This window comes from Meles meles, chromosome 15 (genome assembly GCF_922984935.1).
Source record: "Meles meles chromosome 15, mMelMel3.1 paternal haplotype, whole genome shotgun sequence".
Taxonomy (NCBI): domain Eukaryota; kingdom Metazoa; phylum Chordata; class Mammalia; order Carnivora; family Mustelidae; genus Meles; species Meles meles.
Genome location: NC_060080.1, coordinates 65,598,837 through 65,887,194, shown reverse-complemented (window position 1 = coordinate 65,887,194; position 288,358 = coordinate 65,598,837). Strand labels below are relative to the sequence as shown.

General features: G+C 36.3%; 2 pseudogenes; one reads left to right on the top strand and one right to left on the bottom strand.

The window, feature by feature from the left end:
* Positions 1 to 113,023: 113,023 nt before the first annotated feature.
* Positions 113,024 to 113,175, bottom strand: LOC123926284 (annotated as a pseudogene).
* A 34,551-nt stretch (positions 113,176 to 147,726) lies between these two features.
* Positions 147,727 to 264,453, top strand: LOC123925687 (annotated as a pseudogene).
* Positions 264,454 to 288,358: the final 23,905 nt, after the last annotated feature.

Here is a 288,358-nt window from a genome sequence, read left to right as displayed (position 1 = left end):
GACTTTTGGTGTAAATGGGGCTGTTTTCTTAATTTCTTTTTCTGCTACTTCATTGTTAGTGCATGGAACCATGTAACGTATTTGTATATTAATCTTGTATCTGCAACTTTACTGAATTTATCAATTCTGATAGTGGTTTGGTGCAGTCTTTAGGATTTTCTATATATAATATCATGTCATCTACAAATAGTGATAGTGTTATTTCTTCCTTACCAGTTTTTATTTCTTTCTGTTTTCTGATTGCTGTGGTTAGTACTTCCGGTCCTATGTTGAATAAAAATGGTGAGACTGGGCATCTTTACACTTTTTGAAATACATTTTTTAAAGTTCTTGAGACCAACCAAGCATATATGAAAGAATGTGAGCAGTTTCATTTCCATGTGTGCTCTTTGCAGACTAAAGGAACATTGTTTTGCTGATCATAATAGTCTTAGAATTTATATACTTTATTTGTATTTTTAAGATATAGCCAGTTGGGTTTAGAAGAGAGAAGCCTGCTTCGGCTCAGGTCATGATCCTAGGGTCCTGGGATTGAGCCCCGCGTCGGGCTCTCTGCTCGGCAGGGAGCCTGCCTCCCCACTCTCTCTGTGCCTGCCTCTCTGCCTACTTGTGATTTCTGTCTGTCAAATAAATAAATAAAATCTTTAAAAAAAAAAAAAAGGAAGAGAAAAGCCTGGACCGTATTCATATGTATGTGTCTTATTGGACTTTGAGCTCTTTGAGGGCAGGTTCTGTAACATACTTGACTCTGGTACCCAGAACAGTATTTGCATAATATAGGGACTCCATAAGTGCTTAGTGACTGATTGAATAAACACTCCAAACTGTCTTGGACACAGTATAATTAATTCAGTGTTTTGATTTGATTTAATGACCAATAGAAATAGCTCATGGTCATATAAATTCATGTGTATCAAGTTTATAACAAAAACGGTGAAGCAACTTATTTCAGTAACAATTATTTATAAAGTCTTTCTATTCATCTTACCGAAAGGTTAAACCTGTATTTTAAACAAAATATTAATTATGAAGATTTATATTCTTGTTGCTAGTTTATTTTCTTTTCTGTTACTTCAATTTTGAAGATTACTCTGAATTCAAAAAATATTTCCTACCTCATTGAAAATTCTGGATGACAAGTTCTTGCTTGAAAAATGCAAACAATAGTTTTGGTTATGTCTGGTGTACTTGCAGAGTATTGGAAACCTCAGGTTAACAAAATTTCAAGTACATTTTCACAGAAACTCTTAAAGATAGACCAGGATGATTACAAAGTCAAGGTCATTTTGCAACGGTAAAATTCCTTATTGAATTCTAGTTAACCTGAGGATTCTTCTGGTTAAATGCCAAGTCGGATAATTGCTTTATGCTGTAGAAAATTTCCTTCTTGGGTTAGAATGTATTTGCTTAATTTTATGATTTCTTTTTTTTAAAGATTTTATTTATTTATTTGTCAGAGAGAGAGAGCACAGGCAGACAGAGTGGCAGGTAGAGGCAGAGGGAGAAGCAGGCTCCCCACCGAGCAAGGAGCCCATGCGGGACTCGATCCCAGGATGCTGGGATCATGACCTGAGCCGAAGGCAGCTGTCCAACCAACTGAGCCACCCAGGTGTCCCCAATTTTATGATTTCTGCTGGGGGTGGATAATTGGTGAATATTGGTGGTGCTTCATCACAGACATGGTTGTAATATGGGTCCTGGGAAGTGATATGTACTAGGTTGCAGAATTTTGTGGCTTTTTATATTTACTATCTGGGAGTCGATGAATTCATAGCACTGTGCATTCATCTGTGAAGCAGAAACCAGAGAGAAATACCTTGATGCTTTGTCTTAAAAAGAATTGGGACACCTTAAGATGCAGTAAGATAATATATCATAGCAGTGCCATCATAGCACTTGTGTATAAACAAAACCAAAATCAACAATCTGTACAGATGTTAGTTGTAGCATTGTCAGGAATGGATGAGGAGAATTTCCTATCAGTTTATTAGGTAACCAAATAGTGTAAACAAACATTGCCCTTGTGGTAAGAGTATTAGTTTTGGAGTCATACAGCACTGGTTTTATTTCCAGTTCTCCCCTTTAGTAGTTGTGTTTACACAGGCAAGTTAGTTTTCAATGACTGGCATATAATAGTTCCACAATAAATGGCAGCTACTATTATTAATAAAAACAACTAAGATGTCTTAATGGAATATTCACATTTCTTAAATCAGTGTTTGTGTTGAACATTTTCATTTAAAGCTAGGTTAAATATTTTGTTGGGGTGAAGTTTTTATTTTGAGATGTTCCCTACTCAGTTAACCAAATATCTTTTACTCTTGGTTTACAGAGGAGAAACATCAAGGATTAAAGATAGAAGCATTTGCATAGTGTATCTCATTTTTGTTAGGTGTTTTAATAGGAGTAACATTAAAAAAATCACTTAGCAGTAGGGGCATAGTCATTCCCTCTATATTTTGCTTATATATTCAAGAAGGTGATAAGGCTTATATATTCAAGATGGTAGGTGATAAGGAAGTTGTGACTTAATGGTCCCTGAAGTGCTGTTCTGTTGAGACATATTCAGATTAGCCTTATAAACTCTATTTCCTAGTTAATTTTCCCGGGTGCGATTGAGTGTGAGGAGGAGCAGGATCCTGAGGTTTCTTACTTTTTTAATTTTTGAGGGCTAGGGAGAGCATATGTAAATTAATTAAATAAAAAATATATGTTTGATCTATTCCTGAGATTATATTGAACTGAACTCTTTGATTATAGGGTCATGAATTCTAGCTTTACTATTAGCTGTGTGACTGCCTATGAGTTACTGAACTTCTCTGAACTTTGTGTCTCCATCTATAAAATGTTAATAATATGTCCACATTGTTATCAGTTTTATCTAGAACCCAATTACCTAGGTAATGCAAGGAAATTCTTGGTTCAATTTATATTGCAAAATATCTGTGCAGAAAATGATCAATGATCTCAGAACTAAATTTCTGAGGGTTGAGAATGCAAAAAGGGAACTAATAATTGCTAAGAGGTACATACATACTGGGTATGAGGTAAATGTTGAGCAGTTATTATTATCATTATTTTTTAAATTTCTTTTCAGTGTAACAGTATTTATTGTTTTTGCACCACACCCAGTGAATGTTGAGCAGTTATTATATACACTTATTTAATCCACATACCAGTCAAGTAGGTCTCTTTATCTTCATATACTGGATGAGGGAACTGAGTTTTAGACTGATTTAGTAATTTGATAAATTGCACAGCTGGAGGCTGATCATGTGAAATGTTTTCTCCATTTGTCTACTACCGGACTCCAAATCCTGTTCTCATGGAATGTACTGTGTTTTTGGGTCTGAGTTCTTTGCTATCACCAAAATATCTTCATCATTTCCTGTTGGTTAGTTTGTTCCTTCTTATGCTGAGCCTGTGTCCTTTACTTTAGCCTACATACCTGGTTGATTAGGATTGGTAAATATGTATCTATCCATTTTAAATGTCAGGAAATCCATGGTATTGATTTTGTAGTTAGCAGGTATACTAGAGAGGGATATGATTTATACAGATTATTTTGTAGCATTGTTGTTTAACTCCAAAAGCAAACACATTCATTTTATGTGCATTTAATAAGCAGAAAACCAATAGCATTAGATTCCTTGATATCCTCTTGAAAAGACATCACCTATAACAGAAATTTACTTACATTTTTCTAATTAAGTCGCATAGATTTACTCTATAGAAAGAGAAGGTCTGCATATCTGTGGTAGAATCAAGCATGTTTGAAAGATGAAGTCATTCACAGTTGCCAGTGAATAGTAACAATATGACCCCCCCAGAGTGGAAGTGCTTTTATCTTTGTGTCCTCCTGCTAAAACTTTCAGAGAGGGCGTGGAAAACCAGAAATTCTGCAGCTGCACCAATATGACAGCTCTAAAATGATTGTAAAATGGAAAAAAAAATTGATTTTGAGATATTCTGATATATCAGTTTCAGCCCTGACGAAATCTAATTGTTAATGAAAAATGAAGAATTTAGACATGAAGTTAGTTAAATTAATTTGTCATGCTCCTTCCTATTCATAGCTAAATTTATGTTTTCAACTTGAAGATAGTTGGTAAGTAATGCAAAGCAAATATTTAATAAACTTAACTAGACAAACTTCTATATATAGAATGCAAGTAAATTTGGTGGTTAACAGTGTTTAAGCTTGAAAACCTTGAAATGTTTTAACTATACTTCAAGACAAGATAAACAACATAAAAATAAATTGCTTCTATTTTTCTTTTTTTTTTCTTTAATTTATTTATTTTTTCAGCGTAATAGTATTCATTGTTTTTGCACAACACCCAGTGCTCCATGCAATACGTGCCCTCCCTATTACCCACCACCTGGTTCCCCCAACCTCCCACCCCCTTCCCTTCAAAACCCTCAGGTTGTTTTTCAGAGTCCATAGTCTCTCATGGTTCGCCTCCCCCTCCAACTTCCCTCAACTTCCTTCTCCTCTCCATCTCCCAGTGTCCTCCATGTCATTTGTTATGCTCCACAAATAAGTGAAACCAAATGATACTTGACTCTCTCTGCTTGAATTATTTCACTCAGCATAATCACTTCCAGTCCCGTCCACATTGCTACAAAAGTTGAGTATTCATCCTTTCTTTTTCTTTTTTTTTTTTTATAAACATATAATGTATTTTTATCCCCAGGGGTACAGGTCTGTGAATCACCAGTTTTACACACTTCACAGCACTCACGATAGCACATACCCTCCCCAATGTCCATAACCCCCTCCCCCACTCCCAAGCCCACCTCCCCTCAGCAACCCCCAGTTTGTTTTGTGAGATTTAGAGTCATTTATGGTTTGTCTCCCTCCCAATCCCATCTTGTTTCATTTATTCTTCTCCTATCCCCCAACCCCCCATGTTGCATCTCCACGTCCTCATATCAGGGAGATCATATGATATTTGTCTTTCTCCGATTGACTTATTTCACTAAACATGATACCCTCTAGTTCCATCCACGTCGTCGCAAATGGCAAGATTTTATTTCTTTTGATGGCTGCATAGTATTCCAATGTATATATATACCACATTTTCTTTACCCATTCATCTGTTGATGGACATCTAGGTTCTTTCCATAGTTTGGCTATTGTAGACATTGCTGCTATAAACATTCGGGTACACATGCCCCTTCGGATCACTGCGTTTGTATCTTTAGGGTAAATACCCAGTAGTGCAATTGCTGGGTCATAGGGTAGTTCTATTTTCAACATTTTGAGGAACCTCCATGCTATTTTCCAGAGTGGTTGCACCAGCTTGCATTCCCACCAACAGTGGAGGAGGGTTCCCCTTTCTCCACATCCTCTCCAGCATCTGTCATTTCCTGACTTGTTAATTTTAGCCATTCTGACTGGTGTGAGGTGATATCTCATTGTGGTTTTGATTTGTATTTCCCTGATGCCGAGTGACGTGGAGCACTTTTTCATGTGTCTGTTGGCCATCTGGATGTCTTCTTTGCAGAAATGTCTGTTCATGTCCTCTGCCCATTTCTTGATTGGATTGTTTGTTCTTTGGGTGTTGAGTTTGCTAAGTTCCTTATAGATTTTGGACACTAGCCCTTTATCTGATATGTCATTTGCAAATATCTTCTCCCATTCTGTCAGTTGTCTTTTGGTTTTGTTAACTGTTTCCTTTGCTGTGCAAAAGCTTTTGATCTTGATGAAATCCCGATAGTTCATTTTTGCCCTTGCTTCCCTTGCCTTTGCCGATGTTCCTAGGGAGATGTTGCTGCAGCTGAGGTCAAAGAGGTTGCTGCCTGTGTTCTTCTCAAGGATTTTGATGGATTCCTTTCTCACATTGAGGTCCCTCATCCATTTTGAGTCTGTTTTCATCTGTGTAAGGAAATGGTCCAATTTCATTTTTCTGCATGTGGCTGTCCAATTTTCCCAACACCATTTATTGAAGAAGCTGTCTTTTTTCCATTGGACATTCTTTCTTGCTTTGTCAAAGATTAGTTGAGCATAGAGTTGAGGGTCTATTTCTGGGCCCTCTATTCTCTTCTATTGATCTATGTGTCTGTTTTTATGCCAGTACCATGCTGTCTTGATGATGACAGCTTTGTAATAGAGCTCGAAGTCCGGAATTGTGATGCCACCAACTTTGGCTTTCTTTTTCAATATTCCTTTGGCTATTCGAGGTCTTTTCTGGTTCCATATAAATTTTAGGATTATTTGTTCCATTTCTTTGAAAAAAAAATGGATGGTATTTTGATAGGGATTGCATTAAATGTGTAGATTGCTTTAGGTAGCATAGACATTTTCACAATATTTCTTCTTCCAATCCATGAGCACGGAACATTTTTCCATTTCTTTGTGTCTTCCTCAATTTCTTTCATGAGTACTTTATAGTTTTCTGCGTATAGATTCTTAGCCTCTTTGGTTAGGTTTATTCCTAGGTATCTTATAGTTTTGGATGAAACTGTAAATGGGATTGACTCCTTAATTTCTCTTTCTTCTGTCTTGTTGTTGGTATATAGAAATGCAACTGATTTCTATGCATTGATTTTATATCCTGACACTTTACTGAATTCCTGTACAAGTTCTAGCAGTTTTGGAGTGGAGTCTTTTGGGTTTTCCACATATAGTATCATATCATCTGCGAAGAGTGATAGTTTGACTTCTTTTTTGCCGATTTGGATGCCTTTAATATCTTTTTTGTTGTCTGATTGCTGATTCTAGGACTTCTAGTACTATGTTGAATAGCAGTGGTGATAATGGACATCCCTGCCGTGTTCCTGACCTTAGCGGAAAAGCTTTCAGTTTTTCTCCATTGAGAATGATATTTGCAGTGGGTTTTTCATAGATGGCTTTGATAATATTGAGGTATGTGCCCTCTATCCCTACACTTTGAAGAGTTTTGATCAGGAAGGGATGCTGTACTTTGTCAAATGCTTTTTCAGCATCTATGGAGAGTATCATATGATTCTTGTTCTTTCTTTTATTAATGTGTTGTATCACATTGATTGATTTGCGGATGTTGAACCAACCCTGCAGCCCTGGAATAAATCCCACTTGGTCGTGGTGAATAATCCTTTTAATGTACTGTTGAATCCTATTGGCTAGTATTTTGGTGAGAATTTTTGCATCTGTGTTCATCAAGGATATTGGTCTGTAGTTCTCTTTTTTGGTGGGATCCTTGTCTGGTTTTGGGATCAAGGTGATGCTGGCCTCATAAAATGAGTTCGGAAGCTTTCCTTCCATGTCTATTTTTTGGAACATTTTCAGGAGAATAGGAATTAGTTCTTCTTTAAATGTTTGGTAGAATTCCCCTGGGAAACCGTCTGGCCCTGGGCTTTTTATTTTTGGAGATTTTTGATGACTGTTTCAATCTCCTTACTGGTTATGGGCCTGTTCAGGTTTTCTGTTTCTTCCTGGTTCAGTTGTGGTAGTTTATATGTCTCTAGGAATGCATCCATTTCTTCCAGATTGTCAAATTTGTTGGCGTAGAGTTGCTCATAGTATGTTCTTATAATTGTCTGTATTTCTTTGGTGTTAGTTGTGATCTCTCCTCTTTCATTCATGATTTTATTTATTTGGGTCCTTTCTCTTTTCTTTTTGATGAGTCTGGCCAGGTGCTTATCAATCTTACTGATTCTTTCAAAGAACCAGCTCCTAGTTTTGTTGATTTTTTCTATTTTTTTTTTGGTTTCTATTTCATTGATTTCTGCTCTGATCTTTATGATTTCTCTTCTGCTGGGTTTAGGCTTGCTTTCTTGTTCTTTCTCCAGCTCCTTTAGGTGTATGGTTAGGTTGTGTACTTGAGACCTTTCTTGTTTTTTGAGAAAGGCTTGTACTGCTATATATTTTCCTCTCAGGACTGCCTTTGCTGTGTCCCACAGATTTTGAACCATTGTTTTCATTATCATTTGTTTCCATGAATTTTTTCAATTCCTCTTTAATTTCCTGGTTCACCCATTCATTCTTTAGAAGGATGCTGTTTAGTCTCCATGTATTTGGGTTCTTTCCAGCTTTCCTCTTGTGATTGAGTTCAAGCTTCAGAGTGTTGTGGTCTGAAAATATGCAGGGAATGATCCTAATCTTTTGATACCGGTTGAGACCTGATTTGTGACCCAGGATGTGATCTATTCTGGAGAATGTTCCATGTGCACTAGAGAAGAATGTGTATTCTGTTGCTTTGGGATGAAATGTTCTGAATATATCTGTGATGTCCATCTGGTCCAGTGTGTCATTTAAGGCCTTTATTTCCTTGTTGATCTTTTGCTTGGATGATCTGCCCATTCAGTGAGGGGAGTGTTCAAGTCCCCTACTATTATTGTATTATTATTGATGTGCTTCTTTGATTTTGTTATTAATTGGTTTATATAGTTGGCTGCTCCCACGTTAGGGGCATAGATATTTAAAATTGTTAGATCTTCTTGTTGGATAGACCGTTTGAGTAGGATATAGTGTCCTTCCTCATCTCTTATTATAGTCTTTGCTTAAAATCTAATTGATCTGATATAAGGATTGCCACCCCAGCTTTCTTCTGATGCCCATTAGCATGGTAAATTGTTTTCCACCCCCTCACTTTAAATCTGGCGGTGTCTTTGCGTCTAAAATGAGTTTCTTGTAGGCAACATATTGATGGGTTTTGTTTTTTTATCCATTCTGATACCCTGTGTCTTTTGATTGGGGCATTTAGCCCATTAACATTCAGGGTAACTATTGAGAGATATGAATTTAGTGCCATTATTAGCCTGTAAGGTGACTGTTACTGTATATTGTCACTGTACCTTTCTGATCTACTACTTTTAGGCTCTCTCTTTGCTTAGAGGACCCCTTTCAATATTTCCTGTAGAGCTGGTTTGGTGTTTGCAAATTCTTTCAGTTTTTGTTTGTCCTGGAAGATTTTTATCTCTCCTTCTGTTTTCAATGATAGCCTAGGTGGATAGAGTATTCTTGGCTGCATGTTTTTCTCGTTGAGTGCTCTGAATATATCATGCCAGCTCTTTCTGGCCTGCCAGGTCTCTGTGGATAAGTCTGCCGCCAATCTAATATTTTTACCATTGTATGTTGCAGACTTCTTTTCCCGGGCTGCTTTCAGGATTTTCTCTTTGTCACTAAGACTTGTAAATTTTACTATTAGGTGACGGGGTGTGGACCTATTCTTGTTGACTTTGAGGGGGGTTCTCTGTACCTCCTGGATTTTGATGCTTTTTCCCTTTGCCATATTAGGGAAATTCTCTCCAATAATTCTCTCCAATAGACCTTCTGCTCCACTATCTCTTTCTTCTTCTTCTGGAATCCCAAGTATTCTAATGTTGTTTCGTCTTATGGTGTCACTTATCTCTCGAATTCTCCCCTCGTGGTCCAGTAGCTGTTTGTCCCTCTTTTGCTTGGCTTCTTTATTCTCTATCATTTGGTCTTCTATATCACTAATTCTTCTGCCTCATTTATCCTAGCAGTGAGAGCCTCCATTTTTGATTGCACCTCATTAATAGCTTTTTTTGATTTCAACTTGGTTAGATTTTAGGTCTTTAATTTCTCCAGAAAGGGCTTTTATATCTCCAGAGAGGGTTTCTCTAATATCTTCCATGCCTTTTTTGACTCCAGCTAGAATGTTCAGAATCTTCATTCTGAACTCTTTATCTGACATATTACCAATGTCTGTGTTGATTAGGTCCCTAGCCTTCGGTACTGCCTCTTGTTCTTTTGTTTGTGTTGATTTTTTCCGCCTTGTCATTTTGTCCAGATAAGGGGGTAGGAAGGATCAAATAAAATACTAAAAGGGTGGCAAGGACCCCAGAAAAATGCGCTGTAACTAAACCAGAAGCGACCCCAAATTGTGGGGTGGGAGAAAGGGGATAAAAAGAGGTTCCAAAAAAAAAAAAAAGAAAAAAATTAAAAAAATAAAACAAATAAAGAAAAAAATATAAAAAAGAAAGAAAAAATATATATTTTAGATAAACTAGTAAAAAAACGTTAAAAAAGAAAAGGGTAAAAGTTTTAAAAAATTTAGCAGAAGAAGAAAAAAGAAAAATTGAAAAAAAAATTGAATTAACTGCAAGACTAAAGAATCATGGAGAGAAAGCCATGAGTTCCGTGCTTTGCTTTCTCCTCCTCTGGAATTCCGCTGCTGTCTTAGGTATTGAACCTGCTTGCCTTGATAGATGAACTTCGTCCTGGCTGGATATTTTGTTGATCTTCTGGGGGAGGGGCCTGTTGTAGTGACTCTCAAGTGTCTTTGCCTGAGGCGGAACTGCACCACCCTTACAGGGGGGCCGGACCAAGTAATCAGCTCGGGTTCGCATTTGGGAGCTTCTGTTCCCTGAACGCTTTCCATAGAGTTCCAGAGGATGGGAATGAAAATGGTGGCCTCCTAGTCTCCGGCCCGGAGGGGCCGAGAGCCCGGGGCCCCACTCCTCAGTGTGCCCGCAGAGGACAGCACCCAATCACTCCCGTATCCCCAGCCTCCAGCCATGCTCTGAGCTCACCCAGCCCGCGACCAGTTCAAGGTAACCCCGAGCTGAGAGCTCAGTCCTCGGCTCTGTCTGTGTAGCCGGCTTCTCCGTTCTAACACCTGCGAGCTCTGCGACACTCCGACCCCGATCCTTCTGTGACCCTGCGGGACCTGGGGCCACGCTGACCCTGCGTAGGCTTCATCCTGGTTTAGCCTCTGGAGCAATGTCCCTCAGTGGAACAGACTTTTAAAAGTCCCGATTTTGTGCTCCGTTGCTCTGCCGCTTGCCAGGAGCCGGCCCCTCCCCCCGTGTTCTATCTTCCCGTCATTTTAGATTCACTTCTCCGCCAGTCCTACCTTTCAGAGAGTGGTTTATTTTCTGTTTCTAGAATTGCTGTTCTTCTTCTCTTCGATCTTCCATTGGATTTGTAGGTGTTTGGGATGTTTAGATAAGCTATTGAGCTGATCTTCTGCTACCTGATGTAGTCTCAGGCTGCTACTTCTCTGCCATCTTGACTCCTCCTCCTATACTTTTTTTTTTTTTTTTAGAGAGGGATAGAGTGCGCCTGAGGGAATAGTATTTGATGGAGTGGGGATTGGGGAGGGGCATAGGGAGGGAGAGAATGAGAATCCTGAGCTAGCCGGTTTCATGCAAAGGGTGGAGCCTGACCTGGGGTTCAGTTCCATTACCCTGAGACCCATGACCTGAGCTGAAATTAAGAGTCATACCCTTAACCAACTGAGTCATCTGGGCACCCCTCAGGGTTTTACTTTTTACTTTTTAAAATTTTTTCCTATTTTCTTTTCTTTTCAGTGTTCCAAAATTCATTGTTTATGCACCACACCCAGTGCTCCATGCAATAGGTGCCCTCCATAATACCCACCACCAGGCTCACCCAACCCACCACACCCTTCCCTCCAAAACCCTCAGTTTGTTTCTCAGAGTCCACAGTCTCTCCTGGTTTGTTTCCCCCTCCGATTTCCCCCATCTTACTTCTCCTCTCCATATCACAGTGTCCTCTGTGTTATTCCTTATGCTCCACAGGTAAGTAAAACCATATGATACTTGACTCTCTGCTTGACTTATTTCACTCAGCATAATCTCTTCCAGTACCATGTTGATACAAAAGTTGGGTATTTATCCTTTCTGATGGAGGCATAATACTCTATTTTATATATGGACCATATCTTCTTTATCCATTCGTCTACTGAAGGGCATCTTGGTTCTTTCCACAGTTTGGTGACTGTGGCCATTGCTGCTATGAACATTGGGGTACAGGTGGCCCTTCTTTTCACTACATCTATATCTTTGGGTGGAGAAAGGGGAACCTTCTTACACTGTTGGTGGGAATACAAGTTGGTGCAGCCACTTTGGAAAATAGTGTGGAGATTCCTCAAAAAATTAAAAATAGAGCTACCCTATGACCCTACAATTGCACTACAGGATTTTACTTTTAATGCTTCATGGTTAGTGTATAGGAATATAATTCCTTAAACTTGTGCTTAACTTTCACTTATAGAATTTATGTAATCCAGGAGAACACAGGAGTGATCTTGGCTTTTTCAGCGTCGTTTTGACCCCTGCCCTTCCTAGCCCAAATCTCAGCAAATGAGCCTGAGGAAAATAGAAGGAAAATAGGAGCTACCCAACAAAAATTCTCCAAATTTTCAGCTCTTTACCTAGAAAGTTATCTGCATCTGTATACTGCAATTATAGAGGAAGAGTATCAAGACTGATTCATTTTCTAGTGCTGTGTACCCCATCACCTCCTGCTACCTCTGGTTTCTTATTATATCCATAATAGTGGTCTATTCTGTGTTGTTATTCACTCCCTTTTCCCTGGTTCCTTTTCTCATCTTGGAAATGCTCATTAAGGGGTGTCTGGGTGGCTCTGTCAGTTGAGTGTCTGCCTTTGGCTCACATCATGATCCCAGAGTCCTGGGATTGAGCCCCACATGATCACATCATGATCCCAGAGTCCTGGGATTGAGCAGGGCTTCCTGCTCAGCAGTGGAGCTGCTTCTTCTCCCTCTGCTGCTCCCCTGCTTGTTTTATCTCTCTTTCTCTCAAAAAAATAAATAAAATCTTACAAATAAATGCTCATAAATTCAACAATTATTTATTAAGAATCTGCTTGATGACAAATTCTTTTCTAGGTTCTAGTAGTACAGTATTAAATGAAATAGACAAAAATACCTACTTCCATGGAAGTTACATTCTGGTGATTGGTACTAATAAAGAGTTCATAAAATAAGGTGGTTTGGCAGGGCTTTACTAAGAAGGTGAAATTTGTCCAAAGGAAGTAAGAGTGTAGATCTGAGGAAGAGTACTTTAACAGAGAGAACACCATATATAAAGATCCTGAAAGAGGAGCATTCTTGGAAAGAACAAGAAAGAGGTTCTAGTGGCTTGAGCAGTCAGTTAAAGGTGGTACAGATCATGCAGAGCATTTTTGACAATTACATGAACTTTGGCTTTTACTTTGAGGAGAGGTGGTGTGATCTGGATTGATTTTTATCAATAAATTTGATAATTTATTTAATTTATTTATGATAATCTAGTTCCTGTGTTATACAAAGGCCATGGAGAGTAAGGGTAGAAGCAAGATGATCAATTAGAAAGCCATCACAAAATCTGGACAAGAGATGAATGTGGCTTAGATTAGAGTGGTGATGGTAGAGTTGTTAAGCAGTCAAAAAAGGGGTTTTTAAAAAAGATTTCATTTATTAGAGAGAGAGAGAGAGTCTTTTTAAGAAACGCACTTTAAAAATAGAAAAAATATGGGGCGCCTGGGTGGCTCAGTGGATTAAGCTGCTGCCTTCGGCTCAGGTCATGATCTCAGGGTCCTGGGATCGAGCCCCGCATCGGGCTCTCTGCTCTGCAGGGAACCTGCTTCCTCCTCTCTCTCTGCCTGCCTCTCTACCTACTTGTGATCTCTCTGTCTGTCAAATAAATAAATAAAATCTTCAAAAAAAATAGAAAAAATAGAATAGACTATTAGGATTGAAAAATATATAACATACAGATAATAAGGAAAAGAAAGCTACAGTAGTTGTATCAGTATCAGACAAATAAGACTTTGGAATAAGAAGTAGTACCATAAACAAAGAAGAGCTTCACAAGACACAGAGAGATCATCTCTCCAAGAAGCCCTGTCGATTATAAATAATTATGCATCTAAAAGAAGAACAAAAGCTGATAGAATTTAAGAGAATAAACAAATACACAACTTAAGTTGAAGATTTTGATATTCCATCAACTGATACAAGAAAGTGAGCATGGATATAGATGAATAATAGCAAATAAGTTCACCTAATAGACATTTTAGAACAGACCTCTCCATGCACACCCACACCCTCCCACACACATGTGGTGGGGAGATGGGGAGAGAGAGGAATACACATTTTGTTTTGGAAATGTACATGGAATATTTCTAACCTTGACTATATTTTGGGCCATGAAATAAACCTTACAAACTTAAAATAATAAGAACCATACACCATATGTTCTTAGACCATAATGGAATTAAGCTAGAAACAAATAATAGATTTCCAGAAAGTACCCAGGCCCACAATTCCTTGTTAACTTACCAGTGGCCTCCTCCACCTGTGCTGCTATCATCATCACATCCAATGTGGTATTTGTTCCCATAGGAAAGCTCTCATACTTTCTGTTTGTTGGTATGGACACAATTTAAATTCTACCTCATTTCTAAAGCCTTCACTGATTGCTAACTTCTGTCCTCTCTAGTGACAGCTCTTCAGATATCCCATCCAATGTGGTATTCGTTTTGGTACTTAGCAAGTGTGTTATTGTTTTAAATTCATATGCCTTTTTTCTTCACTAGATTCACCTTTTTTCCAAGCCCTAGCCCATCCCTGAACACAAAGTTTTAATGTAAGAATGACTGCATAAACAGAATGAAATAGAATGGGCTGAGTTCGGTTGAATAATCTCTCATGCAACTTTCCAGACTCATGATTCCATAATGCATTTAAACTCAATAAAGATAAGAATCAACTTTTAAAATATGTTCAAATTATCCAGATATAGAAAACATATGAAATATTAAGTAGTTTCTTCATTTTCAAAGCATCATATTTATCAATATATTCTTTGGATTTTCTAGTATTGTACCACACATAGTTTGTAGATGTATGTGCATTTAACTATTTCTAAATTTTATATACACATGACTTATTCTTATACATCAAAATAATGGTCAAAATTTTAATTAGCTATCAATCTTTAGCTATAGAAAAATGCCTTCTGTGCATAAAATGTGATTCTATACTGAGAGTGGGAAATTTTATCATAAAATTTTTTGAAGATGTGCTGAAAATATGATCCATGATGAAATCCTTAAGCCAGAAATCTTGAACAAAATAGGATACATTAAGTGCCCAAATATTGTTTGTTGCTGACAGGGTTCTATTTGACCTTTTGATTTGATCTTGTTAAGATCCAAAATTGAATCCTGAATGGATGGCTACTGGGTATATCCAAATTACTATATATTACACTTAAGAAGATTCTTTTCTTGCCTTAATATTTAATTGGCTGGGTGTTTAATTCTTTCTTCTGAAGAGTTACAATAGCAGTATTACTAAAGTCAGTGAATCAACCAACTTTTCTGAGTTATTTCTACTATAAATAATAAATTTGAGATTTGATTGATTAGAAAGAATTCTTGTTTCCGATATGCTTATAGATTGATATCAAGACAGTACCAGTATTACTACTACTAATTTTGAGACCATCAACAACAGTATTATATGTTGATATATGTGTCTAACACTGTGCCAATGAATTTATATATTTATACATATAACATATATATATATATAATATTATAGTTTAATCATTACAAAATGATAACTGTGTGGTAGATGTAGTTATTATCCCTATTTAACCACAAAGCAAACTAAGGATAAAGATTTTAATGAACTTATCTAAAGCCACAGTTGTTAAGTAATAAAGCTGAGATTTCTACTCAGTCATAGTAGAGTTTGTTTTCTTTATTGCCACAACCTATTGCTACCCTAAATTTCAGAAACAAAAAATGTGAACAGTTTAAAGTACATGGACAAACCATAGTTCAGTGTAACAACCTGGAAATATTGTGGGCAGTACATGATTAATTGCCAAAAATGGTAAAGATTGTCTTTGGGTTTATCTTGATTCTCTAGAGTACTTTAAGACTGCCTTCTTTCTCTTCTCTTGTACTGTATTTCCTGCTTTAAACATTCTACTTGCAGCTCCAATTTGATGGCAAAGTCCAGAATTATACAAATTTACTCAAAGTATTTTTCCTATATAGATTAAAAAAAATACTGATTAAATTTTTGTTCTTTTGAAATACATACAAAAACTGATCTCCTGCTTCTATATATAAACCAATTAGTTTTCCCACTTATACATCAGGCTTAAAGGATAGTTTTTGTTAAAATTTTGCAAAATGAATTAGATTAAAGTATTCTCGTATCTATCAAGTATGTGCCAGTCAAATAGCCATATGGTAATAGCAGATGTCTGGCTGCGACCTATAAAGGACAGTTTTTAATATAGTTTCTTAGGGTACATCTTTAAGTTTTCCCTTATTTTAAATCTTCTCTCTATACTATCTTAGAAGTTCACAAAATTCAGAAGTAAGTGCATTCAGTCTGAATGTATAGGACTCTGGAGATTTTTGATGCAGCTATATGTCTATAAAAGTAAAGTCATGTGATGATGATTTTCTTTGATTGTAAGAATATGCTTTTTAGAAAATCAGTTGAGCATTTTTGCCTCCCCATTTCAATGTAGATCATCACTACTTTAAGTTATAGCTCACATCAGGTTTTGTACAGAAAGAGAAAAGAAAGCTTTGTTTGGGCGTGCTCTACAGTGATTAATTTACTGAAAGAAAAACCTCAGTAGAAATAATTTTAACCCTAGCTTTTCCAAGGAATCTGCAATTTTAAAATACAGGTAACTTTAAAATACAGACATATTAATTCCATGTTTATGCTAGTGTAAACTCTTTTAATTGAAGGTGGATCTACCTAGAAGAAACCAAATTCAGATGGTTTTATTACATAAAGGCTACATAGAATCTGAATAAGGCAGAAAAGGAGTCTCGGCCTCATAAAGTAACTTTTGTTTGCAACACGGGATTTGAATACTGGTGGCACAAATCTGCAAACAAAAAGTGCATAGTCAGATTTACGATTTTATGAAACTGCTTGACTGCTGGAGTTTATTTTGAGCATCTCTGATTTGATTTTCCCTTTGTGGATCTGTTTACAGAGGAGCATGGAGTCCTTGATGTAATGAATTTGTTCCTTTCTGAAATATCCTAGTATAGTTTTGATGTAGTGGTGATTGCCTGATTTATTCTAATATCGGCTATAATATGCAATTTAACTTCTCTAGCACCCAGATTATGTTAAATATTGAAAAATGTGACATTATTTCTGATTTTTTTAGTAAAAAGGGACAGCTTATTCATAAGAATTTCTAAATTCATCTCATTGCCTATTAGGATTTAAGTGTAGATGTAAAACCACTGATTTGTGAGTCACATGGCCAGTGTTCTTATCTTATCTTTGTTTCTCTGAACTTTAATTTCTTTCTTAAAATAGAAGAACATACCTACTGATATGGTTGTTTTGAGTAAATAAAAAATGAGGTCAAAGGGTATTGCCGGTAACCCTTATTGGGCAAGTGTAGTCATCATAATTATTTTACAATAAATACATAATTATTACTTTTTCTCAACAAGAAAGGCATTTCTATCTTGCTTTTAATATGCAGTTTTTCTCTTGTTTGGCACCTGAAAGAGTTTCTCAGATTTGGTAATTCATTCTTTTTTGATTAAAAATTAGGTCTTCACAGTGGGTTATTTCTGACAAAAATGTTTTGGAATTTTGAGCCTCATTCGTCTACTTTGAGTAACCTCTGAGTTGAAACCTATGTTTGAGACAACTGAGTGCTTTAAAAGCACAATTTCTTTAAAGATTTGGAAAGGAACCCCAAAAGTCAGAGGGAGAAAAATTAAATATTTGAGCTTGTCATCTTTCAGAAAGATGCTGTCATTTACTTTAATATTTTGTAGTTGCTCACATGGAGTATTAAAAGGTTCTGTCATATATTAACAGGTCCTAACAATCTTTGCAAAGGATTGCTATAAATAGTTTACTAAAAGAATACTACAAAATACATTTTTTATTGAATTATCCTTGATCTGAACATCAGTTGGTATCTATAAAGAGACCTGATATGTCAAAAAAGAAAACCAAAACTCCTGTAGAAGAGTTGATTAACTGTGCACAGAAAGTAATACTCAATTATATGAAGAGTAAAATCAAATCAGAGGTAGCAGCAGCTGAATTTGATAAATTTAGGAGCAGTTGGGAAAAATCGCACTTTAAGGGAAACAGTCATCTTGGGTCACTAAAGCAGACAATTTCATGTTTCAGAAGTGCTTTATTTACTGGATTGAGTTTTAGAGAACACAATATTTATCAATTTTCTTAATTAAATGATTCTAAACTATATGTTTTCTAAACAAGTAAGGAAAAATCCTTCATGGCATTAGCATTTTTGTCAGGAATGAGGAAAGTACGATTTTATTTTATTTATTTTTAAAGATATATTTATCTATTTTTAGAGAGAGAGAAAGGGTGAAAGAGAGCACGAGAGAGCGCAAGCAAGCACATGACCAGGAGGGGCAGAGGGACAAGGCTCAGCATGGAGCCAGATGCAGAGCTTGATCCCACAACCCTAAGATCAGGAGCTGAGCCAAAACCAAGAGTCTGATGCTTAAGGGACTACACCACCCAGGTGCCCCCAAAAGTGCCATTTTAAAATTAGTTAAATATCATTTACATGTTTTCCAAATATTTTTGTTATTAATATGTACAATGTAATCATGAAGTATTGATAATAAAGGGTCTCAATATCAGCATTTTCAGTGTGACCCACCTTTATGGTTTATTCATCAGAAATGTGCTACCAAAATAACATTGACTTATTGGGTCACATAAACAAATTCTGAAGCTTTGAACCCTGTTGTATCTAAATGAGATGGCATCTGTTGAGATGGCTAGGAGAATTCTCTGGATGGTATTGCTTGGTTGCCTAGCAATCAGTCACTTGATATGTTTGGGGAATCAGACAATGAGCAAGAAGTGTGACAAAAGAGGGAAGCCACAAAATCTTTTACAAAGGCTAATTATGTGTACAATAGCATCTGTTTTAGCTTCTGCTTGAGTGTATAAAATAATTGAAACTAGGCCAACAGTACCTTTGGATAAGCTTCATCATGGAGAAAGAGGGATCTGGCAACATTTGTGTTGAGCTGCTCATATGTTTTTTTCTCAGAAGACAGGGATCATCTTCTCAGGAGACTTCTAAGAATCCAAGAAGATGTCCAATGTCTAGCCTACAAATTATAATGATTTGGGAAATAACATTTTGCAAAGACGTCCTTTGGCATTATTTTCAATAGAAAATTTCAGTTCATGTGAATGAATATACCTAAATAAGCAAGTATTTATGTCTTTAGATTAATTCTCATCATAGAGAGTCTTTTTCCAAAAATACTGTGACTTCTTGATATAATAAAGTTTTGTGTCAAAAATAGGGAAGCCATCTAACAAAATGTACCTGTTGTACTATTATTGTGTCTAAATTGGGGTAATGCTAGGATTCTTAGACTAGTTAATGTAGCAGTAAGTATGAACTACAATTTGAACTCTTCTCTGCCAAGATACGGCATGTATTTGTGGCTTCTCTTGTCACACGTATTGATGAATGCTGAATTTGATACAGTAGGGTCTCCTACTCCTTATGAATTTTTGAAACCCTCTATAGAATAAGGCAGGGTAAAAATAAAAAAGAATAATATAAAAATAGAGTGACAAGTTTCTGTAAGAACTATCTTGAAAAAGTATACATATGAAGAAGTATTTAGCAGAACCTCTGATCCAGAATATGCTACCCGTATAACCATACTACAAAAAAGTTCCAGAACATACGTACTTCCCTATCATTAATATTAGACTTAGCTATTTATATTTAACTTTAATGTTTAATATTTAAATATAAAGAATATTAAGATTTTAAAAATTGAGGACATTCACATAACATGAAATAACATTATTTTAATAATTTTAAAGTATACAATTCAGTGTTTTTTGGTTTATTCATTGTGTAGCCAATACCACTACTAATTCTGGAATGTTTTCTTCACTCTACAAATATTCTTATAGTCACTAGCAGTCATATTCCATTCTTCCCTCTCCCCAAACGACTCACAAGCACTCATTGACTTTCTGTATAAATGGAGTTACTTATTCTAAATATTTCAAATAAATGAAGTCATACAATATGTAGTATTTTATGTCTGGCTTCTTTCAGTTAGCATAATGTTTTTAAGATTCATTGCTGGGAGTGGCTAGCAATCCTGTATGGATTGGTGATGGATGGATCCTGTATGGATGGATGAAAGATTACTCCATACTTTGCTGTGAAAGAGAGAAGAATGCAAGGGGGTCACATCCTGTATGGATGGATGAAAGATTACTCCATACTTTGCTGTGAAAGAGAGAAGAATGCAAGGGGGTCACTGCTCAGAGAAGAAGACCCTTCGCTCTTCTTTTCTATCACCTTTGTTGGTACTTCAGGTTAATCATAAATTTTTATTACTCTGTTTCTCAAGCAAGTGATGTGTGGCAAGGCGTCTTACAGAAAATAGAAGAGTCTGATTACAGGCAAGATACAGTGTGCTGGTCAGCATGTTCTATGAGTTTTGCTAAACACAGCGTAGGGGGCAATGTGTGCATCTTTTAGATCACAGGGCAGCCATTTGCACTAAGAAAGCTTTAGGGAAGGCAATTCCCTATAGCATTCCTGTGGCAGAGTGGTCATGCAGACCTCAGCATTCCAAAGGCCTATGCCCTCCTCTGAAACCTTCCATTGCCCTCAGCGGCCACCGTGTTACATTTTAGCAAGCTAGGTATTACAGATGATTTCATACTCTACATTAACCCCAATAATTCATTTATGTTTTAGCATGTTTCAAGACTGCAGTCCTTTTTAGAGCTGAATAATATTTCGTTGCATGGATATACCATATCTTCTTTATTTGTTCACTGGTTGGTGGACACCTGGGTTGTTTTCACATTGTGGGTGTTATTAATAATGATATGGTTTAATACGCTCTGATTACTCATGTACGATTTTTGTGATAAATGCTTCAATTTTTTGTAGATATATATCTAGGAATGGAATTGTTGTTAACCCTATGTCTAACTTTTGAGTAACTACCATTTTTTTTCATAGCAGCTGCACTGTTTTACATTTCTACCAGCACTGTATGAGGGTTCCAGCTTGCCTGCATTATTGCCAATGCTTTTTATTTTCTCTTGCTGTTGTTTTTTAAATTATAGCCATTCTAGTAGGTGTGAAATGGTAGCTTCATGTGGTTTGATTTTTCATTTCCTTATGAATGAAGATACTTTTCATGTACTTATTGGCTTTTTATATATATATATTTTGAGAAATGTCTATTCAAAAACTGTGCCTGTTTTTTTTTAAATTTCTTTTAAAGATTTTATTTATTTATTTGACAGAGAGATTACAAGTAGGCAGAGAGGCAGGCAGAGAGAGAGAGGAGGAAGCAGACTCCCTGCCAGGCAGAGAGTCTGATTCGGGGCTTGATTCCGACACCTTGAGATCATGACCTGAGCTGAAAGCAGAGGCTTAACCCACTGAGCCACCCAGGTGCCCAAAAAACTCTACCTGTTTTTAAATAGGTTGTCTTTTTGTTGTACAGCTCAGTTTGTTACATATTAACATGCTAGACCCTTAATAGGTATATTATTTGCAAATACTTTATTCCATCTTGTAATTTTTTTCTCTCTCACTGTCTTGAGAGTTTCCTTTGATGCACAAAAGTTTTTAGTTTTGGTGAAATCCAGTCTATTTTTTCTTTCGCTTGTGTTTTTGGTATCCTGTTTAAGAAACCATTACCTAATCCAAGGTCATGAAGATTAACAATATGTTTCTTTTTAAGAATGTTACAGCTTTTCTCTTCAATTTGAGTCGTAACATTTATTTTGAATTTATTTTTATATGTTGTGTGACATAAGGGCGCAATTCATTCTTTTGCAGTTGGAGATCCAGTTACCCTACATCCATTTTGAGAAAGATGTTCTTTCCTCATTGAATAATCTTAGCATCTTTGTTGAAAATTGATTGTGTTGGTTTATTTGTGGATTTTCAGTTATATTCCATTGATTGATATGTCTGTTCTTATGCCAATATCCTGCTGTTTCAATTCTAGTAGCTTTATAGAAAGTGTTGAAATTTGGAAGTTTGAATCTTTCACCTTTGTTTTTATTTTTCAAGATTGTTTTGGCTTTTCTGGGCCCCTTGCAATTCCATGTGAATTTTAGAATCAGCTTGTCCATTTTAGCAAAAAAAAAAAAAGGGAAGCTGGACATTTGATAGGGATTGCATTGAATCTATGGATAAATTTGGAAATTATTGCCATCTTAACAATATTAAGTCTTTCAATCCATGAACACGGGATGTCGTTCTATTTATTTAAATTCTTTCAACAGTGTTTTGTAGTTTTCAGTTTCAAGTCTGGCATAGCTTATTTAAATTTCTTTCAAAAGTATTTTTTAAAAAAACTTTAGTATGTGAAATTGTTTACTTTCTACATTTTAGGATCGTTTACTGCTAGCATATTGAGATATGACTGATTTTTGTGTTGCTCTTTTATTCTACAATTTTGGTGAACTCATTTATTAGATCTAATAGCTTTTTGTGGATTCTTCAGGGTTTTCTATATAAAAGATCTTGTCATCTGTAAATATAGGCTAAAATTTTCCATGTCTGCAAAACATACTATTGGAAATTTGGTACTATTGTGTTGAATCTGTAATATAGGTGTCCTAATATAAAAGTTTCCAATCCATGAACATGATGTGCCTTTCTTTTTCTTTTTGTTTTGTTTTACATGCCTTGCAGTATTATTTTTTTTTAAGATCATATTTATTTATGAGAGAGAGAGTGCACACACGAGCAGTGGAAAGGGCAGAGGGAGAGGAAGAAGCAAATTCCCCACTGAGCAGGGAACCTCATGTGGGGCTCTGTCCCAGGATCTTGGGATCATGACCTGAGCCAAAGGCAGCCACATAACTGACTAAGCCATCCAGGGATGCCATGCCTTGCAGTTTTTGTTAAAAAGGGGGCTTTTTGCTTAAGAAAACCTAGTCCTCCCAATATTAAGAGCTAAGTTTTATTCACAACTCTGTAAACTTCTTTATTTGCCTTTAAAATATTCTCTTGTCACTTTGTTAAAGAGATAATTAAATATTATTTGGTAATAAAAATGGGCATTTTGAATGTTATGATCATGCAAATTTGGAAATCATATTTCTTTTTTTTTTGCTGGGCTTCTTGTTGCTGCTTTTTGTAGTGGTGGTTGTTTGGTGGCTTTTCTAAACTAATTTTGTAAAATAGGTATTCTTTGTCTTGTTTGGCCAATGAATTCTGTTCTGTTAACTTATTGATCTACTGGTGATTGGACAAATACTTCATTAAATGACTGGAACTAAAATATAATCTCCCAGTTTTTCAGATGGGCTCTATGAGTGAGTTTGGGCATACCTTTGACACTCAGCCAAGCATTTTACAGCTCTACCTTAGCGTTTATTTCCTGCTTGTACATGCCTGAAGAAAGCCAGAGCTCAGCATATAGGGGCTTCTCATGTCTTTACTGAATATGTGCACAGTCTGTGTATGAACGTGGCCTCCTGGATTACCAGTAACATCTTGGATCTTTTTAAAACTCTTATTCCTCAAAACATTTCATTTCTCAACGTTTCTTCTCAAGCTTTTTGGTTAGTCTGTTATTTTTCCAAACTATCATCCATTGTCCTTTGGCAGATGTGACTAATATATTTCCTTGTAAATCTGACGGTTCCTCAGATAACCAACTCAGTACTGTGAACATCCCGAGTTAGGCAAGATAAAGGCCAGCTCTTTGATCTAAGGAGCACCAGACAGGTCAACAGGATACCCACATTTCCTTGTAAATGGAGTCTGTTCTGTTCTCTCTGGTATTGCTGTCTGACTGGGAATGTGAGTTGTTATCTTCAAGGCCAAATCTGAGCCAGTTATTGAGGAATGGGATGAGAGTAAGTTCAAATACAATAAAGCTCTCATTTTTTACCAACATTCCCAGTTTTTCTTGATTATACATTATCTTAGTTGCTGAAAGTTTCTGGTTGTTTCCACAACTCCAAAGAAGCTGATGAACATGTTTGTCAGTGTTTTTATTGACTTCATGGAGGGACAGACTTAGATTTTAATACTATACCATTTTTTTTTGTGAAGAACACTCTCTTTAGGATTTTAACAAATACTAACATATAGTATTTACTGATAAGAATCCAACTATATGAAGTATTAAGATCTTAACACAGTGGATTTATGTTATTACAAAATGAAACAGAAACATATAATCTACATGCTACTCTACACTTTGACCCATTTTTAACTCCTATAACTTTTTCTCTTTCAATAATTGGAAACAGAATTTATATTCTTGTTACATGGTATAAGAAAACATGTAGTTAAATTCTATTTGTACTGTTTATCATTGTATCTGTTTATCATTGTACTGCCCTTTTGCCAAGACTCAAGCAGGATTGTTAGCAGTTACTATTTAGCACCAGAGTATCACATATTAATAAAAACTAAATGTGCTTCTTCTCTCTGGTACTTCCCCAGCAGTATTAATTCTTAGATATGTTAAGCTTGCATAAGACTAGGAGAAATGGGTGAGACATGTGTATTGATTTAAAGTTAAGTGCTTGGCAAGAATATATATATATATATATTTTTTTTTTTCAGGTATACAGGGAGATAATAAAATAGTAAAACAAAGGTTTTGCTTCTTTGTTTGAACATTAATTTTGCATATTCTGTGTGTGTGTGTTTCAGGCATTTATTGACTTCTGTTAAAAACAGTATTCCAAAGTACTTTATAACCTGTTTAATTACAGTAAGGAAGTTTAAAAAAGTTGTTCTTATCTGTTACTTCAGAAAAATATAGCCTAGCCTAACATTAATATAGAAATTCATAGTTTATAAATTTATGGTTGTTTTTTCCATAGTTTGTCCCTTCAGTTCTCACAAAAATGTATTAACAAAGGAAAAAAGATGTTCAAAAATGTTGAAAATAACTTGGGGTCACATGTCTAGTAATTGAACAAATTGGGACTAACTACAAATCATATTCTTTTCCCAATACCATGCATTTAAAAATAATGTGTATGGGCTTGAGTGACAGATGTTTAGTGTGAACCATTTCCCTAACTAAGCAGTCCATGGAATTGATTTAGTGCAGTTCTGAAATTTCACCTCAGTCTGTTATCTCAGGAGGCCATCATTAAAACCATTCCTTAATGTAATGCTATAAATGGGTTCTCCAATATTTTAAGCTTTTCTCTGAGGAAGGAGTTGCCTGAAGCCTTTGATATTTTACAATCAGAAGCCTTTTTGATCTTGTTTGGCAATACCAAATTTGCATAATATTCCCCTGCCAATAATAATTCTATCATATGAAATTGCTCTGCTTTTTGCTTGATGGTCATCAAAGAGTGTTTGTTTCAGTCAAATTAATTGCCTGTGGTATAAATGCAAACAAGGGAGTAATTTCTGTGAGAAGTTTAAAAGCTTATTCACTTTCTAAATTTCAAGTACTTACTCGGTTAAATTTGTTTATGCCTTTATTCCCAACCTTGGCAGAGGAAAAAAATGTCATATCACTATTCTAAATTATCTTTAATATGTATCAGAGTTTGGAGATAACAAAATAAATAAGAAGTCCAGATGACAAGAGAGAATAGAAGTGTGCTTGATTTAAAAGTAAGCTATTGATACTTGAGTTGTATGAGAAGTGAAATACCTCTGTCTGTGAACCCAGGAACATTTACTGAGCAGTCGGTATTCTGAATCTCTATGAGATCAGTAATCCGAAGCATAATTCTGTGGAAAAGAATGTCTGAATGGATGGATGGATGGTAGGGAAAAGTGGGTTTCAAGACCGACCCTTCTGTTTTGGTTTGCTAATTATCTGTTTTAACTGTTTATAGGTGATTATCTTGGGGAAGTAAGTATGGAAAATGTTTTAAAAACTATAAAGTGAATCACAGACATAAAGTGCTTTTATTACCACACATTAATAATTCTTAAGAGAGGGTAGCAGTGTGCCATATCAACTATACATGTTGGAAGGTAACTCCCTAGTTGCCCCTTCTTAAGATGTTTGTCTGCCATCAAAGCAACAGTTCCAGCCCTGTCATCAAGCAGGGTAGAGGAAGTCATAATTCTTAGCTCTCTTTCTAATTCAAGGAACATTATCAGTTCAGGTGAGACAAAGTAAGTCACAATGCCAGATTTCAAGAACAGTGTTGGCGGTGGCTCTGGATAGCTGGAATCGAGGTTTAGATGCTATGAGGATTTCCTCAACATTTGATTCTGACTCTCTCCCTATACTGGTTTCTTCATATTTGCTGTACCCTCATGACCTCATTTAACCCAATTACTTTCCAAAGTCTTTACCTCTTAGTATTATCCCAGTGGTGGTAGGATTTCCAAATACGAATTTTGAGAGGAGACAGACATGCAGTCCATAATATTTCATTCCTGGCTTCCAACATTCCTGTCCTGTTCACATGCAAAATATCTTTATCCCATCTCAATAACCTTGAAAGTCTTAACTTGTTCCAGCATCAGCTCTGAAGTCTAATCTGAAGTCTTGCCTAATTATCTGAATAAGATATGAGTGAGACTCAAGGTTTGGTTCATCCTGATACAAATTTCTCTACAGCTGTGAATCTGTAAAACCAAATGTGCTTCTAAAGTATGGTGGTAGGACAGGCATAGGATAGACATTCCTGTTCTAAGATGGAGAAACAGGCAAGAAGAAAGGGATAATAGATCCCAAGTAAATCTAAAACCAACAGGACAGACAGTAATAAACCTCAAGGCTCAAGTATAACAGTTTCTGGTTTGATGCTCTATCTTCTAGTCCCACTTGGGTGACAGTTTTCTTCCCATGGCTTAGTAGGACATTCCTACAGTCATTCACTAGTGGCTTTACCCCTACAGCAGCTCTCTGCCTGGGCCCTGTGGTTCTTCAGGGCTCTCTGCCCTGTACCTCTAGCTCTCCTAGTTTGGGGTCCTAGCTTGTAGTTCCAATGGGCAAGCACATCCTTTGAAATCTAGGTTGAGGTAGCCATGCCACTCATGGCTCCACTGTGTATAGCCCAAACTAAGCTCATTGCGGGATCCAGCCCCTAAGACACAGGGCAGGGACATCCTGGCCTGTCTGACTGGATAGGTAGCCTCCTTTGAATCTACCTCATCTCACAGGCCCTTATATGCTGGGCCTCTGATGGGAGTGACAGCCCTGATGGTGTCTGATTTGATTTGGGTGTCATTTTTAAATTACCTTGTTATTCTTCAGTTGTCTTGAAATAGTTCCTGGCTTCTGTTCAGATGGCTGATTTATACTAATCTTCTTATCAAAGGTTTGCTGGGCTGCAATCTTAATATTCTCATTTTTTAATAATATGGATAGGCTAATGATTTCCAAATCTTTAAATTCTGCTTATTTTTTAAAGTACTTAAAAAAAATTCCAGTTACTTAACATATAGTTAATACTTGTTTTAGGTGTACAATATAGTGACTCAGCACTTTCTTAGAACATCTGGTGCTCATCACAAGTGCAGTCCTTAATCCCCATCACTTATTTTACCCATAATCCCACAACCTCCCCCTCTGGTAACCATTAGTTTGTTCTCTATAGTTAAGAGTCTTTTTCTTGGCTTGCACTCCTCCCTCTTTCTTCCCCTTTGCTCATTTATTTTGTTTCTTAAAATCCACATATGAGTGAAATCATATGTTATTTGTCTTTTTCTGACTTATTTCACTTAGCATAATGCTCTCTAGCTCCATCCATGTTGTTGCAAATGGGAAGATTTCATTCTTTTTTTATGGCTGAATAACATTCCGCTGTGTGTACACACACACACACACACACACACACACACACACTTCTTTATCCATTCATCAGTCTGAACATTTGGGCTGTTTCCATAATTTGGCTATTATAGATAATGCTGCTATAAACAATGGGGTGCCTATATCCCTTTGAAGTAGTATTTTTGTATTCTCTCGGTGAATACATAGTTTGTATTCTCTTGGTGAGTACATAGTAGTGCAATTCCTGGATTGTAGTTCTATTTTTAACTTTTTGAAGAACCTCCATACTATTTTCCAGAGTGTCTGTACCAGTTTGTATTCCCACCAACAGCGCATGAGAGGTCCCCTTTCTCCATATCCTTGCCAATGCGTATTGTTTCTTGTGTTGTGTTAGCCATGCTGACAGGTGTGAGGTGAAATCTCATTATAGTTTTGATTTATATTTCCCTGATGATCAGTTATGTTGAAGATCTTCTCATGTGCCTGTTGGCCATCTGAACGTCTTCTTTGGAAAAATGTCTATCATGTCTTCTGCCCATTTTTTAATTGGATTATTTATTTTGGGTGTTGAATTTTGTAAGTTCTTTATAGATTTTGGATAATATCCCTTTATCAAATATGTCATTTGCAAATATCTTCTCCCATTCCGTAGGTTAGCTTTTAGTTTTGATTGTTTCCTTCACTGTACAGAAGTTTTTGTCTTGATGAAGTCCCATTAGTTCATTTTTGCTTTTGCTTCCCTTGTCTCAGGAGACCTATCTATAAAGAAGTTGCTATAGTTGATGTCAAATAAGTTACTGCCCATGCTTTCCTCCAGGATTTTTATGGTTTCCTGTCTTACATTTAGGCCTTTCTTCCATTTTGAATTTTTTTGTGTGTGTATGGTGTAAGAAAGTGAGTTGGTTTCATTCTTCTGATGGTGCTGTCCAGTTTTTCCAACACCATTTGGTAAGAGGCTGTATTTCCCTTTTGATATTCTTTTCTGCTTTGTTGAAGATTAATTGACCATATAGTTGTGGATTAATTTCTGGGTTTTCTATTCTCTTCTATTCATCTATACATCAGTTTTTGTGCCAGTACCATACTGTTTTGATCACTACAGCTTTGTAATATAACTTGGGGTCTGGAATTGGGATGTCTCCAGCTTTGCTTTTCTTTTTCAGGGTTGCTTTATCTATTCAAAGTCTTTTGTGGTTCCATACAAATTTTAGCATTTCTTATTATAGCTCTGTGAAAAATGCTATTGGTATTTTTATAGGAATTGCATTGAATGTGTAAATTGCTTTGGGTAGTATAGCCATATTTTAACAATATTTGTTCTTTCAATCTATGAAGATGGAAAGTTTTTTCATTTCTTTATGTCTTTTTCTGTTTCTTTCATAAGTATTTTATAATTTTCAGAGAACACGTTCTTTACCTTTTTTGGTTAGGTTTATTTCTAGGTATCCTGTTGTTTTTGGTGCAGTTGTAAATAATATTGCTTTCTTGATATCTCCTTCTGCTGCTTCATTATTATTGTGTAGAAATGCAACAGATTTCTCTATGTTGATTTTGTATCCTGTGACTTTACTGGGTTTGTTTATCACTTCTAGCAGTACTTTTCAAGTGCACATGGAACATTCTCCAGAATAGATCATATATTGGGTCACATAACAGACCTCTATGAATACAAAAAGATTAAAATCATACCATACCCCTTTTCTGACCACAATGGTATGAAACTAGAAATCAACCACAAGAAAAATTCTGGAAAGACCACAAATACATGGAGGTTAAGCAACATGCTACTTAACAATGAATGTTAAGGTTCAACCAGAAGGTTCAACCAGAAAATCAAAGAAATAAAAAAAAATACATAAAAATGAAAACACAATGGCCTGAAACCTTTGGGTTACAGCAAATGCAGTCTGAAAAGGGAAGTATATAGCAAACAGGCCTACCTCAAGAACCGCCCCCCCCCAAAAAAAAAAAAAAAATCTTAACCTAACTTTGCACCTAAAGGAACTAGAAAAAGAACAAAAAAGGAAGCCTAAAGCCAGCAGAAGGAAGGAAATAATAAATATTAGAGCAGAAAGAAATGATATAGAAGTAAAAAAAACCCTCAGTAGAACAGATTAATGAAACCAGGAGCTGGTTCTTTGAAAAATGTAATAAAATTGATAAACCTCTAGCCAGACTTATCAAAAAGAAAAGCAAAAGTATCCAAGTAAATGAAATTACAAATGAGAGGGGAGAGATAATAGCCAACACCACAGAAATACAAACAATTGTAAGAGACTATTATGAAAAACTGTATGCTAACAAATTATACAATGTAGAAGAAATGGATAAATTCCTAGAAACATATAAACTTCAAAACTGAAACGAGAAATAATAGAAACTTGAACAGATCAATAACCAGCAAAGAAATTGAATCAGTAATCAAAAAACTCCCAAACAAACAAAAGTCCAGGATCTCATAAGAGTCTGATTAAGGAGCTGATAAGAGTCTGAGCTCTTATCAGAATCTTCCTTAATGGTCTGTTTATGGCAGTGTAGGTTTATTTTATTATGCACTTCAGAACTTTTTTAGTTTCTGCTCATTATCAGTTCCAAAACCACTTCTATATTTTTAGGTATTTGTTAAAGCAGCACATTTGTTTCTTGGTACCAATTTTGGTCTTATCTTGGGTTACAATATTAAAAATACCATTGACTGGATGACTTACAAACAACAGAAATTTATATCTGACAGTTAGGAGGCTGGCAGTCTGAGATCAGGGTGTCAGCATGGTTGAGTTCCAGTGAGGGCCTTCTTGTGGTTTGCACACTGCTAGCTTCTCAGTGTATTTTCACATGGAAGAGAGCAGAGAGAAAACAGGCTCTCTTGTGACTCTTATAAGAGTACTAATTCCATTCATTAGGGCTCTATCCTCATCATCTCTTCTAATTCTAATTACCCTTCAAAGGCCTGCCTCCTACTATCATCCCATTGGTAGAGTTTCAACATATGAACTTCGGAGAAATACAAGCATTTACTCCATAATAAATGTATATACCACATTTTGTTTAATCTTTCATCCCTTGAAAAACACTTAGATTATTTCCACCTTTTGGTTACTATAAATAATACTGCTATGAACATTGGTGTACAGATATCTTTTTAAGACCCTGTTTTCAGTTCTTTTGGACCCAGAAGTGGAATTGATAGATTATATAGTCATTCTGTTTTTAAGTTACCTCCATACTATTTTTAGAATGGCTGCACCATTTTACGTTACCACCAAGAATGCACAAGAGTTATAATTTCTCCACATTCTCACCAGCACTTGTTATTTTTTATTTTGCTGACAGTAGCAGTTCTGATTGATGTAGAGGCTTCATTGTTTGTAGAAATTTGCCAGTCTTAAGCTATGCGTCCATTTCTTTTTTTTTTTTCCCATTTAAGAACGCATGTAACTGAATGAGAATGATTTTATTTTGTCTTGTCAAGTATCTGTTTTAATTCATTTAAATCATTAAGGACTAATAATTTGCCTATTTTTAGTAACATGTAGTGTACAATCTGTCAAGTAAGAATTATAAATGGTGGCTCTGAATTCTCAATGATACAATTGTGATGTGTATAAAAGTCTTAATTCTTGAACTTATTTGGCAGAAAGTGGTGATTCATATTTTCTATCAGCATTCCTTCTTTGCTATCTGATTTTTTTCATCCCAAATCTATTTTAGCCTTAATTTTATAGATCCTCTTATTTGAGCAATTGAATATATTTTATGAATGGAAATGAGAGTAAATCACTAATTTGATAAAGTCTTACTGAGTTCTCTTTATGTGTTAGACAATGTGCTAGATGCTGGGGATAAAATGAACAGGACAGGGTTCCTTTCCTCACTAGGTTTTACAGTTAGACATCAATAAACAAATTAACCAAATAGTTTTAATTACAGTTGTGGTAAATTTAATTAACAATTGTGATAAACTTATCACAATTGTGATACATTGTGAAGAGGGGGTGTATAATTGGGGTTCAGACTAAGCGGGAATGGGGTGGGGAAGTAAGCCTTTTTTGAGAATTGACTTGTAAGTTAAAGCTGAAATTGAGTGGTTGGTTAGTAAGATGATAACGGTCTGCTGATAGACATGTCTATATGGACGGATGAGGGAAGACTCCAGGCTAGGTTAGAAAATATTTAAAAATCCATTGGTTGGAAAGACTAGCAATTTAGGAACCAAATGTACGTGAATTGAAATGAAGCATAAAGAAATAAGACTGGAGAGGAGTTAAGATGGCAAAGTAGTAGGGGGACTGTGGTGTTGCCTTATCCCTCGAACACAGCTAGATCAACATCAAATCATTTTGAATACCTAGGAAATAAGTCTGAGGATTAAGGGGACAATCTGCAAAATTAGAGGGAGAGATGTAGCGGGCTTATTTTAACAAACAAATTAGAGCACATATAGCTAAAGTTCCAAACACTCCCCACTGCAAGCAAGGAGGAAATTTGGAGACAACTCACCTGTGGGAAAGAACAGCCAAAACACGACAGCAGAGTGCACACAGTATACACCAGCAACACTTCTTGAAGTGCCAAGCCCCAAATAGTGTATGATCCCTTCTTTTTAAAAAAATTATTATTATTATTATGTTCAATTAACAGCATATAGTACATCATTAGCTTTTGATGTAGTGTTCAGCGATTCATTAGTTGCATATAATACCCAATGATCATCACCACATGTGCCCTTCTTAGTGCCCATCACCCAGTTACCCCACGCCCCACTCTCTTCCTTCTGTAACCCTTGGTTTGTTTCCCGGAGTCCAGAGTCTCTCATGGTTTGTCTCCCTCTCTGATTTCTTCCCATTCAGTTTTCTCTCCCTTTCCCTATAGTCCTCCATGCTATTCTTTATATTCCACATGAGTGAAACCGTATAATAATTGTCATTCTCTCCTTGAGTTATTTCACATAGCATAATCTCCTCTAGTTCTATCCATGCTGATGCAAATGGTAGGTATTCATCCTTTCTGATGGCTGAGTAATATTTCATTGTATGTATGAACCCCATCTTTTTTATCCATTCATCTGTTGAAGGTCATCTCAGCTCCTTCCACAGTTTGACTCTCGTGGACATTGTTGCTATGAACATTGAGGTGCATGTGCCCGTTATTTTTACTACATCTGTTACCTTTGGAGTAAATACCTAGTAGTGCAATTGCTGGGTTGAAGGGTAGCTCTATTTTTAACATCTTGAGGAACCTCCACTATATGAACCCTTCTTAATAAAGTATTACTCTCAAGAGCAGGAAACATAACAAGGTTTCATAACATGCAAAAGACAGAAATCTAGACATAATGACAAGATGGAGGAATTCTCCCTAAAAGAAAGATCAAAAAGAAATATAGCTAGCAATTTGCTAAAAATAGATAAGCAATATATCTCAATAAGAATTTAGAACCACAGTCTTAAGGATATGTTAGCTGGGCTTGAAAGAAGCATAGGGGACACCAGAGAAACCCTGGCTGCAGAGATAAAAAATCTAAAAACTAGTCAGGCCAAAATAAAAAATGTTATAACTGAGATGCAAAACCAACTAGGTGTAATCACAGTGAGGATGGAAGAAACAGAGGATTGAATAGGTGATATAGAAAATAAAACTATGGAAAATAATGAAGCCAAAAAGAAAGAAAGAAGACTATTAGATCATGAATATAGACTTAAGGAACTCCGTGATTCCATGAAGTACAATAATATCCCTATCATAGGAGTCCCAGAAGAAGAAGAGCAGGAAAAAAAAAAGGGGGGGGGATAAGGTTTATTTGAACAAACTATAGCTGAGAACGTCCTTAATCTGGGGAAGGAAATAGGCATGCAAGTCCAAGAGGCAGAGAACTCCCCTCAAAATCAACAAAAGCAGGTCAACACCAAGACATATCATAGTGAAACTTGCAAAATGCAAAGATAAAAAGAATTCTGAAAGCAGATAGGGACAAAACTTCTTTAATCTCCAAGGGTGGACACATGTGGTTAGCAGCAGGCCAGAAGAGAGTGGCGGGATATATTCAACGTGTTAAATGGGAAAAATATGCAGCCAAGAATACTATATTCAGCAAGGCTGTCATTCAGAATAGAAGGAGAGATAACTAAAGAGTTTCTAAGACAAGCAAAAACAAAAGGAGTTTGTGGACACTAAACCTCGAAGGGGACTCTGAGTGGGAAAGAGAGGACAAAAGCAACAAAAACTAGAGAGGAGCAGAGACAATCTTTAGGAACAGTGACTTTACAGGTAATACATTGGCACAAGTTCCTATTCATCAGTAATTACTCTGAATTTAAATGCTCCAGTGAAAAGACCTGGGGTATCAGAATGATTAATTAACCAAGACCCATGGATATGCTACATATAAGAGACTCATTTTAGACCTAAAGCCACCTTCTGATTGAAAGTGAGGGGGTAGAGAACAATTTGTCATGCTAATGGACATCAAAAGAAAGCTGGAGTAGTCATACTTGTATAAGGTAAACTAGATTTTAAGCCAAAGACTGTAATAAGACATGAAGAAGGGTACTATATCATAATAAAGGAGTCTACCCAGCAAGATCTAACAATTGTAAATATTTGTGCCCCTAACTTGGGGGCAGCCAAATATATAAATTAATAACAAACTTAAAGAAACTCAATAATAATAATACAATAATAGTATGGGACTTTAATACCTCACTCACAGCAATGGACAGACCATCTAAGCAGAAGATCAAGGAAACATTGACTTTGAATGACACACTGGATCAATGGACTTAACAGATATATTCAGATTGTTTTCATCTTAAAGCAGCAGAATATACATTCTTTTTGAGTTCATATGGAATATTCTCCAGAATAGATCACATACTGGGTCACAAATCAGGTTTCAACCAGTACAAAAATATTGAGATCATATCATACATATTTTCAGACAACAACACTATGAAACTTGAAGTCAACCACAAGAAAAAATTTGGAAAGATCACAAATACGTGGAGGTTAAAGAATATCCTACTAAAGAATGAATGGATTAACTAGGAAATTAAAGAAATAAAAAAAGAATACATGGAATCAAATGAAAGTGAAAACGCAACCATCCAAAACCTTTGGGTTTCAACAAAGGTAATCCTAAGAGGGAGGTATATAACAATACAAGTCCACCTCAAGACGCAAGAAAAGTCTCAAATATACAACCTAACCTTACATCTAAAGGAGTTGGAAAGAACGGCAAATAAAGCCTGAAACCATAAGAAGATAAATAATAGGGATTAGAGCAGAAATAAATGATATAGAAATTAAACAAAACAACAAAAAATGGTAGATCCGATGAAAGAAACCAGTAACTGATTCTTTCAAAGAATTAATAAAATGAATAAACCCGTGGATAGACTGATCAAAAAGAAAGGAGAAAGGATCCAAATAAATAAAATCACAAAGGAAAGAGGAGAGATCACAACTAACACCACTGAAATACAATTAGAAGAGAATATTATGAGCAATTATATGCCAATAAATTGGGCAATATGGAAGAAATGGATAAATTCCTAGAAACATAAACCACCAAAACTGAAATAGGAAGAAATAGAAAATTTGAACAGATCTATAACCAGCAAAGAAATTGAATCAATAATCAAAAAATCTCCGAACAAACAAGAGTACAGGTCCCGATGGTTTCTACCAAACATTTAAAGAAGAACTAATACCTGTCTTTCTGAAGCTGTTCGTGGGATTTATTCCTGGGCTTCAGGGATGGTTCAGCATCCATGAAACAATCAACTTGATATACTACATTAATTAATAAAAGGAAGGATACAAACCATATGATCCTTTCAATAGATGCATAAAAAGCATTTGACAAAATACAGTATCCTTTCTTGATAAAAACCCTTAAGAAAGTAGGGATAGAAAAAACATACCTCAACATCATAAAGGTCATATAGAAAAGACCCACAACTAATATCATCTTAGTGGGAAAAAACTGAGAGCATTTCTTCTACTGTCAGGAAAAAGACAAGATGTCCACTCTTACTATTATTATTTAACATAGCAGTAGAAGTCAATCTCCACAATCAGACAACAAAAAAATAAAAGGCATACAAATCAGCAAGGAAGAACTTTTTCTTTTTGCACATGGCATGATGCTCTATGTAGGAAACCTGAAAGACTCCACCAAAAATTTGCTAGAATTAATACATAAATGCAACAAAGTTGCAGGACATAGAATAAATGTACAGAAATCTGTTGCATTTCTATATACCAGTAATGAAGCAGCAGAAAGAGATATCTGGGAGTTAGTCCAATTTACAATTGTACCACAACCCATTAATACCTAGGAATAAACCTAACCAAAGAAGTGAAAGATCTGTAAAACTATAGAACACTTATGAAAGAAATTGAGGAAGACACAAAGAAATGGAAAAACATTCCATGCACATGGATTGGAAGAACAAATATTGTTAAAATATCTATACTATCCAAAGAAATCTACACTTTCAGTGCAATCCCAGTCAATATAACACCAGCATTATAGCAAACAGTCCTAAAATTCATATGGAACTAGAAAAGACAATGAATAGCCAAAGCAGTGTTGAAAAAGCAAAGCAAAGTGGGAGGCTGTCACAATCCCAGTCTTCAAGCTGAATTACAAAGCTGTAATTATCAAGACTGTATGATACTGGCACAAAAACAGACATATAGATCAATGGAACAGAATAGAAAACCCAGAAATGGACTCACAACTATATGATCAACTAATTTTTGACAAAGCAGGAAAGAATACCCAATAGGAAAAGAACAGTCTCTTCAAGAAATTGTGTTGGGACAGACCTGTATCCCTGGAGTAAATAATACATTATATGTTAATAAAATAATAATAATAATAAAAATAAAGAAATTGTGTTGGGAAAACTGGACCATTTTCTTACAAAAATAAATATAAAGTAAATTAGAAAATGGATGAATGATATAAATTTTAAGACAGGAGTAAAATGCTCAGTATCACTCATCACAAGGGAAATATAACTCAAAATCACAATAAGGTACCACATCACACCTGTCAGAATGGCTAAAATTAACAACTCAGAAAATAATCGATGTCAATGAGGAAGTGAGAAGGGAAACCCTATCACACTGTTGGTGGGAAGTACAGCTACTCTGGAAAACAGTATGGAGGTTCCTCAAAAAGTTCAAAACAAAACTACCAATTGCACTACTAGGTATTTATCCAAAGGATAAAAAAATGCAAGTTTGCTACTGATGTGTAAGTTAGGCCTTTTATGTAAAATTTGAAAATGAGGAATAATAATGTTTATTTGTACATACACAGGTGCAATCACAGATTTAAAAAAATGTGGGGTAATGATAAATACCAGATTCAAGGCAATTGTTACCTTAGTTAAAAAAGAAGGGAAGAGGATAGGAATGAAATCAATATGGGCTTAAATTGCTTGAACCCATCCTTATCTGCCTATCATCTGCCTATCTGAAACATGCAGGACAAAATGGAGAGTAGTTCTGTGAGTATTAGTTTATTCTCTTTGCGGAATATTTTAAAAATAGGTTTCTAAAAGATTATACTTGCTACTGTGCAGATAATGGATCACAGGAGTTAAGAAGGGGTGTGAGATACCATTGAGTCTGATTTCAGTAGTGGATAGAGGAAAATAGTGAATCTGAAAATTGTTTCAGAAGTGGAATGGAAGTCTGTGGAGACTTCTTGAAAAGTGTGGAGAAAGGCTGGTGGGAGGCTGATTGGAGGCCGGTTCTCTTGTTTCTGTCATGAGCCACCTAGTGGACAATAAAGTGAATTCTATTGTTAGAAAATACATGTGGAAGAGTTTTGTTGATGGCTGGGGTGAGGTGACCCCCTATTTATTGAATTTTAGTGTTCACAATTTATATTTCTTGCAACATTCCTTGATGTGTCATATACATTCTTAACTTCACCCTGAAGCATTTGCTACAGTCTAACAGAAAGAATTTTCTGATGTGGCTTGCTTCCTTCTGAAAAGTCCAAGTTAAAATTTTCTGTTTAAAGAAGTAGATTCCTTCAAAGAACATATTCACTGTTTATACTGAATGCCAGGAGGTGCTGTGGGAGAGAACCAGTACTTGGTCCTGCTTGTGGACAGTATGTGCTTTGGACTGTGGAGATGCCAGCAGGGTTGAAACAGTGCTTACTGCTGAGAATCACCTGTTAGGAAAGGGCGGTTGCATAAAGGTGCTGGCTGGAGGTTGCAGAATGTGCTGTCCTCTGTACTGGAGAAGGCCCTAAAGCAGGCAATGCTGCTAAGATTTCAGGTGAAAAATATATGTTACAGGCACTTTTTTACCCCAGCCTGACTTCTGCAAATGCTGCCAGTTGATCAGAATTTGCTGCCTATTGCTTTGTTTCCATTTTTACTTATGCACTATTCTGGATCTATGATTTAAAAATAATGCTTATGCTTCTTCAGTCATAGTAGACAGTACAACAAATAGTTCTTTCTCACCTTCAAAACCCGAAGTTATTTAAGATTTTGCCATAGCACCGTTTATTTGTGCCTGATCAGGTTCTTGGCCAATAGCAGAAGCCAGTGCTTCTGTTCTTATATTACTGGTGCTCATTGCTGTAACAGATATGAAAAAAGCTATTGGATACCCTTAAGTATTATATTAATAAGTGAGAACATGTGGCTTCTTAAGAACAAAGGCTCAGCTTATGAGACATCCTAGATTCAACTATATATCAGTCTTATTGCTAGGACCTGCCACTTTTCTAAAGTTGACTTTTTATGACTGCATCCCTTATTCTGAATCATAAGAGGTGAGGAAATGTTTAAAACTAAAACTAAATGTTTAAAATTAAAATACCACTTTTAAGCAGTTTGTAACATCTGTGGAGGAAATAGATAATCCTAGTAACTTAAGGGTTCCTTTCAGTTAAGAATAAAAATTGTATGAATATATTTTATTCACTGAGACCAAACATATTACACTTTTCTTAATTAGGTTCCAAGAATTAATCAGTGGGAAGCTAGAGAAAAAAACAGAACAAACAAAAAATGAAATCTTGGTAGCAGAAGACGTAGAGATGCAAAGGCCTGTAAGAAAAGGTACCTTCCATAAACTTCATACAAATTAAATTTGTAAAATTATAATAAGCATTTCAGGGACAAGGTGGTATTTGTGATTTGCATGCTCAGCAGTCATGACCAGTGTCTATTTTGTTAAAGGGGAAACTTCAAGAACAGTTTATATTAATATTTCAGGGCTTTGACCCTAGGTTATGAAGATTGTGAGGGAGACTTACAGATTTGTTTCTACTCTGTACATTATTGAAGACTCCTGGTTTTCTATTCTACTGATTTCATTCCCAGGTGCATTCAGATACTCCTAATGTTGCTTGTACTTTGGACAAAGTACAACCTTACAAAAAATAATTTCTTGGGCTCCTCCCTATCTCCCTTCTAAAATCATAGTCTTATACCTGCAAGGCTCTTCTGCTGCCTTTACCTGTTACATACAGTTGGTTCTTCTAGAGCAGAGTTTATCAACCTTGGCACTGTTGATTTGGAGCTGGAGAATTCTTTGTTGTTAAGGGTTGTCCTGTGCATTGTAAGATGCTTGGCGGCATCCCTGGTGTCAATCTACTAGATGCTGGTAGTACTCACCTACACAGCTGAGATCACCAAAAATGTCTCCACAGCTTACAAATGTCCCCTGAGGACAAAATTTTCCCCAGTTAAGAACAACTGTTCTAGAGATTTATAGATTGATTCCCAAGAGGAGGCAATGGTGAAAGACTATAATTTTGCAATCTTACTTGTATTTGGATTAGGTTTTCATGCGGGTAGAACTTTGGTGAGAGTTACCCTAAAAAAATCATGAAAGGGAACCTCTTTTTACAGAAGCATCATTTTGTCACAGGACTTACCTTCTGTGTTCTGACTCTGACAGCAGTGTCCATTCATGGATTACTTTTCTGTATTAGGTGCCAAAAACTTTAGTATGGATGAAAACTGATTTCTACTCTAAAGGAGTAGGCACTTCAGGAACTATTGGTAAATCCTTGACTAAAATGAAACTTAACATAATTCAGCATTAACTGTGGACCCTACCTTTGTAACACTGGCTTTCATTAATGAAAGACATCACACTATATATATTCATTCCTGTGCATAAGAATCTGCCTTACTCTGCTATTCTTGTATCATCATTAAAGGATGAATAATACCCAGAGACATAGTTAAAGCCATTTAATTGGCATATGAATAAATGAAATGTTCAATTAAGAGGGCCAAATGCCAGGGATTTAAATTAGTTTAATGCTTTTCTGTGACTTGACATGATGCATTAATGGTGACTAACATTTACAAAATGCTCTGCTTTATAAGACACAGGGTTAATTGTTAAGCTTTGGCTTAAAGCACTTAATTGTGTTGTCACTTTATATTTTCTTCTGTTGTTCATTGCTTAAATTCATACAGAATAGTCCTGATTTTACTAAACATAGTTTCCATTTTAAGATCTTCTAACGCTTTATTATTTACTGATGTTCTCATTAGACGCCATGTATTTTAATATACTGCACAGCTACTAGATTGAGACGATTTCTTAATTGGCATCTTTCAACTTCCAGTGGCTCACACAAATTTAAATTCTCCTCTGCTTATCAGGAGTGAACTGATAGCTTGTGACATCTCTGCGGATCTTAAAAATTATTAGCCATAAAATCATTTATTGTCCAATCAAGTAAATTAGCTTCTATCATAGGCTGAATTTTCTGAAATTTTCCCCAAAATAAAGTAATAATAATGAATAAAAGAATACTAATAAAAAGCAAGCATACTAATGCATAATATAAATTTTCTTTGCCTTTATTTGTTCGGTTGGTCACTCCTCCTATTACCTATTTCCAAAAGTTACCCAAAATAGAAACCTAGTACTCTGCATATTATGGAAAATACTCCTTTAAAAGAGAAGAGCCAGGTGGGGCACCTGGGTGGCTCAGTGGGTTAAGCCTCTGCCTTCGGCTCAGGTCATGGTCCCAGGGTCCTGGGATCAAGACCCACATCAGGCTCAGTGGGAAGCCTGCTTCCTCCTCTCTCTCTCTGCCTGCCTCTCCAACTACTTGAGATCTCTGTCTGTCAAATAAATAAAATAAAAAAAAATTAAAAAAATAAAATAAAAGAGAAGAGCCAGGGGTGCCTGATTGGCTTAGTCGTTAAACGTCTGCTTTTGGCTCGGGTCCAATCCCAGGGTCCTGGGGTTGAGCCCTACATCGGGCTCTGCATCGGGCTCCTTGCTCCGTGGGAAGCATGCTTCTCCTTCTTCCACTCCCCCTGCTTGTGTTCCTGCTCTTGCTATCTCTTTCTCTATGTCAAATAAACAAAATCTTAAAAAAAAGAAGAGCCTTGGGGCACCTGGGTGGCTCACTGGGTTAAAGCCTCTGCCTTCGGCTCAGGTCATGATCCCAGGGTCTTGGGATCGAGCCCCACATTGGGGTCCCTGCTCAGCTGGGAGCCTGCTTCCTCCTCTCTCTCTCTGCCTGCCTCTCTGCCTACTTATAATCTGTAAAACAAATAAATAAAATCTTTAAAAAAAAGAAGAGCCTTTATTTTGATGCATATGTACTTAGAATTATTTGAATACTTGAATATAAGAATTAGATGGAATTATATTATTTAGAACAGAGAGTGATTTTATGGGTAATTTAGTGCAGTGCCTTCATTTTACAGGTACAGATGCGGAAATTCAGGTAGGTTGAATTATTGACTTGCTCAAGGTCTCTCAGATAGGAAGAGGCAAAGTAAGCATAATAATATAGATAATAATACAAAATTAATTTAATTCCAGGTCTAATGGCATTGGTTTTCTAGCATACGATCTTTCTATATGAACTTAAGAATTATTTTTTTCTGGTCATAAAGATTTAGAAGATGTGGATAAAGAAGATGTTCTTTTATCCATAGCCAGAAGTTTTGTATATGTTTCAAGGGTTGTTTTAATTAGTCCCCTGCCATTTGGAGACTCACCATGAACATCACAAGTATAACTGAACACACGTGAGTTTTATGATCTAATTGTTCTATTTGAATCAGATTTCTTTCTGTTTCTATATGTTCACCTTTTCGGATTTATATAAAAAAGATACCTTTAGTATTATTCATTTATATGAACACAAAATGTTAAAAAATAAAAGGACATGCTTTTATGTGTGGGCTTTTTTAAAAAAATTTTTTACAGGTAGGAACAAAAATATCCCTGCTATAATAAATCCAGAGTTGCAGAAGTGAATATTGTTTTATTATGATAGATATCAGTATGATTTCAAGGGATACAAACTTGCTATAGTGAGCATTCCTATAGAAGAGAATTCATTTGTCTTAATTCAGTAACATTAGTGACATTGTAGAGATTATAGTAGATGTGAAAATATCTCACTGTAACTGTGATTTGTATTTCTGTAATGACTAAAAATATTGAGCATGCTTTTTAGGTGCTTTTTAGGTGCTTTGGCCATTTGCATATCTTCTATTCAAATCCTTTGCCTATTTTTAAATTAGGTTATTTCATTCCTAGTTATTTACCCAAGAAAAATGAAAACATACACACACAAAAATTTGTACATGAGTGTTCATGTCAATATTATTCATAGTAACAAAAAATGGAAACAGTCCAGATATCTAGCGATAAGGAATAAACTAAGGAATAAACAAAATGTGGTGTATATTTACACTCAAAAACTATTTAGCAATTAAAGTGAAGAAATACTGATGCATGCTATAATATGGATGAACGTTGAAAACATACTAGATGAAAGTCAGTCACAAAATATATTTATCATATAATTCCATTTATATGAAATGGCTAGAATAGGCAAATCTGGTACAGACAGAAAATAGAACAATGGTTGCCTGGGGCTAGGGAGAAAGAGAAATGAAGAGTGAGTGCTAATGGGTATGTGGTTTCTTTCAGGGCTGATTGGGAAGGTTCTAAAATTAGATAGCCCTGTAAGTATACTAAAAATCATTGATTGTAAACTTGAATAGTAGAGTAATGTTATGGTATATGAATTATATTTCAATTATGGTATTTGAAAAAAGAAAAAACATAAAAACACAGTTTTACTTTCTAACAGTTTATCAAATAATAGAAATGAGACTTTCAAAATAAGGCTTTTAGAATCCTTACTATGAGAATAAGTTGATTACCCAGCTGCTCAGTAAAATAACTGTTTGTACTTAAATTGTTAATTAAAATCAGTGTATTACAGTGCTAAGTGAAATAAGTCAGAGAAAGACAAATACCATATGTGGAATTTAAGAATCAAAACATGAACATAGGGGAAGGGAAAAAAATAAAGAGAGGGAGACAAAGCACAAGAGACTTTTAACTATAAAGAACAAATTAAGGGTTACTGGAGGGGAGGTGGGTGTTAAGGAGGGCACTTTGTTGAGCAGTGGGTATTATGTGTAAGTGATGAATCACTAAATTCTACTCCTGAAACCAATATTATACTATATGTTAACTGGGAAATTTAAATAAAAACTTAAAATTCAAAGATAAATTAAAAAGAATAAAATAAAAGCTTTGTAATACAAACAAGTGTTTTCACTTCCTTTCTCAGTCAATAGCACTACCATCTATCTAATTGCCCAAACCAGATACTTGAAAGTCATTTTTCCACTTTCTTCACCTCTCACCTGTAGTAAGGAAGAGGTTCTGTTGATTTCACCTTTTGTCTCCTGGGTATCATTTGGCATTTCTAATCATGCTGCCTCAATCTTAGTTCAGAATATTTGACCTACCCTATTTTTATAGCCTTTGATTGGTCTAGTCTTCTGATACAGATTGTTTTGAAATACATATATGATCCCAGTGATATCAATGGTACAGTTATACTTACAGAATAAATACTAAAATTCCTAGTATGATCTGGAAGGCCTAAAGGACCCTGTCCATGTTCCAATCTTACTTTTTATCTTTCCCACACAGCAAGTTGCAGAAGAGTTCATTGCATTTGTCATGACATTTTTCTCTTGAAATTTCTGCTTTGATTATTTAGAAGTATGCTGTTCAGTTTGTTTTTAATTTGGCCATTTAGAAGTGTGTTGTTCACTTTCCAGATATTTGGTGATTTCCAACTACCTTTCTGTTTATTGATTTACAGTTCAATTTCACTGAGGTCTGAAAACATACTTTGTATGGTTTTTGTTCTTTAAAATTTGCTAATGTGTATTCTACAGCCCAGAATATGCTCTGTCTGGGTGAACACTGAACACTCTATGTGAGCTTAAAAACATGTATATTCTGATGTTGGATGCAGTAATCTATAAATGTCAACTAGATCAAGTTGATTGATAATAAAATTCAGGTTATGTATATTCTTACTGATTTTCTGCCTACTTTGTCTATCAATTATGGGCAGAGATATGTTGAAACCTCCCATAATAATAGTGGATTCATCTGTGTATCCTTGCAGTTTTATCAGTTTTTTGTTTCATATATTTTGACCCTCTTTTGTAAGGTGCATACATGTTTAGGATTGTTAAAGCTTCCTGGAGAATTGACCCCTTTATCATTATGTAATAACCCTATCTATCTTTGTCTGTCTGAAATAACTATTCCAGCTTCCTTTTGATTAGTGTTAGCCTAGTTTTCTCTATTCCTCTACTTTTTATTCATCTGAGTCTATATTTACGGTGTATTTCTTATAGACTACACATTTGTGTCTTGTTTTTGTTTTGTTTTCAGTCCACTCTGACAATATCTATCTTTTAATTGGTGTGTTTAGACCATTCATACATAAAGTGATTATTAATATAACTAGATTATTATCTACCATGTGTGTAACTGTTTTCTAGTTATTGTATTTATTTTTGTTTCTTCTTTTCTCCTCTTATTCCATCTTCTCTGGTTTCAAGCATTTTACATGGTTCAATTTTATCTCCTCTCTTTAGTGTATAAATTATACTTTGTTTTAAATAAATGGACTTTATTTTTTTAGAACAGTTTTAGGTTTGCAGAATGATTGAGGAGAACGTACAGCGTTTCCATATCCTCCCGCTCTCCACCCCCATCATTTCTTCTATTATTAATATCTTGCATTGAAGTGGTTCATTTGTAACAATTGCTTAACCAATATTGATATATAACTATTATGTGAAGTCTGTAGTTTACATTAGGGTTCATTCTTTGGGTTGTATGTTCTGTGAATGTTGACACATGCAGAATATTATGTATCCACCATTTTAGTATCTTACAGAGTAGTTCCACTTCCCTAAAAATCCCCTATGTTCCATCTGTTTCTCCTTCCCTTTTCTCTTCTACAATCCCCTGCCTTCCCCACTGCAAATGAACTCCTGGCAACCACCAATCTTTTTACTGTCCTTTCTGGAATATAATATAGTTGTAATAGGAATAGGTGTATAGTGTTAGATCACTATTGTATTAGTTTTCAGTTCTCTAATGATTTATGATAATGATCATCTTTTCATATGCTTATTTGCTATCAGTACATCTTCTTTGGTGAGGTGTCCATTCAGTTCTTTTGCCCACTTTTTAATTGAATTCTTTTCTTACTATTGTATTTTAAGAATTCTTTGAATATTTTGGATACAAATAAGTCCTTTACCAGATGTGTTTTGCAGATACTTTTTTCACAACTATGGCTTGTCTTTTCATTCTCTTGACACTTATAGAAGAGAAGTTTTTAATTTTGTTGAAGTCCAATTTATTTTTTTCATGGATAATGCCTTTGGTGTTGTATCTAAAAATTCATTGCTAAAACTAAGTTTAGTCAGATTTTCTCCCACATTATCTTTTAGAAGTTTTATGATTTTTATGTTACATCTAAGTCTATAATATATTTTGAGTTAATTTTTGTGAGAAGTTTAAAAATTTTGTGAGAATTTTTGATGATGATTCTTCTTGTATGTGGATATCTTATTGTGTAAGAACAATTTATTGTTGAAAAAGCCTGTGCTTCTTTGTCAAAGATTTGTTGCCCATATTTATGGGGGTGAATTATGGCTTCTCTAGTTTATTCCATTGATTTATTGTATATTCTTTTGTCAGTACCATACTGTCTTGATTATTTTAAGTTTATAGTAAATGTTGAAGTCAGTGCCTGTCCTTTAACTTTATTTTTCTTCAATATTGTTGACTATTCTGGGAACTTTGTCTTTTCATATAAACTTCAGAATTAGTTTGTCAAAATCCATAAAGTCATTTACTAAAATTTTGATTCAGATTGCATTGAATTTATAGATTAAGGTGGAAAGAAATGACATTTAACAATAGTGAGTCTTCTACTTATGAACATGGAATGTCTGTCCACATATTCAGATCTTTTTAAATTTCTGTCATTAAAGTTTTGTAGTATTCCTTGTGTATATCTTATACATGTTTTGTTAGCTTTTTACCTAAGTATTTAATGCTTTTTTGGGTGCTAATGTAAATGATGTTTTTTAATGTCTGATTTTAATTGTTCACTTCTAGTATATGGGAACACAGTTGACTTTTGTATATTAACCTTGTACTCTGCAACTCTGCTATAATTGCTTCTTAGTTCCAAGAATTTTTGTTGTTAATGATTCTTTGGGATTTTCTTTTTTTTTTTTTTTAAAGATTTTTATTTATTTATTTGACAGAGAGAGAGATCACAAGTAGGCAGAGAGGCAGGCAGAGAGAGAGGAGGAAGCAGGCTCGCTGTGGAGCAGAGAACCCGATGCGGGGCTCGATCCCAGGACCCTGAGATCATGACCTGAGCCGAAGGCAGCGGCTTAATCCACTGAGCCACCCAGGCGCCCCTCTTTGGGATTTTCTACATAGACATGACAGTCATGTCATCGGTGAGAAGAAAATTTTTTTTTTTCCTTCTAAATGATTAGTTTGTTCTTTCTTTCGTTCTTTCTCTTTCTCTCTTTCTGTTTCTCTTTCTCCTTCTCTCCCTCTCTCCCTCCTTCTCTCACTCTTTCTTCTTCTCTTCCCCCTTTCCTTTCCTCTCCTCTCCTCTCATCTCCTCTCATCTTCTCTCATCTCCTCTCCTCTCCTCTCCCTTCCTTTCCTTCCTTCCTTCTAACCTTCCTTTATCTTTTTGGTCTTTTTTGCATTGGTCAGGACTTTCAGTACAATGGGGAAAAATAAGTGGTGAGAAGGGACACTCTTGCTTTACTTCCAGTCTTGGGGGGACAGCATCTGGTTTCTCACCACTAAGTATGATGGTAGACGTATGGCTGGTTTTTTTTTTTTTTTTCCTTTAGATTTTTTTTTTTTATCAAGTTGAGTAAGTTTTCCTTTATTTCTAGTTCTCTTAAGAATTTTTAACATGAATGGATATAGATTTTGTCAAATGCATTTTTCTGAATCTCTTGATAAATTATTGTTTCTTTTTTAACCTGCTACTGTGATAGGTTACATTGATTTTCAAATATCAAACTACTTTTGCATACACCTGAAATAAATCTCATGTGATTGTGGTATATAGTTATTTTTTATACATTGTTGGATTTGGTTTGTTCATATTTTATTGAGTATTTGTGCATCTACCTTCATGACACTTTTGTATAAATGCTTTGTGGCTTTAATTTTATATAATTTTAACTATAACCTAAGTCTACTTTGAAATAACACTGTACCACTTTACATGTAGTAGAGGAACCTTACTATCGGTTCTTCCTCATAATCGAGTATTCCGAGTTCCTTCTTTCTGTTCCTGTGACCTTGCTGTAATTCATTTCACATATCCATATGCTTTCATGACCCAAAACATTGGTATTATTAGTGCTTTATATAAACAATTATCTTTTAAGTCAATTATGGATAACAAAAATATAAGGCCTTATTTATTTCTTCATTTCATTATATAGATCCAACTCTCTGATCTGTGTTATTTTTCTTCTGTTTGAGGAACTTCTTTAACATACTTGAAATGCAAGATTACTCTTAATAAATTCCTTCAATTTCTGTTTGAGAAAGTCTTGATTTCTTCATTTTTGAAGGACAGTCTTACTGGATATATAATTCTAGGTTGGTGGATTTTTTTTAATACTCTCTTGCTTGTATAGTTGCTGATGAGATATTTTTATTCACTGTAGTTGTTATCCTTGTTCCTCTATAGATAAGGTTCTCCTCCCTTGCTTCTTTCATGATTTTCTGTTTGTATCTGTTTTTTTTAAATTTAAATATGATATGCCCAAGTGATTTTTTTTTTTTTAATTCTACCTTATATTCTTTGAGCTTCTTCATCTTTTTGGTTTGGTTTCTGTCTGTAATTTTGAAAAATTCTTGGTCATTATTATGTTAAATGTTTTTTTTTCTGCTAAATTTTCTCTTTATTCTCCTTCTGGCATTTTATAATACATATGTTATACCTTTAATGTTATCTCAGAGTTCTTGGATACTTTGTTCTTTGTTGGATACTTTTTTCTTTTTTTTTCTTGTTTCTTGTTCCCCTCAAGTCTACTCATGAGCCCATCAAAGCATTTTTTATATTTATTACACTGTTTTTATTTCTAGCATTTCCTTTTGATTTTTAGAGTTTCTGTTTCTCTTATTTATCTTACCCATCTGTTTTTGTATTTTATCCATTTTTTCTATTAGATCTCTTATAATAAGACTTATTTTAGTAAGTCTTATTTAATAAGGCATTTTAATTTTAATAAGACTTATTTTAAATTTTCTTTCTACTAATCTCAATATCTAAGTCACTTCTGGTGCTAATTCTGTAGATTGCTTAGTTTATTTAGACTTCGTTTTTTCTTTGCCTTTTGGCATGACTTGTAATTTTTTTTGTTACCACTTGAACATGTTGTATCAGGTAGTAGTACCTGAGTAAATGGGCCTTTAGTATGAAGATTTGTGTTGACGTAGGAATTGCACTGTATTTAATGTTTGTTGTAGGTGTAGGTGCTAGAAGCTTTGGCTTTTCTTGTTTTTATATCCTCTTGAGTTTGGGTTTTGCTAAGTATTCCTCCTCAGAGAGATTCTGTACTTTTTTGCTTTTTGAGCTGTAATCCACTGTTGTTATACTGGATCTCTGATGATGATAGTAATAAGGTGTTGGCGATGGGAAATGTTCTGTAATCTTTTCATTATATCTCAGGACTTGAGTGGCCTCGTGGGACTATGGCCTTCACAAATGTTTATGAAGAGTTTTAGCTCCTCTTACCCCCTTTCCATGGCAGCAACATTCTTTTGGTTTGCATAAGAACCATTCTGTTTCCTTGAAGCTCTGACCCTGGTTGACCTTTTTTTTTTTTTTTTTTTAAACTTTAGTTGAGGTAGAGGCAGGAGGGGGCTGAATTAGGAGGCATTCCCTCTTTCCAACTGAAATAAGGCTCATGTTAAATCTTTTCACTCAGAAGCAGGCCTTTGCTAAAAGGAGGTTCTGGGTTTATTTCACAAATATTCTCTTCTTCTCCCTGCTGCTAGAGCCACAAGGGAATCTTTCTTTCATTTCCACTGTGAGAACCTAGCTGGATGCCTGGAGGTAAAGGACACAAAAGTGTGAGGCCTTCCTAAGATTGCAGCACTAAGACTGTACTCTAAAGCTAATTTATACTCAGCATCCAACAGTTCATACCATTAAATTGTTCCTACCAAATTCTGATTCCAGTAGTGGCTTCTTTTCCAGGGAAACAAATCTCAGCTCTGACTCTGGGTTTTCCTATCTCTCTGGATGGGGTGGAGGCAGTTTGCCTCGAGACCTCAGATCTCTGTTGAGTGCAAGAAAAGTCACTGATTTTCAGTTCTCTACTTTTTTCTGTTGTTAGTGTGGGAGTGATGATTTCCAAGCTTTTTACATACTGGGGCTGAAACTTGATGTCCTGTCATGTCATTTCTCCTCTGTATCTTTAGATGTATTTTTCCACTTATCCTAGAATGCAGTTTCTAAATTACCATTTAGAACCCACCTCTAATATAATCAACTCAATGAAATCTCCCTAATTTTCCTGTCCACCCTCCACCTTAGAGGGGTTAGTTGTTTTTTCCTGTGGCTCCTAGAATATATACAGTATTAGAATACAAGTGTTATAGTACTTATTTTTACTAGGATACAAGTTTTTATCTTTCACTGACGTGGGAATTTTAATTCATCTGTGAATTTTAATTCATCTCTGTATCTCAAGTGTTAGGACACATGCCAATACATACTTTACTTTTCAATCAATATTTAATAGATAAATCATTGGGAATTATAAAGCTTAATTTTGTTTGCCCCTCCATGGTTACAAAACCAGCTCCTCCATGATTTTTGGTCTAATTAACCATAACCCAGTATGGCATGAGGCAGTTTTATTCACCTGGATATCTGTATTCCTTTCAGCTAAAACCTTACAGCTATACAGGTAGCTGATTTAAGCTATGACAAATATTTGACATGAGGACAACTGAACTAATGTTCCCATTCTTTCTCCTACCTTAGACGATAGTAAAAAAAGACTAAAAAAATTATCAAATGGAAGGTTTTATTACAACGCAGGTAGTTTAAGCAGAGATATGGTGAGTTTTTTGAAATATGACATTTAATTGTAATATAATTTATAATGCAAGCGGTTACAGATAATACAGTTTTATGTAAGGCTCATTTTTTAATTTGTATATGTCTCTCCCTAAGTATAATGGGGCTTCTTTGTGTAAGGACTGTGTTTTTTCTTACCTTTTTCTCTAAGAAGCATCAAATAGAGTGACAGTTGGGTATTAGACACTCAGTGAGTCACTTTCATAAGTGGACATTAACCAATTAGCCTAATGTTCAAAATGAACTATTTTCTTTTTTTGAACAGTATCATAAAATTATTACTGTAAATGCCATCTAACATTTGAAACTCTGTTAGATGTCTTTATACTAAGTAAGTCAAGCCCTCTGACCTGCTAATAACTAGCTCTAAATAGAATGTCAGTTTCTGAATCTGTACATCAGGAACATCATTTAGGAATACGGGAGCATGATGGGCTTTATTGTAAAATGCTGTGGGTGTAATCTCCATATACATATGTTCTCCTATATTAAACTTCTCAATTGTTTCACAAATAAAAGCAGTGCTTTCAGAGGATCTGCCAAAGGATGACAATTTGAATTATTTATGGATGATTTAGATTCTGGGGTAATTTCCTGCTTGAATATTTCATGTAATTGACTAAATATGAAAGTAGGAAGAATTGTTGGACTGATTTTTTTTCTCATTTTGAAATTAATCTGTGCTTTCAGACTATATAACTTCCCTTAGGAATATCATGGAAATGAATGAATTGGATTGCTACATACAGTGACTGGAAGCTGCAATTGTTTTAAATTTTTATTATTTATATGTTTTAATATTTGCTTCTCTTCATCTCAATTCTAGTCCCCATCATTTAGAACTGTCATTCATCTGTTTCCAGTTAGCGAGAATGTAGGAAATTTCATCAGTAGCAGAGAGAAGCTCATTTGAGCAATGTTTGTGATTAATATTGTGGAAACAAGATGACCTCAATATATAAGTCATAATGTTATGAAATTTTCTAGCAATGAAAGATAAACATAAAATAAAGATTAAATAAAAATACCCTGAAAGAAAAAAAAAAAAAGCTTATTTGAACATAGAAAACCAGGAGATTACTTTAAAAGCCTTGGAATCTCCTAGATTATTAGGTGTTATTTGGCAATACCTCTAAGAATAGTAGGGTTTGTTTCAACTGAATTCAGGTGTACTTCCAAAAACAGTTCTAGTTGTTTCTTAGTCATGGCTCAGTCCAAGCCCTCATCCTCTTTCGCTTTTTGGAGTCTGGGCAGGTGTCTGCCTCAGAACTTCCTCCCTCTCTCTGCACCACCCCCCTTCCTTCCTTTCCCCTCCTCTTCTCTTTCTCTTTTTGGATTGTTTGAAATATTTTATTTAATGAAATATTTTGAAGACTATAGTTTATTAATAGGAAAAATATAAAGCTTACGTATTTAAAGATCATTTTGTGTTGACATAGTAAATAGATTTATCGAAATAACATGAGCAGTTTATAGTGTCACTAGTGGAATGCATTCTGTGGAAATGTGATGTTACCTTCAAATTTGAGCACATTGCTCCAACATATAAAAAGAAAAAAGAATAACAAAGAACACAATTTTGATTACTTTAAATTTTAGTAGACAACATCTGCTTTATTGAAGAGTAAGTTCTTTCATTTATCTCTTCAAGGAAGTGCTTGAGCAGGGTAGGAAAATAAATCAATATATATCAATATTTGTTATAGCCATGTAATTTTCAACCTGGGTTTCAGAGACCTTCAAGGGCCCCATAAATAGTTTAGTACTTTAATATAATCAGCTTATGTTTTAATCCCAATTTTGATTTTATATATTTAAAAACATTATTCTGAATTGGGGTTCATAGACTTCTCTAGGCTGCCAAAGAGGTTCATTGAACCTAAGAAAAGTTTAACTTTTCTTATACTGGTGGCAAAGTTAGAAATACTTTCTTACTATCATAGAAGCAAATAATACATTATCTTACTTTCTAAATAGGATTGACTAAGCAACTGTCTAATTTTATCTTGTAGATACAGTATTATTTTGTATAGTCCTAGCAGAATATTCAGAAAACTCTATCAATAAGCCATTAGCTTTCAGTCACAAGACCATTCTGGCATTGTCAGTTTTTTTTTAAGTGCTTGATTTCTGTTCAGCATTTTCTAAGACTACACACCATACAAATTACGTGTTTCTTTTAAATTATTTTAAATTACTATTTAAATTGTTCATGGAATGAATGTGTCTCTTATTTTAATGCCCTTTCCGGAATCATAAACAGATATTTCATACATAGTTGTTGGTAGAGGCACTTAACCAGACTCAGGAATGGAACACAATTAACATGGATTTAGGGAATGGAAGTGAATCTGTTTCAGTTCAGTATCTTTCCTACCTACCCATCATTCCTACACATTTCTTTTAGGTTAAGTCATTTTAGGCCTCTGTTAATGCTTATTCTCCTAGGACTAACATTTCTTAACATCATCTTTTAACAACATAGCAGATTTTCTGTTTAGCATTTGTTCTCTAAAATACTGTTTTTCAAATTATGGGCCATGATCTATTTCTAGGTTATGAAATCAATTTAATGGATCATGATTAGCGTTTCTTTTTTTAAAAAAAGAGAATAGAATAAAATAGAACATATCGATTCCATCATATGCGTAAAAGGTAAATATTCTTTTGTGAAAAGATGTGTGTTTGTATATGTGTGTAAAAGAGAGACTGAGAGAGAGGAGTTATATGTATATGTACTGCATTAAAATATAATAATTTTTGTTAAGGTTGAATTTGGTTAGAGCTGAGGGAGGGGAGAGTCAGAATTTAGAAGTAAACAGATAACAGGGTATGAGAAGGTAGGAACATTAGCAACTGAGGCTTGACAAAAGTGGTATTGAGTATTAATATTTATAGTGATAAGTATTATTATTATACCTGATGTTTATTGAGTGCTCACTGTGTGCCAGGCACTGTTATAAGAAATTTCCATGGGTTAACTCATTTAATGTTCCCAATGATGGTTTACATTACATAGATAGTATTACTGTTTTAATTTTACTGTTTGGACAACTAAGTATAGATAAACTTAGTAACTTAGACGAACATTATTCATCTTAGTGAGTGACAACTCTGGGATTCAAATGTAGTCTCTCCAAGTATAAGGCTATGTTCTTGAATACTACAGAAAATTGCTTCTCTGGTTAAATGGGATTGAAACAAAATAAGAATTGCCTGCTTCAAATTTATTTTTAGAGAGGACTGAGTATAACACTTTCCTCTTCTAAAATAAGCTTCAGACAATGGACAGACATACAAGATCAGGGCATTCAGTACCTAATGCATTCATCACTATAAATTAGTTTTTTGTAGAAGACTTTAAAACTATCTACAGGTTAATGAGCTTGATACAGTAGACTTGTAAAGAAAATGTACTGACTGAGTAGAGAGCCGTAAATTTAGCTCCTCTGAAGTTGACATGTTGTACAACTCAGATTTCCCAATGTATTGAATTTTAAAATGACAAAAAGATTTAAGAACATTTACTCAAATGCTTTTAACTTTCTTCACAAAGGCCCCAAGCTCATTAGAAACACAAACAAAACTAAAATTACTCTTTCAAACTTCAGGCAGCTGGGGAAGGATTCTACTTGCTGATACAGCAACCTGAGGTGAAGAGGAAGTGATTCAGTTTGATATTTTCCTTAACATACACACTGTACAAATTATGCTTCTATCAACATTACTGCATATATATTCCTCAGGGATCACTAACAAGCAGCCAAGGCAAGCCAAGGTGAAGTGGCTGGAAGGTTTCAGAACTGATGTCTTCACCCTCTTGGGAGCTGATCTTGTCCATCTTTCTGACACGTGTTCTCTGCATATCAGAAAATACTGTTGATCAAATCAAAGTGTTCATGAATCCAGTGTTTTTTTTTTTTCCTTCACCAAATGTTCTAGTCTTTTTAGATCTTTGTCAGTGGTGTCACAGCTGAGTGAGCAATTCCTGGCTTCCTGAATTTCCCTGAGGGCTTAACTGTCAACATCTGTGTTTATCATGGAAACCTTGGAGTTGAGAAAAATAATCTGATTTTAATCATGATTTTATATGTAGAATAAAGTCTGTTTAGATGTTTTAGTTTTCAGAATTTGTCCCTTTATGAATTTAGATAGTGTATTTTTCCAGAATTAATGAAATTTTCCTTTTTGTTTTACTTCTTTCCCTCTTTTTTCTCTCCCTCACTCCTGTTCTTCCTTTTTTATTCCCTCCCTCTTCCTTTTCCTTTTCTATTTCCTTCCCCTCCTTCTCACTCTCTCATGCTCCTATTTTTTTTTTACATTTTTTATTTAATTTTTATTTTTTTTATAAACATATAATGTATTTTTATCCCCAGGGGTACAGGTCTGTGAATCGCCAGGTTTACACACTTCACAGCACACACCATAGCACATACCCTCCCCAATATCCATAACCCTACCCTCCTTTTCCAACCCCCCTCCCCCCAGCAACCCTCAGTTTGTTTTGTGAGATTAAGAGTCACTTATAGTTTGTCTCCCTCCCGATCCCATCTTGTTTCATTTATTCTTCTCCTACCCTCCTAACCCCCCATGTTGCATCTCCACTTCCTCATATCAGGGAGATCATATGATAGTTGCCTTTCTCCAATTTACTTATTTCACTAAGTGTGATAACCTCAAGTTCCATCCACATCATCGCAAATGGCAAGATTTCATTTCTTTTAAAAGCTGCATAGTATTCCATGGTGTATATATACTACCTCTTCTTTATCCATTCATCTGTTGATAGACATCTAGGTTCTTTCCATAGTTTGGCTATTGTAGACATTGCTGCTATAAACATTCGGGTGCACGTGCCCCTTTGGATCACTACATTTGTATCTTTAGGGTAAATACCCAGTAGTGCAATTGCTGGGTCATACGTTAGTTCTATTTTCAACATTTTGAGGAACCTCCATGCTGTTTTCCAGAGTGGTGGCACCAGCTTGCATTCCCACCAACAGTGCAGGAGGGTTCCCCTTTCTCCGCATCCTCGCCAGCATCTGTCATTTCCTGACTTGTTAATTTTAGCCATTCTGACTGGTGTGAGGTGATATCTCATTGTGGTTTTGATTTGTATTTCCCTGATGCCGAGAGATGTGGAGCACTTTTTCATGTGTCTGTTGGCCGTCTGGATGTCTTCTTTGCAGAAATGTCTGTTCATGTCTTCTGCCCATTTCTTGATTGGATTATTTGTTCTTTGGGTGTTAAGTTAGCTAAGCACTTTATAGATTTTGGATACTAGCCCTTTATCTCATATGTCGTTTGCAAATATCTTCTCCCATTCTGTCAGTTGTCTTTTGGTTTTGTTAACTGTTTCCTTTGTGTGCAAAAGCTTTTGATTTTGATGAAATCCCAATAGTTCACTTTTGCCCTTGCTTCCCTTGCCTTTGGCGATGTTCCTAGGAAGATGTTGCTTTGGCTGAGGTTGAAGAGGTTGCTGCCTGTGTTCTCCTCAAGGATTTTGATGGATTCCTTTCTCACATTGAGGTCCTTCATCCATTTTGAGTCTATTTTCGTGTGTCCAATTTCATTAAGGAACTGGTCCAATTTGATTTTTCCTGCATGTGGCTGTCCAATTTTCCCAGCACCATTTATTGAAGAGGCTGTCTTTTTTCCACTGGACATTCTTTCCTGCTTTGTCGAAGATTAGTTGACCATAGAGTTGAGGGTCTAATTCTGGGCTCTCTATTCTGTTCCATTGATCTATGTGTCTGTTTTTGTGCGAGTACCATGCTGTCTTAATGATGACAGGTTTGTAATAGAGGTTGAAGTCCAGAATTGTGATGCCACCAACTTTGGCTTTCTTTTTCAATATTCCGTTGGCTATTTGAGGTCTTTTCTGGTTCTATATAAATTTTAGGATTATTTGTTCCATTTCTTTGAAAAAAATGGATGGTATTTTGATAGGGATTGAACTAAATGTGTAGATTGCTTTAGGTAGCATAGACATTTTCACAATATTTCTTCTTCCAATCCAGGAGCATGGAACATTTTTCCATTTCCTTGTGTCTTCCTCAATTTTTTTCATGAGTACTTTATAGTTTTCTGCATATAGATTCTTAGCCTCTTTGGTTAGGTTTATTCCTAGGTATCTTATAGTTTTGGATGCAATTGTAAATGGGATTGACTCCTTAATTTCTCTTTCTTTTGTCTTGTTGTTGGTGTACAGAAATGCAACTGATTTCTGTGCATTGATTTTATTTCCTGACACTTTACTGAATTCCTGTACAAGTTCTAGCAGTTTTGGAGTGGAGTCTTTTGGGTTTTCCACATATAGTATCATATCATCTGCAAAGAGTGATAGTTTGACTTCTTTGCCGGTTTGGATGCCTTTAATTTCTTTTTGTTGTCTGATTGCTGAGGCTAGGACTTCTAGTACTATGTTGAATAGCAGTGGTGATAATGGACATCCCTGCCGTGTTCCTGACCTTAGCGGAAAAGCTTTCAGTTTTTCTCCATTGAGAATGATATTTGCGGTGGGTTTCTCATAGATGGCTTTGATAATATTGAGGTATGTGCCCTCTATCCCTACACTTTGAATGAAGAGTTTTGATCAGGAAGGGATGCTGTACTTTGTCAAATGCTTTTTCAGCATCTATGGAGAGTATCATATGGTTCTTGTTCTTTCTTTTATTAATGTGTTGTATCACATTGATTTGCGGATGTTGAACCAACCCTGCAGCCCTGGAATAAATCCCACTTGGTTGTGGTGAATAATCCTTTTAATGTACTGTTGAATCCTATTGGCTAGTATTTTGGTGAGAATTTTTGCATCTGTGTTCATCAAGGATATTTGTCTGTAGTTCTCTTTTTTGATGGGATCCTGTCTGGTTTTGGGATCAAAGTGATGCTGCCCTCATAAAATGAGTTTGGAAGTTTTCCTTCCGTTTCTATTTTTTGGAACAGTTTCAGGAGAATAGGAATTAGTTCTTCTTGAAATGTTTGGTAGAATTCCCCTGGGAAGCCGTCTGGCCCTGGGCTTTTGTTTGTTTGGAGATTTTTGATGACTGTTTCAATCTCCTTACTGGTTATGGGCCTGTTCAGGTTTTCTATTTCTTCCTGGTTCAGTTGTGGTAGTTTATGTCTCTAGGAATGCATCCATTTCTTCCAGATTGTCAAATTTGTTGGCGTGGAGTTGCTCATAGTATGTTCTTATAATTGTCTGTATTTCTTTGGTGTTAGTTGTGATCTCTCCTCTTTCATTCATGATTTTATTTATTGGGGTCCTTTCTCTTTTCTTTTTGATAAGTGTGGCCAGGTGTTTATCAATCTTATTAATTCTTTCAGAGAACCAGCTCCTAGTTTCGTTGATTTGTTCTATTTTTTTTTTTTTTTTTTGGTTTCTATTTCATTGATTTCTGCTCTGATCTTTATGATTTCTCTTCTCCTGCTGGGTTTAGGCTTTCTTTCTTGTTTTTTCTCCAGCTCCTTTAGGTGTAGGGTTAGGTTGTATACTTGAGACCTTTCTCGTTTCTTGAGAAAGGCTTGTACTGCTATATATTTTCCTCTCAGGACTGCCTTTGCTGTGTCCCACAGATTTTGAACCGTTGTGTTTTCATTATCATTTGTTTCCATGAATTTTTTCAATTCTTCTTTAATTTCCTGGTTGACCCATTCATTCTTTAGAAGAATGTAGTTTTGTCTCCATGTATTTGGGTTCTTTCCAAATTTCCTCTTGTGATTGAGTTCCAGCTTTAGAGCATTGTGGTCTGAATATATGCAGGGAATGATCCCAGTCTTTTGATACCGGTTGAGACCTGCTTTATGACCCAGGATGTGATCTATTCTGGAGAATGTTCCATGTGCACTAGAGACGAATGTGTATTCTGCTGCTTTGGGATGAAATGTTCTGAATATATCTGTGATGTCCATCTGGTCCAGTGTGTCATTTAAGGCCTTTATTTCCTTGTTGATCTTTTGCTTGGATGATCTGTCCATTCAGTGAGGGGAGTGTTCAAGTCCCCTACTATTATTGTATTATTATTGATGTGTTTCTTTGATTTTGTTATTAATTGGTTGATATAGTTGGCTGCTCCCACAGTAGGGGCATAGATATTTAAAACTGTTAGATCTTCTTGTTGGACAGACCCTTTGAGTATGATATAGTGTCCTTCCTTGTCTCTTGTTATAGTCTTTGGCTTAACATCTAGTTGATCTGATATAAGGATTGCCACCCCAGCTTTCTTCTGATGCCCATAAGCATGGTACATTGTTTTCCACCCCCTCACTTTACATCTGTAGGTGTCTTCGCATCTAAAATGAGTTTCTTGTAGACAACATATAGATGAGTTTTGTTTTTTTTTATCCATTCTGATACCCTGTGTCTTTTGATTGGGGCATTTAGCCCATTAACATTCAGGGTAACTATTGAGAGATATGAATTTAGTGCCATTGTATGGCTTGTAAGGGGACTATTACTGTATATTTTCTGTGTTCCTTTCTGATCTACTACTTTTAGGCTCTCTCTTTGCTTAGAGGACCCCTTTCAATATTTCCTGTAGAGCTGGTTTGGTGTTTGCAAATTCTTTCAGTTTTTGTTTGTCCTGGAAGGTTTTTATCTCTCCTTCTATTTTGAATGATAGCCTAGCTGGATAGAGTATTTTTGGCTGCATGTTTTTCTCGTTTAGTGCTCTGAATATATCATGACAGCTCTTTCTGGCCTGCCAGGTCTCTGTGGATAAGTCTGCTGCCAATCTAATATTTTTACCATTGTATGTTACAGACTTCTTTTCCCGGGCTGCTTTCAGGATTTTCTCTTTGTCACTAAGAGTTGTAAGTTTTACTATCAGAGGACGGGGTGTGGACCTATTCTTGTTGATTTTGAGGGGTATTCTCTACACCTCCTAGATTTTGATACTTGTTCCCTTTGCCATATTAGGGAAATTCTCTCCAATAATTCTCTCCAAAAGACCTTCTGCTCCCCTCTCTGTTTCTTCTTCTTCTGGAATCCCAATTATTCTAATGTTGTTTCGTCTTATGGTGTCACTTATCTCTCGAATTCTCCCCTCGTGGTCAGTAGCTTTTGTCCCTCTTTTGCTCAGCTTCTTTATTCTCTTTTATTTGGTCTTCTGTATCACTAATTCTTTCTTCTGCCTCATTTATCCTAGCAGTGAGAGCCTCCATTTTTGATTGCACCTCATTAATAGCTTTTTTGATATCAACTTGGTTAGATTTTGGTTCTTTTATTTCTCCAGAAAGGGCTTTTATATCTCCAGAGAGGGTTTCTCTAATGTCTTCCAAGCCTTTTCAAGCCCAGCTAGAACCTTGAGAATCGTCATTCTGAACTCTAGATCTGACATTTTACCAATGTCTGTATTGATTAGGTCCCTAGCCTTTGGTACTACCTGTTGTTCTTTTTTTTATGGTGAATTTTTCCACCTTGCCTTTTTGTCCAGATAAGAGTATATAGAGGAGCAAGTAAAATACTAAAAGGGTGGCGAAGACCCCAGGAAAATGTGCTTTAACTAAATCAGAAGAGACCTCAAATCGTGGGGGGGAAGGGGGAAGGGGATAAAAAGAGGTTCAGAAAAAAAAAAAGAAAATTTAAAATAGAAAACAAATAAAGAAAAAATATAAAAAAGAAAAATATATGTATTATCTAAACTAGTTAAAAAACGTTAAAAAAGAAAAGGGTAAATGTTAAAAAAATTAGCAGAAGAAAAAAAAATTGAAAAAAAAATTAAATTAACCGCAAGACTAAAGAATCATGTGGAGAAAGCCATGAGTTCCGTGCTTTGCTTTCTCCTCTTTTGGAATTCTGCTGATGTCCTTGGTATTGAACCTGGTAGGTTCTTCTTGGTACGTGAACTTGGTCCTGGCTGGATTTGTTGTTGATCTTCTGGGGGAGGGGCCTGTTGTAGTGATTCTCAAGTGTTTTTGTCCAAGGTGGAATTGCATCACCCTTACCAGGGGGCGGGCTAAGTAATCCGCTCCGGTTTGCTTTCGGGAGCTTTTGTTCCCTGAATGTTTTTCCGTAGAGTTCCGGAGGATGGGGATGAAAATGGTGGCCTTCCAGTGTCCAGCCCCGAGAAGCCGAGGGCCCGGGGCCCCACTCCTCACTGCGCCCCCAGAGAACAGCGCCCAATCACTCACGTGTCCCCAGCCTCCGGCCGCGCTCCGAGCTCACCCAGCCCGTGACCAGTTCAAGGTAACCCCAAGCTGAGAGCTCACTCCTGGGCTCTGTCTCTGTAGCTGGCTTCCCCATTCTAATACCTGCGAGCTCTGCGACTGTCCGACATCCCCAATCCTTCTGTGACCCTACGGGACCTGGGGCCACGGTGACCCCGTGTGGGCTTCACCCCGGTTTAGCCTCTGGAGCAAAGTCCCTCAGTGGAACAGACTTTTAAAAGTCCTGATTTTGTGCTCCGTTGCTCTGCCGCTTGCCGGGAGCCGGCCCCTCCCCCCGCGGTCTATCTTCCCGTCGTTTTGGATTCACTTCTCCACCAGTCCTACCTTTCAGAAAGTGGTTGATTTTCTGTTTCTAGAATTGCTGTTCTTCTTTTCGATCTCCTGTTGGATTTGTAGGTGTTTGCAATGTTTAGATAAGCTATCTAGCTGATCTCCTGCTACCTGATGTAGTCTCAGCCTGCTACTTCTCCCTCTCATGCTCCTTTTTAAAATCTTTTCTTCCTTTCCACATTGATTGAAATGCTGTTAATGTGCCACATACCATGGATGTAAGGAGGATGCACATGTTCTTGCCAAGAGGGACTCACATTAACCTCTTGCTATTCAGTCTTAACCATGAAAAAAGCAGCTTTCTTCATTCATTGCTTTTTCCAGCACCACTTCTGTGCTCCTTCTGTCTCCTGTCCTCTCCATATGCTTGGCAGCGAGGTACAATAACGTCCTGGGTATGCCTGGTTGGGTTTATCCCATTTTATGTCTGGACATGATAATTGGGTAGATTATGGCATTGCTTTTGCCTAAGAGGAATGAAAATGGATCTATTTTAATATCAGATACAGCAAAGTAGGGAGGAAGAGGCTTAGAATTCAGACATACAGGACGATGCCAGGGAGGCAGAATTTCTACTCTGCACCCTGTGGTCCCTCTTTGGGTGCCCAGTTGTTTGAGATCATAAGTGTTCTACCAGGAGTAAAAGCTTTGCGTGTGTGTTTTACAAATTCACTGGATATGTGTAACTAGTTATGTTGCCCCTTATTACTTTTCACCCCAGCCCATTCTCTACATAGTCACTAAAGTCACTTTTTAACATATTGATCTGGTTATAATGCTCCATCATGTAGAACCTTGTGGTATCTGATTGCCTAAATGTAAAGGCAAAAGTTTACTAGCTTTGAATGTTCAGCCACACATGTTGTGCCCCTGCAACCTCTCTGTCTTGCTCATTCCCCTTCTTGTGATACTATATATACGAACTCTGTTCCCCATATATGGATCTACTTAGAATTCCCTGAATGTGCCATGTGATTTTATACTTTTATGCCTTTGTATACCTTTTTTCCTCTATGTAGAATTCTCGCTTTCTTCTCTACTATCCATCTACCTGAGAAACCCAGTCAGTTCATTAAATCAGGGCCTGGCATTATCTCCTCTGAAGATCTTCCTCGAAATCCGAAAGTAAATGTAATCATTCACTTTTCTGTCCTCCTATAACTTGTACTTATTTTTTATTATTGAGCTTCTCATTTTGCCATAGAATCACCTATATTTATATTTATTTTCCTTTTTATACTGAATTCCTTGAAAGTATACTTAGCATTTCTGTTTCTGTTTCTGCTTGCTTATCAGGTATTTGAAGTAACTAATAAATATTTGTAGCTTTTTAATTAATTGATATGGATTTACATATTTTTCTATTTATAGTTTTTTCTCCATAAAATTCTTTATTCTCTAAGGAAACTTAATAACAAGTTTTATATGCCCATGTACTACCCTAAGTCATTTGTATTCTATAGGAGGCCAAATTGGACTTTAATATATAGTTCTTCTTATATTTAATATACTCTTCCTTTAAAAAAAAAAAAAACACTGCTAGCCTAATATTGAAAATAATGTTCTGACTTTGACTCAGCACCCAAGGAACAAATAATCTAGTCAAGAAATTGTGCAGAAGACATGAACAGACACTTCTTCAAAGAAGACATACAAATGGCCGACAGACACATGAAAAAATCCTCAACATCACTTGGCATCAAGGAAATACAAATCAAAATCACAATGAGATACCACCTCACAACAGTCAGAATGGCTGGCTAAAATTAACAAGTCAGGAAATGGCAGATGTTGGTGAGGATGCAGAGAAAGAGGAATGCTCTTTTTTTTTTTTAATTTTTAAAGATTTTATTTGAGAGAGAGAGAGCAAGCACAAGCAGGGGGAGGGGCAGAGGGAGAAGCAGGCTCTCTGCTGAGTCGGAGTAGATGTGGGACTTGATCCTAGGACTCTGGAATCATGACCTGAGCCAAAGGCAAATGCTTAACCAACTGAGTCACCCAGGCACCCCAAAGGGGAACCCTCTTACACTGTTGGTGGGAATGCAAACTGGTATAGCCGCTCTGGAAAACAGTATGGAAGTTCACCAAAAAGTTAAAAATCGAGCTACCTGATGACCCAGCAATTACATTACTAGGTATTTACCCAGATAAAAATGTAGTGATCTGGAGGGGCTTCTTTACCCCAATGTTTATAACACCTGTGTCCACAATAACTAAAATATGGAAAGAGTCCACAGGTCCATCGACAGATGAATGGATAAAGAGGATGTGGTACACATACACACACACACACATGCATACACACTCGATAGAATATTACTGAGACATAAAAAATGAAATCTTACCATTTGCAACAATGTGGATGGAATTAGAAGGTGTTATGCTAAGCAAAATAAGTCAATCAGAGAAAGACACTTACCATATGATTTCACTCATATGTGAAGTTTAAGAAACAAGACAGAGGATCATAGGGGAAGGGAGGGAATATAAAAAGATGAAATTAGAGAGGGAGACAAACCATAAAGAGACTCTTAACTATAGCAAACAAACTGAGGGTTGCTGTAGGGGAGGTGGGTCGGGGGATGGGATAACTGCATTAAGGAAGGCATGTGATGTAATGAGCTCTGGTGTTATATACAACTGAAGAATCACTGAACTCAACCTCTGGAACTAATAATACACTATATCTTAATTAATCAAATTTAAAAAAATAAAATAAACAAAATATAAAAAAAAACCCCAATGTTCTGCAGTCAAATGCTCTTCCCCCTCCCAATGTTCTGACTTACATTAAGTGAAGCTGGAGTGAAATCTAACTAGGTTGATGAGCTTATCATTTACTCTTTGTGGAATATACATATCTTTCAACTATTTTTTTTTAAAGTTTATTTATTTGAGAGAGAGCACGAGTGGGATGGCCAGAAGGAGAGGGAGAAAGAATCTCAAGCAGACTCTGTGTTCAAGTACAGAACCTGATGTGAGACTCTATCACAACCCTGAGATCAGGACTTGAGCTGAAACTGAGTCAGACAATCAACTGTGCCACTAGACCCCCTTCTTTCAGCTATTCTTTATTATGTATCAAATTAAGAGATTTAAGTTAACAAAGAAAAAGTCAATGTCTATACACTTCTTTATGATTTCTATTTTTAACTTTGGAACTCAAGAGTTTTGTTTTTTTTAATTTTTATTGGAGTATAGTTGACACATGTGTTGGTCAGTTTCCAGTATACATCATAATGATTCAACTTCTCTCTGTGTTATGCTGTGTTCACCACAAATGTAGCTACCATATGTTACCATGGAACACTATTGCAGTATCATTAATGATATTCTTCATGCTGTGCCTTTTATTCCTGTGACTTACTCCTTCCATAACTGGAAGCCTGTGTCTCTAACTCTCCTTCACCCATTTTGCCCATACCCCCACTCCCCTCTCCTCTGGCAACCATTAGTTCTCTGTATTTATAGATCTGATTTTGTTCTTTTCTTGTTGTTGTTTATTCAGTGTGAGGGTTTTTTTGTTTGTTTGTTTGTTTTTAGGTTCCACATGTAAGTGAAATCATATGGTATTTGTCTTTCTCATTCTGACTTATTTTACTTAGCATAATACTCTCTAGGTTCATCTATATTGTTGCAAATGGCATCATCTCATTCTTTTTATGACTATGTAATATTCAAAGAGTGTTTTTATATGTATAATCTCATTTTATTTTCAGAAGTTCTCTGTGAGTGAAGTAGGACACATTTCACTTACAGAATTTCTTGTTAAGGTAAATGTTGCAACATCCTAGCTGGTTGAGGCCTGTGGAAGGCTGGCTGGTCAGTTAGACATTTGTTGGGTAGAGGAATTATCTGTATTTTAGGCTTTGGGATCAGAATTCTGATGTTCTGGTAAATGAAGAGGAATATTAAACTTTCATGGGCAGTCTCACACTTAACCATTCTTTCAGATTCTGATGGTTGAAACTAGAAAGATGGTTTAAAAAGTTAAAATGAAAATAAAGCATTATGAGGGGATAGGACACTTGTATCCACTGGTTAGTACACTGTGTAGACAAAACTACATGAGTTTCAAAATTATAATCTGAGGATATTTTAAAAGCATTACTGAATGTAGCAAGGAGAGCATAAATGCCTGCTTCAGCCATTTCTTTAAAGGCTGCCATTAGGACAAGAGAGGCCACATCTCTGAATATTTACCTGAATGGTCACTCTGACTCTGATGTTGATTTCTTCTATGCCAATCTTGTTTCTTTGTTTTTGAGGCTGATTTTTTTTAATGGACATTCTTTGTATCAGTCAGGTCCACCCAGGGCATTAAACCATTCTATGTATTTTAATATAAGGGAACTTAAAATGGTTAATAGGTTATGTAAGTGATCACAAAATGGAGAACCCAAATGAAGTGTTACTGATCAGCCGTAGGAAGAAGTGCCTGACATTCCTATGGCTAGGAGGATACTGTTTTCAGAATTTAGAAGTGAGGTTCATCTGATGAGAGCCAGAAGTTCAGCTGGGATGAGGTTTAGCTGATGGGACCTGACTCACAGGATGGGGATATCAAGGAGCCATGGAAATTATATATGCTGCATATACATATATACACACATATATATGCTGTAGAAATATACTAGAGGAGGCAAAGAGTGGAAGAAATATACAGTGTCTTCTCTCTTCCTCCCACCGCCTTATCTTCCTTCAGTTCTTTGCATTGGGTAAGACTACTTGGAAGCCAGACAGCAGGGATGGAACCAAGTAGCAAACAGCTTCTTTCTTTGGACACGTTCAAACATTAAATTTCATTAGCAGACAATTTGCATAATTGATTCTATTAAGGATTCTGCATTTTCTGCAAGTTTGATCAGATTGATTTATCTACATTTTAAGGCCTCTGTCAAAGAAACCTTAAAAGCAATATACATAAGATTATGGGACTTGAAGTACTATTTTCTTCCTTAGCAATTCGTACTTCCCAAACCTGAAAGAAATACTTCCTTTTAAACTTCCAGACTCTTTATGAAGCCAGCATTACCCTGATCCCCAAACCAGGCAAAGACCCCAACCAAAAGGAGAATTTCAGACCAATATCCCTGATGAATATGGATTCTAAGATTCTCAACAAGATCCTAGCAAATAGGATCCAACAGCACATTAAAAAGATTATCCACCATGACCAGGTGGGATTCATCCCTGGGTTACAAGGATGGTTCAACATTCGCAAATCAATCAACGTGATAGAACAAATCAATAAAAGAAGAGAGAAGAACCACATGGTCCTCTCAATTGATGCAGAAAAAGCATTTGACAAAATCCAGCATCCATTCCTGATTAAAATGCTTCAAAGTATAGGGATAGAGGGAACATTCCTGAACTTCATAAAATCTATCTATGAAAAACCCACAGCAAATATCATCCTCAATGGGAAAAAGCTTGCAGCCTTCTCGTTGAGATCAGGAACACGACAAGGATGCCCACTCTCACCACTCTTCTTAACATGGTATTAGAAGTTCTAGCAATGGCAATCAGACAACAAAGAGAAATAAAAGGTATCCAAACTGGCGATGAAGAAGTCAAACTCTCTCTCTTCACAGATGACATGATACTTCATGTGGAAAACACAAAAGACTCCCCCCGCCCCAAACTACTAGAACTCATACAGCAATTTGGTAAGGTGGCAGGATACAAAGTTAATGTACAAAAATCAGTTGCTTTCTTATACACTAACAATGAAATTACAGAAAGGGAAATTAGAGAATCGATTCCATTTACTATAGCACCAAGAACCATAAGATACCTGGGAATAAACCTAACCAAAGAGGTAAAGGATCTGTACTCAAGGAACTACAGAACACTCATGAATGAAATTGACGAAGACACAGAAAGATGGAAGCCCATTCCATGCTCTTGGATCGGTAGAATAAACATTGTTAAAATGTCTGTACTGCGTAGAGCAATCTACACTTTTAATGCCATTCCAATCAAAATTCCACTGGTATTTTTCAAAGAACTGGAGCAAATAATCCTAAAATTTGTATGGAATCAGAAGAGACCCCGAATTGCTAAGGAAATGTTGAAAAAGAAAAACAAAACTGGGAGCATCACATTACCCACTTTCAAGCTTTACTACAAAGCTGTGATCACCAAGACAACATGGTACTGGCATAAAAACAGACACATAGACCAGTGGAACAGAGTAGAGAATCCAGATATGGACCCTCAACTCTGTGGTCAAATAAGCTTCAACAAAGCAGGAAAAAATATACAGCAGAAAAAGACAGTCTCTTCAATAAATGGTGCTGGTAAAATTGGACAGCTATATGTAGAAGAATGAAACTCGACCAATCTCTTACACCGTACACAAAGATAAACTCGAAATGGATAAAAGACCTCAATGTGAGACAGGAATCCATCAGAATCCTAGAGGAGAACATAGGCAGTAACCTCTTCGATATCAGCCACAGCACCTTCTTTCAAGATATATCTCCAAGCCTCTGCTTTCGGCTCAGGTCATGATCTCAGGGTCCTGGGATCGAGCCCCGCATCGGGCTCTCTGCTCCACAGGGAGCCTGCTTCCTCCTCTCTCTCTGCCTGCCTCTCTGCCTAGTTGTGATTTCTCTCTGTCAAATAAATAAAATATTAAAAAAAAAAGATATATCTCCAAAGGCAAAGGAAACAAAAGCAAAAATGAACTTTTGGGACTTCATCAAGATCAAAAGCTTCTGCACAGCAAAGGAAACAGTCAACAAAACAAAGAGGCAACCACAGAATGGGAGAAGATATTTGCAAACGACAGTACAGACAAAAGGCTGATATTCAGGATCTGTAAAGAACTCCTCAAAATCAACACACACAAAACAGATAATCATGTCAAAAAATGGGCAGAAGACATGAACAGACACTTCTCCAATGAAGACATACAAATAGCTATCAGACACATGAAAAAATGTTCATCATCACTAGCCATCAGGGAGATTCAAATTAAACCCACATTGAGATACCACCTTACACCAGTTAGAATGGCCAAAATTAGTAAGACAGGAAACAACGTGTGTTGGAGAGGATTTGGAGAAAGGGGAACCCTCTTGCACTATTGGTGGGAATGCAAGTTGGTGCAGCCACTTTGGAGAACAGTGTGGAGATTCCTTAAGAAATTAAAAATAGAACTTCCCTATGACCCTGCAATTGCACTGCTGGGTATTTACCCCAAAGATACGGATGTAGTGACAAGAAGGGCCATCTGTACCTTGATGTTCATAGCAGAAATGGTCACAGTCACCAAACTGTGGAAAGAACCAAGATGCCCTTAATGGACGAATGAATAAAGAAGAGATGGCCCTTATATACAATGGAGTATTATGCCTCCATCAGAAAGGATGAATACCCAACTTTTGTATCAACATGGACGGGACTGGAAGAGATTATGCTGAGTGAAATAAGTCAAGCAGAGAGAGTCAATTATCATGTGGTTTCACTTATTTGTGGAGCATAAGGACTAACAAGGAGGACATAGGGAGATGGAGAGGAGAAGGGACATGAGGGAAATTGTAAGGGGAGATGAACCATGAGAGTCTATGGACTCTGAAAAACAATCTGAGGGTTTCGAAGGGGCGGGGGGTGGGAGGTTGGGGCAACCAGGTGGTTTGTATTATGGAGGGCACGTATGGCATGGAGCACTGGGTGTGGTGCATAAACAATTCTGTTACGCTGAAAAGAAATTAAAAAAAAAGAAAAGCTTCCTTTTTTTTTTTTTTTTTTTTTTTTTTTTTTGGTTGAGTCTGTGTGTAAGTTTAGATCAAAGAAAGGATTGGTCTTCTGAAATTGACATCCTGTTCATGATAATGGATTCTAATGCTTTTATTCAAGTTCTAAGAATATTCAAACGAATATTAGTGGCAGGAATGTGCAGCAAACACTGTCCATCTAGCCAGTTCCTATCAGTCTCCTTGGCAGAGAGACATGGTCCCACTATGCACATGATAGCCTCAATCCTTGTGGATTAGAGGTGTGCATTACAGTTAAATTTTCAACAGTGCTACTGAATTCAGGGATTGAGTAAGGAACTGTCCATACATCAGTAAGATGGGAGTTGAATGACTTTTCACCCTATTTACCCAGAAGGTAAGATCCGAAGTGCTAGGCTGATTAGGTAGGTGCCAGTCCCTCTGCAGTTAAATGCTTTGGGGCCATTAAATTATTTTGAGAAAGGAAGTAACATGGCTATCTTCATACACATATACATATATAACATATACATATACATATACATATATAACATAAAGATAATTGGAACAAATGTGGGCATATTTGGAAGTAAGTGCTTGAAGATAGGAAGCCCCATTACAGTACAGTACAGTGGTCCAGGCCAAGTGAAGCAGGAGGCCCAGAATAGAGAAGTGATGGAGAGACTATGAACGGGTCAGTTCTGAAGTGAACAAGACATTGGGTTCTTCCTGACAGTAAAGCACTCTCTATGGATGTTCCTTCCACTTTAGCAAAGTGTTGATTAAATAGCCTTGTGGCTTTTCTGAACAGTCAGAGCCATGCATTTCCTACTTCCTACCAATTCTTGTCTCTCGCTTTGTTTCTTAGTGAATACATCTTTTGGGGAAATTGACTTACAATCAGTGTATAGTGGGAATTGGGAAAATAAATTGAACTTAGAATAAAGATAAAGATGTATTTGGAACATACACGTTCTTTTTATGATCATTTTGTGCCTTTACAGTTTAACAATTAGCAGCCAGATAAAGTTAAATAAGTATAAATGGCATTTATATTTATTATAGTTATAGGTAACTAAATAATATGATTGATTCCTAATAAGGTCTGAGACAAATCGAACATAGGTAAACTAAGGATGCAAATTATGTCCTCTGGCCACTAGTATTAAAATTGATAGGAACCACAAGAATATAAATAGAATATGCCATTAATTGTTGTTTATAGATTTTTTCATCACATCAAACATTTTAAAAAGATTAAGACCTTTTATAAGTAATGTGTTTTATAGCTTACAAATAACACCCTTGGATATTCTCATTTGATGCTCAGAACAGTTCTGTGAGTAAGGCACTTATTATTTTCCCAAACAGAGACATTGAAGAGAGCTGAATGAATTTTGCAACTATTTACCAAGTTGGCAAATAACAATGAATTTCTTATTTTCTTTGTGACATTTTGGATTCTATGGCATGCTACCTAAGTTATTAGATTCATCAGCTAGACTAAATTTCAGTGACTCAGATCTATCTATCTATCTAATACATGTTCATCAAGTGTTGGTTGGGGCTGTGTTCTGTGTTTTCCTCAATCTGGAACAATAAGGCAAGAAGAAAGCTTTGTTATGGCTCATGGCCAGTCATCATGACAGGGAAAGAGAACATGACAAAGCCCATAAAGATTTTGAAAGCTTCTGACTTGAGTAGGACACACTGCTAATGCCTCCATGACATGAATGAAAGTAAATTACACAATTGTACCTAGATTCAAGTGAGCAGGGTTGTCTATCCCTCCATATTTCCAGAAAGAGGGAGATCTGGGATATTTAGAAACTTCCTAATTATTATCATAGTTGTTAAAACTCACAGTTGAAAACTTAATAAGAACTTAGAAAAACTATATTTTTTTTCTTTAAAGAAGACAGTAAGTTTGCCTTTTACCCAAAGATAACATTTAGATTGTTTTCTTTGTGTATATTTTAATGAACACAATTCCTGGGCAACTCAGTACAGGGGTTTTCAGAGTAGAATTATATAACACTGAGCCTTTGAGGTCCTCTGTGATCTAAGGCAGTTAGTATACATTTTGGGACCCTACATACACCATCACTTTCTTGGAAAGTCACAGTTACATTAGCATTCAAGCCCAAGAATACTTGATAAAGTCCAAACTTATTTGAAGACAATTCTTCTTGTATGTGTGCATGACATCCACTTGCATCCTGATAACATGAGGCCCTTTGGAAATGCTTCCCTGAGTTGTTGTCATTCTTCTTTTTTAAGATTTTATTTATTTATTTTAGACAGAGTGAGAGAGAGAACGTGCGTGCACTCACGAGAGAGAGAGAGATACACTGAAGTGGGGATGGGCAGAGGGAAAGAGAGGGAGAAGCAGACTCCCTGATGAGCTGGGAGCCAGATGTGGGGCTCAATCCCAGGACCCTGAAATCATGACCTGAGCTGAAGGCAGACACTTAACAAACTGAGCCACCCAGGTACCCCCCCCACCCCCGAGTTCTTTAATGTCCTCCTTCTCAGTCCCCACATTCAACCTGCCAGAAAGTCCAGAGTTCTACTTTCCAGAATTTTAGACAGCAAAAACTTTGAAAAGCCTTTTGTTAGTAATCATACCAGTTCTGTGCCACAGCAAGTGACTTAACCTTGCAGAAACTCAGATTTCTCATTTGTAAAAGCGGTTTGTTTGATAGTTTCTGGGAGGATGAAAGAGACAATGCATGTCAAATTCCTGACCTAGTAGGCAGTTACTTTTTTTTTTTTTAAAGATTTTATTTATTTATTTGAGAGAGAGAGCGATCACAAGTAGGCAGAGAGGCAGGCAGAGAGAGAGAAGGAAGCAGGCTCCGTGCTGAGCAGAAAGCCCGATGTGGGACTCGATCCCAGGACCCTGGGATCATGACCTGAGCTGAAGGCAGAGGCTTTAACCCACTGAGCCACCCAGGCACCCAGTAGTAGGCAGTTACTTTTGATTTTCCTTTCTGTTCTTCCTTTCTATTTCCACTTATATATTGGGAAAATAAATGAATGGAAATGATTTGCTATTCGTTCTTATTTTTTAAACTAAAATATTCTATTTGGTTGTTTCTTAAAGTTAGCCAGCAAAATTCTGATGGAATAAACTACCACACCTATAATTGTGCTAGTAACTTTTTGTGGGGTGTGTTAGAAATAGAGAGCACTGAGCCAACAATCTGAAAGTCATGATCCCAGGAATTAACATGTGTCAGAGAGTGAAAGCTGAAGGACCTTCGTCAGCAGTATTGACTGCCACTTTTCATGATGAAGGCACATTTTTAAAATGTACCTTGAGCAGGTCCCCAGAGCAGGCAATCAGAAACATCCCATTTTAACATCCTATTTAGATTTGCTCTATTCTAGTCTATCTTTCCCAGTAACAAGAGGAGAGAACTATTTGTCAGGGTAAGGATTGCTTGTTAAAACTCATTTTTAAGTGGATTTACCTTTGGTGTATATATAATGAAGAAGAGGCTCTTTATGGAGAGCTTATGGGTCTTTGGGAAAGTTGGGCTAGATAACAGTCATAATAGACAAATGCAGCTACCACAATTGGTATAATGATGCAAAATCAAAATAATAAGAATAAATACAAGATAATGAAAATGTTAGAAAGTGAAAGCTTTTCTACTGTACAACTTCCCAGGAGGGCTGGAGCTGAAAACCTATCTTGTTCTGGAATCAGTTCTGTATTCCAAGATGTGGTTCATAAGCGGTTTATTCTGAGATGTAAGAAATATGCCTGTGTTCTCTTTATGCCATACCTGGGTCTTGGAGACCATGAAGGAGGAGACTGGTAGTGCAGCCCATTTAAGGACTGAGTTGCAAATCACTCCTCTGCAAACCTGACCAGGGATTTTGGACCTTATAGTCCTTTGTGCAGTAAATCTATGCTAAATAATTTTCTGTAAAACTCCCTCATCCTGAAGTGGGATAATGTGAGATTGTGGTGCATGGGGGACTGGGAAGAGCAATGATTTCTTTTCAGAAGCATCCTATCCTACTCTGGTTTTCTGTGGCTCAGTAGATGTGAGTCCCCTTTTTCGTTGACTTTTTGATTTTGTCCTTAAGTTATACTCAGCAGTGGACTACTATTTATTTCTTTACATAAGAAAGCTTTCCTCTAGCTGTGGTGTTCCCTAAAAACAGACATCTTCATCAGTTCTACTGAATCCAGGGGTGATTTTCCAATGCTAATTTTAGGCCTGTCCCTTGGAGCTGAAGGTTCATTGAGCCAAATATAGAGTAGACATTATTTCCACTCTGTAACATTGATAGAGTACATCATAATAGCTGGACACAGCCAGCAAATGTGAACCTCTCCTCATCAGGAAGGCTCCAAAACTAGTATAGAAAGCAAAAACTGAGAGGTAGCATCTAACTTGGTGACCTTCATGACAGTGAAAAATTGCCATTCATTTATTGTTTCATTTATTCCCGAAGTACAGGCTCTTGGTTACCAGCCCCATCTCCATTTCTGATTAGTATTTTCATGCCTTAGATGACTGTTTTTTTCTTGTCCAAACCTTGGTAGAGAGAGATGTGCTGAATTCTTGGTAGATTGACTGTGAAATTCATGCTGCAACCAGTTTACACTTTAGATATTGTTTCCTGCTTGCATGCTACCATCAAACCACAAGGAACCATGAGATATGATCTGCAATCATAAATCAAGCCAGAAATATTGAACAAAGGCAGTTTGTGTAGTGAAAATGAATGTATTGGTGGTGCTGTGTACTGATAGAAAAAAACCTCTTTTTCCCTCCTCCTTCCCTACTGAAGCTGAAGGCCGTTACATAATAAAAAGTGACCCTTGGAAGCCAGCAATGCTAGCATTCCCAAACTTGATAAGAATATTCAATTCCTTTATCACCAGACTGGTCTTAAAGGAAAGTGTAATTCATACATAAAGAGACCAGGCAATTGGTTCCAGAGCTCCTTCTGTTTCTGCCCTACCTGCCAGGATTTTTGGCATGGCATCAAATAGATCTGCATACCCCAACCCAGATGCCTTTTTAGGGAACGGGTGTTTTAAAGAGGTTGCCTTCTGTGGTAATTAGCTGACTGACCAATGAAGAATATCTGGCAATGCCATCATCATTCTCACATTAAAATTACAGTGAATATATGAACATGCAAGCATAGGTATTTATAGTACACATTTTTATTTCCTTGTCCACCTAGATTCCATTCCTGCTTCTTCTAATATTAGAGCTGCAGTTCCCTTTGGAGAAATTATGTCTTCTATATCATGTGTAGTCTGGTTATTGCTCTCCATTGATGTGTTCTGTACAATCCTCATAAAATGGTCAATGCATAACTCAGGCTCAGCCAAAGAATCTCTCTCCAAAATTTTAATTTTCAGTGGCATGACATGGAATGCAGAAATGGATGGAGTTGATTCATGTGAGAGGCTGACTCTAGCACAGTGCTTTCCAACAGATATTTCTGCAATCATGGAAATATTATAGATCTGTGCTATCGAACATAATAGCTGCTAGTCACATGAGACTACTGGCTGAGCACTTGAAGTGCAGCTACTATAACCAAATAACTGAGTTTTAGTTTTATTTAATTTTAATTAATGAAAATTTAAATAGCCAACTTTTTATAGTATTTCCTGTTTTGGATAGCATAATGGTAGCACAGTTCCCTGAGGAAATTGTGCAGTGGCATGTACTATCTGGATTCCCAGGGCTGCCTTGGCTTTTTCTCTTTTTAAGCCTGGTTCTTTAGCTGTTCCTTTGATTCTGGGAACTATCCCTGTCCAATTTGTTGTTATTTTCTCTGTTTCCTATTAGCTAGAATCAATTTTGTTTGCTTATATCCCAAAACCTTTAACTAAGAGATTTTGTGGAAAACTCACTAATTTATTGGTATATTTATAATAAACTAAGTTTCTATATGTGTGAAAGACTGAGGAGAATTTGGGGATGAAAAGGTGGAAATGGATATCATATTTCCCATTCAGGAACTGAGACTAATGAAGATGATAAAAATAGAAATAGTAATAATACAATGAGAAAATCAGGTATTGATAAAGAGTTTTGTGGTCTCAGGAAGTTTCATTAATATGATACAGTATGTTGCATGGTAGTCTCCTCAAAAGATAAGTCCACCTGAAACCTGTGAATATGACCTTTTATGGAAATAGTATGTTTACATGTAATTAAATTAAGGATTTTGAGGTGGGATTATCCTGGATTTAGGTTGGACCCTAGATACAATGGCAAGTGTCCTTATAAAAGAACCCAGAGGAGAGATACAGGGAGACAAGAGGAAGTAATTTGAAAATGGACAAAGGGATTAGTGTTATGTAGCCCCAAGTTAAGAAATGCCTGGAGCCACCAATAGCTGGAAGAGGCAAGGATGGATTCTTGGTAGAACATTTGGAAAGGGCATGGCCCTGCCCATACTTTGTTTTCAGACTTCTGGCTTCCAGAATTGTGAGCTAATATATTTAGGTTGTTTATGCTGTCAAGTTTGTGCTACTTTGTTATGACAGCCCTGGGAAACTTTGTGTTTGTGTGTGTGGGTTGTTACTTAGATATCCAGTCTGGATTTCAAGGGTGCTAGACCCGACCCCTTTCATTCTACCTCCAACTGTTAAGTAGGGTCCTCCTGCAAGACAGATGGGATTTAACCAGTTTATCTTGAATATTGTCTGTTCAACTGTGATTTCCACGAGGGAAGGGATGTTTGTCTAGTTTGTTTTCCACTATATTTCCAGCATCTAGAAGAGTACCCAGTGCACATTAGGTTTTACATAAACATTTCATTTAATTAATTAATTAATTAGTATTCTTGCTACTGGGTCCTTCCTCTGGACATTGCTTAACTTTGCTTTCTCCTGCCATATCCACTTTCAGTGTTTGTGCTAATCTTGGTAATGTTCAAGATCACCATTCTTCCTGAGTGAATCAAATTCAGTACTGCTGATTACCACTACCCTAGGAGGAGCAAAACCATGGAATTGACATAACAAAACCATGGTCACTCCCACCCCAATCCCAAGTGGTCTCTGGATTCTGCCACCCCTCTATCAAATTAAAGTATTCTAAAAAGAATAAGAGTAAAAAGTATCTGTGAATCACACTGTGATAATCACATCTTTGTGAAAACTTGGGGTTTTCCTGATATATTTAAACAGATTGATTTGATCAATATATTGTTGAACTAATGTCAAATTTATTTTCTTAGCATTTCTTCAACCTTAAGCATTATGTCAGATTTAAGTTGTATCACATTTTATCCATAATGCCACACAATTTATACATGAAATTTCTGGCATTGGTTGTAAGAAGAGATCTTCAGATTCTCATTAGATTTTATTGCCACTTTTCAACATACACTTTTAGAAAGTTTATCTTTTTTCTCAGGTTACAAGGCATTTAAGTAACTAGTTGCAATGACTCATATGGGTGACACAATGACAAGTTATAGCCTAATATTGACAAGAAAAGGTAGTTATAAAATAGATACCAAAAAAAAAAGCAGTGTGCAACAGACAGGAGCCATTTAATGCAGGGACTAATAGCTCTACATCCCTCAGCAATCGGCAGTATAATGAGTGCTCATTATAATGACTCAATCATCAGAAAAGACTTAGGTTATGTTCAGTATATTATATTTAAGAGACTAAAGTGGTAGAGAATATATTTTTTTAAGAATTTCACCAACTCATTAATTAAAAAAAGGTGCTTGAAATGGCAAATCTTACTTATGTGGATGAGAAAGACTGGGAAGCCCCAAGAGCTCCAAGAACAACAGCAGTCCTGTTAGGTGTGAAGACTGAGAATTTTGAAGACAAGAAGTTAGGTTATCATTGTCAAATTGGAATACATACTATGATTTGGAATATAAGTAGGAGGTCACTAAAGGTACACAGAGGATTATCTCCAGCCTGATAGATTAATGCTCTCCTCCTTCTCTCTTTTCTCTCTTTGTTTCACACATACATACAAACTACAAACTACACACACACACACACACACACACACACACACACACACACCCCTCACGAATACATCTATAGAAACATTCGGACCATGTCTCTGGGGTATAGAGGCCCTGCAGCAATCTTGTGTTTATGTGTCTTTATCCCAGCACAAAGACAGCCAGTCTAAGGTTGAATTATGAAATCATTTGTTCTTGGCTTCAGCCTTGTTGGCTTCCATTGCATCTACAGGAACTGTGGTGCCTCCTTTTCTCTCTCAGGGTCATCCCTCTCCTCTGTTGGACCCCAGGTATTATTTATAGTCATTTTTTTCAAACACTACAGTCTTGCCACCCCCAGTCTAAAACTAACAGCTCTGATAGCATTGATCTAAATTTACCTGAAACATATTTAGTTATTTATCCCAATGTAATATTGTGGGTTGTTATTATCTTTATTATCTTTACCTCTAAGCTACTACAATATGGTAAAGAAGTCCTTTTTATTGAATATGTTTCCTATCCTCTTTTCACATCTTTATTTCTTCAGAATTGGTAGAGATATCAAGATCTGTAACAGATTTATTGGCTGTTCCCACTACCAAGAATACAAGCTTTCTCTTCACAAATTGGCAGAATAAATGATATGATTCCCAGGGCACTACTCTATCTTTAAAAGATAAAAAGTCACTGGATTTAGTGAAATCAGAACTAGGGGAAAAATGCTCTGTTTTCCTTCACTCCACCTGCCTGCTTCTATGGTTATGCAAAATTAATGTTTTTAGTTTCTTATGTTGACACTTTTCTAAAATAGTAGAAGAGGGTTCAGTGGTTGAGTTTTGATATTCATCTTTTCCCAGACTTGACTTTCACAAAAAATTCCATCACTGTAACACTAAAAGGGGCAAGGTATGAAAAATTTAATCAGATTTCTTTCACAGAGGAAAAAGAACAATGTCTTACTCTGTTATGTTGCACGAATGGTATATTTCCTCATTCTAAAGAATCAGGCACCAGCTTATGAGTTGGTTTTGTGTAATGCAGATTCTGACTAAACTAACATTTACTGAACAAGAACAGCTTGCCACACACTGCTGTATATCTTAATAATATTGTTTAACGACAAGGGATAATAACTGTAACTGCAATGTGTAATTGCCAACTTTGTGCCTGATGATTTTTGCTCATTTATTGATGTTGCCCAAAGTTGTACGGTCAGTAAGTGCTTGGGACAAGGTCTAATCACCATTTTGTTTAGCTGCACAGCCTGTGCTCTAGTATTTCTTACCCGGTGCTGCCTGAATTTCCATTGATTTGTACCATTTTCCTCATGATATCTTTTCCTGAATTTAAGAATTTTACTAAGTTTAGAATTTCTACTAGAATTTAAGAATCCTACTAAGACTGATCCACCCATTTTGATTACTAAAACACTAGACTCTCTTTTTTTTTTTTTAAAGATTTTATTTATTTATTTGACAGAGATTTCAAGTAGGCAGAGAGGCAGGCAGAGAGAGAGAGGAGGAAGCAGGCTCCCTGCTGAGCAGAGAACCCGATGCGGGGCTCAATCCCAGGACCCTGGGATCATGACCTGAGCCGAAGGCAGAGGCTTTAACCCACTGAGCCACCCAGGCGCCCCTACACTAGACTCTCTTGAAACAAACTCTTCAGTAAGCAGTTGTTCCTGAGAGGCTGACCCCTTAAGCCTATCTTGGCCAAGAGTATAGGAGGATAATGTTTGAGCTGTGCCCTGGGACAGTGAGATAAGGCAGAGTAACTAAGGATGTGTGATTATGAGTATGCATTTGGCTCAGTGATAGAGTCATCGTAAAGGAAACTAGAAAAATCCAATATAAGCCACTGGTGCTTCATTACTTATAGAACAGTTCCTCTCCTGCCTATATCCAATCAGAATTGTTCCACCAAGAAAACTTACAGACTCTTGTTACAGGTTTAGTATAATTTCTTCCTTTATTTTTCCTTTATTCTTTTAACTGTTTCCAGTTTCTGCGCCTCTTTTTATCAGTTTAGTTGCCTGAGGCTAGCTTTTGAACTTGCCTTGTAGTCTTGTAGGTATCCTGCACAAACGTTTACAGGTGCATTTTTCAACAGAATAAAATTGTTTGAAGTTAAGCTCTTCCAAGGGAAGAATTTTCACAGTGTCTGTTCAAGGTGAACATGCATCTAATTATCCTAATTTTTACCATAGCAACGGAGGGTAAATAAGAGTTCTATCTCCCAGGAGATACAAACCTAGTAAAATACAGAACCAAATAGTCAAGGGTCCAAGAGTTGGGAGTGAAATGTGAATTCCAGAGCCCATTTTCATTTATATAAATTGGTGTTGGCACTGGTGTCAGTTCCCTTAAAATCATTCCTGGGAAGAGAGCAGCACCATGTTTGAAGTCTAGTTAGGTTAATTGTGTGGAAGAAGTGGTGTTGAGCAAGTGAGAACAAGAACATCAGAGAAATGACAACCATTTAATTAACGAGAATTTATTCAGCATTCACTATATTCCTGGCACTGTTGTAGGCAGTATCGATTGAGCTTGTGCTATAGGAAATTTTGTAATAACAACGGTTCTTCTGTAGTGCTCAGTTCTCCCTTCACAGGTACCTTTCTTCAGATGGCTTTCTTCAGGAATTCTGATTTTGTTGTGTTCATCCAGAATTTTCTAAGTTATTATTGGTAAGAAATTGTGGAGAAATACCTCTTAAGAGTATTTGCAATTTAAGTGTTTCTATAAGATTAATTGGGTTGATGGGAAGGACATTAGTTTTGGAATGAGAGACATGGATTTTTATTTCTGCTTTACCACTTAATATACTTGTGGTTTTTGGTAAGTCTTTTATCTTCTCTAATCCTGAGTGTCTTCATCTGTAAAATGGAGATAAATACCTTCTGGGTTGGTGTGAAATATGAAGATTAAATGAGATAATGTATATACTATATATGATGTACAGCACCAAGTAAGGGCTCCATAAATAACCCAAGCTGCTGTGCTCTTCTATTTTAATCACCCAGAACAGAGCTTAAAATACATTAAAATCACTATAATTCTTATTTCATTTCTCTTCCCTTTAATCCAAGACATGAAGCTAGGCATGGAATTGTCCCTGTAACTGAAAAAAAGTACGTACAAATTTGGCTCAAGGGAAAGAGAAGGAAAAGAAAGAAAAGTGGAAGGAAATTTCTGAGGCTCTTCAAACCAAACCAGCTGTGACCTTAAATTTCAGTTTGGGTTAAGCTCTGTTCTGCTAGTGAAAGATTCAGAAAGCCAACTTTTCTTTCCTTTACTATCTTAAAATGTATCTGGAGTGAGAAGAAATAGGCAACCTCTTGACATGCTTTATTTTGGTGGCTAAAACCCATATACTTAGATCTCCAAAGTTGACTTACACCAGAGTTAAGATGTTTGGAAAAACTGTAACTTCTTTTCTGTATCAATAACTACTTTACTTTCTTTCTCAACCCATTATTTAGTTGGAAGCTGGTAGGGGCTGAGGCGGGTCTTATAATCATTTTCTGTTTCACATATCATCTCTTTCTACAATTTATTTTTATTTTTATTATTTTTTTATTTTTTACTTTTTCTTTTTCTTTTTTTTTCCCATTTTATTTATTTTTTCAGCGTAACAGTATTCATTCTTTTTGCACAACACCCAGTGCTCCATGCAAAACGTGCCCTCCCCATTACCCACCACCTGTTCACCCAACCTCCCACCCCTGACCCTTCAAAACCCTCAGGTTGCCCCAACCTCCCACCCCTGACCTTTCAAAACCCTCAGGTTGTTTTTCAGAGTCCATAGTCTCTTATGGTTCGCCTCCCCTCCCCAATGTCCATAGCCCAATTTAGACGTACAGTCCCTACAGATTTTGATTTTGTTCAGCACTCCTAGGAAAGAATGCTCAGGCTTTGGGATTTTAGTTCTTCCTTACAACTGCAGTTCTCTCCCAAGATGGTGGCTGAGTTTTGGGGGGTAGAAATATGACTTACATGATGTCGTGGAGGACAAAAAGACGTAGAGAACTTGAGGATAATATGATCTTTTTCCCGCTCTCAGGCACAGTGTCTTCTTTCCTCCCTATTTTTAGCTTTCTGGGTGGGTAGGCTTATACCTGTAGTTGGAGGGCACAGCTGATGTAACTCAGAGTTCTCTCTCCCTCCCAGTTTTCCTTCTCTCCCCAGCTGGTTCAGCTTTTCTTGAGCTACACTTTGGTCTGTATACTCCTCTGGGATCTGGCTATAAGTCTCCTTTAGCCAGGTGCTAGGAGTTTGAGCTACAGTTCGTGCCCACTGGTAACTGGGGCTCTGTAGAAATCATCTGTCTGTTACAATATGCTGTAGCTTCAAAATATCTCAAAGGAAAAATTAAAGCAAATTGTAACAGCAAAGTTAGAAAAATAAAAGGAAAAATATTACCACTTGTGAGCCCAAAGACTTCCTGCTTAACTCTCTTATTGTTGGTTTCCAAATCCTACTAACTCATCTTAGGCTGAGTCCTTATGTACGAAATATTCTAGATAACAACTACAACAAAAAAAAAACCAGAAAAAATTAAAAATTTTACTGAATCATCAAGATAATTAAGTGCATGTTTGCTTTGGCTGTCTAAATATTTTTTAATTTTATTATTTATTTTTATTTTTTTAAAGATCATTTACTTTATATATAGAGAGAGTGAGGGAGAGGGGTACAAGAAGAAGGAGAGAGAGAATCCCAATGTTGAAAAGTGTTATGACACTTAAAAGTTGGTACCTTTATTATCTTTTCCCCTAAAACTTAAAGTCCTCTTAACTCAAAAGAGCTAAATTTGAAAGTTTGAAAGTCATAGTTTGTAACATTTATAACAAATATAAAAGGAAAAATAATATAATCACCAGAATCTTTAATAATAATATTATTAATACAAGTCCCATTTTAATTTATCACAACTATTCGTATCAATAGGCCATTTGTATTAATGAAAGCTCAGTAAAGTTGGTAGCACACATGAGATGATTCCCATATGTAGAAAGGATATATGACTCAGAGGAATAATGCAACTTGCCTGTGCTTTGTGACTGCTAATTAGTACCAGAGCTAGTACCAAGCATTGAAACCCTCCTCAATTAAGGCAGGGTAAAGGGAGAAGAATGTGTAACAAGAGGGCTGTCAGTGATAAAAGCAGAGAGTTGGAAAGATACAGGGTATGAAAAGATGTTTCAAGATCTCAGGTTTTTCATGTTTCCGATTTGAAGCAGATAAAACCAAGATAATTCTTGAAGACTCTTCTAACACCAAAATATATTATTCTTTTTTAAAGAAAAAGCATTCCCATTACGTACTCTTAAAGTTTGATTGAATGGATATTTCCACTCAGCTAAAGCATAACTATTTTTGGAGGGCAGTTTTCTATTTCTGGAACTCTGATATCTCTGAAACTTAGTTCTGCCTCTCTTATTTTTGCAGAACATTTGCACCTGAAGTTTTTATTTTACCTTCAATCTATTATGTCTAAAATGAATTCATTATTTTTTTTTCCAAATAAGTTTCCTTTTAGGGTATGTTTATAGAAACATCATTATTCTCCTAGTTACTAAGGCTGAAAGCTTTGAAGCCACCCTTATCGCCTTCTTCTCTTTTATTTGCCTTTTTTAAGGGCAGCCATTCACCAGTATCTTCTGCATTTGTAGGTTCCTTTTCATTCCACTGATGCTAGGCCAGAATGGAATCTCATTGCTTCATGTCTGCATAACTTTAATAATCTCATAGTTAATTTTCTCCCTTGCTTTCAGTTCATCATATAAACACAAACAGCAAAGTCACTTTATACACAAAATTATTATTAACCCAAAGTGATATGGGATAAGTAAAGGCTATTAATGTGTTATTTGCATTTTTTGTAATATCTTATGTTTGTCATATCTTATTTTTGTCATATCTTATCTTTGTCATATCTTATGTTTGCCATAAGAATAGGTATCTTGGCTTTCTATTCAGTACTCTTTCCCAGCAGATGGAACATTGATGTCATAGACAGAACCTAAGAGGGCTGTCCTGCCTCAAAGTGTTTTGATCACTCACCTTGGTTATAGGCAGGACCTGTGACTTGCTTCTAATCAACAGAATATGGTAAAGGTGATATGATGATGTTTCCATGGTTATATTATAGAAGGTTATAATTTTCATCTTGCTGGCTGGCTCTGACTGTTGATTCCTTTGCTGGTTTTGAGGAATCACGTGCCATATGGATAGATCCATCTGACAAGGAAATAAGGGTGATCTCTGAGTGATAGCTAACACATTGCTAAGGCCTTCATCAGACAGTTTAAGGACTTTAATTCTGTTGATGACCACATGAGCTAGCAAGCAGATCCTTCTCCAGTCCAGCTTCAGATGAGACTCCAGCACTAGATCTTGATTGCAACCTTGTGAAGCAGAGGATCCACGTAAGCCATGCTGGGATTCCTGAGCTAATTGTGAAATAATAAATGTGTGTGTATTAAGCCTGCCAAATTTATGATAATTTGTTACACAACAATAAAAAATGCAAATGCAAATGCAAATTCAGTGATCAATCAATATTTCTCAATTGGATAAATGAATGAAGTATTCTCTTTGCATTCTTATAAGTCAGCATTCTCCACATACATCCAATAAATATTCCTTAAAAAAGAAAAAAAATACTTCTTAACAGTTAAGAAAACTAAATTGACTTTAAAACTGGGACCTTCAGTCTTGTGGCATTCACTCCAGTGTTGGGTAATTATGTGGTGATTGAGGTAGTTTCAGTTATTTCAATTATTGCTTTTGAGATCTGGTGGTTGTTTGTTTGCTAAAATCTCTGCTATCAGTGAACATGTGTAATTTAATGTATGATCTATACTTTCATAAACTAGCTAATTAAGTGTGTTTCTGTAACGTGAACTCTCCTTTTATTTTCTCATAGAGTCTTTGAAGTTCCAAAGTCATTTTGCCATAATTCTTGAGCAGGATGCTTAACTAATTTGTTTTGTTTTTGGATATCCTCATCACCAACAGTCCATTGCACCATAGTTCTGGGCATGCAGAAAGAAAATCAAGTTATAAATTGAAATGTTGCAATAAGCATTAAAAATTAAATTCTATAGAAGTTAATCTCACTTGGCAAAGACTAATATCAGAAGATGATGCTTTATATTTCATATCTCCTATAGAATATTTAAAAATCATGGTCATCTCTCAGGAAGAAGAAAAAGTTTCAGCAAACTTAAAATCTATATAATATAGTGATATATATAAGGAGTACATATATTTTATTATATTTAATATATTTATTATATTTAATGTATTATATTTTAATATATTATTATATTAAGGGAAAATACCAGGAGACAATATGTTTATTACCAAGTTGGAATTGATGTGTTTGCATCAGCTTTTTCTAGAAATTTTGCAGTGGCTTTAACTGTTTGCTCCTGTCATTCAGGCAATTCCTTGTTTGCTCCTTCTTCTAACCTAACTCATTTTCACTTTGTCTTACCCCACCAGAACATTTACCTTTCCATTCTACCATTACTGTGTTTAGAACTGATCACATCAAACAGAAAACAATCTTAAATTAATTAAATATGTCTTAAAAAATTTTTTTTTCATTGAACAGAGGATGAGAGTATGTTTAGCTATAGTCCTTGCTAAAAAAATTCTTAGTGGAAACCTTAGTTTTAAAACATAATCTGGAGCACAATAGTAAAATTGGGCAGTATGTTGTATTTAACTAAAAATACAAGTGGACAATGAAAACTTTGTATGAATAGTCATTAAAGGAAATCATATAAAGCAAAAATTAGGAAGTCAAATTTCAATCAAGTAGTTGTTGAAGCTCTTTTTATCTTTTCGGTTCAAATGAAGTACAAGTTGTACTTGGAGGGAGGGTTGGCTGGTAAATAAACTGGCCTCAATGTAGTACTTAGTGGAGAGTGTGAGTCATATGGTCAGTCAAAGACATCAAATTTGACATGTAGTATCTGGGATGGATTTCAAGAAAGAAGAGGATACTTTGAAAGTGAGACTTAAAGGAGAGTAAAAAATAAGAACCTAGAAAATAAGATCCTTCATAGATCTTATTCTCTGGTGTCTTTTTTTTTTTTAAAGCTTTATTGAGGTATAATTGATATATAAAAACTGCACAGTTTAATGTGTACAGTTTGATGACTATGCATATTTGCAAACACCCATAATATTATCATGACAGTAAGGGAATAAACATTTCCAACACTTACTAAAGTTTCCTTGTGTCCCTTCATTTCCCCTCCCCCCACTTTTTTGGTGTTAAGAACATTTAATATGAAGGGTACCTGGGTGGCTTAGTTGGTTAAGCACCTGCCTTCTGCTCAGGTGATTGATGATCTCAGGGTCCTGGGATTGAGCCTTGTATAGGATTCTGTAGTCAGTGGTCTGCTTCTCCCTCTCTGCATGTTCTCTCTCTCTCTTTCTCTCAAATAAATTAATAAATAAATCTTTTTTTTAAACTTTAATATGAAACCTACCCTTGCAACAAATTTTGAAATGCATAATACTGTATTATTAGCTATAGACAGGATTTTGTCAGCAGATATCTAGAACTCATTTATCTAGGATAACTGAAACTTTTCCCATTGAAAAATACCTCCCCATTTCCCTACCTGCCATCCCTGGCAACCACTCTTGTATTAGATACTTCATATAAATGAATTATTCAGTATCTGTCCTTCTGTGACTGACTTATTTCACTTAGCATAATGCCCTCAAGATTTATCCATGTTGTTACAAATGGCAGAATTTCCTTCTTTTTTTTAAAGCTGAATAATATTCCACTGTGTGTATGTACCACATTTTAAAATTCATTCATCTGTCAATGGGCAGTTGGGTTGTTTCTACTTCCTGGCTATTGTGAATAATGCTGCAATGAACATGGGAGTACAGATATTTCTTCGAGATTCTGATTTCAGTTATTTTGGACTTATACCCAGAAGTGGGATTGCTGGATCATATGGTAGTACTGTTTTCAGTATTTATGGATCTCCATACTGTTTTCCATAACTGCTATACCATTTTACATTCCTTTTAGGACTAATATGCAAATTAAAGTTGCAGGATATAAAATCAATATGTAAATCAGTTGTGTTTCTATACGCTAATATCTGAAAAGAACACTGAGGGAAAAAAATCCCGTGTACAATAGCATCAAAAAGAATAAAATATTTAGGAATAAACTTTACCAGAAAGGTAAAAGATGTATACACTAAAAATGTAAAACATTGATGAAAGAAATGAAAGGAGACACAAATAAATAGAAGGACATCCTGTGTTTATGGATTGGCGGACTTCATCTTTTAAAATGTCCATACTACCCAAAGCAGTCTACAGACCCATTGTTATCCCCATCAAAATTCCAATGGCATTTTTTGCAGAAATAGAAAAAAACAATCCTAAAATTCATAGGGAACCACAGAAGATGCAGAATAGCCCAAATGATCTTGAAAAAGAAGAACAAACTTGGAGGCTTCATATTTCCTGATTTCAAAATATATTACAAAGCTGCAGTAATTAAAACAGTATAGTACTCGGGGTGCCTGGGTGGCTCAATGGGTTAAGCCGCTGCCTTTGGCTCAGGTCATGATCCCAGAGTCCTGGGATCGAGTCCCGCATTGGGCTTTCTGCTCAGCGGGGAGCCTGCTTCCCTCTCTCTCTCTGCCTGCCTCTCTGCCTACTTGTGATCTCTGTCTGTCAAATAAATAAATAAAATCTTTAAAAAAAACCAGTACAGTACTCACATAGATACAGTCATATAGACCAATGGAATAAAATAGCTCAGAAGTAAACACACGTGGTCAGTTGATTTTCATCACAAGTGCTAAGTATACACAAGGGGGAAATTTTTTTTTTTTAAAGAATTTATTTATCTGAGAGAGAATGAGAGAGAGAGTGAGAGCATGAGAGGGGAGAGGGTCAGAGGGAGAAGCAGACTCCTCACCAAGCAGGGAGCCGGATGTGGGACCCTATCACGGGACTTCAGGATCATGACCTGAGCCGAAGGCAGTCGCTCAACCAACTGAGCCACTCAGGCTCCCTAAAGATTTTATTTATATATTTGAGACAGAGAGAGAGAACGAACACACATGAGGGAGAGGCAGAGTCAGAGGGAGAAACAGGCTCCCCACTGAACAGGGAACCCAACACAGGACTCAATCCCAGGACCCTGAGATCACTACCTGAGCCAAAGGCAGACCCTTAACTGACTGAGCCACAGTCAGTTTCCCCATTTCCACAATGGGGAAATTCAAGAAATGGTGTTGGGAATACTGCATATCTATTTGCAAGAATAAAACGAACGAACCAAAAAAAAAAAAAAAACCAAAAAAAAAAAAAAAAACAACTATGCTATAACCCAATAACAAAACAAAACAAAGTCTTATACCACACACAAAAATTGCCTTAAAATGGGGGCGCCTGGGTGGCTCAGTGGGTTAAGCCTCTGCTTCGGCTCAGGTCATGATCCCAGGGTTCTGGGATCGAGCCCCGCATCGGGCTCTCTGCTCGGCGAGGAGCCTGCTTCACCCTCTCCCTCTGCCTGCCTCTCTGCCTACTTGTGACCTCTCTCTGTCAAATAAATAAAATCTTTAAAAAAAAAATTGCCTTAAAATGGACTAGAGTTAAGTGTAAGACCTAAAACTGTAAAACTCCTAGAAGATAAAATAGGGGAAAAGCTTCTTGATCATGGTCCTGGTAATGATTTTCTTGGGTATAATACCAAGAGCAAAAATAGGCAAGTGAGATTACATAAGACAAAAAACAAGCTTCTGTACAGCAAATGAAACAATCATTAGACTTAAAAGGTAACCTCCAGAATGGGAGAAATATTTATAAGCCATATATCTGATAAGGAGTTAATTTCCAAAATATAGAAGGAACTTACAAAAGTTAATAACAAAACAAAAGAAAACAATAAAAAGAATACCCAAACCCAACCCAAACCTAAACAACCCAACCAAAACAACAACAACAACAATAAAAAAAATCTTTAAAAAGTGGGCAACAGGGGCGCCTGGGTGGCTCAGTGGGTTAAAGCCTCTGCCTTCGGCTCAGGTCATGGTCCCGGGGTCCTGGGATCGAGCCCCGCATCGGGCTCTCTGCTCAGCAGGGAGCCTGCTTCCTCCTCTCTCTCTGCCTACCTCTCTGCCTACTTGTGATCTCTCTTTCTATCAAATAAATAAACATTAAAAAAAAAGTGGGGAACAGATGTAAACAGATAATTCTCTAAAGAGAACATACAAATAACCAACAAGTATATGTGTATGTTCAAAATCACTAATTATCAGGGAAATATAAATCAAAACTACAATGTAATATCACCTTACAACTATTAAGATGGTGGCACCTGGGTGACTCAGTCAGTTAAATATCTGCCTTTGGCTCAGGTCACGATCTTGGGATCTTGAAATTGAGCCTGAGCCCCATGTTGGTCTCCCTGCTTAGTGGGGAGTCTGCTTTTCCCTTTCCCTCTGACCCCCCCACTCTTTCTCCTTTCTCTCACAAATAAATTTTTAAAAAATCTCAAAAAATAACTATTAGGATGGCTACTATGCAAAAAAGAAACAAGGTTGGAGAAAACGTGGAAAAATTGGAACCCTTCCTTATACACTGCTGGTAGGATAAAATTTTCTGACATTTTTGATAAGACATTAGGTTTGTTCCTGAGTCAGTCTTTGGTTGGTTTATGGTATCATTTAAAAATCATTATTTTAATATCTAAAAATACATTTTAAGGGTGCCCAAGTGGCTCAGCCGGTTGAATGTCTGCCTTTGTCTCAGGTCATGATCCTGTATTCCTGGGATTGAGCCCCACGTCAGGCTCCCTGCTTGGTGAGGAGTCTGCTTCTCCCTTTCACTCTCTCTCTCTGTGTTCTCTCTTTCTCTCATAAATAAATAAAATCTTTAAAAAAGGAAATACATTTTAAAAGATATAGAAGCTTAAGTCACCTATGTCATTGGCAAAGGTGTTGAACACATTGTCTGCCTTGCTTTCCCCCAGCTATGAGGTCAATCATGGAAATAAAAGAATTTCAGTTTGCAGTTTAAATTGATAGACATCCTAAGGCCCTCATGAAGGTCTTTGAGAAGACTAGACTGGAGAGTATATTAGTTTCTAAAAAAATAATAACATCTATGGAAATGCTTTTTAAACATAATTCCTTTGTAGGGTGCTAAAAATATTTCCAAATACTAATGTATAAATGAAGGAAATGAGAACTTAATGATTTATTAATTTTTCCATAGGCCAAATTTATTAAAGGACTGAACTTTACTCTGCAGTTGTATCCTTCTTAAGTATTGGATTCTAAGTGATCTATCCCATATGAGATGATTATAAAGTTAAATGAAAGAGCTTTTAAAAGTGTCTTTACATAGCAAAATACAAAATTGGCAATTCTAGTCTGTCCAAAACAAAAATTTAAATAGAAACTTTGACTATTAGCATGTTTGTGTGGCTTTAGCTCTATTTAGCATACTGAGTATATTAGGAATGTCTGCCTTGTCCTACAGTTTTGAGATCTCTGTGATTAATGGGAATGGCTTTTCATAAGACTAGCACATGGAAGGATAACCATTTTATTAATAGGACGTGTTCTAGAGTGCTTCCGTGGTCTACACTGTCCACACTCATCATCATGGTTTCTAGCCTTTGTTCCCTATGCTGGTTTTACTGGGGCCTCTCCGTTCTTAACATATTTGAAGCTTTAGTTTCTGACCAGGAAGAAATTTATAGTTTTTTAAAATTTATATACCTTTATTGAAGATCTTTCAATTTATAATTTCTGGTGAAACCTGACACTTTTTTAGAACATATCTATCTAGACCCAATAAAAATATTTGATTATGAGTTTGGGCATCTATTTTCATGGGCTTTGTATTATTATCACGTTTTATATAAAAAGGTAAGGGTATATACAATATTACTTTGAGTTGCTTTTTAAATGGTAGAGAAGAGTAGAAACAAGCTGTGGAATTTTAGAACCAGAATGGACCTTAGAAATTGGGAAGGCTGTGGTGGCTCAAATTAATTTAGCAAAAGAATCAGAATAATATAAATACCTGTGTTAAGAGTTCAAATCTGTACTCAGTCTCTTTTCCTATATTCTACATTTCTATATTCTAACATATATATAAATATATATTCTATATTTCTATATTCTAACATTCTTTTGATTGTTATCTTATCATCATGCTTTTAAAAAAATACACATTAGAGTGCTAAATCATCTTGTTCAGCATCCATGGATATAAAGTTATATAAATAATATTTTGCTCTCAAACAATAATATCCTTAGGTCCAAGCAAGAGAGACTCTCTGCCATGGTCTCTATTTTCATGAGGACACTCTTCTTGATTACCTCTAGCCACGCTCCTCTCCATGGCTTATACTTCCCTTTCTTGGCGATTCTCTTGTTAACTGGAACCCTGGAATTTTCTTCCCCAGTTCAGGGTCTGGATGGGTCTCTTTCCCGAGTGTGTCCCCTTTAGGATTGATGGTATGAACAACTCCAAGACTGAGAGATGATTAAGGAGCAGCTGTTAATGGGTGTTGTGGACAGAATCTGGCTGAACAGGCTCAGATTTTTGTATGTACACATGCATGCATGCATGCATGCATGCCAGGGCTCTTACTCTGTGGAACAGAGCTATGACTGTGAAGAGAATGAAGCAGGCAAGGTTTTAGAGGCTGCATCTCTCCTGCTACCATTTTTGATAGAGTGAGGAGTTTAATAATTTTAAACTTATACATGGGTTAGCTGGGTATTGGAACATATATTTATCAGGGCAAGAGAATGGAATATATTTTACTATAACTGTTTACTAGTTTGATTTTTCTTTCTTTCTTTTTTTAAGATTTTATTTATTTATTTGAGAGGAGAGTGAATGAGCATGGGAGCAGGGAGATCAGGGGGAACAGAGGGGAGGGGCAGAGGGAGAGGGAGAAGTAGACTCCCTGCTGAGCAAGGAGCCTTTTGGAACAGTTTCTCAGTAGGTGCTTAGAAGAGAAATAAGATCGCTGCTCTTTGAGGAAGTATCATATCAATCAAAGGAATTGCAGGATCTAGCCATGTCCATTGTCAGGAACCATAGAGAACAGGTGTAGAAGTAATTCTTAAGGATGTTACACCCGGCAAGCAGGATGTTAGACTGGAAAATACAATTTATTTACATGGTGGTTCTCCACTCTGGCTTATTTTAAATGTCCTGGCAAGAAGGTGGCCTTACTGGTTTGACTCTTAGAGGCTTAAGCCTGTTGATTATCTAAAATAAATTAGATATATTGCTGAGGGAGATTCAGATGATTCAGAGAAGTGAATAAAGAAAGTCAGAGTGGAGTTACTTGGAAAGATCAGAGAAGCTACCATCTTATAGGCTTCCAGAAGTTCCTAAAGGACACACTTCTCCCTCTAAGATAATAGGAAATACACTGGTCAGTGGTAGGGAGGAGAGATAGTGGAATCTTTGAGAAGATTTAGTGCGGTTACTATCTATAGGCCAGAATGGTGGGAAAGGCTCTTGTGAAATTAGATTCCCTTTTTGTCCTTTTTGAAACTAGATTCTTTAATGTAAATGGGGCTGATGAATTCCAGAATTGCAAGACTAGCTGACAATACACCTTATCAGATGTAGGGTAGATGTAATTGCCATGATAGGCATTGAAGGCCAGAATGGCAAGATATCAGAAACAGCACCATCGTCTTCCAGTTACAGGGCTTATGGTGGACCAGTTGTAGTAGTGAGTACCATAGTTTGTTTCATTAACTCCCTTGCCTAAAGTCTTTTAAGATACTGTGTTTTTGTGACTTTTACTTCATCCTTTGGAGTAATGAGGACATCTTATTCTCACAAAATTGCAGGGTCACTTTGCTGCATGGGAGCTGGGTAAAATGGAAGGGTATGAGTGGATGTGAATGATGCAAAGAATGAATCCTTTCATACACCTTCTAAGTATTGCTTCAGCTGCTTTTGACCTCACTTGCCCCTAGTCCATGGCTGCTTTTTACCTCACATACTGTGATGACTAGCTTCACATAATAGCATCTTCTCTCTTGCCTGTACTCTGCATAGCTTGCCTCTTTCCTGGGGTGTCCTGGTTTCCATTGATGTATGAGATGTTGTAGGATACACTTGGCACCTCTGCATGTGCAACCCTGAAGCTGAACTTTTGACTAAAGAGAAGTAGGAGATGGTGCGTATATGCTTAATCTGTTTCCACGTAGACAGACTCTATTAAAATGCAGTGCTAAATATGCCCTTTTAGTAGATGATCTGCTAGATCAAGCAAAATCAGTTGTGCTGGATTTCAAGCAATGATCAGTTCTATAAAACTTTCTTTCCTATTTATTCTCTTTCCTTTAAAACCTCATTCTTCATTTTCTTCCCTCCTGCTTCCGTGGGATTTCTCTCATCCTTAAAGTATTAACATATAAATTTTTGCCATAAGCTTTGTTTCTAGAAATACTAAGCCAATATACTACATACCCCAGACATATGTATCTACTTCTTATATCTGTGCTGATTTTTTGTTTTTCCATATCTTGGTGGGAAACTCCTGATCATTCTTCAAATCCTAGTTAACTGTGTTCTATAAAGTTTGATCCACTCAAGCAGAATTAATAATTTTCTCTACTGTGTTACTGTTAATTTCTTAGCACATGTATCTATTATTGTATTTATCATAATGTTCTATAGTGGTTTGTATTACTGATTAAGCCATGAACTCCTTGAGAGCCATGCCTTATGCTTCTTTGGATTCCCAATATATGAATGGTCTTTTGAACGTTGTATATGATAAATTAATGAGTTAATTGAAATATAGTATTAGGACCATGTTTTAATTTATTGGCTTGTGTGACTGCAAGGAAATGTCTTAAGAATTGAAGATTTATGCCATTTGCGACGACATGGGTGGAACTAGAGGGTATCATGTTTAGTGAAATAAGTCAATCGGAGAAAGACAACTATCATATGATCTCCCTAATATGAGGACGTGGAGATGCAACATGGCGGGTTGGGGGATAGGAGAAGAATAAATGAAACAAGATGGGATTGGGAGGGAGACAAACCATAAATGATTCTTAATCTTACAAAACAAACTGAGGGTTGCTGGAGGGAGGTGGGGTTGGGAGAGGGGGAGGGGGTTATGGACATTGGGGAGGGTATGTGCTATCGTGAGTGCTGTGAAGTGTGTAAAACTGGTGATTCACAGACCTGTACCCCTGGGGATAAAAATACATTATATGTTTATAAAAAAAAAAAAAAAAGAAAAGAAAGGATGAATACCCAACTTTTGTTGCAACATGGACGGGACTGGAAGTGATTATGCTGAGTGAAATAAGTCAAGCAGAGAGAGTCAAATATCATATGGTTTCACTTATTAGTGGAGCATAACAAATGACATGGAGGACATTGGGAGATGGAGAGGAGAAGGAAGTTGAGGGAAATTGGAAGGGGAGGCGAACCATAAGAGACTATGGACTCTGAAAAACAACCTGAAGGTTTTGAAGGGGCGGGGGTGGGAGGTTGGGGGAACCAGGTGGTGGGTAATAGGGAGGGCATGTATTGCATGGAGCACTGGGTGTTGTGCAAAACAATGAATACTGTTATGCTGAAAAAAATAAATAAAAGAATTGAAGATTTATACTACATTAGCACTTGTTATATAATTATACACATATATTAAGCATCCAAAATTTTTTATTTACCTTTCCATTTTATCTGTCTTGCTATTTGTCTGCTACCAATTGCCTGCCTATGGTCAATGTGTAATATCCATTTGAAGATGAGAAAGAAAACAACAAGTGTCATTGATAAACCAATAGAACATGAGGGTACTTGTTCACAGTCAAAGCCCTATAATCTTTGGAGAGAGAACTTTTATTACTTTAGCTAGAAAGTAAGCCTACATTACTTCTTTGTTTGGGTCCAGTGTGTTTTGGTTCTGACAGAGATTTTGTTGTTATAATGGTCTCAGTGCTTAAACTAGATATAGAAAGTCTGAGAAATGGCATCATTTCCCCCAGTAATTGAGATGAAAATAAAGAAATTTCATTTGCAGCTGAAAGACTTAGAACTTCAAGTCAATCCTAGATTCCCGAGCAATGTATTAATTTATTTGCAGATCCCTCTCTAACATACCTATTGCTTCAGACCTCCATAGTAACCTAGTATAATTGTTATTTTTCTGATTTGTAGGTGTTACCTCTCATTTCTATGCTACAGGCTACTTGCTAGTCCAAGACCAGTCATTATATAATTCCCAGAGTGAGAAAAATGTCTGCCCACATCCAGAGCTTTCTCAGTTATTGGCGTATTTTGCTTCTCATCACTCAGCTTACTTTCAAATTTAGCCCTCAGGCTTTTGCCTCCAAAATCACCAAAAAAGGCATCAAGTCTTGGATGCTTCAAAGGTACAGGAACTTAGGTTTCTGTGTTCCAGAAAACAGTTACCACTTATTATATTATTATAAGTGTCCAGAAAGTATACAATGATAATTTTGTATCCAATTGAAAACACACCATTAGAATGTAATTATTCCCTATTGAAATTATGTCTGACCTGAGTATATTATTTATGGGTGAGAATAAAGGGAGAAAATCATTCCTTGTTTGTTCAGTTTACCTCTGTGATTTATCCATATTGCTTAATTTAGTTCTTTTTTAAAAGACTGCACTTTGAGATAATGCATCCTGGAAAATATCTGCACTATGTTTGTCCAGAACATTTATTTGGAGTGGATTAAAGATCTTGAAGTCTCTATTATATTCTTTCTTTATCATGCCTTTAAGAGATTTCTCAGTGCCTGTCAAGGTACCTAATATTTCTTTTTCTCAGCTTGATGTAAAATGTCATAAAACAACTCTAGGAGAGTGTGGGCAGTCTCCATATTGTCAAAGAGAAGTGATCTTCATTTTTTTATGAAATTATAGCTATTTACTTGAGACTTTTAAGCTGATTTGTCACTTGGAAGTTTCTATTCAATCATTATACTTTAAGCAAAGGAAATATAAATAGATGAGACAGAAAATTAATGAATATGATCACTTTATTCATTAAAACAATTTTAAAAGGGGCTGTATGAGTTTAGGAAAACAAATGTCATAGTTACATATAATCTTGCAGATTTTTTTGTCTGCATTTCCCATGCTCTCAAATGCCAAAACAATAACACACTTGATGTCGGTGAACAAAAATTGTTTGTTAAAGTAATCTACTTACCAAACATGACCTAATATTATCCTATTTTTACATTGTTTTGTAGATACAAGGCTTCTTTGGGCTTCTAAGACAGGTTAGTCCTCAGAAGGGAAGTGCATGACAAACAGTGAAAAAAGCTTTGGAATTGGTTGGTTTGTTTCTAAGTGTCAGTGCTCTTATGCTCAAATCTGATACTAGTGGTGAAATGAGAGGAGGAGGACTTGGGGGTTGAGTTGGTAAAATTCATTGGCAAAAGAGAAGAAGCACACATCCCTAAGAAGAACATGCTACTTCTGATCTTAGGTTTAATATTGACCACCTCACCCATTTCACAGATGAATGAAACCAATTCAAAAACATCAATATTTAATATGCTTATTTATGGACTTCTTAAAATCCTTTTCTTTAGTATATCCCCTACACTCCCTGTTCTGCCATTTCTACCTTTATATGAAAATGGACTTCTCAAAAGTAGCACTGTTGACATTTGGGGGTAGATTTATTCTTTTCTGGGGGAGTAGAGGCTGAGCTGAACCGTCTTTTGCCTTATTAACTATTTAGCAACATCTCTGATTTTTATTTACCAGATTGCAGTAACACAACTGTCCTCCATCTAATGTGACAGCCAAAAAATGTCTCTTGACCTTACCAAATGTCACTTAGGGGACAGAATCTCTCTTGTTAAGAACCACTGTACTAAAATAAAAGAAGAATTATAGATTCCACATTAAATATATTATACTAGCTACTCTTCTCAAATCTTGGTTGCTTGACACAGTAAGTTAATTTTTTCCTCACTTTATAGTTATGCACAGATATTCCTGGTCAGATGGCCTTCTGTAATATAATTAAGGAACATAAAACACTGTGTTTCATAGATCTACCTTCTTTAAGGGGCTTTGAGTCCTCCGTATCCAGCAGATGGAAAAAGAGAATGGGGAAAAAATCTGCCCAATTCTTAATTACTTTGGATAGGAATTGATATGTATATTGATCTGTTTACATTTCATTGAGAAGAGTAGACTTTGGCATCACATGATTAACATAAACTAGGAAACCTGGTCCTAAGTTAAAGGCAAGCATTTCCAAGCCATGATTCCCCCTAAAGAAAAAGATCAAAATGTGTCTTTGGGGGTTAGAAATGGGGTGTCACTTTCTTTTATTTGATGCATAAATTTGGAATAGTTTTTTCCACTCCAAGTACCCTTTGAATTTGGACTGCTGGAGAGGTTTGGGAGAGTAACTAAACTGAGGTGCCTCTTCAAAATAACACTAATTAAAAGTGTTTTTAAGAAATTTAAATATTTGAGAAATTTAAATATTTACTAGGTTATATATTCATTTAAACCAAATTTATACAATATAGTGGGTTTAGAAGAAGAAAAGTCTGATTTTTTATTTTGACTCTGCTTTTACTGACTTGTAATTTGTGGAAGTCATTTAACTTCCCAGTCCTGGATTGGAAGAATAAATATTGTGAAAATGTCTATGCTACCTAAAGCAATCTACACATTTAATGCAATCCCTATCAAAATACCATCCATTTTTTTCAAAGAAATGGAACAAATAATCCTAAAATTTATATGGAACCAGAAAAGACCTCGAATAGCCAAAGGAATATTGAAGAACAAAGCCAAAGTTGGTGGCACTACAATTCCGGACTTCAAGCTCTATTACAAAGCTGTCATCATCAAGACAGCATGGTACTGGCACAAAAACAGACACATAGATCAGTGGAACAGAATAGAGAGCCCAGAAATCGACCCTCAACTCTATGGTCAACTAATCTTCGACAAAGCAGGAAAGAATGTCCAATGGAAAAAAGACAGCCTCTTCAATAAATGGTGCTGGGAAAATTGGACAGCCACATGCAGAAAAATGAAATTGGACCACTTCCTTACACCACACACAAAAATAGACTCCAAATGGATGAAGGACCTCAATGTGAGAAAGGAATCCATCCAAATCCTTGAGGAGAATGCAGGCAGCAACCTCTTCGACCTCAGCCGTAGCAACATCTTCCTAGGAACAACGGCAAAGGCAAGGGAAGCAAGGGCAAAAATGAACTGTTGGGATTTCATCAAGATCAAAAGCTTTTGCACAGCAAAGGAAACAGTTAACAAAACCAAAAGACAACTGACAGAATGGGAGAAGATATTTGCAAACGACATATCAGGTAAAGGGCTAGTATCCAAAATCTATAAGGAACTTAGCAAACTCAACACCCAAAGAACAAACAATCCAATCAAGAAATGGGCAGAGGACATGAACAGACATTTCTGCAAAGAAGACATCCAGATGGCCAACAGACACATGAAAAAGTGCTCCACGTCACTCGGCATCAGGGAAATACAAATCAAAACCACAATGAGATATCACCTCACACCAGTCAGAATGGCTAAAATTAACAAGTCAGGAAATGACAGATGCTGGAGAGGATGTGGAGAAAGGGGAACCCTCCTCCACTGTTGGTGGGAATGCAAGCTGGTGCAACCACTCTGGAAAACAGCATGGAGGTTCCTCAAAATGTTGAAAATAAAACTACCCTATGACCCAGCAATTGCACTACTGGGTATTTACCCTAAAGATACAAACATAGTGATCCGAAGGGGCACGTGTACCCGAATGTTTATAGCAGCAATGTCTACAATAGCCAGACTATGGAAAGAACCTAGATGTCCATCAACAGATGAATGGATAAAGAAGAGGTGGTATATATACACAATGGAATACTATGCAGCCATCAAAAGAAATGAAATCTTGCCATTTGCGACGACGTGGATGGAACTAGAGCGTATCATGCTTAGTGAAATAAGTCAATCGGAGAAAGACAACTATCATATGATCTCCCTGATATGAGGACATGGAGAAGCAACATGGGGGGGTAGGAGATAGGAGAAGAATAAATGAACCAAGATGGGATTGGGAGGGAGACAAACCATAAATGACTCTTAATCTCACAAAACAAACTGGGGGTTGCTGTGGGGAGGTGGGATTGGGGGAGGGGGAGCGGGCTATGGACATTGGGGAGGGGAAGCGAACCATAAGAGACTATGGACTCTGAAAAACAACCTGAGGGTTTTGAAGGGTCAGGGGTGGGAGGTTGGGGGAACAGGTGGTGGGTAATGGGGAGGGCACGTTTTGCATGGAGCACTGGGTGTTGTGCAAAAAGAATGAATACTGTTACGCTGAAAAAATAAATAAAATGAGAAAAAAAATAGGTATAAAACCATTTCTCTTAACTTCCTTACAGGGAATTAAAACAAGACTTATGTTTATATCTTTATTTGAAAAATTCTTCATTCTAGGTAACTCCAAGGTGTTATGTTTATATTGCACTACTTATTACAAGTCAGGGTGTGATATTGGTGATTGAGTCAGATATTGGTACACTGTCCAGTAGATACAAGGATTCTGATTTACCTGGAAACGAAAAGGCTGAGAGATTGAGTGGTAATCTTGTAAACCCCATGAGCATTTAGACATGTTTATGGAGACTCCAGTCAGGCTATATAAAAGGAATCTCCTCTGTGATGTGTACCATAAAGTATAAAGGCCTCAGTAACAATAGTTGAACTGTAAGGAGGATGAAATTTTGTAAGAGAGAACATTCTCTCACAGGGTATAGCCAATGAATTAGACAATTTTTGAATACAGTGCTCTTGAGGGAGCTATCCATGGTTCTGATATTGTACTACTGACATTTCTGCATTGAAGGTTCAGTATACCTATTCTTGAGCAAATATTGGTCTTAAATATTGTTCTTCTGGTTTTAACTATCCTTGACATTACTGTTTTCTGGAGCAAAATTGATATGTAAATCATTCTTTTACCTTGAACACTTTTCCATCCTAACTTCCATTAGGCTTTATGAGTTAAAGAGTTAAGCTGCTGCCCAAGTTAACCAGTTCCTAGTCTGATCTTTATATTCCCCAGATATGCCCGAGACCTATATTTTGCTTTCAGACTGGATGGAAAATACATGCATTGTGCATGTAGCCAATGGTTAGAGAAGTACCTTCATACAGAATCAATAACTGTAGTGCAAATCAAACTAATTTTTATGGTTTGTGACATTTTAAAGTAATTGAGAAGAACCTGAATTTGGAGCACAAATCTTAGCAATGATTCGATATATTGTGAGAACAATGATTTAGTTGTAAATTAATACTTAATAAAAGGATTGTTCAGTTTTCTTATCTTGGCCAAGAATTACAGCAGACTCATATATATTTATAACAGGTGATGAAATCATATGAGCTACTTTGCTATTCATTATATTATCTCACATGATTCCATTGTCATGTAAATATCCTACTCTGATAATAAGGAAAGAAAAGATAAGTGGTCTGTTTTTGGCATTTTGGTCTGATTATTTTCTTCACTGACCTTTAAGAATATGAAGTGTATTATTTATGCCAAGCACAAAAAATCACATTACCTGAACTAAGAAGAACTGTATTTTACAGGGTTGATTCCTATTAAAGAGTGAGTTTTAACAGCCAAGGGCACAAATAAACCAGCTTGAGGAGTATTGATCAGAAGAATTGCAGGATTGAAACTGACTGCACTTTTGTTATTCGGTTGAAAGCCAGCAGCGTGCGAACTAGGGAGATTCCTTAAAAACACAAACCAAAACATGTCTAAGGTGCAAGGTTTTCTAAATTTCATAAGAATTAATTTAGGTAAGATCAGTTACTCTCAAAGGAAGGAAAAATGGATGAACTGGCAGATGAATGATTTACTTGAGACACTTTATTTTTATTGCATCTGATTGACCTTTTTCCAGATAATGATATAAAAATGTACTTGGCTTCTAGGTGTTTTAATGAATATAAAATAAATATGGCTATTTTAATGTGTGTTTCATTAGATTAACACTACAGTGCTACTACTAAACATTGCAACATATTTTTATTGAGGTAAGTTAACATACACTATCGTATTAGTTTAAGGTGTACAACATAGTGATTTGACATTTGTATACATTATGAAATGATCACCATGGTAAGTCTACTTACCATTTGTCACCATGCAAAGCTATTGCAAAGCTATTGACTAATTGATTATTGACTATATTCCTGTGTATGGTATACTTTATATCCCCATGACTCATCTATGTTATAAATAATACTTCATGTATTTTGCTCATTCCCCTACCAGTTAGGCAACCACCAGTTTTTTTTCCTCTGTATTTATGAGTCTGTTTTTTAAACATCTATATAGTTTCCCTGGCTAGATTTTCCATGACATATGAAAAAGAAACTAATAAATATTCCAGACTGTCTATACTTAATGACATATACCTTTTTATGTTCTTAGGAACCATAGTATTTGAATATGGGAAGGGAAGAATACTACCTAAGTGGTGTATTAACAAAAACATATTCATTGGCAATTACTGCTTTTACTTTCACCTTTTTCTATATTGGATACTATATGAACAGGGATAGAAATTTATAAAAAAATGGCCCTATTTTCAGTGATTTGAATAGCACACACAGCTTAAAGATAACAATAAGTCCCAGGCACTGAGATAAATAGTCTAATGTGATAGTAGTCCTGATTATATGCTTCAAGTTTTGAAGGCTGCTTTCATTTTATTTGTACACACATTTGGCAGTTTTATTGTTTGCCCAGTATATAATTAGGTTAAAGGCCTAAGTAAAAGAAATTAAAGAATAAAATTGTTCATTTCTTAAAATCAGGTAAAATGTGGCCATTTTCTTCCTGCCTGTCTGTGTCCTTTCTTGAATGTTCTTTGGGACATTAGAAAGTTTTCCAAATTTTAATGTGCATGTTAATCATGTATACCTCTTGTTAAAATGCAGACTCTAATAGTAGATCTGGGGTAGAGTCTGGATTCTGCATTTCTAGTAAGCACCCATGTAATGCTGATGTTGCTGGTCTGAAGACTGTACTTCTAGTACTGAGGCATTTGTCTGTTATGTCATGTCATAGCTATTATTTATGTAGCTATTATACTAAGATATTTGTTCTTCCTATTTCAAAACCCTAATCTTTACAATAGTGATGGTGAAGTATAATGAGTAAGAGCATGGGCTCTGGTGTCAGGTGATCTGAATTTGATGTCCCGCTTTTACCTTCATTTAGCTGTGACTTAATTGTTAAGCCTCCCTAGGCCTTAGTTTTTCATTAGATAAAAAGTAGATATCTAGTCCTACATCATGGAATTCTTTTGTGAATTACATGAGATAATGCTTATAAAGGACTTAGTCCATGATTGACCTATTCACATTTATATGAAACTAAAGGGCTTTCAGAAATTCTGTAGTGTAGCCCTTAATTTTTATAGCTTGGGATGGTAAAACATGTAAGATAAACTGAATTTGCTTGGATCACTCAGCAAGTGCTGCTTAATAACCTAGACGGGTAGCATATACGAGGCAGGAATGACCTGAGAAAAAACTTGGAAAGATCAAGACAGTTAAAAGAAAATCCATTATTTTTGCAGATACATTTATCAAGAAATAAACCCATCATTTACCATTACTTAATCAATGTTTATATTTTTATGAACATATTTATTTTTTTAAATATTTCTTAAAATTTATTTATTTGACAGACAGAGATCACAAGTAGGCAGAGAAGTAGGCAGAGAAAGAGAGGAGGAAGCAGGCTCCCTGCTGAGTGGAGAGCCCAATGGGGGCTTGATCCCAGGACCCTGGGATCATGACCTGAGCTAAAGGCAGAGGCCTTAACCCATTGAGCTTCCCAGGTGCCTCTGAACATATTTCTATTTTTTAAATGTTTCATTTGTGATATTTCAAATAATTTATAATGTAGCTCATACAATCTTTTAGAGCCATTTTAGCAGACAGAATCTTGAAGTACAAATAGAAATTTTTGACATACTTCTGCAACAGAATGATTGCTTGGCAAATATCAAATTCTTTTATACTTAAAAAATTTCTTGTTCATCTTGAATTGGATGTCTATCACTACCTGGGCCTGATAATCAAGACACATGCATTTTAATTCTATTTCTTTTACTCACTGATTGTAGGTTCTTGGGCAAGTCAGTTTATCTCTCGCTCAATTTCATCAGCCATAAAAGATCTGTTTTTTCCTTTAGGCATCAAAAATTCTCAGTGTTGGTCAAAAATATGTTTTTGAATTATCATCAGTTTGAATTCATTATAATAGCACATCTTTGGAAAATAATTAAGGCTGTCAGTGACATAGGCTCTTTTATGAATGTCAGTGACTTTCACAGTAACAAAACAAAGACCCATTTCTTTAAGTGTTAAAAGCACTGAAAAATTGGGTAGCAGCTATTGACATTGCACAGGCTAAATTGTTAACCATATAAGTGTAGACCCAGGCATTTCCTTTAGGTAAAAAAAAAAAAAAAAAAAAAAAAAAAAGAATACCTGACATCATTCTAAAATATGGTTGCATTAACTTTATCTCTAGCTGAATTTTTAAAAATAAACTATTGTCTATGAACTTTTCCAAAAGATTTTCTCATGATTTGAGTTGGAATTACCTTTTTTAAAAAACTGCTATGACTTTATTCTTTCTTACAAAGTGACATCCAAATGCCAACATCATGAAGAGAAAAAAAATGGCCTTAGTAAAGTGGATCTCAACTTTTCATTAAAGATGGATTAGTATTTATTGATTTCTCTTTACCTCAGATATGTCTGCCCAGTAAACGCATTTCAAAATTCAGGATTGTCTCTGACACTCCTGTATGTTCCCTAGGATGTTCTTCCCAATGAAGGTCAAGATTTATCTAAGAAAAGTTTATTGTATTTGAAAAACTTTAAAAAACTATTATTTCTTTCTGTTCCCTCAAGTAGAGGCTGCCAAGATCATTCAGGCAGTCTCCACTTGTTTCTTACTGGAGTTTTGGCATATGAACTCCGCTTACTGATTGAGGAGGTCATCATTCAGCATACTCCATGTGCTTTGTGCTGTTAGTTCTTGAAGCCCCATCCCTCCCACTGTCTTTTGTCCCTCTATTGGTCACTGAGGAATATCAGATAAGCTGTTGCATTCACTTATAACTTCGTCCCAAGGTGATGGTTGATGGAAGTGTAAAGAATATCTTGAGAGGAAAACTTGTCATGTGGAGTAGAAGCATAATATCTTTTTAGGTCTCTTCCTGAAAGAATGCTGTCATTTTTGAATTAACACCTGTGTTCAAAGAAAAAGACTGAAAGGAGTCCTGGGCTCCCTGCTTAAGCTCTTTTCTTAATTTAGAAAGCTTTAATTTTCAGATATTCTATATAAAATGTGCCCATTAGTAATAGCAGAGTTTTCTGAGTTCATTTAAAAGTCCGCATCAGAGGGGAAGACAAACCATGAGAGTCTGTGGACTCTGAGAAACAAACTGAGGGTTTTGAAGGGAAGGGGGATGGGGGGTTGGGTAAGTCTGGTGTTGAGTATTAAGGAGGGCACGTATTGCGTGGAACACTGGGTGAGTTGCATAAACAATGAATTTTGGAACACAAAATTAAATTAAATAAAAAAATAAAAGTCTGCAATAGAGAGTGTATAGTAGCCTTCCTTGTTTAAAAATTTCTTTCTTTAAGCACATCAGCAGTCTGCCTCGTCCCTGGATAGCATTTTGAAAGATGCTTTGACCAAGCCTCAAACCACGTAGTCAATTAGGGAAATAGATTTTTTTTTTTTTACTAGTAAAAATAGGCTTTGCTTATTGTTCAAAATGTGGAGTAGTCTGAAAATATTTAGCTAAGATGCAGAGTAAAATAAAAGCAAAGTCCTTTTTAAAGTATTAATTAAAATATGTTTTGCAATGATTATGAAATCCACTTTTTTACTTAATCCTAGATATAGACCTCTTGATTTGAGTCATAGGGACAATCTGGGATGTTGTGAGTATACTGAGCAATCTCTCAGAATATGTGCCTGAAATTTAATAAACTTAGAAAGAAAGGGTTTCTGCCAAGAAATCATTTTTATTTGACACCTCAGCAATGAACATTGAGATCTGACAGATTTAAAGTTAGTATGTGAATGTGAAAAATACAATTTTTGTAAGAGCAAAGGGAAACATTGTTTTGCCACACAATGATGATCTATTGAAGAAAGTAACCACTGTACCAGAAAGACTTAACTTTCTTTGATGTATGTATTCACTGGGGGCAGAGCTTGACAGCTGTTTCATTTAGGAGAAAAACACCATTAGTACTGAAATTCTTTAACGTTAGTTGCAACCAGCTTTTAGAGTCAAACATGGGCCCCATTTGAGCTAATAATATTAGTACAAAGACCCTCTAGCTCTCATTGCCAGGCTGCTTTACATAATCCATAGGAGCAGCTGTATAATTTGACTTTATTCTGAGAGCTGGCTTTGATAAAAAATAATTTCTGCCACACAAAAAATTAGTTGATAAGCCTCCTATGTTCTATGTTTGTACAGCCATGATAGCTCATCCCTTTGGAATTATCAGTGAAATAACAGGGCCTTCAGGATCTGTTCAATTAGTGTTTTCTTGTACAAGGCATTTAATCCCCTGGAACTACTTACAGCAGATCCTGAGATAAAGCATTAAAAAATCATAACTTATAATAACAAATGCTAATATTAAGATATCATTATTCATTCTTCAGGGGGTTATATTTTAAAGATGATTTTTTCCCCATAGGCTTTGGGTTTCTCCTTGGCAAAGTGATAGTTTCTTCCCAGTCTAGGCTCTAACCTCCTCCAGGCTGGAGAACTAATATGAAAAGTTAAGGACTGGTAGGGACTGTGAGCTCTCTTAGCCTTGCATTCTTTTGGCTTATAGCTGTTAGAAGTGAGGCCATATTTTCTGCCATTCATTTCACAGTTGGTCCCCAGCTCGAGATTCACAAAACAAATTGCAGGAGGTAAACAACAACCAGGTCTTGCACTCCATGAACCGGCCTTTGCCTGAGGCAGCCATTTTGTCAAACTCTACATTTTACCTCCGCTGAATACATAGGAGGGAAAAATACAGTTGGTCCTATATGAGTTCATCAAAATTCAAAGATAGTTTTCAGGAAGAGTAGTTTGTCAAAAAAGAAAAAAAATGTGGGGGGGGGGAAGTGAGGATAAGAGTTTGTTTGTAAAGTGAAAAAGTACTCTGGGTTTCTCTTTCCAGGAAGATTTTGAAGTGCTGTTTTGTTTTGTTTTTAACTGGTACAGCATACCTAAATCAAAAATGGAGAATTCAAACAATTCTTTAAATATTATAGGCAGTTATATCAATTAGAGTTTTATAACATATACATAAACTATTTTGTTTTTCTAAAATGTATTTCTAAAATGTATTCCTAAATAATATATATACACACATGTGTGTGTATATATATATATATATATATATGTAGCTATGATTATTTATCTATACCTACTTTATTTCCATTTAGATCAATAATTTAATTTTGGCCTTTTGAATAATTAAGATGAGCTGCTATTTTAACTCACTTCTGGTTTGGGTTTCTCCTATCACATTATTTGCAACTGCTCTGTTATCAGTTGGAAAGTAATTCTTGTTCATTTCTTTGTTGTACTCCTTTTGTAAGGCAGGCACAAGGGAATATATTCTTTAATAAGCAACCAGAGCTACTCTGATTACAGATAAGATAAATCCATGCAAAAAAATGAGGGCGACAAGGAGTGCTGCTTTGAGAACCCCCAGGTCCCAGGGCAGACATTAGAGATACTGGCTCTTCTACTTTCCCCTCTTAGCTGCAAGTCCCCTTCTGCCAGGCCTTAAGAGCAAAAGCAAGTTGTGGAAGGGATAGGGGTTATGTAAACACATGGGAGGGTAAAAACATTCAGAATCATAATGGGGCAGATATGCAAGGGGGTTAGAATTTATAGGAGTCCAGTGTTTCTCAAATTATTGCCTCAGGCCTGCCTGGCAGAGCCACCACTTGCCCCTAATGAGTCAGGCTCCTTGGAGTTGTGGGTCCAGGGTACAATCACACCAAATGACTTTTCAATACATACTAAGGTTTGTAAATCACTGATTCTAATCAAATATTCCTTCTAGGAAAACTGAATTACTTTGTTACATCATCATCACTATCATCAGCATTATAAAGCTCGGATTTATTGAGAATTTACTCTGCAGGGCACTGTGCTTTCCATGCTTTATTTTCTTTAATCTTCACAACAGTCTTATAAATTAGGATTATATAAACTATTATAGGTAAAAGGAAAAGGGCCTCAAGAACTGAGGAACTTTCCCAAGGTCACAATAAGTACTGGTAGGGACAGAATCCAGCCTCTCTTCTGTGTGACTGTAGAGCTTTACTCTTGAATATTTTGTAAAGAATAATTTACACAAAAATTAATAGTAATGTTTTTTGTAGAGACTCAAAATAGTGTGAATGAATAGGAAAATGCTTTAGGTACAATGCAATTAATTAAAATACTTGAAAAACCATTTAATCTCATCTAGCCTGTTATAGTAACAGAAATACTAGAGTTAGCCACAAATTGGAAGAAAGAAATATGGGATTGTGGCATGGATTAAGACCAGCGTATATGCTCTAAAATTTTTTTTAGGGGACCTGGAATTTGCATAGACCAATGTGAGATAAAGAATAGTGTAGGATCTGATGGGTTAGTAAGTAAAATACCTTCAGTTTCAAACTAAAAATTCTTTCCATATACCTTTTTTTCTAAGGTTCTTACTTTGCTGAAAATATCTGGTATGTTAGTTCATTACTGGGTTAGTTTTCTAAAAACCTTTAAAACAATCTCATTGCCCTGAGACCATCAGTGTATAGGAGAGCTAGCACAGTGTTCAGAAGAGTCTATTGGTTAATATGAACATAGTTTTGATTGAGTTCTCTCTGTAGATCTGCCCTCTGTGCAAGGACCTTTTGCTCTTTTATAGTATATGTGACATAATCCATAAATGTTCATGACAGAACTTTCTTATAAGTCCTTCGTGCTGCTCCAAGGCTTTAGTAGCCAAAACCCTTTGTCTATTTAGGTGCCAGGGAAAGTGGTTGCAGAATTTAGTTGGCAGTTGTTAATGATCCAAATGTTCTTTGAAAACAGTGCACTCTGTTGGCATGGGTCACACAGGATATGCCTTGAAAAGGGGGTTTCATGACCACAAACATTTGGGAAATGCTGCATATGATACTTTGCCCCACGCAGATTTACAACGTACTTCAGCATATTAAAAGCTTGACGAAATCCTTTGCTAATTTACTTTAGCTTTGCCAAATCCTAGATTTCTGAAACTTATTTGATTTAAAACTCTTTCCGGGCATATTTTTTTACTGTCATTTGGAATTCGTATCCAAGAAATAACTGATGTGAAACATTGTGTTTTAATATAATAATGATTTTTTTTCCCCTTAGGAATGTACTATATCGCTTTCACCTTTTCTTTTTGCTATCTGGGCTTTTATTCTAAAGGGCCATTCTAATAACTTTACAAATCTGCCACAATGTCTCAATGGAGATTTTATTTAGGAAATGTATGAATAAAGCATTTAAAAATATAAAGGGAGAACATGGAGATCATCATGAGATGATGCCAAGAGACTTTCAGTGCATCCTTTGTTGGTAAATTCTGTGTTAAAAAGTGGTCTGTGTTGAGATGGGCTGCAATCTTCAGTCCAAAATTCAATATAATGCGGATGTTAAAACCTTGGATGTTTAAGTCAGAAAGACTTGATTTCAGGTCATAGCTCTTCAAAATTTTATATGTTCTGAGACAACATACCTAACCTCCCCATTTATATGCTGTGTATGGGAATGCCCCAATTCTAGGTATGTGGGGAAGGTGTGGATGTCTTCTATGTATAACATCTTGAAAGTAAAAATTATAGAAGTATAAATACAAAAAGGAAAATGGGACCAGCTGATATTTTACTAAACACAAGCACATTTTTCTTTTGTATATATGTGAAACATGTTAGATTATATTAGAAATATAAGTTGTTTCTATGTGATACTGAACACACAAATGAAAAATTAAAATTAACCAATCATTGCTGATTATATGAACATCCAGATGTTTGGCATAGAATAGATTAAACATCTGATTCTTGAATTGAAATTTTTACTTTTCATATGCAAGTTTTGATGGCACTACTTGATGTATATTTCTTTCCTTTTTTAAAAAAAGATTATTTATTAGAGAGAGTGCGGGAGTGTGGAGAGTGGCAGAGGGGTAGGAAGAGGGACAAGGAGACTCTGCAGGCTGAGCAGGGATCCCTGTATGGGACTCAGTTCCATGACCCTGAGATCATGACCTGAGCCAAAATCAAGATTCAGATACTTAACTAACTGAGCCACCCAGGTGTCCCTATTTGATGTTTATTTCTATAAAATATTTTCCTTTCCAAAGTAACTGGCATATGACTTGCACAAAAGAGGGAAAGCATTTCAATTTTTGGTAAATTTTAATCTCACAATTACTTTTTACTCTCAGTTTCATACCCAATTCAATTTATTCAGTAACAGTTTTGAATGTTATTATAAAGCAAATCCTGTGTTAGGCAATATGGATTTAAAAACAAACATAAAATCCAACACTGCATAGAGAATAGGTCACATTTGAAGGAAGAAAACAAATGTTTGAAACAAAAATTTAGCATCAGCACTGAAATAACATCAGAGTGCCATAGGCTCACAATAATGGGGCCCCCTTCCCAGTTCCCAGCTAGAGAAACTATAGAGAAGGAATTTTTGGAAAGACTTTCATGAGGAAGATGATACTGAAATTGAGTAATAAAGAAAAATAACTGTATGCCAGGTGGATTAGAGAGGTAATGGACATTCAAGGAGCTCATGGATGTGTCCCCTGGAGTTTAGGATCTATATGTAAGGTGTTTGGGAGATGAGACAGCAAGGAGAAATTTTATTTTTTTTTATTTGTTTTTTTTTAAAGATTTTATTTATTTATTTGACAGACAGAGATCACAAGTATGTAGAGAGGCAGACAGAGAGGCAGACAGAGAGGCGGGGAAGCAGGCTCCCTGCTGAGCAGAGAGCCCGATGTGGGGCTCGATCCCAGGACCCTGAGATCATGACCTGAGCTGAAGGCAGAGGCTTAACCCACTGAGCCACCCAGGTGCCCCATCAAGGAGAAATTTTAAATAGCTTCCCCCTATAGTCAGTGGGGTGACAGGGTGATGTTGAACAAGAATGAGTGTGAGGGCAGTAAGATAATGGTAACCAGCAAGGAGACTACTGCATTCTGGGATTATGAAAACCTGACTTTAAGAAAAAGGAGTAACAGGAGAGGACAGAGTATTGAGATATATATGAGCTTAAAAACAACCCAGTTTGGTGCTATTAGGAGTAAGGAGTGAAGGAAAGGGAAGTTTGCATTAACTGTTTTGGGTTTCTATCTGAGTGACAGGGAGATCATGTCATCTCTGTATAGATCTTAGAAGAAAGGAGAAAAAGGAACAGCTCTGTGACTGAAAATGGTGAATCTAGTTTTTGACAAATGTCTAGAGAACCATAAAAAGTGGTCTAGGTTGTAATAACTGATTTTGCAGATGTTGAAATCTGAGTAAATAAGAGGAAACACTATAACAATTATAAACACTAAATTTAAAATATTCTGTAAATTACATGATAATCCAGAACATTATCTTTTGAAATGTCTTAATTATGAATTCCATTAATTAATGACATTGGATGATCAGAATGTTGGAAATAAATTTATTATTTATGCCTGATAGAATCTGGGAGCCATGATTTTACTGCTGTCATATGTGCACCTTAGCCAGAACTGTATGATTTTGTAAGATATCTTCTAGAAGACCAATTTATTTGAATTTGAAGACTAAAAATATGAAAGATTATGTGTCTTTTGTGCTCCCTATGCTCCATTTGTATTTGAAGGGAACTGGGTTTTAAATTCAGGTTTTTGTCTGTGGGTCTAAATAGCAGAAATAAATTTAAGTGCCTCCAAAATTGTTGAATAATTTGATGATATGTCACTTTGTATATAGTATCAATTATTTTGTGTTGGAAATATTTCTGGATGGAATCCCAAACATTAGACTACCTATTGACTCTGTTTGACCTTGCCTTGGGATTTTAATATTGCTATTATGTGGAACCAGAGTGTGATACCCATTATCAAACTTCAGAGCACAAGCCTCACTGTCATCTACGAGCTCTATGAGGCAAGGGAAATGGAATTTTGCCTAGATGTTGGCAGGAGGCACTAATACAGACCTTTAAATTAGAGTCAAAGCTAAACTTCTGAATAGCCATCAGCAGGTCAGGGACTTGGCACCCCTCCACAGTAAGATCTGACCTATAATGGTCAATATTGTTTTATCTCTTCAGTGATGGATTGAGGAATAAATTTCATTTTTCTGATAGCCAAGATAACTTGGCTCAACTTTACACTAACACTATATGTTATTAATCTCAGAATGACCCTTGCTCTGTTTTAGTGCTTAAACAACCTTAAAAATTTAAATGATAGTGTTTCAGTTATTGAGGACTAATGGTATGTTTTAATACTGGGTAAATATTGTTCACTCTCATTACTCCTTATTTTTCCTCCTGATTTTTTATAGCTTTCTATTATGCACAAAATTCATACTAAATGCTTTAGCATATACATTTAAAGAGAGAAACTTTCTCACATATACATTATAGTACCAACATTAAAAATAATTCCAACTATTTTCCGTTACTAACATTTAGCTCATATTGAAATGTACTGGATTGTACCTCAAATGTCTTTAGTTTATTGTTGTTTATTGAATCAGTATTCAGAATCTACACATTGCATTTTGCTGTGATGTCCCTTAAAGCTCACACACATGTGCAGAATTTTTTTTTTAAAGATTTTACTTATTTATTTGTTGAGAGAGAGAGAGATAGTGAGCTGGGAGGAGAGGGAGAAGCAGACTCCCCTCTAAGCCAGGAGCCCAATGCAGAGCTCAATCCCAGGACCCTAGGATCATAACTGGAGCCAAAGGCAGATGTCTAACCAAGTGAGCCACACAGACACCCTCACATGGAATTTTTTTTAATGCTATAATCTTGTGAAGAGGCTGTTGATCAGTGATTTTCTAGAATGTCCCACATTCTGGTTTTGCCTATTTGTTCCCAGATGTCTTTGCTTATTCTTTTCACATATTAATTTCAAAAGCAACTTGTATAGAAAAAGTCTCCGTCCATGATGGAGTAACAAGAATTAGATTCTCTTCCCTACATTAAAACAACTAAAACCTGTCCTAAACGTATGAAACAATGGATTTCTGCCATTGGACAAAAGGCAGCACAGAACAATGGTTCCTGTGAGAGAAGAAATAAACAAAGTGAGCCCTGTACACTCCAGCTTATTACCTGAAGAGAATTTCCAAGTTGCAGCTCATAATGGGGGTATCCTAATAGAGTTTAGCAGTCTGAGGTGAGGAGAGAGAGTTCAGAGTTTAGGGAGGGAGAGTTGGCTAAAATTCATGGAAAAGAATACAAGAGAAGAGAGCTGCACACACACATACACAAAGCACACATAGAGAATGAGAGAGAGAAAGAGAAGCACATTGTGAGGGATGTTCTTGAGTCTTTAAGTAGACATCAGTATATTGTGTACTGTGTGAGGCCAGACAAAGAATCACTATGAAAAAGCAGGTGGAATGATCCTCAGAAGTGACATACGGTTGAGAATAGTTCTTGTTCTTACCATGTAGAGAAAAAAAATCTCTGAATATGCAAATTGAATAGAGTCTTCAGAAGAGCAGAGCCAGAGTACTGAGAGCAAATTAAATCTTGACCCATAACAGCTCTTTGGGATCGATCAAATCTTAAAACCAATCTTTGAAAGGATCGGATTTTTGCTAATTAAGAGAAAAGAGCTAAAAAAGTAAAAATTTACAATCCATAATTAGGAGAAATGTCAGTAAAAACTGAATAACAATGACAGAAATGATAGGCTAGGCAAATGATTATATGCATACTCCACATGTTCAAGAGAGTAGGAGAAAGCATAAGAGATAATAAAGATTAAAGAAGAGACCCAGTAGAACTTCAAAAGTGGAAAGTACAATGTTTAAAATGAAAAATGCACTTATCAGGATTAATAGTAGATTAGACACTACAGAAAGCCAGATTTGTAAAATTAAAGTGATAGATATTATTCTGAATGAAACAGAGAGAAAATGGACTGAATTAAGATGAACAGTGGTATAACATATGAGGTCTAATATATATGTGCTTGAAGTCTTAGGAAAGAGTACATGGAGGGAAGCATTTGAAGATATAATGGGTGAAATTTTTCTAAAGTTGATGAAGATAGTAAACCCACAGAGCCAGGAATTTCAATAAATCCCAAGCAGATAAACAAAAGATGATAGAAACTATGACAAGGCACATTATAGTCAAATTGCTTACCCAGTGATAAAGAGAAAATCTTAAAACTAGCCAGAAATAATATAACATATAGACAAATTGAATCACTATGTTGTACACTATATGCAATATATGTATACACTATGTATAACATATGTACAACAAATAGTGTTGTACACTATGTTGTGTGTCAGCTAGACCAAAAACAAAACCAAAACTAGCCAGAGGAAAATAATTTTATACATAGAAGAAAAAAGACAAGATTGACAGCTGACTTCTTGTGAGAAACAGTGTAATGAAAAAGACATTTTTAGGACAGTTATAACATATTAAAAGAAAAAATCTGTCCACTTACAGTTGGATAGTTGGCAGAAATATTTTCAGTATCAAAGCCAAACAAGGACTTTTCTATGAAAACTAGAAAAACTTACCACTGGTAGACTAGTACTACAAGTAATGTTAAAGAAAATCATTTCATCAGAAGGCAAATATAAAGGAATCAGTACTGGCACAGTAGAATAAATAATATCAGGAAAGACAAATATGTGAGTAACTATAAAAGGCTTTTTTTTACTTTAAATTCTCTTTGAAAGGAATGGAATATTTAAGGCAGGAGTTGGCAAAAAAGGACTGTGGACCTAATCAGCCCCTACAACCTGCTTTTTATGGCCTGTGAGCCAAGAATAGTTTTTACATTTTTAGTGGTAATAAGACATAAGCAAAAGCATAAAAAAAAAAAAAACAGAAGAAATATGTAACAGAGATCTCCTGTGGCCTGTAGTGTCTAAAATATTTACTGTCTGAAAAAAATGAAATATTTACTGGCTGGCCCTTTACAGAAGAAAATCCCCGGTTTAAAGCAAAAATATTAATGTTATATTGTAACATTTACACCATATGGAAAAGCAAAATGTGTGAAAATGACAGGACAAATTCTAGTAGAGAGGAAATGGAATAATAATTTTCTACATAGAAAGTTTTTCTATTATCCTTTAAGTGCTACAACATTATTTAGGGTCAGATTAGGGTCAGAAAAATTAACATATAAAAATTAACATATAAGTTAATGATAATAATGATAAAGCAACCACTAAGAAAAATGAACAGTTACTAAGATACGGTGAATCTGTATATGAATAGTTACTTTAGATACAGTGGACTAAAATAATCATCAGTTATTCCAAAAGAAGGAGGTAAATAAGAAAAAAGATATAAAGATCAGAAGGAAAAATTAAAAAATGATAAGCAATATGGGAGAACTAAACCTGAAAATATTAATAAATCATGTTAAACATGATTTACATTATACCCCATTAAATGGCACATGTGCCAGATTGCATAAATAAACAAGATACAAAAGTATGTGGTATTAAACTGATAAGAACAGATACTACACTTGATCTTAGCCAAAAGGCCGAGAAGCGATAACTATCATATGATCTCCCTGATATGAGGACATGGAGAAGCAACATGGGGGGGTAGGGGGATAGGAGAAGAATAAATGAACCAAGATGGGATTGGGAGGGAGACAAACCATAAATGACTCTTAATCTCACAAAACAAACTGGGGGTTGCTGGGGGGAGGTGGGATTGGGAGAGGGGGAGGGGGCTATGGACATTGGGGAGGGTAAGTGCTATCGTGAGTGCTGTGAAGTGTGTCAACCTGGCGATTCACAGACCTGTACCCCTGGGGATAAAAATACATTATATGTTTATTAAAAAAAAAAAATTTGGAAGGGGAGGCGAACCATAAGAGACTATGGACTCTGAAAAACAACCTGAGGGTTTTGAGGGGTCAGGGTGGGAGGTTGGGGGAACAGGTGGTGGGTAATGGGGAGGGCACGTTTTGCATGGAGCACTGGGTGTTGTGCAAAAAGAATGAATACTGTTACGCTGAAAAAATAAATAAAATGGAAAAAAAAATTATGTGGTATACAGTAAACCCCCTTCAAACATAAAGACACAACTGTTTAAACCTCAAATGATGGGAAAAATACATGGAGGGGCTATATTAATATAAGATGAAATAAATTTAAAGAATATTGCCAGTGATAAGGTACACTAAATTTAGAGGATATTACAATCCTAAACCTTTGTGTATGTAACACAACAGTTTATAGATAAATGAAAAGAAACTAGTAAAATTGAGAGAATAAATGGACAAATTTCCAATTAAAGCAAAAGATTTCATACTTGATAGAAGACAAAAATAAGTAGGGATATAGAAATCTTTGAACAAAACTATAAATAAACTTTACCTAGTAAATATTTTTAGAACCTTCTACTCAATAATATCAGAATACACTTTCTTTTCAAATTCACGTAACTTTAACCAAGATAGATTATATTATGGTCATGATGCATGTCTCTAGTTAAAAATATTGAAATCATGAGGTGCCTGGGTGGCTCAGTGGGTTAAGCCTCTGCCTTCGGCTTAGGTCATGATTTCAGGGCCCTGGGATCGAGCCCCTGATCCGGCTCTCTGCTCAGCAGGGAGCCTGCTTCCCCCTCCCTCTCTGCCTGCCTCTCTGTCTACTTGTGATCTCTCTCTCTCTCTCTGTTAAATAAATAAATAAAAATCTTAAAAAATATATTCAAATCACGCAGAGTATGCTATATAACAACTGTGGGCACAAGACTTTATTCTGATTTCACCGATTTTTCCATTAAAGTTCTTTTTCTGTTCCAGGACAAATCCAAGATACTGTATAGCATTTAGTAGTCATTTACTATTATTTATTTAGCAAGTGACTTTTGGGTGCAGTTAATTGTACAAGAAATAAACACACCTGCTTTGTACTAATTCAGTTTTTCCTCTTTATAATTTATGGTAAGGCAATGGTTCTCAAACTTTAATGTGCATATGAATTACCTGGGGGTCTTGTTAAAATGCAGATTCACGAAGTCAGTAAATTAGGGTAGGGCCAGAGATTCTGCTTTTTCTAACAGGCTTTCAGGTGATGTTAATATTTTTGATCCATGGACCATACTTTGGATTGCAAGGACCTAAAACATGGAAACTATGATTAGATAGACTGAGTGCTAACTCTGTAGTTAGTGCTAGACTTGGGTTTCTGGCAACCCAGTCATGTGGCTGATGATTTGAAACAGACAGAAACTTGTAGGGTGCTGTGTTGAGAAAGGAGATAAAGAAGATGTGAAGCCTTTAAGATCACAGAACTTGTGAGCAAAACGGAGACAGAGATGGGACTTCCTAGATAATAGTCGGGCTCCAAGGAACCCAGCTGTTAGAAAGCAGTCCCTAAGTCTAACCCCACTCTCTTTCTACACTAACCTTCAGTCAATTATAAGCCCACTTTATTTAAATTAGCATTAATGGGACCCTACTTCTTCCCCCCTAAACATCCTGATTTAGACCCATATAAAAATAATACCCCCCAGCCACACCAAGGAAAAAAGAAAAGAAAAAATAAAATATTCTGGGAATATATGGATTTAGAAATATAAATTAGTCTTTCTGTAAAATCTTGTTATAATTTCTGTTGATACAACATCTTTTTCCAGGAGTTCAAAACATTTCATACAAAAAAGAGAGATTCCTCCAAAATCACGTGTTATATTTGTAATTCAAACACAAATTTTAGTGTAAAAAATTCGTATGAAATTGAAAAAATGATTAGAATTTATAAAACCAATTCAGTATGTTTTTTGTTATATCAGTATATCCTATTAAGATGCTGTGTGTCTGAGGGACAGAACTGAAATCACAGGTACAGTTAGCCTCTGAGATAAAAGGATAAACCTGATGATCTTGCAATTTCATCTCTTGTTATTATTATACAAACAAAACTGGGCAGACATCACAACATGTTATGTTTGTGCATTTTTTTTTCTTAAAGATTTTATTTATTTATTTGACAAAGATCACAAGTAGGCAGAGAGGCAGGCAGAGAGAGAGAGAGAGAGAGGAGGAAGCAGGCTCCCTGCCAAGCAGAGAGCCCGATGCAGGACTCGATCCCAGGACCCCGAGATCATGACCTGAGCCGAAGGCAGAGGCTTAACCCACTGAGCCACCCAGGCGCCCCTGTTTGTGCATTTTTAAAGTGAGGTCAACAAAACGAAGTATGATTTAAGGTACGTGATATCTTTTCTGGTCTCTGCAATAGTATCATTGAGTAGAATGATCACTTTGTTGCTTCTTCCTACTTTGAAACTCCCTGATTTTATTATCTGTATGATTGGTTGAGTTTCTTTCTTTCTTTTCTTTCTTTCTTTCTTTCTTTCTTTCTTTCTTTCTTTCTTTCTTTCTGTTTCTTCTCTGTCTCTTTCTCATTCGTTCAGCATGTATCAAATGCATATATGCCTCTGTGAAGTAAATATAAAATCAGCACTTCAATCCCACTAAAAATTGGAAAAATATCATTTGTTCTCAAAGCAGTTTGGACATATATAATTACCTTCTCTCCTGTGGTGCTAAAAAAAGTGTGTCTGTGATCTCTTCCAAACTAACAAACCTCTTTCTGATTCTCTGAGGTAAGTCAATATTTTGATAAGCTTATATATAGATTCTTGCATTCTTGCTACTAACATGAGATATTTAGTATTTTATATATGTGTATATAAACATATATAATGTATATAATATGTAATGTAATATACATACTCATTCATATTTATATATAATAACTTTAATTGTGTGTTTATTCACACAATTTAACACATAATTTAAATCTGAGTGTGTGGTACTCTTGTTTTCATGTTTGTTTACCCAAGCATTTTGGATTTGGACATAAGATCTGTATGTTTTCTGCCCTTTTATGGGTTTATGTCTTCTTTTCTATTCCATATTTTATATCTTCTCTTCTATTCCACAGCATAGTCCTGGCCCTGAGGTGACAATGTCATATGGACTCTGAATGGCCAGTTGGTCATTGATATTTCTATTTGATTTTTAGTTCATTTCTCTTTATGATCTGCGAAATAAAACCTTAAACTCTTCTTTTTCCCAATTTTGCCCTATATAAACTTGGAGAATTTGAACAAAAGCAATTCACTTTTTTCAGTATACCTAGAATGAGTTACATTTCTTTCTTTCTTTTTTTTTTTTTTCCCAAATCTTGATTATTATTCTGTGTTGAACTCACAACTAATATTGTGTCTGGGTATGCAGATCTTAAGTTGATGTGCCATATGCACTCTTCCAGCTACAGAGTCACATTGATATAAATCAGTGTAACAGATGCATTGTTAGAAGTCAGGGTTCCAACATGGAAAGATGATAATAGAAGTTTAAAATGAGGTCATGAAATATCAGTTTAAAGTGTTTCCTTTCAGATAGGTGACACTATTTTTGCTTTCTGTCAGAGAAAGCATATTAATAATAGTAATCTCCATTTTCCGCATACATTTTTCAAATCAGAGAGTTTGCATCAGAATCGCATAAGGTATTTCCCCCAGATTTAATAATTTCATTCCTCAACTCTTTGGAAAATCACAGTAGGCAACTTTCATCATGATTATTTATTCCAAAGCATATCTTATCAGAGTGGGTCATTTTTTTTTAAAGATTATATTTATTTATTTGACAAATCACAAGTAGGCACAGAGGCAGGCAGAGAGAGAGAGAGGAGGAAGTAGCCTCTCCGCTGAGCAGAGAGCCTGATGTGGGGCTCAATCCCAGGACACTGGGATCATGACCTGAGCCAAAGGCAGAGGCTTTACCCCACTGAGCCACCCAGGCACCCCTGAGTGGGTCATGTTTTTGAATAAATGAAGCATTTTATTTATTCAGTAAAGTACCTGTTAATTTTTCTCTGGTAGCATAAGGTCATAATCTAAGATTCCCTAAGATTTCCTAAAGATTTAGGATTGCTGGGCCATCAAGCAAATTACCTATCTAGGGTAGCATTTGTACTGTTGGCCATTGCAGTCAGCAGATGTGTTTCTCTTAAAAACAATGGGACTCTTGCATAATTGACAAATGGAATTATAAGGTATTTAAAGAGTACCTCAATATTATCAAAGCCATCTATGAAAAACCCACCGCAAATATCATTCTTAATGGAGAAAAACTGAAAGCTTTTCCGTTAAGGTCAGGAACACGGCAGGGATGTCCATTATCACCACTGCTATTCAACATAATACTAGAAGTCCTAGCCTCAGCAATCAGACAACAAAAAGAAATTAAAGGCATCCAAATTGGTAAAGAAGAAGTTAAACTATCACTCTTCGCAGATGATATGATACTATATGTGGAAAACCCAAAAGACTCCACTCCAAAACTGCTAGAACTTGTACAGGAATTCAGTAAAGTGTCAGGATATAAAATCAATGCACAGAAATCAGTTGCATTTCTGTACACCAACAACAAGACTGAAGAAAGAGAAATTAAGGAGTCAATCCCATTTACAATTGTACCCAAAACTATAAGATACCTAGGAATAAACCTAACCAAAGAGACTAAGAATCTATACACAGAAAATTATAAAGTACTCATGAAAGAAATTGAGGAAGACACAAAAAAATGGAAAAATGTTCCATGCTCCTGGATTGGAAGAATAAATATTGTGAAAATGTCTATGCTACCTAAAGCAATCTACACATTTAATGCAATCCCTATCAAAATACCATCCATTTTTTTCAAAGAAATGGAACAAATAATCCTCAAATTTATATGGAACCAGAAAAGACCTCGAATAGCCAAAGGAATATTGAAAAAGAAAGCCAAAGTTGGTGGCATCACCATTCCGGACTTCAAGCTCTATTACAAAGCTGTCATCATCAAGACAGCATGGTACTGGCACAAAAACAGACACATAGATCAGTGGAACGGAATAGAGAGCCCAGAAATCAACCCTCAACTCTATGGTCAACTAATCTTTGACAAAGCAGGAAAGAATGTCCAATGGAAAAAAGACAGCCTCTTCAATAAATGGTGCTGGGAAAATTGGACAGCCACATGCAGAAAAATGAAATTGGACCACTTCCTTACACCACACACGAAAATAGACTCCAAATGGATGAAGGACCTCAATGTGAGAAAGGAATCCATCCAAATCCTTGAGGAGAATGCAGGCAGCAACCTCTTCGACCTCAGCCGTAGCAACATCTTCCTAGGAACAACGGCAAAGGCAAGGGAAGCAAGGGCAAAAATGAACTATTGGGATTTCATCAAGATCAAAAGCTTTTGCACAGCAAAGGAAACAGTTCACAAAACCAAAAGACAACTGACAGAATGGGAGAAGATATTTGCAAATGACATATCAGATAAAGGGCTAGTATCCAAAATCTATAAGGAACTTAGCAAACTCAACACCCAAAGAACAAACAATCCAATCAAGAAATGGGCAGAGGACATGAACAGACATTTCTGCAAAGAAGACATCCAGATGGCCAACAGACACATGAAAAAGTGCTCCACGTCACTCGGCATCAGGGAAATACAAATCAAAACCACAATGAGATATCACCTCACACAGTCAGAATGGCTAAAATTAACAAGTCAGGAAATGACAGATGCTGGCGAGGATGTGGAGAAAGGGGAACCCTCCTCCACTGTTGGTGGGAATGCAAGCTGGTGCCACCACTCTGGAAAACAGCATGGAGGTTCCTCAAAATGTTGAATATAGAACTACCCTATGACCCAGCAATTGCACTACTGGGTATTTACCCTAAAGATACAAACATAGTGATCCGAAGGGGCACGTGTACCCGAATGTTTATAGCAGCAATGTCTACAATAGCCAAACTATGGAAAGAACCTAGATGTCCATCAACAGATGAATGGATAAAGAAGAGGTGGTATATATACACAATGGAATACTATGCAGCCATCAAAAGAAATGAAATCATGCCATTTGCGACGACGTGGATGGAACTAGAGCATATCATGCTTAGTGAAATAAGTCAATCGGAGAAAGACAACTCTCATATGATCTCCCTGATATGAGGACATGGAGAAGCAACATGGGGGGGTAGGGGGATAGGAGAAGAATAAATGAACCAAGATGGGATTGGGAGGGAGACAAACCATAAATGACTCTTAATCTCACAAAACAAACTGGGGGTTGCTGGGGGGAGGTGGGATTGGGAGAGGGGGAGGGGGCTATGGACATTGGGGAGGGTAAGTGCTATGGTGAGTGCTGTGAAGTGTGTAAACCTGGCGATTCACAGACCTGTACCCCTGGGGATAAAAATACATTATATGTTTATTAAAAAAAAAAAATTTGGAAGGGGAGGCGAACCATAAGAGACTATGGACTCTGAAAAACAACCTGAGGGTTTTGAAGGGTCAGGGGTGGGAGGTTGGGGGAACAGGTGGTGGGTAATGGGGAGGGCATGTTTTGCATGGAGCACTGGGTGTTGTGCAAAAAGAATGAATACTGTTACACTGAAAAAATAAATAAAATGGAAAAAAAAAGTACATTGAGGTAATTTGGTATACATATACACTGTGGAAGGATTCCTCCCGTCTAGTTAAAAAACATCCATTACATCTTTTTTTTAAACATTTTAATTGGACTCCTAGCAAATTTTAATTATACAATACATTGTTTTCAACTATAGTCACCATGTTACACATTATATCCTCAGACCTTATTCATCTTACCGCTGAAAGTTTGTGCCCTTTTACTGATCTTTCCCTGTTTCCTGCAGCTCCCAGCCCCTAGCAACCACTTCTCTACTCTCTGTTTTATGAGTTTGACTTTTTGGTTTTTTTAGATTTACATATAAGTGATACTGATACCCAAGAGTTTCAATATTCAATGAATACTTAGATGATCTACCTTTCCTGCTTACTTTAAAACTTTTTTATTAGGTTAAATTAAAACATTTTATAAACAACTCTGAATAAAAGCACAATTCTCACATGGTTACCTACATTTAAAAAAGAAATCATCGTTGGGGTGCCTGAGTGGTTAAGTGTCCAACTCCTGATTTTGGCTCAGGTTGTGATCTTAGGGCTGTAAAATTGAGCCCTGTGTGGGGCTCCATGCTCCTGCTTGAGACTCTCCCTCTCCTTCTGCACACTGCCTCCCTCTCTCTCCCTCTCTAATAAAACAAACAAGCAAACAAAGAACCAGAAATCATTGTTGAGGGCTCTGGCAGATCTGGTCTGATCAAAAGAATTTATTAGTAGTAAGCAATAATTCACTCATCTTAGCTCCATTATAAAAGCCATCTTAGACATGGCTCAATGTGGCTAATCTAAAAGTGTCAAAGGAAACTAAGAACCTAGGAAGACCCAACCACATAGTGAAGATAATTATATGAAGAGAAGCTGTCTTGGTGGCCCAGAGCATTCTATGCCTGCTTTTCACCCTCACTTCTTGGCTTCCCCTATTTTTTTTTTAATTTTATTTTTAAAGTAATCTCTATACCCAATGTGGGGCTTTAACTGACAGCCCTGAGATCAAGTGTCATTTGCTCTGCCGATGGAGCCAGCCAGGGGCCCCTTGCTATTTTTATATCTTCATATTGTGTTCAGAAACCTTCCTTTTTGGTTGAAACTAATATATTAAACTTTGCTCTCAAAAAATAAAACATAGAAGAGGTTATATAGAGTAGAGGTTAAGGGTATGGGGTTTGGAGAAAGACAGTTTGAGATCACATCCTGATTCTGCCACTTACCTGAGTGTATCCTGGGGTAAGTGGATTAACCTCTCAGTCCTTAGTTTACTCTTAAGTTCAGTAAACCGAATGATTTGTGAACTTTGTAATGATTGAAGGAATTAATCTTTCTGAGGGCCTGCCATATAATAAGTATTTAATTAATGTTAGTATTACTATTATTATATTCATGTTTACAAATTACTATATTAACTTTTATTAAATTTCTGTGGAACATATGGATATTAACTCTTACCTCTCCTAATTAAATCATTTCATATTTCTTCAAGCATTAGGAAGTCGGAAGTAAGAGCTTTTTAGAGAGAGCTTTCTTTCTTGGTACCCATGATATCATAATCATCAGTTTTTGTGTTCCTATATTTGACATACCGTAGTAAGGTAGTATAACTATCTCATTTAATTCTCATAGAATCCTCTTGAATCACTAAGGTAATTCTTAATATTTTCAAAGCAGGCATTGCCTCCACTAATTTTAGCTTGTGATCATGGGGGAAGGCCCTCAATATAAGCACTTGAATTGGCTAGGATTTATAAATATATTTTCTGTGGCTCTTCTGACCATGATTTTTTTTATTAATTATTTTTATTAACATATAATGTATTATTTGCCCCAGGGGTAAAAGTTTGTGAATTGTCAGGCTTACACACTTCACAGCACTCACCATATCACATACCCTCCCCAATGTCCATAACCCAACCACCCTCTCCATACCTTCCCTACCCCCAGCAACCCTCAGTTTGTTTGTGAGATTAAGAGTCTCTTATGGTTTGTCTCCCTCCCAATCCCATCTTCTTTCATTTTTTCCTTCCCTACCTCCCAAACCCCCTACTCTGCCTCTCAAATTCCTCATATCAGGGAGATCATATGGTAATCGTCTTTCTGTGATTGACTTATTTTGCTAAGCATAATACCCTCTAGTTCCATCCATGTCGTCACAAATGGCAAGATTTCATTCTTTTGATGGCTGCATAGTATTCCATTGTATCTATATACCACATCACTTCATTCATTCATCTGTTGATGGACATCTAGGTTCTTTCCATAGTTTGGCTATTGTGGACATTGCTGCTATAAACATTTGGGTACACGTGCCCCTTCAGATCACTACATTTGTATCTTTAGGGTAAATACCCAGTAGTGCAATTGATGGGTCGTAGGGTAGCTCTATTTTCAACTTTTTGAGGAACCTCCATGCTGTTTTCCAGAGTGGTTGCACCAGCTTGCATTCTCAGCAACAGTGTAGGAGGATTTCCCTTTGTCCGCATCCTCTCCAACATCTGTCATTTTCTGACTTGTTAATTTTAGCCATTTTGACTGGTGTGAGGTGATATCTCATTGTGGTTTTGATTTGTATTTCCCTGTTGCTGGGTGACGTGGAGCACTTTTTCATGTGTCTCTTGGCCATCTGGATGTCTTCTTTGCAGAAATGTCTGTTCATGTCTCTGCCCATTTCTTGATTGGATTGTTTGTTCTTCGGGTGATAAGTTCTTTATAGATTTTGGATACTAGCCCTTTATCTGATATGTCGTTTGCAAATATCTTCTCCCATTCTGTTAGTTGCTTTTGGTTTTGTTGACTGTTTCCTCTGCTGTGCAAAAGCTTTTGATTTTTTTTTTAATATTTTTATTTATTTGACAGACAGAGGTTACAAGTAGGCAGAGAGACAGGCAGAGAGAGAAGGAGGGGAAGCAGGCTCCCCACTGAGCAGAGAGCCCGATGCAGGGCTCGATCCCAGGACCCTGGGACCATGACCTGAGCTGAAGGCAGAGGCTTTAACCCACTGAGCCACCGAGGTGCCCCAAAAGCTTTTGATCTTGATGAAGTCCCAATAGTTCATTTTTGTGCTTGCTTCCCTTGCCTTTGGCGATGTTTCTAGGAAGAGGTTGCTGCCTGTGTTCTCCTCAAGGATTTTGATGGATTCCTGTCTCACACTGAGGTCTTTCATCCATTTTGAGTCTATTTTTTGTTTGTGATGTAAGGAAATGGTCCAGTTTCATTTTTCTGCATGTGGCTCTCCAATTTTCCCAACACCATTTACTGAAGAGGTAATAATCATGATTATTATCTATAGATTTTCAGAATTAGACCTTCTCTCTACATCCATCACTTTGTAACTGACTTCCTGCTATTCTTGACTCAGGAGTCTTAAGACCCAGAGAATAATGGTGAATCATTTGTGAAAAAGGCCATATGTCCAGAACACTCGTACCTGTCTAAGAGACGCTTTGCAGGACCTGACAGGTGATGTCTCTCTATATAGGTTGTTCTGGCATGATCATTTATAAGGATTCTCTTAGGGAGTATGAGTAATTTGCATATCAAAGGTTCAAGGTTAGGAATGTATATTAAGTAAGAAGAACACCAGTATTAAATTTTGAATCAAGAAATTTCTTCTGGGGCCATATCTCAATTTTAGAGGCATTTCTAGTAAAAAATAAATAAATAATAAAGGCATTTCTAGTAAAGGCAACTTAAGTAACTATTTTGGTTGACAGTGTCTTCTTTCATATTTGAAGATGATATTGATGACTCAGATTCATATCTCATTCGATCTTCATTTTATCTTTGAGCCCAGAATTAGGGTCCACATAGTTTTATGACTCATACACTATTCATCATGCCACATATCTAGTGTCCCATCATCTCACTTTCCTTCAAATATGACTCTTTCCTCAGACATTAATTTATAAAAACCCATTGTTATGTGTATACACACACACACACATATATATATACACACACATAAGAATGGGTTTTTATAAATTTCTATTCAGCATTTCAATTCAGCTGAGGTTGACTTCATAGACCACCTTTGTTTAAGCATTTCCAATGTGTATTTTGGAGACTAAAAGTAGTTTTGTTGGTACTGTTTTTACTTCTGGACTTCTCAGGACATTTATTATTGCTAATACAGATTTGTGAGTCTACACATGGAAAAGAAGGGTATAATTTTCAACATTATCCAAATTTATTTAATAGCAGAATATCTTTTGTTTTTTTCCACAAAGACACAAAATAACTCAGGGCATTAAGACTTTATGCAATGCACCCCAGGAAACTATTTTGGTACCTGACTAATATGAGTATTTTAGTACTTGGAGAAAAGCCGTATTAAATTAGGAGGGAGAAAGGTAGAGATGAAGTGTAGTAGAGCTTTTGGTGAGGTTCTTAGTTTTGCCTAAATATTATATTTTATTGAATGTGAAAGTGAAAAGAAATGAATCACTTCAACCACCATAATTACTTTGGTAAAGTGATGGTTGATAGCAACATAGCCATTTTTTAGTATTTGAGTTTTGTTCATGTTCACCATGTTGCTTATGGATGCAAGGTCAGCTACTATCATGACTTCCTTTACTTCCATGTCACTGCAGTTTTAAATTTGAGCCTCTGATCCATTTCCCTTGTTTTGCCCAATTCTCATTTGGCTTTAGGTCTGGCAGGATGGGAGGGTTTGCCCTTGTAGACAAGCCCCCTGTCATGCATTTTTGATATTCCTGTGCATTCCTTCTCATTCCTTCCTAACTCCAACACATCCCAAATTTTGGCTTCTGGCTTTGGGTTCTGTATCTGCAGTTCTCTCCATTTAGTCCACTTACCTGAATGCCAGCCCCTTCAAATTAAATGCCTCCAATTTTAAGGTGAGTAATTTTTCTTTACAATTTAGAACAGTGTCATATAGTTTTCAGTATATAGGTCTTTTACCTCCTTGGTTAAATTTATTTCTAGGTATTTTATTCTTTTTGATGCAGTTGTAAATGAGATTACTTTCTTAATTTCTCTTTCTGATAGTTTGTTATTAGTGTATAGAAATGAAATAGATTCCATATATCAATTTTGTATTAAATTCATTTATTAGTATTTTGGTGAGGTCTTTTATACAGGAACATGTTATCTGCATACAGTGACAGTTTTACTTCTTCCTTGCAATTTTGATTCCTTTTTTTTTGCCTAATTGCTATGGCTAGGATTTCCAATACTGTATTGAATGAAAGAGATGAGAGTGAGGATCTTTGTCTCTTTCCTTATCTTAAAGGAAAAGCTATTAGTTTTCACCAGTGTCTATGATGTTAGCAGTGGATTTGTCACATATGGCCCTTATTGAGGTACATCCCCTCTATATTTACATTGTTGAGAGTTTTTATTATAAATCGCTGTTGAATTTTGGCAAATGGTTTTTCTGCATATGTTGAGATGATTATATTATTTTTATCCTATATTTTGTGACTATGATGTACCACGTTGATTGATAAGTGAATGTTGAACCATCTTAGCATCCCTGAATGAGTTTCCCTTGATCATGTTGTATGAGCCTTTTAATGTATTATTGAATTTGGTTTGCTACTATTTTGTTAAAGGTTTTTGTATGTATGTTCATGAGGCATTTTGGCCTCTAATTTTCTTTTTTGTGTGATGTTTTTGTCTGGTTTTGGTATTAGGATAATGCTGACCTCATAAAATTAGTTTGGAAGCATTATCACTTCTTCAGATTTTTGGAATAGTTTGAGAAGGATAGGTATTAAATCTTTGAATGTTTGGTAAGATTTACCAGAATCTTACCAGAAGCCATCTGGTCCTGGATTTTTATTTTTTTTTATTTTATTTTTTTTTAAAGATTTTATCTATTTATTTGACAGAGATCACAAGTAGGCAGAGAGGCAGGCAGAGAGAGGGGAAAGCAGGCTCCCTGCCGAGCAGAGAGCCCGATGTGGGGCTCAATCCCAGAAACCTGGGATCATGACCTGAGCTGAAGGCAGAGACTTTAACCAACACTGAGCCATCCAGGTGCTTCTAGTCCTGGATTTTTATTATTCAGAGCTTTTTGATTAGTGATTCAACCTCCTCCTTAGTAATCAGTCCATTCAAATTTTTTATTTCTTTATAATTTAATATTAGAAGACTGTGTGTTTCTAGAAATGAGTCTGTATCTTCTAAGTTGTCCAATTTGTTGACGTACAATTATTCATAGTAGTCCTTTATGATTCTTTTTATTTCTATGGTTGGTATCAGTTTAATTTTTCTTTCATTTCTCATTTTATTTATTTGGACTTTTATTTCTTGGTTAGCATAAATAAAACTGTCAGTTTTGTTCATTTTCAAAGAACAAAATCTTAAGTTTCATTGATCTTTTCTAGTTTTTTTTAGGCCTCATTTAATCTCTTTTTGCTTTGATCTTATGTCCTTTCTTCTGCTAACTTTGAACCTTATTTGTTCTTCTTTTTTTATTCCTTTGGATATAAAGTTAGATTATTTATTTCAGTCTTTGTTTCTTGAGGTAGGGCTGTATTACTATGCATGGTTTTTCCTGCATCTGATAGATTTTGTATTGTTGTATTGACATTTTCATTTATCTCAAGGTATTGTTTGATTTCTTCACTGATGCATTGGTTGTTCAGTAGCATGTTGTTTAATCTCTATGTATTTGTGATTTTTCTAGGTTTTTGTTTTTTTGTTTGCTTTGTAATTGATTTCTAGTTTTATACCATTTTGGTCAGAGAAGATCCTTGATGTGATCTCAGTCTGTTTAAATTTATTGAGATTCTTGGGGCACCTGGGTGGCTTAGTGGGTTAAAGCCTCTGCCTTTGGCTCAGGTCATGATCCCAGGGTCCTGGGATCAAGCCCCACATCAGGCTCTCTGCTCAGTGGGGAGCCTGCTTCCTCCTCTCTCTCTCTCTCTCTCTCTCTGCCTAGAAAAAAAAATATTGAGATTCTTTTGTGGACTTACATATGATCTATCCCGGAAAATGTTCCATGTGCACTTGAGAAGAACATATTTTCTGCTGCTTTGGAATGGGATGCTCTGTGTATATATGTATTAAGTCCATCTGATCTAATGTGTCATTTAAGGATGCTGTTTCTTTATTGATTTTCTGTCAGGATGATCTATCCATTGGTGTAAGTGAGGTATCAAAGTTCCTACTATTATTGTATTGCTGTCAATTTTTCCTTTTAGATCTGTTAATAGTGTTTTGTATATTTAGGTGCCCCTATGTGAGGTGTATGCTATAGGTGTTATGTCCTCTTGTTGGATTGGCCCATTTAACATTGTATAATAACCTTGTTTGTCTCTTGCCATAATCTTTGTTTTAAAGTATATTTTGTTTCATATAAGTATAGCTATACCAGCTTTATTTTCATTTCTGTTTATATGGAATATCTTTTTCTTTTTCTTTTTTTAAAAGATTTTATTTACTTGAGAAAGAGAGAGTGAGAGAGAGGGAACATGAGCAGGGGTTGGGGCAGAGGGAGATGGAGAAGCAGACTCCCTGCTGAGCAGGGAGCCCAATGTAGGGCTTATCCTGGGACCCTGAGATCATGACCTGAGCCTAAGGCAGATGGCCAGCTGACTGAGCCATCTAGGTGCCCCTTGTATGGAATATCTTTATGGACTTCACTTTTTGCACTTTCACTTTTGGGCTGTCTGTGTCATAGTCCAAAGTGAATCTCTTGTAGGAAACATATAACCGAGGCTTGTCTTTTTTGTTTGTTTTAAATCTGTTCAGCCACTCCCTGTCTTTTGACTGAAGAATTTAGTCCATTTACATTTAAAGTAATTATTGATAGGCATGTACTTGCCATTTTATTGTTTTTCTGGTTGTTTTTTAAATTCCTCTCCATAGCTTTCTTCTCCTCTTGCTTTCTTTCCTCATGGTTTGATGCCTTTCTTTAGTGTTATGTTCAGCTTTTTTTCATTATCTTTTGTGTATCTATTATAGACTTTTGCACTGTGGTTACCATGAGGTTCACATATGAACCATGCACTGTTATATGCATGGTCACTGAACTCAGAAGAATAGATAAACAATGTGAAGACTTCAATAAAGAGATAAAAAATATATCAAAGTACTGAACGGAAGTCACACAGCAGAAGAATACACAGAAATGAAAACTACATTAAAGGGATTCAACAGCAGACTAGATGAAGCAGAAGCCTATGCATATAACAGTTTAAGGTGATAAATATGAACACACTCTAAAAACTACATCCACCCCCCATGTTTCATTTTTTATGTCATATTTTTCATCTTTTTGTTTTGTGTATCCCTAAAATAGTGAATGTAATTATAGCTAATTTTACTGCTTTTGTCTTTTATCCTCCTTGTAGCTTTATAAGTGGTTAATCCACTACCTTTTCTATATATTTGCCTTTACCACTGAGATTTTTTTATTCTCCTCATTTCTTTTCTTGCCTTTTCTTTTCAGTTTAACAAAGTCTCTTATTATAAGGCCATTTAATGGTTGTGAAATCTTAGCTTTGGGTTGTCTGAAAAACTTTTTTATCTCTCTCTCTATTCTGAATGACAACCTTGCTGATCATCATATTCTTAGTTGCAAGTTTTTGTTTTTTTTTTTTTTCCATTTAGCACTTTGAATATATCATGCAGTTGTCTTCTGGCCTCAAAGTTTCTGCTGAAAACTCAGCTTATAGTCTTAAGGAGATTACCTTGTACATAACACTTTTTTTTTTTTTAAAGATTCTCCCTTTATCTTTGACTTTCTGTATTTTAATTATAATATGTTTTGGTATGGATCTCTTTGAGTTCATCACATTTGGAACTCTCTTTGCTTCCTGGACCTTGATGTTTATTTCCTTCCCCAGCTTAGGGAAATTTTCAGCCATTATTTCTTCAAATAAGTTTTCTGCATTTTTCTTTCTCTTTTCTCCTTCTGGGACCCCTGTGATGCTAGTGTCATTCCACATGATGTTGTCTTGTTGTGGTCCTTTAAGCTATCTTTACTTCTTTAAATTCTTTTTTCTTTTTGTTGCTCTGTTGCTGCTCTTACACTGTCCTGTCTTCCAGGTCACTGGTCTTTTCTTCTGCTTCATCTAGTCTGCTGTTAAACCCCTGTAGTGTAGTTTTCATTTCAGTTGTTGTATTTTTATGCTGTGTGACTTCTGTTCAGTACTTTGATATATTTTTTATCTCTTTATTGAAGTCTTCACTTTGTTTATCCATTCTTCTGAATTCAGTGACCATCATTATGATTACTACTTTGAACTCAACTGGGTAGATTGCTTATCTTTGTTTCATTTGATCTTTTTCTGAGGTTTTATATTGTCCTTTCATTTGGAATACATTCCTCTGTCTCCTCATTTTGTTTGATTTTCTGTGTTTGTTTCTCTATGTTAGGAAAAACAGCTTTTCCTCCCATTCCTGAAAGAGTGGTCTTGTGTAGGAGATGAACTTCATGTTAAGTCTTGCATTAGGTCTTTGTTGTCTCTCAAACCTTTCTGATTGAGTAACCTAATTTATTCTCGATTGATCCCAGTTGTTAAGGGTTTGCCAAGACATGCCATGTTTCAAAGGGAGTGGTCTAAGTCAAAACCTTGTTTCAGGATGATTGGGATCCAGATCTTCAGACAGCAGCTTTTAAAGTATGCAAATGTATACAGTCCTGTGGGAACACACTTATAATCCTGCTGACCCTAAGACCAGGAATCTGGAATTGTCCCCTGGGTGATAGTTGCAAAAATAATTACTTAGGAATGAATTTATAAGCTCCATTTTGATAGGTACCAGTGAGCTGTGATGAAGCCAGGGGCGATCTCAAAGATGATGTCTCCCTGCTGTGTTCCCTGAGAATGCCTCTGTAGCCTCTACAGAGTGTGGCAAACCAGGCAAGGCCTGTTCTTTAAGTTGGAGCTCCAGAACAAGTAGATGGGCATTTTTTTCATAGGCAGGCTCAGAGGTGTATTCTAGTCTACTGTCTTCACGGTACCCTAGGTGTGATAGCCAGTTGAGAACTTTCTTTCAGTTGTTAATAGTCCCGCAGGGCCCAGAAAACACAAACATCTCTAGCTACCAGGGCCAGGTGATCAAGGACTGTTGTCTGTGTGTTCTGTGTTTCACTACTGGCTTTAGTAAGACTACCACAGAGAGCTGAAGGCAGGGTACATCCTTGGCTTTAGTGAAAGAGCAACTGGGGTAGGGCACATCTGCAGCTTTAGCTAGGCCAGGGAAGAGCACTGGGGGTGGGACATGCCTGCATCTTTACCAAGGCTATGTCTACATGTGCTTGCCTTTGCTAGCAAAGTAAAGAGAGAAGTGTATAAATGGCTATTGCCAGTGTCACTGTGCTCCCCAAAAGTCCCATCTGGTCCTTGTCCCTCTGCAAGAGGCTTTAAATGAATCTCCTTCACATATATTCCAGACATCTCTCAAATTGCTGCCTTTGCACTGGGTCATGGGATGAGTGCACCTGAGTGTGAGCCTCTTAAAAGGAATATCTCACATCTCCACAGTCCCTTGGATCCCATGGATATAAAGTTCTATTCATTTCCAAAACTAGACATTTTTTAGGCCTTGTCTCTCCAGTGCAGGTACCAAGGTTGAGCTGCCTGATGTGAGGTACAAACCTCTCACTCCTTAGCACGAGGCTCTGGAGCTTTTAGATTCCTCTCAATTGTGGGTTGCTGCACTAAGAGTGGGGTTTTCAGTGAGACCCGGTTTCTGCCTCTCCTGTCCATCTCAACGTTACTCTTTTATCCTTTTATGTAGAGGAGCTATTCAGCTAGATTTCTGTTCTTTTTCAGTGGGATTTATTCCATATGTAGCTATATGTATTTGTTGTATCCATAGAAGAGGGTGAGTTTTAGTGTTTCCATCTTGGACTACCTCCCAGAGATTTCCCATGGATTCTCTATAATATAGAAAACCATTTGTTCTGAGTCTTGAAGAAATAGAAATGAAAATGAAAAAGTGGATAAAGATTATAAAATGTTTATAGGGAAAATGCTATTGTACCCATTTAGCTCATAATTACATTTCAATGGTAAAATATCTGGAAAATGTGAGAATTTATTGATCAGTATGAACGACACTCATGCAATCTAGCATTCTGATTAAAATCTGGGAAAAGAATAGGGCACAGTTCATTACCAACAAGAGCCAAATATTTCCTATAGAGAGTGAAGAGTATTTCTGGCATCCAAAAGTTGGTGCTGCCAGGAAATGATATCATTTCTCTCTTGGATTTTTTTTTTTCTTTTCCTGTTCCTTCCCATGAGTACTACTTTATCTTACACTTATGCTTAACCTGACAAATTGAATTTCGTGCTGTGTCTTTTGAATCTACATCAGCAAGTTGAATTTTTTTCGATTGTTCTTATTCTTCAATATATAGTAAAAGCATAATAAGGTCATAAAAAAGGAAGTGTCTGTCTTACTGAAGAGATATCTCACAGCATAACTTGTGCTCACCAGGTGATGTAAAACCTCTTCAGAATAGGGGTGAGGATGGAGAGGGATGCAGGGGTTAAAAGGAAGAGAGCTCTATTCTGTCTAACAGTGGAAATGGGAAGAATACAGAGATGAAATAGTTGATGATCTCTTCTGGCTACACAGGATTGGGTATCTCACTGTTCTGCGGTTGAGTAAAATGGGGATCTGACCGATGCCAAGGAAATATTTTATAAGAATGGGATTTAAAGTAGGAAGATACCTGCCATCCTCAGCTTTGGATCCCAGACACCTTTGACCTTAACTTAACTCCTTATGGATGCCTGAATAATTCTTTCCTCAAGAGAAAACTATTTTCTAATAATTTCCAATTCTTTAAAGAATAATTTTGTCCTCTCTTGGTATTTATTTCTCAAAGACCTTTGTGAGAAGCTTTTGATATTATTAAGAACTCATTGCTGGACTCCTCTTATTTCCAGAAAGTTATGGTTTTTATTGATTTTACTGCTGCAACTGGATTGATTTTAAAAATCCAAATCTTCTGGTTAATTCAAAGGCTAGTAAAGATAAGTAAAATGTAATGATTTTTTTTCTGAGATAGAATACCTATATTTATTTATTTTTCATTTTATTTTATTTCCTTTCAGTGTTCCAGTATTCATTGTTTATGCAGCACAACCAGTGCTCCATGCAATATGTGCCCTCCATAATACCTACCACTAGGCTCACCCAACCCACCACCCCCTTCCCTCCACAACCCTCAGTTTGTTTCTCAGAGTCCACATTCTCTCAGGGTTTGTCTCCGCCTCTGATTTCCCCCAACTCACTTCTCCTCTCCATCTCCCCATGTCCTCTGTGTTATTCCTTATGCTCCACAAGTAAGTGAAACCATATGATAATTGACTCTCTCTGCTTGACTTATTTCATTCAACATAATCTCTTCCAGTCCCGTCCATGTTGATACAAAAATTGGGTATTCATCCTTTCTGATGGAGGCATAATACTCCATTGTATATAAGGGCCATCTCTTCTTTATCCATTTGTCCACTAAGGGCATCTTGGTTCTTTCCACAGTTTAGGGACTGTGGCCATTTCTGCTATGAACATCGGGATACAGATGGCCCTTCTTGTCACTGCATCTGTATCTGTGGGGTAAATACCCAGCAGTGCAATTGCAGGGTCATAGGGAAGCTCTATTTTTTTTTTTTTTAAAGATTTTATCTATTTATTTGACAGAGAGAGATCACAAGTAGGCAGAGAGGCAGGCAGAGAGAGAGAGGAGGAAGCAGGCTCCCTGCTGAGCAGAGAGCCCGATGTGGGGCTCGATCCCAGGACCCTGAGATCATGACCTGAGCTGAAGGCAGCGGCTTAAACCACTGAGCCACCCAGGCGCCCGGGAAGCTCTATTTTTTAATTTCTTAAGGGATCTCCACACTGTTCTCCAAAGTGACTGTACCAACTTGCATTCCCACCAACAGTGTAAGAGAGTTCCCCTTTCTCCACATCCTCTCCAACACATGTTGTTTACTGTCCTGCTAATTTTGGCCATTCTAACTGGTATAAGGTGGTATCTCAATGTGGTTTTGATTCAAATTTCCCTGATTGCTAATGATGATGAACACTTTTTCAAGTGTCTGTTAGCCATTTGAACTGTCTGTTCATGTCTTCTGCCCATTTTTTGACATTATTATCTGTTTTGTGTGTGTTGAGGTTGAGGTGTTCTTTATAGATCTTGGATATCAGCCCTTTGTAGTGTCATTTGTGAATATATTCTCCCATTCCTTGGGTTGCCTCTTAATTTTGTTGACTATTTCCTTTGCTGTGCAGAAGCTTTTGATCTTGATGAAGTCCTCAAGTTCATTTTCCCTTTTGTTTCCTTTGCCTTTGGAGACATATCTTGAAAGAAGTTGCTGTGGCCAATGTCAAAGATGTTACTGCCTATGTTTTCTCTAGGATTTTGATAGATTCCTGCCTCACATTGAGGCCTTTTATCCATTTCGAGTTTATCTTTGTGTATGGTGTAAGAGAATGGTCAAGTTTCATTCTTCTACATGTAGCTGTCCAATTTTCCCAGCACCATTTATTGAAGAGACTGTCTTTTTTTCCACTGTATATTTTTTTCTGCTTTGTCGAAGATTATTTGACCACAGAGTTGTGGATCCATATATGGGCTCTCTACTCTGTTCCACTGGTCTATGTGTCTGTTTTTGTGCCAGTACCGTGCTGTCTTGGTGATCATAACTTTGTAGTAAAGCTTGAAATCAGGCAACGTGATGGCCCCAGTTTTGTTTTTCTTTTTCAACATTTCCTTAGCAATTCGGGGTTTCTTCTGGTTCCATACAAATTTTAGGATTGTTTGTTCCAGGACTTTGAAAAATGCCAGTAGAATTTTGATCAGGATGGCATTGAAAGTATAAATTGCTCTAGGCAGTATAGACATTTTAACAATGTTTATTCTTCTGATCCATGACCATGGAATGGTCTTCCATCTTTTTGTTTCTTCTTCAGTTTCCTTCTTGAGTGTTCTATAGTTCCTCGAGTACAGTTCCTTTACCTCTTTGGTTAGGTTTATTCCCAGGTATCTTATGGTTCTTGGTGCTGCAGTAAATTGAATCGATTTTCTCATTTCCCTTTTTATATTTTCACTGTTAGTGTATAAGAAAGCAACTGATTTCTGTACATTGATTTTGTATCTTGCCACATTACTGAATTGCTGTCCAAGTTCTAGTTGTTTGGGGGTAGAGTCGTTTGGATTTTCGATATAAAGTATCGTGTCATCTGCAGAGAGAGAGGGTTTGACTTCTTGATTGTCAATATGAATATCTTTTATTTCTTTTTGTTATCTTTTATTTCTTTTTGTTGTCTTTTTGTTGTGCTGTTGCTAGGACTTCTAGTACTATGTTGAGCAAGAGTGGTGAGAGTGGGCAACCTTGTCATGTTCCTGATCTCAACGGGAAGGCTGTCAGCTTTCCCCCATTGAGGATGATATTTGCTGTGGGATTTTCATAGATAGATTTTATGAAGGTGAGGAATGTTCCCTCTATCCCTACACTTTGAATCATTTTATTTAGGAACGGGTGGTGTATCTTGTCAAATGCTTTTTCTGCATCAACTGAGAGGACCATGTGGTTCTTTTGTCTACTCTTATTGATTAGTTCTATCATATTGATTGATTTGCCAATGTTGAACCACCCTTGCATCCCATGGATAAATCCCACCTGGTCATGGTGGATAATCTTTTTAATGAACTGTTGGATCCTATTAGCTAGTATCTTGTTGATAATCTTAGCATCCATATTCATCAGGGATATTGGTCTGAAATTCTCCTTTTTGGTGGGGTCTTTGCCTGGTTTGTGAATCAGGGTAATGCAGGCTTCATAAAGAGAGTCTGGAAGTTTTCCTTCTGTTTCTATTTTTTGAAACCGCTTCAGGAGAATAGGTATTATTTCTTCTTTGAATGTTTGGTAGAATTCCCCAGGGAATTCATCAGGTCCTGGGCTTTTGTTTTTTGAGAAGTTTTTGATCACTGCTTTAGCCTTGTTACTAGTTACTAGTCTCTTCAAGTTGTCTGTTTCTTCCTGATTCAGTTTTGGAAGTTTATAGGTTTCCAGGAATGCACTCATTTCATCTAGGTTGCTCAACTTATTGGCATATAACTGGCGATAATAATTTCTGATGATTGTTTCTATTTCCCTGGTGTTAGTCGTGATCTCTCCCTTTTCATTCATAATTTTATTATTTTGAGTCCTCTCTCTTCTCTTTTGGATTAGTTTGGCCAATGGCTTATCAATCTTACTGATTCTTTCAAAAAACCAGCTTCTAGTTTCGTTGATGTGTTCTACTGTACCTCTAGTTTCTATCTCATTGATCTCTGCTCTAATCTTGACTATTTCCCTTCTTGTGTGTGGGTTGTCTTAACTTGTTATTGATTCTCCTGTTCTTTAAAGTGTAAAGAGAGGTGGTGTATTCTGGATTTTTCCATTTTTTTTTTTGATTTTTAAATTTTTTTGAGTGAGGCTTGGATGGCTATGTATTTCCCCCTTAGGATGGCCTTTGCCATCCTAATATCCCATAGGTTTTATACCGATGTGTTTTAAACCATATTTATATATGTCATATATTTATATATGTTATATATTTATATATGTTATATATATATATTTTATTAAAACCTAATAAAATAGGTTTTAAACCATATCCCATAGGTTTTATACCGATGTGTTTTCATTCTCATTGGTGTCCATGAATTGTTTAAGTTCTTCTTTGATTTTCTGGTTGATCCAAACATTCTTAAGTAGGGTAGACTTTATCTTCCAAGTGTTTGAATTCCTTCCAAACTTTTTCTTGTGGTTGAGTTCCGGTTTCAAAGCATTGTGGTCTGAGAATATGCAGGGAATAGTCTCAGTCTTTTGGTATTGGTTGAGCCCTGATTTGTGACCCTGTGTGTTTCTATTCTGGAGAAAGTTCCATGTGCACTCAAGAAGAATGAGTATTCTGTTGTTTTAGGGTGAACTATTCTGTTTATATCTATGAGTTCCATCTGGTCCAATGTGTCATTCAATACTCTATTTTCTTTATTGATCTTCTGCTTGGATGATCTGTCTGTTACTGAGAGTGGCATGTTATGATCCCCTACCATTATTGTATTCATATCAATATGACTGTTTATCGTGATTAACAGTTGTCTTATGTAATTGGATGCTTCCGTATTGGGGGCATAAATATTTACAATTGTTAGATCTTCTTGGTGGATAGATCCTTTAAGAATGATGTAGTGTCCTTCTTTATCTCTGACTACAGTCTTTAGTTTAAAATCTCATTTATCTGATACGAGAATCATTACTCCAGCTTTCTTTTAAGGCCCATTGACACGAAAGATGCTTCTCCATCCCTTCACTTTCAGTCTGAATGTATCCTTAGATTCCAAATGGGTCTCTTGTAGACAACATATGGACGGGTCCTGTCATTTTATCCAATCTGCAACCCTGGGCCATTTTATGGGAGAGTTTAGGCCATTCATGTTGAGAGTGATTATTGAAAGATCTGTTTTTATTGACATCATGTTGCCTGTGAAGTCCTTGTTTCTATAGATTATCTCTAAATTTCTGTTCTTTGACACTCTTGGGTTCTTTCTTCTTTTATAGAACCCCCCCTTAATATTTCTTGTAGTTCTGGCTTGATGGTCACATACTCTTTTACACCTTGTCAGTCTTGGAAGCTCTTTATCTCTCCATCCATTTTGAATGTCAGCCTTGCTGGATAAAGTATTCTTGGCTGCATGTTCTTCTCATTTAATGCCCTGAATATGTCTTTCCAGCTTTTTCTGGCTTGCCAGATTTCTGTGGACAGGTCTGACATTACTCTGATGGACCTTCCTCTGTATGTAAGGAATCTCTTCCCCCTAACTGCTCTCAAGAGCTCTTGTCTAAAATTATGATTCGTCAGTTTCATAATCAAGTGTCTGGAGGTCTTTCTAGATTTGTTGATCTTGGGGTGTGGTTTTTCTACCTCTAGAACATAAACTCTGGTTCTATTCCCCAGATTGGGAAAATTTTCATGGAGAATTTGTTCAACTATGTCTTCTAGTCTTCTCTCCCCCCCCCCCCAGGGATCCCAATAATTATGACGTTGGAACATTTCATGGCATCATTTATTTCTCTAATTCTGTTTTCATGGCTTCTAAGCTGTTTGTTCCAGGCCTCCTCCTGATCCTTTTTATCTATCAGTTTGTCCTCTGGATCAATAATTTTATCTTCTGCCTTGGTTACCCTAGCTGTTAGTGTATTTAGATTAGATTGGATCTCATTGGATCTGATAGCATTTTTTAGTACTGCCAGATCAGCCCTCACTTATGCCTTTAGAGTTTCTATGTTGCCGCTCATGGTCTTCTCCAACCCAGCCATTATTTGGATAATTGTTACGAATTCCCTTTCTAACATACAATTTATGTCTATATCCAATAGTTCTGTGGCAGAGGGCACAGTCTGATTTTTCCTCTGTTGGGTGTTCCTCCTCTTAGTCATTTTGGGGAGAGGTCGTTAAAGGATGTATAGCCGAATATATCAGCCATTCCCTAGGCAAGGTGCACCCTGGGAAGTTTCAGAACAATTGGATGTCATCACCAAAAAGAAAGAAAAAAGAAAAAAAAGAGAGAGAGAAAGACAGAAAAAAGAAAAAAAAAAAAAAAAAAAAAGGGAAGACCCAGCCAGAATGGGGTCCAAAGGTAAGATTTATAAGGTATTCAAACAAAAACAAACAAACCAAAAAACTGACAAAAGTAAATGACAAGGAAAAAAAAAAGCCAGCCAAAATGAACCCCAAGTATAAGTTTTATATAATACCAGAACAAAAACTAATACACAGAAACACTGACAGAAGAAAAAGATGGGAGGGTGGTTATAAATCCTCAATGTTGGTAAGGAAGGTTATTTTGATTCTTCCAGGATATATCTTGTTATCTTTGTTAAAGGACTCAACTTTCCAGAGATAAAGGGAGATTAAAGCTGATTTATGTATAGGGATAAGGGATTAGGGAAAGAATATTACCTTGAAGCTTATATCTATATGTATATTAAAAAAAATAGAAAAAAAAACCCCATAGGTATATGTATGAAAAAGTTCAAGTTAAAAGGTTATTATGGAATATGTTGTAATGATTTTTTTTAACAGTTTGTCCTCTACACAATGGTCCTATATACCATTAAATCTCTGATGATAAAGATATGTGAGTTAATAATGAAGGTGGGCTGTCTCTCTTCTTCATCCATATTCCATTGTTAGGTTTTTAAAACAAAAATAAAGGCAATCTCTGAAAGAATATACAAGGAGATCCTTCTGTCTAGTCTTAGTTACTCCTAATTTAAATGTAAGTTTCTTTGTTGTCCATAGCTTACCAAGAAAAGTCATCTCATTTCCATTTGTTCCATCCTAGCTCGCAATAAGTGTGGAACTATTAAACATGTCTCTTACAATTCTGGTCAAGATTTTGGGAGGATGTATCCCATCTCATGCTTTAAATGGTGGTGTGGGCTCTGAAATTACCATCTCACTGACCTTTAGATAGTTTCATGAAGCATATGAACAATGGCTCAGGATGGTGAGTTTTATATTCACTGGATCATAGAAATTTGAATGATGACTTGTTTAAACTGAGATGGAATTAGAACAGCGATCTTTTTTTAAGTAGTCCTACCCCTTCCATCATTATCAGCTCCATACTAAAATCATTTGTGATTTTATTCCTTATTTTGAATTTTTTCTCATATATCATGCAATAGTAAGTTTCAGGCTTGGCTAGCGGTTCCTACCCCCTTTCCCTTGTATTGTCTAAAGGCAATTAAAAAATTTTTTTTAATCCTGTTTTCCTCTCTGAAGTTTTGTTGTTGTTTATGCTTTGCAGGAGTGCCCTTTGGTATTTCTTTCATAAAATGTCTATAAGTATTCTTAGTCTTATCCATCCTTGCGTATATCTTCATTTTGTTCTTATATTCAAATACTAGTTTTAAGTTATTTTTCTCAGAACATTGAAGATGTGATTAATAATTCTCTGAAGACTAGTGTTACTGATAAAAGTTTTGATGCCAGTTTGATTTTTCCATGCCAATAGATAAATTTTTGTTCTTTCTCTAGGGAAACTGCTTTTTCTCTTCTATTTGGTTTCTTAAAACTTCACCTCAGTGTGGGTTTCTTTTGCACTAATGCTATATTCAATCATTAGACTTGGGTTTTTATTCCTATATAGGTTTTGACTTTATTTTTTATTATTCCTTCCTTTCTGTTCTTTCTATATTTTCATTCTGAAACTCATCATTGTTGGGCCTCAAAACTTCTGAGTCTAATCTCTTTGTGTCTCAGCTTTTTTGTCCTATTTATCTTTTCATGGGGCCTATCTTTGCTTATCATCTGGAGGGAGGTGGTATGGAGTTCACTGGGTGCTTGGAAGTGATTTGCCCAACTACTGTGAGAGCTCTTGGTGCCTCCAGAACTGTGCTACTTCTTTGGTACCTGGCCCTTCTCCCAGATCTGAACTGATACTTCACAGAACAGTCCTATAGGCAGGCAGTTCTTTTTGCTTTTCTGTCATTTGAGAGACTGCTCTTGTCTTTCATCACCATATATACTGTGAACCCTCTCTGGACAGATGATTCATGGGCTTTCAGGAAATAGCTCTCAGGGCTGCAGTATGGGGGCAGTAGACACTACTCTCATTTGCTTTGCAGAATGTTGAAGAATGAACCACGTGAAGTGAAATACTTTATTGGACATCTGATATTTTAGGTCTATTTTTTCCTCTGCCTTTTTTCTATTAGTTTCATTTGCCTTCTCTCCGTAAGGGATATTTTTAAATTTCAAAGATATGAATGACATTGGTTTTTGTTTTTGTTATCCTGTGATATTACAGGACCTTTATTTTTATAGTTTTTTTTTTTTCATTTTAAAGAGGTTGTTAAGTTTGAGACAATATAGATATTTGGATTCATTTCAGTATGCAGACCACTAAAAACTCCAAGACAACAGGCTGAATGCTCAGTGAGATTTTCCAGCCTGTTCAGAAGACAGATCCATGGTTGAGGATTTGCACCCAGCACAATGAAGGATAATCTCTCTCCTAGGAATTTCCTTCTTAATCTACAAAGCTCAGTAGCTCTCCTGGGATAAACAGGGAAGTATCCATGTGCATTAAATATTGTATTATAGTCTGGAACCTAGCATTTCTTTACCATAATACTTTTACACTTAATAATAATGTGGGTATTTTACCCACATATTTCCTGAACTGTAAAGTATTGCTCACTGTATGTTGTGGCTGACTACGCTGAGATGAAGAATCTAGTCATCTTGTATTCATGGAAACCAAGATAGGACTGTAATTAGAACCGAAGTATCCTAATCTATAGGCCCTTTTCTGCTTTTGCAGAGCAACTACACATGATGGAGTAAGCTCACATATTCACCACATTCATCGTGTTTCCTGGTGCCCCAAACACAAACTTTACTCTGATTTCATCATTTAGAGACCTAGGTGCCTCTCAGGTCTATTAATTTTTGGTGGACTCGTGAATTTATTTATTTAAAAATGATAGAAAATAGTTTTTGAGCACTCATTGTCAGGCAGGATCCTAATGTGCCACAAGTATTAACTAAGTCATTCTCACAACTATCAGTTGGGAGAGAGGATATTATTATCATCTTCATTTTATAGATGAAGAAACTGAGAAAGAGAAAGATTACTTTCCAAAGTCTATTTGAAAGCTAATGATTGGTGATGCCAGGAACCCAGCTTTCTGACTCCAGAGCCCATGCTCTGAACCAGGGATGGAAAACAAGCCTGTGGGCTAAGTTTGGTCAGCTATCTGTTTTTGTTTTTGTTTTTTACTGCCCATGAACTAAGAATAGGTTTTACATTTTTAAATTGACCATGTTCTAAATGGTTAAATCAGTACCTACATGATATCCTCAACTTTGTCTCAGCTCCATGAAGCCTGTAATATTTACTGTCTGTCCCTTTAAAAAAATGTGTGCCCACAGCAGGGAGTCTAATCATATAAGACAATAATTCACATACTCCTGCATTTTATTATGAGTTACATACTTGGGCGTAGCTCACTGTTAGCTATACTAAGATATGCTATCGAGTCTAGAGAGTGAAAATAGTCAATTTATGGCTTTTATTTCTCCTCCTGCCCATTTCCTCCTCCCTTATAAGTCTTAATAGGGTTTGTGTATTTTTAAAATTATTAGTACTGATTGGTAAAATTTCTCCCTCTATCTTGATCCCTTTCTGAGTGTACCTAGTTTTTTTTTCAGGGAAACAGAGAAAGGATTGTGCAAAGACAGAGTAAATCTAAAAATAAATTAAGAGCTCTGCTTCAGGATCTCAGCTGTTGTTTTCAGAATACACATTAGCAATTTAGCTGGTGATCAAAAGGCCCTGAGAAAGGAGTGGGACATATACCTAACCTAAAATATGGAACAGGCCTTCTGCATAGGTCTTGCTTTCCAGGTAGGTAGATTCATACCTAATCCCACATTATGATCAGAGGAATTTCCTAAGCATGCAGTTAGAGTTTATAAATAATATCTTGATCTGTCACAGATAATAGTTTTATGGAACACTAAAACTTGTTTGGTTTTGGGAGTCAGGGCATCCACATGGCTGAGTAAGTTTGAAAAATTTTGGTTAATAAAGTTAACAAGTTTTCTTAGCCAGAAATTCTCCTAGAGCTCATAATAACTAATTTCCATTATCAGTCCATAAGTAGAGTATATACCATACAGTGTTTTTTAAAGTTACTAGATGATGGATTTTTCTGTTGTTTTTTTGTTTTAATGAAATGACTCATGCTCCATGAATACAGTTTAGGCAACATTGGGAACCATAGTTAATTGCTCTTTTCCGCACTAGAAACTTTTTTCTGCCCAGCAAATCAGTACCAGTTGATTAGAGTCAGAGCACCATTTCTCCTGGATATTATAGAACAATATTTATAAATCCCGTTCTCCCATTCCTGTTTCCTATTTTAGATTTGATGCAAACTATCAGCCTTCTATGTGTATATGATGTTATATCATTCTTTTCTATTCCAATATACTTTTATAACCACAAAATTTTCAAATCGACAGATTATTCCTCATTGCTTTAATTCTTGATTTTACTGTCTTGTGTGTACTCAGGGAAGTACCTTAATCTCATCAGCCTAAATCACAGTTTAAAATAGTGACAATTGGGGCACGTGGGTGGCTCAGTGGGTTAAAGCCTCTGCCTTCAACTCAGGTCATGGTCCCAGGGTCCTGGGATCGAGCCCCACATCAGGCTCTCTGTCGCTCTCTCAGTGGGGAGCCTTCTTCCCCCCTCTCTCCGCCTGCCTCTCTGCCTACTTGTGATCTCTCTCTGTCAAATAAATAAATAAAATCTTAAAAAAAAATAAAATAGTGACAGTTAATTCTTGGAAAGATGGTGAGTTTCTGCTAATTTATATCTCGAAGGCCTTCTGTAAACCAGTATTTAGGTTTGGAGGTTTATAGCATTGGGTAGGGAGGTGTAAAACCTTTTGGCAACTGACCACATTGTTTATCTACAACATAAAGTGTCACCTGACATAAATAAACAGCTCTCACTTTTGAAATTCTATTTTACTTCTGAAATTCTATCTTTCTTTTGAAATTCTACCCAAGGATCGTCTGAAATGGATTTCAATAGTTTTCTTTTTTTAAACGATCTTCAGATAGAGAAACTTAACCAAATTCTCTAAATAAAGATCAGTCTCACCTGCCCTGACAACCTTTGGCAATCTTGTCTCCACCCCTGTGTGGCAAAAATAAGCATTCCCTGTTTACAGTGGGGCTCCAAAAATGATAGCAATTTCCTTGGGCACATCAATTTCTCCTTGCAGATGGTCAGTCTTTTGCTGTAATCAGATATGTCAGCTCTTTGCAAAAGGATTGGAGAATGGCCTTACTCATGTGGAAATCTAATAGCTACTCCTTGTCACTCTCTTGTAGCAGCACGGCCCCAGGCTGTCAATGCAGTATCCTGTGTCATGCTGTGTCGTGCTGTGTCGACAGTGGGCTGGGTCCCTGCCTGAGGAGAAGTTGCTGAATTGGGCCACTTTGCTCACATGTGGGGAATTCATGATTTACCCAGTGTTCTCCCTCTCTTGATTGACTTTTAGAAAATGAGGTTGCCAAGTCCTGGGTATTTTAGTCTGTTAGTAAACTAGTACAAATTCTGATATCATAATTCACACAATGAAGGCCAATTAATAAAAATAGTCTAGGTATTAGTCATATATCCACTTTAATCTTTATGTACTATGAAAAACATGGTACCCTGTTGTACTGACTGAATTGTTAGTCTCTGTCATTCCACTGAGATATTGTACCAAATGACGGAAGTAAGATTTGTAAAAAAGAAATTCAAAATTTATCTTGAGCATTCTTTCAGACATTAGATGCCAGCTAATTGATTTTTAAGTTCTTACTTTTCAGCTCCATTACACTGTATAACTCAGTATATTTTTGTACTCTCTCACATTTTGTAGAGACAGGGTATCAGATTTCTAGCTTTTAGCAGAACTGTTCAGTATATCAATTCCTGTTAACACAGCTGTTAAATATTGAGATCTTGCTGCATGTTAAATGAAATCAATTTTCAAAGTAAATTAAATCCTTGAATGAAGGTGGGTGTATCTTTCCACATGAAGGAAGAAATGTTAAGAAACTTGCATATATAAGCAGATCATGGAGAAGTAAACTGAATTATCTATGGAACAGTCATATTAGGATGCAACAATCTTATCTTTCTCAAGTGCCTTAAAAAATAAAATATATTTAGTACAAGTTCAAAAATGGAAGAGAAAAATGCAGATTTTTAAAATATGGTTTTTGTCTAGCAGTTAGTCATTGTCTTTGCTTTAAAAGAACATCTGTCTTGGTCTAGAGTTCAGTGCAGTTAGATTTCTCACTCATTTCTTCAACCAGGAAAGAAAAATGAAGTTTGACTAAGTCATATCTGAAGCAATTATTACACTTTAATTAGCTACCTTTGGCTTTGGTTGATGGGTTGACAGGAGTCACATATAACTTTTCAAATACTGAATGCTATCTTCTTCTATTAAACCTACATTGCCTATTGCACTCTGAAAGAATAGGTTTTAACTTCATATCCCCTACTTCTCTCCTCTTTCTCCAATTTTCTTTTCTATGTAGGGAAAACAGAAAGTAAGAAAAACCTTAAGGAGTGTGAAAGAACAGAATATCTACCTTCCAGTTTTCTATTTTAGTATGGCAGTAAGTCTAATGATTATGTATTACATAGATCAGAGTTTATAGATTATATAAAAACATGATATATAATTCATATTTAATTAGAGGCACAAAAAGACTTTATGAGGTTTTTATATTTTTTTCATATTCCATAATATTGTGAAATGTAAGATAAATACTTGTTAACTCAGCACATACTTTGTCTTATGTCTTCAAGATAATGTTAGGTAATCCAGAGGAGTGAGACAAGTAGAAAGGAAGACACAGGGAGGGCCTTCTTATAACTTGTTATCTGGTTTTTGAGAGATAAAACTTACTAAGATAAATATCATTGTAAATCCTTTGATCTTTTCATGGGGGAGAACTATATGAAAGATTATTCTCTGTGATTTCTAAGTACAAAAATGAATATAATAAGACTTGAGGCAACTTGAGGACTTGAGGTAGGGTGATTAGAGCCAGGAGAGTTAACTGAGGGGTCATAGAGGAGAAAAAATTATTAATAAAAAGAAAAATCAGAAGGTTGACATAATTGTTTTTTTCAGTGAGGGGAATGGTCTAAAGAGGGGTTGGCAAATTATGATTTGTGGGCTAAATCTGGCATGTGGACAGTTTTGGTCTGACTGCTAGTTAAGAATACTTTTACACGTGTATGTATTTATATAATTTTTGTTATTGAAATAGAGTTGACAATGTTATGTTAGTTTTGGTTGTACAACATAATGATTCAACAATTCCATGCATTTACTTGGTGTTCAACCATGATAAATGTAGTTACCATCTGTCACCATACAACATGATTACAATTTTTTTTATTTTTTTTTTCATTTTATTTATTTTTTCAGTGTAACAGTATTCATTCTTTTTGCACAACACCCAGTGCTCCATGCAAAACGTGCCCTCCCCATTACCCACCACCTGTTCCCCCAACCTCCCACCCCTGACCCTTCAAAACCCTCAGGTTGCCCCAACCTCCCACCCCTGACCCTTCAAAACCCTCAGGTTGTTTTTCAGAGTACATAGTCTCCCATGATTACAATTTTTGACTATATTCTCTATGCTGTACATTTCCCCTCTGTCGACTATCAGTTTGTTCTCTGTATTTATGAATCTGTTTCTGTGCTTTTGTTTTGTTTTTTAGATTTCACATATAAGTGAAATCATATGGTATTTGTCTTCATTTGACTTATTTCATTTAGTGTAATGCTAGTTTATGTAACTTAATAATGGTTAAGGATTTTAATTTTTAATTTTTAAAGCATTATAAAATACAAAAAGGAATATGAAATAGAGATAGTATGGCTCAGAGCCCTAAATATGTATCATCTGGGTCTTAAGAGAACAAGGTCATTGACCCTTGATCTAGAGTAATCCTCTTCAAACTTTGTATGATAATGGGAAAATTCTATACCTGTACTGATCAGTGCTGTGGTTAGGAGTTACATGTGACTATTGAGTACTTGAAATGTGGCTAGTGTATCTGAAGAACTAAATTTTTAGTTTTATTTAATTTCAGTTAATTTAAAGTTCAATAGCCACAGGTGGCTGGTGGTTACCATATTGTACAATTCTGGTCCACTGTGATGGACCAGAATTGTGATGATAAAGATCATTTTATATAAAAAGAAAGGTTCTACAAGATGCCCTTCAATGGATGAATGGATAAGGAAGATGTGGTCCATATACACTATGGAGTATTATGCCTCCATCAGAAAGGATGAATACCCAACTTTTGTATCAACATGGACAGGACTGGAAGAGATTATGCTGAGTGAAATAAGTCAAGCAGAGAGAGTTAATTATCATATGGCTTCACTTATTTGTGGAGCATAAAAAATAACATGGAGGGCATAGGGAGATGGAGAGGAGAAGGGAGTTGGGGGAAATTGGAGGGGATGATGAACCATGAGAGACTATGGACTCTGAAAAACAATCTGAGGGTTTTGAAGGGGTGGGGGGTAGGAAGTTGGGTGAGCCTGGTGGTGGGTATTATAGAGAGCACTGAGTGTGGTACATAAAAAATGAATTCTGGTACACCGAAAAGAAATTTAAAAAATAAATATTTAAAGGGAAGAGGTAATTCCATCAGATATTAAACTACCCTAAGTTCCCTATAATTAAAAAAAAAGAAAGAAAGGTTTTAGACTACTTTTTATTCCATACCTCAGGTTGGCTGCTCTCTGTGATGTGATCTCTGAAGCAAGCTGAGAATGACAGAGCAGCCAACTGAAAGTAAGGGGTAATATTTGGAAGTTTGAAAAGTTTTGATAGTGGGAGGTAGTAAGAAGACAACCCTAAGTAGAGTTCCCATACCAGGGATACAGATTAAGTTCTCACTGAGGTCTCCAGAATCTATCTATTTCCAAAACATATGGTAAGAATCCAGAATTAGAGATCCTTCCTGGAGGAATGGAAAGTAGGTGAGTTGTTTAGAATGCAGCATAGAGGTGATTGTAATCTCAGACAGGGGATGAATCATGTAAAGGACTTTGTCATAGAAAAGTATGCCAGAAACTTGCTTTATATCTTTAGAAATAAAGACTGACAGAGAGAAAATAGATGAATAGCCCCTTTAAGGCAGCTAAGGAATAGAGAAGTGTTCCTTCTTTCCAGAGCACCGGTATTCTGGAGGGAGGAGATTCGATGAAGTAGGGAAGTTTCAGTGTCTAAGAGACTCTGGCATAAGATACACACATGGATTTTAAAGGTGAATGGGTGCAGCAGGTACCTTGAAACTTCTATCCTCTTCCTTCATGGAGTAAGGGTAAGATTGCAAGGCAAAATGCAGTGTAACCAGTTAAATTTGAGTTTCAGATAAATAACAAATACTTTAAAAATGTGTCTAAAATATTATACGATACATGCTTATACCAAAAAATGTAGTGTTTATCTAAAATTCAAATTTAACTAGGCATCCTATATTTTTATTTGCTAAATCTGGCCACACGAGGTAAGAGTCATTGATACTGCCTGCTAGCCTTCTTACTGCTTCCATGAAATTGTGGAGTAGCTTACTGGAGGCTCCTTGCAAATGTCTAGAATCAGGCTGGGTCAACACTTATTAGACATGCTTTTGGCCACATCATTTCAACTCTCTTAGTCTTCTGTTCTCATTAGTGTGGAGAAAAGAAATTCACACACTGAGAGTTATGTCTGTCCTACCTTGAATATCAGAATGTTGGAACTATAACTACTTTAGATATTTTCTATCTAATCCTCTTTTTGTAGAAGCGAAGCAGGCCTAAAAAGGCAAGGTGACTTTTCCAGGAACCCAGATTTCCACCTGTGGTGACATGACCATTCCTGGAATCTGGGTATCTTGATGCTCAGTTCAATGCTTTTTTCCTGTACACTGTCTTTCTATTTTCAAAGATTGTAGGAAATAATGTACATTAAAATTCATTGTAAATTTTAATATGAAAAATATAAATGTGTAGAATGGTTGTTTCTAGGCTGATCTCAGAGCATGGAAATCACCTCCTTACTATGCTGATTCACAGTTTACCTTCTGGAAAAAAATGTTTGGGTCTCAGCTTCTCGGGAATTCAGAGTCTTGACCTTTTTGGATTTTCTGTGGAAAGCACAATTGATAAATTAGAAACAAAGTTATCAGAAAAATACCCCCAAACTCCCAAATACAAGTTACCAGTTCTAGATCTTTTAAAATCTGTTTCCCATGGGAAACAAGCAAAACCATTTGATAAAGGTAAATGTCCTTAGATGCACATAAATCAGCCTTTTGCAATTCATTGTTGACAACTCAGGCTAGCTGTAGAACATTGCTGTGTGCCTTGCAGGAGATAGATCTTTATTGCAAGGCAAGTCACATCCCTGCCAACATTTACAGCTGCTCTGTTACTGTGGCAGTGACAGGCTGACACCTCCCAGATGCCTAGATTATTTTCTCCTCACTGCTAATAAAAAGTTGGGGTGAAGGTAGAGAAATGAGGTAAAATAATATCATTGTCCAGGCAATTAATGATAGAGAAACATTTAGGTAAAGGAAGACCTGATCTGAACATGGAAAGATAAGCAAAGGCCATGTTTAAGATCCAAAATCTAAGAACTCTTTAGAGGTCCCTCCTTAGAGGAGAGAGATTTGAACCTCCTTTGTGCCATTGCCATGGATAATACCCTCTCTCTCCTACAACTGACTCATTTTGGCTCAGTTAAGGGTTTGGGAAATTTTAATCTTATATCAAGATATATAACTGCTGGGTGGTACAACTGGTTCATTGTCTTTTGAATGCATTTAAGATTTCCTCTTCACAAATGATTCTGTGGGAGTTGGATTTATTTTTATATTGCTAGATGTTGTATTACATATGTAAATGAAATTTCACTTGAGGAAATTAGAATGGAAATATTTTAAGATATGTAAAGCTTTTAATCCAACAAATTATTTTGGAAATAAAAAGATTTTTCTTCCTGTTGCTTATTGTTTGCTCAAAATTATATGTGCCATATATAAATATCATAAATATACTCACATGGACTTAACAGTCTAAAAATTCTTCATTTCTTATAAAATTTTTAAAAAACTCAATCCCCTCATATTCTCTTACATGTAACAAAATATTTTGTACTTCCACAGAAGTCTAGAATCTAGTTTTCATCTCCATTGCCTTTTAGTGGTATCTAGACCTTTAGAATTATCAGGTAGATTATATATTGCTTTTCTTTACCCTAGAGCAGTAGAAGAGCAGCTTTCAATTTACAAATTAAATGTACATGCCCCTTCCTTCCTTCCTTTCTTCCTTCTTTTCTTTTCTTTCTTTCTTTCTTTCTTCTTTTTTTTTTTTTTTTTACCAAGCCCAGCTGGCAGTGATGGCTAAGGATTCACTTTTCTGAACTGAAGTTAGAAAGAGGCTCCTGGACTGGACTTCTTAGCTATGCTGTTGAGGTTGCCTCCTTTACAGTGTACATTATACATATATACAGTGTACACATAAATCACTAGACTTCAGTTTGATATAGTAATGGTTTGGGCTATATCACTTTGGGTTTATGGCTATGAATACCTATTCTGTGCTAATCACTGAGAGACATTATTTGAAATAATGAGATGCTGGCTTGCTTAGACCAGTCTTTTAAGTCTGGAAATTCTCTAACTCGTTAGATGATGGGCTAGGATTAGTATCACTATTAGTGCTTTGGAAACTTGTGAAAGCATGCAGATTAGAAATTTGTTAGGAAGAAGTAAGATATTCCTCATCTTTTAAGTACAGTGTGAATGGTGTTCTCTTTTGGTGTGTGTTTTTAGGATTTATCCCCTTCTCTTCTTTCTCCTCTGCCATCCACATTTTTACCATTCTCTGGGATCATTGTAAGACTAATTTTTAAAAAGAGATTTATTTATTTGTTTTAGAGAGAGTGTTTGTGGGGAGAGGCAGAGGGAGAGGGAAAGGGAGAATCCTCAAGCCAGCTCCCCACAGAATGTAGGGCCTGACATGGGGCTTCATCTTAGGACCCTGAGATCATGACCTGAGCTGAAATCAAGAGTCTGATGCACCCCGCAAGATCATTCTTATTAAACTTTTGTGTCTTTTCAGGACCCATACCCATAAAATCAATTAAGCAAATAAAGAATCATTACTTATCCTTTTTCTGAATAAGGTATAAGATGCAAGTTTTCTTATGATTGATTCTTCTCAGGATTTAATAAGCATTCATGCCAGATTTTTTTCAGAAGCAAATGAACTGAAATTAACTTTGATCAAAAAGCATTTAACAGAATTCCATGGAAAATTCCTGAGTTTCACGGAGTACTGATTTTTAAATTGTGCTCCACTAACCTCCATTGAAGGGCTCCTTGAACGCTGATATGAACATGCTGGGTGTTTTTTCTGAAACTGTCCTCATCTTAAGTAGAGATTGTGTTTCCACAGACAGAAAAAGGAATCATTTCTAGCACTAAGGTTGCAAAACTCTGCAGTAGATGACTGTGGCAGAATAGACACTGTGTCTTTACTTTGTGGCTATAGAAACCAAGAATTGGTGTTATTTAATGTAAGCTCTTAAAAGGAGGGGAAAAAAGCTCTTATATAATGATGACTAATGCCATGTAAAAGGAGTTATTTTGGCACAGTGATGATGTGTTTTTCCCTTGCAGTTTTTTAAGTTTCTTAGCTGGTAGATAACTGTGTCAGAAAAGTTGCATTTGATTTGACTTGCAAAAGAACTTAAAACAGTTCATTATTTTTGTTCTGCTTTCAAAAGAAACCTCCAATTTTCATGTCTTCAATGAAAGTCATTTCACCCGCAGTTAATTATTTACAATTGTACCACAAGCTGCAGAGCCCCCCGCAAGGGAACTCCTCAAGTTAGTATATTCTGCTTAGCTGTCTCACTCTCAAACTACTACCCAGATCTCTTTATCTCCTCAGATTTCTCTTGTGTCTGTTCCCTTCCTTCTATCATCCCTACACCCATGTTTTCAATGCCCCTCTCTTGGCTAGATGGTTCAACAGACCTAACATTCTTTTTGTCTTGGCTCTTCCCACACTCCCATTTATTTCCCATATGAGGACCACGGTGATTTTTCTAAAACTCAAACGTAAGCACTTCACTCCAGCCCACACAGGCCTCCCTGTCTCCCTGCAGTCCTCAGTCTTCAATCAGTGTTCCTCAGAAGCCCTTCAAGGCTCCACAGTTTCATTTTCCAGCTTATCTCTGCAGTTACGTATTTCTCTGGTTATTCCCTCAGACTGAGACGTAGCATTTTTGAACTGTTTATAGCTTCAAAGTTCTATCCTGTATCTGGACTTTTTCTCAGGTTACTCCTCTTCCTGAACCACTTTGCTCCAGCAATTTGGTTTCATACCCTCATTGACATAGCTGAATTCTATTCACCTTTTAAAACCCTGCCAAAGAAGAGATTAATCAATCTCTCTTCTGAACAGTGGCTGCATCTTACTTGGTGTTCTAAAGTAAGACTAACTGGGATCAAATCCTAACACCATCTTTTAGTAGCCATGTTCCTTTGGGTAAGTTGTTTCCTTTCCTTGTGCTTCACCGGAGGCCTCTTACTTAAAAGAATAATGATGTCTCTATCATTGGGTAGTTATCAGAATAAAAAGTAAGACAGAGGAGCACTTGTTATATAGTATGTGCTCAATAAATATAACTACAATTGCTATTACTATTTTTATTAATTACTAACTTCTATATTCAATTATTATCATACTTCACACTGGATTATAATATTTCTTTACACTTCTCTGTACATTTAATGAGAATTTTGAGGGCAAACTCAGCATTCTATTCATCTCTGTATCTTTAAAGTTGTTATAAGGCCAAGAGCATATTAGATAGTAGACGTGAAGTGCTTTGAAATCAACAAAATACTGTGTAAGTACACAGCAATATCATTCTACCATGAGAAAGAGAGCACGAGGAAAATTCAAAATTAGAGTTGGCATAAAAAGGTTTAAAATTGATATTGGTTTAAATTTTAAGATGTACCTTTTTTAGGCTAATATCAAAATATGATTAAATTTGCAAGCTAAGTGCCTCTAATGGTAGAAAAAGAGTGTTCTGATGGGTAGCTTAATTAAAAAAATCCATAGTTTGCATTCTTTTTTGGGTAACACACAAAGTTGGTTGATTCTCACACGGAACTCCCAACTGTTAAATATGTTGCCTCCATTGCACCCCTGAATGCCTGACCCCCTACATCCCTTCTGCCAGGGACATGCTCCTGCTGTCATTTGTGCATTAAATCCGTTGTTCCATAAGTCTTTATATATAAACCTGTGAGTTTCCATCTTCCTGTGTGACCTCCCCAAAACTGTTGAGGGCTCTGGTAGTAATCTCAGGCCCCACTTTTTCATTACCTTTGTCTCCAACGAATTAAGCTGTCCTTGAAATGGAGTTGTTTGGTGGTAGGACTACATGTAGAATTCCAAACCACTGTGTTTAAAATTATCTTTTTTAGGTGATTTCCAAGTCGAGCACAGTCAAGCTTACTAAATTCATGTAAACCAATAATTGAGAATAGACTGTTCTTCACACTTTACATTTTTATATAAGCACATAAATATCAGAGCAACATAGCTTCTTCTTCCAACACATTTTTGTAAACTTTCTGCATTGTCCTTGGAGAAAACATAAAAATACTTAAATGGTTGACGAAGCTAAAGTTCTGTTCGACAAGACAGGAGGAAGAGACACGGGGTTAGTGATTAAAATTAAACTGACACAATCATAAGCAGCAACCATGAAACTACAGAGGTCATGCTTGGTACTCTGAGCTGAAACATACCTTAGTGCCCATGTATCAGTGGCCTTTCTGAGACTGAAAGTTGTCAGAGACTATGCGATTAAGAATATAATCATATCCTACTTAAGATGAAGCTTTTAATAAGTGCATTAAAGGTAGGATGTATGTAGAATAGCTATACATAGCAGCTCCAAGAATAAATATTTTTTTGAATAATTTACAAACAGACCAATGTTGATGGAATTATTTGATTTTTGTGAAAATCAAAGACTATGTAATAATAATAATAGCAATGAAAAAAAGAAAACATCCTAACAGTGTTTTGATAGTATATACCTTTTTTTCTGTAGCTCTAAAAAGAGCTAATGATGTGGATATAATTTTATCAAGTTAAATTGGAAAAAAAAAAACCCTGAAAAGTTACTACTGGCCTGTGGCACATTCCTGAATTTCATGCTGTTTTTGGACTTTGCCCCAGGGAAAGAGATATATTATTTTGGATGTGAAAGGCTGTCCAGTGCATTAGCTGTGACAGGATTGCAGGGACAGGTATTAAACTGGCCAATGGGAAGTGTTTCCAATATAGAGGACCTTGTTTCATAATCAATTGCTGCAATTTTCTGGCTCTGTAATAATAGGTAGTTCCAACATGGATATGAAACAAATGATAAGATTAGATAAAAAAGAGACTCCTGTTGACAGTAAGTACAAGACAACATATGATATTGGGGGTGCATATACCACATGGCTGGTTAATCTTCAAAGCTCATTTCATGTCAGAAAATGGAGCCAAGTGAAAACTGCCTCTTCCAAATCCAGACAGCCACACGAAAGCCAACAATCAAATGCAATATTATCTCATTAAGCAAAGCTGTTTCTTCCTGATCAATCTTCTTGAATAAAATAAAATGATGTCCAATTTTTTAAAAAATATAAGATTGGTGAAATTCAAGAAAGCTGTTGGCATACATTCAGCCTACACCATACAATTGTTTCCTCAGCATGAGCTGTTTTTCAAGAAAAATAGCAATTGACACTAATTAATACTAATTGCTCATCTTGCTCTTATTCTTTGAGCTTTTCTGCCCCTTTCAATATGTACTGTTCAAGTTAAATACTTGCTTGAGGCCTGGAGGAATTTTTTCAGCTCAGCCCTAACACATGGTATTCTATTGTAATCTGGAAAAGGAGGAATAAATGGATATGGTCAGATAAGATTAGATATGTGCTTAGACCTCAGGGAAGGTTATAAACTTTGGAGAGATTTAATGTTTTATTATGGGATTTATTCCAACAATAATTTTTATGTCTATATTGTTATTACAAATAGGCGAGACAACACTGAAACTATTATTGCTACTTTCCTTGGTACTATCCTGTTGCTCTTGGTACTATCCTTATAGTATCTTTACTATATGACATTCTCTGATTTAAAAACCATCAATGACTCTTTCACTGAGTTAAGAATACAGTTTCCACTTGAGGGATTAGAAGTTTCACACAGTTCCATCTTCCTTCTCCAGTCTTATCTTGTATTATTCCCTTTGATATTTCCTTGTAATATCCTGGGCTCCTGCTTTCTACACCAGTCATGACTGCCACCATATTCTGGGTTTCTTAGTTTATGTGCCATTCTTTACTAATACTTGGCCCTTCCATTTTTAGTTTCTTTAATCTACTAAATTCCTTATGAATAAATAATTTCTTCCACTTTACAACTCACATAATATTTTATACTTTTGTTAATGCACCTGGATGGCTCAGTTGGTTGAGCGACTGCCTTCAGCTCAGGTCATGATCCTGGAGTCTGGGATCAAGTCCCGCATCAGGCTCTCTGCTCAGCAGGGGATCTGTTTCTCCCTCTGACCTTCCCCATCTCATGCTTGATATCTCTCATTCTCTCTCTTGCTCTCAAATAAATAAATAAAATCTTTTTAAAAAAATAGTATACTTTAGTAAAAATGTACTTTTGTATACTTGTGTCTGGCTAGCAATCCAACACAGTTTGTCATATTAGACTTGAAACAAATATTTGGCTGACAGAATTAAAACATCTAAAAGGTTAGATAGTTTTTCTACCCTTTGCAAGGGGAAGTGTGGATATAAACTATTTTCTTGGTTTTAGATATATTTGTATAATATAAGTACTTATATATGATTACAGCAGACAAATTTTTCTGGTACATAGTTAATAAGCACATTCTCCTGGAACTTGCATATTCAAAGTTCTTTTAAATTTTTTCACTAATATTCTGGTTAACTCTAATATTTTATCATGGTTTCCAGCATACACCTAATAAGGAGTGATAGTGGGATATTGGGACTGGTGGGATATTTTGTCCTAACAACTGCTGTTCAGTATCATAAGTGGTCATTCCGGTCTACATCAATCTTTAAACTTAGGTTTTTCCTACTATGGTCCATACTGTTGTAGGTTGAAATTTTATGACAACGTTCACAGACATGAAGTCCCAAACGTTCATTTTCCCTTTTGTTTCCTTTGCCTTTGGAGACATATCTTGAAAGAAGTTGCTGTGGCCAATGTCAAAGATGTTACTGCCTATGTTCTCCTCTAGGATTTTGATAGATTTCTGCCTCATGTTGAGGTCTTTTATCCATTTCAAGTTTCTTTGTGTATGGTGTAAGAGAATGGTTGTGTTTCATTCTTGTACATACAGCTGTCCAATTTTCCCAGCACCATTTATTGAAGAGACTGTCTTTTTTCCACTGTATATTTTTCCTGCTTTTTCAAAGATTATTTGACCATACAGTTGCAGGTCCATATCTGGGCTCTCTATTCTGTTCCATTGGTCTATGTGTCTGTTTTTGTGCCAGTACCATGCTGTCTTGGTGATCACAGCTTTGTAGTAAAGCTTGAAATCAGGAAACGTGATGGCCCCAGTTTTGTTTTTCTTTTTCAGCATTTCCTTAGCAATTCAGGGTTTCTTCTGGTTCCATACAAATTTTAGGATTGTTTGTTCCAGCACTTTGAAAAATGCCAGTGGAATTTTGATTGGGATGACACTGAAAGTATAGATTGTTCTGGACTATAGACTTTTTAATAATGTTAATGATTCTGATCCATGAGCATGGAATGCTTTTCCATCTTTTTGTGCCTTCTTTAGTTTTTTTCTGATTTTCCCAGTACCATTTATTGAAGATGCTGTCTTTTTTCCACTGGATATTTTTCCTACTTTGTTGAGGATTATTTGACCATAGAGTTGTGGGTCCATATTCGGACTCTCTACTCTCTTCCACTGGTCTATGAAAACATAAAATTAAATTTTAAAAAAAAAGACACTTGAGATTTTGTTGTATTACTGTTTAGTGTTTGTTCCTTTTCCTTCAGATCTTTCCTACAAGATATGGTGGGTGAGTCTGTATTTCTGTGAGCTCTTCTCTAATTTATACTCTGTTCAGCACTTGACTCTTAATTTTACCTTCTATGTTAAGTAAATTCAATACAGTATTTTTTTATACAATCAATAAATTATAATTCTTTGTTTAATAGTTACTGTACCTTTGTTTGCAAAATACACTATAGCCCCTATTTAAGTTAAATGCTTGTGTGGCTAAAGGCATATGATGCTGAACTACAAATATATATGTTATAAATATCCATGTGCATTATATCCTAGCAAAAAGTCTTTGATTAACATAATAGATCCTGTTGAATAAGCAAAATGAATAGAGAGAGTAAAGGAGCTGGAGTTTATAAATATTGATTCCTCAAGAGAGACATGAAACATTGACATACCTTGAGAACTGGTTAGTGGTACAGCAGAAGTGGATGACGTGAGAGAATTGATTATCTTTAGCCTTCTCCTTTCCTCCAGGCACTGCCAGAGAAGAAAATAACTGTTACATTGAAAACTTGCAAACACAATCTGTATTCCTGGAGGTATATTTGTCATTTTATGATTGACCTTATTCTGTTCATCATGTGACTATTTTAAGATGATAGAGTTCTGTATGAATTAACTCACCTCCAAGGTAGCTGAACAGCTTTTAGTACATTCCCTTTTCTGGATCCAGAAAGGATTCCTGTTTGAGACCACTTATTCTCACATGACTGGTTTACTTATTTGAACATTTGGACCTTATTGCTATTCGAGAAAGAAATTACTCTAGAGAGAAGTGAGATGATGAATCAGTATTAGATGATTTCAAGCAAGGGAATAAGCAAGATAATAGCCTTCTTTATCACTAGTATTTATTCAGAAAGCCATTTGGAATTTTATAGCCAACTTCTGCCATAACCCTTAAAAAAAGAAGAATGACGGGATGGAGTACTTCCGTACAGAGAGACTGCCTATTCTTATGAGAATTCTAACCCTTAAAATGAGTTCTTACCAATACAGTCCAACAGTTCCCAGGACATTTCTAACAATTTTCTGAGTGGCAGTTTACATTTATCAACAGTTCCTATGAGAACTCAAGATTGAGAAAAGCAAAAACTAGAGATATAATACTAATCATCATTGCTAGATTGGTCAAGAAACTTAAGGACTTTAGCTTCATGCCCTTCTTCTCAAACACATACACGTTTTAGAAGAAAAATTAACAAAACAAAAATAAAAACCTTGGGAATTGGAAAAGTTCTTCAGAAGAGGAATAAATTATAACATGACTGTGGAGGCAAAAGGGTGTACCAGCTGCTGAATTAACATACAGAACCCATTTCACTGTGTCCAAGCATATCCCAACAAGTGAAGGATCACATTAAACAAAGCTTATAACTTTCTCTCAAGTTCGCATTATTGGTATTGAGAGTGAAAAAATTGATGCTGGGGGCAAGTCAGCCTCTTGGCAGAACCTCAGAATTGGAACACAGAAGAGAGTCTTATTCTCAGTTTCACTGTCCCCAAATTTCGGTTTTGCCAGGGTTCACAATTTGGTCACAGTTAGGGTGATCGATAGAAGCTGAGCAAAGCTAGAGGAAACTAACGTGTAAACCAGCCCAATCAAAGGATTTACAACAGGCAGTGAATTTTACTTCTCATAGAATACATACTTACATGTTTACTCTCTAGGACAATATCTGCATATATCAGGGTACTTGGGAGGCTAACTCAGTAGATGTTGGTTGTGGAGAATGTCACCAGAGGTGATTTGTTTTAAGAGCTATTATATTAATTTGGCGAAAACAACAGAAGTGACAATAAGTCTGATGAAAACCATTCTCATTGTTTTATAATAAACATCTTAAATGATAGCCATTTGAGTATGCCAGATTCAGTCGCTTGCCTTTGTAATCAGTGCTGGATAAATCATTGGTAAATCTTTTTACTCACCCTTTTCTGGTATACTTGCAAATATCCAAACTTTTGTCAGTGTTAACCAGATTCTTCAGACAGGTTATAATAAATACATGGTAAAGTCCTCTATCTCTTCATTTTCTTCCCTCTCTTTTGCAGATACTCTATTTAATTATAATTTTGTGAAGAAAAAATTTAAGTATAAAGAAAAATGTAGAAAATATAACAAATATCCATAATACAGTCACCCTTCAGCTTAAGTAAATTATAATAGTTTGTCATATTTGCCATTAAATGTGAATTTTGAGTGGATTTCCTGTATTGGGATAGGAAGTTCTTTACTTTCTCTTGTTTGCTAACAGTTCTTATCCTGTGGACCTAGGGGATATTATGCAAAGTGAAATCAGTCAGAATGAGAAAGACAAATATCATATGATTTCATTCATATGTGGAACCTTAAAAGCAAAACAGATAAATAAACAAACAAAAAGCAGAATCAGACCTGTAAATACAGAGAATAAACTGATGGTTGTCTGAAGAAAAGGGAGTGGAAGATGGGCAAAAAGGTGAAGGGGTGTGGGATGTATAGGCTTCCAGTTATGGAATGAGTAACTCATGGGAATAAAAGGCACAGGATAGAGAATATAGCCAATAATATTGTAATAGTGCTGTATCGTGACAGATGGTAGCTGTACTTGCGGTGAGCATAGTGTAATGTATAAAGAAGTTGAATCACTATGTTGTACCCTGAAACTAATGTATAGTATGTCAACTATATTCAAATTTTAAAAATTTTTAAAAAGTCTTGGTATGAAAAAATGTAAAATAACATGTATGTTGGGTTAAGTAAAATATATTAAAATTTAAAAAATAAAATTCAAAAGAAAAACAATACTTATGAATGGGCAAATCATTTTTCTATTTATGGATTATAACTCTGTGGTCATGAGGTTTTTTTTTACTATGAAAATTTGACTTGCTTAATATTTAGGAATTTTGTTGCTATTTCATTATGTTTATTGTATGTCTTTACAAAGTTTTAATTCTTGATTATATATTTATTGTCAAGTGAGATGGATATCTTTCCTTTGTTTTATAGTCTCTGAAAGAATTTGTATGCTATAAGCAATATCTGTTTTCTTAGAAGTTTAGGTTTGAAAAATGTTCTCTGAAAATTATGTGGTCTATGCCTTTTGGAACGTTGTGTGTGTGTGTGTGTGTGTGTGTGTGTAATGGGTTGGGTGGTGGATATAGATGGACCATCAGTAATGAACTAGGGAAATGAGATTTTAACTATTAAATTACTTGAATAAGTGTTGGCTTATTTTTGTTATTCAAAATTCTTCTGAAGTTAGTTTTACAGATGCTTTTGTATTCTTAATTGCTCATTTCATCTTGGTTGTTAGGTTTATTGGTAGAGATTATTCACATTATTTTTATTTTCCTTCACTCTGCCTGTTGATAGTTCTTGTTTTTGAACCATTTTTCAGTTATTTGTATCTTTTCTAATTTTAAAGAAATATCTATATCTTATAAATATCAATGGCTTCAAAGAATCACCTTTTGGTTTTATTAATTTTCTCATTTTTTTCTGTGTTTTCATTAATTTCTGTCTTTACATTTAGTATTTCCATTTCTCTGTCTTCTATTCATTCTTGTTTAAGCTCTCTGAATTAAATGCTTAACTTGTTTTACTCTTATTATATAATGAGAGCATTTAAGATTTTACCTTACCTCTGATTAAGACTTTAGCTATTTTGTTATATAATACTTTCAACTCTGCATAGGTCTTTAAATTCTAAGTATGTTATGATTTTCATTTTAATTTCTTCATTTATCTTTGTATTTGTTTATTTTTATAGGGTCTAAAAATTTTGTAAACACTTTAAGAACTTCCAGTTTCTAATATATTTTGACAATAGTCAAAAAGTAGCTTGACATTTATTTCTACAACATTTGTTATTTGGATGCTCTTGAATACCATGGACAGGAGACAGATTTAAAGCTGTGTAAATAGTAAGTGCTATGACAATTCTGCCTTGCGAAGGTTAACATAATTCTGGTCTAATCCAGAATAAAACATCTCACTTTTCTTTTCTAGTTATAAAAATTTCACTTACTGTCACTGCAAGGTGGGAATGTATAGATTGGATGTGGAGAAACACTTTATAGAAAGTAAGAGAATGAGCTTCAGTATCAAGGTAGCATTGATTTGAATCCGGTTTTGATATTTGAATATGGCATTGGGCAAGTAACTTGAAATCTCAGTATTTGCTCTTTAATTTACCTGTATGGAGCTTATGTATTTTTAAACATCATCTACTTCTTTAGAAATACATGCATTGAGGGACACCTGGGTGGCTCAGTGGGTTAAAGCCTCTGCCTTCGGCTCAGGTCATGATCCCAGGGTCCTGGGATTGAGCCCCGCGTTGGGCTCTCTGCTCAGCAGGGAGCCTGCTTCCTCCTCTCTCTCTGCCTGCCTCTCTGCCTACTTGTGATCTCTGTCTGTCACATAAATAAAATCTTAAAAAAAAAAAAAATACATGAATTGATCCATGTCCTGAAAGAACAACTGTGTGAGAAGGTGATTAAGGTGATTTTACTAAATGAGGTGGGCCTGTTCACTGCTTTGCAATCTTTCTGTGTGAAGTTACAGTGCTATCAGAATTTGAAATGGCTACTTTCCTAGACCAGGTACAAACGTTCTGATAAAATTTGCTAGGAGAAGACTCAAAAGTCAATTTTCTTTCCACTTTGTTATTCAAATGAGCAATGTGCCAACTTCAGCTTTTCTTTCCCTAGTAAGATGGTAAGAAATTAGTTTGGTGATTTTTTTCTTTCCACTGTTGGTTATCTACAACACTGGAATTTATAGTCCTTTAAGTTTCCCTCTGAGCAGCCAAGAAATTAGTGATGTTCTGCCCAGTAAGGCAGTATCTTTATTTTCCATCAGCTTTGGTTTTCATAGGCAGCTATTGCGATTTTAGCTATATGGCTCTCCCTAAGCCCTGATGGGGCACAGGCCTGTTAGCTCTGAGTCTCTTAGATGCTGATTGTACTGTGATAAGCTGGGGAGCCTGGCAGTCCTACCAGTTCACTTGCAGGGCCCCCAATTCACTTATGTCCCTGTGAGACAGCACATTTTGTGTTGGTACAAGGCCAAGTAACCCACAGCTGTGACTAATCAGATGGTGTTCCCTCAGGCTCTCCCAGAGAAACTGAGGTGGGTGGAAGTATGCATATTGAAGAATTGGGTGCATATTACATTTCTCAGTGTCCTGTGGTTGCAAGGGTACACAGCAAAGTAAGGAAGCATTTTTATTTTCCTTTTTCATGGGGTAGCATTACTCCAGGCTTAGAGAAGAGAGCAGATCTTAGTTTTTTTCTTGATTTCAGAAGAGTTTTCTTTTGAGTTTTCTATATTTGTGGTTGTTTCAAATAGTTTTTTAGAGTTTTGTAGGGGGGGCAGTTTTGCTTATCTTGGCAGGTAAGAGCATCAACAGGCATATATCAAGCTTGATAACATCTCAAAAATAGTGATACCATAAATGCTTGAACTTTTTCTAAGTGACATCTCTTAATAACCCAGTGCATTTAAAAATATAGTTACTAACATTTTCATAATCATTTTAGGAATGCAGTATTTCTGTGGAATATGGAGAGCAGAAATCAAGCAGTTTTCCTAAGATAAGGATTTATCCATAGCTTTTAAAGTAATTTTTTATCTTCAAGAAAATGTAATAGGAACAGCAGAATTGTGGGACCCCTGTAGAGGTTGGGTTTGGGCAAATATATCTTCATTTGTTAAGTTGTTTACATGTCTATAGCAAGCCTTGCTTTCAGGAACAGACAGAGAATTCCTATTCAACCAAATGTTGCCTTTGCACCATCGTTCTTGCTTTCCATGTAAGCCAAAGGAAGTTGCATATTCACTTCAAATTTGTTATTTGGCTTGCTGTGACTAGAGACATACTAAACTATGAATTTTTAAATCCATGGATTATTAAAAACAAAGTTTTGCCAGTTCTTTTAGAAATGTGAAAAAACAACTTGGGAAATAGGGAAAGTATTGAGCTCTGAAAGATTGGATGGGGAGAAATAAAATGAAAAAGAAATTAGAGATTCTTCTATATAGTCAATGCTTTTGTCTTAGAAGAAATGAAAAAAAAAAGAAAAAGAAAGAAAGTGGCTTCCCTAAGCACACGAAAGGTGCCCAGATTTTATCTAATATTAAAAATTGTGACATGTATCAGATGGCTGTCAGGATTCTGGGGCAATATTAACTTTCATTTCATGGCGGTGCTCTGCCACTACTGATTTTACATTTAGCAGAGTCTGTTTCTTCATCGTGGCTTCAGAGCTGCTCAATTCAAGATTTATTGATCTAGTGTCAATCATGGATGCTTTCTTTTCTGAGTCCCTGCCTCACCTAACTGACTGTAGGCCCTGGAAGAGAGGACACTGTTAGCATTGGTGAATGTGTGCAAAGGCATGACAAGTGAGGGAGGAGGAGTTTAGAAGGGTCAGTTTGTTGGAGCATTAGTGCTGATTGAGAGATCTAAGTCATGGAGCTTCTAGGTCTTGGTTATTTGCTAAAAGTAGTCAGATAAAGGTCCCCTGAAGCAGCACATGCACTGGAGGGGGGTAAAAGTAATGACGACAGTGCTGGGGAAAAGGACAGAATTTTTTTGGAGTGATACTGCAATATTGGTATTGGCATTTTATGAAAAAAGATGAACATAATTTAACAAAACTATCAAATCTAATTAATGCTTTTCAAATACTAACATTTGAACAAAATATATCTAGCGCAAAGTTATGAAAAAATATAAAAGCTAAACAAAATATTTAAATTACTAGCAACTAGGTGATATCTCCGGACTCTGCTGTTTGCTTGGACTCCATTGTTGTCCATCTTGGTGTCAGTGAGATCACTTGGAGCTGTATACTTTGGTGTGGTCAGTCCAGTGACCTTCAATATCTTCCTGTCATTTAGCTCCCCTAAGTGGAGTTATCACCACTGTTGCCTCTGGGTATCTTGCCTGCTCTGTCCAGAGGGTCTGGTTTTACCAGTTTTGATTTGTTTGCTTGCCATCTTCAGAGAAGTGGTCATGTCCCTAGTCTCCTCCTTATTCCCCACTGAGGCATCTGCCTGTAAAATGGACTCCTCGAGCTACATCCATCCCAGGGTTTTTTGTGTGGATTTTTTGTTTGTTTGTTTGTTTTGTTTTTGGATTGCAGTCGTATTCGGGAAGGATAACAAATATGGCAGGAGGTCAGTGACAGAGAGTAGTAGGGATGGCTTGTAGTGAGTGTGTCAGGAAAAGGGGTGGCATACGAAGTGGAAAAGGAGGGTGTTAGAGACTGAGGGAAAAAATGCCCAACTAAGTTGCTGACCTATGTCTCAAACACTTGCATGACCACAACAAAAGTACCAATGTTTCAGTTTTTAAAAATAGCAAGGTTAAATGTGGTGGTTTTCAATCTTGGCCACACATTGGGAAGCTTCAAAGACATTGAGGCTTGGGTTCTATCCTCCTAGCAATCCTGATTCAATTGGTCTGGGTTGTGGTCCTATCATAAAAAAGTTTAAAAATCTTCCCAAGAGATCCCAACATACAGCTAATGTTAAGAATTGGATCTGTAAGTGAGTATCAGGATTTTGAAAATCAGTATTATAATCAGTAAGTGGAAAGTGCAGCTTTTACTTTTACTTTAACCAAGGGAAACAGACTCATCTTTAAGGGGCATCTTCCAGGTGCCAGGCAAGGTGCTGAGTTACTTAATATTACTTTTTCATTTCCATATAAAGTGGGAATAGTCAATCCCATTTAGAAGGTGAAGAAAGTGAGACTTATGGAGGATAAGTCTTTAGCCTAAGGTGACATAGTGGAGGTGAAGCTAGCAGCAGGGACTCAACACAGGTCTATGTGATTAATCTTTTTTCTTACCTTTCCCTTAAGACACAGTTGTAAAGTGTAGTTATCGTGGATTGCTTAAAGACATACATTCTTTTGTGCCTTATATGTGAGGGTAGGAAATCTATATGTTCTAGTTACCATAATCTGAAAGATTGCTCAAAATTAGGGGTAAATTCTTAACCACTATCTGTTTCTGCGTGGCCTGTGAAGTAAGAATTTTATTTTACATTTTTAAATGGCTGAAGAAAAATTAAAGAAGGATATTTCATGAAATGCAAAGTTTAATGACCACAAATGAAGTTTTATTGGAACACAAGTATACTCACTTGTTTATGTATGGCCTGTAGCTGCCTTCACACTATATGACAGGGTTGAGGAATGGTGACAGAGACCATAGGCCAGCATAGCCTAGAATATTTACTATTTAGCCATTTACAAAAAATATTTGTGAACTTTTGCTCTAAAGAAAGACCAGATAGAGAGATCTTAGTGTACAGAACTGAGAGTATGGAGAATGCTTGCACACATTAAAAAATATATATAACAATATAAAAGAACTTGCAAGGTTCTTTTAAGGTATGAGGTGCCTTGGTGCATTTCAGTGTTGGTTTAAAAATTATTAGGTGGCCTTGAAGGTTGGTGCTTAGAAAAATGAAAAGTGAAAGCACAATAAACCATTATTTACAGAAGAGTAATCATAAGAGAAGGTAAAACCTTTGCAAATGACATCACTAGCAATTCAGGATGAATTGTAATGATTGCGTTCCTTTTTAGCTTTACTTGTAAATTAAGTAGTAGTTCTGTTTCTATTTTTGCACTACATTTTTTTCCCAGAATTTCTATTTTTTATAATATTGGTATATTCATCATTGTTTTTGGAAATGTACCAATACATTATATGCTCTCTTTGCAGGAGCAACTATATCCGAATCTCTCAACGTGTGTTACGCATGCATCAGAATTACTCAGGATGCTTGTTTTCTACAGACATTCCAGAGTCCCAGGCCAGACCTACTGATTCAGGACCTGTGAGGATAGGATTCTGTCTTTCAGCCAGCTCCCCAGGTGAATTTCATGTACCCTGTAGAATGAGAATCCCACGTTAAGTCATGGGTGAAAATATTCACAGTTATACTAGGAGTGTAGATTTATAGGAGCAGACAGGCAGAGTGTAGAGATTCCTATAGAGAAATGGAGCAATATCAGGTTTCTGTAATCCCAGAGTATATAAATGAAAGCACATATGGAAACCATCTTGCTAATAAGAAGCAGATTCATTCAGGTGGGCAGAGAAATGATAGAAATGAGGAAACTCATTAGAAGAATGGAAGCTGGCATGGGCTGCTGCTAGTTTTTTTTTTTTTTTCTGCTTTATCAGCATATGATTGATTAAGGGCCTTCTTGGAATCCTTTCTTCATCTTGGAAATGATCAAGTATGCTAGGCATTTTCTGTTTGCTCTTTCAGATCCATTCTCCATCCTTTCCGCCTATCCTATTCTCCAGGTAGACTGCATCCCCAAGGCTTCTCTGCCCAGTGGTTTCTAGTTGGAGTGGCAGGAGATCAGATGGAGGTAGGAGAGTGAATCTCCTTCACTATGGAACAAACTCTGGCTAAAAAGCACTGCTCTGCTCAAAGAGGTCTTTTCTCACCCCCACTCCTTCCCTCCATCCATCCCTTCCTCCTTCCTTCCTTCCTTCCTTCTTTTTGGGGAGAGAGAGAGGGTGGGGAACAGAGGGAGAGCAAGAATCTCAAGCAGACTCCTCTCTGAGTACAGAGCCCAATGGGGGTCTTGATCTCATGACTCTGAGATCATGACCTGAGCCAAAATCAAGAATAGGATGCTTGCAATGTCCACAATAGCCAAACTATGGAAAGAACCTAGATGTCCATCAACAGGTGAATGGATAAAGAAGATGTGGTAGATATATACCATGGAATACTATGCAGCCATCCATAGAAATGAAATCTTGCCATTTGCGATGACATGGATGAAACTAGAGGGTATTATGCTTAGTGAAATAAGTCAGTCAGAGAAAGACAACTATCATATAATGTCCCTGATATGAGGAAATGGAGATGAAATGTGGGGGGCTTGGGGAGGGGTAGGAAAAGAATAAATGAAACAAGATGGGATCGGGAGGAAGACAAACCATAAGAGACTTAATGTCACAAAACAAACTGAGGGTTGCCAGGGGAAGGGGAGTAGGGAGCGGGTGGTGGGGTTATGGACATTGGGGAGGGTATGTGCTATGGTGAGTGCTGTGAAGTGTGTGAGCCTGGTGATTCACAGACCTGTAACTCTGGGGCTAATAATACATTATTTGTTAATTAAAAAATTTAAAAATTAAAAAAAAAAGAATAGGCTGCTTAACCAACTGAATCACTCAGGCACCCTTCAAGTGTCTTTTTTTGTATCATACTCCACTGTTGTCTCCTGTTACATGCTCTTGCCTTGTCCCCTTGGGTTTGAGGGTAGTAATAGGTCCATGGTTGCAAACCTCAGGTTAACTGCAGAATCCTTTGTATTTCCCTACAACCTGCCCACGTGTTTAATAAATTTTAACCCCTCTGAATTACTTAAATTTGACTATGACATTTGTTTCTGTTTGCATGCTACTGAAACAGCAGTGAAATATCTGTAGACAAGGTCTGAAAGGAGAGAGGAGGCATCATCTCTCCATTGAGCAAGGTTTAGTTTATCAACTATGACAAACTTCTTGCTTCAGAGCCCTCACACATACTATTATCCCTATTGAAGACTATTCCTTCCACCTGTTTGGCTAACTCATGGTCGGCCTGCCTATCTATCTATCTATCATCTATCTATTATCTTTCTATTATATTTCCATCTCTTAGTCCTTTTAGAAGTCTCGCTTTATATGCCAACTTCTAAGAGATGTCTTAAATGACTCTCCAAAACTACATCAGTTCCCCCTCCCATAACTTCTCATAATATGCTTTAGTTTTCCTAAATTGTGCTCACCCATATTATAAGTAATTTACCTTACATTGTCTTCGGCTATCTCTACACTGGACTGTAGTCTCTAGGAAGGCTCTGAATAGTTTGTGATTAACACTTGCCCTTCACAAGTGCTTTTGTTGAATATGGGAACAAAATAAAGTTAACCCAGTAAATTTCACTGTTATCCTTTCCCCCTGGGAAAGCCTATGACACATATGAACTACATATACTGCATGCTATTTTCTGTGCTCATTTAAACTCACACCCTTTCATGTGATAAATTATGCCACTTCTACATGGACCTCTAAGTCTCAGGTGAATGGTTTTACTTGTTTCCCAGAAGTCTGTCTATTTTAGGAAACATTTGGTATAAGAAAGGCAGAAACTTACCATACAAATTGTCTATAATTGATAAATAACACATTATACAAAGTGGGAGCAACTGCGTGGTAAATGTGGAACTGGTGCTGCGTCAAACTCAGTGAGTGGGTATTTACATTTTCCTGGGAAAAAGATCCACTGAATTCCCATTTCCCCTTTCCTTTTATCCAAAGAATTTCTAGGCAGGGACATTAACAGACAAAGGCTTCTCTTTAGAGAATCAGAGTGCCAGAAATATTTAGGTGGTGAATTTGACAAAACTGCAAGTTTTTATTTGCCGTGGGATTCTCTTTTTGGGAATATCATAACATTTCCTAAAGGAATGGTGTGTATTAGATGGAGAGGAAAAAAAATGTTTAATCACCTCAGATATTTGGAGATTGAGTAGCCAGTGGGAACTCCTCTTGATAATGCTTCATTCTTTTTCCATCCCAAACTCCATATAATGTGGATTTCAGTTTCTTTATAATCTAACACTTTGGGGGACATAGATGTGAGTGAGAAAGGTGTTTCTAGGGATCCATAAAAGCTCTCTGTTTTTCTTCCATTTGTATTCCTCATTTCATCCATTCATAGTCCTCACCCCATTTCAGTTTCTCCCTTCATGGAACAAAATGTCCTGGCCCCAAGGACTCATCTCTTTCTCTTCTTGAAGGACTGCACTCACTGCAGTTTCTCTTGCCAGCTGCCACCTCATGCTGAGAAATCATGCAGATAACTACCCTTCTTCATGTCCTCACAAGCCCAGAGACAATCTTCCTGCATTGCACCAAATGCCATTGTGAGGAAAAAGAAAATCAATGAGAATCTTCCTGTATTTCAGTATGGGCTGGCATTCTTCCTTTGTGAGACATTTCAGGGATCAAGAGAAAACTATAAAGGTCCTCTCCACCGATTTGCTAATTTTTGAAATTCCTTTGTTAAAGATTGAATGTTATAAGCCGTGTTTTAAAACATTTTCTGTGTGTGGAGTTAACATCATTTACATCTCATTGTGAATAAGGCTGCCAGATGCATTTTGAAAGCAGATTTCTTGAGGGGCAGAGGGCAAGAAAATATGAGGACCCTGTATTAAGCACAGAGAGGAGCAGAAAGGGGACATTCTTGCTCTCAGTATAAGCATTATCTACTGTTGCCTAGACGTATTCCTTGTATCAGTCTCAATTTGACCCCAAATTGGGACATTTTGTCAAGTATTGAAGGTATTCCAAATAAAATGCTATGTAGTAAATTTTCTCTGACTTTGGTCAAGCCAGAGAACTATTTACTTCATTATTAACAGTCTTTCAATATATAATGTGTGTATGTATTACAGAATATAGAAATGCATGCATTTTAGACTTGTCATTCCATTTTTTTCTTAACATGCATTAAAATAATACATGGATTCAATATTATCCAAGGCAGTAGGATTTTTAGACCTGTAAGAAGAACACAATAGTATGTGTTACTTTGTACCATTACCCTTCAGAACGTGCAAACTGGGAACATTTATTAAGCACTTCAAAATTTGTACCTCCATCTAGTGGTAACTGACAAAAATTACATGTTTTTAAATTGATTTTGTAGGCACTGGGAGAAAATAAATGGGAAAGTTCTTGATAAACCAACATTATCAATTCAGTTACATTTTAATAAGGAATGGAAGGTACAAATTCTACCTAGACATGGAGTAGGCAAAGGAAAGGCAAGGAATCTAACTCATGAATGGTAAAGTAAGCCAAAATTATTCAGGATAGAATAAGCCACGGTTTCAAGTAGTATTTATGTAGAGGAAATATCACAGGACTAAAGCATGGGTGGTTTGTTTTGAACATGAAAAAGAATGTCAAGGAATTAACCCCCATTTGCTCTTTTTGCATCATCTAATGGCAGCCCTTCATCATGGCTGTCTGGAGTTAGTCTCCTTGATGAGAAAGAATGCTTCCAAGTGAAGTAATTTTGAGATATGAAAGAATCCCGTGGTTTCCTTAAGTGTCTCGTTTGAAACCCCAGTGAGAGGGAATCTCAATAAAATGTTGTCTTAAACTGATAGGAACAAAGGATATGTTTCCAGACTCAAGCTGCTAAGGTGAAATGCTTAGTTGAGAGGGCAACTTGTTAAAAATGCCTAAGTTCCTTGCCCCAGATTTTCTCAGAACCCCTTATTACATGAATTCTTTCCAGCATTATTCCTGAGAAGAGTAACCTGAGATTATTTAATATGAGCAAGACAGACTGGTCTATTTTATCTTTTTTTAAATGTGATAAAAGAAAGGATTGCTTAGATTTTTCAAATATCAAAGGGCTTTCATCTTACTAAGGATGGGAAAATCTAATAAGTCTAATGTCTAATTGACTATAACATTTATAGGTTTATGTTATTTACATAAAAATTAATGCTATCTGTTGTTAGTTGCCTGAGTACTGGAAAAATCTAATAAAGATCTTGTATATGCTGTTTCTTAGGTTTTGCCTGCATAATTCACCAAAGAATTTATCCCAAATGTCATGGGACTAGGACAATATATTTTTTATTTTTAAATTTTTGTTTTGAACCATGTGTTTTGATTTTATTTATTTATTTTAGAGAGAGAGTGAGAACGAGAGTGAGAGTGTGAGTGTAGAGAGGGGTGAGGGGGGTTGCAGAGAGGGAGAGGAAAAAAGGGAGGAAATGGGACAAACAGACTCCCCACTGAGTGTGGAGCCTGATGTGGGCCTTGATCCCAGGACCACAAGATGATGACCCAAGTGGAAACCAAGAGTTGGTGGTTCAGTTGAACATCTGAGCCACTGAAGCACTCCTGAACACTAGTGTTTTGATTCTTGACTTGAGATTGTTTATTTAGTCACTTGCAATATAGTAATGATAGTGATGATACCCTGATTTTCCTTTGAATAATATTTTATTCATTCATTCATTTATTCTGGTTTGATTAAAAGAATTCTGCCTGGATTCACATGGCTTTTGGCTTTAGCACATATCTTTTATGTGTGGGCATTTATTTAAAAAATGTTTATTTGTTGTTACGTATCATGTCTGGAATTAGGTATAAGGTTGCAATCACAATTTTGGACTAGGTGAAGAGGGACTTTGTAGAAGTTGTTTCTTCAAAAATGTTTGTGCCAAGTGCCAAAGTTCTAGTGTCCATGACATAATTAATATTTACTTCTGATGACTTTTTACCTTTCTTTTGGTTCTGGAAAGATTTCTTCAAGGAGCTAGCTTTCTTAGTTTTTACAAGTCATAACTTAACTCTCTCCCTGTAGGATCCTTCCAGTTCTTATGTATCCGATTCTGTTCTTCTGAAGGTGGATCACCCAGTCACAGTGCAACTCCTAGGTCTGAGCAATAGCCAAGTGGAATCATTAGTGGAAGTTGTAGAAGGTGTGTGGGCACATAGGCTAGGGGGTCCACACCGCATCTGAGAAACCACTGAGAGGCTGGCTGGAGCCCACTTAGGAAGTGTAAGGCAAGAACTGCAAGCCAGCAGCAGGGATGATCACAGCTCCCAATGCTATCAAACTGAGTATCATATGAAGGTAGGAGGATAGGTGAGATTTTACTTGGTAGTCTCACTTTTAAGTATTTAGATATATATTTAGATATGTATTATGTTGACTCCATTTATTCTCTTGCCCCCAGGTCTGCAAAGGTTTAAGATGGGCTCGATGGTTGCTTCCCATGTGCTGTGCCACTGCCTCTCCCCAGCTCCTCCACACTGCTATTCCTTGGGGCTACTCTGTCACTGCTTCTCTTGCACCAGGGCCTTTTCTGCTATTCCTCTCAGGAGGTGCTAAAATTCTCCTAGTATGAAGGCTCTTTGGGAAGCACACTTGCTCCAGGTTTGTTTTTAATGTTACCGTCTCTCAGAACTGAACCCAGGCAGTACTGCATGTGCTTTTATATTTGAATGAGGTGTTGTGTGAAATACCTGTTTGTTTTTATATATAGACTTCACAGGACTCAGAGACGGGTCCAGTAGAGACAGAAGACAAATTCCCATGACAGAATATTAACCTGTGAGGAGATTGGGATAAGTCATTTGCCTAAAGACATGTAAGTGACAGAACTATGTTTAAGTCCATGTTTCTGATTTCAAATCTAGGGCTCTGTATGTTAGTGATACCAGGCTGGAACTTGGTTTCATTTTGTCAGAATTTACTTCCTTTTGAATTATTCTTTAATTGTTTTATTCATGTTTATTTGCATTGTTTCTTAGGAGTATAAAAATCTAAGGGCAAAGTCAGACATTGCCAGGGCACTGTATCTTCCAGAGCACATGGGATAGTGCTGAGAAAATAGTAGATGCTCAGAATAAATTATAGTTAACATAAGTTTGGTCTTTGGGATACCAATCTTATGTATCATAAATTCGATCTTTGGGATATCAATCTTATGTATCAAAGACAAAAATTCTTCAGAGTTATAAAAACCTGATTGAAGTCACTGCAACACTGCTTACTATTTGTGAGATCTTGGGAAAATGGCTTTACTTAACTCTGTTTTTTCATCTGTAAAATGGGCATAGTAAAAGAAGAATTACCTAATTGAATGATTATGATAATTCACTGATTAACATAGGTAAAACACAGAGAATATAACAGGTTCTTAATAAATATGCTAGCTAGCATCATCATTTTCTAATCAAATTTCAGAAATCACATGGCTTATAATATTTTGCCTTTTTACTAAGGAGTCAGTTTGCCTAATAATCAAGAATAAGAGCTCATTTTAAGATTGGAGTGTGTGTTGGCAACTAGCTCTACCATTAACTCAATGATTGTTATAATGATGTCGACAGCTTTAATGGATTATTTCTTCACTAACATCAGTGATAAAACCTTAGTAGATATTGAGGATGCATTGCATAGATTACAGCAGTCATGAAAATCTCAAGCATATTCATTTTTGGACAGTGAGCAAGGGACTAAAGTGGGCTGAGCTGGCATGAACTGTAGAACTGAGTTCTTAAATAAACTCATTCTCACAGTACAAAAAAATAGAACCATATTCTTCTCTCTCTAAAAGCAAATCCTTATTTTTTATTTTTATTTTTAAATTTTATTTATATGAAAGAGAGAGAGAATACATGTGTGAGTGGGGGCAGGAACAGAGGGAGAGGGAGAGAGAGAATCTTAAGCAGACTCCATGCTGAGTGTGGAGCCCAATGTGGGACTTAATCCCACAACCCCGAGATCAGGACCTGAGCTGAAATAAAGAGTCAGATGCTTAACCAATTGATCCACCCAGGGACCCCCTTATTTTCTATTTTTTTGAGGAAGACATAATAAAAGCTTTTTTAAAAAAAATCATAAATGGAAGTCAGGGATTCCATTTTGTCACCTCATCATAACTCTAGAAATTAACACTGGTATGGTACCTCAGAGTCTTAAAAAGAAAGCACTGTTGAAAGAAAAATTATTTTGCCTTTCTACTGTGTTAATTTATATTAGACTTACTTGAAAATTCCTTGAGGACAGAAGCCTTGCCTTTTTCCCTACTGTATGCAGCTCAGGGCTAAATACATGGTATGAAAACCATAGCATGCAAATCTTCCCTTGTACCCCTCCCAATCATGCTTGGCAAAAGTAGAATTCTTTGTATTTGACACAGGCCACAAATAGGCCACCTTCCAGTTGAAGAAACCTATTTAAAGAATTGACTGCAGTTCCACATCTATCTTTCTGCTCCAGCTATAGATGGTTTGTTGTGCAAAATAAAAGGCTTGGGTATTCAGCTGACAGAGAAGGTAGAAACCTCTTTGTTGACAGAAATAAAATGTGTCTTGTCATAGGTGTTGATATCACATATTAATCGCCCCTGCTGGGGAACATGGGCACCCTAGTACAGTGTGCTATAAATATTGATGGGAACACCCTGAACTGGCGGGACGCCTGGGAAGTCATGAGAGGTATAGATAAAGGATTTTCCCCATAATGGCATAGTCATTTGCTCTCCATTCTCCTTCTTTTTTCTGCTTTAAAATCTAAGCATCTCCAACTAATTTCTTCCCTATTTAGTCCCCAGAAGTCCAGATATTCCAGAAATCTGGTTGAACCCCTTCCTCTTTTCAAACAGAATACCAAATCCTTTTATCTTTTATACTTTATATAGTTTTTACAACAATCCCAGCTTCCCTAGCTGGCTGTCTATCTGTAGAGTGAAGGGTTATCTGCCATCAGCTGCTGGTGAGGCAACATCCAGGCCATTTCAGCTGCAGGGGCAGAATTTTATGCTGTGATGTTATTTTCAGTTCAGGGTGCACTTTCCAGTTATTGAGTTGATGGTTTTTCTTAAAGTTACATGCCAACTGGAAGAAAATTGTTCTCTTTCTGAAGGCTGAGCAATTGCTGTTGCTCACAGTGGCAAAGTACCAGGTACCTTGTGGCATACATTTTGTTGTTTCACTGTTTACTAAGCCTTGCCAACCACAAGCCATAGTTTGAATTGTGACCAGATTGAAGTCAAAGTAGGGACGCATCATTTTTTTTTTTTAAAAGATGCATCTATTTATTTGAGAAAGAAGGAGAACACAGTGGGAAGGGCAGGGAGAGGGAGAGAAAATCCCAAGCAGACTCCATGCTGAGCACAGAGCCTGACAGAGTCCTGAGCACAGGACCTGGAGATCACGGCCTGAGCCGAAATGAAGAGGCAACTGACTGCGCCACCCAGGCACCCCAGGGACCCATTATTTAATTATAAGGATATACTACTGCAGCAGGCTGCAATGTGAACTGTTTTTGCAATGATATACTTTATTGTTTTTGTCAATCAAATATTTATTGAGCCTCCGGTACATGTCAGGCACTGTTCTAGGTACCATGAGTATGGGGATGGGCAAGTAAGACAGATGGGCAAGTAAGACAGATGGACAAGCTCTTTGCTCTCAGTCACATTCTCATAATAGGATCTCCAGATAAGCAAATAAGCAAGGAACACAACAGTTATGAGGACTATTTATTACATTAAAATAGAATGGGAGACTGGGTGGTTATAATAGATTGGGAAGTCAGCAGTAGTCTGAAGTGTAAATTTTTAAAAGCTACCAGCAGATTATAGATGGAGTGAGATACTATTCCAGGCAGCACTGTTAGCTTATGCAAAGGCTTTAACATGGAATGTATGGCATTTTGAGGAATAGTTTGGTCAATACCTTTGAATATTTTTTATTCAGTATTAAATGATATATTTTTATTCATTAAATATTCATTATTTATAGTATATTATATATATTATATACATATATACATATACATATTATATACATAATTATATACATTAAATATTCATTAAATATTCATTAAAATGAATTTTTTATTCAGTATTAAATGATAAGAGAGACAAAGTCTTTTGAGGATATATGAGAAGAGAAAAGGGGAACCACAGAGAAACTCAGTGGAAACAATTCTTCAAGGATATTTCACAAAAGATAACTTCAAGCTCTTCCAACGAAGTTCTGAGCAAAAAGAACAGACACTGAGATTACCCAGTCTTACTTAAGATGAGGATTTTGTTGGTAAGAGACTCTGTGAGGGGTCCTCTATCTCAAAAGACTGTCTCAGCACCCTTAGTTTGGATGAAGTCCATCTACCTTGAGAGCCATGACAATTTCCTTCTTGTGTTGTATCTGTTCTTAGTGCTTGGCATGGGATTTAATCAATGTTGAATGCTTAGGCGATGTCAGTGAGTAAGAAAATGTGATAAATCAGCCTCCTTCCCCCAGCTGGGAAATTAGACTAGCTGGAGAAGTATGTAGAACGTCTTGTCCAAATCTGTACCATTTTTTGCCATTTTGAAGCACTGAAGGAAAGAGAAAGAAACTGGGGAATGGTTTAAGGCAGAACAAGGCATTTGATTCAGTATATCACTTAAAATTGCTGTAGACCTTTATTTTTCAGTATTTGGAAATGAACACCCTATGGTGAATGCCAGTGAATTATAGTAACTAGGTTAACTTAGGCAACTAGGTTGATAACCTTTTGTGATCTCATAAATAGGTTTATTCTGGGAAAACTAAAGGTTTCTTTTTTTGTTTGTTTTGTTTTGTTTTGGTAGTGTAGAATAGAACATAGTTTAGATTATTTTCTTAAGGAAAACTACAGTTAAACATAGATTATAGTGACTAAATTTGTTTGATGTTACATATATAGGGGAGATTTTATTTGAGACGATTTTTTTTTGGTTTAGATGTTTTCCCTGAACATAATCTATCCCCCTCCCCCATTTCTGTATGGAGCCTGACTATGTATTTGGGAAGGTTCTTTTTAGAAATGGTCTGAGAAATGTAAGTAGGCTTTGTCAGGTGGGAAAGTAGCTCCGAGAATTTTTTTGTATGCAAGGTTTGATAATGACTACTAAAAAAAAGTTCTTAAATTTAAATGACAATTGACAGCTTAAGAAAGTTGGGTTGGATCCCTCTGCCTGTCTTCAGAAGCTTAAAGTTAAAAAGATCAAATAATTCTGACTGAAAGCCATATTAAAGAGCCTGGCTAATGTGGGAAATAGATTATAGAGTCTGATCACAGGCTTTATGCAGAAATTGGATTTCATAGATACATGAGAATTGCACAAAGCGGTCTATTCAACAGGGGAAGGACCCGACAGTCCTTAGAGATTTCATTTGGAAGGGTTTGAAAATACTGAGTATTTCAGTTTATTTTAAGTGACAGATGAATGGGTGCCAGCTAAATATTTGATATTAAGGATTTTTTATTGAAATAAAATTATATTGCATTATTTAAAAAAAAAAAAACTTTTTCCAAAACTTTGGCAAAACTATAGGGCTTCAAGTTAACCCTATTCTTTTCCAGACATATTGTTTCTGTTCTGGATTGCTGAGACTGTAAACATTTATGGATATTTCTGGTTCCTGCTGAGTTTTGATTGAAAAGAGAAGAATAGGCGTTTTTTTTTTTTATTCGTTTATTTGTTTATTTACAGCATAACAGTGTTCATTGTTTTGGCATCACACCCAGTGCTCCATGCAGTACCTGCCCTCCCTATTACCCACCACCTGGTTACTCAACCTCCCCCCCCACCCCCCCCCACCCCCGCCGCCCCTTCATAACCCTCTGGTTGTTTTTCAGAGTCCATAGTCTCTCATGGTTCATCTCCCCTTCCAGTTTCCCTCAACTCCCTCTCCTCTCCATCTCCCCATGTCCTCCATGTTATTTGTTATGCTCCACAAATAAGTGAGACCATATGATACTTGACTCTCTCTGCTTGACTTATTTCGCTCAGCATAATTTCTTCCAGTCCCATCCATGTTGCTACAAAAGTTGGGTATTCATCCTTTCTGATGGAGGCATAATACTCCATTGTGTATATGTACCACATCTTCCTTATCCATTCATCCGTTGAAGGGCATCTTGGTTCTTTCCACAGTTTGGCGACCGTAGCCATTGCTGCAATAAACATTGGGGTACAGATGGCCCTTCTTTTCACTACATCTGTATCTTTGGGGTAAATACCCAGCAGTGCAATTGCAGGGTCATAGGGAAGCTCTATTCTTAATTTCTTCAGGAGTCTCCACACTGTTCTCCAAAGTGGCTGCACTAACTTGCATTCCCACCAACAGTGTAAGAGGGTTCCCCTTTCTCCACATCTCTCCAACACATGTTGTTTCCTGTCTTGCTAATTTTGGCCAAGGAATAGGCGTTTTGATACTGATGATGTTCTTTCTCTTGGACCTTCTGACCTTTCCAAAATAGAGCACTCAACTGAATTAAATGTTTTGTTGAATACTTTCTAGTGCAAGGGTCTGTATTTGAAGAAATGTGACAAAATGAGTAAAACAAGGTTCCTCCTCTTAAGTTGTTCAGTGCTGAAGTAGAGGCATCCTTCTGTTGTCTACTGGTGATCACCAGCAGAAATTTCTATATCACCTTAAATTCAACATGTCTCAAACTAAATTTAATTCTCACTTTGTTTAATGTTAGTGGTGAACCATCGTATCTTTCAAGCCTGAAGTACAAAGATCTCTCTGGGAGCTTCTAACTTCACCTTTTCATCCATTTAATCATCAAGTTTTTCAGACCTTTCTTCAATATGTCTTAAAACTGAGTTTTCATTCTCATGTATTAGGGCTTAATTTCTGTTCTTGGATTATAGCAGTCATCTCCTAAATAATTTCTGTGCATATGTACAGAAGTATAAAATTATCAATTGTCATTTCTTGAAAGATATGTTCTTATTGTAACTAAATTATTTAATTGTCCATTTGAAAAATAATACTTGATTATGGTGAAAATTTAAATAGGAATATGAAAAAATAATTACCCCAATTTATTGAATGGTTAAAGATGTCTCATGTGATGTTTCCAGGGCTTAATGCCTATTTTTCCCTTTATTCTCACAATAACCCTATCAGGTAAGTACTATTAGATCTGTGTTATAAAGTTTAATATATTATATCTAAAAGTTTACTTTCTATGATAAAATATATTTTGTTTCTATGGAAATAGTTTTTATTTTTCTTAATTGGCTAAGTAAGTAATTGGCTAAGTAATGTCTCTTCTAGACAAATTCTAAGGGATTTGTTGATTGATTGAAAGTTAACTGAAATGCAAAGTCAGGCAGTCTCTGATAATGGGATGCCTTTGATAGATCTTTTACTTGATCAGGACCGTTATTTAGAAAGATACACTGACAGCATTTTATATAAGGCTTTACTGAATGTTCTACCACAAGGAACGTATTTCCTAAGTTTTTGTTTAATAAATAAGGCATGAAGACTAGTTGATACACTATTATATAAAACTGGAATAACGAGAAGTCAGAGTGGAATTCATAGGAGGAGAGGTCAGATGTTATAGGTCCATAGAGATAAAGTGACCAGAATTTGGTGATAAAGGGAAGTTTCCAGGAGAACCTGGAGCCTTAAGAGCAGGTAGGAGAAGAGTGATGTAATGGTATAGAAGGATGGCAATTCTTGCAGGGATACTTAGATTGATTGAAGCTTTGGACATTTGAGTCTCATAGTACAATAGTTTTAAAATTTTGTTAAATTTAAAATGATTATTCTTTATCTTTTGAGCAATTAATGCCAGTTTCTGCGAGTTCTCTCATACTTTATATGTAATTTCTCACAAAGGTAATTCAGAATTGCATACTTTTTATGGGCATTTACATTTTAAATCAACTTTTTGATTGTGGAATTATATTAATGTATATACCAAATTACCACAGACTTAGCAGCTTAAAATAATACCTGTTATCTCAGAGAAGTCTGGGCACAGCTTAACCTGGGTTCTTTGCTTAGAATATCATAGGCTATGATCAAGGTGTTATCCAGGTCTGGGTCAGCTAGGGAAATACCCACTCCCCCCCACTTTTAAAATATATTTTATTTATTTATTTGAGAGAAAGAGTGAGAGCAAGCACATTGAGAGGGGTAGAGGATGAGGGAGAGATTCTCAGGTAGACTCTGCACTGAGCATGGAGCTCTATGTGGAGCTCAATCTTATGACTCTGAAATCATGACCTGAGCCCAAACCAAGAGTTGGGCACTCAGCCAACTGAGCCACGATGTGCCCCTCCACTTCCCCTTTTTGTAGTTGTTGGCACCATTCATTTTTTTGTAATTTTAAGTTTCATGGAAACTTGTTTTTTCAAAGCCAGCAAAGAGTAAGAAGTAGGTTAGCAAGATTGAGTCTTATGTAACAAAATCATAAAAGTGAAAGCCTATTGCTATTGGTTAGAAGCAAAGCACGGGTCCTGCTTGCCGTCAATGGGTGGGAACTTTTATAAGCATATGACTACCAGAAGGCAGAGATTATGGGACTACCTTAAAGTCTGTTTCCCACAGCGGAATTTAAGAATTGGTTTATAATGAAAATTTTCTTTTTTTTTCTTTTTTTTTTTTTTAAGATTTTATTTATTTATTTGACAGACAGAGATCACAAGCAGGCAGAGAGGCAGGCAGAGAGAGAGGAGGAAGCAGGCTCCCGTCTGAGCAGTGAGCCAGATGTGGGGCTCGATCCCAGGACCCTGGGATCATGACCTGAGCTGAAGGCAGAGGCTTTAACCCACTGAGCCACCAAGGCGCCCCTGAAAATTTTCTTGTAATTTTAATTTTTTTTCATATTGCTTCACAAATGAATATACTAACTTTGGTTAATGAAGATCTAATACTGTTACCAAGTTTCTGCTCTTTTGCTAATGGCGAAGTGTACACTACCATGAAATGTTTGCTCTTTATTTTTGCAGCTTTATTGAGATATTATTAGCATATATGTAAGTTTAAACAGCATAATGTTATGATTTCATATACATATATATTGTGAAATAGTTATCACAGTAAGTTTACTTAACACATCCACTTCTTCATATAATTACCTTCTTCCCCCAGTGATAACATTTAGAATCTACTGTGTTAAAAACTTTAAAATATATAATGTAGTAACCTTAATCAGAATCACAATTCATTAGATTCCCCAGACCTTATTCATCTTATAGCTGGAAGTGTATACATCTACACAAACACCTCCCCATTTCCCCACCCCTTCAGTTCCTGCCAACCACCATTACACTTTCTATTTCTGGGAGTACAGACTTTTTCAAATTCCACATATAAATAAGTACATACAGTGTTTGTCTTTGTCTGACTTATTTCACTTAGTATAATGCTCTCAAGGTTCATCCATGTTGTCACAAGTAGCAGGTTTCCCTTCTATTTTCATGGCTCAAAAATATTATATTGTATGTATATACTCATTTTCTTTATCCATTCATCTTTGGTAGGCATGGGTTGTTTCCATGTCTTGGCTATTGTAAATAATGCTGCAGTGGACATTGGGGTGCCGATATCTCTCAAAGATAGTGATTTCATTCCTTCAGCATGTATGTATGGAAGTGGTATTGCTGTATCCTATGGTAGTCCTATTTTTAATTTTTAAGAGACTATACTGTTTTCCATAGTGGCCTCACCAAGTTACATCCCCACCAACAGTGCACAAAGATTCCCTCTTCTCACATTCTTGCCAACCTCTTGTTATCTTTTGTCTTTTTGATAAAAGCTATTATAACCAATGTTAAGTGCTTTCTCATTGTGTGTTTGATTTGCATTTCCCTGGTGGTTAGAGACATTGAAAATCTTTTCCTGTACTTATTGACCATTTGTATGTCTTTGAAAAAATGTCTATTTAAGTGCTTTGGCCATTTTTTAAATTGGATTCTTTGGTTTTTTGCTGTTGAGTTGTATGAGTTCCTTGTATATATTTTTGATATTAACACATTTTGAGATTGCAAATATTTTCTCCCTTTCCATAGATTGCCTTTTCATTTTGCTGATTTTTTAAAATTATTTTGTTGTTGTTGTTGTTGTTTTGTTTTGGGCAGAAGATTTTAGTTTGGTGTCATCCCATTTGTTTATTTTTGTTTTTCTTGCTTGCACTTTTGGTGTCTCATCCAAAAGTATCAAGATTTTTCTCTATGTTTTCTTCTAAGGAGTTTTATAGTTTGGATCTTCTATTTAAGCCTGTAGTCAATATTGAGTTAATTTTTGTGACTGCTATAAGTTAGGGGTCCAATTTCATTGATTTTGAACAATTTAGTTTTCCCAACAACATTTATTGAAGAGATTATCTTTTCTTCACTTAGTATTCTTGACTCTATTATTAAATATTAATTCCATCAAATATTAGTTCCATTAGTTCCATGTAGTTCCATTGATCTATGTGTTTGTTTTTTGATTGCCAGTACAATACTGTTTTGAGTACTATAGCTTTCTTTTTGTTTTTTTTAAAGATTTTATTTATTTACTTGACAGACAGAGATCACAAGTAGGCAGAAAGGCAGGCAAAGTGAGAGGGGGAAGCAGGCTCCCCACTGAGCAGAGAGCCCGACCTGGGACTCGATCCCAGGACCCTGAGATCATGACCCAAGCTGAAGGCAAAGAGGCTTAACCCACTGAGCCACCCAGGCACCCCCGTACTTTAGCTTTCTAATAAAATTTTGAAAATAGGAGTTCTGATGCCTTCAGCGTTGTTCTTTTTCATAATTACATTGGCTATGTTTGGGTCTTTTGTTTTTCTATACATATTTTAAGATTATTTATTCTATTTCTGTGAAAGATGCCATTGGGATTTTGGTGGGAATTGCATTGAATCCATAGATGGCATTTGGTGGTATGGTCATTTTAACAATATTAATTCTTCTGATTCATGAGCATATCTTTCCATTTATTTGTGTCTTCTTCAATTTCTTTCAATAGTGCCTTACAGTTTTCAATTAACAGATATTTCACCTTCTTGGTTAAACTTATTACTAGATATTTTGCAGTTTTTGATATTAATGTAAAAAGGATTTTTTTAGATAGTTCTTTGTTCATATATAAAAATGCAGCTGATTTTCAGATGTTGGTTTTGTATCCTGCAACTTTACTGAATTAAAAAAAATTTTTTTTAATTAACATATAATGTATTTTTAGCCCCAGGTCTGTGAATCACCAGGCTCACACACTTCACAGCACTCACCATAGCACATACTTTCCCCAATATCCATAACCCCACCACCCTCTCCCTACACCCCTCCCCACAACAACCCTCAGTTTATTTTGTGAGATTAAGAGTCTCTTATGGTTTGTCTCCCTCCCAATCTCCTCTTGTTTCATTTATTCTTTTCCTACCCCCAAAACCCCTATGTTGCCTCTCAACTTCCTCATATCAGGGAGATCATATGGAAATTGTCTTTCTCTGATTGACTTATTTCGCTCAGCAAAATACCCTCTAGTTCAATCCACGTCGTCACAAATGGCAAGATTTCATTTCTTTTGATGGCTGTGTAGTATTCCATTGTGTGTGTGTGTGTGTGTGTGTGTGTGTGTGTAAACATTCATTTGTTGATGGACATCTAGGTTCTTTCCATAGTTTGACTATTGTGGACATTGCTGCTATAAACATTCAGGTTCACATGCCCCTTTGGATCACTACGTTTGTATCTTTAGGGTAAATACCGAGTAGTGCCATTGCTGGGTCATAGGGTAATTCTATTTTCAACTTTTTGAGGAACCTCCATGCTGTTTTCCAGGGTGGTTGCACCAGCTTGCATTCCCAACAACAGTGTAGGAGGGTTCCTCTTTCTCTGCATCCTCACCACCATCTGTCATTTCCTGACTTGTTAATTTTAGCCATTCTGACTGGTGTGAGGTGATATCTCATTGTGGTTTTGATTTGTATTTCCCTATTGCTGGATGATGTTGAGCACTTTTTCCTGTGTCTCTTGGCCATCTGGATGTCTTCTTTGCAGAAATGTCTGTTCATGTCCTCTGCCCATTTCTTGACTGGATTATTTGTTCTTTGGGTGCTGAATTTGATAAATTCTTTATAGATTTTGGATACTAGTCCTTTATCTGATATGTCATTTGCAAATATCTTCTCCCATTCTGTCAGTTGTCTTTTGGTTTTGTTGACTGTTTCCTTTGCTGTGCAAAAGCTTTTGATCTTGATGAAGTCCCAATAGTTCATTTTTGTGCTTGCTTCCCTTGCCTTTGGTGAAGTTTCTAGGGAGAAGTTGCTGCGGCTGAGGTTGAAGAGGTGGCTGCCTCTGTTCTCCTCAAGGATTTTGATGGATTCCTTTCTCACATTGAGGTCCTTCATCCATTTTGAGTCTATTTTCGTGTGTAGTGTAAGGAAATGGTCCAGTTTCATTTTTCTGCATGTGGCTGTCCAGTGTTCTCAACACCATTTGTTCCATTTGGTGACATTCTTTCCTGCTTTGTCGAAGATTAGTTGACCATAGAGTTGGGGGTTTATTTCTGGGCTCTCTATTCTGTTCCACTGATCTATGTGTCTGTTTTTGTGCCAGTACCATGCTGTCTTGATGATGACAGCTTTGTAATAGAGCTTGAAGTCCGGAATTGTGATGCCACCAACTTTGGTTTTCTTTTTCAATATTCCTCTGACTATTCGTGGGCTTTTCTGGTTCCATATAAATTTTAGGATTATTTGTTCCATTTCTTTGAGAAAAAAAAATGGATGGGATTTTGACATGGATTGCATTAAATGTGTCTATTGCTTTAGGTAGCATAGACATTTTCACAATATTTGTTCTACCAATCCATGAGCATGGAACATTTTTCCATTTCTTTGTGTCTTCCTCAGTTTCTTTCATGAGTGCTTTATAGTTTTCTGAGTATAGATTATTTGTCTCTTTGGTTAGGTTTATTCCTAGGTATCTTATGGTTTTGGGTGCAACTGTAAATGGGATTGACTCTCATTAATTTCTCTTTCTTCTGTCTTGTTTTTGGTGTAAAGAAATGCAACTGATTTCTGTGCATTGATTTTATATCCTGACACTTTACTGAATTCCTGTACACGTTCTAGCAGATTTGGAGTGGAGTCTTTTGGGTTTTCCACATATAGTATCGTATCATCTGCAAAGAGTGATAGTTTGACTTCTTTGCCAATTTGGATGGCTTCAATTTCTTTTTGTTGTCTGATTGCTGAGGCTAGGACTTCTAGTACTATGTTGAATAGCAGTGGTGATAATGGACATCCCTGCCATGTTCCTGACATTAGTGGAAAAGCTCTCAGTTTTTCTCCATTGAGAATGATATTCGCAGTGGGTTTTTCATAGATGGCTTTGATGATATTGAGGTATATACCCTGTATACCTACAGTCTGAAGAGCTTTGATCAGAAAAGGATGCTGTACTTTGTCAAATACTTTTTCTGCAACTATTGAGAGTATCATATGGTTCCTGTTCTTTCTTTTATTAATGCATCGTATCACATTGATTTGTTGATGTTGAACCAACCTTGCAGCCCTGGAATAAATCCCACTTGGTCGTGGTGAATAATCCTTTTAATGTACTATTGGATCCTATTGGCTAGTATTTTGGTGAGAATTTTCCCATCTGTGTTGATCAAGGATATTGGTCTGTAATTCTCTTTTTTGATGGGATCCTTGTCTAGTTTTGGGATTAAAGTAATGCTGTCCTCATAAAATGAGTTTGGAAGTTTTCCTTCCATTTCTATTTTTTTGGAACAGTTTCAGGAGAATAGTATTAATTCTTCTTTAAATGTTTTGTAGAATTCCCCTGGGAAGCCATCTGGCCCTGGCTCCTCTTTGTTTGGATATTTTTGATGACTGTTTCAATCTCCTTACTGGTTATGGGTCTGTTCAGGTTTTCTAGTTCTTCCTGGTTCAGTTGTGGTAGTTTATATGTCTCTAGGAATGCATCCATTTCTTCCAGATTGTCAAATTTGTTGGCGTAGAGTTGCTCATAGTATGTTCTTATAATTGTCTGTATTTCTTTGGCGTTAGTTGTGATCCCTCCTCTTTCATTCATGATTTTATTGATTTGGGTCCTTTCTCTTTTCTTTTTGATGAGTCTGGCCAGGGGTTTATCAATCTTATTGATTCTTTCAAAGAACCAGCTCCTAGTTTCATTGATTTTTTTCTTTCTTTCTTTCTTTTTTTTTTTTGGGGGGGGTTTCTATTTCATTGATTTCTGCTCTGATCTTTATGATTTCTCTTCTCCTGCTGGGTTTAGGGTTTCTTTCTTGTTCTTTCTCCAGCTCCTTTAGGTGTAGGGTTAGGTTGTGTACTTGAGACCTTTCTTGTTTCTTGAGAAAGGCTTGTATCACTATATATATTTTCCTCTCAGGACTGCCTTTGCTGTGTCCCACAGATTTTGCACCATTGTGTTTTCATTATCATTTGCTTCCATGATTTTTTTCAATTCTCCTTTAATTTCCTGGTTGACCCATTCATTCTTTAGAAGGATAGTTTTTACTCTCCATGTATTTGGGTTCTTTTCAAATTTCCTCTTGTGATTGAGTTCTAGCTTCAGAGCATTGTGGTCTGAAAATATGCAGGAAATGATCCCAATCTTCTGATACCAGTTGAGACCTGATGTATGTGATTTATGAGACCCAGTATGTGATCTATTCTGGAGAATGTTTCATGTGCACTAGAGAAGAATGTGTATGTATTCTGTTGCTTTGGGATGAAATTTTCTGAATATATGTGTGATGTCCATCTGGTCCAGTGTGTCATTTAAGGCCTTTATTTCCTTGTTGATCTTTTGCTTGGATGATCTGTCCATTTCAGTGAGGGGAGTGTTAAAATCCCCTACTATTGTATTATTGTCAATGTCTTTCTTTGATTTTGTTATTAATTGGTTTATATAATTGGCTGCTCCCATGTTAGGGGCATAGATATTTAAAATTGTTAGATCTTCTTGTTGGACAGACCCTTTGAGTAGGATATAGTGTCCTTCCTCATCTCTTATTATCGTCTTTGGCTTAAAATCTTACTGATCTGATATAAGGATTGCCACCCCAGCTTTCTTCTGATGTCCATTAGCATGGATATTGTTTTCCACCCCCTTACTTTAAATCTGGAGGTGTCTTTGGGTCTAAAATGAGTTTCTTGCAGGCAGCATATTGATGGATTTTGTTTTTTTATCCATTCTGATACCCTGTGTCTTTTGATTGGGGCATTTAGCCCATTTACATTCAGGGTAACTATTGAGAGATATGAATTTAGTGCCATTGTATTGCCTGTAAGGGGACTATTACTGTATATTGTCTCTGTTCCTTTCTGGTCTACTACTTTCAGGCTCTCTCTTTGCCTAGAGGACCCCTTTCAATATTTCCTGTAGAGCTGGTTTGGTGTTTGCAAATTCTTTCAGTTTTTGTTTGTCCTGGAAGATTTTTGTCTCTCTTTCTATTTTCAATGATATCCTTGCTGGATATAATATTCTTGGCTGCATGTTTTTCTCATTTAGTGCTCTGAATATATCATGCCAGTTCTTTCTGGCCTGCCGGGTCTCTGTGGATAAGTCTGCTGCCGGTCTAATATTTTTACCATTGTATGTTACAGAGTTCTTGTCCCAGACTGCTTTCAGGATTTTCTCTTTATCACTAAGACTTGTAAATTTTACTATCAGAGGACGGGGTGTGGACCTATACTTAGTGATTTTGAGGGGGGTTCTCTGCACTTCCTGCATTTTGATGCTTGTTCCCTTTGCCATATTAGGGAAATTCTCTCCAATAATTCTCTCCAATATACCTTCTGCTCCCCTTTCTCTTTCTTCTTCTTCTGGAATCCCAAGTATTCTAATGTTGTTTCGTCTTATGGTGTCACTTATCTTTCGAATTCTCCCCTCGTGGTCCAGTAGTTGTTTGTCTCTCTTTTGCTCAGCTTCTTTATTCTCTGTCATTTGGTCTTCTATATCACTAATTCTGTCTTCTGCCTCATTTATCCTAGTAGTAAGAGCCTCCATTTTTGATTGCACCTCATTAACAGCTTTTTGATTTCAGCTTGGTTAGATTTTAGTTCTTTAATTTCTCCAGAAAGGGCTTTTATTTCCCCAGAGTTTTCTCTAATATCTTCCATGCCTTTTTCAAGCCCAGCTAGCACCTTGAGAATTGTCATTCTGAACTCTAGATCTGACATATTACCAATATCCGTATTGATTAGGTCCCTAGCCTTCGGTACTACCTCTTGTTCTTTTTTTCTACCTTGTCATTTTTTTCCAGATAAGAATATATGAAGGAGCAAATAAAATACTAAATGGGTGGCAAAGACCCCAGGAAAATGTGCTTTAACCAAATCAGAACAGACCCCAAATTGTGGGGGGAAGAAAGGGGATAAAAAGTTCAGGAAAAAAAAATGAAAGAAAGAAAAAATATAAAAAAGAAAATATATATATTAGACTGGTGAATAGAACAGAGTCACCCACTTAATTTTGGGAGTATTTTGGTCTCTTAGAAGAAACTACCTCCCAAAATTTTAAAGAACGGGAAAAAAATACACACACACACACACACACACACACAATTAGGGTAAACACAATGAAGGGATGGAATATGGCTATAAAGATGAAAGATAAATTTTTTTTAATTTCTAAAAAAGGAGTTGATAAATTGGTTGGGAGAATAAAGAAAAAGAAAGTGGAGAGAAATTGCTCAGACTGGAGACTAGAACAAAGCCCTATGCTAGATTTAGGGTTTATTTAGATCTATAGAAGAAGTTGTATCCCAAATTGTTTTAGAAGAAAAAACCCTATATGCATACAAAAAATAAGTTAGATACAATGAAGGATAAAACATGACTATAATAATGAAAGTTCAAAAAAGATTTTTTTTAATTTGAAAGGTATTGTTAAGATAAACTAGTTAAAAAACATTAAAAGAGGAAAGAGTAGAAGTTAAAAATGTTTAGCATAAGAAGAAACCAAAATTTTTAAAAATTAATTAACTTTGCAAGTCTGAAGAATCTTGGGGAGAAAGCCACAAATTCCATGCTTTGCTTTCTCCTCCCATGGAATTCCACTGTTCTCATTAGTAAGTGAGCTTGGTCTTGGCAGGATTTTTTGCTGATCTTTTGGGGGACAGACCTGTTGTAGTGATTCTCAAGTGTCTTTGCTTCCGGCGGAATTGTGCCATCCTTGCCAGGGGCTGGGGTAAGTAATCCGCTCGGGTTCGTTTTCGGAAGCTTTTTTTCCCTGATAGCTTTCCCTAGAGTTCTTCAGGATGGGAATGAAAATGGCGGCCTCCCAATCTCTGCCAGAGGAGTTCCAAGCTTGGGCTCCCACTCCTCAGTGCACCCACGGAGAAAAGCGCTCAGTTACTCCCGTCTCCCTGACCTCTGGCCGCACTCCGAGCTCACCCAGCCTGTGACCAAACGTCTCTGAATCTGGCACACAGCCCCGCCTGAAGTCTCCAAACCCAGCAGATCCCTGTGCTTTTCTGGGGGTCTCCCCGGTTCTTTTGATGTCCCTGCTCAAAGAGCAGTGTCCTGACTGTGCCACGGATCAGTTTAAGGTGACCCTGAGTTGAGAGCTCACTCCTCGGTTCTGTCTCTGTAGCCAGCTCCCCACTCTAATACCTGTGAGCTCTGCAACACTCAGACACTCCCAATCCTTCTGTGACCCCACGGGACCTGAGACCGTGCTTCTCCACGTGGGCTTCACCCCAGCTTAGCTTCTGGAGCGATGTCCCTCAGTGGAGCTGACTTTTAAAAGTTCTGATTTTGAGCTCCATTGTTCTGCCACTTGCCCTGCCGCGTGCCGGGAGCCGGCCCCTCCCCCCACGGTCTATCTTCCTTTGGCTTTGGATTCACTTCTCTGCAGGTCCTACCTTTTAGAAAGTGGTCGATTTTCTGTTTGTGGAATTGCTGCTCTTCTCTTTGGATTTGTAGGTGTTCTGAATGGTTTGATAAACTATGTAGCTGATCTCCTGCTACCTGATGTCATCTCAGCCTGCTACTTCTCCACTATCTTGACTCTTCCTACTGAATTTTTTTTACTAATTTTGTTTTTCAGTGTTATTTTTAGGGTTTTCTATATATAAGATCATATCATCTGCATATAGACATTTTAATTTCTTTCTGATTATAATACCTCTTCTCTCCTCTCCTCTCCTCTTCTCTCCCTTGACAAATTGTTCTGTCTAGGACTTTCAGTACTGTGTTGAATTGAAATGGTTGGAGTGGGTAATTGTTTCTGATCTTAGGGAAAAAGCTTTCAAGTTTTCACCATTGAATATGATGTTTGCTGCGGGCTTGTCATATATGATCTCTATTTTGATATACCCAGTTTGTCAAGAATTTTATCATGAATGGATATAGAATTTTTATAGAAAAGTACTTTTTCTATATCTGTTGAGATGATCACATGATTTTTATCTCATTAATATATCACATTTATTGGTTTTTGTACATTGAACTATTTTTTGCATCCCAGGGGTGACTTGTACTTCATTCATGGTGTATGATCCATTAAGGTACTGTTGAATTCAGTTTGCTAGTATTTTGTTGAGAATTTTTCCATTTACATTTATCAGGAATATTGGCATGTAGTCTTCTTTTCTTGTATGTCCTTTTCTGGCATGGGTATTCATGGTAATAATGCTAGCCTTGTAAAATGGGTTTGGGAGTATTCTTTCCTCTTCAGTTTTTTTTGTTAAAAGTTTGACAAGAATTGGTGTCAGTTCATCTTCAAATGTTTAGAATTCACCAGTGAAATCATTTGCTCCTGATCTGTTTATGTTGGCTGGCTTTTTCATTATTTGTCAGCTCAAATTTCTAACTCTTCTTAATTAAATCTTAGTAGATTTTATGTTTCTAGGAATTTATCTTTTTCTTGTAGGATATTCAATTTATTGGTATGTAATTGCTCATATTAGTATATTGTGATCCTTTGTATTTCTTTGGTGTTGTTTGTAATGTCTCCACTTTCATTTCTAATTTGATTCTCACTTTTTTCCTTGATTAGTATAGCTAAAAGTTTGTCAGTTTGTTTATCTTTCAAAACCCAGTTTAGTTTTGTTGATCTTTTCTACTTTCTTCTGGTCTCTATTTTGTTTACTTTTGCTCTGATCTTTGTTATTTCCTAGATTGTGCTAATTTGGTGCTTAGTTTATTCTTTTTTTAGTTCCTTGAGGTATAAAGTTATATCACTTATTTGAAATCTCTCTCTCTCTTTTAAAATGTAGGCATTTCTGTCTATGAACTCTCTTATGCCATAATTTTTCATGTGTTGTGATTTCATTTTCACCTATGATTCAAGATATGTTTAAATTTCACTTTTGGTTTCTTCTTTGATTTGTTGGTTGTTTGGACATGTGTTGTTTAATTTCCACACATTTGTAAATTTTCCAGTTTTCTCCTGTTACTGATTTTTAATTTTATACTGCTTTGTTTGGAAAAAATACTTGATATGATTTCAGTCTTTCAGATTTGCTGAGGCTTGTTTTGTGACATAACATATGATCTGCCCTGGAGAATATTCTGATTTCTAGAAAAGACTCTTCTGTGGCTGTTGGGTACAATGTTCTATGCATGTCTATTAGATCTATTTGGTTTAAGCTGATGTTTGAGTTCAAGGTTACCTTATTGATTTACTATTTACATGATTGACCTACTGTTGAACATGGGGTATTGAAGCCTCCTACGATTATTATATTGCTGTCTATCTCTCCCTTTAGATCTGCTATTATTTGCTTTATATATTCAGGTGCTCTGATGTTGGTTGGGTATATATATGTTTACATTTGTTATATATTCTTGATGAATTGGCCCCTTTATCATTTTATAATGACTTTATTTGCCTTTTGTGACAGTTTTTTTAAAAGTCTGTTTTGTGTGATGTTAGTTTAGCTTTCCCTGCTCACTTTTGTTTTCCATTTGCATGGAGTATCTTTTTTTATCACTTCATTCTGATCCTGTGCATGTCCTTAATGGTGAAGTGTAGACAGCATATAGTTGGATCTTGTCGTCTCATTTTTTAATCTATTCAGCTGCTCAAAGCCTTTTGACTGGGTTAATTAATATATTAACATATAAATAATTGTTCATAGGCAAGGACTTATTACTGTCATGTCATTTTCTGACGTTCGTAGTTTCCTTATTCCTTTCTTTCTTTTCTGCTGTTTTTCTTTATGAATTGATGATTTCTGTAATCATATACTTTGATCCCCTTATCGTTTTCTTTTGGCTGTCAGCTTTTGGCTATCAACCAAGGTTTTTGGTTTGTGCTTACCATAAGGCTTATATAAAACATCTTGTAAATATAATAGTGTGTTTTAAGATGATAACAACTGACCTTCAATCACATATGAAAATTTTACCATTTTACTCTCTCTCCTTATTTTACATTTTTGGTGTCCTGTTTAATTCTTTTATCGTTCATCCATTAACATTGTTAATGTTCATCCATTGTTCATCCATTAACATGGATTATTGTTCATCCATTAACAAATGATTGCAGCTACATTTATTTCTAATACTTTCATTCTTTAAACCTTTTTACTAGAGTTAATTCATTAAAATACCACTGTATTAAAGTATTAGAGTATTCTGAATTTGACTATATATTTACCTCTATGATTATGCTTGACTGTTTTATTTTTTCACGTTAATAATTAGTATCCTTTCATTTTAGCTTGAAGAATACCTTCCAGCACCTTGTAAGGCAGGACTAATGGTGATGACTTGATCAGCTTTTGTTCTGGAAAGTATCTCTGTTTCATTCCTGAAAGACCAACTTTGGTGAGTAAAATATTCTTTGGCAGTTTTTTCTTTTAGCAGTTTGAATATATCTTCTTACTCTCTCCTGGTCTTCTAGGTTTCTGCTGAGAAATCTATTGATAGCCTTATTTGGATTCCCTTGTATATGAAAACTTTTTTCTCTTGCTGTTTTTAAATTTTTAAAAAAATTTTATTTATTTGACACTGAGAGAGAGCTCTCAAGTAGGCAGAGAGAAGGGGGAAACAGGCTCCCTGCCGAGCAGAGAGCCCAACATGGAGCTCGATCCCAAAACACTGAGATCATAACCCTGAGCCGAAGGCAGAGGCTTAACCCACTGAGCCACCCAGGCGCCCCTTTAAAATTTTGCCTTTGATTTTAGACAGTTTTGTTATAATGTGTTTGGAGATTGTTTTGAGTTGAAATTTGGGGGTGATCTATTAGCTTCCTGAAATCAAAAGTCCAAATCTCTCCTGGAATTTCAGAATTCCCAGTCATTGTTTCTTTGAATAAGCTTTCTGCTCCTTTCTTCCTGTCTTCTCATACTCTGACTCCAGTAATGGGTAGATTGTTTCCTTTAATGGTATTCTATAATTCAAATAGCCTTTCTTACTTGTTTTTAATTTTGTTATACTTTTTGATCCTGTGACTAAATGATTTCAAGTGACCTGTCTTCTACTTCATTAATTCTTCTGCTTGGTTGAGTGTTCTGTTGAATACTTCAGTTCAATCAGTGTATTTTCAACTCTAGAATTTTTCTTTCTTTTTTCCTTTTTTTTTTTTTTTGTTTCTCTTTCTTTTTTGAGCTTCTCTTTTGTTAATGCATTGTTTTCATTTAGTTGTCCTGTCTGTGTTTTCTCATTATTCATTGAATTTCTTTAAGAGGTTTACACTGGATTATTTTCAGACACTTCATAGATTTTTATTTCCTTAGGGTGATTCCTTAGAGTTGTATTAGTTTCTTTTGGTGGAGTCATGTTTCTTTGATTATTCATGATCCTATAATCCTTGCATTTGTGCCTATGTATTTGAGGAGGTAGGTACCTATTCCAGTCTTTACTGATTGGATTTGGGAGGCAAAGCCATTCACAAGTCAACTTGTCCAGAGATTCTGGGTAGGCCATCTGGTTGTGTCTGCAGGTGGGCTTGTTGCTGATGTTCTTGGGTGGGCGGGTCTGGTGCCTGAGTCAGAAAGTGGGCAGTCTTTTGTGTACAAAGGGAAAAGCCTAGTTCCTGGGTCCATGTGGATGGCCTGGCACTTGAGTCTCCTGTAGTAGGCCTGGTACCTGGGTCTGTGTGGATCATGGTTCACAGGACCAGCCAGGCCCTGGGTATGACTGGGATGGCTTGGCATCTTGATCTGCAGAGACTCATCCAGTAGTAGGATAGGCTGGGAACCTGGGGTCGTGGGGCTGGCCTGGCCCTGGAATGAGCTTAGAGCTTGGGGCCATGAGAGTTGACCTGTAACCTGACTTAGGGGGCTGGCTTAGTGGTTGAGTCTATAGAGACTGGACTGTCACTGGGGTGGTCTGGGAGTTTGGGTCCACAGGGGCTTGTCTGGAATCTAGGTCCAGGAGGGCTCAGCTGGTAGTTGGGTGTGCTGGAGGTCTGGGCATATGTAGTCAGCCTGGTGCTGGACCTACTTGGGGGTCTATGCTTATGGGAACCTGAGGCTACAGGAGCTTCTTAGCACTGTGAGAGTTCCCTGGGCCTGCTGGAGCTGGAAGGAGGGGCCTGGCTTTATAGGAGCCTAATGGAAGTTACCTAAGGCCCTGGAGTTAGCCTGTGATGGGATGGGCTGGTTCTGTGGTTTGTGGTGGGCTGGGTACTCAGTTTACTCTCCTTCCATGGGGAGGGTGTCTCTCTGTGTGCTGGACTACTCTGGCTTGGGGAAGAGATGATGAGAGTAGTGTAAATCAATGTTTCCTGTTCTTATTGATGATTCTTTTCTAATTGCTTCACCTAGGTGCTATAATCCCTCACCTGGAGTCCTTGTCTCTTGTGAAGTAATTTTTACATGTGGCTAGTTATTCAAATTGATGTTTCTGGAGGAGAAGACAATCTATAAGAAATTCTTGTGCTGCTATTTTTTTGCTGTTACTCTCCCCTTATTTTAGTTGTTCTTCTGTCTTAGACATTAGTTCCAAGTATAGTAAAAACAAAGGAAAAAAAACCCAGCAAACTAGGAAATCAGAGCCAAAACAAGCAAGCAAACAAACAAATATGGCAGAATACTAAATGCCTAATGGCATAAACCTAACATTATTTGTTAATATTTCACTTGCTCAGACTGGTCAGTTCATCCCATTGTTCTGGCAAACATAAATTTAGGAATAGCTTTCCCATGCTATTATGAGGGTTCAATCTAGGAAAAGATGCATAGTTTCTAAAGGTAATAGGACCCACAGAAGTATCTATCATCTCAAAGTCTGTTGGTGCTTCCTCTAATCTCTAGTTCATTCACAGGTATGTTTTAACTATAACAACTTAGTCTATTGAGCAAAAGGAGTAAAAATCTCCTTCAGAATGATAATTACCTTCTTGTTAGGTGTTTAATTTAAAAAATAAATTTATATTCTCTTTCCTTTGCATTTGATTGCTGAGTAATAGAGTTAAATGGGGATATATTGTGAGTGAGAATTGTGTGAGAACAATAGCAAACACTTTAGCATTTTGTTTTTAGCATTTGATTTATGCCTTCCATCCTCATAAAGATTTTTGTAGTGGTGAATTCAAAATTTCTAGTTGTGCTTTGATTTATTAGATAGTAACATGAGCAAAATCAAGTTGTAAAGATTTTGTAGAAATGTTTATGCTACTTTGGTTTTGGTTAGGATTTTCTTTTGTTTATTTGTTTGGAAGAAAGATTTGTGAATCTTTAATTATCAACTTAAAATGTTGTATACTAATTTATTGGCTAGGCTTGCCACTAGCCACTTAAATCAAGTTTAAGTACAGTTTTTAGACCCCAAGCATTTTAATTTGGTCTTGGTATAGTCAAAGAATATGGACTTACACAGAGAGCAGCCCTAGAAGAATTCTTTTTATTTAGAATCATCATACCAACAAATGAATAACTTGATGGCTGAACTTCCATGTTTTCTAACATGTGGTTTTCTAAACGGTCAACTTCTCTGTGTGTGGATGGATAGATAGATAGGATAAGAATTTTATTTAGTAAACATAGTTGTTTGGAAAATATTTTCAATCCTTCCTTACTAAGGAATTGGTAGTACTCTTAGCTACATCAGGTCCAGAGAAATGTTTCTCTCAGGATTCTGTTTGCTTGACTTTTTGATAGCCTGATGTGGTATCATCTCAAATAAGTTTTTTGAGTTTCACCCTGATAGAGGTTAGGTTGAGAAAGCTATAGCAGATTGCATTCAGTGTCTTTCTGAAGTTTCTCAACTATATTCCTGTGGTTCTACCTACTATTTTGTCTAATTTTCCTTTTTTACAGGTGTGAGAAATCTGGAAATTAAAGAGTTTTCTCTCCTCTAGGATATATTTGGCAAAAGGCTATGGCTGCCCTAGAAAATAATCCTTTCTCTGTGCAATTAAGACAGACATTTCAGGCTACAGATCTTGCTCTATGGTAGTTTTAGGAGAAGGAATGACCTCTAGGTTCAGTGCTCTGAAAACTGTGGGCTGTGATATTCATGAAACATTCAGTTCAGCTTCCTTCCAGGCTTAGTATCAAATTACCAGGGTTCTGATGCTTATCTTGTTCATTTCAATTTGTGTGTGAGACGGCATCTATAGAGATTTGTAAGCTTTTCAAACTGAAGAGCCAGAAGTATCTGTACTAAAAAGTCTATGAAATGAGGCAATGTGAAAATAAGATCTGAGATTTTGAATATCTGTACCAGAATTCCTTCCTTCTTTACGCCCAGTCCTTGACCCTATGCCTCGATTCCCATTCTTCCTCTGTACGTGTACTTTTGCTTTTACTACAGCTATTCTCCCTTCAACCTCTTAACAGTAATCAGGTAACATGTAGCTTTTGGCTCCAAACTTGAAATTCAATAATTTTAGAACTTCTATCTCTTATATCTTATTTAGTAGTTTCATCTTAGGAGATGGCATTGAAAATAATTCCTTAAAAGTTACATGCTAAGGGGTGTGTTTTCCTAGGGTTGTCTTGGAATTACTGACTTTTCAAGCTAAAATGTGTTATTTTAATTTAAGCAATATATTTTGGAAGAGTGAGGCCATATTGGCTCTGTAGTGAGCCAAACGTGGATAATGACAATTAACAATCCTTGAACTATGGAATACCACTTAATGTATAGTAGACAAGGAAATCTTCAATACCTTAATTTTCCTCTTTTTGAATAGTTGCTTGGCCTCGGAGGCCATAAAACCCCTGCAATGGGAAATTTCAACTCTAATAATAAGAAAAATAGAATAATAATGAGGTACAGATAAACATCTTGGCTATTTTAGCTAGGATACTGTAAATGTTCTTCCAAATGTTCATTCTTTGCAAGGATGGACCACAAGTATTCCAAGAAACAGTCAGCCTAGTGAGAGATGTGGAGCTAGCAACGCATAGATGAAGTGTAGGCGTATTCTCTAATTTGACATATTTTTTTACTATTTCTTAGGAAGACCCAAGGTATTATAGACATAGAAGCATATTTATTGCCCTCATAGGGAGTTTAAATTCAATATTAACCTTATATTGCTTCATTATCCTTTCCAAATATATTTTGCATTAATATATTGACTGCCTTTTCCTGGGTATGTTTGGTACAGATACATTAGGTAACATCGAGATGAAATGATTACAAGTTCTCTAAGTTTCAAAAATATTGTGTCTATCTCTAAAATTAAAGAAAATGATCACTTCTATTCAAGGCTAATCAGTGCGTATGGAAGGTAGAAAGAAAAAAAAAATCTAGAAATGAATTTGTGTTCCTTAGAGTCAGTTTGAAGGGATACTTTTCATCTCCAAATATTTTCTTTAGACCATGTATAAGAATTTTCTCAAAGACAATACAGCAATATCTAATTTTCCATTGGAAAATTGTATTTTAAGTGAACACAAGTCAGGTAATTATTGAAGAGTAAACAGATTTTTCTCCTTAAAGTAAATATGATGTCCATTGTTTTGGCTTGTCTCCATTCATGGGCTCGGAAGTTTGTAGTTCTAGCTTACCAAACTTATTTTAAGGAATAGCTAGTTCCAGAGTCTCTCTGGATATGTGTATTGTGTATTTATTTGTATGTTTCTCCTGCTGACCAGTGCGCTAAAGGAAGCTATGGTTTTTTAAAGCTCAAATATTCACCTGGGAATATTTGAGATTCTGAAGCCTTAACAGCAATACAGTATTCCCTCAAACTGTAAAGGTGGAAAAACAGAGATTTTTAAAAAAATATCTGCTGAGCTTATGAAAATATACTCTTCTCTGAAGTTATAGTAGTCATGTCTAAACTTCATAGGATAATGGAGGTAGAATAACCTAGAGATCATTTATTCTACTCATAGTATTATGGATTATAAAAGTGAGACTCAAGATGTAAAGGTGAAGGTCCAAAGTAATAAAAGTAGTTATTGGTCAAGCGAGTCATAATAACCACATCTCTTGCTCTTTCTTTTTCACCATATGATGCAAAATGTATTTGAAAAGGTATTTGGTCGAGAAGACTTTTCTTAGAAATCTAATTACATGAGGATTACAAGGCTGAGAAATTGTGATAGCTCAATGTCAACTCATCGATCTAATGCAGATTCACAATGAATGTAATTAATACACCATTATGGACTCATCAGATACCAATATTAGGTCCTTTCATCTTAATTACTTGTAGAAAAGACATTTTATTTTCCTTTTCATATGCAGAAATGATCCAACAAACCTCATTTTTTATACCTCTCTTAAGAACTCTAAAGAGAGATTCAGTTTTCTCACTAATATCATTCTGTGGAGAACTTGTTTTAATCAGTGAGAAATTAAAGTGGTTTTATTCCATCCTTCTTGATGTCCCTGCCTGGACTTCCTCAAATGCTAGAACAGGACTTGAAATCAGCCTGTATTATTCAACAGTTTAGTTATCATTGCTTCATAATATTTGCCAACAACAAAAACGAGTTAGTGGGTGGGTCATTTCAAGGATGTTTAGTACTGTTCTAGCAAACTGAAGAAACTTATATGCAAATAAAAATCACAACCTCTTCACTCTGCATTTTAACACCTACAACCTTGTAAATCATTGGCTGGAATAGTCACCTTATGCATTTTTGTTGTAAGTTGTTAGGGTATGAAAATAAAGAAATTAGATATGAGGCTATAAAGAAAATAATGTAGAATGGAAATATAAGTTGTGAAAGACTTGCTTTAGAATTCATCTCTTTAATATTCATATTCAAATTCTTTATTGGAGTGAGTTCAAAATATGCATATTAGTACTTCTTTTTGGCAATTTAATTTCATGATTGTGATATGACTCTCTTTGTGTCTTTGTTTTCCCAACTATAAAGTGGAGTTCATGATAGTTCTGACATAACTGGAGTTTTGCACAAAATGAGAAAAACAAACAAATAAACCCTATATACTTGAAAAGATTTTGCATGTTTTCAAAATACATTGGTATATATTTATGATTGCATTCTATTAAGAGTGCAATTTGATGAGATGCTGTCGAGTTTCATTTCTAACTCAAATTCTGCAGTACCTACATCTTATTACCTAATACATGCTACTTCCATAAAAAGCCAGTCCATTGTCTCAGGCCAGTGGAAATGCTTTTCTCTTCTCTTCTGCTCCCTGTAGCAAGTTATTTACAACACTAATTATAACTCATCTTTGCATCTCCCTAGCTTGGTACCTGATATTCATTCAATGAGTAATCTTCTTGCTTTCAAACCAAGAAAGCCTAGACTAATCTGTAGCTATCATTGTATATTGTAAAGAGCCAATAAATTGGCTGATCAAGTTATTTAAGACCTTACTCCTGAGAAGATTTTAGGAAAGTCAAATTCTTAGTTACCTTTGCATCTACCAATTTTTACTATCTTTCAAAAAAAAAAAAAAAAAAGTAGAAGCAGGAAACATCACTGAGTAGCCAAGGCATGGGTTGATTATTGCAAAAGGTTCCTCCCTCTAATCTTTAAAGTGTAACTCAGCAGCAGCTCTCAGTGTGTATTGACAAAGTGTTGAAATGACTCTGTCATTGAATTTATGAAGGTGACCTACACTTTCACCTGTCTACACCTAATCATCCACTTCTACTCAATAGAATAACAGTAGTTATCACCTATCTGCTTTCTTGTAAAGACCTTTGTGATTATCTTTGCAAAATATTTTGACGCCAGTAAGAGAGAGACACTCCAACTCTATACTGGCATTTTCTCTTCCTAAATTTCAGTGCTCATCTTAAAAGTTAATATTCTTAGAGTTCTTAGAGACAGTATCATAAACTGGAAGAAAAGTTTTCAGGAGTATGTTATCAAGCACCCATGTTCTTTTTGCTAACAGAAGAGGAAAACTGAATTTCTTGAAACTTGTCATTATGCTCAATAAAGTGCAAGTATCTAAAATGTTGTCTCTAGAATACATAATACATAATACCTAATACATAATAGGGCAGTAGCACAAGACTCTTAAAAGGTAAAGTTATTCAAAACAGCACTTCACCGGGGTCATTTGCTGGCAATAGCATTCTCCTTTCAGAGCTCTGATGCCCTTTATTATTGATATCAAGGTTCTTGCTCTTAGCCTAACCATTTTCCTCTTTGGTTTTTTGGACTAGAATGGAAGTTATTCATGTGCTTTGGTATCCTGACTTAAGATAGACGAGAGAGGAAACACAGACAACTTTACTATCACCAATTTTGTTATCTCAGTTGTGGTATAGGTATTTATGGTTTAGATGGTTTCAGTGCCTCCAGGCTTTGTAACAGATGCCTCTCTATGATTTCCTCCTCCAACTTTTCCTTCCAATAACAAGTCTAGTTTTCTTAAAACAATGTCTAAACATGCTGTTTTACTACTCAACACCCATCACTGATACCCACTGCCTGCATATCAAATCCAAACATCAGCCTGGCCTCCCACATCTCTACAATATGGCCCTAACCTTCTTAGCCTTAACTCGATTGTTCCCTAGATGAATTGGTCATCTCTACAAACTGGTATTCTTTTCAGTGTGTATTTAACCTATTGTTTAAGTTATTTCCCCCAATTTATCAGCCTTTGCTTTTCCTGTTCCCATAATTATAGGCCATGTTCAAATCCCACTTTTTCCAACCATCCTAGGGAGAAATGACACCTATATTTTTGAAGGTTCAGTACTACCCTTAAGTATAAATACTATTGTTAGTATTGCTACCATTTTTATATGTTTCTTACATCTCTCACTGCACTAGAAGGTCCATAGGGCAGAATTTATAGATCAACAGCCATTATCATCTTTACCAGATAATATTCCTAGTCTGTGTTCAAATATGTATTTACTTGAAGATACCTAGCACTATTTATCATACCTTTATGGTTATTGTTGCAGGTGCTGCATCAGAAATTGTAAATATATATTTTTATTAATTTAATAAATCTTCACAATGATACAGTAAGTTAATTACATTTACTATTTTTTTTTTAAAGGGGAAATAAACTAGGACTAAAGAAAAAAAATGAAGTGACCTGCCAAGGTCATAAAGTGTCTGGGGCAGAGTTTTGAACACATATTTTGTTTAGGAATTTTGTCCCACTAAAGCTTAAGATTAAAATCCACTGAAGATTTTAGTCCAAAAAACAAAAACAAAAGCGCAGCCATTTTTGCAAAGCTTGTCAAGATGGTTTATGAGACCTCAGCCTCCCAACATTCCTCAGGCAACCTGAGTATGAGGAATATCCAGAAATTGAAACATTTTAGGAATAGTCTCTTGTTATAGATTGTATGCATATGCTATAAATACTTCTAAATTTGAATTATGCTTTACACAATGAGAGAAATGGATTTTCTGCTTATCATTATGCTTGAAGTTGGAATATTTTCATATTCAATATCAGCTGTAGACCAGTTTGTAAAGGAGGAAAAGGTTGTGTTTTTATAGAATCAGGTCAAATTTACTGGGATGTGGCCTGACTTACTTGAGCCCTCCAAAATTTTTTTACTTTGCTTATATGGGAGCAACTAGGAGCCCTTGTTCAGATCTGATTTCTGAACTAATGTCAACCAAAGCTGGCCCTCTGGGGTTTAGGATTATGTCACCTGTCTTAGATCTGGTAGCTGTGTTGTGATTGCTAATTCTGATTTGTTCCCATGGTCCCTTTTGCTGTCAGGATACATCTTGGTACATCTGGAACTGACTTCCCTAGGGAAGGAGTTTAGATGTGGACATGGGAAATGAAATGTAAAGCACAGTGTGAGATTTGCCAAGGGTGTAAACAACCAAGTTGTTTTAGAGCAAAACTGTTGCCCAAAAGGGTTTACTAAAGGAATAGGATGACCAATAGTTTTAGGTTATGGAAGTCAGAGCGAGTGATCTAAAGCAAATGGGTAAGCACATGAAAAGATCTGGGTTAAAGAAGTCCAGGACTAGGAGACGAAGATGAGGGCCAGGGAGGGTCAAGGCAAGAATGAGTTTTGGGGACCCAGGATGTGTTCTGAGATGAGTGATAATGCCATAGGCAAAGCTTGATATTTTAAGAGCTATGTCCCTCTTTCCTTAGCCTCTGCTTTTCTCTTTTAAAGTAGTCATTTTTACAAGTTTCTCTGTTACCTTATTTACTTATTCAAAATATATCCATGTGATGACTTCCATCAGTTCTTCATCCCTTTAGCAGAGGGAATACAGTACCATTCATAAGGGAGTTTTCAGTCAAGTGGGTGAGAGACAAATTTAAAAATTATGCATAATAGAATTTAAGCAGTTGAATGTAATTTTGAAAGCTTGTATAAAGGAAAAGAGCCTAGAAGAGCCCATGAGTAAGAACCATGGAGGATGAAACTGAAGGTGACATATTAACTACCTATAAGATGGAGTATGTGCCTCAGGCAAAGGAAACAGGAAAGCCATGGCATATTTGAGGGGCAAAGAGAAGTCTGGGTGTGTCTGGGCCATAGCAAGGGATGAGCCAATAGCATTTGAAAAGATTGGAAAGGTGAACAAGGACCAATAACTACATAAGGAAAACAATTAAAATGATAGCAATTAGTACTTAGAGAGTACTTAAGTGTGCCAAGTACTCTTCTAAGTCATCATGATACATCCATATCTATATCTATATCTGTATCGGTATGTCTATATATATGAATATCTCCATATGTGAACCTATCTATATCTATATAGGTATAGATATAGATGCACTTAATAAAACAAATCCACAAAGCAAATATTACTACTATTATTCTAGTTTCCAGATGAAACATCTGAGGCTTAGGTAACTTAACAACTCCTTAATTCATCCAGCTAGGAAAGAATAAAACCAAAAATTGAATCTGAGCTGTTTAGCAATGTTTATAACTGTTAGTCATGAATGCCTTTATATAGTACCTGTAGACTATATTATTGCTTAAACATAATACTAAAAGCAGTGAGGTGTTAATAGCAAAGTGGAATAGTTATGGTTCATAAAAAAAGGTAATTTGGGCTAGTAGATAGAAAATGGATTGGGGAATGACACTAATTAGCAGACTGTTGGAGTAGCTATAATATTTTGCTATCTAACACACTTGTAAATTTCCTTATCACCTGATTGGATGGGAGCTTTGAGATCACTAAACTGTTTTCCACACTTTGAGATCACTTAACTGTTCATCCAAGAGGAGGTTGAGGGTCTAGTGCTATTTTCCCTGAGTCACAATTTTATCCTGCTGCTCTTCTTGTATAGCTGCAAGTAGTTTGCAGGATTGGCAAATTATTCAGTATTCCAATATTTCTTATTGCAGGCAGAGTAGTTGCCAGTAAGATTCAGATCAATTTTATCAGGCATTCTTTCCTGAAATCATCAGACACTTACATAACTCAGACTAATTTTGGCTGAATTTTAACTCTGTGGTATAGACACAGGCTCAAGAAAGTATAAATTCAAGAGGTAATAATAGTATTATTTTAACATTTGCTGAACACTTTCTATATGTGCTAGGAATATAGTTTTGAAAAATATCTATACCATTTCATTTATTTGTTCATTTATTTACTCTATATATCTATGTCAAGAATGTTCTGTGTATCAGGCTTTATACCATAGGTACTGGGTATATAATGATGAACAAAACAGAAAAGAGTTCTTCTCCTCATTGAGTTTAAATTTTTTTTTTTTTTTTCTTTTTTACAGATAGAGAGAGAGAGAGAGAGAGATTACAAGTAGGCAGAGCAGCAGCCAGAGAGGGGAGGAAGCAGGCTCCCTGCCAAGCAGAGAGCCCGATACGGGGCTCGATCCCAGAGACCCTGAGATCATGACCTGAGCTGAAGGCAGAGGCTTAACCCACTGAGCCACCCAGGCGCCCCCTTCATTGAGTTTAAAATATAATGGAGACATAAATTGGTGATGGGAATATAAATTGGCACAGCTGCTGGGGAAAACAGTTTAGTGGTTCTCAAAAAGTAAAACAGAATTACCATAAAACACAGTAATTCCACCCTTTCATTTCTTAAGAGGAATGAAAACATTTGTTCATGCAAAAACATGTAAACAGATATTCATAGCAGCATTTATAATAGCCAAAAAGTAAAAACAACCCAAATGTCCATCAACTAATGAATGAATAAACATAATATGATATATACAGACTTCTAGGAAAGATGGTGGAATAGGAGGACCTTAAGCTCATCTCCTCCCACCATTATAACTAGAGTACATTCACATCAGTGTAAATAAATGCCCCAAAGACTGTCAGAATAGACTCTTCACAGCTAAATGTGGAGAAGAAGCCACATCAAAATGGGGTAGGAAGAGCAGAGACTGGGTCTGGAGCCAGACTGATCCACAGGACTCTCATCAGGAGATGGATGCAGCAGTTATGTAGAAGGAAGATGACCAGACCCCCACCCCAGGCATGGGGCATCTACACATGGAAGATGAATCTCCATAATATTTGGCTTTGAAAACCAAAGAGGCCTAACAATCACTGGGCCTTAATACCTGGAACTTTAAAAATCAGCAAGAAGCTCTGGGAATGGTGGAAGGCAATAGGAAACTGAGTCTCTGCCCTAAAAGAGACAGCATAACAGTCCTTATCACAACAGTCCTCCTGAGATATAGTATAGAAGCAGCAGTTTGAAAAAACACCTGGGCATACTGGAAGGAGATTTATTTTTTATCTCAGAACATGTGCTAGAAGGGTAGGGATTTTGGGGAGATGGGTTTAAGAACAAAAGAGCTGAAGGGTGCCACTTCCCTACCCTGCTGATCAGGCTAAATACATAGACCCTAGAGGAACCAGCACAGTATGAAAACTCTCCACCTAGCTTGTTAACAGTGTGCCCTGCCCATACATTCTTCTGTAAACCCATTCCCTCCAGCCCTTCCTCCACAGGAATTTTCCAAAAAGCACCACAAGCCTGGCGGAGTGCAAACAGCCCCCCAAAATGACATCACCACTCCAAAGTGATTCTTTCCCTAGGGAGAGGGAAAGATAACCATACAGACCAGTCCAACTGCTGCCCCAGCAATAGGGTGGAAGCATACTGGTCTGACTACAGACCTCACCCACCAACTCAAACTTCTCAGTGAACAACATAGGGAGAATACCCTGAAGTTCAGTAGGACCACAGCTCTTGCAAACCCTTAGTCTGACCCAACTCAAGCCCAAGGTGGTCCCAGACTAGCCCACTAATAACACAGGGACCAAACCCTTTTCACAACAAGCAAAGAGATATACTTCAGACAACTAGGCTGAAGGCAAAAATGGCTTAGGCACACATGACACATCCCTGAAGCTCCAGGTTCTAGTGAACAGGGAACATTATACTGATGGGCACTATAAGACCTCTTCATAAGGCCACTATTTTCAAGAGCAGGAGACATACCTGACTTTCATAACAGATAGAAACAGACATAGCAAAATGACGAGATAGAGGAATATATTCCAAATGAGAGAAGAGGACAAAATCACAGCAAGAGAGCTAAATAAAATGGAGATAAATAATATGCATGATAGAGAATTGAGAGTAATGTTCATAAATATATTCATTGGACTTGAGAAAAGAGTGGAGGGCTTCACAGAGACACTCAACAGAGAGATAGGAAACATAAAAAAGAATCAGAGAAGAGTAATTCAATAATTGAAATTAAAAATATACTTGAAGATATATTTCTTCTTTAACTAGTAGACTAGAAGAAGCAGAAGAAAGGATCAGTGAGCTGGAGGGCAGAATAATGGAAAGTAATCAAGCTGAATGGAAGAGAAAAATAATAAAAAATAAAAATAAACTTAAGGATCTCAGTGACATCATCATCATAATCCTTGCACTATAGAGATCCCAGAAAGAGAAGAGAGAGAGACAGGAGCAGAAAATTTATTTGAAGAAATAATAGTTGAAAACTGAAAATTTGGGGGAGGACACAGAAATTCAGACCCAGGAGGCAGAGAGAGTCCCCACAAAATCAACACAAGGAGATCCATACCAAGACACTTAGTAATTAAAATGGTGAAAGGTAGTGATAAAGAGATAATTTTAAAAGCACCAAGAGAAAAGAAAGCAGGTACATACAAAGGAAACCCCCTATGGCTATCAGCAGATTTTCAGCAGAAATTATGCAGGCCCAGAGGAAGTAGCATTATATATTCAAAGTACTAGAAGGAAAAAATCTGCAACCAAGAATACTCTAACTAGCAAGGCTATCATTCAGAATAGAAGAAGATAAAGAGTTTCCCAAACAAAAGTTAAAGGAATTCATCACCACTAAACCAGTCCTATAAGAAATGTTAAAGGGGACACTCTGAGTGGAAGGGAAACACCATAAGTAGGAGTTAGAAAAGTAGGAAGCTCAAAAGCAGTAAAATTAAGTAAATCTATGAAAATCAGTCAAGGGATTCACAAAATGAAAGAATTTAAAGTGTGGTACCATATACCTAAAGTGTGCGGGAAAAGGAGTAGAAATGTAGTGCTCTTAGAATGGATTCAAACTTAAGTTACCATCATCTTAATGTCGACTGCTGTATACAGAATATGTTACATACAAATCTAATGGTAACCACACACACACACATACACACACACACACACACACACACAAAACCAATAACAAATATGCAAAAAGTAAAGTATATCACTAAAGAAAGCCAGCAAACCATGATGGAAGACAGAAGGAAAAAAAAAAAAAGGAAGAGCAGGGAAACTATAAAAACAATCATTAAACAAGTAACAAAGTGTCAGTAAGTACATACTTACCAATAATTACATTGAATGTAAACTTTCTAAACATTCCAGTCAAAAGACATGGGGTGATAGAATGGATAAGGAAGCAAGACACACCCATATGCTGTTACAAGAGACTCATTTTAGACTTAAATACACATGCAGACTGAAAGTGAAGGGATAGAAAGTATTTATCATGTAAATGGAAATGAAAAGAAAGCTGGGATGGCAAAATTTATATCAATAAATAGACTTTATAACAAAGACTGCAGCAAGAGATGAAGAAGGATACTATATAATCATAAAGAAAACACGTCAGCAAGAAGATAAAATAACTATAAATACTTATGCACCCATCATGGGAGCACCCAAATATATAAAACAGCTGTTAACAAACAAACAAGTAATCAATAGTAATATAGTGATGGTAGGGGACTTTAACACACCACTCACATCAATGGACATATCATCCAAACAGAAAATCAACAAGGGAACAGTGGTTTTGAATGACACGTTGGATCTGATGGATCTAACAGAGTTATTCAGAACATTTCATCCCCAAACAGTAGAATATACATTTTCTTCAATTGCACATGGAACACTCTCTAAAATAGATCATACTTTAGGCCACAAAGCAAATTTCAATAAATTCAAACCAACTGAAGTCATACCATGCAACTGTTCTAAGCACAATGCTATGAAACTAGAAATCAACCACAAAAAACATCTGGAAAGAATACAAATATGTGGAGGTTAAATAACATGCTAAACAATGAATGAGTCTACCAAGAAATTAAAAAATACATGAAGACAAATGAAATTGAAAACACAAATGGTCAATGTCTTTGTGATTCAGCAAAAGCTGTTCTAAGAGGGAAGTTTTAGCAATAGAGGCCTCCCTCAAGAAGGCTCCTTGATAAGTGCAGAGCCCAGTATGGGGCTCAGTCTCACAATCCTGAGATCATGACCTGAGCTGAAATCAAGAGTTGGCTACTCAACCAGCTGAGTCACCCAGCATCCCCAAAAACAGATTCTTAAATATAGAAAACAAACTGGTGGTTACCACAAAGGAGGTGGGGGTGGGGGGAATGGGTGAAATAGGTGGAGGAGATTAAGAGTACACTTACCATGATGAGCACTAAGTAATGTATAGAATTGTTGAATCACTATATTGTAACCTGAAGCTAATGTAATGCTATATGTTAATTATACTAGAATTAAAAAAATAGTCATTAGAAAATATATAGAAAACAGAATTTGAGTACAATAACATATCTTATAGCAAAGAAAATAAATGAACTATTGAATAACATGAATGAAGCATGACAGCATAATATTGAGAGAAAAAAGCATGATCCAGATCACTGCATACAGTATAATCTATTTATAAAACCCTAATAAAATACACTAAATATAGTGTTGACTTATATACAAATATGTGATAGAATAATTTTAAATAGAAAAGGAATAAATTTTAGAATGTGGGGTAAGGATTAATTTTCAAAGAGATTGTCTTAGGAGACAGTCACAGAGGTAAATTTAGAGGTAAAGCTAAGGAGGTTAAATGAAGGTAAATTAAGTAAAATTTTATTTTCTTGGTTGGGTGTTGGTTTAATATTCACAAAATTACTATTCTCTACATATTTGTAATTGTGAATGTATTAGATGTTATACCAAAAAAAGACAAGAAAAGATTGAAGAAATATCATTCCAGATAGAAGGAAGAACATGTGAGACAGGCCCAAATCCAAGAAGTCCAATGAAGTGTTAAAGGAATTAAAAGAAGGCAACTGGACAACCATGAGCAGAGAGAGGAGACCAAAGTCGGTTGCAGAGGTTAAAAGAAGCCTTCAAGTCCATTATTTTACTTCATGTTCGTAATCATCCGGGAAGGCGTCTAGCTGGCTGTTTTTCCTCATTTTTTGCAGATAAAGAAATACAAGTAAAAAAGAAGAAAAGGTGGATGGAATCTTTAGCAGAAGTGAGAAAATAAAAATACTTATTGAGTGAGAATCCAGTAACAAGTAAGCTGCGCCTGGCTGCAGAGTCTCTTGAGGATGATCTTTTCAGGTTAAACAAGGGGTATAAAGCCCACTCATGGAGAAGGTAAGCCAGCTGGACCCTTTCCTCCACATCTCCAAGCAAGATGACCATCCTTAATAGACTATTCTTCGGAGAAACTGATCTAAAAGCCCCAGACTCAAGCAGAGCAGGAAAGGAGGAGCGTAAGGAAGATACGCTCTATTAAAAACAGTGGGATTAAGTAAAAATCTGTGTATCAAACAAAGAAGTCATAGAAAAAAATTGCTTGTAAATGCAAGTATCTGGAACTGCCCCAGTGAAAAACCCTGATTGTCATCTGATCAATCTGCACAAATAATCCATCAGTTGATGTAGCTTACCATTAAGTTTTTAATGCTTTAGTCTGAAATATGAATACATAACCTTTGAGAAGACATTGCAAAGTGAGAGACAAAAGGTGTGGAGGCCAAGAAAAACAAGGCTGTACCCACCTCGAGTCTAGCCCTGACGTAAGTACAGCCATCTTGACAAAGCAAAAGCTGGCACCTTGCACCCCCTCTCCACCTGCTCCCCTCCCCTCGGTAGTATGTGTGACATTCCTCAGCCACCCCTGGCTGCCCTAAAAGAAAAACAAATAGTTAACTTGCAGAGATCACAATCCTGCAAGAAAGGAGTCTCCCTTGGTTTACAAATGTCCTAGAGATTTACAACAAAGAAGCTATCTTAACAATAGCCCAATTTCCAGATGCAAATAACTCAGTTTCCCAAGCCCTCCCCACCATAAAACTAAAGGAGGCTGAGGCGGAAGGAAATGGAAATAAAGTTAAATTTCTTCTAAACCTAAATCTCACTATCAAGGATACTTGATAGGTGAAATGTGAAACTTTATCTCTAAACCTCCAAGATAGTGTTGAGAATCATTCCCAAGCATACAGCCCACTGATATACATCTAAAGGGTCTCACGAGAAGATTTTTATTACTAGTAATAAATAATCTTTCTCCCAATAATAGCTAGCCCCTCAAGGTCCTGGAGACCTTGCTTCCAAAATTCCTTAGAGACTTACATCATCCATAATCCCCTTTGTTCTCACCCACCACCGAGTCCACCCCTACTCTGCCTTTAAAAACTCTGACTGTAATCTGGTTTGGGGTCCAAGTCCCTACTCCGCTGTGTCGGGTATACTTGGGCCCAAGCTTAAGCTTGTTAAATAAACCCTCCTGTGACTGCATTGGTGTTGGCTCCTTGCTGGTCTCTCGGACGTGAAAACTCAGGCATAACAACAGAAAGGGGAGTTATAAGAAACTGTTATAAGAGACTCATTTTAGGGGCACCTGGATGGCTCAGTGGGTTAAGCCTCTGCCTTCGGCTCAGGTCATGATCCCAGGGTCCTGGGATCGAGCCCCACATCAGGCTCTCTGCTCAGCAGGGAGCCTGTTTCCCCCTCTCTCTGCCTGCTGCTCTGCCTACTTGTGATCTCTGTCTGTCAAATAAATAAGTAAAAATTTAAAAAAAAAGAGACTCATTTTAGACTTAAAATACACATGGAAGATATGAAATATCTTGAAATATATGAAATACAAGAAATCATTAAAAAATGTAATATCCTCACAGAGAAGATAGCACATAAAGTGAGAACAGAATTTTATGTAACTGGAACACTAAGAAAATAAAAAAGAATTCTTAGAAATTATGGTAGAAGAAATCTAAAGAAAATTTAGGAATTAAAGGGTGAGAAGTTAATCCACCAGAAAATGAAAAAAGCCAAAGAAGTAGACTATCAGGATACTATTCCCTGAGAAATGCACATTAGAAAAGCTCAATCCCTTACTTTCCATTGCCTTTTCTGAAATGGTATCTGATTTGTGAGTCCTTCTGAATCTACTGAATCTACTTAAAATTGCAACTTACCCTCTTCCTTCTAGCACACTCTGTTACTCCAACTTGTTTTTCACCATCCTCATAGATCTTATGACATAATATATATTACATTTATTAATTGCCTGTATCCTCACGCTAGAATGTAAACTCTATGACGATTTTTTGTTATTGTTGCTCTGTTCACGTTGTATCCAGCAATTACAGTGTTGAATAAATAGGAGAGGGATAAAAGGCAAACAAGAAAATTTAAAAATATATGGGGCACCTGGGTGGCAGTCAGTAAGGTGTCTGCCTTTTGTTCAGGTCATCAACCTAAGGTCCTGGGATCCAGCTCTGCATTGGGCTCCCTGTTCAGTGGGGAGCCTGCTTCTCCCTGTGCTTGTGCCCTCTCTCTTGCTCTTAAATAAGTAAATACATAAATAAAAAATTTAAAAACAAAATTAAAAAAATATAAGTTATTAAAGTTAGATTTGAAAGGAAGGGAATGAAGGTGAGAATAAATGGATGTATCCCTCGTTATTCATACCAAGATTCCCACTATCAAAAGAAATAGAAATGTTGATATATTAGAGTAATGATGAAGATAAGCAGTATAATAATTACAAACCTTAAAATTATCAGTAAGAAAATAAAATGCAGATGATAACTATAATGATTTTATTATGGTTAGTTTCATACTGATAAGCAATAATCTCCATGATGCATTTTAATTGAAAACATAAGATTTAAAGTGTATAATATGCTATGCTACTGCTTTAAAAAAATCCATATATACTTCCTTATAGATTTAAAGAATGTATCTATAAATACCTACAAATATTGAGAAAAGATGACACTTATGAATAAAAATCTACATGGTATTTTGACTTTGGTATCATAAGCATGTGTTCCAATATGCCTATGTTAGCTTTTTAAAAACTTTTTAGGTAAATGAAAACTTATTTATTTTACAAAATAGCCTCTTCCCTTCATGAAAACATTATTTCTTTTTATATCCTTGCTTATGTCCCTTCCAGGCTGTCCTCTGCTCTATCCCCTATGTCTGGTCATTTATCCCACTTGTAGGATTCAGGAATACTTTATTATTTTAGTTCTTTTATGGCACCAAATAACATTATTTTCTAGTTGTAACAGTTAAAGGGATTGTACCCCTCAGTAAACTATGAGCTTCTTAAGGATGGAAATGTATTTATTTTGGTATCCCCAATAGTTGGCCCATAGCCTTATTACCTTTCTATCTGTATTGGCTCACTATATTTTCCCATCCCTTCAAACCACAAGCACATATAAATGATCTGTTGCCTGAATATATGAGTATTCTAAGGATTCTGTCCAGTTCAGTGTTCCATCTGTTCTCCAAAATTATCTCTTTTTTTAATCAGAATTTTATTTAAGCATAATTTATATACATTAAAAAGCACACTTTTTGGTATATAATTCTGTGAGTTTGGCAAACACATATAGTCTTATAACACCACCAACAAAACATAAGGTATAGAATATCTTCCTCAACCACCTAAAAAAATGCCTTTTTCTTCATTGTAGATAGCACCTTCCACCACCATCAAACCCTGATATCCACTGATTTATTTTCTTTCCCTTTAGTTTTGCCTTTTATTTCATAGAATGTTATAAAAATGAGGTATAAACATGTAGCCTTTGGGTGTGGTGTTTTTCACTTACCAGATGTGTACTGTGATTCATTGATGTTTTACATTTATGAGTGATTAATTTCTTTTTATTGTTGAGTAATATTCAGTCATATGGATGTACTAAATTTTGATTATCCATTCACCTGTTGAAGAAAATTTGGGTTGTTTCAAGTTTGGGGCTATTATAAATAATGTCATGCATTCACATACTGATTTTTCATATTTAGAACTTTTTATATACTAAGTTTTCAATTCACTTGGGCAGATACTTAGGTGTAGGGTGGCTGGATTGAAAGGTAAGTATGTATTCCACTATAAAAGAAACAAAACTGATTTTCGAAGTAGCTGAAACATTTTTCATTTTACCAGCAATGTATTGGAGTTCTATTCTCCTCAACACTTCACATTGTCAGTTTTTAAAAGGTATTCTAATAGATAATATATCTCATTGTAATGTTAATTTATATTTACTTCATGACTACCAATGTTGAGAATCATTTCACATGCCTATTTGCCTTCCATATAGTTTCTTTCGTAAAGTGTCTTGTTTATATTCTTTGTCCGTTTTTTTAACTGATTTTTTAAAATTGAGTTTTCAGAGTTGTTTATATAATCTGGATACAAGGCCTTCAGTAGACATATGATATGTAAATATTTTCTTTTAATATATAGTTTGTTTTTCTATTTTGTTAGCATTTTCCTTATGCCTATATATAGGCATAGTATAATATTTCTATAGTATTTCTCTTAGTATAGTTCTGCTAATGATTAATTTTTTCTTTCAGTAATTTCAAGATGTTAGCCATTCTCCTTTACAGTTTCTGATGATATATATGTGTATATATGTTTTTTTCTTTATCTCTATATATTATGTCCTTTTCTTCTAGCTGCACCTAAGATTTTCTTTTAATCATTACATTTGCCTTGGGGTAGTTTTCTTCATGTTTATTTTTGTTGAAACTTCTTGACCTTAGATCTCTGGGTTTGGAGTTGTCATCAGATTTGGAAAATTATTACCTATTATTTCTTTTGCCCCACCCCCTTCCATCAGAGGAATCAAATTACACATTTTTTTAAAAATTTATTATTTATTTTACAGAAAGAGACACAGTGAGAGAGGGAACAGAAGCAGGGGGCAGTGGGAGAGGGAGAAGCATGCTCCCGCTGAGCAGGGAGCCCAATGTGGGGCTCGATCCCAGCACCCTGGGATCATGACCTGAGCCGAAGGCAGACGCTTAATGACTGAGCCACCCAGGTGCCCCCTACACATCTTTTTCATGAGTAGTCTGTCATTAGTCACACTTAGTGTATTATATATTTCATACATTCTATTTCTTATCTTTAGAAATTTCATTTGGATCTTTTTAATGTTTCGTATCTTTACTTTTAAAATATATTTACAGTAATTGTTTTGGTGCCTTTGTCTCCTAATTCTAATGTTAGTGTCAATGTCAGATTGTTTTTCAATGATTTTTCTCCTCATTTCTGGTCGTATTTGCGGCTTCTTTACATGCTGGTCACTTCTTTGTATGACTGCTTTATAGAATCTATCTTGTTAATTGCTGGATATATTTGTACTCCCATAAATATTCTTGTGAGATGCACTAAAATTATTTGGAAAGAGTTTGATTATTTGTAGTCTTTCTTTTTAGTTCTGTTAAGCAGGCTATATTAGCCAGGGTTCTCCAGAGAAAGAGAATCAATACTATACATACATAAACAGAGAGAGAGTGGGGGGAAGAGATTTATTAGAAGAAACTGGCGCATGCAGTCATAGAAACTGAAAAGTCCCACAGTCTTCCTTCTGCAAGCTGGAGGCCGAGGAGAATTGGCAGTATGATTCAGTAGGAGACTGAAGGCCTGAGAACCAGGAGCATCAGGGACAGAATATCAATTATCATAGTTTAAGCAATCAGGAAGGAAATGAAAAACCCATCTAGATGAACTCAGGGAAGAAAAGGAAACATAAAAGATTAACACAGAGAGGGAGGCAAACCGTAAGAGACTTTTCACTACAGGAAACAAACGTATGGTGACTGGTGGGGAGGTGGGGGAGGATGGGATCATTAATGGCAGAATGGGCATGAAGGAGGACACTTGCAATCAGGAAGGAAAGGCCAAATGTTTCCTCTTCCCTTTTGTTCCTCTTCCTTCCTACTCCTTTTGTTCCTCAGTGGATTGGAGATAATCTCACCTTTGGTGGGAAGGGCAGATTGCTTTAATGGGTCACTGATTTAAATGCTAATTTCATCAAGAAATACCCTCACAGACACAGCCAAAACAATGTTTACACTAACAACTGGGCACCCTGTGATACAGCCAAATTGACACAGAAAATTAACTATCACACAGGCCCATCTCTCTGCTTGATCAGATCAATCTTGATGCGTGGCAGATAAGTCACCAGTAACAAAGCAAAACCCTTCCAAGTAGCGAATACCTTTTGAATTAAGAGTTCTTTCTAGTCTGGCTTGGGGAAGCAGACATTATGCTTGCATTAGCACAAGGTCATTTTTTTTTTTTACCCCTGTCCCCTTAGATACATTATTCACACATGTGCTAATCAGTACTCAGCTGAATACTCAATAGGAATCCCCTGTCTATATACAAAGTTATCCCTTTGTCAAGATCTCTGCACTCTGTCCAGTGAAATCTAGCTTTGGATGTCCTCAAATTCTCAATTTTACCTACTTGGGGAGTTTGCCAAGGTACACATGGGTCCCTCCTGTGTCCCAGACAGGATGTTTTCTTAAGGAGTAAACTGGGGCAACCAAAGGGATCACTACATCATTCCCTGTCTCTTAGGGAATACTGCCTTTCTTACCTAAAGTCAAGTCTTTGGACAACTACTGTTTGTTACATTTTAACCCCTCTGCCTGCCTTTTTTTTTTTTTTCTTTTTTTGGTTGTCTTGGGTAGGAAGGCTGTTACTCCATTTTGGCAGACAATGGAAATTTCCTCTCAACTATCTTTTACCTAGATGTAATGATAAAAAGAAAAATTCTAATATAGTTACTCATGTAGTAACCATTTTTTGGGTGCTCTTCTAGTGTTTGAATACAGGTTTATATATGTTATCATATTCTTTCTGCCTGAAGAAATGCCTTTAAAATTTCCCAAAGTGAGTCTACTAATAATAAATTCTTTCAGTTTTTGTGCATCTTTAAAAATTTATTTTGGCTGTGGTCTTTTTATTGAGATATAATTCACATACCATAAAATTTATCTCTTAAGGTGTAAAGCTGAACCGTTCAGCTTTACACCTTACTTAAGATATACACAGTATATCCACAAAGTTGTACAATCATCACCACTAATTCCAGAATATTTTCATTGCCTCCAAAAGATGCTCATATTCATTGGTAGTTATTCCTCATTCTTTACTCCCAGTCCTGATAACTACTAACTTACTGTATCACCAGGGTTTTGTCTATTTTAGACATTTCATACAAGTAGAACCATACCATATATATAGCATTTTCTGTTTGACTTCCTTCACTCAGCATAATAGTTGCAGGTTTCACCCATTCTGGAGCATTTATCATTAATTTTTATTTACTTATAAATTATTATAAATTATTATTCCACTGTGTAGATATATCACATATGGTTTATCCAATCATCAGTTAATGGGAATTTGAGTAATTTCCACTTTTGGCTATTAAGAATAATGCTGTTATGGACTGTAAAAGTATTTGTGTGGACATATGTTTTTAATTATTTTGAAAATATAACCAGGAATGGAATTAGTGGGTTAAATGCTAACTCTAAATATAATATTTTGGAGAACTGCTTAACTGTTATTCAAAGCAGTTGTGTCATTTTGTATTTCCATCAGCAATGTATAAAGGTCTAGTTACTCTAAATCCTCACTAACACATGTTATTTTTTATCTTCTTTATTGTAACCATCCTAGTAGGTGTGAAGTAGTATCTCACTGTGGTTTTTGATTTGCATTTCCCTAATGAAAAATGATATTTAGCATTATTTTGTGTGCTTACTAGACATTTGTGTATCTAACTTGGAGAAATATCTCCTCAAACCCTTTGCCCATTTTTAAGTTGGGTTATTTACATCTTTATTGCTGTATTTTAAGAGTCTATTAAATATTTTTGAGACTAGTCTCTTATAATATTTTCTAAGTATTTTCCCCTATTCTATGAGTCATCTTTTTCCTTTCTTTTTTTTTTTTTTCTTGAGAGAGAGTGTGCCCATGTGTGCGCATGTGAAGTTGGGAGGAGATGGGGGAGGGGTGGAGGGAGAGAGAAACTCCCAAGCAAGCTCCACACCCAGCACAGAGCCCAGGGCAGGGCTTTACTCAGTTTCATGATCCTGAGTCATGACCTGAACTGAAATCAAAACTTGGATGCTTAATGAACTGAGCCATCCGGATCCGGGCACCCCCATCTTTTAACTTTTTGATGGTGTCCTTTGAAGCACAAAAATTTTTAATATAGTATTTCTTGTAAGTCAGGTCTTCTAGTATCAAATTCTCCCAGTTGTTTATCTGGTAGTTTCTTCTTCATATTTGAAGGACAGCTTGCTGCCTACAGCATCTTTGATTGACAGTCTTTTTCTTTCAGAACTTTGAACATGACATCAACTGGTTTTGGTCTTCCATGATGAGAAATTATCTGTTAATCTTACTGAAAATCTCTTTGACATGTTGAGTCACTTCTCTCTTGCTGCTTTCAAGATCCTTTGTAAAAGTTTTATTTTGTATCTCTCGTGTGAATTTACTTGAATTTTTCCAGGGTAGAGTTGGTTAAACTTCTTGGATGTGTGTTAGCATTTTCAGTGAAGTTGAAAATTTTGCAAGCATTATTTCTTCAAATATTCCTTCTGCCCATATCTTTCCTTTTCTTTTCATAAACATACTCTCCATTATGTATATGCTGGTACATTTAAATGGTGTCCTGCATGTCATTCTTTGTTCTTTTTGTTTCTCAGATTGGGTAATCTCATTGGCCTAATTCAAAGTTTTCTGATTGTTTTTTTTCTGTTAGCTCAAATGTTGAGTCCTTCTAGTAAATTTTACATTTCAGTTATTATACCTTTATAATTCAGAATTTTTATTTGCTTAGTTTTTTTGTAAATTTTATCTCTTGATAGTCTCTATTTGGTAAGACATCATTCTCATACTTTAATTTTAAAATATGGCTTCCTTTATATCCTTGATCACATTTAGAATAGCTAATTTAAAAGATTTCTATAGTAATTTTAATGTCCAGGCTTCCTCAAGGACAGTTTCCATTGACTATATATTTTTTCCTGTTAATAGTGTATAATACCTCTGTCTCTGTATGTCCCCTAATCCTTGCTGAAAACTGGATGCATGCATACGATGTGGCAACTATTGAACAGATTGCCTCACCACTAGTGTTTTTTGTTGTTATTGCTGTTGGTTTCATTGGTTTTGCTGCTATTTACTTTTTTTAATCAGCTCTGTAGTGTGTATTTTTTGTTATTGTGTGTAGCTAGTAAGATCTTTGCTAGCTTAGCTCAGTGGTCAGCTAATCATTGAAAATTTTTTAAATGACTGAAATCAGTAAGTCTCACAGTCTTTGCAGATGGGCTGTATGTATCCTGGAATACAGCTCTAGGCCTTAGGCAAGCAGTTTGTGACTCTGGTTTAGATTTCACTTTCTGCTTGTGCAAGGTATCTCCAGGCCTACTAGAGAGGAGACCTTAGGGTCTTCTCCAGTCTTCTCTAGGCATGCATATATTCCTAGCCATGTGTGCCACCCTGTGTATGTTTGTGCTCCTCTGGATACCCTTGAACATATCTGAAATTTTCAAAGCTCCTTATAAATATCTCATTGCCTAGGTTTTCCTTTAAAGTTTTTTTACCCTCCTTTGAGGTATTGTTTGCCACAACTATTATCACCACCTCAGGCAACTGAGATGTTAAACAATGCCACTAAATAATGTCCCCAGGAAAAAGAGATTTTACCCTGTATAAGTCTAAATAAGGTCAAATAAAGATAGATTGTCTACCTGAGTATTTCCAGAGAAATGCTCAACAATTCAAATAATGCTGGTTCTCTAAGAAAGGTGATCTGGGAGCTCCAAAAATACTCTTTAGTGGCTGCTAAGCTTCTGCTTTTGTCCATAAGTGAGGGACTATTGATTTTCAAAACTGCTTTGGAGTTAAGCGAGGGATATGGTAATAGGATAGGTTTAAATACCAGAAATCACACTGTACTTACCAAAGTTTAGTTATTTTTCTTGAGTAGACACTCCTAAGATTGTTGAAAACTTAGGTTAATTTCCAGAAATCAGAAAAAGTAGATTTTAACAAATTTTGCCACTGTTGACTTTTATGAGAGGTGGATTTTTGGAAGTCCAAAAATATGCTGGCATTCCTAATGACATCAGTCATTTCAGTTTTGAGAGTAATAATGCATAATTATTATTATATAATAATAATGCATAATAAATAATGCATATACAACCAGGATAGTATTTTTTTTCCTTTTGGTACATACGATGTCCTTTCCCTTCCACTGTTACCAGTGAGAAGTCTGCAATCATTCACATCTCAGTTTCTTTGTTATGATTCTTTTTCCCCCTCTGGTTTCTTTTAGGATCTCTTTATAACTGGTTTTAATCAATTTAATTATGAATGATTTTTTTCATGTTTCTAGTGTTTGTAGCTCATTGAGCATCTTGAATATATGCTTTTATAATTTTGATCACATTTAGGAGAAAAATCTAGTCATTATTCTTTAAATAATTTCTGTCCTCCTCCCTGTTACCCAACCTCTTTTGGGGCTTTAGTTATACATTTTTATGTTCTTGTAATTTCTTCCACAACTCACTGATGGTTTTATCACTTTTTCTCAGTCCTCTCTGAGGCAGGAAGGCAAGGTTCTTGTCTTGTGGAATCCAAGAATGAATCTCAGGGACAAAGGAGCCTGAGAAAATGGATAGAGTTTATTAAGTGAGGATACAGAAAAAACTCTCAGGAGTGAGAGTCTTTTGACAAGGGTTGCCCCGGAGATGGTCTTTTTATAGAAAGCTAACCAGGGAATATAAATCCTTTTAACATCTCTATTGATAGCACCTTTGAACAAGGATTAGTGATAACATCTTTAATGGCTTACTTCCTTTTTAAGGTCTGGTAATTTTGTTGGTCATAAGTAGCTATTATAACAAGACCCTACCTCAGACACCTAGGACAAGATAGTCTGGTTTGTTCCTTTTTCTCTGATTTCCTTTCATCTCCCACATTTTTTAATTTTGTGAACCTGATCCCATGATCCCCTACCTATTTCTCCCTACCTAGCTCTATCTGTCCTTTACTCATCTCTTTCCATGTATTTTATTTTTTATCATTTCTATTGCTGCCTTTGTTCTTTTCTATGCAATGTAACTTTTGCCTGGATACCTTCAAGATTTTCTCTGTGTTAGTCTTCAGCAGTTTGACTATGATGTGTCTGGTTGTGGGTTTGTGCGTATGTGTGTGTGTGTATTTGTTTGTTTTGTTTATTTTAGTATTTATCCTGTACAAAGCTCTCTGAGCTTCTTGGACTTTTTGCTTAATGTTTTTCATATTATCTTGTATCATATATCCTAAGCAGTACCTACCCTCTACTTAAACAACCATTAAACAAATGTGATGTTTTCCTATCCAAAATAGTAAAATTGAAGGATAGTTTCAAGTGGCAAGATGAAAGAATAAACAAGTATTACCTATTTTAGAATATTCTAAAGCCAACTCATTACAAACCATGGTTTAAGTCTCTTTAGAATTATCTTTTTTTGTTTTTTAAGATTTTTACTTAATTATTTGATAGAGAGACCAAGAGAACACAGCAGGCAGAGCAGCAGAAGGAGAGGGAGAAGCAGGCTCCCCACGGAGCAGGGAGCACTGTGTGGGGCTTTATCCCAGGACCCTGGGATCATGACCTGAGTCAAAGGCAGTTGCTTAACTAACTGAGCTACCCAGGTGCCCCCCCCTTTAAAAAGATTTTTATTTACTTATCTTTAGAAATATCTTAAGAGTAAAAAGTATATACGCCAGTATATTAAAGTTGTACCTAGTTTTCATCATCTCTAGGAGTAAAAATGTGGCACAAGGGGAAAATTTCCATTTCTCACAGTAGCCAATTACATTTCTACTAAGACAGAAACAAAACTCATGCTGTAGTTCCCCATTAAAACTATAAAGCAAAAGCTAATTATCTTTTAATATGGGTGAGTTTCACATCATTCCAAATAATAGTCTTAAATCATGGTATACTATTCATAAGGGTAAAACTTCCTTACAAAGTGCTTCCATTGTAACTTGTTTTTGTAAGGGTAATACTGGAAACTAACATATAATTTTAGCATTATTTGTACATTCACGTAACATGGGATAAAGAAAAAAAGCACTTTGAAAAGTTTGAAATGGCACATACATTTAAGATAACTTTGCTGTTTCAAGTTCTAAATAATCCATACACTTACTGCTTTATACATCATCCATATTGATTTCAAGTAACAACTCTTTGGAGAACACCCAAGGTTACACAAAAGTGAATTTCTACAAGGAAAGTAAGGATTCATTTTATTTTATAGTCTACATAGATTGAAATAGTTAGAAAATTGCTAAATCTCATTTTCAGTTACTGCAGCTTAGGTGGAACTACATTACTAATTTATACCAAATAACCACTATTGAAGTAGAAGAGAATTAGCCTTAAATGTCACACTTAATAGCATTAGCTCTCAGAATATCACAGTTGGTTATGAAGATGAAATACATCACAGATATTCACAAAACCTACCTAATCATACCAACATTAGAGTTCAAAAGAGACAACAATTGATTTCCTGAAGAAAAATGTTTTTGAGAACAGGATGAACCCAATAAAATGCAAATTCTTTACTAATAATTAATAACCTAGAGGTTCTCAATTCAGCTATAGCTAAGAAGCAAGTAAAGGTTGCTCTTAATAGAATATCTGCCAACTGCCTAATAGTCCCCCCTCAAGAGTTACTGAAAACCAATATTGTTTTAATTGTAAAATGTGGAGAACTTCAGAGTGCTTGAGAGATGAGATTTTTTTCTTGTAGTTGACATTTTATTAAAAGTCTTGTAAAGCAGGAAAATATCAAGACCATGTTTTCATATAGATATATGTCATTCCTGTGGGAGTATCAGCCTGTGTCCTTTTAGTTAGATGGCTCACTCTGACCATTATGCAATTAAATTGACAACTGAAAAGGGATAAAATGCTTTTAATTTACATATTCTTTAGGGCTCATCTGTGATCTCCATGGACAACATGACATATTTTGTGTGATGTATTAAATTTGTATTATATAATATTAATATATATAAAATACACACACACATGCATATATGTGTCTTATAGTATGGGATAAACATTGGTGAACCCATTACATAGCTTACCAGCTAGAATATTTAAAATGCTATTGAAATTCTTGTGTACTCCTGACAGATTCAGTCCATGCACGCTACCACAGCCTCAGGTCTACCAGAGGCAATCAGTATCCATTTTTTAAGAGATTTTGCCTTCAATGTATTTAACCATAAAACACATATTCTTTTATTTATTTATTTATTATTTTTTAATTTCTTTTCAGTTAACAAAAGTAGTATTACTATAGGTAGTAATTGGAAATCACTCATTTCCCACAATATATTTGTAAGATTCATAGTTTATTATATTTAAGAGTAATTCATTCATTTTTACTGATGAATTTATTTCACTGTGATATACAACAATATATCTATTCTCCTGTCAATAAACATAATTGTTTCCAAAAATTTTTTTTGTAACATTTGTTTCAGCAAATTTTCTTGAAAATTTTTGATCCCAACTGATATATATATATATATATATATATATAAGAATTTCTGCAGGGTGAGGCTTTTCATACTGTGGATCACATCCTAATGCAATCAGTATAGTTACTTGCAATAGTTTTTCATGTTTTTAAAAAGAACAGAATAGTAATGTTTCATGAAAAATGGTTTTCCTTATTTCTATGTACCTATACACATATATAATTATATATGCATGATTGTAGTGGGGGTCACAATGTAAAAGGTAATGTAATGTGGATTGTGTTCATGAAAGTTTGAAAACACTACATACTATGGAATGGAACTACTGTGTTGCAAAGTATGTTCATACTTTGTATTAGAAGCTAAGGCCCACATGTTTTCAAATTGGTTCTACCAATATACAGATTTACCTACTCTGCCAAGAGTGTACACATTTTCCATATCATTGCTAACACTTAGTTGTTACACATTTTAATTTTTGCCTATCTAGTGGGAAGAAAATGGTCTCTCGTTTTGTTTTTTTAATTTGAGTTTCTGATAACTATAACTATTTTTTGTGTTTTTTTCATCTTTTGCATTTTAATTTCAATATAGCTAATATAAAATATTATATTAGTTTCAAGTGTACAATGTAGTGATTCAAAAATTCTATGCATTACTCAGTGCTCATGATGACAAGTGAACTCTTAATCGCCTTCACCTATTTGACCCATCCTCTGCCAACCTGCTCTTGCATTGATTAATTTGCAAATATTGAATCACCCTTGCATCCCCCCAAAAATCCTCCTTGATTGTGGTGATGGTTTTTTGATGCATTGTTGAATTTGGTTTGCTAATATTTTGTAGAGGATATTTGCATTTTTGTTTCTCAGATACACTGGCCTGTAGTTTTCTTTCTCTCTCTTTCTCTCTCTCTTTTAATAATGTCTTTATCTGGTTTCAATATCAGGTTAATGTTGGTCTCATAGAATAAATTTGGAAGATTTCATTCATCTATTTTTTGAAATAGCTTGAGAAGAATAGATATTAACTCTTCTTTAAATGTTGGATAGCATTCACTTCTTAAGCTATCTGATTCTGGACTTATTTGTTGGGAGTCTTTTGATTACTGATTCTATTTCATTGCTGATAAGTAGTCTGTTCAAAGTTTTTATTTCTTCTTGATTTAGTTTTGGGAGGTTATATGTTTCTAGAAATTTATTCATTTCTTCGAAGTTGTCCAGTTTGTTGGCTTATAGTTTTTCGTCACATTCTTTTATAATCCTCTGTACTTCAGCAGTATCAGGTGTTATTTCTCTCTTTCATTTCTGATTTTGTTTATTCGACTTCTTTCTCTCTCTTTCTCTCCCTCTCTCTTTTGTTGTTTTGTTTGATGAGTCTAGCTAAAGGTTTATCAATTTTGTTGATCTTTTCAAAGAAACACCTGGTTTCATTGAGCTTTCCTATAGTTTTTTATTTTCTATTTTGTGTATTTCTTTTTTTTTAATACTTTATTTATTTGACAGAGAGAGAGATCACAAGTAGGCAGAGAGGTAGGCAGAGAGAGGGGGGAAGCAGTCTCCCCGCTGAGCAGAAAGCCCGATGCGGGGCTTGATCCCAAGACCCTGAGATCATGACCCTAGCCGAAGGCAGAGGCTCAACACACTGAGCCACCCAGACGCCCCTATTTTGTGTATTTCTGCTATAAACATATTATCCATCCTTTCACTGCTTTTGGGTTGTTTATTCTTCTTTTTCTAGCTTTTTTATATGTAAGGTTAGTTGTTTATTTGAGGTTTTTCTTGCTTCTTGAATTAGGCCTGAATTGCAATAAACTTCCCTCTTAGAATAACTTTTGTAGTATCCCAAAGATTTTGGACCATTGTATTTTCATTTTTATTTGTCTCTAGGTATTTCTTTTTGGGGGGATTCTTATTATATGAATATTACATTTGATGGTGTCACTGAGTTCCCTATTTTCTTTCTTCTTTTTTTTTAAATTTTTCCTTTTCAGCTTGTTTGTTTTCAGTTACTCTGTCCTCCAGGTTGCTGATTCATTATTCTGCTTCCTTTAGTTTTCTATTTATTTCTTTTGTGTATTTTTAATTTCGATTATTGAGTTCTTCATCTCTGATTTTGTTTGCTTTGTTTTCTATCTCTTAAGGATCTCACTGAGATCTTCCACTGTTTTCTTAAGTCCAGTAAATATATTTGTGATCATTACTTGCAGTTCTTTATCAGGCACTTTACTTATCTCCATATTGTTAAGCTCTTTTGCTATGATTTTCTCCTATTCTTTCATGTGGGACATATTCCTCTGCCTCCTCAATTTGTCTAACTCTGTGTCTGTTTCTCTGTGTTAGGAAAGTCATCTATGTCTCCTGCTCTTAAAAATAGTGGCCTTATGAAGAAGAGGTCTTAGAGTGCCCTGTGGGGCATGGTCTTCTGTTCATCAGAATAGATGTGTGGTGTGTGTACCCCACTGTTCTGGCTGAGCTGCTTTTGCCTTCAGTCTAGTCAACTACAATGTATCCCTTTGCCTATTATGGGCAGGCTTTATTCCATGTGTAGCTTTGGATGGATTCCTGCTGAGGGTGTGTTGAAGGGGGTTGATCTGTGGGAGATTGTGGGTGTGGGTGTTGTGTATCAGCAAGGTTTGTGCTGGTCTGCTTGTGGGAGTAGACTTGGGGTCCCTTTGGAGAAATCCTGCCAAGGGGGATCTGCAGAAGACCAAAGAGGCAGGTTGCATGGTGTTAGCAGGGTTTGCTCTGGTCTGGAGCGCCTTTAAAGAACTTCTTGGGAGGACTGGTTGGAGGAGGCTGGTCTACAGGAGAATGTGGAAGAAGCATGCTGCTGCCAAGTTAGGCAGAGAGTATTTGTGTTATCCTGGTTCTGCCTAGTGTTGCTGTATCTAGGCTGGAGTGACATGGTACTTGCCAGCTTTTTTCTTCTTTGCAAAGTCTCCTAAAGATCCCTGGTCCACCAACATATTATTTGAGATTAGTAAATAAATCTCCCTCCGATAGTCCAGAAGCATTTTTTCAAACTGCGGCTTCTATGCTATATGTCATTGGGGCTGTTTTTGTATGTTAAGGGTGGCGACTTAACTTCCTATAGTCCTTTGGCTTTCCCAGTGCTTTCTACTGATTTTTTAAAATTCCAGATGTTAAGCCCCACTAATTTTAAGAATTCATAAAGTTAAGCCCCTCTGTTTTCACTGGTAAATGTTATGGAGATTTGTCTTCTCAGTGCTGTTGCTTTGGGGTGCTTGGTATGAGGTTTGCTGCTCTTCTTTCTTGATGCCTGTGGTGTCCCCTCCTCCCTCAGACAGTCTCACAGGTCATTTTGGTTCCTGAATGTGTCTCTGCATTTTATATCCTTTTCAGTGTGGCCTCTTCTCTACATTTAGCTGTGGAGAGTTGTTTTCTAGGTTATTACAGTGATGTAGTTATTATCTAGGTGTATCTGTGGGATGAGGAGAGCTAGGATCCTCTTACTCTACCATATCCTAGAATAGTAAAATTGAAATTCCCTCAATTATTGATCTGTTCTCTAATCTGTATATATATGTTTTCTTTTTATTATGAACTGTGTTGCTGTGAGCATCCTTGTACATGTATCCTGGTGCACATATGAAAATGTTTCTCTAGAGTACAGGAGTAGAATTGCTATTTCAGAAGTTATGTAAAAATTCAATTTTACAAAAAAATGAAAATTTGCTTTCCAAAGTGATTAAGTCAATTTATACTGCTATCATGACTGTTTAATTATATATATTGAACCACTTGTTGGTCATTTTTCCAGTTTTAATAATTCTTGTGGGTGATAGTAATACCTCACATAGTTTTAACTCACATTCCCATGAGTAATGACTTTGAGCTTGTTTTCCATATTTTCATTGACCATTTTGATATATCTTTTGGGGAGTGTATATTTAAGTCTTTAGCCCATTCTTCCATTAGGTTTTATGTATTTTCCTAATTGATATGTAAGAATCTCTTAAGATGATATGTATTCTGGGGTGCCTGGGTGGATCAGTGGGTTAAAGCCTCTGCCTTTGGCTCAGGTCTTGATCCCAGAATCCTGGGATCAAATCCCACATCGGGCTCCCTGCTTCCCACATCGGGCTCTCTGCTCCACAGGGAGCCTGGTTCCTCCTCTCTCTTTGCCTGCCTCTCTGTCTACTTGTGATCTCTGTCTGTCAAATAAATAAATAAAATCTTTAAAAAAAATGATATGTAGGGGCACCTGGGTAGCTCAGTGGGTAAAACCTCTGCCTTCGACTCAGGTCATGATCCCAGGGTCCTAGGATCGAGCCCTGCATCGGGCTCTCTGATCAGCAGGGAGCCTGCTTCCTCCTTTCTCTCTGCCGGCTTCTCTGCCTACTTGTGATCTCTGTCTGTCAAATATTAAAAAAATAAAATCTTTTAAAAAAATTATATGTATTCTGGGCATAAACTTTTGTCAAATTGGCAATATCTTCCGACAATATGTATCTTGTCTCTTCACTTCTCTGACGGTATATTTTTGTGGACTTTCAGAGTAGTCCTGTACATCTATTTTGTCCATGTGTTAGTGTATTTTTAGTATATGTAAGAACTCTTTTTATAGTTCAGATTCTTCTATGAAGTTATTCTTCCATGTTTTTATCTAGAAATATTACTGTTTTGACTTCACATTAATACTTTGTCTTGAATTAGAATTTTTGGTATGATTTGTAGTCATGCTTTATTTTTCCCTATATCTGTATTCAGTTGCCCGGAATCAACTTTGTCATGTGTTTTCTGTATCTTTTTTTTTTTCATAAATTAACCATTCATATATATAGGCTTCCTATTTTGTTCCATTTGTCTTTTTAACAATATTATAGTGTCTTTATTACTAGATTAAAAAAGAAATCTTGATTTTCTTAAAGCAAGGTTTAGCAACTATGGCCAGGGTGTCAAAACATCTGATAGGAAAGTTCACTTGGAAGAACACATGTGATAAGATCAATGGCCAGTGAGAAAACCAAATCTACAGTGACGGGACCATGAAATACTACTTTCTGGGGATGCCCGAGTGCTTTAGTCAGTTAAGCATCTGCCTTTGGCTCAGGTCATGATCCCAGAGTCCTGGGATCCTTGCCTGGCAGGGATCCTTCTTCTCCCTCTGCCTGCTGCTCCCCCTATTTGTGCTCTCTCTTTTTCTCTCTCTGACAAATAAATAAATAAAATCTTTTTAAAAAGAAAAGAAAGAAAAACTGCTTTCTGACAGAGTGTAAGACAGTGAGTAAACCCAGGAGAACCATAGAAATCATATAAAAAAAAGAATATCATTGTGTTCATCTTTCTATCTGAAACTGATGTTCACATATATTGAAACACAGACTTTGTGTTGAAATACGGACTTGAGCTAATGTGTTCTTGAAACTTTGCTCTTTCTACTTGATGTACATTTGAAAAGGGGCTGACTGTGGCTCCAATGGACTCTATAGTTACGAAATAGAGAAAATCCAACTGCTTTCACCTACCACTTATCTTTAGTAACAGAGTGTTCAAACAATATGAGCTAAGTACCAGAATGACTCTTGGGCCTTGGGTCACTGGACTGTATACTCTACAAAGAGTCTTTATAGCTGATGATTTAAGGTATAAGTGATTATGGATATATGTTTTGTAACTACAGATGCAACTTTTTTTTAGTTTATTATGTATCTTGGGGAAAATTCATAGGGTTGAGTTCCTGTGCTGTTGCCAGGTTCTGAGCTTGAAAATGTTAGTGATGCTTTTAACCTCAGTATAACATTGTTAGAAAGTGCCAAGATCAAGGACTTCAGTTCAAGGTGATTTTTCCCAACCATCTTTACCATAGTAGGCTCTATATGTGAAAAAACAGTGCCCCAGCAATGTTCTGGAGTTTTTTGGAAGGTGAAAACTATAAGATTTGAAATTAAAAATTCTCATTCAGCCAAACAGGGAGTTGCAAAGTTAAAATTTGCAATGTAATTTAAGAAACAAAGATGACCTTAAATAGCATATTATCTCCAGTGCTTTTGAATTTATGTGCTAATGATATGGCATATCATGGCTAATTATATAAATAATAATATAGCATACTTAATATCTATTTGAATAATAAAAATTAAAATGCAGTTTCAGGATTGAAGTTCAAAAGTCCTTTTATTTTTAAACATTTAAAAAGAATGTAGACATTAGACTGTGAAAACAGATATCTTTGGGTCATAGTCAATCTGCAGTACTTTTTCTAGAGATTCATATCTGCATCTATTTTTATAATATGATTAATGCATCTTCATGAAAGTGGCTCTGAATTAGGGCTGCTTTTTTTAAAAAGATTTTATTTATTTATTTGACGGGGGGGGCAGATAGGGAACAGGCAGGGAAGTAGGAGGGGGAGAAATCGGTTTCCTGCAGAGCAGGGAGCCTGATGCCAGCCTCCATGCCAGGACCCTGGGATCTTGACCCGAGCCGAAGGGAAGTGCTCAATGACTGAGCCACCCAGGTGCCCGCAAGGCTGCTTATTTTCTTTTCCATTTTTTTCTTGACCAGCTTTTGAGTAATAGTTTATTCTTCTTGTCCATTGAGAGGTCATTTTAAGTCATGCTGACCATACAAAGAAGTGAAATATTATAACCAAATAATGTATAATAATAACCTCATTATGTTGATGTAAGTTTGTCAATGGCAAAGATGCAACTGATTTCTTAAATTGCTTGGCCAGATCAGCAGTGTGCCTTTATATTCTTGTCCTACCTGAAGAATGCAGTTAAGTCTATAGAGGTTGCCCCATCCCACACTCCCACGAAAGGTGTCTAAATTAAAGATGGAGAGGTAGTGTTATAGCATTTGTCATACTCTTTGACCACCCCAATTTTTTTTTAATTGGCTATAATACATTAAAGTACACAGTATCTGTGCAGCTCAATATATTAACATGTGAAAATAGCTGTGTGATCATCACTGTGGGCAATAGAATGAACATTGGAAGTGCTCAAGGAGCCCCTAACCTATTTCTTCCCAGTCATTGGACCTACTATTCCGTCTGCAGTGTATGAGCTTTCTGGTTTCTCTAAATCTTTAGCAACATGTAGTGTTGTCAGTCTTTTTCAAGTTAGCCACTCCTGTGGCCATAGGATGTCATTATATTGTGGTATTAATTTAGGGAAATTCCTGATGAAATTTGGTCCCATAATTCTCTAAATCCTCCAAGCCTAATTCTCTAGTCAGAGATTCTAAGAATTACTAAATATCATTAATATGTTTAATTTCTACTTAAGTTATTTAGAGTGACATGTGTTGTTTGCAGCTAAGTATCTTGTTGATACTGAGGAGCAAGAATATATAATGTTTGGAAGTAATTGATTAAAAAAGAAAGACATTTACAGAGAAAAGATGGCAGGAAGGGACAGTGTACAAAGAGAAATAAACAGTTGTCTAATGGGTTGTTAGAAATAGGTAAGCCTAGGCAAATATAATGTCTTTAAAAACCAGTTCTATTTTTTATACTGCCCTTTTACATTGATTAATATAGAATTGTTTCCAGTCTTATGCTAGAATATTTTGAGAAATACATATCTTTGGAAAAGTGAGCAATAAATGTAGTGGTTGGAAAATGGGCAGAGTTTGCTCAAAATATAGTATTAAAAAGATAAATCACTGGCAAAGTTAGAGCTGAAGGAAATTGTAAGGATAATTTCAAAAATTCAGCTTTGCATCATGAAATATAGGTGCCTCTCGGTACCTTCCATAATGCATTGCATTTTCATAAATAGCGTTCATGCATTAACATACTTCCTTTTACTCTTGCAAAAGAAAATAAGTACTGTTCTTGGCCAGTGTTTTCCATACCTGGCTGATAATTAAAATAATCAGTTCTGGTCTTAAATTCAGGTATAATAAGTCAGAATTTCTGTATAGGCTCTGGGGGGAAGATGTTTCTTGTAGCCTTAGATATTTTGGTGATCTTGAAGTTTTGAAAACTATTGGTATAAACTTCACTTCGTACAAATCAGTATTTTATTTTAGAAATTTTGGGAACATTTTCTCTTGAGGAAAACACATGGAATGTGTTAAATCTTTAAGACAAATACCATTTATGATAGAATTTAACAAACTTGTCCAGCCATTATGTGTTAATTTTATCCTGTCTTTCTTGATTTCTTTCAGAATTTTTATTATTTGATATTTCCAAGTTCAAGTTTAAAGTAAAAAACATAAATAATGGAATTAAAGTTAGAAGGAATGGATTTGGGTATTATCTTAGCTACTTTCTAGCCTTGGGAAATTATTTAACCTCTCAAGCATGATTTTCCCCCTAATGTATTAAATAAGAATATTGTTAGACTGTGTGTGAACTTTGAGTTGTATGTATGTGTGTGTGTGTGTTTATCTGTGTCTCTATGTGTTTGGTTTATGTATGTGTCTGTGCATGCCAGTTTTAGTTGGACTGATGTCATGCATCAAGTGTTTTTTACTTTCTTAGGTGTCATTTTATTAAAAGTTAGGATGAATAACATTATCCTCTTGGCTTCTCAGTACCCTTATTGCATGACAGATTGGCTGATGACACTGTGTATAGTATTTAATTGGTATTGTGTAACAGCTTACAGTTTCCTTCTATAAACTAATAAAATAACTGTGTTAATGTATCTTGAGTCTCTATCAGATTATCTATACAATGACAGCACTTTCTTGACTTCTTTAAGAAACATACCTTAACTTGCTATGGTGTTTATTCATTTGACAAATATTTATTGAATACTTACTATGTCTTGGGCATTTTTCTTGTTTTTGGAAGGTATAGTAGTAAATAAAAGAGACCAGCTTCCTCATGTCGGAGAGATTAAATTCCAGTAGTTGGAAAATACATATTGTGAATGGGAGACTATCAATTCCTCCAAGACTCCTGGAATCCAAGGTCATATTATAAGCATCTTAAATTTGACCACTGATTTGCCTTTCACTAAATTAACAATTTCTAGTATGAGAAAAGAATTATGCAAATGTATAACTTTTGTTCTGTTCAGCATAGTACTGGATAAATAAGTAGAAGATAAGTTTTTCCTATCAGGCTATGTTGACACTGAAGGTGTATTGTTTATAAAAAATTCGGTGGGAGAAAGAGCAAAGTTTTTTAAAGGCACTGCTTGAAATCATGGTAAGAGATAAAAAGATTTTCCCTTCTCCAACCCTGTGCCCTAGAGCCAAAGATGAGGAGAAGTGGGTTAGATTCTGTGAATCTAACAGCATGACCATGAAGGATCCTATGAGGACAAGACAATTCAAGCCTTAGAGCAGAATCTAAGTTGTAAGCAGATAGGGTGCATTAATGTAAGTCAGAAAAGTGGTCATGAAATGAGAAAAGAATCCAGTTTTTTAGCAGAAAATACATGTAAACCAAGACTTAAAAACTGAAGACGAGAGACCGAAAAGGAAGCAGAGAATTACAGTTAGGCATGGATGTGGTACAGAGACAGGGTGTCTAGGAATAATTTTGGTTATAATAATATTGCTTCAAACAGCTGTGTCCTTTTGAGCCAGTCATGCATGCCTGCCATGAGGCTTTAGGTTTTTACATGGATAAGTAAGGGGAAAGGAATTGCTGTCCAAGTCTGTTCAGTATTTAATAGATGTTTATATATGTGCCATATTATTCAATTTATATTCCTTATTCTAAGTGAAATACCAAGATTTATAAAGATCTTTTCTATTTTGTCATTTTGATACCAAGTCCTGCTTAGAAAAAAAATACGTGACTCATCCATAACTAGTCTACATATTACAAATGTAATCTTCTCATTTATATTAAAATACTTATTAACCAACTGCTAGAGTCAAAGCAAAGTATTTCTATCTAATAAGATGTGTAGTCATGTGCAAGAATAAATACTTCCTAAACTCAATTTTTGAGGCTGGAAAAACTAAACTCATAATGGCAACATTATGAGTTTTGTAACTTATGAGTATTGTAATCTTTATTTTTCACCTTTGTTTCAGCAAAGAATTTGATGGTGTTTGTCTTTTATGAAAATAAATTTTTCTCTGATAAGATTATTGATGAGCTAATAGATGAAGATACATGAAGGAAAGAAATAGAGTGGGAGAGAATTCCAGGAAAAACAAAGGCAAGAGCCTTTGCAAAGAATCTGTGGTGTAAGAGACATAATTCCTTCAAAAATTTGAAGAAGCCATGTGGCTAGAATGAGGAGAACTGAGACGACCATAATATTAAGGGTGAGGCATGGTAGGAGCAAGACCATAGAGGGATTGGAAGATCATGGGAAGAATTTTGGTCTTTAGCATAAACTCAGAAGAAGCGAGTGGATTATTTTAATAAGGAAGGTGGAGAATAGTCTCATAAAGTTAGGTTCATAATTTTTAGATAACTCTGTCTATGGATTGAACCCTTACTGGAAGGGGTTAAGAGTAGATGTAAGGGGGCCTGTTAAGAGGCTGTTGTAGTAGTGTAGGAAAGAGAATTGTAAGAGAGGAATTATGATGGCTTTGGACTATTGGAATTGACTTGAGAGGAAAGAAGGACTCTAGAATACTTTCTGGATTTCTGACTTGTATAATTGGATGGGAGTTGTTAATATTCATTGAGGTGGAGAACACTGGGAAAGAAAAGGTTTATTTTGGATATGGGTCTTTATGTTATTCCAGTGGGAGGTTATGCACCTGGAGATGCAATTCTGACAATCATTATATATCGGTGGGAATCAAAGCCTTCAGTGGGGTTGAGATTCCATGGAGAAAAAAGTTTTGATGGTGAAAAAGGAGGGCTACTTCTGAGTTTTGAGTTAACCCAGAGATGACAAGAGGACAAGTCTATAAAAATGATAAAGAAGTGTATAGTATCACCTACCTCAAAGAAAGAAAATCTTATAAATGACAGTGGCTAACAGTATTGAATCCTACTGAGAAGTCAAGAAAAATAAAGACTACAAAATGACAGCTTCTGCTACTATCTATATTCAGTTAAGCAGGCAGCCAAAATGATGTTATTCATGTCAAAGAGTTAGGGTGCTTTATTTCGCAGTTGTTTAACGCTAAAGAGAGGAAATGCATATTTGTGTGCAGAACATTTAGAGGTGTCATTATTTTGGGGAGCAAATGTGAGGGTACAACTGATGACCCTAGGAAACAATTCCAAGGAAAAGAGACTAGATTCTAGCCTTGGAGGCACTGACTGGCACTAGCACTAAATTAGATTTCTCCTGCTGTTTCCTTCTCAGCAGGGTTTTCCATGGCAACCAAGTGTAAATCGTTCTGCCAGGTGAACAGGTCAGTACAATTACAGCCATTTGTCTTACTACTCTTATTTGTCATATTAGGAAGCCTGCAGTTTTGTTTGGGAGCCTATTAAAATTTGGTGGAATTTCTTGTCATAGTTTCAGTCAAAGCTTTTAAAAGTCCTTTTGCAAACAAGAAAAAATTGTATATATAATAAAACTAAATCTAAGTGAAGAGTAGTTTTCACTATATAAATTGGAATCAAGTTTTGAATAGAAGAATATCATGAGTTTTAAGTATAAACTAATGTAACTCTGTTATGTCTTGGTGATAGAGCTAGGTTAAATAGCTTTAAATATCAAGTAACAGTCAGAAGTAAAATATATGACTTTGTGAAGCTCAGCACACTCTTAGAAATTTATTTTTATTACTAAAGACAATAGACATAATTGATGAATCATTAAACCGAAAACATAAACATAGCAAACTTTTCATTTATAAAAGGTAGTAGTGCATTGATTTTAATCTTCACACATACTACTCAACACTGAAGAAAAAAAAATCCCAATATAATATTTTGACTGACAAAGTGGAGATGGTTTTCCTAAAGTGAGCTTAACAATATTTTGAGGGATGCCTGGGTGGCTCAGTTGGTCAAGCGTCTGCAATGCGAATTATTCATGCAAGCCTATAAGGTGGCACTGAAAGCTGGCACGCATCTGTGGAGTCATGTGTGCTGTTAGTGCACCGTGAAGTGGCAGAGAGTTTGCTGTCACTATTCACGTGCCAGTAATTTTGACCACGTTTTAAATTGATTTGGTTTTGATTTCTAGGAACAAACTAACTGTAACGGTCTTGACTTTGTTAATTTATAGATTTAAAAACTGCCGTCTTGAGATCTTCCACAATTCCTTCTAAGGTGAATGTTCCATTTGAAATGAAAATAAAAATATCAACATCAAATGACTCAATTTAATTTTAGGTCTCAAGAAAAATATAAGCTGAATTTGCGACCTTTAGAAATCACAAGCCATTAATGCATCACAAAACTGAAAATAGATTAAAGTCTAGTTATTCATTAAATATTTAGTACAGTTGAGGGTTTGATTTGATTACATTATGTCAATTTCCAGGAAAGATAATACAGGTTCGGATTTATCTGTGCCCTGAGCTACTGTTTAGTGTGGATCATTTGTTCTGGGCATGATCTGAACTTGCAGGTATTTAACTTCTTCTCAAGCATTTATGATAAAACAAAGAGGGATTTCTTCCTCAGAGAAGTGAGCAAAATGTGTAAGGTTTCTATTTTAAGCTAATGAATTCCACTTGGGACAACAATGCTCTAAGTTGCAGGGAGAACTAAACACTTGACTCATGAAAGACAGTAATATTTTGAAAATCCTACAAGGAAGAGATTTTTACAATTCTGAAAGATTATGAAGATGGCAACTCTCTCATTTCATTATATTACACTGTTTCAAATTATGCTATTAACATACATATGAAAATTTTCTTGGTAATGACAGTAATGATGGGGTGAAAGTTTTTGGTTGTAAAGTATCTCCCAATCTCTTCCCCCCTACACACACACACACACACACACACACACACACACACGCGCGCGCGCGGCGCGCGCACACACACACACACACACACACACAGTATACATGTGTTATAAACTCTTTGAGCTTTATTCTACCACCACTTTGGTCACAGTAACACAAGAATTTCTTCTACACCTTTTTGTGTACAGAATAAACAAATATTAGAACCCCTGGGATTAACAAGAATTGAAGCGAGAAGGGAGAATTCTGTACATCTTATATGTTTTCTTTATGTTATTTCATGGTTTATAATTAAGCAAAACAGAATGAGAGTCACATGAATCACTAAAATTATGGCTTAATGAAATTTACATGCCCTGATCCCCAAAGCAGTGTAATGATATTAATTTTAATCTACTTACATTATGGAACATTAAAGTAAGGCTCTTGATAGGGTGGATGAGAGGGTTACTGTACTCTTTCATCTAATACAATTTGTGAACATATTCTCCATAGATAGATTTTCTATCAGGGAGATATTTTGAAATGACTGGCAAAACATTATTTTAATGTTTTGCTTGGCTTTTCTTCTTCCTGGATCCAGAACTTCATAGGAAGCTTTATGTTTCTTATCTGTAATAATCCTGTTAACATGGGCTTTAATTCTGGCATCTAGGTAGAGATTTGGAAAGCAAAAGAGTAGCAGGGGACTTTTGTTATTTGCATGTCTGGAAGATTGACAATCTTCCAGACATGTCTGTTCTGCTGATTATGACTTAGTATAGTTTAAGTCATAGTATAGTGTAAGTCATAGTATAGTGTAAGTTAGCTGTTTTTAGTAATAGAGTTGAGACTCAGTGTGGCACAACTGTATTACGAGAAATAACTTACTTATACAGATTACTAAAAGTTGCACAATAAAATAAAATTGTGAAAACCTATCAGATCATCATTTTAATTAGGCATTTTCCCTTACATTCAGATATTAGTTTTTGAGTGGGAAATACAATCTTAGAATAGCATCACAAACACAAGGTCATAATCCTGGGTAGGTATGTGAGAAAATATGGTGCATATGATAATATCATATGTGCATGTATCAGTGTAAAAATTGTAGAATTACTGATAAAGTGGGTGGAATGGTGATTCTAAAATTGTATGTATAAACATATATATATACATAAATATATAGAGAGACACACAGATGAAATAGATTTTATAAACATGTGCATATATATGTATGTGTCACAGGTAAAATAGAAGAATCAACATTTCTCTTATCATAGCACTTTCATTACTAATCACATTGCATATAAATCTTCTGTTAAAGATTTTGTTACTGTAAGTAAATTGAAAGTAAGGACTATGCCTTGAGTTTTCAGTGGCTTATGGAATAGATGCATTTTTCAAGCCCATTTGAGTAAGTGAACAATGTTTTGGTATTCATTTATTTGCTTAATATCATAGACAAATAATGCAAATTCTGTTCGATTGGCTGCGTATGATACAACTATTACATTTGTTCTTCCAAATTCAGTTTCTATGATTCTCTCCTCTGTACTATGCTCTTGAAGTTGATCTATATGGAGTACATCAGCTTTGGTCTATGGGGAATTCTGGCAGGACATCTGAGAGAGGAAGGGAGGAGGGTGAGGTTAGGACATTTATTACCCCAACTCACTTTGGTAGCTCTATCATTATCTGGCTGAATCCTTAAGTGAAGATCATAGCTCTGTCAGGTGACCATCTACACAAAGTGCTTTCTCTCTCTCTCTCTCTTTTTTTCTCTCTCTTTCCATCCCTCCCTTCTTTTTTACCCCTACCTCCTGCTGTTCCCATTCCCTGCTCCCAGGTTCCAGTAACTCATTTCCAATCCTGTTTCATTGGGCCCAAAAATGGTGATGATGCCCAACTCCCTGATGTTAATAGGTTGAGAACCTGCAGTCTCTTGAGGTCTCCCTTAACCATGTTGACACTTCTATAAACAGTTTCTTTATTAAATGTTTCTTAAATTATCCAGTCTGATGTGCCTTGTCTTTCATGCTGGTGTCTTGTCTGATCCACTAATCTCAGTGAAATAAATTCTGAAAATAGAAAATGTTCTGGACATTGCCAAATCATGTTGATCAATTTAACTGTTATTTTAATACTTATAGAATTGTAATTTTTGTTCCAAATAGAGAGTCATGTTTTTATAAAAAACAATTCCCTAATGGCATCTAAAATCAAAGCTCTTTGACAATTTTCATTAAAGAAGCAAACAATAGGGGCGCCTGGGTGGCTCAGTGGTTTAAGCCTCTGCCTTCGGCTCAGGTCATGATCTCAGGGTCCTGGGATCGAGCCCTGCATCGGGCTCTCTGCTCAGTGGCGAGCCTGTTTCTCCCTCTCTCTCTGCCTGCCTCTCTGCCTGCTTGTGACCTCTCTCTCTGTCAAATAAATAAATAAAATATTTAAAAAAAAAAAAGAAGCAAACAATACATGGTATTCAGTTGAACTACCATATTCAGAATGATGCTATTAAACATTTATGATAACTTTTCACTCTGGGTGTATGTATAATAAAAATATTTGAGATTAGTAAGGCATGGTTACTCTGTTTGCCTCAGCTTGTGATGCCAGTGGCTTCATTCCTTCCTTTTACCCACAGTAGTTTACTGTGGCTGTTTGAACATGCCAAGCTCATGTTCTATTTAGGGCCTTTATATTTGTATAGGTATATTTTATATATCTTCTGTGTCTTCCTGCATTTTATTCCTTCATATTACTCAGGTCTTAACTTGAATGTGACCTTTACAGGGGCGTCCTCTGTTCTATCTAAAATATCCATCACCCGTTGTACTCTCTATCTTGACTCTGATCCATTTGCTCTCTAGCATATTCACTGTCTAAAAATATATTTTGTTATGTTATATTCATATTTATTTGTTACTGGTCTTTACCTTCCCCCAACATAAGCTCCATAGGAACAAAGGTGACGGTTTCCTCAGAGGTAGAATAGTCCCTGGTAAGCAATATTTTTAGCAGATTTATTGAGATAGTTTATATATATATATATATATATATAGAGAGAGAGAGAGAGAGAGAGAGAGTTTGTTCTAAGTTGAGTGGTCCATTCGAAGTGAGAAAAAAAAAAATCAACATTTCCCAATGGGAAAAAGACAGTCTCATCAACAAATGGTGTTGGGAAAAACAGACAGCAACATGCAAAAGAATAAAACTGGGCCACTTTCTTATACTAAACACAAAAATAAATTCAAAATCAATTAAAGACATAAATGTGAGACTTGAAACCATCAAAGTCCTGGAGGAGAACACAGGCAGTACCCTCTTCAACATTGGCTCTAGCAGCTTTTTCTAATTATGTCTCCTGAGGCAAAGGAAACAAAAGCAAAACTAAACTATTGGGATTTCATCAAAATAAGCTTCTGCACAGTGAAGGAAACATTCAACTAAAAGGCAGCCTATGGAATGGGAGAAGATATTTGCAAATGACATATCTGATAAAGGGTCAGTATCCAAAATAAAGAACTTATCAAATTCAACACCCAAAAAACAAATAATCCATTAAAAAAATGGTCAGAAGACATGAATCGATATTTTCCAAAGGAGAATGGCCAACAGACACATAAAAAGGGGCTCAATATCACTGATCATCAGAGAAATGCATATCAGGACTGTAATGAGTTATCATATCACTTCACATCAGTCAGAATGGCTAAAATCAACAACACAAAAAACAAGTGCTGGGAGGATGTGGAGAATGAGGAAACTTATTGCACTGTTGGTAGGAATGCAAACTGGTACAGCCACTCTGGAAAACAGTGTGGAAGTTCCTCAAAAAGTCAAAAATAGAACTAACCTATGATCAAGCAATTACCCTGCTGAATATTTATCCAGAGAATATAAAAATACTGAATTAAAGTGATACATGTACCTTGACATTTATAGCAGCACTATCAACAATAGCCAAATTAGAGACACCTCTGGATCCCGTGGAAACATTAAATTGTCTTTTTACTTCTCCACTGGGTTTACATTTTTTAACTGTCAGCGGCATTTCAAGTCTTCTGAAAACAGTGTGGCAGTATGTAGGTGGTCCGTAGCACAGAACAAGCAACATCTAATAACAGTTTCCATTGTAGAATGATTTCAGATACTTGAAAAATCAAATCTCTAATTGAGAAAAATAAAACACAATAGCCGAATCATTGAAACAGTCCAGTGCTCATTGGTGAATGGATAAAGAAGATGTGGTAAATGTGTATATACACACATAATGGAATATTACTCAGCTATTGAAAAGAATGAAATCTTGCCATTTTGCAGTGATATGGATGGAGCTAGACAGTATTATGCTAAATGAAATAAGTCAGTCAAATACTGTCAGAAAAAGATAAATACCAGATGATTTTACTCATATGTGGAATTTAAGAAACAAAACAAGTGAACAAAGGGGGAAAAAGAGAGAGAGGGAGGCAAACCAAGAAACAGACTCTAAACTATAGAGAACAAACTTATGGTTACCAGAGGGAGGTAAGTGGGTGTATGAAAAAAATATGTGGTGGGGATTAAGGAGTACACTGGCTGAGATGAACAAGGGGTGTTGGATGGAAGTGTTGAATCACTATATTGTATACCTGAAACTAATATTACACTGTGTGTTAACTAACTGGAATTTAACTAAAAACTTAAAAATATAAAGTATGCAGCTTAAAGCACAGAATTGAGCATCCATTACCACAATCAACTTTAAAACATTTCATTACTTCAAAAGAAACCATGTACCTCTTAATTGTTTCCTCTGCCCTCACCTCTTCAGACCCCTAAACCCTGGCAAACACTAATCTTGTATAACTCCAATAGATTTTCCTGTTCTAGATACTTCGTATAAATAGAATCATACACTGTGTGGTCTTGGTCTTTTATGACTGACTTCTAACACTTGGCATAATGTTTTCAAAGTTCACTCATGTTGTGCATTTATTACTATTTCATTCCTTTATCTGAATAATATTCTATAGTATGGATATACCATATTTTAGTTATTCATCACATGATGGACATTTAGGTTTTTCCTATTTATTGGCTATTATGAAAGATACTGTTATGAACATTCACATATATTTTATGGACATACATTTTAATTTCTCTTAAATATATACCTAAGAATGGCACTGATGGGTCATTTGGTAGCTCTTTGTTTAATTTTTTGAGGAACCACCAGACTATCTTCAAAGGTGTTTGCACCATTTTACATGCCTACCAGCAGAGTATAAAGGTTCCGATTTCTCTATTTCCTCCCCAGGCAACATGTTCCATTATCTGTCATTTTGATTAGAGCCATTCTAGTAGATGTGAAGGCGACCACTGCTTTTGATTTTATATACAACTCTGCTTATTTTGAGTCAAAAGTTAAAGCCTTGAACACAGTCTTATATTATTTTGCTTGTTTTTTGTTTGTTTTTATTTTTTTGTTTTTTAATGAACGCATTGAATTTAGGGACTAATAATTTTTTGGAAATGTTTGAGTAAATACTTTTTGCTTTATCTCATTACCAGGGATCTTCTGTGGACTCCTGTTATGGAGTACATATTTGTGTCCTTTCAGAATTCATATGTTGAAACCCTAATCCCCAAAGTGATCATATTTGAATATGGGACCTTTGGGAGGTACCTGGGTCATAAAGATGGAGCCCTCACCATTGGATTAGTGCTCTTCTAAGAAGAGACACTAGAGATCTTGCTTGCTCTTCTTCTTTCTCTCTCTACCATGTGAGTAGGTAACCAGAAAGAGAGCTCATCAGGAGCCAAATCAGCTGACACTTTGATCCTGGAATTTCCAGCCTCCAGAACTATGCAAAGTTACTATGCTTAAGCTACACAGTCATTGGTATTTTTTTAGCAGCCTGAACTAAGACAACTACGATGAGTTTATTTTTCTAGACAGTGGCTGTTACGGAATGGATTTACTCCAAGTGCTCCATGTGATGTGATAGTGGATCTGAATCTGGCAGTGGGAAAGAGAAATCTTAGAGTCTTCTTATAATTTAAAAATATCAGTGAATTTGAAAACAGGGGCAAAAGTTTACCTGGGGAGCAACTTCTGTGAATATGTCCGTGTGGTGGGAAGGCTGAATATTTTCTTGTTAGGAATTACACCCCAGAAGAAATAAATGTATCATGTTGAGGACATTTCTCCTTAGAACCCTAGTTTTACCCTTTCAGATTCAAGGTATAAGGAGACTCGTTTCTTTTACAGAGTGATAAAGGGGTGCAGATTACATTTTAATAATGCAAACTGTCAAATAATAGGGGCACATATTTAGAAGAAGGATTTCAGCAACCTCTGGATAAATTACAATCCCAGGTCCAACTCTTTTATGATAATAAGAAAGAAATTTTTATGAAGAATTCCAGTGAAGATTGATAATAAAAAGAATGACAGTTTCTAAGGAAGCAATAAATTGGTACTTTTTTCTTTTATATTTCATGTTTATCAAAAGAATGGCATAAATTTCAAATGCTAGTGATATTTTATAATCCAAACAGTGAATTGCCTTCCATAGTTTTCTGTAGCATACACAGGAAATATATAGTCTTTTTTCCTCTTTCTTCTGACAGTGATCATAATCTACTTAAGTGTGATACAGCTCCTGCAGTGAAAGGAAAAATGTGCTTTCCACTAAAGTTCAATATTGATTGATAACAATTAACCTCAAAAGGATCACAGAAAAACTGTATACATCATTTATTTTTATTTTCTCTATTAAATCACCTTAATATTTTCATCCACAGTATTTGGGTTGTATTTGGGGCATATTAAAATATTTTCCTTTAATTTACTGTTGCAAAAACAGAAACTCTGCTTTGTGGTCTTTCGTATATGTATTTAATAAATTCAAGGCAATTTCTCTGCCTTCCCTTTCCCTCCTTTCACTCCAACTCCCTTTACTCCTATTAAGCTTCTTTGAGTTAGTAGAAAAGGCAATTAAAATATATAACAAATGAATATGAACATGTAGATGAAATAAGGGAGGTGATGAAGGCCGCGGGAGGGCTTTGAACTGGTTAATAACATCTAGTCTGTGTTTTAAAGGTGTCACTCTAGCTGCCGTGTGAAATGTAGACTGCGGTGGGGGTAATTGTGGAAGCAAGAGGACTGGTAGGAGGCTATTGCAATAAGAGAAATAATGATTTTTTTAGACTAGCATGTAGGTAGTGGGGTTAGTGAGAGGAATACATAGAATAGTATATCTTGCATACAGGAAAAGAGAAAATGAAGAGGTCAAAGATGGCCTATATGTTGGTGGGGTGACTTATAATTTTTAGTGTTGCGGTAAAAAACAAAACAGAACATTGATGCTTAGTCTATTCTGTGGACAAAGAAAATAATAAGGGCAATTCCACACTTTTACAAGATAATAAGAAAAATTAATTCCATGGGTACCTGATAAATGTCAGGTGATGTCCAGTGGTTGTTTGATTTTTATCAAATCACATTAATTTTCATATTTCCCTATAGCTTTTCATAGTTTTCTGAAGAAATAATTGAAAGCAGATTAAGCATTCTTTGATTAAGTAGGAACTTTGTAGAAATTCTACTTTTCTCTCTCACAATTGGTATTTCTGTAGTAGACATTAGAACATCCTCTGCCAAGAATATAAAGGCTCTAACACTTTGAATGCAAGATGATGCAAACCTTTTCATCACGCCCTGAAACAAATTAGCTTTCTGGAAACAGAATTGAATCAAAGCATGTTAAAATGACCAGTAGTTTTAAAAAGTGGAAGAAATGTGCTATTAGTTGTAACTGTGTCTCTCCTTTAAATTTGTAATATAATGGACTTTTTAACTAGTGGTTAAATTGTGAAATATTTAGAAACCCTCAAGATTTATACAAATTCCATTGTTCATGTAATATTTTATTGAAGCAAAACTTTGCTTTTAATAAATTTGAGATTTAGAAAATAGTATGAAATTCAGAGTGCTTTCCTTAAGCAATGTTGCTAAATATAACAGAAATAGTCTTGCTTCTAGACATTTCCAGTCTTTTGCTGCTGACTACTGCATTATTTTTAAAGTTAGAAACTAGACCAAGTATAGAAGTTAGCAAATATAAACTAGAAGGTTCAGTTTCTGCCTTGAGAAGTCCAGATAACCAATGTCTGAGTTATTTAGGGTGAGGTCCAGGATTTTACAAAGTTCCCCTCCTGATGTTCTTCATGTAATATATCATATTGCACTGCATACTGCTTGCTTTATATCAAGGGTCAACAGAATACAACCCAATGCCTGTTTTTATAAATAATATTTTATTAGAATACAGCCATTAACACTCATTTAGAGTTTTGACAAAGACATTATGGCCCGCCAAGGCAAGAATGTTGACTCTCTGGCCCTTAAGATAGATAGAGGTAGATATCTAACAAGTTTGCTGATCTGTGCTCTATACTATGGATCCAGGTTCCCCTGCTATGCCTCTGATGTTGTCCGCTCACCACCTTCTCCAGAACTATGCAGTTGGCCCTTGATTTCACTTCTAGGAGGCATCAACCCCAGACTTAAGATTCAAAAATATGGCTAACACCAAATAGTGATATTTAACAAAGGTATACAAAGCAAGTTAGGATAGTGGTTTATGAGAAGCAGTGACAGCAAGATAATATTGTTTCCTTATCTGAGTGTTGGCTACATAAGTTTGTTTGGTTCTGAAAATTCGTTGAGTTGCATACTTATAAGATATACACATATAACAATTTAAGAAAAAGCAAAAACTGTATATTAAGAACTTGTGTGTAAAGAATTATTAAACTGGCAGAGAAACACATTTTTACCAGGGTTTTATTTCACTTAATCACGGGCCATGCTTCTCTGTTTGGGATGCCTCTGTCTCTTTTTTACTTAGAGGCAACTTTTTAAACTTGATTAAATATATAGATATATAAATTTAAGTATACTTTTGCCATGCTTCTCTGTTTGGATGCTCTTCTTTCTCATTCTCCATAGCTCAGAGTTGGGAGTCCCTCTCAGTTGTACAGAAACTCCCATAGCTCCTTCTTTTACCCAAATCCAGACTCTTCACCTCTTAGTTTTCCCAAAGAGGTGGAAACACTGTCCCCTCCAAACCTTATAATAATCCCTACAATAATGTACTGGTGATCATAATGAAGTCAGGCTCTCACATTATTAAAGACAATTATTATTTGATTATTTGAATGTCCATTGTGAAAAAATTTTTCTTTATCATGAAATAATCAAAATGCCTATGAAAGGGCTCTTTCCTGCATTCAGCAAAGAAAAATACAAAAGAGTTATTGACCTTTATGATGATTTCTCCATGCCCTGAGCAGCAGTTGGTTAATGTACACTTTGACAGCTTTAAAATACCAGCTTGCCCATAATGAGAAGCTCCCAGATCTGTTGGAAAACTGTCAGCGGAGTGCTTAAGCAGATTTAGGACTCAACACTCCATCTTTTGTGAAGCATTGCTTCTTGCTTTATGTGAGAACCTATGTCTGGACAGCTTTATAGAAAAAATTATTCTAGGCAGATACCTATTTTAGGGTACAGTACTCAAAACAGTTTTTAATAAGCACCACTGTGTGTGTAAATTAGTTATTTAGAAGCAAACACACTGATGAAAAAAATATTTATTGGCAACTGTACCCACAGTTTAAACAGAGATAGTTTCCCGGCTTCTACCACTGAAAAATGAAAACTGAAATTACCCTGACAAACAAAGGAACAAATACTTGGGTATACTTAAAATGACAAGTATTCACTTTGAGGCTATCACCCTTAGCAACTCTTGGTTCTCCCAAACTTAAGTCCATGGAAATTGGATCATGAATCTTCAACGATCCTTGCACTCAGAAATGCTCCAGGCACTTCTGCCCTTTTCAACCCCCACCCTTAGACACATGCACTGTTTATTAAGAAGCTGTTCTCTCCTAATCCCTCCTAATTTTCCATCATCCTGCCTTTGTACCTTTGTACAGGGAGTACTGGATTAACCTGTTTTATATGGGGTGCTTCCCAGGGATGTTGCTTCCAGTAATTTTTGGCTGCCCTTACACTTGGGCACAGGGACCTGGTGGCTCACTGGTCTGTACCTCAAATAGACCTACAGTTTCTCTTTAAAGCCAAGTAGTATTTTTGTTTGTTTGTTATTTAAGGGAGTTGGGAAAGCAGACGTTGCTGCTTTAATCTTCATCTCATATCACCTCACCTCTAACAAAGCTGCTAAGTGTTCTTTGTAAATGAGTGTTCTTCCAGGCAGGTGGTTTAGAAGAAGAAATACGCTGTTAGATAAACCACTTTTACCTTTAGAGATATGAACCTCATAGGCTGAAGAGCCCTGTTCAGTGTGGACTTAGATTTAGGCATGATCTATAAATGGTATCTCATTTTGTTATTAATACAATGATGGCATTGTTTGAGTGCTCCTGATTATTAGTAACCTGTACTAGAGGCGGATGTGGGGATGCAAGTAAAAGCATGTATAAAGCACAGTCTCTTGCTCACAAACTGTACTGTCAGTTTAAGTGTCTACCAGTCTGAATTCTAGGAGGGCTGTGGTGAGTGACCAGATGATTTCCTTAGGACTAACGGATTTTTAGGACATGGACTTTAAGAAGTAAAACCAGGAGTCCCAGACCAACAGGAACAGTTGGTCACCCCACTGGAGAAATTTATTTACTTTCTTAAAACCTTTCCCCAAAAGGAGATGCTAAAATCTTTGGGAAAATGATATAAAGGATGTTTTATCATAGAGTCAGACTAACTCTATCCAGATGTAATCACATACAATATCAACTTTTTGTATAAAGGGCCCTGAGGGTCATATGGTTTTCATTGTCAACTACTCGGTTCTACCATTATAGCATGAAAGCAGCCAGTGTACTGCTTAATTGTTAATTAATTGTTAAAATGTTAATGCACATGCCTGTGTTCTGAAAAAACTTTATTTACAAAAACGGGCCTTGGGCTGGATTTGGCCCACCGGCTATAGTTTGCTTACTCTAGAGCCAAACTCTTCTTATTTTAAAATTGTTTTTTATATTCTCCATTTATGTTTAAATACATTTAGGTAAATGCAAACGTGTGACCATTTAGTTTACAGGGCTTGTCAATATCACTACTATTATTATCTAATTATAGATGTGTCATAGAACTTAAAATAGTGCAAAGAAAATGTAGGAAAATGTAGAACATAGAGTTGCCATTAAAAATGATTATATTGGTCTAATCTCTAGGGTAATTTTTAGCTCTCACAGTATTATAATTTATTTATTGATGTAAAAGTCTGAGAAAGAAGGAGGATCTATGAATTGGAAGAGGCTGTATATACTAGAGAGAGAGAGAGAGAGAGAGAGAGAGAGAGTGCCCGTGGTGTTTGCCTCTTTTTTTTTTTTTTAAAGATTTTTTATTTATTTATTTGACAGAGAGAGATCACAAGTAGATAGAGAGGCAGGCAGAGAGAGAGAGGGAAGCAGGCTCCCTGCTGAGCAGAGAGCCCGATGCGGGACTCGATCCCAGGACCCTGAGATCATGACCTGAGCCGAAGGCAGCGGCTTAACCCACTGAGCCACCCAGGCGCCCGTGTTTGCCTCTTTTAATTGTACTTTGTAACTTTGACTTCCCTAATCAAAGTACACATAATCATCTTGAGAAGTATTTCCCCAATCCAAGATGCAGGCAACGACACCTTATAGAACAGCAGCTTAGTTGCACACCATACTCCCTTCGCTCTCTGCTTTCAACCAGGGCCTCAATAATCCCATCTTATTCTTTCTACCTGCTGTGCTTCCTTCAACTATGTATCTTTTATTTCCTTGCTCTTTCCTATTCTTGGAATTTTCTTCTATTTACTTTTTGTCAAGTGTCTATCTACAGATGGATGAGTAAAGAAAAAGTGATAATACACACACACACACACACACACACACCACACCCTGGAATAATATCTAGCCTTAAAAAAGGAAATACTGGGTGGTTGGATGGCTCAGTGGGTTAAGCCTCTGCCTTCAGTTCAGGTCATGATCTCAGGGTCCTGGGATTGAGTCCCACATCGGGCTCTCTGCTTGGCAGGGAGCCTGCTTCTTCCTCTCTCTCTCTCCCTGCCTCTCTGCCTACTTGTGATCAAATAAATAAATAAAATCTTTAAAAAAAAATAAAAAAGAAAATCCTGTCTCTGTGACAACATGGATAAACCTTGAGGATATTAAGCTAAGTGAAATAAGCCAGTCAACAGAAAGACAAATACTGTATGATTTCACTTATATGGGTTATTTAAAATAGTCGAACTCATGGAAGCAGAGAATATAATGGTGGTTGCCAGAGATTTGAGGGTGGGAAATTGGGGATTGTTATTCAAAGGAAATAAAAGTTTTAATTATGTTAGTTAAATTCTAAAAATGTCCTATACAACATAGTGCCTATAGTTAATACCATATTGTGAACTTCAAAATTTGAGAGTAGATCTTGTAAGGGCCTATTTAGCTAGAGCGGCCCCACCTCCGTTGAACAGCCATCTTATGTTAAGTATTCTTACCACAAAACAAAATGAAACAAAACAAAAGGACATAAGGAAATTCTGCAAAGTGTTAGAGATATCTATTACCTTTATGGTGGTGATGGTATCATAATTGTTTGCCTATGTCCGAACTCATCAAATTATACATGTTAAATTTTTACAATTCTTTACATATCAATTATGCCTCAGTAAATCTGTTTTAAAGAAGGACAAAAACCTGATATCCTTAAGATTAGTTCTAGAGTTGCTTCTGCAGGACAGTCTTTTCTGAGCTCCCTGACTAGGTCAAATTCCCCATTTTAGAGTCTTATATCACAGTGTTTCTTGTTTTAGTTTTTTTTGTTTTCTTTTGTTTTTTTAAGCATTTGTCACAGCTACAATTTTATAATTTTATGTTTGATACTGTAGTTATTTCACATATGTCTGTCTATCCCTCTATATTGTAAACTCCCATATATCTGTCTATCCCTCTGTTGTAAACTCTAACAACACAGAGACTATATCTGGTTTTCTCACCAGTCTATTCCCAGAGTATAGCATAGGACCTAATATAGTAAGCATTTAATTAGTCAATTGAATAAAGAGGTATTGAATGAAAGAATAAGGAAGTGAATGATAATTTAATTTGAAGGCAATAAGAGACAAGATACTTAGGATATAAGAAAATTTATTTTGGTACAATTAGTATTGGAAGGAATTTTGAAAGAATGAATTTTGACTCGCTTTTGCCATGGAAACATTTAAAATTTTGTGTGGGAGACACCAATGGACAAGATTATCTTTGCTTTTTAATTATCTTGCACACTAATAGAGAAACATGATTAGTATGTAAAGTGTTTCATATCCATAATGAGTTTTTATAGTGAGAATAATCATTAGTGTGGAAGATATCAGCCTAACTGAAGATAGTTTTATAGTATTGCATTATTTGCAGATCAAGATATTGACAACCAGTATTATAACTTAATCTCTCTCTCTCTCTCTTTTTTTTTTAAACTTTTCTAGCCTACTATTAGCATTTGTTTCTTTGCAGATACAGATATTACATAAAGTCTTGCTTTTCTGTAATAATGGTAAGACTGACGCTCTTTCCATATTCAATATGAAACTGAAGTTAACATTCATTATGGATTATCTATCATTATGTGCATATGTCAGTTAATGGCAGGGTATGTTCAGAAAGCTGTTTTTCTTTCCTGAAGACTATAGTGAAATAGGGCCAGCAAAATGTGCATCCAATGATAGAAAACATGAGAGGGCAATTATGAACCACATTTGTAAAGTCACCTCAAAGTTGCCTAAAGAACCCCAGTAGATGATAATCTAAACAGCGAAGGGTTTTGCTTGATTTTTCCTGCGCTTATGTTTTTAGTGATCATGACATCTATTTAAGTACTTGGATACTAAACTGAAGTTAAGAAGAGGTAGGCTTAAGTTTTGTATGTTAAGTCATTAAAAGTCAATCTAGGCCAGCAGTTCTCACTCTTAGATACACTTTGGGATCACCTAGGGACCTTCAACAACTATCGATGCCAGCAACTACCACCTCAGAATTCTGATTTCGTTGATTGGGGGTGTGACCTGGGCAGTAGGAGTTTTGATTCTACTGTGCAGCCAAGTTAAAAACCATTTATGTAGGACAATTCAGACTAAGTGGGACTTAAAAGAAATCTAAAAAAAGCAAGCTCCTCTGTATGATGGTGATTGACTTCATTTCTTTGTAACTGCTATTCATGGAGTGTTCCCGTGGCAGCATCGACATCAGCTGGGAACATGTTAGAAATATAGAATCTCAGACTTACCAAGTTAGAATCTGCATTTTAACATGATCTTCAAATGTTTCAAATGGACATTAACATTTGAGAAATGTTTTTAGCAAATTTATTTCTCTGTTGCTTTGCTCCTTGAAGTGTTTGCTGAGCCTGCTTGTCTTCCATTAAATGGACATCAGTTATCACTGGAATGGATGGCCAATCTCTTTTCTAAAAATAGCTCATCGTTTATGTTAAGTTCCTTAAATTAGACGCATCTAAGTCAGAAATTTCCTGTCCACTGTGCACAGTCTGTGTTTCTTTAACTATAGAAATGTACTTGTAGTTATGAAATAAATATCCTTTCATATAAAATATCCCAAAAATACCTACTGGTTTTGATTAGGTGTAGTTCCACTGATGGTGAGTGTTAGATTACTTATTTAAAGCATTTTAATATGTATTTCAAATTCTGGTCCATTTTCCTGTTGAAGGATATTTTAGGAATTTAGTGACTTTTTGTTCTGAAGACTGATGTTTCAAAGATGGAATGCTTTTGAATGTTTCTAATATTTTATCTTGTTTTGAACCTCAACAAAGAACTTTCTTTAAATACTCAGTGTTGGCTGTGAAGAATGGTTTGAAGCTTTCAGTTACTCTTCACTTACAGGACTAGGGAAATTTGCATCCGTTTGAGTGGATGATTTTGTTATCTAAGTCAATACAGTAGTAGAACCATTCTGATGCAGCTTTATCCAGCATTACAAATTATAGTTTAATGGACTAGTGATTACATTGTGAGTACTTCTTTCTGTTCTTGAATTAATTGTAGAGAAGTTTCTTTTGTGCTGAATCAGTACTTGTTATTAGTGGTTACTCCATCTAAGTTGGAATTTTATCTACTCCACTCCCTTCCCTTGATGGCATGCTGTGACTACTCCATATTGTAGATTGATAGGAGTTACATGGAATGAGCTTACCTGGTACACTACAATGACAAAAATGAATTGGTTCATTACCAGGAATGATGATATGGTGTCAAGTTCCCTACCATGTGGTTTTCTCACACATCTTGTGACATTTTGCAACAGTGCATTGCTAGTTGTATTTTTTATAATGTAATGCTAATGGAAATTATTTTTTGCAGTTCAGAGTTGTCATGCATGATAAGGAGAAACAGGGGCCTTTTGGAAAAGGGAAGCATTTGGCAGAAGTGGGGACTTGTTAGACTTTCACACTAACATTTATTAGTGTGAAATAAAGTCAGCATGGACATGAAGAAAAATTGAATTTCCTCATTAGAAGGGATTTTTCTGTAATTGTATAATATAATACCATATACCTAAGTCTCTGATCACTTACATTAAAGTCATATTTCCTGGCTATGTTATTGTCACACTGGGAATGAAGTTCTCATTCAGTTTCATGATTTGTGAACTATGGTGTTCATGCTGCCTAGTCTTTTAACAACTTTCTTCATCATGCCGTGGAATTTTCAGTCTTTTGATTTCCACCCATTAAATCACACATGAATTCTTGCCTTCTGTCAGGCTTCTTTGGACTGGTGATTTATTTAGGTATTGGACCTCACCTTTTTAATTTTGCTGATCTATTTACTCTGAATTAGTTTCTTGCTCTGTAGCTCCTGGAATCTGCAGGCTAGAACTCCTTGACTTCAGATTCCTATTGGTCTTGAAGGAGGATTTGGACACAATTTGGATCTTTTGCTTATCTTGAGTTAATGGCTAAAGCTCAATAAATGAAGGTGTAACATTTGATCTTGGGATGTTTCTTCTTTAGGTAGAGCTCTACCAGGAACTTTAGGTTGTGTTCCTGGCCCTACTGGTATGAAACACAGTGAGATGAACCACTTTTCAGTCTTTTTAAGGCTTCCTGAAAGTGATGACCAAGGTGTGAGGTGAAAAGGTGAACATGACTTCTGGGGATTTTAAGCTTCATTATGATTTAATGGCAAATCATTATACATTCCCACACTTGACTCTCCCAATAAACATTCACTTTAAAGGAGATAAATATTTTTTAAATTTTTGTAGGTAGCTGCTCTTTTCTAGCTGCCAAAGTCCTTGTTCACTTACCCTATCTCACCTTACCCAGTTTGGCCCTAGAGTTAGGGGAAAGGATTTTTAGGGTATTCCTGTTCAAGTGGGGATTGAGTGGCCCTCAAACTAATGCCTACTTCTTGGAAGCTGGCTTTGGAAGCCGCAGTAAGAAAGGGAACTCTTACCATCACATCTGTCTTTAATTTTGGAGATGCTACCTCCAGAAGAGTTAAATCCCCCATGAGACTGTGATCTTGCCTAGAATTTGTGAGCTAAAAGTTCAGCTCACAACAGATCTTGCTGTCTAGGCTAAAGCCAGTAGAAGCAACTCCACATAGTAGGAGGTACATCTGTGCTCATAATTATAGGAACTAAAAATTCAGAGTCCCTGAGGGCAAATCTTCTTTGTTTGTTTGTTTTAAATCTGATATTTAACAGAGCACTTACTGTGCCAAGTCTGATCTTACTCATTTTGCATGTATTATCATGTTTACTCTTTACAGGTGAGCTGCTTTGTTTACCTTGTTTTCTTTGCGTATGAGGAGATTCAGGCTTAGAAGGGTTATGTAAGGAGTTAAAAGTTCATCTAACTTCTACCTGATAGAAACTGCTATTTGACCCAAGGGTTGTCTGATTTCAGAGCTCAGGTTCTTAGCCCACTGTATGATTCTGTGCACCGTGAAGAGCTAAGGAGGCCTTCTTTAAGATGACATATAAAGAAAGAGCCCACTTGGAAAAGCTTTTATCAAAGTATTTCAGTTGTCTATTAACAACATTTTCAGAACATTGAAGACCACTTGCAGAGATTACTGGTGACAGTACACCAACATCTATGATAGTTATTCCTTGGTCATCGCATCAGGTAACTTAAGAGGCTGCTGCCCATCTTTCCATCCTTGACATGTTCCTGGAATATCATCCATCCAGATCTGATCTGATATCCAAGTTACTCTGCTCAAATATTGGCAAGACTGTCCTGATGATGGCTTAGCACCCTAGTGAATATGGCACATTTTATCTTCTGTGACCAAACTCTGCCATTCTGTTTATCATTAAGCCTTCTATTACGATATGTGTTCAAAACATCAGATATCTGACTTCAACCCCCAGTCATCCTGGTTTTGACATTCTGAGTTCATTATCAGTGCTTAATGACTAAAAGTATACCAGTTAGACATTTGGTGTTGAGAGGGCCTTGGGTAACAGCATGGAGTTTCTATAGCAAGATTTACTTGTTATTTCTCACTGTGCCTCCATTTAGAAAACTTATGCAAATAGGTTTAGATATTCCTACTCTCCCCCTGAGTTGATACCTCATCAACCCTTTACTACACTGGGAACTATTGCCTTTTTAGAAATTAGGGTGAGCTAATGGGTAAAATTACCATGTCCATGGCTTCTCTGCAACCACGTTGAGGCTCTCTCTGGTTTTAATTTAGGCCCACCCATATAGAAAGCTGTAGGTACCTTGGTCCACATCTTCTCTCCATATATAGGCAAGAGATAACAAACACTTGGCACATTTGTCATGGCTCTCTCTTCTTATATCCAGAAGAATGAGAACTAATGAATCATAGCACTGTATCCCCCTAAACTTGGCTATAACCTCACATTCTTCACCACAGTCAGAGCAGCTTCCAGCAATAGATAGGCATTGGCATGTAAGGTGGAAGCTCCTTGCCATTCATTTCCATTTCAAATTGAGATGTAGGTTTGGTTATCTGCCTGCCTCTTTATTTCAGTTCTGCTATCTCTTGGTCTAGTTTCTCTTTTTCACTTTCTGCTGCTCAATATTCTTTCCCTGCCAGAATCCTGCTGTACTCTTCATCAAGTGGATTTCAGTAGCCATGCTCCTCTTTCCCAATTACCTAAAGTACTAATCAAAGAACTGGTAGCCACCATACATATCTCCCAGAAGAAACAAACTTTATAGTTAAAAAAAATCATTTTCATCACCTCATATTGTGCATAGTTTACCAATAACTTGAAAGAGGAGAAAATTTCATGAATTTAGAATGAGAGTAAAAATAAGAGTGAACATCAAAGCTAATCAAAAGAGAAAATAGTTGAGGCCAGCATTCATGAAAAGACATGTAAGAATTTCAAGTGTATATTTTTTTTTAAGATTTTTTTAATTTATTTATTAGTCAGAGAGAGAGAGAGAGCACAGGCAGACAGAGAGGCAGGCAGAGGCAGAGGGCGAAGCAGGCTCCATGCCAAGCAAGGAGCCCGATGTGGGACTCGATCCCAGGACGGTAGGATCATGACCTGAGCCGAAGGCAGCCGCTTAACCAACTGAGCCACCCAGGCGTCCCTCAAGTGTATATTTTTAAGTGAAAGCAGCCAATCTTAACAGACTACATACTGTATGATTCCAATTATAAGACAGTTGAGAAAGGCAAAACTAAGGATACAGTAAAAAGATTAAGGGTTGCCAGAGTTCAGGGAGGAGGGAGAAGTAAGTAGGAGGAGTACTGAGGATTTTTAGAGCAGGGCAGCTATTTTGTATGTTACTGTAATGGTGGATTCAGAGTGAACCTTAATGTAAACATGGATTATTGAGTGATAATGATGTATCAATGTAAGCTTATCAATTTTAACGATGTATTATTCTTTTTTTTAATATTTTATTTATTTACTTGACAGAAAGAGATCACAAGTAGGCAGAGAGGCAGGCAGAGAGAGAGAGAGGGAAGCAGGCCCCCTGCTGAGCCAGAGAGCCCGATGCGGGACTCGATCCCAGGACCCTGAGATCATGACCTGAGCTGAAAGCAGCGGCTTAACCCACTGAGCTACCCAGGCGCCCAACGATGTATTATTCTTATGGGGTGTACTGATAGTGAAGGAAGCTGTGCGTGTTTGGAGTCAGGAGCTCTTTGTAATTTTTGCTCAGTTTTTCTGGCAATCTAAAACTGCTCTGAAAAATGCAACCTATTTAAAAGAAATAATAAAATATAACCAGTTCATATTGCTATACCTGGGAAGACTAGCATAGTTATAATGATCATATTTTTAGAAATGATTATCTAGGGGCGCCTAGGTGGCTCACTGGGTTAGGCGTCTGCCTTCCGCTAGGGTCATGATCTCAGGGTCCTGGGATCCAGTCCTATGCTGGGCTCTCTGCTCAGCAGGGAGCCTGCTTCCCCCTTTCTCTCTGCCTACTTGTGATCTCTCTCTCTACATCAAATAAATAAAATCTTAAAAAAAAAAGAAATGATTATCTAGACCTATACCTTATCAAAGGGCTGTTTTCTCATTTGTAAATACATTTATGGGCAAAGAATAAACATTATGTTACATTATTCCCAACCTGTTGTGTATTCTGTGGGCCTCAGATATTAATAGATATTATATAGAAATATTTTATCATCAAATATATCTAGGAAATTGCTGAACTAAGTAAGTTTTCTTTTTTGCAGGTTTTTTGTGATCTTTTAATTTGCTAATGTGCAAAGTGAATCTCTAAGCCAAAGTAGTGTAGTATTATTTTGCCATGGAGCCATTTTCTGTTTGGAAGAATATTTTGCTGGATTAATGTGCCATGGGAAGCACTTTGGGAACTGTTGATCTAGAATATCCAGATAATTAATGCAGATGCCACTTAAATGTTTTACCATTTCTAAATTATAATGGATAATCTTTGACAGTTTTCATCTGTAATTCTAAACAGTAAAACCTCAGGGAAATTTTCTTTTTTAAAATCTTAATACAGGTAGAAAAGTTCCCAAATCATTTTCTTACTGATTTTTTCTGAACCTCTGTAAATTATGAATCATAATAGGAATCTGGCTTATGAAACATAATATACGCTATACCTTAAAATTTCCAGAAATCTGCACAAGAGTTGGCATTTTTAACTGACAAAACATAAACTTACAGAAGGTGGAAGGTTACTAGTATTCTCTCAAAAAGAAACTATTAGTTTCAGAAATGATGTACAATTTACCATAATTAGTTTGCCCTGTTCTATAAAAGGAGTATTTTAGTGTCTTCACCAATACCCTAAAAGCTTAAAAAATGTATACTATAATTTTTACCTGGAAGAATAGCAGATGCTTTTTTTTTTTAAGATTTGTTTATTTTTAGAGAGAGGGAAGGAGTATGAATGAAGGTGGTGGCAATGGTAGAGGGAGATAATCTCAAGCAGACTCAAGCTGGAGACCACAGCGGGGTTCCATCCCCAGCAGAAATCAAGAGTCAGATGTTCAACCAACTGAGACATCCAGGTGCCCTACAGATGTGTTATTAATGCTATTATGGGAAACTCTAATGTTTCCCACTATAAACTTTAGAAAAGGGATTCTGAAGTTAAGCTATTAAAATCTATTCCACAAGTGATGTGATCAAGTCTCATACATGAGAGGGAAATAAGAATATTTAAATAAGTGATCAAAGTGCCTAGAAACTATCAATACCTTTTTTTACCACCAATACCAAAGTGAAGTGATCCTAATTCTAACCTCAGTGAAGACACATTTGTATATGCTTTAAATTCATTATGTGGAAATCTATCCAATTAAATTGTACTCACTAGTGAAAAATGGTGTGTTTGCAGTTAGGGTTTTTAGTCTGAACAGAGGCAAAATGAACCACTTACTAGATTTTCCTGGGGAAAACTATGAAAATATACAAATGTTAGTGCTCCATGTTTGGTGATAATGTTTTAGTAGGTTTATGATTGGGTCCCAAATTTGTAATTTTAATCAGATTCTCAACAGTTCCATATGCAGCCATCCACTGCCTTTTTTGTGTGTGTGAACCTGCATTTAAAGTCAATGATTTAAAGTCAATGATGTAAAGCTGTGAAAGCCCAAAGAGCCAGAAATAAGCAGCACTGATCTACCAGTAACTGGAGGAGAGACCATGAATCTAGTGAATATGGATACAGTCACAAGAAAATTATAATCTGTGTGGAATAATCAGTTGAGTTGCCACAGTACTCACCTCTTTAGCCAAGCTTTTAGTTTACTAATTCAATATCCCATACTAAACTGTCAGATGAAAGGAAACATTTTGTCCTGGTTGTCACATGAGCACTGTAGTTAAGTGAAAGTGGTCTCATTACAAATTAATAAACTCAACTAACCTGATCCATCAACCCTAGGCCCATCAACAATGGACCCTACAAAACCAGAGAGCCTAATCCTGTGCGATAACAGATTCATCCAGAAAATGACACCTTGTGGGCTTCTCTGGACTTAGGCATTGCATTTTTTCCTGATGAGTCCTGAAGGTGAGGAGAGATTTCAGTTTTCTCACCCTTTCTCACAGTCTGTCACCCTGTCCTCAATATCCCCTCACTGCTTGGATTCCTTACAAAAGCAGAATGGGACAAAGAAATTGAAAGGAAAACTAACAGTAATTAGAAAAATTATTTTTATAATTTGGACAGTTATTGTTGTTATTATTATATAGATATTTCTAGCTGTTGGTTAAGCAAAGTTTGATCTTTTCGCCTTTTTTGTGTGTGTGTGTGGTACATAAGCCCCCAAAGGACTGTAGAATACAGTAAAAAGTGGCATATTTTATTAGTTTTGCCATTTCCTACTCGCATTAGCCATAGGGCCAGATTATTGATCTTGAGTAACAAATCAAAGCAAATTAGTTTGCCCTTGTATCTTCAAAGCATTCTCTGGAAGTCTGTAATATGTCACGCAAACGTATTATATAGTGATGATGGACCTCCAAAACCCTTATTCTAATTTGGTGCTCATTTTTGTTCCCTTCTTCCTCTTTCTCCGTATCTACACTGTCTTATTTCCCCAGTCTGTTGCCATAGATTGCTTGTCTGTAATGAAATTCTGCCTTAACAATGTCAAACATAATGAAAAAAGGAGAAAAACATGGCAAAGTTGCCACCAAAATTCCTGGGAGTCCCATAGTCATAAAGGACACTGGTTTTGTAAATTCATCAGCTAAACTTTCAAATGAAGGTATTGTCTTTTGGTTCTTGACTCTGGGCAACTCTTAGTTTTTTTACTCTTTCACTCTACTGAGATTATTTCACTGTGAAATATAATAGTGAACATTTGAGAGCTTGATTATATATATATATACATATATATATATATAACTTACAATTTAAATCAGGATTTAGCCCTTAAAGGTTTTAGTTGGAAGAAAAACAGGAATTTAATCATTACCTTAAGAGAGAATATTTTAAGTAAATATTTTGTTCTTATTGATAGATTATAAAAATTCCAAGAAAAAAACTTTACCTCTTCTTAAAAAATGGGTTAAATATCCTGACTATCCATTAAATATTTTGTGTTATACTTGTCTTTTATTATAACTTGATACAGAATAAACATTGGAGAATTTAAATAACCAATTAATGTATGTATTTTACTCTTCCTCCCATATATTACCTTAATGAATGATATTCTTAGTTCTAGACTTTGCCAATGGAATATGTATATAGTGATAGAATATGTTTGAGAGAAAGAAAATGAAATAAAAGTAATCTGAAGGAAAGAATTCTATAACTGTATATTTGTATTCATGCATAAAGATAGTCTCTTTCTACTTATATCTTATAGAAACATTACAAAACAAGAATGAATGAAAAGATCACTCTGGGTAATTTTTTTTTATTTTAGCTTGCAAATGACCTGAGAAGAATAATACATCTTCCACTTAAATATCAATTAAACACACTTGAACCACCTGCTTGTATGAGTTACTAGGCTTTGAAATATATGTATGTTAGCCCATTTAACCCTATGTTGAGTAGTTATAATATTCCTTTTAAGACTAGAAAACTAAAGACAAGAGTTACTTCTATATAGCTATGTAGAAATACTACTTTTTGGACAGCTGTGGTAGGTGAATCCTCATGGCTAGCATTTTTTTGCTTTCAGAATTCATGCTTTTTTCTCTATAGCACACTTTTTAATTATAATTTAATGTAGTTGGAGCAAAAAGGCAAACTATTTATTTATTTGGTAAGCATTAATTATACCCCAAAAGCTTAGCATCATGTTGGGTAATTTTGGGGAATCACAAATGAAGACAATGGTGACCTATCTTCAAGATGCTTACAAAAATAGAAGGAGAAATGAAATATCAGTAAATTAAATTAAATTTTAATAGTAAATTAAATAAAAAATAGTAAATTAAATAAAAAACCTGTTCTACCAGTGATGCCCAGCTGCCTTTGATAATTTCCTATTGATTGTTTCCCAAAATGTTGTTAAGGAATCCATCTCACCTCTCTTTTTCAGTTTCAGTGACAGTGACAACATACAATACTCAGTCAGTCAGTGGCTAACTAACTCCCAACTCTTGTGGCTTAACACAACATAATACAAATCTGTGCAAAGCAAGTTAGAGTGGATTGTGGGGAAAGAGGAGCATGGGAGACACTCTGCTTCAATCACTCAAGATCTCAGTGTCTCTCTCTTTGTGGTGTTATGGTCTATACCTGATCTGTAGAACTAACTGAGGGGAAAGGATGATGCAAAAAAGATTTTTATGGTGCTGATTTTCATCCATGTATCACTTCTTGGACTCTAATTGCATGGCCCTGACAGAAAGGCACAGGGGTTGGAAAGTGTATATTAGCTGTGTTCCCAGTAGGAAAATAGAATGATTCTATGAATAAAAAAAGTTGTCTTTGCCACAAGTACTTTTGCCCCCTTGTTAATTTGAGAGGTTTGATTAACAGAAAGTAAACCTAAAATGCAGATCAAAAAAGAAGTTTTCTAGGGTGTATATAGGCATGGAGAAATCTTGAGCTTTTCATCTGTAAAAAAAAATCCATACACTCAATTTTCTTCTCTCATATCTCCTGTTAACTGATACTTCATTTATTACAGGATCTGAGCAGGGGTGGGGAGAATTTGCACTTATGTTTGGCCTCCTACAATTCCCTGGAATGCACTTCAAGACTGAGGTTTGGAAGTATTCAGGGATCTCTTCTTTCATCTCTGTCTAGGGAAAGTGATAGGTCTACCCATCAATGTCATCTTTTTTTCACTTATTCACTGAGTTTTTAAAAAAATATGGTTCTTTTTTTGTTTTGTTTTTTAAATATCTTATTTATTTATTTGACAGACAGAGATCACAAGTAGGCAGAGAGGCAGGCAGACAGAGAGAAGAGGAAGCAGGCTCCCCGCAGAACAGAGAGCCCAATGCGGGGCTCGATCCCAAGACCCTGGAATCATGACCCGAGCTGAAGGCAGAGGCTTAACCAACTGAGCCACCCAGGCGCCCCTTAAAAAATATGTTTGATGTCTACTATGCACTAAGCATTAAGGCTGAAGTTGTGTGTGTGTGTGTGTGTGTGTGTGTGTGTGTGTGTGTACATAAAGAGTGGTCAAAATGGACATGGCCCTTGCCTTCTTGGAACTTATAGCTTACTTAATGGGGCACAGTGTGAGCATATATTAAAGCTATAAAAGGAGGATATTTCTAAAAGCTGATACATATTATGAAGGAAGTTACTGAAGACTGTGCAATATATTACAAGAGGATTTATCCAAATCTTAGATTATTTTAGAGAGCCAAAGAATAAGTGAGAGTTAACTACTAAAATAAGAAAGGGGTCCTGAGCAGGGGACATACTCGCCCCAGTCTCATTCCCAATACAAATGACTTGGGTGCTTCCACTTACCATTTTATGTGATGTCACGGACTCTGCAGCAGTAATTATGTAGATTTTCTACCAGTGTGATAGGATAAAGAAAATCATGTGACCCTTCTCTGAAGTCTTCAGTGAATGAAATTAATCACTTTTGATAAATAGGTATCTTTTTTCTCCTATGAGTGTAACACATTTACTCTCTTGATCTGAAAGTTAAATCCTGCTTAGATTGGGCTTCTCTGTGGACTTTCTGACCATGTAAATCTTTTAGTATCCCTTTTCTATTCACTCCTAAATAAACCTTTTTGCATATTTTACAACAAGTGATATGAATAAGACATCAATATAGTTCTATTAATGTTTAACTAGGAAATGATTGTAGAAATAAATGGATGTAGGTGTTCATTTAAGTGCCATAAAATGCTTCAAACAATGAAGAAGGAAGTAAGTTCTGAAGTAAATGCATTGATCCTATAGTAGTCAAGGCCAACACTTTACAGATAGTAAAGGAAAATTATAATTATGTTTTAGGAAAGCTGTAGTCATTTGGTATGGAGCTGGCTAATACTGATGCCAAGTTAAGAACTGATTGGTGATTTGAAGAATTGCTTCTAATTTTTGTTTTATTTGTAGAAAATTAAAAATTTATATCCTTCAAGCAATGATTAACCTGATTATAGGTATTAATAGCCAAAATACCACATGGATTTTATTTCCATTCCTGAAATATAAGAATGTAATTTTCTAACAGGCTTATAAAATTCAAGCATAGTTGAAATTATAATGGACACTAATGACATGTAATCAAGGCTGAGCCTGTTAGCTAAACAATTTTAATTTGTGTTTGAAGTGTAAACAGAATGTAATTCATGAAATATTTGGTCCCTACTTGGATACTAGCTAACATTTTGTCTTTATCCTAGCCATTACTATGGTGAAAATGTTTCCAATTGTTTTTTGTTATGAAGGGATCTTTCTTTAAAATCATTCAGAACTCGTTGAAATATTTTATTTGACAGGATAACTGCAACCCAAATACTCAGCAATGTTTTTAAAACCTTCAAAGTAAAAGATAAAAAGGTGTTTCATTCAGCAAACATAATATCAAGCACAGAGATTAGAAAATTTGCTTCACCCACTGTGTTTTGGATTAGAGCATGAATAACCCATCAACCAAGAGCTTTAGGAAACATATTTTCCTCTAGAGTGAATGACTGTCATCTTGTATCACAATATATTAGAATCTTTGCTGCATCCATGACACCAGATGAACTTCCTTGGTTGTACCGAGTATCAAGAATTTGATTCACTATCCTTCTGAGGAATATTCTACATAAATGTGACTCTTTATATTGTAAATAACAAAACACTCTATTCATGGTGGCATAGATAGTAGTTATTTTATTGGCTCATATTACTGAACCATCCAGAGATAAAATATCAGATTTAACTTCTTTAAAAAAAGTTTTTTTTTTTTAATTTAATTTCAATTAGCCAACATGTTTGCATAGCTGAGGCCCCATTTCTCTGTGTTCTTTCCTCTGAGGAGTGCTGGCTTTGTCCTGGAGGGGGGACTTCTCTCGAAGTAGCAAGATGACTACTGCTGGGGCACCTGGGTGGCTCAGTGGGTTAAAGCCTCTGCCTTCAGCTCAGGTCATGATCCCAGGACCCTGCATCAGGCTCTCTGCTCAGCAGGGATCCTGCTTCCTCCTCTCTCTCTGCCTGACTTTCTGCCTACTTGTGATCTCTGTCAGTCAAATAAATAAGTAAAATCTTAAAAAAAAAAAAAGATGACTACTGCTAATTTGAGGGCAACATGATTTTGTGTTTATATTCACTGGAAGAAAAAGGGGGTTTCTTTCATTCAAACATAATAAGGGCTATGTGGACCAAATTAAGAAACTGCCATGAATTTAGGCTTAGATTATTATTCATCCATAAAGTGGTAACTGTTATGAATAGTAATTGAGTCACCTTGAGTTCTGGGTAATTGGTTCTTTCATGGTAAAAGAAGAGGTGGTGGAAGGTTGAGAAAGCACACCTGTTATCTAACAAGTGCTTATTTTTCCGACTAGTCCTGAATCTAATGCATTCTGTTCTTATAATATCATTGCTAGACTTCTGCGCATAATGTTGAAAGTCATTTTACTATAAAACCTAAATGGGATCGAGCCTCAGAATGAATCTGGTATTCACTAACATTTACTAGTTTGAAAGGTACACAGTTTGCATAGTTTTTCAGATTAAAGAATAACATAATACCACAAATGTACATCTTTCCTCTTAATAAGGTGACGGAAATTTTAATGGAAGTCAGGCCTTAGGTGAAACGTTGGAAATTTTTAAGATCATATGTTCTTGTTCCTCAGGGCTTAAGAGAGGGAGGAGCAAAGAGAATTTTGATCATTGAAAAGGAAATGTCCTAGTTTTAAAGTGGTATAGATTCTCATCATATTTTTGGAATTACTTTTTTCTTGCCTTGAAACTATAAAGTTTTTAAAATTTTCATGCACTTTTAAACTTTCATATTGTGGGTGTGCTGGAAACAAACCTTCAGTGGCATTTAAAACCAAATTAAAGTTTATGAAAAACTTCTAAAATTGTGGAGTTTATCCTATTTAAGATTCTGCCACACATGAAGAAGAAGGGATGAGATGTGAAAGGAAAGTGTGTCTTCTGGAAGACAAATGGGGGTTTGGATAGCAAAACAATAATGACCATTAATGTGTTCTTGCCGTGGAGATCACAGACATTTCCTAAAGTAGTAACATTCATAGAATTACATGAAAGTTCAGAAAAGCACACATTCCCTGGAGTATAGTTAATCACATATGACATGACTTTTTTCTTTGTAGTCTCTAAGTGCATGTCACACAGTGAATTTAAACTACCCACCTCTATTGTTACTTCCTTATCGTTATGGACAAATGTATAAAATATTGTTAATATTTAGAGTGTTCTGGGGATGTTGAAAATATGCAGTATTATAAATTGTTAGTGTGACTACAACATTATACAACATTTTCTGGGAATAATTTTAATACATAAAAAGACCTTAAAATATATGTACCCACCAGTTCCACTTCCAAAGATTTGTGCTGCAGTAATAATTGGACGAGTGTGAAAAACATAGGAAAGATATTCAACAAGGCATAGCTTATAAGTATGAAGGAATGAAAATGACCTATATAATAAAGTATTATTTATAGTTAAATGATAATATAAATCAATATTTATTAGAACAGAAAAGTGCTAAATGTTTTATCTACATTGTTGAATAAATTTAATGTCATTTCCAATTAAAATTTGAACAAAAATAAAAATATAAGATAAGCTAAAAAATTGGAAAGTGGATAATAATTAGAGGGTGTTAAAACTGCCACAAATAAATATAAGAAAGCACAATAGAAAGGAAGGAAGAAAAGAGAAAAAAAAGAGGAATGAAGGAGGGAAGGAAGGAGAAAAGGGAACAAAAGGGAGACACAGCCCTGAAGGATTTCCATTTTCTATTGCTGCCTAACAAACTACCCTGAAATTTAAAGGCTTAAAACCACAATCAATTACTATGGCTCTTGAGTCATGATGATGGAGTAATCTCAGTTGGGTTGCACTGGTTCTAGGATTATTTAGACGGACCTCATCTGAGGCAAATGAGTTCATTGGGCCTGTTTCACCCGATATTCCTTCCCAGTGGGTTTGTGGCAATGACAAAGTACAATAAAGCAACAGAAACACGGAGTCCTTTTGAGGCCAAGACTCTGAATTGGTATATTGTAACTTCTACTACTTACTATTAGCCAAAACAAGTCATAAAGTCTCAGAATGAGGAGGTTAATATAAGAATGACAGAATTATAGGATGAAGGGCATGGATAAAGTGTGAAGAATGCTTTACCAAGAAATATGCCATGGTCATATGAATGCATGGGGGCATGAATACAATCTATGAAAACACCCATGTAACAAATTACATACTTTTGGAATATGTAAAGGGTTCTTACACAGCACTCAAAGATTAATTACTCAAAAGAAAAAAATGTGTAAAAAATAAGAAAATATAATTCATTCAAACAGGGATACAATAGTCTTACAAATATAAATCTTATTAATAAACTTCAACTTCATTTATAATTAAGATAATGAGATACTTCAGGGCACCTGGGTGGCTCATCGGGTTAAAACCTCTGCCTTCGGCTCAGGTCACGATCCCAGGGTCCTGGGATCGAGCCCCATATTGGTCTCTCTGCTCAGCGGGAAGCCTGCTTCCCTTCCTCTCTCTCTGCCTGCCTCTCTGCCTACTTGTGATCTCTGTCTGTCAAATAAATAAATAAAAATCTTAAAAAAAAAAAGATAATGAGATACTTCCTCTTATATCCAAGAGACTGACCAAGTTTAAAATTTTGGTAGTAGATTATGTTGGCCAGGGTGTGAATGTACATAAACTTTCCCATTCCCTCTTGGTAGAAACCAATTATTAGGCCTCATTTGAAGATAATTTGATAATATCCATTATCATATGAAATGCATGTATTTTTTAAACAGCAGTCTTCTAAGAATATATGTATTATATGAATATATGTGAATAAATATATGACAGATATTAATTATAATTACAAAACACTCAGCACAACTCAAGTATCCATCAACATGATTATGCTTTCTCGTACTTTGTGCTTACATAAATTATGACGCATTCATTTACTAGTATACCTTACAAACATCAAAACAGTGACATAAATCTATATGCTGTTTTTTTGTATAGGGTTTTTGTTGTTTCTAGAAATAATTTTAATTTGAATAATATAAGGTGTCTAAAGTTGGAAACAGTTTCCTTTTTATTATATACCTACTTATACTGTTGATATTTTGTAATGTATTATTCAAAATGACCTTGAGAAGCAAAATGTACATGGCATATTTCTTGGTAAAGCAGTGAGTGAACAAAAGACCATTTAGGTATCATCCTTTTTCTATAGAATTATACACATAAAGACACATGCACATGGAAAAGATTGGAAAGTTGTGCACCAAATTATAAAAAGTAGTTTTGGGGTAATCCAGGTTCTGCTAGGAGAATCCAAGCTTCCCAGAGAATGTCTCAGAGAAAGTTATGTGGAACAGGGGTGTTTTGCAGACTCCTAAGGCTTCTCCCTTCTTAACTGCCGGTGAATAAGGGACTTCTAAGAAGACCTGGCTTCCAGAGGAGAGAACATGAAAAGGACACACAGAGTGCTAAGAATAAGTCAGTTGGATGCGCTTGACCTGAACAAGGCCCTGGAGCAGCTAGTTTGGTCCCAGTTTCCTCAGTGCTTTCATGGATTTAAGCCAGGGCTGTTAGCCCACTTTGAACCAGAGGTAAAAGCATTGTTGTGGCTTTTCTTGTGGCGATTCACCGTCTATTCTCAAAATGCCAACGTGGGACAATCCATTTTGAATATTCAGTATAAAAATGATTTTTCCCCAAAGCTGAGGTACCAGCCACCAAGTAAGAATCAGAAGCTGTGGTATGCTGTGTGTACGATTGGCAGGACGTGACTGGAAGAGTGTTGCTATGACCTGTTTGGAAACTGTCATTTGGCATCATTTGGGAAAGCCAGGCAGTGTATGAATATCATGGTTGGACTTACTAAATTATGTGGGCTGATTAATTTCCTGATTTTCCTTCAGAGGGCAAGTTTGCAACTTTGACAGAATGTCTCCTATGCATTCATTCTGTATTTTGCAAGCCCCAAAACATACGTGAAGTTGGCTTTGAGTATATGAAGAGGGAACTTCTCTGGCATGGTTTTGCTGAGTTTCTGATTTTTCTCTTACCACTTATTAATACCCAGAAATTGAAAGCTAAGTTGTCTTCATGGTGTATTCCTCTTACTGGTGCTCCTAATAGTGACAGTACATTATCCACCAGTGGCAAACAATGTTCTCTGTGTGGAGAGTGGCCCAACCATGCCTCACACCATAGGATGTGAGCACATCTTCTGTTACTACTGTGTTAAAAGTAGTTTCTTATTTGATGTGTACTTTACTTGTCCTAAGTGTGGCACAGAGGTACACAGTGTGCAGCCACTGAAATCAGGAATTGAGATGTCAGAAATGAATGCTCTTTAGAAATTAAGATTGTTTCCTCTGAGGAAAACTATATTATGTTCAAATCCTTAATATTAGTCATCCTAAGCATACTGTTTAGGTATCTTTTTTATGAAGGGATGTGCTTCTCAGCCACTGTCTTCTTTTCCTTTCCAAGAATGACAAAATTCTAATGACTAGAAACCACATGATTCTGTATATATTATGCAAACAATAATGTGTTACTTTTCTTTAAATCATTGCATTCAATTTTTTTAATTTTTAATTTTTATTTTGCATTCAATTTTTAATGTTGAGAATAATGGACAGTTTTTGTCCGACTACTAAAAACACTCTTTAATTTTGCTACTTCCTAGAAAGAGGTTAGATTCTAAAATAATTTCAGAGACTCAGGATGAGTGCGTATTTATTTTCAAAGATGGCATTCATTGTAACATCATAATCTGACAATGATAAGACCCTGTTGTTTTAAGACGTAAGATCTAGTGCCCCAGTTGTAATTTTAAGCTACTCCCTAAAACCTGTTGTTAAAGGGTTCAGTTGGCTTCATTCTCGGGCAAAATGATGGCCATGAGGAGCTCCAGATATGTTTTGCCAGGCTTCTGATCCCCCAGAAATAAGAGACTCTTGCATAATAGTACTGGCTAAGTCCAGGACCTCATTGTCATTGGTCTGCCTGGGATTACACATTTGTGAACCAGGACAAAAAAGTACCAGTCTTGATTACTAGATGTGTACCTCGTGGCCCCATAGTAGGAGAGAGGCAGTTCACCACAGGAAACCCAGGTGCCATTGTAAGAATAGTGGGTGGTGGGCATGTAAAAACAACAGATTCCCACTAGAGTCCACATTTGCCTTTTCTCATATCAAAAGTCTGTATGTATCCTTTAATTTTGCCAGTGATCTAAGTTGATGACGGCATAAGTAAGTGAATGGTTGACTTAGATTAAAGATTTAAAAGGATTAAATAAATATTTTTTATACCAATAAAAAAGTAGTTTTAATGGAATATCAGGTGATATTTGTAATTATTTCCATATATCATTTTATTTTTATTTTATTTTTGAGGAGCATGTAGTATCTTTCTCTTGAAAAGCTACTTTTATTTATTTATTTTTAAATTATTTTTATTGACGTGTATTATTTGCCCTGGGGTACAGGTCTGTGAATCATCAGGCTTACACATTTCACAGCACTCACCATAGCCCATACCCTCCCCAATGTCCACAACCCTACCATCCTATCCCTACCTCTCATCCTCCAGCAACCCTCAGTTTGTTTTGTGAGATTAAGAGTCTTTTATGGTTTGTCTCCCTCCAGATCCATCTTGCTTCATTTTTTCCTTCCCTATGCCCCACAGCCCCCCACCCTGCCTCTCAAATTCCTCATATCAGAGAGATCATATAATTGTCTTTCGCTGATTGACTTATTTTGCTCAGCATAATACCCTCTAGTTCCATCCACATCGTTGCAAATGGCGAGGTTTCAATTTTTTATGGTTGCATAGTATTCCATTGTGTATATATACCACCTCTTCTTTATCTATTCATCTGTTGATGGACATCTATGTTCTTTCCATAGTTTGGCTATTGTGGACATTGCTGCTATAAACATTTGGATGCACATGCCCCTTCAGGTCACTACATTTGTATCTTTAGGGTAAATACAGAATAGTGCAATAGCTGGGTCATAGGGTAGCTCTATTTTCAACTTTTTGAGGAACCTCCATGCTGTTTTCCAGAATGTCTGCACCAGTTTGCATTCCCACTAGCAATTTAGGAGGGTTCCCTTTTCTCTGCATTCTTCCAACATCTATCATTTCCTGATTTGTTAATTTTAGCCATTCTGACTGGTGTGAGGTGGTATCTCATTGTGGTTTTGATTTGTATTTCCCTGATGCTGAGTGATGTGGAGTACTTTCTCGTGTGTCTATTGGCCATTTGGATGTCTTCTTTGCAGAAATGTCTTTTCATGTCCTCTTCCCATTTCTTTTTTTTTTTTCATTTTATTTATTTTTTCAGCGTAACAGTATTCATTCTTTTTGCACAACACCCAGTGCTCCATGCAAAACGTGCCCTCCCCATTACTCACCACCTGTTCCCCCAACCTCCCACCCCTGACCCTTCAAAACCCTCAGGTTGTTTTTCAGAGTCCATAGTCTCTTATGGTTCGCCTCCCCTTCCAAATTTTTTTTTTTTTAATAAACATATAATGTATTTTTATCCCCAGGGGTACAGGTCTGTGAATCACCAGGTTTACACACTTCACAGCACTCACGATAGCATATACCCTCCCCAATGTCCATAGCCCCCTCCCCCTCTCCCAATCCCACCTGCCCCCAGCAACCCCCAGTTTGTTTTGTGAGATTAAGAGTCATTTATGGTTTGTCTCCCTCCCAATCCCATCTTGTTTCATTGATTCTTCTCCTATCCCCCTAACCCCCATGTTGCTTCTCCATGTACTCATATCAGGGAGATCATATGATAGTTGTCTTTCTCCGATTGACTTATTTCACTAAGCATGATACACTCTAGTTCCATCCATGTCGTCGCAAATGGCATGATTTCATTTCTTTTGATGGCTGCATAGTATTCCATTGTGTATATATACCACATCTTCTTTATCCATTCATCTGTTGGTGGACATCTAGGTTCTTTCCATAGTTTGGCTATTGTAGACATTGCTGCTATAAACATTCGGGTACACGTACCCCTTCGGATCACTATGTTTGTATCTTTAGGGTAAATACCCAGTAGTGCAATTGCTGGGTCATAGGGTAGTTCTATTTTCAACATTTTGAGGAACCTCCATGCTGTTTTCCAGAGTGGTTGCACCAGCTTGCATTCCCACCAACAGTGGAGGAGGGTTCCCCTTTCTCCACATCCTCGCCAGCATCTGTCATTTCCTGACTTGTTAATTTTAGCCATTCTGACTGGTGTGAGGTGATATCTCATTGTGGTTTTGATTTGTATTTCCCTGATGCCGAGTGACGTGGAGCACTTTTTCATGTGTCTGTTGGCCATCTGGATGTCTTCTTTGCAGAAATGTCTGTTCATGTCCTCTGCCCATTTCTTGATTGGATTGTTTGTTCTTTGGGTGTTGAGTTTGCTAAGTTCCTTATAGATTTTGGATACTAGCCCTTTATCTGATATGTCGTTTGCAAATATCTTCTCCCATTCTGTCAGTTGTCTTTTGGTTTTGTGAACTGTTTCCTTTGCTGTGCAAAAGCTTTTGATCTTGATGAAATCCCAATAGTTCATTTTTGCCCTTGCTTCCCTTGCCTTTGCCGTTGTTCCTAGGAAGATGTTGCTACGGCTGAGGTCGAAGAGGTTGCTGCCTGCATTCTCCTCAAGGATTTGGATGGATTCCTTTCTCACATTGAGGTCCTTCATCCATTTGGAGTCTATTTTCGTGTGTGGTGTAAGGAAGTGGTCCAATTTCATTTTTCTGCATGTGGCTGTCCAATTTTCCCAGCACCATTTATGGAAGAGGCTGTCTTTTTTCCATTGGACATTCTTTCCTGCTTTGTCAAAGATTAGTTGACCATAGAGTTGAGGGTCGATTTCTGGGCTCTCTATTCTGTTCCACTGATCTATGTGTCTGTTTTTTTGCCAGTACCATGCTGTCTTGATGATAACAGCTTTGGAATAGAGCTCGAAGTCCGGAATTGTGATGCCACCAACTTTGGCTTTCTTTTTCAATATTCCTTTGGCTATTCGAGGTCTTTTCTGGTTCCATATAAATTTGAGGATTATTTGTTCCATTTCTTTGAAAAAAATGGATGGTATTTTGATAGGGATTGCATTAAATGTGTAGATTGCTTTAGGTAGCATAGACATTTTCACAATATTTATTCTTCCAATCCAGGAGCATGGAACATTTTTCCATTTTTTTGTGTCTTCCTCAATTTCTTTCATGAGTACTTTATAATTTTCTGTGTATAGATTCTTAGTCTCTTTGGTTAGGTTTATTCCTAGGTATCTTATAGTTTTGGGTACAATTGTAAATGGGATTGACTCCTTAATTTCTCTTTCTTCAGTCTTGTTGTTGGTGTACAGAAATGCAACTGATTTCTGTGCATTGATTTTATATCCTGACACTTTACTGAATTCCTGTACAAGTTCTAGCAGTTTGGGAGTGGAGTCTTTTGGGTTTTCCACATATAGTATCATATCATCTGTGAAGAGTGATAGTTTGACTTCTTCTTTACCAATTTGGATGCCTTTGATTTCTTTTTGTTGTCTGATTGCTGAGGCTAGGACTTCTAGTACTATGTTGAATAGCAGTGGTGATAATGGACATCCCTGCCGTGTTCCTGACCTTAACGGAAAAGCTTTCAGTTTTTCTCCATTGAGAATGATATTTGCGGTGGGTTTTTCATAGATGGCTTTGATAATATTGAGGTATGTGCCCTCTATCCCCACACTTTGAAGAGTTTTGATCAGGAAGGGATGCTGTACTTTGTCAAATGCTTTTTCAGCATCTATTGAGAGTATCATATGGTTCTTGTTCTTTCTTTTATTAATGTGTTCTATCACATTGATTGATTTGCGGATGTTGAACCAACCCTGAAGCCCTGGAATAAATCCCACTTGATCGTGGTGAATAATCCTTTTAATGTATTGTTGAATCCTATTGGCTAGTATTTTGGCGAGAATTTTTGCGTCTGTGTTCATCAAGGATATTGGTCTATAGTTCTCTTTTTTGGTGGGATCCTTGTCTGGTTTTGGGATCAAAGTGATGCTGGCCTCATAAAATGAGTTTGGAAGTTTTCCTTCCATTTCTATTTTTTGGAACAGTTTCAGGAGAATAGGAATGAGTTCTTCTTTAAATGTTTGGTAGAATTCCCCTGGGAAGCCGTCTGGCCCTGGGCTTTTGTTTGTTTGGAGATTTTGGATGACTGTTTCAATCTCCTTACTGGTTATGGGCCTGTTCAGGTTTTCTATTTCTTCCTGGTTAAGTTGTGATAGTTTATATGTCTCTAGGAATGCATCCATTTCTTCCAGATTGTCCAATTTGTTGGCGTAGAGTTGCTCATAGTATGTTCTTATAATTGTCTGTATTTCTTTGGTGCTAGTTGTGATCTCTCCTCTTTCATTCATGATTTTATTTATTTGGGTCCTTTCTCTTTTCTTTTTGATGAGTCTGGCCAGGGGTTTATCAATCTTATTGATTCTTTCAAAGAACCAGCTCCTAGTTTCATTGATTTTTTCTATTGTTTTTTTTTGGTTTCTATTTCATTGATTTCTGCTCTGATCTTTATGATTTCTCTTCTCCTGCTGGGTTTAGGGTTTCTTTCTTGTTCTTTCTCCAGCTCCTTTACGTGTAGGGTTAGGTTGTGTACTTGAGACCTTTCCTGTTTCTTGAGAAAGGCTTGTACCGCTATATATTTTCCTCTCAGGACTGCCTTTGCTGTGTCCCACAGATTTTGAACCGTTGTGTTTTCATTATCATTTGTTTCCATGAATTTTTTCAATTCTTCTTTAATTTCCTGGTTAACCCATTCATTCTTTAGAAGGATGCTGTTTAGTCTCCATGTATTTGGGTTCTTTCCAGCTTTCCTCTTGTGATTGAGTTCTAGCTTCAGAGCATTGTGGTCTGAAAATATGCAGGGAATGATCCTAATCTTTTGATACCGGTTGAGACCTGATTTGTGACCCAGGATGTGATCTATTCTTGAGAAGGTTCCATGTGCACTAGAGAAGAATGTGTATTCTGTTGCTTTGGGATGAAATGTTCTGAATATATCTGTGATGTCCATCTGGTCCAGTGTGTCATTTAAGGCCTTTATTTCCTTGTTGATCTTTTGCTTGGATGATCTGTCCATTTCAGTGAGGGGAGTGTTAAAGTCCCCTATTATTATTGTATTATTATTGATGTGTTTCTTTGATTTTGTTATTAATTGGTTGATATAGTTGGCTGCTCCCACGTTAGGGGCATAGATATTTAAAATTGTTAGATCTTCTTGTTGGACAGACCCTTTGAGTAGGATATAGTGTCCTCCCTCATCTCTTATTATAGTCTTTGGCTTGAAATCTAATTGATCTGATATAAGGATTGCCACCCCAGCTTTCTTCTGATGCCCATTAGCATGGTAAATTGTTTTCCACCCCCTCACTTTAAATCTGGAGGTGTCTTCGCGTCTAAAATGAGTTTCTTGTAGGCAACATACTGATGGGTTTTGTTTTTTTATCCATTCTGATACCCTGTGTCTTTTGATTGGGGCATTTAGCCCATTAACATTCAGGGTAACTATTGAGAGATATGAATTTAGTGCCATTATTAGTCTGTAAGGTGACTGTTACTGTATATTGTCTCTGTACCTTTCTGATCTACTACTTTTAGGCTCTCTCTTTGCTTAGAGGACCCCTTTCAATATTTCCTGTAGAGCTGGTTTGGTGTTTGCAAATTCTTTCAGTTTTTGTTTGTCCTGGAAGATTTTTATCTCTCCTTCTATTTTCAATGATAGCCTAGCTGGATAGAGTATTCTTGGCTGCGTGTTTTTCTCGTTTAGTACTCTGAATCTATCATGCCAGCTCTTTCTGGCCTGCCAGGTCTCTGTGGATAAGTCTGCTGCCAATCTAATATTTTTACCATTGTATGTTACAGACTTCTTTTCTCGGGCTGCTTTCAGGATTTTCTCTTTGTCACTAAGACTTGTAAATTTTACTATTAGGTGACGGGGTGTGGATCTATTCTTGTTGACTTTGAGGGGGGTTCTCTGCATCTCCTGGATTTTGATGCTTGTTCCCTTTGCCATATTAGGGAAATTCTCTCCAATGATTCTCTCCAATAGACCTTCTGCTCCCCTCTCTGTTTCTTCTTCTTCTGGAATCCCAATTATTCTAATGTTGTTTCGTCTTATGGTGTCACTTATCTCTCGAATTCTCCCTTCATGGTCCAGTAGCTGTTTGTCCCTCTTTTGCTCAGCTTCCTTATTCTCTGTCATTTGGTCTTCTATATCACTAATTCTTTCTTCTGCGCCATTTATCCTAGCAGTGAGAGCCTCCATTTTTGATCGCACCTCATTAATAGCTTTTTTGATTTCAACTTGGTTAGATTTTAGTTCTTTAATTTCTCCAGAAAGGGCTTTAATATCTCCAGAGAGGGTTTCTCTAATATCTTCCATGCCTTTTTCGAGCCCGGCTAGAATGTTCAGAATCGTCATTCTGAACTCTTGATCTGACATATTACCAATGTCTGTGTTGATTAGGTCCCTAGCCTTCGGTACTGTCTCTTGTTCTTTTGTTTGTGGTGATTTTTTCCGCCTTGTCATTTTGTCCAGATAAGAGGATATGAAGGAGCAAATAAACTACTAAAAGGGTGGCAAAGACCCCAGAAAAATGCGCTGTAACCAAATCAGAAGAGACCCCTAATTGTGGGGGGGAGAAAGGTGATAAAAACAGGTTCTGAAAAAAAAAAAAAAAAAAGGAAAAAAATTTAAAAAATAAAACAAAAAAAATATAAAAAAGAAAGAAAAAATATATATATTTAGATGAACTAGTCAAAAAACGTTAAAAAAGAAAAGGGTAAAAAGTTTTAAAAAATTTAGCAGAAGAAGAAAAAAAAAATTGAAAAAAGAAAAAAAAAATTGAAGTAGCCACAAGACTAAAGAATCATGGGGAGAAAGCCATGAGTTCCGTGCTTTGCTTTCTCCTCCTCTGGAATTGCTCTGCTGTCTTAGGAGTTGAACCTGCTTTCTCCTTGATAGATGAACTTCGTCCTGGCTGGATATTTTGTTGATCTTCTGGGGGAGGGGCCTGTTGTAGTGACTCTCAAGTGTCTTTGCCCGAGGCGGGATTGCACCGCCCTTACCGGCGGCAGGACTAAGTAATCGGCTCGGGTTCGCTTTTGGGAGCTTCTGTTCCCTGAACGCTTTCCGTAGAGTTCCGGAGGACGGGAATGAAAATGGCGGCCTCCCAGTCTCCGGCCCGGAGGAGCCGAGAGCCTGGGGCCCCACTCCTCAGTGCGCCCCCAGAAGAGAGCACCCAATCACTCCCGTATCCCCAGCCTCTAGCCACGCTCCGAGCTCACCCAGCCCGCGACCAGTTCAAGGTAACCCCGAGCTGAGAGTTCAGTCCTCGGCTCTGTCTCTGCAGCCGGCTTCTCCGTTCTAATACCTGCAAGCTCTCCGACACTCCGACACCCCCGATCCTTCTGTGACCCTGCGGGGCCTGGGGCCACGCTGACCCCGCGTGGGCTTCACCGTGGTTTAGCCTCTGGAGCAATGTCCCTCAGTGGAACAGACTTTTAAAAGTCCTGATTTTGTGCTCCGTTCCTCCGCCGCTTGCCGGGAGCCGGCCCCTCCCCCCGCGGTCTATCTTCCCGTCGTTTTAGATTCACTTCTCCGCCAGTCCTACCTTTCAGAAAGTGGTTGATTTTCTGTTTCTAGAGTTGCTGTTCTTCTTCTCTTCGCTCTCCTGTTGGATTTGTAGGTGTTTGCAATGTTTAGATAAGCTATCGAGCTGATCTCCTGCTACCTGATGTAGTCTCAGGCTGCTACTTCTCCGCCATCTTCCCTCTTCCCATTTCTTGATTGGATTATTTGTTCTTTAGATGTTGAGTTTGATAATTTCTTTATAGATTTGGATACTAGCCCTTTATCTGATGTCATTTGCGAGTATCTTCTCCCATTCTGTCAGTTGTCTTTTCATTTTGTTGAGCTACTTTTATTTTTTAAAGCCCCTTCATAACCCTCTGGTTGTTTTTCAGAGTCCATAGTCTCTCATGGTTCATCCCCCCTTCCAGTTTCCCTCAACTCCCTCTCCTCTCCATCTCCCCATGTCCTCCATGTTATTTGTTATGCTCCACAAATAAGTGAGACCATATGATACTTGACTTTCTCTGCTTGACTTATTTCGCTCAGCATAATTTCTTCCAGTCCAGTGCCATGTTGCTTCTTTCTAATCTGCATCTACAGATGGTACCTTTGAATATATTCCCTTAACAATCATTTAACAAATTTTGAGTGCCTGAACACTCTGTTATCAGGAGGTATTCTGGGTGTTGCAACTGTGTCCAGTGTAAGAAGCTAATGTTCTAGTATAGGAACTAGATGATGAACAAACAATAAGAAAATGAATGAGTATATAATTTCAAATAGTGGTTAATACATTTAAACATTTGAGAAGTAACCTGGTTTGTTTCCTGCTCAGAGGAGCTGCCTTGACACAAAGTTATGAGGCAAATCTATGATTCTCCTGGCAATTCGCACATATTCCTCTAACACACGTTTTAGTCATTGACTATCTACTTTAGGAAAGGCATTGTGCTCGATGCTAGAGATATGATCTTAAATGAAATATGTCTTACCTTTTAATGCTTATAGTCCTTAATGTAGTAGGCCATTTTTCTATTATACTTATTTTTCTCAAAAGAAGAATTTGACTTGATAATGGTTCTTAAATTGGGGGAATCCAGAGAATTTAAGCACAATTTGGGATTTTTATCAAAGTACACTTGGCAGACTTATATTTTATTACTGCAGTCTACTGGACTCATATCATTCTTTTGGGTCTATATTTATAGGAGCCAAATGTGTAGGTGGTATATATGCTTTAGACACACCTTAGGTGATTTCGATATATCTCTCTTAATTGGGAGTCACTAAGTTTGATCATCAGTATGGTCAATTCCAGCTTGAAAGTGGGACATTGCTTTAGCTTATTTAGTCAGACAATGAGGGAAAAGGTACAAAATTTACATCTCTGTCTCTGTTGGAATATAAATAAGTCCTATGAAAACACTAGTTGAAATTACTCCCCCAAGAATTGTCTGGCATGATTCTTTATGTTCAGAAATGATGCTACTGACTACTAGCAGCAAATGTGACTTCAAAGTCAGTGGGCAAAGGGAGCATAAATATCTCCTTGAATATAAATCATAATGTCAAAACAACTTACTGAGTCAAGAGTCAATGGGAAGACGAGACAGCTTTATCATTTGTGTCATGAAGATAAAGCCACTGGTTGAGTTATTGGTTCATTGTTTTAGTGCAGTTCTGATGACAAGTGTGGGCACCTGTGGAGTTTCACTTTTCCAGAAAAAAAAGAGAGAGAGGGAGAGGAAGAAGGGGGAGAGGAGCATTGTACTAACACCATCTCTCTAATTTCATGGGGTATCTTCAGTATCTTTGCAAACACCGAACATTTATTGTGTGTCCAGTGTTGAACTCAGTCCTTTGCTCTTTTTTTTTTAAATTTATTTTTATTTGTTTATTTACAGCATAACAGTGTTCATTGTTTTGGCATCACACCCAGTGCTCCATGCAGTACGTGCCCTCCCTATTACCCACCACCTGGTTCCTCAACCTCCCACTCCCCCCACCCCCCTGCCGCCCCTTCATAACCCTCTGGTTGTTTTTCAGAGTCCATAGTCTCTCATGGTTCATCTCCCCTTCCAGTTTCCCTCAACTCCCTCTCCTCTCCATCTCCCCATGTCCTCCATGTTATTTGTTATGCTCCACAAATAAGTGAGACCATATGATACTTGACTTTCTCTGCTTGACTTATTTCGCTCAGCATAATCTCTTCCAGTCCCGTCCATGTTGCTACAAAATTTGGGTATTCGTCCTTTCTGATGGAGGCATAATACTCCATTGTGTATATGGACCACATCTTCCTTATCCATTCATCCGTTGAAGGGCATCTTGGTTCTTTCCACAGTTTGGCGACCGTAGCCATTGCTGCAATAAACATTGGGGTACAAATGGCCCTTCTTTTCACTACATCTGTATCTTTGGGGTAAATACCCAGCAGTACAATTGCAGGGTCATAGGGAAGCTCTATTTTTAATTTCTTCGGGAATCTCCACACTGTTCTCCAAAGTGGCTGCACTAACTTGCATTCCCACCAACAGTGTAAGAGGGTTCCCCTTTCTCCACATCCTCTCCAACATACGTTGTTTCCTGTCTTGCTAATTTTGGCCATTCTAACTGGTATTAGGTGGTATCTCAATGTTGTTTTAATTTGAATCTCCCTGATGGCTAGTGATGAAGAACATTTTTTCATGTGTCTGATAGCCATTTGTATGTCTTCATTGGAGAAGTGTCTGTTCATATCTTCTGCCCATTTTTTGATATGATTATCTGTTTTGTGTGTGTTGAGTTTGAGAAGTTGTTTATAGATCTTGGATATCAACCTTTTGTCTGTACTGTCATTTGCAAATATCTTCTCCCATTCCGTGGGTTGCCCCTTTGTTTTGTTGACTGTTTCCTTTGCTGTGCAGAAACTTTTGATCTTGATGAAGTCCCAAAAGTTCATTTTTGCTTTTGTTTCCTTGGCCTTTGGAGACATATCTTGAAAGAAGTTGCTGTGGCTGATATCGAAGAGGTTACTGCCTATGTTCTCCTCTAGGATTCTGATAGATTCCTGTCTCACGTTGAGGTCTTTTATCCATTTCGAGTTTATCTTTGTGTATGGTGTAAGAGAATGGTCGAGTTTCATTCTTCTACATATCGCTGTCCAGTTTTCCCAGCACCATTTATTGAAGAGACTGTCTTTTTTCCATTGAATATTTTTTCCTGTTTTGTCGAAGATTATTTGACTATAGAGTTGAGGGTCCATATCTGGGCTCTCCACTCTGTTCCACTGGTCTATGTGTCTGTTTTTATGCCAGTACCACGCTGTCTTGGTGATCACAGCTTTGTAGTAAAGCTTGAAATCGGGTAACGTGATGCTGCCAGTTTTGTTTTTGTTTTTCAACATTTCCTTAGCAATTCGGGGTCTCTTCTGGCTCCATACAAATTTTAGGATTATTTGCTCCAGCTCTTTGAAAAATATCGGTGGAATTTTGATCGGAATGGCATTAAAAGTATAGATTGCTCTAGGCAGTATAGACATTTTAACAATGTTTATTCTTCCAATCCAAGAGCATGGAACAGTCTTCCATCTTTTTGTGTCTTCTTCAATTTCTTTCATGAGTGTTCTGTAGTTCCTCGAGTACAGGTCCTTTACTTCTTTGGTTAGGTTTATGCCCAGGTATCTTATGGTTCTTGATGCTATAGTAAATGGAATCGATTCTCTAATTTCCCTTTCTGTATTTTCATTGTTGGTGTATAAGAAAGCCACTGATTTCTGTACATTGACTTTGTATCCTGCCACGTTACTGAATTGCTGTATGAGTTCTAGTAGTTTGGGGGTGGAGTCTTTGGAGTTTTCCATATAAAGAATCATGTCATCTGAGAAGAGAGAGAGTTTGACTTCTTCCTTGCCAATTTGGATACCTTTTATTTCTCTTTGTTGTCTGATTGCCGTTAATAGAACTTCTAATACTATGTTGAACAAGAGTGGTGAGAGTGGGCATCCTTGTCGTGTTCCTGATCTCAACGGGAAGGCTGCAAGCTTTTTCCCATTGAAGATGATATTTGCTGTGGGTCTTTCATAGATAGATTTTATGAAGTTTAGGAATGTTCCCTCTATCCCTATACTTTGAAGCGTTTTCATCAGGAATGGATGCTGGATTTTGTCAAATGCTTTTTCTGCATCAATTGAGAGGACCATGTGGTTCTTCTCTCTTCTCTTATTGATGTGTTCTATCACACTGATTGATTTGCGAATGTTGAACCAACCTTGCAACCCAGGGATGAATCCCACCTGGTCATGGTGGATAATCTTTTTAATGCGCTGCTGGATCCTGTTTGCTGGGATCTTGTTGAGAATCTTTGCATCCATATTCATCAGTGATATTGGTCTGAAATTCTCCTTTTTGGTAGGGTCTTTGCCTGATTTGGGGATCAGGGTAATGCTGGCTTCATAAAAAGAGTCTGGAAGTTTTCCTTCTGCTTCAATTTTTTGGAACAGCTTCAGGAGAATTGGTGTTATTTCTTCTTTGAAAGTTTGGTAGAATTCCCCAGGGAATCCGTCAGGTCCTGGGCTCTTGTTTTTTTGGGAGGTTTTTGATCACTGCTCCAATCTCATTACTAGATATCGGTCTATTCAGGTTGTCAATTTCTTCCTGGTTCAATTTTGGGAGTTTGTAGCTTTCCAGGATGCATCCATTTCATCTAGGTTGCTTAGCTTATTGGCATATAACTGTTGGTAATAATTTCTGATGATTGTTTCTATTTCCTTGGTGTTAGTTGTGATCTCTCCCTTTTCATTCATAATTTTATTAATTTGGGCTTTCTCTCTTTTCTTTTGGATTAGTGTGGCCAATGGTTTATTGATCTTATTGATTCTTTCAAAAAACCAGCTTCTAGTTTCATTGATACGTTCTACTGTATCTCTCGTTTCTACCTCATTGATCTCTGCTCTAATCTTGATTATTTCCCTTCTTGCATGTGGAGTTGGTTTGATTTGTTGTTGATTCTCCAGTTCTTTAAGGTGTAGAGACAGCTGGTGTATTCTGGATTTTTCAATGTTTTTGAGGGAGGCTTGGATGGCTATGTATTTCCCCCTTAGAACCGCCTTTGCTGTATCCCATAGGTTTTGGAGCGAGGTGTCTTCATTCTCATTGGTTTCCATGAATTGTTTAAGTTCGTCTTTGATCTCCTGGTTGATCCAAGCATTCTTAAGCAAGGTGGTCTTTAGCTTCCAGGTGTTTGAGTTCCTTCTGAACTTTTCCTTGTGATTGAGCTCCAGTTTCAAAGCATTGTGATCGGAGAATATGCAGGGAATAATGTCAGTCTTTTGGTATCGGTTGAGTCCTGCTTTGTGGCCCAGTATGTGGTCTATTCTGGAGAAGGTTCCATGTGCACTTGAGAAGAATGAGTATTCTGTTGTTTTAGGGTGGAATGTTCTGTATACGTCGATGAGGTCCATCTGGTCCAATGTTTCATTCAATGCTCTTATTTCTTTATTAATTTTCTGCTTCGATGATCTATTTCTGAGAGAGGCGTATTAAGATCTCCTACTATTATTGTATTCATATCAATATGACTCTTTATCTTGATTAATAGTTTTCTTATGTAATTGGGTGCTCCCATATTGGGGGCATAGATATTCACAATTGTTAGATCGTCTTGGCGGATAGTCCCTTTAAGAATTACGGAGTGTCCTTCTGTATCTCTGACTACAGTCTTTAGTTTAAAATCTAATTTATCTGATATGAGAATCGCTACTCCGGCCTTCTTTTGAGGCCCATTGGCATGAAAGATGCTTCTCCATCCCTTCACTTTCAGTCTGGGTGTATCCTTAGGTTCAAAATGGGTCTCTTGTAGACAACATATGGATGGGTCCTGTCGTTTTATCCAATCTGCAACCCTGTGTCGTTTTATGGGCGCATTTAGGCCATTCACATTGAGAGTGATTATTGAGAGATAGGTTTTTATTGACATCGTGTTGCCTTTGAAGTCTTTCTGTCTATAGATTGTTTCTATATTTCTGTTCAATGATATTCTTAGGATTTTTTCTCTCTTATAGGACCCCCCTTAATATTTCCTGCAGTGTCGGCTTGGTGGTTGCATAGTCTTTTAAGCCTTGCCGGTCTTGGAAACTCTTTATCTCTCCATCCATTTTAAATGTCAGTCTTGCTGGATAGAGTATTCTTGGTTGCATGTTCTTCTCATTTAGTACTCTGAATATATTTTGCCAGCCCTTCCTGGCTTTCCAGGTCTCTGTGGACAGGTCTGACGTTATTCTAATGGGCTTTCCTCTGTATGTAAGAAGCTTCTTTGTCCTAGCTGCTTTTAAGAGGGTCTCTCTTGAAACATAATTCCCCATTCTAACGATAAGGTGCCGTGAGGACTTTCGAGAATCTAAAATCTTGGGAGGAAATCTTTCTGCCTCTAGTACATGAACGTTGTTTCCATTCGTGAGATTGGGAAAATTTTCATAGACAACTTCTTCCACTATATCTTCTAGACTTCTTTCTTTTTCTTCCCCTTCAGAGATTCCAATAATTCTGACGTTGGAACATTTCATGGCATCGTTTATTTCCCTGATTCTGTTTTCGTGGCTTCTGAGCTGTTTGTTCCTGGCTTCCTCCTGATCCTTTCTCTCTATCTGTTTGTCCTCCAGATCACTAATTCTATCTTCTGTCTCAGTTACCCTAGCTTTTAGAGAATTTAGATTGGATTGGAACTCATTGAGAGCATTTTGAACATCATCCCTGGTGGCTTTCAGTTCTGCCCTAACATTGTGAACATCATCCCTGGTGGCTTTCAGTTCTGCCCTAATCAATTCTGTTTGGTCATCCATGGCTTTCTCCAACCTAGCTATTGCCTGGATAATTGTTAGTCTGAATTCCTTTTCTGACATATTGTCTATGTCGATAGCCATTAGCTCTGTTGCAGAAGGCCCATCCTCTGTATTTTTCTTCTGTTGGGTATTCCTCCTCCTAGTCATTTTGGTAAGAGATGACTAAACAGATGCAGCTGGACTTATCGATTGTGGTGCAGTCAATGTGCAGCCTGGAACGCTTCTGTGCAATCAGGATTCCCCACCCAAATGAGAGAAAAAAGAAAAGAAAAAGAAATAGAGAAGAAGAAAGAAAAAAAAAAGGGGGAAAGAAAAAAGGAAAAAAAAAGAGAGAGAGAGATAGGAAAAAAAGGGAAGATAAAAGAGAAGGCTCAGCCCAAATGGGCCACAAGGTAAGATTTGTGGAGTATACAAACAAAAACAGACAGACAAAAAGAGTGATAAAAGTATATGACAAGAGAAAAAAATATGTATATATAAGCAAAAAAAAAAAGAGGGAAGAACCTCATCAGAAAGAACCCCAGGTATAAGGTTTATATATTATCAGGACAAACACAAATTCACAGAAACACTGACAGAAGGAAAAATTGGGAGAATGGTTATAGATTCTCAGTGTGGGGGAGGAAGGTTATTTTGATTCTTCCTGAAGGTATCTTGATGTTTTTGTTAAGGGACTCAACTTTCCTGAGTTACAGGGGGATTAGAAACTTGTTTGCCTATAGGGGTAGCATTGACTGGGGAAAGGGGATTACCTTGAAGTTTAACTCTATATGTATAGTAGAAAATAAAAATTAAAAAAGAATAAACTAGACTAAACTAAGTTAAAATTAAAAAAGAATTAAAAAAATAGAAAAACAAAAGAAAAACACGGGTGTATGTATCAAAAAGTTCAGGTTAGAAGGTTATTAAAGAATTTGATGTACTGGACATCTCAGTGTGATGGTAAATAGGTTAAAAAATTATCTGTATGTATAAAAAAAAAGAACCAGAATATTGGTAAAGAGTTAAAAATAAAAGTTGTATTTATGAAGTAGTGGTGATTGTTCTCTTGTAGTCTTTTTTTTTTTTTTTCTTCCTTCCTGGTTGGTTTTCTGGGGGAGGGGCCTGCCACGTGGGTTTTCAGACAATGATGTTCCCTGAGTTAGGTCCTCCTGCTCCCCTCAAGGGGGTGAGCTCTTTTTTTTTTCAGGAAACTGTTTTTTTTTCAGCCTTTTGTTCTCTGGGGGTTTTTATGTTCTTTCATCTGCTTTCTCTCACCTTGACAGCTTTTGATGGTTTTTGGAGGTTTAGAGGAGAGCAAACAGCACCCCAACCTCCCTCTCAGAGAGAAGCCTCAGACTGTTTTGCAAAAGCTGCTGGCAGAGTCAGTTCTGAGTCACTGTCCCTGGGGATGCAGGAGCTCCTCGTTGTACCCAAAACCAGGGCAGCGGTGGCTGTCTAGGCAGCTCCAGACCGCCAGAGAGGTTCCGAGCAGAGATTGCACACTGAGATTTTCCCGCTGTCCCGGGCTGGGAATGTCTGGTTTTTCCGGCTGCCAGAGCTCCAGGCTAGCGCCTATGAGCACCTATCCCAAGGGAGGGTGTGGGACGCACGCGTTTCAGGATTGCCGTCTGGCCAGGCTCCCAGCCCCTCACGGGAGCCAGACCCCACTCGTTCTCGGGCACGCTGGCATTCAGGTGCACTGGCGGCTCAGGGACGGAGACCTGATTTCTCCGCCGCACTCTCTCTGGCTCCGTGCCAGGGGAGGCTGTCCTGAGTCCGGGGACTTAGGTCCCTGACCCTAACTGCCCAGGTTCCCACTATTACCCCCCGCGATCCTTTGCTGTTTGTTTTTTGAGTGCTTTCAACCAGACTCCAAGTTAATGCTGGTCCCCAGATGCAGAGCACTCTCGTGTTGGGGTGTTACTTTCCAATCAGTCACCTCTGGTGGCTCCCTCCCCCTTTTGTTTATCTTCCGATATGTCTGACGTTCCCAGTCTGCTTTACCTGCCACTGGCGTCTTCTGCTCCTGTAGAGATCCAGACGTGTATAATTCTGATCTCAGGCTGATTTCATGGGTGGTCGGAGTTCTTTGGTAGGTAATCAGCTCACTTTAGGGTACAGGTTGAAATGGTGCCTCCTCCTACTTCCCTGCCATCTTGACTCCCCCCAAGTCCTTTGCTCTTTTTTCTTCACTTGAATTTCAGGAAACATGAAATATTAGGAAAGTAATGACCTGGAAGTATACTAGAACCATGAAAACTTTGTCTAGCTACCTCTAATTCCAGAATACTCATCTTTGAACTTTTATTTAAGAGAGAAATATATTTCTATTTGTTAATATGGTGTTATTCAAATTTTCTTTCATATGTAGCCATACTGAATCCTTGATGATAGAAGTGATGATACATATAAATAAAGTAACCTTGACAGACAAGTTTTAGGTTGTAAATCTAATTAGGATTCGTACAGGTTCTCTTCTGATGTAACAGAGACTCTCAAGTTTTATAGTTAAATTTTTAAAAATCCATACACATTCATCAGTGATTAAAACAGTAACAAAAATATTTTGAAGAGATGAAACTGAAGAGATAAAATTCAAGGAACAGAAGGGTCTATAGAAATTTATTATAGTAATAGTAATAAAAATAGGAATGGTAGTTCTAACATTAAAATTTTTAAAATATTTACAATTGAGTAATAATATTTAAATATGTCACTAAAATGTAATAATGCAGTTGCAAAAGTATATTGGCAATGTTTGATTTGTGAATAATTTTACACTTAAAAAAATTTATTGAGATATATTTCCCATGCAACATTGTATAAGTTCAAAGCATATAGCATATTGATTTAATACATTTATATTGTACTATGATTGTCATTGTAGCATTATCCAGCATATCTATTGTCACATAATTATTTCTTCTAGTGTTGGGAATGATTAAGATTAAGATTCTAGTGCCTTATTAGTTTAATGTTTATAATACAGTTTTGTTGTCTGTAATCACTTTGTGTGTATTAGGCCTCCAGGAATTGTTTGTCTACCAGTTGCAAATGATTTGTGAATGATTCTAGTGACGGATTAGGGAAGGGATGATTCTACCTAATGTTGTTTGTCACCCTTGGATGACTACTAATCAGTCCCTTTCTAACAGTATGGTCTTGGTTGTCTACTAGATGTTTTAATGTATTGTGATTAATTTCTTTGGACAGAGAAGTATATAGAGTAAAGCAAAAAATCCTGTCATTGAGATGGGATGAGATCCTGCAAGGATATGAGACTGTTAGTCAGATATGGAAGTGCCTGTTATTCCAGTACATAGCTTTTCTTTTTAAGCATTTTGAAGAGGATGATAAAGCTCAAAGTATGTGGCCAAGAGTCCTTGACAGGAGAGACATCCTTTGATTAATGAGATATGATGTATGGTTGATTGATTTTAGAGCACATTTGGTGTTTTTTTACAAATGATCCATCTTAATTTTGGATATATTATCAATATATTCAGCAAATGTCACTGATGATGCCTATCACAACAGACATGTTTTTCTATGAAAAGTCTAATTTTCCCCATAATTCATCATTTGTGTTTAGTTCAGACCCAGTTTTATGGAGTTTCCCATAAATACTGATCTTGAAAGAAATAGAGGAGAAGCATTGTTTTACTACTGTCCTTTGTTCATGTTAAATCCAAATACTGCTATGTAGTAATAGTGCTTCGTTGAATCTGTCACATAAAGTGTTAGGTAAATTATTAAGTTTTGTTTTCTGCATAACTGTTGGCTTGCTTTTGGACCTTTTCCCCCTGTTCTACAGGTCATTCCTTGCATCTGTATTTACTAAGTTAATGTAGCATGATAATAATTCTTCTTATCTCATAAGACAAGGACCCCACTTGTTTTTCTTCCTCTTAAATAAACTGGTTCTCTTAGGGACTTGGATGTCCTACGTAAGTTATACAACCAACTTCTCAAATTCCTCCTCCAAAAGTGATTTTTTTAAAGTTGAGAATTATCATGAATTTGTAGGTCAATTTTTGAGGAAGTGGCACCTTTGTGATTTTAAATCTCATCCACAAATAAAATACATGTAGGTATTGATTTAGGTGTTCTTCAGTAGTTTTCAATAAAATGCAAACATTTGGTCTATATAAAGTCTTTGTAGTTTTTTTCCCCAGATTTATTTCTGAAAATAGATTTGTATTTTATTATTTACATATTGTTTATATATTATATGTTTTATTTATATTTTAGCTGCTAAAGTTATATTTTTTATCTGTTCCTAGTGTAGAGAAATATAATTATGTTTGTATTTTGTTTTTGTATTCAAAACATGCTAATCTCTCTTACTAATACTAGCAATATATCTGTAAAATTTTAGGGAGCAACTATGAAGAGCAGAGGTTACAAAATGCATTCTGTGGACCAAATCTGGCCTCTCTTTGTTTTGTAAATAAAGTTTTATTGATACACAACCATACTCATTTGTTTATGTATTATGTATGGCTCCCTCCGTGATATAAATTTATTTTTTTTAAGATTTTATTTATTTATTTGACAGACAGAGATCACAAGTAGGCAGAGAGGCAGGAAAAGTGGGGGTTGGGGGGAAGCAGGCTCCCTGCTGAGGAGAGAGCCTGATGCCGGGCTTGTTCCCAGGACCCTGAGATCCTGACCTGAGTCGAAGGCAGAGGCTTAACCCACTGAGCCACCCAGGCATCCCCATGATATAAATTTAAATAGCTATAGCACTGATCACAAAGACAGCAAAATATTTACTATCTTGTTCTTTATATAACATGTTTGCTTACCTGTGATGCAGTCATCTCCATCTTCTCCCAAAAGAGCCACAAAATTTTGTTTTTTTTTCCTTTATAATCTTTACATCTTTTAATTATTGTTCATAGTAAAAAGTTAGTATTTCTATTATGATATTGAAAAAAATATTCATACTGTGTCACCTTGTCTTCTTCCTGCCCTATACAGAATTCTTTTACCACTTTGCCACCATCTATGATATACTATACTTAAATCAGGCTAAGTACCCTATTATTTCTAATTTGCTAGGAGTTTTATTATGAATGAATATTGTATTTTGACCAATGCCTTTCTACATATATTGACATGGTCATATGTTAATTATACTTTTAATGGTTTTATGTGGTGATTTACAGTAATCAATATTCTAATGTAAGTAAAAAATTGCATACCTGTCATAAAGTCAATTTGGTCATATTGAATTACCTATTTTAGAAAAAAAACAGGAAAGTGGATTTGATTTTATAATGGAGATAAGAGTGAGATTGTTCTCTAATTTTCGTTTCCTATATTGTCCTTTAGTGAGTTTGTGGTCAAGTTATAACAGCTGTATCAAATGTTTAAGATTAGAATCACTGCCTTTATGCATATTTGTTAAAATTCGCTGTTTAGGACTGGAGTTTTCTTTAGGATAATATGTTTTAACTACATTTTCAGTAATTCTGGTGAATGTAGAACTACTCAGGTTTTCTATTACCTTTCTAAATTTATTTTATTATGGTAAGAAGACAGTATGAAATCTGTTCTCTTAATAAATTTTTAAGAGTATAATACAATAATGTTGAATATAGATACAATGTGCTACAGCACATCTCTAAAACTTACTCATTTTGCTGAACTGAAACTTCATGTCCATTAATTAGTAATTTTCCATTCATTTACCCTTACCCTGAGCCCCTGACAAACAGCATTCTACTTTTTGAGTCTTTGACTATTTTAAATACCCCCATATAAGTGGAATTATGCTGCATTTGGCTTTCTGTGATCATTTGTATATCTTTGGAGAAATGTCTATTCAAGTCCTTACCCCACTTTTTATAATCGGGTTATTTATTATTTAGATGCTCAGATGATTGATTCTTCAGTATTTTATCTTTAATAGGAATTATTTGAATAATTATTATAGTTGTAGTAAAATATAAAATTGTACTTTGTTTTTGTATTCAAATTTTGTATATATATGTATACAAATATTTATGAAAATAAAAATAATTACTTGAATCATTATTATAGTTGAACCCCACCGTTTTAGTGTATTTGTATTATTTTTCATTCTTAATTTTCCTTGCTTTGCTGTCAATTTCACTTTGTATATTTTGAGACCAAATCTTTAAATACATACAATCGTACTTCTGTGTCTATTTCTAGTCAATTAAAATGTTCATCATTTTAAATTACCTTCTTTTATCTTTAGCAATGACTTTTTCCCTTGTATCTATTTTGTCTGATGTTCATGTAGTCATACTTCTATCTTTCCATCAAGGCAATTTTCAGTTATTGTTTCTTAGTATATCTTTTTCCCATCTCTTTACATTCAAACATTCTGTATCTTTATATGATAGATAATGCTCTAAAATTTTAAATATGACATTTACTCCATTTCATTTTTTTATATTTATTGTACCATTTATTGTGCTTCTTTTTGCCCTACTTGTATATTTATTTTTCATCATTTTTGCCTTTGTTTGAATTGGTTGTGATTTCTTTTTTATTGATTTCCCCCCTCTCCATTTACTAGTTTGGAAGTCATGAACTGTTTCTTTACCTCCAGTGTTTACACTACAGGAGCTTTACAACATAAATTGTTCTTCATCAGATCTAATGCCATATGAGTATTGGTACCTTAACTCTTTTTATGGAAAATACAAAGGACTTAGAAGATTTAATTATATTTAACCTCCCGCTGACATGTGCTTTGGTTTTTGTAATTCATACATCTAAATGTATATATATTTACCATTGATTTTCTCATCTTTCTTTCTTGCTTTTTTAAGCTTTTCTCTGGTATCATATTAACTTCAGCCTAAAGTACATATTTTAGAATTTTCTTTAGTTCATGTCTGCTGATCTGAAATTCTTCTGCTTTTTGTGTATTATTTATCTCCATTCCTTAAAAGTATTTTGAGGATTACAGAATTATGATTTGACAGCTACTTTCTTTCAAGCCATTTACAATGCCATTCCATTATCTGTAGGATTCCAATATTACAGTTAAGAAGCCTGCGGTCATCTTTCACTCTTTTTAGATTCTCTTCTTTCTTTTTTTAAAAAATAGCTTTCCCGTGATGTTTGTAGGGATAGATTATTTTTAAATTAAGCTTATTTGAATGTTGAGTCTTTGAATTGATGTATTTTGTTTGTTTTGGGAATTCCTTAGGTATTATCTCTTCAAGCATTCCATTTGTTTCATTTCTTCTCTATCTTCAATTAAAGAGTTGTTTGATAGTACTATTTTATTCTCTGTCACCTATTCTTTCTTTTCTAAGTTTTAACCTTTAATCTCTTCATACTCATTGTGAATAGTTTCTGATCTATTTCTCAGTTTACCACTTTCCTATCCACTATATTTATTAATAGAGGATTAAACTTGCCCATGGAATTCTGTTCATTTTTTCCCCAATCTGTTATTTGTCTGTTTTCCAAATAAGGCAAATTATATTCTTATCGGTCCTTAAGTTTACTGAGTTTATCCTTTCTCATTTCTACTCCACTATTTAACCAATTAGTGAGTTTTTTATTAAAGTTATTGTATTTTTCAGTTCTCTACTTCCAATTTGGTTAATTTTAAAGAAATAACTACTTTACATTTTAGAATAGACTTAGATTTACAGAAAAACTGTGAAAATAGCATCAGGAGATCCCATATGTTCCATAGCTAGTTTCCCCCTTTTGTTAATATCATATGTTAATATGGTACATTTTGAAAAATTCATGCACCAGTATTACAACATTATTAACAAAATTCCAGAATTCATTTAGAATTTTTTAGTCTATCTCATTTCATTTTTCCATTTCAGAATCCCATCTTTGGTACTACTTTATTTGTTGCTCAGATTTTTCTAGCTTTGTACATGAGAAGCTTTGTCAGTTGTCTTCTGTGTCCCATTGATGTATTCTCATCATCATTGAGTTATTTTAAGTACTTTACTGTTTCCTAAAAGGTTAGCTTCATGTGCTGTTCTGATAGATAACCCCTCGCAGCTGACTCTCTGACTGGACCCAATGAAACCATGAACTATGGCAGCGTGTGTGTGTGTGTGTGTGCATGCGCATGCAGTTTTTCCATTGGTGTTTCAATGGAGTATAGATGGTATTTCCAAAACACTTACTCTGTTATTAGATATTCTTTTCTCAGTCCTTTTGGTTGTTTTTGACAAGCTTTTCATGGAGGTTTCTTTTATCTATTCCTATTGGCTGTTCTGTATCAGAGACCTCTGTAGTGCCCTGTCCAGAATATATTCGGTGGGGCGGGGCGGGGGGCGGGGTGGGATACAGTGAGGAAACAGTGATCTCAGGACTTGAGGAACAACAGTGAGGTACTGTTATTTTATAGTCTGTGTCTAGTAATTTCAGTATCTGAGGGTCTGGGTATGTTTTTGTTGTCTGTTATTTTTACAAGTTCTGAGTCATTGTGTCTTTCTTCTCATATGTCTTTGCCTTTTTCTTTAGTTTTGTATTGTTTTTTAGGTTTGAAAAAATGTTTATTTAAATATTTTGAATATTTGACTAGGATGATGCTGCCCAAGTAGTATACAGAAAAGTGTCTTTTGACATGAGACAGTGGATCTTATTTTGCCAAAATTTGATGGTTTTACTAAGAAAAAAATGCCTCATCAATTTATAAGCTGAAAACTACTATTGCTCTACAGAAATAGAAAATACTGTAAAAATAAAGGAATCTTAACTTTATTCATAACCCACTGTATCCAGTGGATAAATTTGAACATCTGAGTAAGATCAAGGTTTCAAAGGATAGTTTCTGATATTTTTTA